The sequence below is a fragment of the Netta rufina genome (genome assembly GCF_964035555.1).
Source record: "Netta rufina genome assembly, chromosome: 7".
Classification (NCBI taxonomy): domain Eukaryota; kingdom Metazoa; phylum Chordata; class Aves; order Anseriformes; family Anatidae; genus Netta; species Netta rufina.
The window spans coordinates 31,581,408-31,843,858 of record NC_140130.1 but is presented as its reverse complement, the minus strand read 5'-3'; the positions used below and the strand labels follow the sequence as shown (position 1 = coordinate 31,843,858).

At 43.1% G+C, this 262,451-nt stretch overlaps 5 protein-coding genes across 5 annotated transcripts; 3 read left to right on the top strand and 2 right to left on the bottom strand.

Annotated features, from left to right (window-relative positions):
- Positions 1–33,202: 33,202 nt before the first annotated feature.
- GRK5 (G protein-coupled receptor kinase 5) lies at positions 33,203–190,506 on the bottom strand (the record flags this gene model as incomplete). Its single annotated transcript, XM_084289786.1, has 16 exons — positions 33,203–33,301; positions 34,107–34,238; positions 34,946–35,083; positions 37,475–37,612; positions 45,575–45,783; positions 47,046–47,135; positions 47,954–47,991; positions 52,589–52,779; positions 53,624–53,764; positions 54,310–54,373; positions 57,376–57,468; positions 60,343–60,443; positions 77,777–77,854; positions 86,780–86,892; positions 122,782–122,877; positions 190,455–190,506. The coding sequence occupies 16 exons, from the start codon at positions 190,504–190,506 to the stop codon at positions 33,203–33,205; spliced, it is 1,773 nt and encodes a 590-aa protein (XP_084145912.1).
- A 7,027-nt stretch (positions 190,507–197,533) lies between these two features.
- On the top strand, positions 197,534–202,545 carry PRDX3 (peroxiredoxin 3). Its single transcript, XM_084290602.1, has 7 exons — positions 197,534–197,615; positions 197,696–197,762; positions 197,855–197,996; positions 198,635–198,770; positions 200,456–200,559; positions 201,711–201,876; positions 202,359–202,545. The coding sequence occupies exons 1-7, from the start codon at positions 197,580–197,582 to the stop codon at positions 202,410–202,412; spliced, it is 705 nt and encodes a 234-aa protein (XP_084146728.1). The 5' UTR covers positions 197,534–197,579; the 3' UTR covers positions 202,413–202,545.
- A 1,426-nt stretch (positions 202,546–203,971) lies between these two features.
- Positions 203,972–212,701, top strand: SFXN4 (sideroflexin 4). The gene is made up of 14 exons (XM_084289848.1): positions 203,972–204,035; positions 204,105–204,170; positions 204,796–204,870; positions 205,317–205,343; positions 205,486–205,540; positions 206,299–206,324; positions 207,321–207,371; positions 207,456–207,521; positions 207,635–207,703; positions 208,868–208,958; positions 209,403–209,518; positions 210,519–210,604; positions 211,542–211,656; positions 212,285–212,701. Exons 1-14 carry the CDS (start codon positions 203,997–203,999, stop codon positions 212,360–212,362), a joined length of 960 nt encoding a protein of 319 aa, XP_084145974.1. The 5' UTR covers positions 203,972–203,996; the 3' UTR covers positions 212,363–212,701.
- A 4,533-nt stretch (positions 212,702–217,234) lies between these two features.
- DENND10 (DENN domain containing 10) lies at positions 217,235–225,331 on the bottom strand (the record flags this gene model as incomplete). The annotated part of the gene is made up of 9 exons (XM_084289705.1): positions 217,235–219,355; positions 220,097–220,191; positions 220,770–220,877; positions 221,582–221,682; positions 222,023–222,134; positions 222,308–222,456; positions 223,500–223,579; positions 224,782–224,978; positions 225,286–225,331. 9 exons carry the CDS (start codon positions 225,329–225,331, stop codon positions 219,179–219,181), a joined length of 1,065 nt encoding a protein of 354 aa, XP_084145831.1. The 3' UTR covers positions 217,235–219,178.
- A 1,719-nt stretch (positions 225,332–227,050) lies between these two features.
- EIF3A (eukaryotic translation initiation factor 3 subunit A) lies at positions 227,051–259,648 on the top strand. The gene is made up of 22 exons (XM_084289716.1): positions 227,051–227,175; positions 230,083–230,273; positions 230,475–230,611; positions 234,626–234,789; positions 236,047–236,246; positions 237,284–237,492; positions 238,495–238,666; positions 239,709–239,813; positions 240,617–240,715; positions 241,287–241,403; positions 241,700–241,885; positions 244,664–245,011; positions 245,560–245,664; positions 246,534–246,647; positions 246,915–247,037; positions 247,683–247,836; positions 248,820–249,004; positions 250,593–250,684; positions 254,086–254,903; positions 256,247–256,421; positions 256,842–257,011; positions 258,369–259,648. The coding sequence occupies exons 1-22, from the start codon at positions 227,127–227,129 to the stop codon at positions 258,608–258,610; spliced, it is 4,155 nt and encodes a 1,384-aa protein (XP_084145842.1). The 5' UTR covers positions 227,051–227,126; the 3' UTR covers positions 258,611–259,648.
- The last annotated feature ends 2,803 nt before the right edge of the window (positions 259,649–262,451 follow it).

Sequence of the window (262,451 nt, the reverse complement as noted above, 5' to 3'; positions counted from 1 at the left end):
TCTTAGGAAATAAAAAAAAGCAAATTATGAAAGTCCTTCTGTGTGCATGTTTTAAGGTGTAATTCTTATGCAATGAGTAATTTTTCCTTTTATGCTCCCAAAAGATTTAAAGGTGAAGTCATATTCCTGCTACAGGCACTCTCAGCGGTGTTTGACCTCATGCTTAAGCTATATTTCAATGTTTCAATCCTTCTGTTGTAATGAGGCCTAGGAAATGTGACCATCCAGTTCTGGATTTACAGAGATTATAACAATTTGTAATCTCAGGATAACGTCTTTGGAAAATTCACTGTAACAGTGAGCTCTTAACACCTGCCAGGGCAGAGGATGGAAGTTCTCTTACAGCTGAAGTCCTTGGGAGCAGGCTGCTTAAGCACATTTGGGAGTTGGGACTTGTCTCTTCCCAGTAATTGCAGCAGAGGTCTTGGTGATCTAGAAAAAGCAGGATGGGGACCTTGATGGGAAAAATGCAGGATGAACTCTTACTGTGTTCATCACACAGATGGTTCATTTTTAATCATATTGATTTACAAAAATGCATGCGTAGGGGAAAAAAGTCTTTGACTATCAAGTTTTGAAACAATAAGTAAACCCGAGGCTGTATGAACAATGGTGGGGCATTAGGAGAGAAAATACGTGTGTGTAGCTGCTCAAAAACAACTTTTTCCTTGGCAATACTCTCGCTGTCAGGTACTGTATTATTTGCTTGGTGACAGCAACTGCCCGGTGGGAGTAGACACAAAGGTGCTTTACACTACTACCAGCCAAAAGCTACTCAAATGGAAATGCTTTTCTTAGCAGCATTTCAATGCCTGTGATGTTTATTTCAATGCCTATGATGTTTTTATGATAATATACCCAAATCCGCAACATTTTTAATCTTTGTATTGTGTTTTTGCCTCAGCAGTAAAAAATTCATTGCCCTCTTGGCTGTCTTTCCAGGTTTTGTGTTGTTCTGTTTTCTTTTGTTGTTTGTTTTGGTTTTGTTTTCTTTTAAGAAAAACAACTAGGCTTGCGAGATGCAGAAATCAGAGGGTATTTTCTATCCATGGTCTCTATTATCCAGTAAGAGAGCAACTGAGGTAAAACAGTGCAAGCGGCAATCTGTAATTGCAGCATGTATTATGTGTGGAGAACGTTATTTGCTTCTGTTGATTTCATCACTGATCAAACTTTGTGAAATAAATTGTCCGAGGCATATAGCGAATTGCACGGGCAGAAAAAGAGATGTTTCTCGGAGTAAATCCTGCATTCCAGCAAGAACTGTAAACTTCACATTGTACCTCGTGCTCTAAGTGGCCATTCAGAGTTGCTTTATGTAGAGGTCAAAGATAGGACAGATTTATTCCTTTTCATAGAATTTACACTGAAGGTGTAAGCACAGAAAGCAAGAAAGTTTTCATGCCTCATCACGTGCCTTGAATTCTGCCCTAATGTGTGTTTCTCAGCTGAAAATTAAAATATTCTACAAACACACCGAACCTGTGTGCTGGTGGTTGTTTTGTTTTGAATGCAGTTTGAGCCAAGCTCACTTCATATGCTGTAGCGATCCCATTTTCTGCTCTCATTCCCTGTTAGCACAGTTGCTTGCATTCTCTCGCTGTCTGTTTTTCTCTTGGAAGCTGGGATGGCACAGCGGGTTTCACTTCCGAGTCAGCTGTTGTTGAACAAAAGCACAGAAAGTCACTCAAACAGCAGATGCTTGTACCTTCATCTCCTCCTTTTTTTTTTTTTTTTTTTTTTTTCATTCCGTTTCTTCCGTTGTGCTTGTTTCAAGTTGCTAACCCATTGATGTGGAGAAAGAGGGTTTGAAAGACTGTACAGAAAGGTTTCGGTAACAGTTGAGAATGTGCTTATATTTTCACTGAAGGTACAGATGGAGTTAAACCAGTAGCACTTGCATCTGCTTTAAGATCTAACTAGGCCTGTGGTACAGGGAGAGGACAGTGGTTCAAACCTGAAAAACGATATGAGTTCCCTTTTTATAAATTGTGTTTTTTCATCCTACAGACAGAGCAGCAAGTCTTACAAAGTTAACTAGTTTTGCCAGACGTCATCCTCTGACACACCAGGATGTTCACACAGCCGTGTCCATTGCCCTGTCCCAGAGGCAGCTCCCTCTTGTTTCAAATCCAACACAGCTCCTGTCCAAGGCCTTTGAGTGCTTTTTTTTTTACCATTAGAAGCAAACTGCGGGGTGTCCTTTACCCAGAGGATCCACGTAACTTTACCGGGTTGCCATACAAGCCCTCAGCAGCTGCTGTGTGACTGTGATCGCTGTGATTTAGCAGCTCTGTTATAGTTGAGGGATGTTTTTCATCAGCACAATTACTCATGTCTTGGCTGATAAGAGCGGCAAATCCATTTCATTTGGGAGTTAAAAAGCGCCCAGTACTGAGCGGGTTGGCGTGGTGGGGGAAGGAGGAGGGAAAGCAGTTTACAGAATGTGGTTGCTGTTTGGGTAAATGAAATAAAAGCCAAATTTAACAGCACCCTCTCCTGGCTCCTGGCAGAATCACACGTAGGGATACTGACAGCAGAGAATGGCTGCGAAGAAAGGAAGGGCACAGCTCTTCGTTCCCTCAAACTCAACGTATTGCCCATCCCTTATGTCTCAAGAAAACCCATTTCACGGCTAAATTACTGCCAATAACGTGTGGTGTGAGGCTGGTCGTGCAGGACACGGGGGCTCAGTGCCCTGAAATCGCTGTCGGGGATGCACTGAGTGCGTGGCAGCTCGCCTTTTTCCGCACAGATTCCAGCAGTGCCTGGTCATTTCCTCACCAGAGCGTGGCTGCAGCAACCCCTCGGTGTGAGTTTTCCCAAAGGAGTCCCGGGTCTCTCTGCAGGTCGTCCTGCCTGGCTGGAGCCCCAAGCCCAGGGGAATCCTGGCCACCAGGGCTCCCAAGGCACCATGTCAGCGTGCAGCTGGCAGCGAGAGCTGTATCAGCACTAACAAATGTGGTTTCCGTTTTGTTGTATTTTTTTTTCAGTCCTGTCTCAGCTGCCTGGGGGTTATCGTTGCCTGCGACCATTTGATTAGATAGATGTCAAGTGTTTTTCCGTGTCATTCATGCGCAGAGGTGGGACTTGGAGATATCCGAACGGGTTTATGGTAACAGCTGCGGCCGTGCAGCTCTCTCAGAGTGACAACAAAGGGACAAACCTAGAGGTAAATTAAAACCTCTCGGGTTTTTCAATCCACAGTCTGGAGGAACAGCCTAATACGAGATTTTCTCGGTTCCCGTTCTGTGTGTACTGACTGCAGACTTTTTCCATGGGCTGAATGCTGGGGCTTAGCCACTCTTTCACAACAGCAGTGCACTCAGCAGAGGGATGCCCTTTTTGCACACCTGAAGTGCTGCAGGACCAGACAGCGAGGAGCATAACGAAAAAGCACGACAAGAAAGTGCACAAACTGAAGGTAAAAGGCAACGCTGCTACGGACACTGCTGGGGCTGCAGAGCTCAGCACGTCACCAAATCGTAGTGGCAGCGTTTTGGTGTTCCCTGCAGGAGCACATCGCTCCCGACATGACTGGGAGATCCATTTCTGCTGCTGTTCTCTCTGTTCTCTGTTATCTACCCTTGGAAAGCCGGCTTCTGAGCATCCCAAGCAGGCTACTGGGTGGTGGCAAACCCACAGGTTTAGAGAAGACCTCTTGGATTGAAATTGCAAGCTACCGTGTAATGAACGCGACAGGGCTCATGGAACACCTCTGGCTGCTGCTCCACGTCTTTGACACCATCTCTCATGGAGGAAATACGAAATTAACATTTATTTATTTATTTTTTTCAGAGAAAGCTTTCATCCTGAAGCCAACAGAGTATGAGCTGTACATTTCATCCTTTCCTCCCTCTCCCCCACCCACTTCCTGCCCTACTGTAAAGCAATCTGAACTCCTTGTGATCTCTGCTTTCGGAGGGTTTCATCTCCCAGGCTGCTTCATAGATTATCAGCGGAGTCCCAGCGAACAGATGGCTGCGAGTGACAGCAGCGCTGCAAAGAATTAAGCAAATTATTTCCATCTCAGGACCGGTCTTGTTCGCTACGTTATGTAGCTTCTAAGCGTTTTCCATCCGCTCGGATGAATATTTGTGTATCGTTTACGGAACATGAACCAAATCTCTCTGAACCAAAATTTCCAACCTCAAGGCAACTTGTTATTTTTGGAGTCATCATCAGGCCTTGGGCAAAGACTTCAGGGAAATCTTATCCTCTGTAGCCGGGCCAATAGCACTGTAAACTTATAGATGAACTGTCTTTTTCTGAGCTCAAGATTAGGCAACAAACCAAACTCTTACTAAGCCACTAGGAGCAGTCAGAAAAACTACTGAGTGTGGCAGTTTTTTGTAATTGTTTGTGTTTGTCATTTTGACTCTTTGCTCTGGTTTGCTAAAAATCTCTTTCATGTGAAAGTGTGGAATGTTCTTCTGTGAGAGGAGCGCTGCCAAAAACCGACTCGGTCTTTTTTCCCCTCTTCTTTCATTTTTCCCCCCACTTCAGAGGAGAGCCGAGCTAGAAATGCAGATCTTGGCAGCGGGGAGTTTTTTTAGGGTTCAGCGTTTTCAGTGAGGGATACCCGGGGATACCAGCACAACTGATACCTCGCCAGACACCCAGAAGGGTGGGGTAGGGGCAAACAAAAGGGAAAGCCACGGATCTGAGTGCTGCCAAGAGTAGCTTGTGCTCATGGTTATGCTGTTAAGACTCAGCTGTCCTTGTGTACAGAACTGGTGTCACAGCAAAGCTCCTGAACTGGGTAAGAAAAAAAGGGGTGAGGGGGGCGACATATCAAAGAATCACAGAATATCCAAGTTGGATCTGTTGCTGTGCTGTGAAAACCATCATTCACTTCACCATCATCTCTTAGTTTGCCTATGGAAGCGCTGAGCTGGACGCTTCAGTGTCCAAAAGCACGGTGCGGGTAAATCCAGCCAACCTGGAGTTTTACTTCTGTGGCAGCACTCTTGTATTAAGCAGCATCTTGCTTCAAGACAGGTCTTGCTCCACCAGGTTGGGAGATTTATGAGCATCTGGACTACAGCAGAACAAAGCACCCACTCCCAAGAGGATGTGCAGTCCTCAGCTCCCCCTCTTTTTCTTTCTTCTCCTTCCCAACAACCCCTCTGTGGTCTTTGCCCTGCTCCTTAACCCCTCCCAATCTGTGTAAGCATTGCCCACTCTGGGATTATTACCTTTATTTCCTCTGTTATATTCATCTTCAAAGCTTATAAATACAATGTTTAGAGGTGGTTGTGGCTCTGAAGGGCTGATGAATCACAAGCCCTCCCATAAACCCTATAAAAATCATCTTTTTTTATCACAGGAGAAAATACAGATGGGAAGAAGAAGTACTTGTTATCGAGCTCTGGAAAAAAAAAAAAAAACGAAAACCATGGCTCACAGCAGTGTAAGCATCACTGTTTTCCATTGACAATATGTTCACTTGTTACAACATGTAGCCCAAGCTGCTCACAACACGTTTGATGATTTCTTTCCTAACATAACATTACCCTAATATTACACAGTCCCAGTGCATTCGTGAACCTCTGCAGATCTGGCAGTAGGGGCTTTGTTAGCTACCCGCAGGCATGCAGAGCATGCATGTGGTGAGTGTGAAAGAGAGTGTGTAGAAGAAAGTTACAATATCATGAACCAGAGAATGACTTTTTTTTTTTTTTATATATATATATTGGGCAATGTATGTACAGCAACTAAATAGTCTGGTCTTTCTAGTATTATATTAGCAAGGAATAATCTGTAGTGTTGTTGCTCTATGTGTCATCATTCTCTTAAACCCATTGTGTTACATGTGCACGTTCATGCACGTGTACCTCTATCTGCTAAAAATTTCTCTGTTGAGCTCTGCACCAGCTAGAAATCTTTAGAGCTGCTGGCCATGGCAGAACCAAACATGATAAAATGCAAAGGTCCCATGTGGTAAACAGTACTGCCATTAAAAAAAAAAAAAAAGAAACCTTAAGATTTGTCAGTAGAAAAACATATTTTACTAGACCAACCAATATAATAGGAAAATAGACATGCTTTGGGGGATCATAAATGCTCACTGCAAAACTTCTCCCTAAAAAAAGTCAAAATCTTGTATTCCTTAAAATAAGTCTGTTGGTTTTTGTTTTTTGGTTTTTTTTTTTTTTTTTTTTTTTTTCACAATGATGTGAGCTGGCCTGATATAATATATTGTTTTACTCCAACTGCTAACCTTTCTGTTGTGGTTTTATATATGGTTTTATATCCTTAGCTTGGATCATCACAGCTGCAATATCACTGCAACAAAGACAAGATTAAATTCTACAACATTTGCCACTGGTTTTGCAGCATGTTAGCGGGCAATGACAGTCTGGTAGCTTTACATAATTCAGAAATAGTTCTCAACTAATAACCTACAAAGATTTTCTAGGCACGGAAAAGAACTGTTATCACGGTGAGAAAAGAAACAGACGTTTCACATTTGTGCCCACGGCTCAGAACTCCGACTGGGCCATCGCAATAGCCATTTCAATGTGCAGACACTATGCTGATGAGATCTGAATTACTGGATGTAATTCTATTCCTTGTCTGACACAAAACTGACCTTTTTCACGAGCCTTTCAAGGACTGACAATATAATTAGTTTTGCTGAATCTGATTTGGGCAATATCATATTTCTATCTTGTTAACACCACACAGTTTGGTTCACTTCCTTTTTTTCCTAAGGTATAGTTCCTGAGAGATTATCCTGAAGACTGATCCTACTGTACTTATTGCAGGCGTGTACTGTCTTAATTGTTTCCTTGTACAGTTGAAATACAATGCTTACATCTCAAGGACATCTCTCTGTTTCTTTCCGGGAGATGGTAATTTTGCTTTACAAGTGTATGGATTTGCTGTGAAAAATCCAACCATAGTCTACATAGCAAAAGAAGAAGAAGAAGGAAAAAAAAAAAAAAGCAACAAAACACCAACAATGGGTCATTTGTATGGTGGATGAGATAGAAGTCATGGCTATGTCTGCCATTAGTAATTTGTGACATTAATGAAGATTACTCCCCACAGTAAATCTGAGGGAAAGCAGACACAAACTGAAGGGTCCTGTACTGGTACGTTACATGGCTCTCGCTCCCCAGGAAGCCAAAGGAGCAATATGGCAAAAGGACAGCAAGAAACATCAAAATCCCAAACTCTGCTTACAGGGAAGTTGCCAATGCAAAGGAAGAAAGGACATCAAGTGTTCAAGGCTGCTCCTCCATGACCTGAGCTGATTCTCCTCCATGACCTGAGCCAAAAGCATGTCATAATTCATATCTGCCTCAATTTTCTCACTAAAATTCTTACTCTTTTTCTTTTTTCTTTTTTTTTTCTTTTTTTTTTTTCTTTTTTTCTTTTTTTTTTCTGTTTAATCATTTTCTGTGTCATATGGTGCCTTCACATCCTCAGCTATACTCCACCTCACCTGGATGCTGTCCCACCTTCTCAGGCACTTCACCATTTTGTCACAGCCATCCTACTGCTATTCATTATTATTATTTTTTTTTCAGCTGCCTCAGCCTTTCCCACAAACCTGCCACAGGCTGCCTTCTCTGAAGCACCCCCAAACCCTCCTCAGCTGCCTGCTTTGAGGTACCTCAGCGCTAACTGCGAACACAGCCACAGCCTCCCCTGAGGTACCTCAGCGTTTCCCACCAAAGCGTTCCCATCGCCTCCTCTAAAGTCACCTCAGTGTCAACTGCCAAAACACTGACACTGCCCGCTCTGAAGTAGCTCAGTGTTTCTGTAAAGCCTCCTGCTGTCCCATTTCTGAGGTAACACAGCATTTCCTGCCATACCCTAGCCTACCCTCTCCGACTTCCTCAGCATTTCTCGCTAAAATGCTGCCGCTGTCTTCTCCGAGGTCTGCCAGTGCTTCCCACCAAGGCCTTCTGCTCTCCCCTCCCTGAGGTGCTGCCAGGTTTCCTGCCAAAATGGCATTGCCGTCTTCTCTGAGTTACCTCAGCTTTTAGCTGCCAAACTGCTGGCACTGTCTTTTCTGAGGTGTCTCACCACTTCCCTCCACACCTCCTGCTGCTCCCTTTCTGAGGTACCTTTGTGCCTCCCCTCAACATGGTGCCACACCGCCCTCCTCTGAGGTACCTCAGCCTTTCCCACCAAAACACTGCTGCAGGGTGCGACCTGCCAAAACGCCAGCGCTGCGGCTCCCTGAGGAACCTCGGCATTTCCTGACTGGATGCTGATGCTGACCCCTTGGAGGGACTTCATCATCTCACCTACAACTGTTGCCCTGTCCATGCTTGGGGTTACCTCAGTGCTTCCTGCCCAAACATCTTCAGGAGTCACCTCAGTGCTCACAAACAGTCCAACACTGTTCCTTCACCTATAGCTCCAGCCCTGGGCAGGCTTTCACCTCTCCACAACCCCGGCGTGGCTTCCTGCCTCAAACCCATTCCAGCTCCTTCTGCAGTGCCATTGTCCATCTATCCTTGTAGGACAGAGGTGCTTCCCCGTGTGCCTTCTGGTAGCTGGGACACAACCAGCCCCATGCACCATGCCCCTTCTGGACCACCCTCAGCATCCAGCTCCTTATCCTGGAGATGAGGCGAGCTGTGGAAACTCACCACAACATGCAGCATATTCCCACAGTTTTGTTTGTTTGCTTGTTGTAACTAATGCTTGAGCTCACTGCAGTGCTCCTGTGGGAGCAGAAGGCCTCATAAGGAGTTGGGTGACTTTCCCCCAAGCTGGTATAGATTCAAAGGGAGAAATCAACAAGTTAATGGCATTTTTTATTCTGTACCTGAACGAGTAATGAATAAGTAGTCTCATCTTGTTTGTATTATCTTGGTAATTAATAATCTGCATTGTTCTTTAAAAAAAAAAAATATATATATATATTTGTATGAAACTGTTCCCTCAGGACTTCTTTGTATTTTAGTTGATATTTGTCCATAAGCACATATAAACACACCCACTTATGATAAGCTCTTCTGCTGAGATCCCCAGTGACTGAAAAGCATTTGCGCTGCTGTTCTTTTGGACATCGCAGAAGATGTGAGCCTCAGTCCTTTTAAGTAAATAAGTATGCAGCTTTGATTACATTACTGCATTTCTGAGGTAATTCGTTTTCAGCATGAAAAAGGCCAGGCATGACACAGAGGAGGATTCCTTGTCAATCACTTAAACAAAGGCTGTCCTTTTCTTTCAGGACGGGGATTTCATCCCCAGAAGTGAAGCGATATATTAAACTAGTATGTACAAAACAGCCCTTGTTCTGCAGAGATCTACCAGAAGTTAAAGCACAGTCAGAACAGATGGGTCACATCATACCCTTGAATTTAGAAGGATGCTCCCACATACTATATTACTTGTCTGGCTCACTTAGTTCACCAAATAATTTGGTTCAAAGGGGCAGTGCCGAACCTCAGGCAACCCTGAGGAAAAAAGACAGGGTGCCGTCCGAGCCTGCGCCTCTCCAACAGCCGCACCATTTAACAGGGCTTTGGTCAGCCTCCAGCTTCCCATCACAGCACAAGAGCAACACTGTCCTGCGGAGTGGAAGATACGAGTCAGAACCTCGACACCATGAAAGCTTCGCAGAAAGAGTGTGAATCATCGCTTGTGCTGGTGAGCTTCTTGGGAACTGAAGCAATGAGGATGGGGCAGGCACTTGGGGCTAGTAAAGTGACCGTGGCCTTGTGAAGAATGCTTTAAAGAAAGAGAAACTTCTGCTTGGATTTATTTTTTTTTGTTTGATTGTTGTTTGTTTATTTTTTAAGTGAGACTGAAAACTAACGTTTCAGTCTACCCCTGTTGTAGCCGTACTGATATAGATGGAGCTACAGCAAAAGCACCTTTAGCTCTACCTTGCAGTGAGTCATCAATGGGAGCCTGGATATGCTGCAGGTTGCCACTGCCATGGCTGGATTTGCCAGGTATCTTTTCCAAACACATGTTCCACCGAGGCTGGAGTCACATTTACTTCTACAGACAACAGCACTAATTTAAATGTGATTTAATCAGCTGACAGTTTTTGCATCTGCTGTAGGTTTCATTAAAATAACACCATTAATAGATTTGCATTTTAGGGACCTATCTTAGATAAGAATGTTCTAGCTGACAGAAACCAGAGATACAATCTCCACTGCTACATTAGTGCTGGGATTGTTCAGAGGCTTAAACAGTCCCTAAAATTGTAGCTGGAGGCAAAGAGGGATTTTGTTAAATGCCCTCTTCACTGTGCTGGCAGGCAGAAGGTTGTTTCTGCCTCATGGCCATCATTTATACATAAAATCTTGGAAAACAGTCATAAGAGAGCGGTGCTCAAATCTCAGCCAGAATCATGGCAGATGGGTGACATTTAAAGCCTCACTGAATGCTAAGTAATGGAAAAAAAGGAAAAATAAAAAGTACACACAATTTTTAATATCCTGCCAGCACCTTCCCGTGATACCTCCTCTGCCCCAGAAGAAGTTAACCCTTGACCTCATGTCAGGCTGGAAACCTTTTTTGGGGTCAGAACGCTGCTTTGCTTTGAGGTTTGTGTGGTCTGCAGACAGCAGGAGCCTGCATGAGCAGCAGTTCAACTTCCTGGGTTCCCCCCCAGCACCTCCTGCCCCACAGCAGAAGCTGAGGAGCAGCAGCAGCAGCAGGACACTTCATGGTGCTGCCGCCCAGGCTGCAGGAGATGGGGTGCAGGGTGCATTTGGGATGCAGAGGGAGCTCTGGTGATCCTTTACCTGGTGATCCGTGGCCTGGTGATCCCTGTGACAGCCCCGTGTCTCTCAGGCTGTGAGGCCAGATGTGGTTTCCCCTCACATCCTGGGAACACCAAGGGGTGCTGCATCCTTGCCTGCCTGCACAGAGCTGCTCAGGGTGCCCCTTGTAAACCACGGGGAAAGGTTTTCTTAGTGCTGGCTGTTGGGAGATGATGTCTGAAAGTGCTTCCAGACAGGTGAGCTTGTAAGCAGAGCTTCACCTCTGGCCGACCTGGGCAGCAGAAGGGCCACAGATGTTGCTTGTGAGGAGAAAGGGGTGTAGCTCAGGCATGCTGGAGCTGAAACACCACCTCAAGCCCCCGTTTCAAGGCTTGTAGCTGGTAGAAGGATCCCGCAGAGCCAGCTGAGGTCACAAGAGACAACGCAAAGCAACTTAGCGGCACTAGGGGACAGCTGGAAGGAAAGGAGTAAACCAAGATGGGATATTTCTGAAGGATTTTGCCTGTGTTCAGTTGTTATTCGTACAGTCTCACAGGCCTCAATGATAACTCAAGCAAAACAGAATCCACATGGAACTGAGGAGCTGCCTGATTTTAATACTTTTTTTTTTTTTTTTTTCTGGCTTCCAGCTGTCCTTTTATCACTCCTTTCCCTGAGGATTTAGCACAGGGGATCTTCTACTTTCTGTAGGAAATTATCTGGAGGGACTGGGAAATAAAGAGAGATGATAGTCTTGATGATCTTCTCTGAAAGTGCTCTCCTGCTCACTAACAGAGAAAGCAGGCATAACCAATGCCTTCCTGCTCCAGCTGGGCAGGAAATAGAGCACTATTGTCCCAGAAATGAGATTTTTCTGGATACGAAGGGAGCAGTCTTAAGGAAAGCAACCTGGGTTTGCTGATCTTGCTCTTGACTCTCATTTTCTGCCTGTGATAGCACTGATAAGAGTTGACATCATGGATGGGCTTTCATTGACTTGTAAATACTGCCCTGATACCGCAGATTGCCCTATTAGCTTCTGTCTAAAGAGACAGAGAGCTGCAGCAGAGCTGTTTCCAGGATGCGCAGAATGCCAGGCACTCAGTGCATATATACCTGGGGAAAAAGAGCATCACTTGTTAGAATATCCACCTGCTATCACTCATGGGACATGTCAATACTAATCTCTCTTTGCTTTCCTCTCCGTAGAAGCAATTTCTACAGACAGCCATGCTGAAGTGGAGCATTAAAACTGAGCTCCCATACTGCTAACTTCATTCTTTGTCACTATTTTTTACAGGTCTTGGCCAACTGTGGCAAGGATGGACGAGATGGAGTGCTTGTCAGAGCAGCAGAAGCTGAGGTAGGGAGTCAGGTTTGTCTGTCTGTGTGCGAAGAGAGAGGATCCAGGAGGCAGAGTGTGGAGGGAAGATGGAGGGAACTCAGTGGGAATGGAGCTGATGGGAGGAAGGGATATGGTGTGTTGGTATCTGGGCTTGTTACCAAGCACAGCATGTAGGCACCAGGGAAAATTAAATACATACCACTGAGCAAAAAAGCAGGTAGGGAACCAGAACAGCTGTGAGGAGGTGAGGCAAGAAAACACCGGTGTTTTGTAGATTATTATGCACTTTCCAAAAAGAGATTCAATTACCACAGCTAAAAATACAGGGATGCCAGAAGGTACTCTTTTCCCCCTCTTTTTGTCCTGCATTGTTGATGTCACTTTGTGCAGCTGATAAAGCTCTCAGCTCTTCATTGCTCTGATGTTTTGGAGCTTACTTTGTCCCCAGGAAGCAACATCCCTAGATGGTGAGTGCTGGAGGCCAAAAATACTGCAGATCTGAGGCTGTTGAGGCCCCCAGCTGAACATGGGGAGGTTCTGACACTGCCTCAGCGTGGTTAAACTCTTTGGTTTGGAGCTCAACACAATTCAGGTAGAGAACAGAAACAAAAGGAATGTATCTGGCGGAGCAATCCCCGTGTCACCACATTATGACTTTTAATATGACTTTTGTTCTATTTTTTCTCTACCCTGCTAATTCCCCCTCCTGCTTTAGAAGTGTCAATGGGATAAAGGTGGGCAGATGAGGCACTGTGGGGTAAGCGCATTAGCTTAATGCTTCTGAAACACCTGGCAGTGTCAGCGCTGTCATTAAGTGCTCACCTGTAGCTGCCAGAAGTAAGCCCTCACAGAGGGAGGAGGTGGCTTTTATACGTTATAGAGTGCTTTCCTGGAAGACGTGGAGTGTGGTAAATGTGCTACAAAACTCCCACCAGGGTCAACAGGTTCAGGTGAATTCATCCTTAACACAGGCAGGCACAAGGACACTCCACAGCGAGCACTGCTGGCACAGAGGGACGAGCACTTTCCTTGTGCTGCCAGTCACCCAGCCAGGAAGCTCAGAAACATGTACTCAGACAGAAACAGGAAAAGAGACAAAGAAAGACAGGCCCCGAGATCCTCATTCTGGGGAATGCAGCAGCAAACCTCACGGCTTCACAGCTGCTTCACCCCAGGACACAAAGGGCCACACCTCTCTGCTCCATGCGAGATATTCACATGGCAAAGTTTGTCCAGAAGGACAGCAGAGTACAAATTGGAGTGTTAATCATGGACACCCACAGTGGAAACGTGCTCCCAAGTCCACTACACATGTCCTGAGAAACGTGGACCTTCTCTTCTTGTAGCTCTGCTCTTAGATTGCACCCCCCCTCCCAGGAGTGCAGCTCTTGCATGCATTATTCCTTCTCAACCTCTTTTTTAACTTCAGATTTTAATGCTCTGCTTCCTGAACTCTAAGCATCCCTAATCCCTTTCCTGTACGGTCGTTTTTTAAAAAATAACCAGAAGCACTGAGAGGCAGAAATGTAATTGTGGCTCAACCCAGTCAGTGAATGTTTGCTCCAGGTCTGAAGCTGGTGATTAAGACAAAAACCTAACTATGTGGGCCAGGAGTCTGGTGAAAATCCAGCAGTAAACATGCCATGTGAGGCGAGCATTTGACATCTGCAGACGGGTGCCATCTGTTTCTTCTTTTAAGAGTATTAGCCATCTAATAAAGGGCAAGAGATGCGTGGAACTTGGTCCGAGGTCAAAAGAGTGCGAGTGAGATCAGAGGTTTGATTGCCAAGTAAAATGGGTGTATAGACTCACACACACACACACTGCCTTTTTTGCAAGCGGAGGGGAGGTACGGGCAGAAGACACACAGTCATACCAGCCAGACCTGGGGGAAGTCCGAATGCAGAAGCAGTGATACAGCTCAGGCTTCTTTTTAGGGCTAGACCAAAGCCTTTTTGAAACGAGGAACCGAGTGACCTCAGAAGCCATAAATTTTGAGTCAACATTTTGCAATTCGACTTCTGCTCCCACACCGCCACCCCTGGTGTCTGGGCGAGGAGCAGCTCTTCGCTTCTCTTTTCATGACATACCTCACTCCCTTACTGGTAAAGCCTGGTCATTTCCTTGGTCAGTAAGTGACGGGGCTGGCGCGCTGCTCGCTCCTCTTTCCCACCTCTCCGCACTGCTTCAGGCCTCTTGGGGGCCAAACGAGCGTCAGGAGCGTGGGCTGCGTGTGTCCTGCTGGAGCTGGAGGCACATTTAGGGCAAGGCTCGGCGGGGGCTGCAGAGAGCCCTTCCCCTCCTCCCATGGGTTGGGGAGGGCTGCTCACAGGCAGCACTGCTTTTGCTCCCCTGCAGCTGAGGATTTGGGGCTGCTGGCTTTCCCTGTCTCTGCTCAGAAGTGCTACAAATCAGTACTTTTCACAGTTTGACAAAAAAGTTAGAGGCTTTACGTCACCTAATACTGGTGCTCTCGGTGTCAGCTCAATGTAGGAAAGCTCCTGTGCTAAGCTCTGGTTTATGCAGCAGCTCACAATGGTTTTGCTGAGCTGTGGGCTGTTTCAGTGGGACTTTTGTTGGCTCTGAGCATGTTTATCGTACAGGACAGTGTACCGCAGCAGAGACATCCCTTTAAGAGCAAGGCAGAGGGGTTTCAGTACATTCACTTTGCTCTCTTTGAGTTTGCTTACACACCCAGTCTCACAAGACAGCAGCAGCATTCCCCTCCTTCTGGATTTTCTTGCACGTTGTGGCAGCTTTCAGAGCTGCAGCACTTCGATTCAGGAAATTAGATGGAAACATCAGGTTTAATTTGAAAACAAACAGCAGCAAAAGTCTCTTGATTTATCTTACCTCTAGAAAATGAATTAAACATCACGTTTTCAACTTTCTATGCTGTTTTTAGGGTCTGGCTCATGATATTTTCAGCACATGGGCCTTTCATCCAGTCCTTCACTTCATGAACCAACTGAGGTCCAGCTTCCCCTCCTTCCCAGCCTGCAGATTATTTTTCTCAGAAGGAAAACGTCACAGATCTGAGAAGCTGCACTTCCATGAAAGGAATCGATCCTCCAGCAGTTACCAGACCTGCCACATTGGGGATTTTTGTCAGCCAAAGCAGCCTTGGACTGGCAGGTGAAGGGTACGGCAGCAGCCTTGCTCTGCCTGCTGCACGCTGCACAGGGACAAAGCAAGGACGAGGCATGGGGTGAATGCCAGTGGTATTGAACTACTAGAAACAATGTTATACAAGGAAATACAAGCAAATATTAGTCTTAAATTAGTGGTAAATGTGGTCACAGGGAGTGTGGGGTGACTGAGTGCATGACCCAGAACACAGTGAGCAGCAGATTCAGGACTCTGACCATTAAGAGAAGGGAAAACCACATTTGCCTGACCTGGGTGCTGCTTTGACAAAGGGCCTGGTTCTGGGGATGAAGGGACATAAGGTACCTTAATGTCAGTAAGAGGTCAGCACATCGCAGTTGCAGAAGTTACTCTGGCGTAAGTGGTGGAGAAGGAGGTTCTTGTAACCTTCAGAGTGTTGTAGCTTCATGAAGCTAATACTCTGGGAGTTACTCGGTACTTTTATAACCCAAGTTAGATATCTCTAACTAGGAAACAGTCATCACATTGATAGAAAATATCATTAAATAAGTATAACACCTCTATTTGCCACAAGGAAATTTACTTAGTTATAAAAACAGTGTAGCACAATCTATCTATAACCTGCTCATGGGTCTGGTTTTAGACCCCACATCCAGTTTTGGAGTTGGACTTGTATTATCTGTGTCATTCGGTGGTACTTTCAGAAACCAAATTTATCTCTTGCAGTTTGAGATTAATTAGCAATTATAAATCACTCACCTAACTTATAATACTGAAAGTTGCTTATAAAAATAGACCAGTTCTTATTTGTTGAAGGGAGAGCAGAGAAAATGCAAATATTTAGCAAAAGTAGAGGTCACAGAAATGTAAACAATTCCTCGCGTGATTTTTCTTTTGAGTGATTTACTCCAAAGGCAGAAAAACTGAGATTCATGGCCACAACCTGCTCTTGCATACTGCGATAAACAATCTGAGCTTATCTGACATGAGGAATGCTATAAGAATGCAACTATCCATTATATAAAAAAGGAAAGAAAAAAAACACAACTTTTTAATAGAGTAAAAACATCAAGATATAAGGTAGGTAAGTACTGAAACCTACACATTGCTGAAAGTCATGTTTCTTTTCACCCGAGGATGAAAGGAAAATGTAAAGTTTCATGTTAAATGGGACAAAGAGCTTTCTTGATGAGAGAAGTACATTGGCCCCACTGCATGCAGTAATGACACGGTACAAGAAGGAACAAGAGGTTATAAAAGAGCAGTCTCCGTGAGCTCTGATTTTAGTCTGCGGGAGCAGAACCAGAACCTCCAATTAAAATGGGAACGTGGGACACTTTGTAAAGCTCCACGCAAGCGGCACACTCTGTGTCACATTCTCATGTTCATTAAGCACAATGAGCAATTACAGATTAAATGCTGCTGGTGTCTCACTTCAACCAGGCAAATGCTTTCCGTGGAGAAGAGGGAATGAATTTTGATAATGAGGGATTTTCAGGCTGCAAGTTTAAATGGAAAGAGGAAACTCTTCACCATCTCTACAATAGCCGGTGCATTTACTGGACCCCTGCAAGGCCTGTACACCTACAAGATGTCATCACAGCTCCTAAAGCAATTCTGTCAATGGCAGCTGTTTTGCACAGTCCTTATTTCTGTGAATCAGATGACAACTGCAGGCAGTACGATGAATACCTTGATCTGGGAAATAACAAAACTCTCTGTCACTAGTGAAATTGTGAAATTAATTTGATTCTGTTTGTTTGTTTGTTTGTTTTTGATTATTTTTCTGCCCCTTCTCTGTACAGGGTAAGGTGTATTCTGCCACCAGTCAGATTTCACACTGTGCTTGGTTCTGCATGGTTGAAGCAATTCAGACTTGGATGTGGTGACTTGGCACGAAGAGTCACAGGTAGGACCCACCTCCTGGCTGGCTGTGGTGACTTATTGATCCAGGTTTGCCTGGAACATATCTGAAAAACAACATTGTCTCAGAGATTGTCTGAGACATCTGGGAAGGAATAGTAAATAAGGTAAATAAACCCACCAATAAGGTGGTGAGATTAATTTTTTTATTTGTTTGTTTGTTTGTTTTTTCTTCTTCTTCTTTTTTTTTTTTTTTTTCATTTTTTTTCCCCTCATGATAAAATCTACCAGGAAAGATTTTTAGAGTGAAATTTGCTGCCAGGAAGCTTTGTTAATGCTATGTTTGTTTGTTTGTTTTTTTCTCAGGTACTACTAGCAAGGCCCATTTGTGCTGACGTATTAAGGTACCAGTATGTATGCAACAATGCAAGTCATCAGGACTGCACCAGAGATGACTCATGTGCTATTATTTTGTGAGCACTGTGGCATCTCTACATGCAAGTTCTTTCTGTCAGCCCTTGTATCTGAATTTGTGTGCGGCTCATGTTGGTGTGGGGGTCACTGTAATGGTCATTCATTCTGAGGGTTTTCACAGCTGCCTGAGAATCATTTTACTCTCAAATCAAAAATGCCAGAGCCAGAGCTGATAACAAGTGATGTTGCATGTGTGCATTTGGATATGAGAGCTGAGGCTGTACCTGTTTATGTGAGCTCTTTACTTATGCCTGACCTGCTTTTGTCCAACGGTGAGGTGGGCGCTGCTGCTGAGGCTTCTGCCCTGAGCCTGCCAAGCTGCCATCTGCCAGACAGGCTGGAGCAGTAACCCAAATCCTGCTGATGGTCTCGTGGACAAGATCCAAAGCTCTTTACAGCTCACGGTCAGTGCTCTGAATGCATGGATGCAAATATTTATGGACGCCATGGATGGATATGGATTTCTAGCTCAGCCAGGATACATTTACATGCACATATTCAGAGCGTGTAAATCCCCTCTCTGGCTACCTTTCACAAGCACTGGTGAGCACAGCAATTACTCCCTGGCATGTGATGGAGAAGAGGCAGTTCTTCTGCCTCTTCACCACCAACGCTCTGCATGCAGGCTGGCTGCAGTGGGGCACTGGAGGGAGCTGCTGCCTTCCCAGTGGCAGGAGACATCCTCTGGTGCTGTGGGCTTTAAGCAGCCCAGCGCTGCCACAGTTAAAGATTCACCAGTTACTACAACTACATAATGTATCTGTTTCTAGTGATGATACCACTCAAGTATCTGTAAATAAAAACTATGGAGTTGTTTCCCTGCTTACCTTTCCTCCATGTTATTTAGGTTGTGAGCAGTTCAGAGCAGCTCTTTTTTCTTGCTTTGAATATTTTCATGGCTTTGGCTGAAAGGAGACTTGCTCTTACCATGGTCTTTTGCTAAGCTGGTGCTGGAGCCAGGCTGTTTGAAGGCCACGCATCCCTCTCTAGTTGTACAAGCCATGGCTACGCAAACAGCAAGGCAGCTGGGTTGTCTCCTCAGATCTCCAGGGCTGTAGCCCCCCTCCAAGCACACCAGGGATGCCTAGAGGCATAGAATTTCTTGGAAGATTAATTTATTTATTTTTAATTATAGCTGTCCACACTATCTTTCTCGAGCTGTTGGTTGTGTTGATTTACTCACCTTTTGTCTGGGCCAAAGCCCTTAATGTTTTTTTATCGTGGAGCCCCTAGCCATAAGGCAGTGATCTGCCTGCTCCAATGTAAGCCAAGTGACGACTCTTGCGTGCAGGCTGTTGATCTTCTTTAATGGCTGCTGCGTCAGCAGTCACATTAGGCTGTCTGAGAGGACAGCGTGAGACTTTATTGACAGAAGGTGCAGCTTTGTAATCCCTGCAAATCCCTCCTCACCTGAGCCCTTTACGTTCATGGTCTGAATTTACCAGCCTCCTGTGAAGAGCTTTCAGAGGATAAAAGCAGCATTAATGGCTTGAGAGCTTCAGACTTCAGTGAAGGCATCACTTGCTTGCGATCTCTAAGAACCCAGTTTCACAAGAGACGGACTGCTCAGAGCTTTATCAGCTTGGTCTTCTGCATCTGCCGGCACTCAGCCCCACGGATTGTCAAGGGACTCGCTGCTGTGAGATTATGCATTAGAGGGAAACTAGAGAGGGAATTGTTCTGGAATACAGATTGCTTCTAAACGCTCCTGAATCACATTCAAATGGAGGGACCTGCCTCAATGATGTGCCTGAGAACTTGCTACATAAAAGACTGTAAAACATTCAATTTCAGCGAAAATCCGGCTGACCTGGGACAAGCTCATCTCTCCAGGAACTGCACTTGCTCTCGCAAGACGTTGAAAAAAAGGCGGTCAAACAGTGTTAGCATGTGTACCTTGCCCATCATCCCAGAGTACCCAGGCTTCCAAGACATTAAGGTTTGTATGCAGAAACTCTCTTTGAAATGTATGGCAACTACTACCTATTCTGCTCTTAGAGTTATTTCCCTGCTTCCTGGTAAATTGATATTTGATATGATAATAAGTTTGGGGCTATGTTTTGGTATAGAAAAGCAGAACTTTAAAGAGTTATATTCTGATACATTATCAAGTCAGGAATTTTTAAATATTTTTTAAGGTTTGAATTAGGAAGGAGAGACTACTTTTTAGGCAAGTTTTAGTGTTCTGCAGTTACCTAACTTACTCCAAAAGCACAATCACTCTAGGCAGGATCATTAGTTTTGCTGGGTCCCTTCCAGAATGTGATGGAATAGAGAGAGATCAAAAACTTGATTACTTTTCAGTTTACATGTCATGTCCAACCCACTACTCCTGGTTTGTACTCAATGTTTTTCATTCATCGCTAGTAGGCAACTTGCCAAAAGCTGATGATGGAGTGCCCTGCTGAGACATTGCTGGGCTCTGAAACCAGATTTGTGGCAGAACCATTAGCAAGTATCTAGACTTAATGAGCAATTGTGAAAAACTGCATGAATGATCATTTTCTTGATACCAAAGGCATTGTCAGACATAATAAATGAGTGCAAAATGCTCCGTGGTCCTGCTGTGAAAGGTTATTGTCTACATACAGTAAAGTTTTTATTGATTTGAAACAGTAATATAATTCAAAGCAGTTCTTCCTTCAAGCTGAACAGCTAAGATTTTGCAAAGAAAAAGCCATGGTCCGGTCTAACTTGGCAAACAGAAACCAGCTGTTGTTCCTGCTAGGTTGAGACAGGCTGGGGTGTCTTGGAGTAAGTGTGAGGAAGATGGAAATGGCAGAGCAGTAACTTTGAGAACCCGGGGGACATTTAATTGTGGACATGGAAAGGCAATCTTGTATTTCTAGCAAATTTTTTGGCACTCATTGATTTCCCTCGCAGTCAATAAAAAGATTCACAGCACGGGTGTTCCCCTGAAATCAACATAAAGACACCCTCTGATGTCAACGGGGCTGGATCAGGCCTTCAACTATTCAAGTAGCTGAAGTATTAAAATGGTTCATTAGCAGGCTGAAAGGCATCCTATGATAGGAAAGGAGAAGAAAAATTCATGCACATCTATGATATGCTGCAGGGTAATAACTGTAAACTTTGTAGTTTTAGGATGTAGAAATATATGTGAAAATTGCTGTTCTGTAAGTAAAGAAGGGCAAAAAAAAAATATCATACATTTTTATCATGGGAAACAGCAGCTACAGGCTAGTGAGTTTTGGAAAGGATAAACCTGAACTTCTCTTAATACAGGCAGGTGGGAGATTCTAAATTCAATAAATTTAGCTTAAAAACCTAAAATTTTCCATAACAACTCTTTAATGTGTGGAACCATAAACTTAAGATCTTTTGCTACTTAAACCAGCACAATTTAATTCAGATTCCCTTCTCCCTTCTGCTCCAACCCTGCCTCTCCCTTCCCCCTATTTTAAACAGTTATCAAGAAATTACTCAGAAACTCCAGCCTTCAACCAACTTTTCCAGGATTTGGAAGGAAAGAGCTCTTCATCACAGCCAAACAGCTTTCCAAACAAAGCTTCGTTACCCCATTGCTTGGGGGCCTCTTCAAGAGGCTACTTGAAAGGCAACCCAGCAACCAGCAGCGGCTTCCGTGACAAACCACTGCAGGAGTATTTCAACGAGAGGCTAATGGAGCTCAGGAACTATGAGAGTAAGAGGTCCAACAGGAAGACGAAAGTATTTGCTGACAAGAACCAGAACCCCTTCCTCACCCGCAGAGGATCTCGGCGCAGAAGTAGCTGCAGTGCTGTGGTAATGATCGGGCGTAGCAAGGAGACAGAAGAATCCTGCAGCCCAGCAAACCAAGACAACAAGAAAGTGATGGAGCACAGCGATCCAAAGGAAACCCAGAACGTCCTGGACCTCTACAAGGGTGACTTCTTGGACATTTTAACAATGCACATAGCTGCTCCCCTGGAAGCGTTAGTGCAAAAAAAATAATACTGGAGCTGTTTACAGCTACTCCTAACGTCCTCAAAACGCAGAATTGTTCCTGTTCAGCACTGTTCTGATTTAAGTAGCTCATGTGTGTTAGTTCATTCTGACACAGAAATATGTTTGTGGGACAAAATGTTCTCTCATATTGTGTTCTTGATTGACATTACATATTTTTGTTTTCAATTATTTTCCTCAAAGAATCAGTGAAATTGTGAAATAGTCTTAAATTACTACACACACAGAGCAGTGTTCAAAATGAATGCACATATTATTGAATTCTTAAGTTGCCTTAAAAAAAAAAGTGATTATCATCAGTGGAACAGATTGGTTTCTTATTGGTAATGTGCATTTTCTGTTAGCTAATCTGAAAAAAACACTATTGTGTCCTGTCAATTTACTTTCCTTGTTTTAAGTCTTGCTTTATCACTTGCATATCACTTTGACCTATTTAATTTCTGGTGATGTTCTGTATGGATGCAAATACTTGATGAGAAATGATTGATTTTCTTTTGTGGCCACATGCAATCACCAGGTGGATCATTGTAGCAGTGTCTGATGTATGTAAAAGCAAACACAGATGTAAGTTTTATTTTTAATCTGATCAGCCATTATGGTTTCATGTGTAGGCTCACAAACCTTTAAAAAGAACTACAGGGGCAAAGAGGAAAGAAAGCTACATTTAAGTGAGAATTATAGAATTATGAAGGTAGGATCCTTCCCACTTTCCTGCTGTAAATATGAGGACAACATAGCAAATTCTCAATGTAATCTGAGCTTCAAATTGTTTATCATATTTTAGTGCTTATAGTGGTTATTTAAGTATACAACACCAGCTGCAGCTACATTTTTCAATTACATGAAATGTCAGTGTTTAATTCTACAAGCACCGACCAAGGACCAGGTCCAAAGCAGGGTAACTATTTCAAGCTTCTAAAAAGCGTGACTACTGCCTGTAGTATAACTGGCAATAAATTTATCATTACAGTGTTAGTTTGAGCTGATGTTTCTTTCTTTACTTTCAGATTTTTCAATATGAGTTAACAAGTAAGTGGAGCTGGAAAAATTAGGTAATGAATATATCAATTTGCAAATTCCTACCAGCAGAATAGAGCAATAGCAGGGCTGGCAGCAGCAGCTTTCTGCCAAAACCCAAGCACAAAACCCTGTCTGCAGATATATACATTAATAAAAGTAGTTTTGGATGATGGGGACACATCAGACTCCTCTTTCTTGGTGGGAGCAACGTGAGAGTGAGAGCCTCAGCACTGTGTGCGCTTGATATACCTGCAGTGCATAAAAGGAATCAGAAGTTCCTTTATCCCCATAAATATGCCACCCCTCACCCGTTTTCCCTTTCAAAAGGTACCTACTTTCTAATCCTTTTTCAAAGGCTGTTTGATGGTGCAGAGCACCTATGCCCATTAAATGGGGGAACCAAATGCTTCAAAAGAAGCAAGGAGCATTTTCCTTTCCCCCGTGTCCTTCTACTTGCCTTCCAGATGTCACCAGTTCCGTCCCAAGCAGTAGTGCAGCCACATCCCTGACCCGATCTCATCCCTCCAAGCGCTGACTTCTCTCCACCACACTTACCTCCCTGTTCCTCCCATTTCTTCAGCACCCTTGAAGCTGCCGCAAAGAGTGCGTTGTCCCACCTGCAGCTTGTATTTTCCCTGTTCCAATACTCACTTACCTGTAGGAATATTTCTTCTTCTGCACTGCCTCCTCAGCTGTTGGGCCTCGTGTTTCTTTGTCTTCATCTGTCCAGAGAGGTGAGGGAGCAGGGAAGCAGAGTGTAGGAGTGAATATATGTGGAGAGGAGAGGACAGATTTAGGAATCTCTCTCATTCCTCCTGCCAGTCCCTAATAACAACCAAGAGCTTGCACACCAGCAGGGAAAGGAAACAGGTCAGATTCACTCCACATCCCCTTCCCAATTTTGGGATCAATAGCATCTAAATGAAGAGAGATGGGATACCAAAAGCTCTTGGCCCTTTGTTTATGGGAGAGAGCAGTATGTACTGATCCTAAATGATTTTTTCAGAATTCACAGTTTGCCTTACCACTGCAAATGGAGGGGAGCAGCCAATTAGGTGAGATTTTCCCTGGAGGAAAATATTTATTTTAGACTTAAATGAAAGTCTGACACACATAATGTATTAGCAGATGCCATAGAGAGGATGCATCTGGTTTGCATTGTAAATCTGCCAGAGGTTAGTTTCTCTTCTGGGAGTGAATGCATAATAATAACATATTATTATGTGAGGGCATAATAATAGCAGTGCATAAAGACAAGGGAATGACATTAATGGAATACAGGCAACCTTCGTTCTTGCATTCTTAAGTGTGTGGCTTTGCACCTTTGAATGTGTGCTTTTAAAACTTAGTTTGGCAACTCATTTTCTATCATCTGCAAGCTTTTTTTTAAAAAAGCAACCTACCTGCCTCCCTGCTTCTGATATTTTCATCTTTATTACACTGCAATGACCCCAGATTAGCAGGTCTGGAGCATCCCTATAGGATCCCAAGCCTCTGCCATAAAAGCTAACAGAGCTACATGGAGGCCTGCACTGTTAGGATGCTGCTGAAGTTTACTCACAGCAGAGGAACCCCCTTTCCTTTAATTAAGAAACAATTTAACAGTGATAAACTGTAATTAAAAATTACATACGAAAATGAGGTAAAGTTTAACCAAGCATCTCTAAATGGGCTACTGAAGCTGCTCAGCATCTGTAGCAGAGTTACTCAGAACAAGCCAGAGCACCAATTGTTAATAGGCCCTATTTTCATTTTATTTTTGACATTTACTCTATACCAGATATGAAATAGAATTACAAAATCCAAAAATTTAGACACTGACTTGGCAGAAAGTTGTATTGTCTCCTCTCCCATGGACTTGAAATTGCAGAGTCAGGCCCATTTATGGTATTTTTCATCTGCAAAGCCCTCTAAGGGATTCAAAAAGTTGATGTGTTTTTTTTTTTTTTCTTTTTTAATTGGATTTCCTTCAAAATAGTGTAATGACTTTTCTCTGAGAAGCTGAACATCTCATGCCAGAGATAGTGGAAAAATCTAAGGAAGATTACATCTCTCAAGAGGGAACGTTGCTGTACGGAGAGGACATCAAGATACAGAGAGAACAAACCCACCAAGAACTGTTAGAGAAGTAATAAAATTTCATCTCACATTCTCTCAGATTGTTAAAATCTTGTGAAAAATGGCTTGGTTTGTTTGGAAAGCGATAATATGCATGACCTGAATTTGTGTAGTCTATTACCTTAGGTTTTACTGAGTATAGCTGTTGGATGTAGCTGCTTTCATGCAGATAATCTGTTTTCACAATGTTCTTTCATGAAACTTGATGCAAACACTGTTTGCCATTAGCAGGCTCATAAAAATATTCGTCATGCTTCTTTGAAAGATTTGTCTTTTTTCTCTTAAAGAAAAAGCGGCGCACAACTTTCCTTTTAGTGATTTTGCAGCTACTTTGTCTTTGTTTTAGATTCTCTACGTACAGAGTACCGAAGGGCACATTTTGATGGTGGTTGTTTTCTTTCTCTAAACACTTTCCCTCTGCCTAATTGGAGCTTAGACAAAGCCCTTTGTAGGGCCTCATAAATCAGACAATGTGCAACTTCAAAAAGTAGTTCATGACTTCTGCAGCCCGCATCCCTGTTAGTGATTTTGTCATCCTTGCCTTCAACCTATTTTTAAGGTCATAAAGAGTTGTGTTGGCTGAAGGCTCGTACTGCAGAGGAAGGCAGGACATCTCAGGGAAAACACAGTCTTGCTTTCAGATGAACTTCCATGAAGGAATATACAACCTCAATTTGGTTTTTAGTTCCCTCAATCTCCATGAAAATGTCATAGGTCAGAAAATTTAAGAGATAGTACTATTAAAACATACAAAGTCACAAAGGAACCTAGCAAGATATGAGCTGCAACTCTCACTAAAGTCTTCTTCAGGATCACAAGGACTTAAAGAAGCCCTTTTTGATTATGTGCCTCATTAAAGCAAACCATAGTTTTCAAGTATTTAAATTAAAGAATTTATTAAAAAAGCCAAAAAAAAAAAAAAAAAAAAACGAAAACAAAAACAATTAAAACAGTGGTTTGATCTAGATACAGCAGCACTGTGACATTACTAGGACATTATGTACGAAGAATCCAAGCAGCCATAGAACACAGAAGCCTTTATCTTCAATAACAATCTCAAATGAAACTAGCTTCATCAAACAATGTTAAAGATCTCCCTGGAAAGAGAAACAAAACCAAACAGACCCTCCCCACCCATAACCCTTTGGATACTAGAATGATTTTTTGTACAATACCAACAGCCACTAGTTCTTCTAGTTGAGAACACTTGCTTTAATTTATTACAAAAATGATCTGTTGACTCAGTTATGAAAGACAACTTTTAACATTGCTTTAGAAGTGTCTGCTCCTCTTATAGACTACAGTATTAGAAGTGCTTAAAAACATTTAATCCTGGATATGCTTTTGAAATTCAATCAGAAGGATATTCTGTGTATGTTTATATACCAAATATGATTTTTAATTTTTGAAGCAGGTGAAAAGACTAACCCTAATATGAAACTGCAATTTTACAATTTAATTATTAGTCAGATATGGGCAACCACATGATAATTCATGAAATCTTTAGGTCTATCTACATTGCTCAGAAACACAAAATAAAGTTTTTACAACTTTCACCTTCATAAGGCTAAAATGTTAAGTCTTTCAGAAGAGTGTCCAGTGTTTAAAAGAAATGCAATTAAGGGAGACCGCATTCGATACACATGAAATAACTCATTTGAGCTTGCTAATAAACATATTTAACAGCTGCGTGCGGGGTGATGAGAAAGGAAAACACATTTGTCATCCAGCCACTACCTGAAATGTTTCTTCTCTGGGAGTGAATCTTCTCTATGGGACCGCTGATTATCCAGAAAACTTGGAGTTCCCCTTTGGAGTCCATTGATCCCAGCATGTGGTTACCTCTTTGTTTTCAGAGACAGGCAGTGAGCTGACCCAATGTTTGCCACGCGTGCATCTTTGTGACTTCACACAGCATTTCACTTAATTGGTACCTAGGAATTCGTTTGTAGGCTTGGCCAAAAAGAGAAAGATTGTGAAGTTGAACCAGTGAATGTCATTTTGTCCCCTTCCTATAATTGTTTCCAATATAAAAAAGAGGAAGTGTTCGTCTGAATGCTGCAATTACTAGCTAGCACTCAAATAAGAAATGAATACTTTAACATTTACGCTGTCATCTCCACTTCTTTTGGAGATGGCTTTACAGAAGTGAAGTGCGTTCTGTTATAGCTCTACAGAACTAAGGCAAACCAATGATAAAAAGAGCCCTTATTTACAAGAGTCATCTCCATAGTCATGTAAATAAGAGCAGCTATATTAAACCTATTTCACTTAAATAATAATACAAAGAATTGGTATTGATTTGTTTTATGCGCAGACTCCAAAGTGCTTTCTATTGATAGATAGAGAGCATCCCTCCACGTTTAAGAATGGGAAAGAAAAATTGCAGAGTTTTGGCCAGGGTTTGAAGTAAAACATGGGTGCAATAGGAATACAATCCACCACTTCTGGCTCCACGTACATAAAACAAGGAGAATACTTCTGCACAAGCAGTAATATTCATTTTAGTGAATAGGGAATGATCTGTTTAAAGTTGTTTCTTTCATTAAACCCATTTGACAGGACACTAGCTTAGCTGAATCAACTGCAGCAGCTTGTATTTGTTTTATCATAGAGAAGTTTGGGGGAGGTGAGCATGTAATACTGTGGCATGCTGTGGGCTTTTCACCTTCTTTGGTAGTTGTCCTAAAAAAAATAAAATTGCAACATTCTCTGGACCGATTTCTTCCTCTTTTCTTTTTGTAGCTAAGTGCAGAAAGTTATTACCAGCCAGGACTACATAAATAATACTATTTAGTATATCTAAAAGAGATTGTTTCCTGCCCAGCACATGAAAGTGAGTAATTGTTTTAAACTTACATAGCCTTTCAGCTTTAGCATAAGGTTGTTAGTCATTATTATTCTTACTCTAAATAATGTTTAGTGTTTTAAATTGCAGCTCATATTTGTGGAAGGCTTGACATAGACAACTCTGGAACCTTCTTTTTTTCCATGGAGGCATTGAACAGAGCCATTGCACAGATTCTCCCAAACTTCAATGCCAAATGTACCTCCCTGTATCCTGAGACAGACTAAGGCCATCCTCAGGCAGAAGAGTCTTTAAATCTCTGGTTCCAGCTCCATTCACCACCAGACTAATTTGCTGCAGTGCCAGCCAAGGAGTCCAAGTGGTGTTCTTGTGAAGTTGGCACCTAAGTATTATTAATGTTACTCTGGACCACTAGAGCTTCCAGAGGCCACTTTGTGCTCCATGCTACACATGTGAAGGAAGATGTCCCAAGGGACAGACTAACCCAAGGATGTTCTTTCAAAGCAAAGAAGCAAAGTCCAGCCTCTTTAAAGATTGTACAGGAAGTGCCTAGAAATGTTTGATGAATGATCTCACCTGCATTGCGATATTTAACAAGAGACTATTACAACTTGCTACTGAACTGAGAAAAATAAAAAAAATAAAAATTCACAACTATGGAGCAGAGATTGAAACACCTATATCTTGTCCTGCAGCCACCTGTTCCATGGATAGCCATGAGAAGTGCTATAAGAGTGTGCATTTATTGCTCTTCCAGAGAAGTTTACATAGGGATCTCCTGGCTGAGGCTCAGATGCTGGGAACACAGACCTGTGTGATGGCTGTTTGTGCAGGCTGAATGGGTACCTACTTGTCTCTTCAAGCTCTTTTCTCTGACTTCCTCACAGAGATGATTTGTCTCTGAGCCATGGGCCCAACCCTACGTTTAATATGACCTTGTGTATGCAATTTCCAGATTACTCAAAAAACTATGAATAACATACTATGAACCAAGGAAGAATGCACAGTGATGTGAGATAATAATTGCCATTTGACACCTGCTGAAGACACGCACAGTGTGGTAGTTTTCACACTGTACTCCAGAGCTCATGCCCTCTCTTCCTTGTCCTACTGATGGTGTTATTAGTATTACAGATTGCTTTTCTGGTTTTCTTGTCAGCTGAGGCTTCTCTACTGAAAAAGTTTAACAGCTACTGGATTTGACAAAGGAAGCAAAGAATTCAAGTTAGAACCTGAGTTCTGGCTGAACAAAATTAAGAATCAGTGTCTTGCAGTCAGACACATCACTGTGTCAGCGAAGTTTGATTACCTACTGCTGATAGCACTCTTCATCACAGTTTCTGGGGGAGGGGATGACTGCAAAACAAGACAGGTCAAATTGTTCTTATGGATAAGTGGTATCACCCCTAACTGCCACCTACTAGGCAGTAGGGCCAGGTGAACACTGCGATATTGAACTCTGCCATACACTAACATACACTTTGATCTCCAGGACATTTTTGGTTTGATTACCTTTACACCTTTACCAGGTTTTTGTTCAGAAACAACATCTGAGTCATAGCTGTTCTTGTAAAAATTTCTTTTTAGATGATCTAGGTCAAGAGTGCACACGTAAGAGTTTATTATTTGTTATTTTCCCCTCTTAATTCACTTGTTTCAAAAAGCCTCTCGTCCAACCAGAGGGTGGGAAAAACACTAGAAGACTTAGATGAACACTTAGACAATGTGGAAAGTAATTGTTGAACATCTGTATCACAGTTTGAAAGAATCTGTGTTGTAAATGGAAAGAAGATACAAAAAATTGATCAGTTTAAAAAAACATTAAATAACTACTCCTTTCCTCTCCTTTGCTATGTGCAAACCCACAGCCAAACCTATTCACTTTGCAAATGCTCTCCAAGATTGTATGGTGAAGTTATAATTCTGCTCTTTCAGAGCCCCTGAACACCTGTGGCCCCTAGTGTTTTTGAATCTGGCTCCACAGAGACAAATGCCAATTTTCTCTAGATATCTGGCTATGCAGGGCAGGGCTTCAGACCTGAATTCTGTGCTCAGATTGCACCTGGTCACACAATGGAAGTGGGAGGACTGTGAGTCCTCTCTCCAGTCTTGAATGTCTGATGAGTTGAATAATATATATATATATTAAAAAAGAAGAAGAAGAAAGCTGCAATGAAAATGACAATCCTGCAGGTTTTGTTGTGTAGGAAAACTCTGACTATAAGCTTCCTAGGACTGTTCATTATCATTAGTAATATATGATGTTGATCAAATCTTTCAGGACTCGGATACTGAAAGAGTATGACAATTCTGCTGCCCAAGCATCATAATACTGTTTAAAGTTTGTTGGACAGGATAGCAACACTTAGGGAAGTGGTATGAAATCTCCCTCAAACAATCTAGTTTTCTGTCTCTTCCTTTACTCACTCACTGCTCCCAAGGGGCTGGGATCCAAGCTTGACTTTTCAGGTGGGCAGAAGCAACCTTCTCCCACACTACCTGGAGGATTCAGGATATCTAACCCTAGCATTATACATTTCAAGTACCACTGAAATGCCACTTTTGTCATCTGAGGACTTTGCACCGTCCTTGTGTGCCCACTGCTAGAGTCCTAGAGGTGCTGAGTAACGATCTGTCCCAGCTGAAAGGAGAGCAGGAGAAGGCACATTTGCTGTTATTCACTGTTGTCTTATAACAAAGTAATCCACCACTAATTAAGGCAGATAGCATAGAAGAGGTATAAGGCCATTTACAATCTCTTTGCAATTTGCTCACCAGCTTTCAATAAGGGTTTTGTATTATTGGGATTTTATTTCCCAAATGGGAGATGGTAAAAAAAAGAAAAGTTAGTTTTCATGTGCCACACTGGTAACATGAAGGAAATTAAGCATTTGGGCCAATAGCTGCAGTCTTAACAGATTTATCCCATGAAACATTAATGGGCTAAGCCTTCCTCCAGCTGTCCTTTTTTCTTCCCCATGTGGTAGGTTGATATTCTCACCCACATTTTTCTGAAGGGGGAATATGCTCGTCTCTTGCTGCAAAGTGAGACTATGGCGGTAGTGGAGAAAAGAGCTTTGTCTTTCACCCTAGCCCCCCAGCTGGCATCCCCTTCCCCTAGCATCAGTGCACAGGGTGAAGTCAGATGACTGTGCACAAACATAAAATGCACAATGCTGCTAGATGGTGATGCCTTTGAATGACAAAAACAGATCTGAGTTGCACATCCCTTGCAGCTCTCTATGAAGTAAGAAGTGCATCTTGCCTCAGGTGCACTGATACACATCAGTGGTCTGGCTATGACATGTTCCTCTACTTCTCACCCGTATGTCTTGAAAGCAACTGAAATCCTACATCAATGAAGAAGGCCTGGGAAAACCTCTCAGAGCAAGTATATGTCCATGCAGAGCATGCCAAAGTGACTGATCAGAGTCCTGCTGACTTAGGTGGCTTTCCGTCAGGCTGTGAGAATGGAACTGGAGGTAGTAGACCCCTCTAAACACAGTGGCTTTCACCTCTACAATATTTAATTCCCCTCCTGTCAGGAAGCTGAAACCATCATAGATTTATTTTGCAGATGATCCAGAGAGAAAAAATTACTCAAATTTCAGACCTATTACTATCTCTCTACAATCTTGCATGTTCTGTATGGTCTGCAATGCCATCATCTGACATGGGAGAGGGGCTGAAGCTCTCCCTGAGCACCATCTACATGGCAAAAAGGAATTTCTGTGCCACACTGATTTGAAGCAAAAAGGCAAACACATTCTCAGTAGGGTTATGGCACACTTACACAGCTTTCTTGCATGTCCCAGTGACCAGGAAAACTGGAAGATTTTGAAATGATGTGGACTTGCACCTTAACATATTTTACTTCTGAGAAAGGCACCAAAGCCTCATCTTCTTTCCTTTTCTCTGTAAGATGCTTTATGCAAATCCTGACTCTCTCCTATATCTCCTTCATGTCTTCATGGTGTTCTAGTATGTAATGTCTGTGACTCTCACTCATACCTTTGCCACTGCTAACCTGCATTTTTTTTTACTCTTCTCCATTGGCCAGATAGAAGATATAAATGAATAGACTAATGAACTTTGGCTACTTAGACTTCTTCAGGAATAGTGCTTCCTAGTACCCTGGGATAACTGCACTGCTACCTTATCAGGGCTTTAGACACAGCAGCCTGAGCATCAGAACTTCCTCGTTGACCCAAAGGAGTGAACTCATCAGCCTACTTTAGCCAACATTATAATAAGCATGGTGAACAAATCTTTTTTATAGAATATGTTAGTCTGCACTTGGGGGTACAAAGCTTTTCCAATTCCTGTTGAAGGGAAGCAATCATAGTTTTGATCTGGTATTCTTAAAAATAATTGATGTTAGCCTGTGAAAAGCATGGTTCAGGTGTGTCAGGTACTGCTACTGATCCCGACTGATCCTGTTTATACTAGTGGGAACAAAGTCTTCAACAATGGTTTAAGGATTCTGGACAAAGAAAGATGGAAGCAAAAGCAGGAAGTGTTATTTCATAACTAACATTTTATTCAATTAAGTCAAGGACCTAATTGAGGGGATGAGTCATGTATGTCTGTCAAGACTGTGAAAGAACTCTTAAATGCAGACACAACTTAAAGGTTCTGCTACTGCTCAAAAGCAGCTCAGATCCTGCTCTGAATTTTCACAGCTCAGCTCTAGAGAGCTGACATGAATCTCATGGTCAGTATAAACCAGACTATCGAATTTCTCTCTTGCTACCTGGTTGGTATGAGCAACTGTGGAAAGGCCTTGGACTTTTGACTGCAGCACTGAGAACACTTAGAGTTTTGCTCTAATTTCAGTGGGTGCAGGTTTCAAGTTCTTGAAAAAGAAATGGTCATTTGCTTTCCTGGTTACCTCTCACTCAGTTTTGTTCTTCTTGTCATCAGAAATGGTTCAAAAACCAGTGAAGGAGAAGAGTTTAAAACAGGGTTCTCTTTCTAACCAAGAAAATTATGATGAGCTAACAACGTAACTAAGTGCAAATCTCAGCTGTGCTGGTCCAATGACATCACAAACCTTAGGCATAGCAAGTAGTATTCGTGAATACATCAAAGCCTTGCCAGTATCTTTTAGCATTTAATGCGAGACATTACAAATTAATGAAGAGGAGAAATGTATGCAGTGTTGCTGTAAACCAAATATACAGATGTAAAATAATTAAGAATAAACTGTTCCATAAAAATGCATGTCAATAAAACCCAGTCTGATAAAGTGATTTATGAATAATTTTCTAGATTTACTAAAAAGAATGATTTCTCGTTTGAGGCTCTGGAAGTCTTGAGTCACATTTTTTTTTCTTTTAAAAAAATGTCTTAAAACACATGGCTTTACAGCTGCTGCTTGGAAAATATACACCTCCAAAGTCTGACTTTCATTTAAATACAAATGTACAAAATGTAAACTGAGACAATAGAGAAATTTACAAAACTTTTCTTTAAAAATAATAAAGACAAAATTCAGTTCTAGTATGATGCTATTTAAATACGTGCAAGTAGTCATGTTCATTGAATTTCTATTGCAATGTTCTAAATAGACAAATTTGATTCACACAGTCTTGAGTGCCACCTCCAGAAACAGACCTGAGTGGAAATTTCTTCTTAAAATGCGAGGCTCCACTGGAAGGAATGGGTAGAAAATCTCCATTATGGGGAGATCCTTTTTTTTTTTTTTTTTTTTTTTTTTTTTTCACTGAACGGTGGATGCTCTCTCATCCATAGAAGCTCCATAGACTATAGTGGAAGGATGTAACATTTCATAATAAAACTGAGTCAGAACTAGCTGCTTCCAGTGGAGTTTGAACTTACGTGATTTGAATTTATGTGGTGATTTAAACTGGCCTTTGAATTTGGAGAACTCTTTGAATTGTTCTGATGCTATAGAAAGAGGAAAACAATGACAATTAGCTTCTGCAAATATGCCAAGCTTCTTTTAGCCCAACATTGTTAATTTTATGGTGATAATGTACTGTACTGTAAGATATTTGTTTGAAGACCTCTGGTTGTAAAATACTCTTCAGTTCTTACCTGTATTCTCTCTAGGTCAGGAGGACCATGGGAGTTCTTGAGGCAGACTCACTCGAACTCCAGGAATAAATTCAGTTCATTGCAAAATGTCAGTATCTACTAAATCTGACTAATACAGAGGCTACCTGCCAATGCTGAGGCATGACTTTAACTTTACAGAAATACATAAGTCTAAGAATGTTATTTGGATTTGCAAATTGTGTCATGGTGCCACATGAAAGCTGTATATCATACACTCTCTGGTCTGTTCTGTTTGCTAGAGCCTCGATTTCCTGCCTTGACTATCTCACTCAGCTTTTGCATTTTCTTTCCTTTTTTAACACATAAATCAAGGAGTTTTAAGGAACTTATCAAAAACAAATAACTATTTCAAAAGGCATTTCAGCATAGCACTGAAAAGTAGTTTGGGTAAGAAGTTTTCAACCACTGGAAACAAAGCTGATGAAAAAAGATGGTACTGGTGATATAGAATATTTGCAGATCTGGAATATGCAGTATTAGTCAGGAAATTGCCAGCTAACTGACATTTGGACTGTGATGGACAGCCCTCTCTAAGATGTTCTGTCTTTATCATAGCATAAATACCATCATAACATGGTATGTGACACTGGCCATCTAGAATAGTGTTCCTTATTTTAGTCATAAAAGATCTCACCTGTCGTTTAAATATTCTCTGTAGCAATCCTTTCTTGGGTGGCTCTGGAGGGAAGCTTTTATTTAGGTCTGGTGAAATAGTACCATTTGGTCCAAACACATTTAGTTCTTTAAAACACTCTGTTTCTATCATCTGGTGGAATACAATAGGAAAGAAACAAAGAAAGAAAGAAATTAAGTGACACATCTGCATTAAATAGATTCCAGTAACACCAGGTTGTTCAAAGTCAGGATCAGGATCACCATCTGCCATCAACAGCCTGAGCAATGTGTTAGGAGAGTTAACAGTTGAATTCCTGTCGGTGGCTATAGAAGGTAAATAGGAGGTATGAAAAAGAGAGGCTGAATCTGTTCTGTATGTTTGCACATCAGTCTTGGTAGAGTTTGCCCCCCACACTTTTCTAGTCTTTTCTTCTTTCTCACTATGGAGAATATTAGGTGTATTCAGGCATACTCAAAAAATCCCAGTTATTAACACCCCTCTGCCGAAGTGGAACTGCTGTTAGATGAGGATCACAAATGGAGTCCATTAGGACTGCCATCCATCCTGCGGAAGTTCCTCAGAGCTGTTGTCAAAACACCTCCGTAGAAATACAGGAGAAGGAAGTACAGTAGGATCCTTGCCAATTTACACAGATATGCACAGCCAACAGATACAGTCACCTGAACTTGACATCTGTGGTACATTATAGATCTTGAAAGGGGCCATTTGTAACTCATGAAATCATTAGAGTCTGGCAAGTTATGCAGTAGCTATATATTACTGGAAATATACAGCTCCTCTAAAACCATCTGTGTTAGGGGTTTTATTGGAGTAATTTTACTATGACACATCCTTACCTCATTTTGCCATGGAATAGACACGGATCCTGTGGAAAACTTGGAATAGAAATCATCATCTGTTTGGTCCAGGTTTACGCCTTTCACTGTGGAGAATTGCTCGATGTCTAACACATCCTTGCAGTATACTGCTCTGGGCTATCTCAGCAGAAGAATTAAAAAAACAGCAAGAGAAAAAATATTTCTGAGTCTGACCATGTGCTTCTATTCACAGATTCAGTCAAGTGAGAATGCCTAACAACAAGTGACTATGCATCCTGCTTCTCCAAACTTGCTCTGCCTGCATGTTTATCATCAAAGGCTGACTTTGCTTTAAGCACGTTAAGCGTCCCACTTTGAAGTCTTTAAAGCATCAGTGCAGACAAAGTGGGTTTTAGTCATCCATATAGCATATGGTTAAGAGGTGAGGGGAAAACGATGGAAAGCAAGGAAAAAATCAAAGTCTTTTCTTCTAGACAGGGAACAACAGAAAAACAGAATATTTATGAGTGACACACTGGAGACAGCTCTGAAAAGGGATCTCAGTTAGAAGTGACCTCCTGCACAGGTAGCTGTGGGTTTTGCAGCTTAAAAGTTTAAAGGAATGTATACTAACTGCTAAAGAAAACAGAAGATCTTTTGGCATTTTTTCCATTGTTTTTATTAATAGCTCAGCTTCTGGAAGCTGTCCAGAATCACCTCTATTAACTCTTTTAACTTGGCTGCATTTCTTCAAACAAATAGTCAAATGGCTTTACCTTTATAAACTACTCAGTTTTCTGGGATACAGACAGGACTTTTTGCAGTGATGCTGCCTTAGCTCATATTCCAGCAGTCAGCCATAGAAAACAGAAAGAGTCATCACTGGCTACCTGACACAGTGTGGTCATTTGTGTGCTTAGAGAGCTCCCATTAGCCACACAAAGTTGCCCTTTGAGGCACATGAATAATTGAGGGGTGGCTTGAGGAATTTGCCCAACCTAACAAACTCAAGCACATGTTGAATTATATTGTCAACACATGGTACCATGACTGCACAGCCCAGTGGTCCAACTGTGCAGTATTTTACCTAGAGCTGAGCAGTGTGGCCAAACAAATCAAACTAATTCCTAAGGAAAGTCGTATTTGCTGGAGGCTGCATCCCTTTGCATTTCTGGTGGCTGCAATCCACAACATTTTTGTGGAGACAGAGAAGGCTAGAGGAGGACGGGGAAAGATGGCTTGGATTACAGCCTCTGCCATTGGCTATATAGCTTTGGGCAATTCAGCTGACTTCAGTAAAGACTTGGAAATCTATGGATGAAGTGCCAAATAATTTAAATTAGAGGCAGCTCTTGAGTTCCCAATAAATAGCCATAAAAATTTATGTGCCTCTGCTTTAGCAAATATGTCTATAAGAGGTGCCTTCTGGGCCTTACATGCCACAGTTAAGCTTTTAATACACTCTGGCGAATCCCAAATTTCAGCCCAGAATTTTCTAATTTTCTACATCAGAAAGAAATAGTAGCTTGTCTCCTATTTCTTCCCACTAAAGCAGGTCGTAACACCATGGGCTAATTGGCAGGAATAACTAGGCCACATAGTAAAATGTAAAGCAAAACCAGAGCAGCTAAAGTAAACTTTTGTAGCTTTTAAACCACTTTGGTTTGGTTGAGTTTGCAGCAACGTGAATGAGAGCTGCCAAGATGTTACTTTCCTTAATAAGTTAAAATGGCAGTGTTTACTTAGAACCATATGGGAACTTTACGGACAGGAGGCCTACCCAGAAAGAGGGCCCTGCAGGAGGAAAATAATCAGATAACTCTGCACTGGGGTAGAGAGCTATACCATAAAAGGGTGGAAAAAGTTTTCCTATTGCCAATGCAGCAGTCTTTCAGTATGTGTGAGACTGGTGTGTAAACCTGAGTAAGGACTCAGCATTGGGTTCTACTCCCCATGAACACTAACGAGATAAAAATGCCATCTCAGCTCCAAGCATTCTGCCTGAGGTGACACGATATCTGAACCTACTCAGACTTTCTGTAACAAATGCCTGTTTTCATAAGGATCCAGTTCATTTCTTGGTTCTTTAGAGCTTTGGACTTCCTAATTCTGATCTCACCTCAGCATATATATCTATATACCTATGTGTATACATATGGCTTTCATTGCTGATTTTTCCAAGCACCATCTGGTCCTGAGTATATTTATTCTCACACTACTACTGTGTCTAAGAGAACACAGAGGTTCCAAGTTTAAAGCTTGGGAATTGAGGCATGAACAGATATAGTGGTGTCTCCAGTGTCACACAAGAAGACTGGTAAAATAAGTGGGAATGAAAGAAGCCCCAGGTTAACACCCTGTGTAGAAGCCCACCTACCCTGCATGCACACATATCTACAGAGCAGCTCTCCTCCTCCTCCCAGCCTCCCCGCTTCAGCCCTACTGCTTATCACGTCTTCCTAGGTCTGCTACCCATATCTGCAGTGATGACAGCTCTAAGAATGGGAAGTTATTTTAGAAACAAATCACTTGAAAGAGGCCAGTGGGTGTTCTGTGTATCGTACTTACATCAGGGACAAAGGGAGGATCCAGCATTCCTGCTTCTAACCGCTTGAAATTCATGCTCTTGAAAAAGGGGTGCCTCTTCACTTCTGTTGCGCCTTCCCCTTGACAACCCAGCCGCTGCTTCATGTCTTTGGTGAGGAGCTGAAACATGCCAAGAAGATTGGTATGAATGTCAGAAAAGCAAGAGCTCCTCAATGATATTTATATCTCCAGTTGTTTGTTAATATACCCAGAGGGAAGTACAGAGGGGAATTGTAATTGCTGCTATTTAATGGCCAAACTTAAATGGATTAGGATCCCAGTGTTCTAACTGCTGGTCAAACCCTTTGAAAATTACCTGCTGTAAAGTGTTTACAGTCAAAATAGACATTGCTTCTTCTGCTTACTTTCAGCAGACACTTTCTGGAAGAGGTCTGACATAACTTCATAGCATATATAAATACATAGCCATAAGTCCCATGTGATTTTTTTTTTTTCTCTCTCTCTCTGTCTCTCTCTCTCTTTTTTTTTTTTTTTTTTCCCATTGCATTATTGTAGGAATAATTTTCCTGTGTTGCTTAGACAGAGTTAATTCACTACCAAGTTATATTTCTCACCACCACAGCATACTCTGGTATATGACTTGACACATTGAACCCACACTTTACCCTCTCATAGGCCTATCTCTGTTGAAGTCAAGGAGTGTTTTGTCCATGGAGCTACCTGGCGTCGTGCATAAGATGATTCAGTGCACCAGTATCAGTAAGCATCTTCAGTTTAGCCTCGTTTATTTTCAGAGAAAGGCAATGCACTACCACTACCTGCTACAGCAAGTCCTGCCTACTTCTTGGGTACTCATAACGGAGCAATGAAGACTAACTGAACTCAGCATCCTCGGTGTGTAAAATAAGCAGGTCCATAAACAAAAAGACAGGGGTGGCAGATCCTTGGAGGACCTTGTATATACAGAGTATTTCATCTGCAAGAAAAGTTAAATGGAAGAATATCTCTGGCACATGCTAGTTAGTGGATAAGGATGCAGAACATGCAGCCAAATCTTCTTTTAAATCATATGCATGGAATCAAGTAGGCTAAATCAATGTCATAAGAGTTCAAGTCTCACAGTTGAAGGGGGACAGCTCAGCATGCAAATGACTGGTGCAAAAAGATTCTCACTTGTGACAGGGACATTTTTTAATGTACCACTGCCTTCAGGCAATCTAATGAAATGTGAAGGTTCACAAATCTGTTTCCATTTATTCCCTCCCTTCATCTCCAAGGAAGGCTGGATGACATACTCTCTAAGCTACAGGAGGGAAGTAGAACTTGTAATCTGCCCAGAGATCTCCTCTGCTCATTAAAGAGATGCATAACTTGTGCCTTAGTGCAACAGCAAACTAAATGTTCACTTAAAATAGCCATGTTTACAAAAGCTTTTAGGTTAGTTTTGCTGGAGTCTCCACTCCGGGGGAAAGACTTAATCCATACATGGAGGAAATAAACCCCCCCAGCTCTTTTCCACGAGAATTATACGTCTTGTAGAGACATGCACGCAGCCCGGCCGACACACACCGGCTGGGGAACAGGAGGGGAGAGTGGCGAGAGGGGGAAGCCTGGCGCGGCCCCGGCGGAGGGGAGCGCGGCTGCCGGGCCGCCCGGGGCCGCCGGGAGGCAGCAGAGGAAAGGGCAGCGCGGGCAGGCACCGGGCCGCGGGAGCGCTTCTGGTTAAGCCTTAGCAGCTGTATCCGACAGCCACATGCTGAGCTGTACATTGCAGCTCCTGGCTGGGGCTCACTCAGAAGAGCAAGAGGCAAGCAGCTCTGGAAGGGTCAAAGAGAAGAAGAAGCATTTTAGGAGATCAGGTGCAGCCCTGCAGGAGGTTGGGAACCAGGATCCAGGCAGCTTCCCTGCTAGGGCAAGGTTGTCTGGAGTTGTTGATGGTAGGGTTTCAAGCTCAGGGTGTGCTCCACGATGTTCTGGTTATGTTTCTGTCTCAGCCACATCAGCTCGATGAAGGGGAACCTTGAAAAGACTGTTTGTTGCTAACGGGAGCTCACAAGTCCTTCCTCTGGTGCCAGGCTAGAGCTGAGTTTTCTCGTGTTTATCATTGGTTTACAGGGTCACAGCTCTTTAGCCTTCTCTGAATGCTCTGCTACCCCCTGGGCACCAGTGATTTTCTTATCTTACTTCCACAGCCTCCTCAGTTCTGCATGTCTTGCTAGGGGGTCATTTTCAGCCTGAGACAGCAAATGGCTTCAACGATCTGAATGTTCCCCACATATGCAGGGACCATCCTCCAGCCTGTCCTGAGCAGCTACAATGGCTGGGGCTAAGCACCCAGAAAAGGTGTGGGGAGGGATGGGACAGGACCGGACAGTATTGGACACATGAAATAATAATGTTTTGCTCAGCTCTGCCTGCCTCAGCAATAGCAGCAGCAACAGCCAAATGAGACTGTAAGGATTGAGAGATGGTGGAAAAGCCTCTAATTCTGGCCACCAGAGCAGCTTCCAGGCTGCAAATAGCACGGTTCCTCACAGTTTCCTTTGCATCCAGTGCTGCTGCAGTCTAAATGATGGGCACAAAGGTTGGTCACCAAGAGTGGCCAGAGCAAAGAGATAGAGAAAGATTTGGAGAAACATCTCTATGCCTTGCTGTCCTCTGAGCACATAGAGTTATGTGACACAACATCACTGATCCAGCTCAGAGGAAAAGACTTCTCTCAGGGCACCTCTCTGGAGCATGTATAAGACTGTGAGCTTTCATGGTCTTGAGGCAAGTTTTCTTTTTCTCTTTTTCTTATTCTAATCCCAACAGGCATCTTGATTTAGCCTATGTAAAGAAGATTACTTTGGAAATTCCAGTCAAGATCTGGTTTGTTCTGCTGTAGCAGGGCAGAGGAGACGTTAATTCTCTTAATCTTTAATTTTCATGCTGAAAGGGCTTTCCTGACAGCTGGAAGAATCTGAATTCCAAAGGACCACTTTTACTACCCACGGCTCTGATACACTTTTGCAAATGATACCTTGAAGCTCTCAGGATCAGTGCTCCGCAGAGCAAGTTGCAATGGGAAGGGGTAGATTTGGGCCAGCCTGTAGGTGATAAAGGAGACCTCTGCAGTTTCTGCTCTAAAAGTCAGCTGTGAAGGGAAGAAAGGGGGATACTGTCTGTCTGTGCAGCCAGTGATTCTCCTGCTTCTGAACTAGGTGGGAAGACTAATCTAATCTGGGAATTTACCCTTGACAGACTGTAAATGTTAGAAGTTGTTTGGTGTGTGTGGTCAGAGGATGGAATGGTTGAGGATAGAAAAAAGCTGCCGGGGGGGGTCCTGGACTCCTCTTTGATGGAAGTATTCAGTAACCTCTGATGCAAGAAGAAAGTCTCTAAGTATGAATGCAGTTGGTCATGGGTGGCTAGCCACTGTGGGCTGAAAGACACGAAAGGGAACATGCTGCTGGGAATGGACTGGGACTGAAAGACAACAGAAAGGATGGGATTTCCATGTGAAGCCCAGCTGCAGAGAAGCAACCACCTGCCTCTTAAGGAGAACCCCAGGAGAGCCACAATGGAGAAAAAATAAGAAATTTGGGGATGTTGATAAGCTCTAGATGTAGCCAGCTCTAGAGATGGCAGCAAACAAAACTAGATGCTTCTCCTTGCTTCCGTTGTGGATGCCAAGAGATAGCATGGACTAGAATAGTTCTCAGAAGGGAAAGTCCATCGTTTCTCCAAGGAATAATGAATCTTACACCATTTCCTGCAGCTCCAGAAGCTTTCTGCAATTGTAAACCTGTGTATGAGCCTGAAATGTGCATCCAATTTGGGAATCTCTCCAGGGAAAGAAAACAGAGATAACAGCTTTACGTTTTGAGTCATCTCTACAGTTTTGTTTAATACAGTTTCAAAGGATGTATTTCAAATGAGTAGAGAGCAGAACAAAAGGAACTACATGAGTCTGATGACAAGCCCTCCCAGAATGGCAGTGCAATGACCCATTCAAACATAGTTTCAGTGTGATTCTACAGCCTAAGCCTATAGAGAATTCACAGAGCCACAGATCTGAAGATGGCTTAGGCATGAAGTTATATCAAGCAGCAGAGCTTTATGTCCTGGTAATAAAGGCTCCAGGTGACACTGGATGTGTCTAAGTAAGGGCAGGATTTAGTCTAGACTTAACAGACAAAGCATGACTAGAAAAAGACTTTCAAAGAAGACTCTTTGAGTAACAATGGTGAAGTTACATTAAAGTTCTTGTTCTTGATAAAAAGAACTCTGATATTTTCATGTCACTTATTTGATCCCAGCTGGGGATTCAAACTCAGCAATGTCTGAGACTTTTTCCAGGACTTTGTTTTGCTTTCTTTACAAAAAGAAACAAGCGTTGTGAGGATTGCTAAAAAAAGACAGCAGTCCCCAAAGCACAGCTTTATTTATCTTCACGTGATCAGTCAGTTCATATCCAGATCATACCATATAATAAATAACTCTAAGTTCAAAGATGTTAGTCTTAAAATTACAGGAGTAAGGGAAATTCATGAAAAGAGAAAAGGGGAATAGTAAAACCAATTCCATTGACTAAGCTTATGAAATAAAGGGATCACCGAGATAAATTTCAACCCTGAAACAGATATAAACATACTATTTTTAACAATTTATAGAGAATAGAAAAGTAATACTATAGATGTCTCTGATTTAACAAACAAAACAAGACAGTGTTGTGGGGACTGAGGATGCTAGAATGGCATAAATGATTGTACATTGCACTACTTATGGTTATGATAATCACAGCCCAATCTGGCCAAATGTAGAAGAGTCAGAACTCTCAGGCATGGGTAACAATAAAGCTCATTGCACAGGCTTAGAACAGAAGATACTATTATTATTTTTATTATTATTATTATCACTAGCTGTAGCAGTAATAATCATTTGAAGAGTAAGAATTATTCTACTTAAAGTAATTCTTAGGAAGCACTGATAAACTTTAAAGTATAAAAATATATGAATAAGTTGGTTTCCAAAGACGAAAGCAGAGAGAAGGGATGAAAGCAGACAGGAGTAGCAGCAGCATGATGACAGCGGTTCTGGTGGTGAGTGAAGAACAGAAGAAATTGGTTTTAGGAAAAAAAGAATCCATCATCTTGTAGTTGGTTAGGGTGGCACTTCAGGAAGGAATCAGATATCAGAATTACAGAACAGCCGAGGCTTGGAAGGGACCTCTGGAGGTGGTCCAGTCCAAGCCTCTTGCTCACAGCAGAGTCACCTAGAGCAGGTGTAAGGCCATGTCCAGTTGGATTTTGGATATCTCCAAATGCAAGGACTCCACAGCCACTCTTGGCAACCTTTTAAAAGTATTTATAAGTATTTGACTACTCTTGCAATGAGAAAGTGTTTCCTGATTTTCAGAGGGCACTTCCTGTGTTTCAGTTTGTGCCCATTGCCTGTTGTTCTGTCACTGGGCACCACCGAGAAGGGTCTGGCTCTGTCGTCTTTGCACCCTCCAATCAGATATCCCTTCTGTGGACTAAAATGGGAGCTGTAGGAATAAGACATGACAGGAAAGCAAGAAGGGCCTATCCAGTATTGTTCACTTGAATGTGCTTCAAGTCACATCCTTGGATGCAAGACTGCACTTGTCAGGGGAAACACACGTACGTCAATGAGGTACAAGTCATAACAACAACAAACAGGGAGTATTTCCTAGAAAGATTGGATTTTTTCAGAGAAAAAAACAACAAAATGAAACATGAAGCAGTTATGTTATATGGGAACTATGGGTTGGGGAGCTTCCCAGAAAGCCAGCTGCCCCTGTTCCTAATTATTTATTATTCATCTCTGCTTCAGTCCAAAATGAGGGCTGATTTATGGGAAATGACTTAGAAAATGAAACATGGAAATATGGGATGGATGATGATTAATGGGAGCTATGGTATGTCCCTGCAAAAACACAAAGGGCATAAACATCCAGGGGAGGAAGGTTGATGTGGAGTGACACTAAAGGGTTTTCAGGAGTAAGTGAATAAAGGCAATATATTTCCTGATGGTAAGGCTATCAGATCACAGAGCAGTACACTTTGAAGAGAAGATTAGGAGACAAGGTGGAAAACATGTTCCTCACTCTTGCTGTGAAGAGTCTGCTACAGGTAAGCCTTTTGTGTTTGGATATTTCTGATGGCCCAAGTTGAATTTATGTACTACAGCTTTATGCTTGATTTCCAGGTATGATGGAAACTTAATTATACTTTTATTTATTTATTTATTTTTGTTCCCTGTTAAGGTGCTGATAGAAAGCAACACAGTTCTAGTTTTCAATATAAAGAGTAAAAAGAATTTGAGAAAATGTATTAGAATCTTGGATTTTTAAAGAATCACTTGTTAAAAATGACTTTTGGATGGAAAACCTCATATTCCATCATACTCATTATCAGAAGTAAGGCTTTTCCTGTCTTAAGACACAACAATTTTAATGCATTAATATTCACAAAGGACAGCATTCTCTTTGGATCCATTAAGAGTTTGCACAAACCACCTAAACTAACATGACTTATGATTGGACAGTAAAGCAGTAATGACCAAGTTGTTAGGGGTGATTTTCGTACAGTTCATGCCTTTCCTGGAGCAAGGGAATGAAACAGATCATTTCCTGAGGTTCCCTGAAACATGGGTTCTATGGCTTGAAGATGAAAATGACCACTACAACATACTGACTTTTGCTGTCTACTCCCCTGGGAGAGGTAGATCTCCAGCACTATCCCATCAATGCTACATTGCTACTAATTCTTCTCAGCTTTTAAAGAAATGCTTGGTTATTTTTCTAAAAAGTGTATTTTTATTCTTTTATGTCTCATGCCTGCAACTAACTACAGAACAAGCAAAGCATTTTTGCCTTGTGACATTTTCATTTCATGCTAATACTTGAAAGTGCACAAACTCTCTGCCACTCCACCAGACTCTGCTCTTCACCTGGTAGGAGTTGAGATGCTACTAGAGAAAAGATGGCAGACCTTTTGAGCACATGAAATGATCTGTATGAGCCTGTGGCTGTCCTACATCTTTTTGCGCTGGGACTCTGAATCTCAGATTAAGGGCAGTGTATGGCCTAAAGTATCTATCAAGAGTGATGTCAGTTAATTACTACCCTGGGGATTCAGCAATGACTTGGTGCACTGTGAGTTAATGACTTCCAGGCATGATACTTGGCAATGCTACCATTATTACTTTGCAAGGAGACTTCAGTGTCTCTTCACGAAGCCAGCCAACCAGAATGTTGTTGATATGCTGTTTGCTTGCCTGTTGCACAAGATGTTGGTGCAACTCTCACTACCTATTTGTTGATCTTTCTCTCCCTTCATTCTTTCTCTACAGTTTACATAGATATGTCACCGTCTCCAAAGGAGACTTCACTCTTTAGCAAACAAATCAAGAAAAAGGCTACATCCCTTTCCAAATTACAATTCAGTCTTCTAAAGATGGATGTTGACAAGACATTGATGAATTCAGACACAGCTTTGAGATTTCTCAAAGGGTTTGAGGATTTCCATTGTCAGACATGGCTATTGTGCTATGAAAATGACTCCCAGCTGAAAGGGTGAGAAAACATTTTAAAGGACAGCTCAACAGTATTAAAAAAAGCTGGATACCCTGGCACCCTGGGGGAAAATTTGCTAACAAAGTTAGTGAGATGGGGTGGGACAACATTTGAGTGTCACAATAATTTCATTGCATAATCTTTGTCCTGCTTACCCCCAGCTCTCACCAAAGACAATGGAAGCATGGGGTTTTCAGTTCCTTGCAGGAGACACTGAGAGTCTTGCATCATCAAGTCCTTTTTATTTTTTCTACAAGATTATAAAACACAGAAAGGCATTCTTGACTACAAACTAACATTCAAAGTCTCACGAGAATAGATACCGCTCCCTTGGCCATAAAACTTTGGAGAGGACTCAAAATGACCATGATCCCAAATAAACACAATTTGAATGAATAAAGAATGCAGTCATCCCATCAACAGATGAGCTTGATTATTGCTCGCCTCTGCAGCCCCTCTATGGTACCGCATTACCTCTCAGACCGTGTCAGATGAAGCCTGCTAATGCAGCTGCCACACTGGGCCTTCAAGCCCCTTACCATTTTACAGATGGACTTGGCCTCCTCAGAAAACTTATGGGAGTACACCTCCTCTGTCTCCAGCACTCTTCTGTCCACTTCTTCCCTCTTCACCTTCTCTTTCCTTCCGCGAAATGGTGATTGCCCAGCAATCATTTCATAAATGAGACAGCCCAGCCCCCAGTAGTCAGGGCTGAGTGTATATCTCTGGTTGTTCAACACTTCTGGAGCTGTGGAGGAGAAAGATGTATCCTGTGACAATGTTTGATGTTGGCGGGAAGAGACAATGGTGGGCAGAATATAAAAATACCTCCTGATTTCTGATGACTGAATTACAGAAAATGCAGCATGTTACATGCTATGCTATTTTCTCTACATGCCATGTTCATGCTGTCTTCTGAGTTCTCTACCAAGCCAGACCAATTGAAAAAAACAAAACAAAACCAAACCAAACCAAGTTGAAGCTAAGTATTAAGGAGAGGCCCAGTCTTAAGAGTGCTTCCAGACTTCTCTGTTTATGAAATGACATACAAGCACACATCCTGTAAACAACAGTGACATTTATCCAAAAACAAATTCTGTCTTTTCATTCAATTTATAATTTATTTCCCCTCCTTCAAAAAAAAAAAAACAACGAATCTATTTGTTTTGTGTTGCAAACACCCAGTTTGCTGTGGGCATATAGTCACTTCCTTGCCGGCATCCTTACCTTCCATCCATGGTTACAAACACACACACATATGCTCATGGGCACGGAGTCTTAGTGTGTACACAGAATTACACTGAAATAACAAAACTTAGAAATGACAACTGACTTGCTTTCTTTCATTAAAGCTTCCATATGTTACAACAGTGGCTCATATCAGCTAGCTTCTATTTAGTCAAATAAGCACGTGCAATTTTTATTCCACAAGTTATGCCTACCCAGAGAATGCATGAAAATAATTACATGCAATTTCAAAGATTAGTTTAAAACTAGTTAAATCTGGGAGTGTGTTTTTTACCCACATACAAATCTCTACTCTTTTGTGTAGCCTCCCACTGTCCAAATAGCAAAATATAGATGTGGACTTAGCCACTTCATCATAAACATACAAATACTTTTTAAATACTATACAAAGTAGCAATGAGAAAGAAATCTTTTCTTTTCTTTGTGCACATAACCCTACTGAAATAAATCTATGATAAAATCACTAGAATTCCAGTTGTCTTTTTTTTTTTTTGTCTTTTTTTTTTTTTTTTTCTAAAATTTCCTTGCTGATTTAGCATTGTAGACCAGTCTCATTATGAGCTGCTGTGGTCCAGCCTTTTCTTGACTTCTGATTTCCTCTAGATTCTTTTTTATTTTTTTTTTCTGGTTTGCATCAGGGAACTGGACCTACCAGAATGTGATTTTTTAAAATTCTTTTTCTTAAGCCTACATGGCAGAAAGATCTCCAAAGCTCAAGTAATCTCAGCAAATTGTCAAAAAGATGAGCTACTGAAAACTTACCCATATACCCTACTGTTCCTACCCTTCCACGGATTGATTCACCCTCAGGGATTTTAACAGCTAGGCCCAAATCAGATATTCTAATATGGCCTGGAAGGAAAAACAAAAACAAACAAGACAACACAAAGCAGATATAATTGTTTGACTCCAAATTAGCTCAAAAATACAACAGTTGTCAACACTACAATACTCTTGCAATTTACTGTTATGATATGTGAGGAAATGAGTGTCCTAAATCACTGAATTGGAGTGGCTTCATTGATAAGGAAAAGAGGAATTACTGAGAGGGATATAATGCAGTGAAATGTTAACAGCCAGGCTATGGACTAGAGTAGATTGCGTTAGGCATTTCAAAGCAAACCAAAAAAAGACACCGAGTAGCATACTGTAGTGGAGTGTCTTGAACTGATCACAGTGGATGGATGGGCTGACATAATTCTGAGACTCTTTGATGGCTGAAGGGACTACATCTGGTCTATAACTCAGCATAAGATTTGATTATCGCTGCCCTCAGCAGCAAATGGGTACCTGGCTTTGCATAAAATGAGAGCTGGCTCAGCAAAGGACGAAAGTACTTTTGAAAATGGAGCGGGGAGCATAGATTAGAAATCACAATGTCCTTTGTGTTGTGCTAGCCTTGTAACAATAGGGATGGAAAAACAATGGAAAAAAGGCAGACACCACCAGCAAAGTCATGCTCTCAAGAACACACCCTGCTGTGTAGCACAGCTGCTTCCTTCCACCCGTGCAGCGAGTCCTAGCACTTTACCCACCCCAAGACATAGTATTAGAGTACGCTGAGCCTCTTATTCACTTCAGAGCGTTATTTGTCTTTGTGCAATATGTATCCTAAAACTAACTTAATCTATTTTACTGTGAAAGAACCTCTGTAAACCTCTGAGACTTACCATAATCATCTAGCAGGATATTTTCTGGCTTCAAATCTCTGCAAATGAAAGATAGCAGTTATTTGTATGAAGCTGGGTTTGATAACATAAGCATATGACAGTGTGTGAGTGCATTTATTACTAGTAATAAACCAATTGAGTGTCAACTCAAACAGTAAGGAACTCATGGAACCAATACAACTTTCTGCAACTCACCCTGTAGTTAGAACAAAACCATATGTCTTTTTCTAAACTGGAGTTACATTTTTTCCACTAAGCCAAGCTTTTAGTTCATAATGCACTCTATAATGGACTCATCCATCTAGACCAGTAAACCCTGTAAACCAAGCCTTGTAGTGCTGCGTGTTGATAAATCTCTGCAACATTTCCTTTTATAAAATATTTTTGTTAAAATATTAAACATTTTAAAATATTTTATTTGCTTATGAAAATGATAACAGCAATCCGCCGGGCTCAGATTTGTTCTGCTTGGCGTCTGGCTCAGGCCAGTGACGTGAATGTGTGCACACACACTTGTGCACATGTATAACGGCTTCAGCTAGTTTGGAAAAATGAGGGGCAGAGAGGGGAATGCTGTGCCCAAATTAAAATTCTTCTTACAAACATTTAGGAAACTCTGATGCCTATGTGGTTTGGAGCAGTGCCACGAAAACTGGCAAGGTGGTCACGCTGATGTCAAAGATGTGCCTTTCGCTGCTCATGTGGAAAAAAAGAAAATCCCCAATCCAGCCAAGTTATGAACTTCTGAAAAAATATCTCCCATTTTCATATATGCAGCAGAGCTGTGGCAGGTCATTCTTATAAAGGGCTTGTCCACACCAAGCTGGCTCCACCAGCTGCAGCTTTTAGGTGCTGTCCATGCCAGCCCCTCTCCATCCCTGCCTCTCCTGGTGGGGGGGGGGCTTCTGTCAAATAGGGAGCTGTATGGCTGCTCTCCCTGCTCCTACGAAGTCATCGCAGGGGCAAGGAGCAGCCTCTGCATGGGCACGGGGCAGAGAGGAGCCAGCTGGGAGCTAGGGGAGCCTGGATCAGGCACCAGTGTGGTTGGGTAAGGCAGGGAGAAGTGCACTGCTTTGATTCACAGCTTTCTGCCCTGATTTTATCTGACGGATTCCTGCGGAAACCCAGCATTTTGCCTGGTCCAAATCCAAGCAGTGCTCGGTCTCGCCTTTTTTCAAGGCCTCCTTGCATTTGCAAACCAGCTTGATTCCGTTAGCTTCCCAGCAAGACGCATTTCTTTTCAAAGAGCAAAGAGAGGCGGGTGTGCAAGAGGAACCCTCCCAACAGGAGCCGCATGCTGCACAGCGGCTGGGCAGGAGGCCTCCTGCATCACTTCAGTGCCATGAGTTTTCCTCCGAACAGATACGTGGCAGTTTCAACGTTGATGAAAGTGACACTTCAAAACCTGTCTCATTTCTATTTATATTTTTCAAGCAAGAACACAGAATGCTGTGAACAATCTCCCCTTCTCTCCTGTTTCGGACACTCTGAATCTCTCCAGATAAATGTCACTGGGTGCCCAATGATACCAAGCTTATTTTCCAAGTAAACAATATCGAAATATGTGAAGGGCGTTCCCTACTTATTTTATAAGACTTAATACAAATCCCTTAAGAACTATTTCCTTGAAGAACTTAGACTTCATTAGTTACTTCATCCTCCACTCCAGCACTTATTAGTCCCTCCTAAAGCTATGGCTATGGCTAAATGAAAAGGATTCCACATGCTAGCAGAGAAAAGATATTTTCTTTGAATGAGAAAATGAGAAACTCCATGAAGACTCAGAACAGTTCAGTCCTTACAGTCCTCTGTGATTTAGGGCAATTAAGGCAGACTTGCCTTCCCCCTCAGCCATCACTTGTCATTTCTGTTTTCAGATCTCCGGTTCCTCAGGATCAAGGCCGGCTCCCTTTGCATGGCTAACACTTGGAAGTGTCAGGAAGGACTGTGATTTCTGTGCTGAAATGTCTAGAAGAATTAAGAGCCTTCTGTGGACCTGGTTATGTGTAAATATGCTTCCCAATGGTACAGCTTCTGAAATGTAAACTGGCCTTGCCTAAACATACTGAAACATAAACTGCTGGCACGGCGCCCATGCTGGAAAGGCTATAGTGCATTGTTCTGCTCTACGGGACAGCATAAACAATACAATTAATCATGGTGGACAAGGCTTTGCTGTGTACTGTAATGCCTAGGACATTGTGATCTCGATGCAGATTGGAGCTTGCAGGCACTGCTATAATATAGATATATTGCTCTACCGCTATTATGTATATACATACAAATTCGAGGAGAAGCAGAAGGTTTTCTTGTTTGCTTTCCATGAACAATCAACCCATTGACCTTTACTAACATGATACAGTTGAGAAATATATTGGAAGCTCCTTGTTTGACAAGGCAATTCTGACTTTTTATCTGATGCTGAACCTGAAGTCTGGCCCGGTTGTTTTTTTCGGGTCACATACACAGTGTGCATCAGTGGTGCATGAGATGCGGAGGTATTTTGGAATGCTCTGATTTACTCAGAAGCGTTTTGTTCACAGAAAATGAAATTAAGTCTGAGGAATAAGTGTTTTGCTATGAATTATTCACCTTGAGAAAGCTGTAGCATTTAGTTGCTATATTTTATTGACCTATATAGCACTTTTCGTGGGTCCCAAAACACTTTGCAGTATTACAAATTAGGGGTCTCTGCAACTGCTCCTGAAATACTGCTAGAAAATGTCACCTACTGGGGTATAATATCATTCATCACCAAAATGAATGTGCCATCTGAAGTGCAAACTAGCAACTCTTTTAAGAGTAGCATGAAACAAGCTCTTAAGAAGGTAGGATGCCATTTCTCTTAGAGCCCCATACTATTTTAGATGGCCAGATCTAATTTGTTTTATTAGAGAGTGGCATTGGTATGGCATTTTACCAGGCACGTTATGAATGTATTTTTCATTTTCATCAATAAGGTATGCTTACGATTTATTTTTTTAAAGAAACAACATAATACCTCCTAAAAGTTTTCTGAATGTGATAGGATGATTTTTAAAGAAAAAGGAAGCCAGATATGTCACTCAAGATCTGATTTTTCAGTTGACATTAAACATTTAATTCCATTTTGTTCCTTGAAAAATTCTACTTCTGGGCCAGTGCCAAATAAATCAGCATATTATCTATGTCTGCCCTCCTTGTACGAGCTAGCAAGATCTGAGTCACAGCAAAGCAACCAAGTAGCAATTTGTTAGAGAACTCCTCCAAGGAACAATATCATAATTTATCTATATACAGGCATATACACAATGCTTATTATACATGGGCATGTCAATGATTTGAAGTGTAGCTTAGTTAAAAAAAAAAAAAAAAAAAAAAAAAAAAGCACAACAAACCACCATATTATTGTCTATTAATCATTGTCCTTGGATGCTTGGATGTTCTTCCATCAATTTACAGGACCTCTTCTGCTGTGAATGCTAGCAATAATGATTTCACAAGCTAGGATCATGAAAACAAGCATTAAATGTTGTTTATAACTGTATTGGTTGTTGATTAAAGAAAAATAAATAAATCCCCGTGGAGCCATGAGAGCTCTCTCTAGAGCCACCCTTCATATCCAGCCAGTAAACCCTAAGATGTCCTGACAGAGTGCTTGTGTATAACCATAAGCCAGCCTGGAAACCAAGAACTTGGCTCATCTAGCTAATCAAAACTAGAATTTCCATGTCCTAGAGCATTAATCTGTGCCCTTTGTCTCAAACCCTCCTGTGTTAATTACTCTGCTGGAAGAGAGGGAAGTCCGTGGCTGCCTGCAGGACACTGCCAGCCAGCGTCCCAGCTCCGCAGCAGTAATGGAGACCTAGAGACTGCCTCATTTTGCAGGAAAAGTAGGAGGCAGCAAGGAGAGATGCGGGTTTGCTGCAGGTCCTGAAGCACCAGCAGTGTTCCAGCAGAGAGCTTGTTGTGCTCTCTGTGAGGATGTGTAGCTTCTCGGATGAAAGGGGTGTCTGCTTTCCAAACCCACTTGGCCCTCAGCTGGAAGCAAAGAGGCACCATTTGTCCAGAGTGCCCGAACTTCAGAGTGGTTCCACCTGCTCTAGCACAAACTGCATGAGAGGAGAATGAAACCAGCACAAAGTACATGAGAAGAGAATGAAACCAATTACAGCACACTACCATGGCTCATGGGCCACAGCTTTCCCTTCATCATCTATATATTCTGCTCCCTATGGGGCAGGAGAGGTGTTTTTTTTCCCCATGCCTGATGTGTCATAGCCCCTAATGCAACACAATCTAATTAAAACAGAGGCTTGAATAGAATGATCTCCATTTCATACCAACTAGAAACTTGATTCCTTAATTATATCTCTTTAAAGAACTTTCATAATTCTCTCAGGTCATTCAGTGCATGCTGAGGTAGGATTTGGGGGAATTTTGTGTTAGTTCTGTGTAATTTAAACATGATGTTTTTAGTGAAGCAACTGCTTCCTTCCACTGGTACTGAATCGTACTGTATTTGCACATGGGTCTGCAAAATTTCATCAGAGACACTGAGACACCTAAACTGTATTGTACCACCATGAGTAGGGGGGATGCAGACAATTCTGTTCTACCAGATAAAGTTGTCTTAAGACTCTCAAGAATACTTACCTATATACTGTGTTTTCTCTGTGAAGGTCTTCTAAACCACAAAGAATTTCTGCTGCATAAAACAAAGCTCTTTCCTCTTCAAAGCCTGGGTTTCCCATGTTGTAGATATGAAACTTCAGGTCACCTCCATTCATTATGGTCAGAACTAAACACAGTGCATCCTTTGTTTCATAGGCGTAGGCTAAATTGACCTAGGAAAACATTTGTAGCATGGTTTTGACAGTTCAGTTATCTACTAAGGAGAAATCACTCACTTTTCATTAGCAATTTTCACTAGATAAAGAGGAAAAAAAACCATTGAATTTGACAAGGGCCTTATCACAATAGCAAACAGGCATTTTAAAAGTACAGAAAAATGTTGTTATGTTAGAATTAGGTTACGTTGTTATGTTAGATATTAGGATTTTATAGATTGATTTGTTGAACCCAGACTACTCATCATCAGAATCCCCAAGTTTAATTCTCAGATGCTTCCAGGCAACAGAAATCTTAACAGACAAGGGGAGATCCAACTCCAGCTGCTCTGTTTTGTTGGACAGCTGTCAAAAAACCACCATCTCAGTGGGTTCCCAGATAGCCCACAAGAGCTGGCAGAACTCAGGAAAATCCCAAGTCAGGCAGACCAGCTCCACGTCACTGGCTAGATGCTCCTACCAGCCAGTCTCTTCTGATCTATTTGGGCTGAATCTCCTTCAGTCTGCTCCAAGCTCCTCTTTCCCAGGCTCTGGGGATTCAGGTAATCACGCAGGATAAAAATAGCTCAGCCTGATGCAAGCCCTGATGCAAGTCAAGGCTGTAAAGAGCATCAAGCTCACATGGTAGAAACAGGCACCTTGCTTGGTGCATTCCTCACAGACCACAGATAAAAGCGAGACTCTGCAAACGCGCATGGAGCAGGACTAAGGTGAAATGTGGAAGGATTGGCTCCCTACAGAAAACGGCACCTTTTCTGTAACAGGAGTTGGATCAGATACAACAGGAGAGGGTGCCCAGCAGGTGAGCACAGAACTAAGCTCTAGAGAGTTCAATACTCACTACAAACTGACTATTGACTTTTTCTAAAATCTGCTTTTCATTTAGTGCCATGGATTCGCCTTTCCTCTTTTTTATTCTCTTCTTCTCTAATCTTTTGCAGGCGTACATCTTCCCTGTTGCTCGGACTTGGCAAGCGCAGACCTGAGAATTAAAGAGAACAATTGCTGGGTAAGTCAAAGAAAACACTTTTTCTGGGTTGCACTTTGCTCCTCACAATCTGGTCTGATCTGATTTAGTCCTTTTAAGGCTAGAGACAGTGGTGGAGCGAATAAGGCTTAGGCGGGGGCATCTGGGGAACCGTCTACAGTTTCCAAACCTGCTGTGTAATATTGGTTTAATTATTCCACTTTCCTCCGCCTGCTTCCTATCCCACCTCCTTTTGTCTGTGTAGATGGTAATCTGCTCCGCAAAGGCCTGCCTCTGCCTCCTCAGACTCTGCTGCCCAGGCAGTGACCTCAAGCCATTAGTAAAATACAAGTAGGGTGTGACCCTAATTCCACTGTGACTGCAACAGTCAAACACAAAATAATTTTCGAAAGTGTTCTTTTGAGATTGCAGTGTCAAGAGAGGTTAAGTAAAACCGTCAGCAATTAATGAAAATCAGCCTCTGTCTCATCAAGATACTGTAACCTGCAGTGCCTGAGAAGCAAGAAACAGTCTTAACAGAAACTTTCAGAATCACTCACCTCCCCAAAGCCGCCTTTCCCTAGCACCCTGTACTGCCTAAACGTGTTTTTCGTTACTGGTTGCCTGGAAGAAAAGGAAGAGAGAGAAAAAAAACGACACACTACATTTAATGCACTCTCTGTGATTTATTTATTTCAGGGCATACTTTTGAAAAGCAAAATAGATAAATATTATATAATCACATTATTTCAAGGTAATTATATTATATAATATAATATATAATTATGTAATTACATTACTTCAATACTATGTATGGCCTGAACTTTTCAATTCCAACATATTAAGCTGTAATAAAATACAACACATTAGTGAGTCATCAGGATAATTTCTGCTAGCATCTTAGGACTGAGGAGGGTACTGAATCTCCGTTACACAGTTTTGGCCTTTGTCAAGCAGAGACGAGGCCTGAGAGCTTGCAACAGCATTTTAATTCCACAGCTCATCTTGTGATGCAGAGGAATTTCTTAAGGGTCGTGCTGGGCTAACATCTAATTACTTTGGTCTTCAAGCTGAGAAAAAGAGATCCAAGATTCAACCACTATGAAAATACTTCTGTTTTCTTGACCTTAAGCAAAACAGGAAATCAATATGAAACAAGCAAAAAACAATCCCGGGAACTGGAGAGGAGAGCTCGGATCCCATTCACAGAAGGGTAGGAGCAGGAAGCAGGGCTCGGAGCCCTTCCAACCCGACCTGAATTACCTGCCTCTCGGGACAGCACCTCTGGGCAAGAAAGGAGGAAGAGCATCTCTTTCCTTTCAGGCATGTGAAACAGATTATCTGCAACCACTCACCTGACAAGAAAGCCTTCTGGTTCAGTTCCTTGAGCAAATTAAGCAGAGGGTCTTTTATTTTTTTAATTTTTATTTTATATATTTTTTTTCCCCTCTGGTGAGTTAACCTGTGTGAATTTTCTGTAGCAATTTAAAGGCCAAATTAGGGGTTAAATAAGTCTTTCTGACAGCAGAGTGCTCCGCAGGGGTACGAGATCTAATGAAATTCCCACAAAAATCTGCTCTACCAAAAGGGCTCCAGCCCTAAATCTAGCTTCTACAGCTTTTGCTATCATCAAAGTTTTACAGTGTGACAGAGAAAGAACTCAGGGCTCTGAGATATCTGATTTTGTGTCCACCAGTCTATCACTAAAGTTTTAAAATTGCATTAGCAGTCGATATGAATGTTCATCAGAACCTCGTTGGAGCTTTGTTTTCCTCTGGCGGGCAGCCAGCCGGCAGAGGGAGCACAAAAACACGGCTGTTCCAGCAGCGGCGATGATGAGGTTGATGACAATAAGGAATAAACGTTAAAGTGAATCTTTTCATTTATGCTCATCATTGTTTTTAAAAGTAGAGGGAGAAAACTCTGCAAATAGCCAAAACGGAAAGAGGAAAAATGCTGTTTTCAGGCTTCTAAGAAGATACTGCAAATTCTGTTAGGGTTAAAAGCAACAATTAGCAGAGATAACTACGTGCTCAGCAATGTCCCTGGAGTAAATCGACTGTTTGACTCTTCACTGGAGCCAGCAGGCTGCCAGAAGGAGCTGTTGATCACTCCACGCTACTAACAGCTCTTTGCTAATCCTAAAAACAGTTCTCCTTAAGCCGGATAGGCGCAGCCAATAGCTTGTCACATTTGTTGGGGGAATGGAAAAAAATAAAATCCTCAAAGCATTTGAGAAAATTCCTTATCCTGAATGTGAAAATAGCTGGGAAATAGCCTGGCTAGAGATGAATCATCTGATGTTTTTCAATTGAAATGGAAGAGTAAATGCTGGATTCAGAGGAGGTGGCATGTGGAGCATGTCTTGGCATGAAGCAGCTCTCCCCTCTGCCCACCACCTCCCTTCCCCCTGTGTGGCAGCTGTGTAGCTTTCCAGGGAGAGTAACTGGCACAGCTCCTTTGATCTCCGAGCCCTTATGCTCATATCCAACACTCGAGGATCTGGTCCCAGCTCATCTGCCGTAATTAATTCCATTTGTGGCAACTGGGGCTTCTCTTGACTCAAGGTCGCTGTCACCCAGCAGTGGTCATCTGCTACGGCACTCACCAGCAAGGAGGGGGCAAAGGTCCCATTCCCTGCAAATTAATACCCACTAAGGCAGCTTGCTCATTAAATGTGCTCTTCAGCATCTAGCCAATAAATACCATGTGGGACCTATATGCTGCATTTTTGTCTCTTTACGGTGTTTTAATAATTGTGATAACTGGTCTAGACAAAAAGTCACCATATTCGGAGCGTAGCTAAATAGAAAGACAACAAAAAATCTGAATGTATTTTAATCGTACCTAATACCATTAAACAGCAGAACATTCAAGCTTTAGAAGCCAAAACAGGCTCCCTAGTGTTTTGGGATGGATTTCTCTTTTATTATTTACTTCCCTACCAAGCAGCATCTGTTTCACTCTTGCTTGGGCAGTGTTTGTGAATGCAAAAGCCAGAGACTGGATGTGTATCGTACATTTCGCGCTATAGATGCACAAGGCTAGGTCATAAACAAGCGCAATGTGTCCTCCTGCTGTGCCACGAATAGCTCATTGTGACAGGGCCTACAATGAAATTGGCCACAGAGGTTTCCCAGATCACAGAGGAGACTTGGATTCCTACTTTTTATGGGCTGTACGTCTTGTCCTATTCACCAGGCATGCACAAGCGTGCTGGGCAAAGAAGCTGCCCAAGCTGCTTGCTGGAGCCTGCCACCTCCAGGACAGCGGTGTCCTTGAGAGGGAAGGCAGTGGCTAGAGAGCTTTTCTGGGTGAGCTTCCTTGGAGTACAGCTCAGGGAGACAGGGAGTGAGTCTTGATGGATCTTTTGAAGGAGAACAGCATAAAGAGGGAGGGAATTGCTGCATCGAGAAGGCCATAAATGGCAAGCACTGGGAGGAGGTACTAATGATGCTGAAGAAAGGACAAAACTGATTTTGCCTTCAAGACAAAGGGACTGTACGTGCACCATCTCAGCTGTCAGATTTTGGCAGTATTCTATGAGCTTTGCATGGAAAGTGAAATAAACCTTTTGTATTCATTTCTATTATAAATAAATAAATAAATAAAATATTGTGACTTACCTTTCCAACCACTTCCACTGCAGAAACCTGTCGAAGTACATGCTGTTTAGGTATTCTTGGAATGGTTCCCCACTGAGGTGGTCAAGGACAGATCTATCTCAGATGAAAAGGATATATAAGCATTTTATAATCCTGATCTTGGAGCAAAAGAGAAACAAAACAAGACGAGAAAATACAGACTTCTTGAACGGTAGGGTCATTTGACTCCTACTTAACTCCTATTTTATTTTACTCATGGTTTCAGCCTAGGAACAAAGTGATATGTTTAATGTGTTTCATAAGAGAAGGAGTTACAAAAGCTAAATAGAAATATGCACTGATAATGCTTGCTGAAAATTAACAAGAAGTCTTCCATTGGCTTAAATGAACTTTTACAAAGGCTGTTAAACGCTAGACAAGTATCTTTGCTTCTCTTAATAAATTAAGTCTGGCTTAACACAACACCTGCAGGAACTGAGCTCCTAAACTTTGGGGGATGTTTACATCTGGACTGAAAATTTCTGCCTGAAGCCCGTATCTGTCCAAGACAGACCATCAGATGTTATTTTGAGAAAAAAAAAAAAAAAATCAGTCTGAATTCCTGCTATACAGAAGGATTAATAACTGATTAAAGTCCAAGGGCTTTTCCTAACAGCAATGTGCCTTGTAGAGTAAAACAGAAGAAAAAGAGTCCGAATAGTGATCTGGATTTGTTCCTGGATCAAGAGAAGAATTTTGGGACTCACACAGTAGCTGCAACGTCTTTATGAAAGGCCAGTATGTAACTGTGACAGATAAGTATGTTGCTTGTGACAGGCAACAAGCAGCCAGAGACTAATAGACATCCCCTGAGGAGGGCCAAGTGTTCAGAGAGAAGAAAACAGAGGCTGAACTGAGAGCTACCTGAGATGGAAGTGGTCATGCTGCTTAACAGGGGACTATTGACCTGCTGGTTTGGGGTCCTACCTTGCTTACTGGGGCTCTGCTGGCTGGAGTGTCTATATCTAAGAGTAAATAGACACTTTTCTAGATTTTGCTGTAGGAGGAAATACTCTGAAAAATGACTCTGGTTTGGGAACAGATGAACTGAGGCTCATCCTGGGGTGGTTCTAGACATGAGCAAACATTCAGGAAGAATAATGAGTCTTCTCAGTTCAGTTCCTCTCCATTCATGAACGACTATTCCTACGTTTTTGGATTTATTTATTTATTTTTTAATAATGATTCTTGCACCATACATTAGGAACAGGCAGGTAATTGCAAATATTCCATATTCAAAAGACAAATTGCTGCTGTTTTCATTGGCTGTGTCCAACTTCTGATTGGACACAGATCATACAGTATTTGTTTTAAGGAGATGAAATATTTCCCTTAAGTGAACATATTTATTTATTTTTTTTTCTTTTTAAAGAAAAAGTCTGCCTTAATGAGTTTTGCCAAATATCCAAAATCAAACTGAAAATTATAGGGGAAATTGGAGGGAGGCAGGGGAAGGCAGTCAAAATATTAAAGGTCAAAGCAGCAGATACAGTTATACATACATTTCTTCTGCAGACTGATCTTAACTAGAAGGACTTGTCTGAAACTCATCCCTGCTCCTGCTCCGACAGGATAGAAAGTTTCAAATTTATGTGCATGCTCCCTTTTTTGGTCCGGCTGTGAACACTTCCAAAATTAACATTATTCAGTACATTTAGTAAGTACCAACAGCAAGTCTTTAAAACTTCTCTTTGACGCCATTTCAGTCCACCTAAAACGATCATCAGCATATTTATGAACAAGGTCTCAAAACTGGCTAATTTATCTGTTTCAGTTGAGAAGAAGGAATGGCTGTCTGTGAACAAGAGCCTGAATTAAGTGGTGTCCAACGCTAGCCTATTTCTTTCAGTTAATTAAAAGCTTCACGTACTTTAAAGAACAATAGCTGCCTTTCACCACTTGTTTGCTTTTTAGTTCCCCTCCTTGGCAACAACAAAGTGCATTTTACAGTAAACTGTCAGCTTTCAAATCGATTTCAGAAATGGAAACAGACATCAGGGTTTTTTATGTCAAGCACAGCTCTGCCTTTGTCATTGTGACTGGCACACACAACTGGTGCAAGTTATACTAGCATCTCAACATGACACCGGGCCAATGCAAGTAAACTAGCTATGTTATAAGAGAAGGCCAGAAATAACCCACATCTCCTACCAACGCAAAGAATAACTGAAAACAGAAAAGGTCAATGAAATGAGTCAAAACAATGAATGACAGCGGAGCGAATTTTACAAATCCCCATTACATCACCCAGGGAAAACAAACTGTGCTCAGCCAGAAACCACATGGGCCAGCTTGTGATGATCCCTCCTTTTCATATTTTTGTTGGTTTATGATCTACTGGCGTGAACATACTCGGGTCAGTACTTGCAAATGCAGATCGCATACCTGGAGCTTTAGAACATAATAGTACAAATCGCCTCGCCGCTACAAAACCTGATAAGCCTTTTCCCAGACAAAGGATGAAATAATGCACGTACGTTTGAACTCCACAGACAGACAGTAAAGCATTAAAAAAGCTCCATTCTCCTGCTGAAGATTTTCTGGAAAAGCCATGCAGAGCAAGTTTGCACATTCCTCTGTCTAAATGGACTGTATAGCCACTTAATTTTTATTCATTTTGAAACAGAGATGTTTTCTTTGGATACATTAGCATTGTAGCTCTTTTCACACGGCATGAAATCCATGGCTGGTTTACTTGGCTAGAACACTCTGTCAAATACCTGAAACACTAAGTGCCTGTGTGTAGTGTATATAATGGCATGGAAATATTTATTATATTTCATTCAGATGAAATGACTTCACTCCTTGTCAGTTATGCCTCCAGGATTATGAACGTAAACTGAAGAGACATGCCTCGGATTCAAATTGCAATTTCTCTTTTTACCTGTCACTGTCTTTACAAGCTGCTGACTGCAGCCGTGTGGTCTTTGGATATCAAGTTATACTTACTTTGTACAGTGAGAGAATAGCTCTTTGCAGGGGCTGTTTTCGAGTTTTTCCTCTGTCTGTTGGATAAGATCTTGACTGACTTCTGGAACGAAGGCTGGAGACTGGGGGGAGAACAGAGGGGCACATTATCTCTGTGACGAGGTGCAGATTCTCCTCTGTTAGCATGTAAAGGACACATTCATTATTTATTCCCTGAGCTGCTTCAATTCAATTCCAGCGGTTGTGTAAAAGCAAAGGAGCTTTACGTCAAACAGCAGTAAAATAGGATACCGTGGTAACTCACTCCACATTCCACTCTATCCTCATATTGCTTTTCTGCCTCCTCCTGTACCTTCACCTCCTTGCCCAACCTCATGAATATGCAGGACCCACTCCTTGCCAATTCTTTGAACTGCTCCCTCGCATCCCATGAAAAATGTGCTGGCCTGAACTGTGTACAGACCATTCTCTTAAACAAAAGAGAATTTGCTCAGTGTTTTCACTTCATTGATGATTCATTCTGCTGTCTGAAAAATCAGTCTTCCATCTTTCTTTTTTTTTCCTAAACTATCAAGATTTCAAAGGAAAACAAGAGTGGAGCATTTGTATTTATTGACTTATATATAAATAACATAAAAAGATGCTTGCAAAAGTGTCCGGACACTTTAATTCGTCATTAGAAGGACAGGTTTAAAATAATCATTTCAAAAAGAAGCTTTGCCAACCAAGCACATAAACTCTTTTCATCCTCTCCTCCCTTCAGAGAGACTGTACATTCAGCCCCCTCAAAAAGCCCTTACCAAAGAGAGGTCTTTTGCAGCATGCCTCCATGGTTAACCAGTTCAGGACCTTTGGGACTAATTATCTATAAAGACAGTTTTTAGGCAGCCCACATTCTCACGCATTAAAAGTACACTGTAATTACATAAAGAAGTGTATATGCATGCATGTGTGAGTGCCTGTGTGTGTGTGTACACACTTATTTAAAGACATTTCTCCCATTCACACGAAAGCCCCTTCCTATAACCAAAAGATTTTTGGCATTTTCAGTATGCCCAACCATAGACGACAACAAAAAACATCTTTCCTTGCAGAAGACACAGCACTTGGTAAGGTTCCCCATCCATGGCCGTGACCACCAGATGTGCTGAGTGGGTGGGTCACAGAGCATCATCAGTCATTCCTGGCCAGATGTTCTCATTAACTCACCCTTAGTTAGAGATATCTTGGCAGGCACTGCAACGCATTGCAGGCAGAGTTCAAAAACACTGGGAATGAGGACAGAGGAAGGGGCAGAGGTGGAACCGGAGAAAATCTCCAGCATGGTGAAAGCTGAATTAAATCTTTTATCTTTTTCTTCCCAGTGCTGAAATGTGAATACGAGCCTGTTGTGACAAGAAAAAGTAAGTTTGTTCCACTTGAATGTTTTTTAATAGGACCCATGGTTTACAGAACTGTCTGTGCACGCTGCATAAGGCAGTCTCACTATTTAACCTTGAAAGACAATCTGCAGAGCATGCTGGATATCTTTGACCTCGCTGAAAAATTTCCTCATTTCCGCCATATATTTCTCCATTTCCTCAGATATATCCACTGTTAATCACAGGCAGAGCATATCGCTAATAATTAAGAAGTCTCACAGTTTCTTGATAGGCAGATGAGCCTATTATGGGGCTGAGAACTGTGGGGCACATCTCAGTTTTAGGTCAAGAGAATAAGGAGAAGCAAGAAGAGTGAAGCACAGGAAGGAGGGATGAAACCCCAAAGTCCTTTTCTCCAGTCCTACAGCTGCTGGATTGAAACTACAGGGGGGAAAAAGAAAAAAAAAAAAAGAAAAAAAAAAAAGAAACCAAAGCCTAACAACTAGCAGCATTTCAGTTAATTTTGCAAGAAACCATATGAATGAATACTCCTAGTTTGTACGTCGCATAGTCAATGGGGTGTGCTATACAAGCTCCTCTGCAACCCAAAGCTTGCACATGGCTGCGTGAGTCTACTGCTCTGACACAGTTATTTTGAACATCTTTCTGATTCATAGGGTAGAGAAAAAATGCTGAACTCTGTAGTCTTCATACTTATGTGAATCAGGAGTGTCTTTTTCTGACCTGAAAGGGGCTATACTTCAGAAAAAATGATATTAGGACCTCTAAATGTAGTTGCTACCAGTAAAATCTAGGATTTCTTCTAGATTTTTAGGCCAAAATTGGGAACCAAAACTAACTATTAACCCCCTAAACTAAAATAATTAGACATTTAGGCCAAGTGACTTGATTCTTCCAGATGCCAAGCAACTTCATTTCCCATTGGCTTAACTGGGAGGAGGTAAGCTGCTTGGTGTTAGTGTTGTAGACTGCACATAAGTATTACTAATGGGCAGCAGATCCACACACAAATTTACCACACAGTAGCTTACTTATGTTGCCATCCCCTAAAGACTCCAGAGCTTTGAAAAAAAATCCATTTTTACTCAAGTCCCAGATTACAAATAAAAGGTCCTCACTATGGACAGGTTTGGACGTTCAGTGTGCCTCTTCCCCTTTCTCATATCTCTGTGTCCTCTCTGCTGCCAATGTTACAGCAATAATTCCATCAAATTCTGTCTGAGATCAATGTGCATTTGAAAAAAAATATTCTAAACATCAGCTAAATTGTTTTCATAAAGGAGAAAACAAAATTCTTATAGAGAAAGGGGAGAAGAATGAATGAAACAAACTGTAAGACAATGTGGGAAGTTCTTAAAAATGGCATGAACTTTCTCCACATTTGTGGGAGATACAGTCACCACTTGGTTTTTCAAAACCACTCATTGCTGACCTTTGAATCTTTGCTTCCTCTGAACATATCAGGAGCAAGCTAACAATATCAAGGTAAGTAAAGACACACAAATACGCTGACATTCTGTACATGGACTAGAGCCTTCCAGTGCAGAGCAAACACTTCACTAGACCACTTCATTTTCTGTAAGAGAAAACTCCTTTTTCTCAGGCTAATCATTTCCAAGGGATCTGTAGGTGCAGCAGGACAGGGACTGTCATTACGCAGCCCTTTTTGTTCAGAGCAGAGTGGGGGCAGATTCCCCATGCATATGGGGTGAGCATACCCAAACCTGTCCAGCCCTGCCCGGAGTCCTAGGGAGTCTTTGTACAACCCTTCCTGAGGTTTTCCCTCAGACCTCACTGTTCCCACTGCCCCCATCAAATAATCCTTTCCCTGTTTTGAGTACTGTGCATACCTACAGCCTGCAGATGTTAAAACAAAACCAGAAACAATTGCAAACCCAAACCCAGCCCACCAACCTACTTTCGCTCGCCTGGAGAACAATTAGGAAGCACAGGTTATGAGCACAAGCAAGCATTTGGATCCCAAGAGCGAAATCATCCAAAGGTAACACTTTGGCCTCTTAAGGAAGAAAAAGTTGCTTCTTCCCAGGGGAGGTGCAAAAGGTTTCTGCAGCCCCGATGCCATGGTTATTAGCACTGTTCTCCTACTGCATTGTGGGTCCTGGCTGTAAAAGCAGGCTTGGCTTTCACAGGGGAACAGACACCTTTCTGAACGTATTAAATGTCCCGCGGCAGCTACGAGAGCCACGCACCTCCATTAAGACATCTGAGCTTGGGACAAAGGATTTTCTGCTAACTCTTCAGAAACACCTGCAGAAACCTGTTACATTCCCTTATATTCAAAAACAAACCACCGAGTAGTTTTAACAAGTACAGTCTTTTATTTTCCCTGACTATTCTATTTCCCAAAGGCAAAGAAAGTGATTTTGATCTCACTTACACTAATGTAAATCAGAAACGAAGCCAACCGAGTCAACAGAGTAACACCAGGGTAAAGCTAACGGGACTGGAACCAGATTCATGGCCCAAGACTCTGGCACTGCAAAAAGTGCTTAAATTGATCCAACAACATTTTTTTCTCTCATCAGGTTACCTTTCTTTTTGACCAGACAGTTTAATAAAAGGCCAAAATCCCAAACTGTTTTCACCAGATTTTAACCAAAATCTCCTCTCTCCTGTATCTTCTCACATACAGTCAGAAACTGAAAACCTTCTTATATTTATTTTGTCAGCAAAGCAACATCTCAGTTTATGATGCCCTCTTGTTTAATTTTTCAGAAAAAAAAATGCAGCTAGGAATTGGATTGGTGTTCATCCAGAAAACCGGACAGGGCTACACGGTTACTTCTGAGTGCCAGGGAATACTCTGAGAAAAAAAATCTGCACTTCTAAATTTTATTTTATTCATATTTTTTTTCTGATTTAAAAGACAAAAGATAGTCTCCCAGTTGCTCTTCCAGTTCCAGAAGTGGCTTGAAAATTGCAAATTCTTGGTGGGCGCAGAGGGCACCACAACAGGAACACAGCCTGGTTTGTCCTGCATTGCCAGATGCAGCTGTGTGCGTGCAGCACCTGTAACCAGCCCTCTCACGGCACTTGGCACCTCACTAAAGGTACCAAAAAGAGGTGAAATCCAGTTTAGACTCACACGAAAACTTCCAGGCTGCATAGGTCCCCATTATCTGTTATTTTAAGTGTCACCTTGTATTATGATACTTTAAAATGTAAACTCTCCTTTTTGACAGCTCAGTAAGTTTTGCTGCAGGCTACTTCACTCAGCCCATCAGCCCCTCAGGCTTAACGGAACAGGACAGAAAACAAGTAAGCCTCCTGCTAGGACCTTCCCTCTGCCTTTAACATGGTGCTTGCAGCACTTCTCATGGTACTTACACTTCCCTGACAGTGGGGAGGACACCTCACCTCTCATCGATCAAAATCAGCTCATCAGGCTCATTATAAAACAAGCTGAAACGCTGGCAGTGCCAAGGGAGGCATTCAGGAAACCTCTTATAATTTTACTTTTTCCTTAAAAAGTGTTATTTGTTCTAATTTTTCCTTGAGATAGAACTGCCAAATCATTGAAATGGGTGACTTCGGTCCAGATGTGGTGCCTCGAAGTCTGTGGAAGTGAAAGCAGCCAGCCAGCTAGCTGCTGTAAAAGTATTTTCCTGCTAACTCCGTCAGTTGGGGTTTGCCGTTCTGAAACCAGGGTGGGGTGAGCAGCAGGTGTCTGGGTGTAACCAACTCCAATTATTTCCAGTAACTGCATGGAGCCCAGAGCAGATCCTTAGGAACAAGAATCTGCTTTGTGAAAGAACAGTCCTGCTTCAAAGACACTTGTCTCAATCACCACGGTCTCCTACAAAAAGAAATAGATTGCAGAACCCTGAGCTTTGGCTAACTGGATCACAAAAAGGGATAGCAATGACTTTGGTCAGACTGACGTTGCAACAAACAGAACAGATCTTTACTACAGAGGGATAATGGCAATACTTTATCCTTACACAGCGCTTTTCTTCCAAGAACCTTAAAACATTAAAACTCTGTTGCACGATTAAGTCCTCACGAGGCAATAGGTGGCAATCTCACAGTACTTTAAGGAACAGTGAGCGGAAGAGCAGGGTGGTTAAGAATTGTGTTTTGCAGAAGTGTTGGTCTGTGACCAAAATCAAAGAAGTCTCACTGAGATAAGTGGAAGCTAGAGATGCTCAGATTCCCCAAATCAGTCAATCTGTAGCTTGCAATTACTGAAAAAAGAAATAGAAACCTAGAAATACAGGTTTGCATTTTCTACCAACTCTAGCCAGTGGATGTGAGTCATCATAGTATCTTAAAACACGACTGTTCATCACTGCCAAAATGATATGGACCAGGAAGATACCACACTTAGAGTGAATAGACTTCGTACTAACTTTGTGGTTATAAATACAACTGCTCTCCCAGCAAGTTTCAGACATGCAGCCATGATATCGAAATGATATGAATTATTTTAAAAGTCACTTGCATAAAACAAACAATGTGCAGCATATGTTACATCTCAGGTTATGAAAACATTCCACAACAAACAAGCTTAAAACAATTAAAAATGTTTCAGTCAATGGACAAAAGTTCAAGCTGTAACTTCTCTTGATCTGTCTCCAAGCACTTCTGTCTTAATGATATGTGTACTGTCAGCGGTTGACAGCAATTTTCCACATATAATCTCTTTGCAAATCTCTACATGGATTTGCTACCAGTGGAGACCTCAAAACTATGGAAGGATCAGGCTGAAACGAACTTTGTTGTGAGGTGGTGCATGATGTGATGAGTTCATACACAAAAGCCTGGAAATACTGCCTTCACCCAGGTGTCTGAGGAAGGCTCAGCTAGCAGGGGAAGTAGTTTCCAGGACATGTAGTGACTATCAGGGGTGACTGCCCTCAGTCCTTTGAGGCTATCACTTATAAGGAGCCATAAGGAGGACTGTAACTAAAGCGGCTACTAAAAAAAAGGAGACTGGGTAGATGTACATAAGTCATCCTGGCAGCTACCAGAGGCATCTCCTCCTGCATTGGGCTGGGGCAGGCCAGCAGCACCCGAGATTCAGCCTGAGCTTGGAAAGCAGCGGCCACGCAGCTGGTGAAAGACAGAGGGGAAACGTGAAGGGACTGATGGTGAAAAACACAGGGGAAGGCAAAGAAGGGGAGATAGAGCAGAGTCTTGGCAGTAGTTTGATTTTGGGAAGTCCAGGTTAGGCACGTTTCGACCTGGTGAGGGAAAGGTTGCAGTACGATCACAGCACACACAGTCTCCTGACTCTTTTTGGTGTTATGCCCAAAAATATTGGAACATTCTTTTTTTCTTGCCCTGTGTCTGATCTTGTCTGCTCATATTTAGCAGTATTTGTAGTAAGCAGCCAATTTTACATCAGGAGCAGCTGCAACATTTTAAGTAATCAACTTTTGCATTTTCTTTTCCTTTTTTTTTCCTACCACAAAGTCATCTGGGTCTGTATGAGGCAAACCAGTAAAGCACAAGGCTTCATAATTCCAGGATATTTTCTTTGAGATGACAGATGAAGGAATTGGCAGTGAGGTTGATGGGGAGTATGGAGAGCAGCTGTATTATTAGTAGCTATTTATCTATTAATAATGTGTACAGACATTATACCTGAGAAAGGGGGGCCCATAGTGCAGGCACAGCTTACAGAGCTCCCAGTGCAAACCAATCACACTAGCCCTGGCAGTGGGAACACACGAAATACCTCACCCAGGATTATAAAAGTGGGTCTTTGGCCCACTCTTCTAAGAAGCAGCCTGGTGCTGTGTCTCTGAGACAAATGGGAGCCCCAGTGCTGGGGGCGGGATGACTTGCTGGTAGCTAAATGAACCGAATCAGCAGTGCCTATCAACTCCGGGGTTTGTTTTGTAGCTGCAAACCGATCTGGAGCCGTGATGAATCTGTTTTCCCTCATATTCTACTGAGCTATCAAAACATTTGTTGACACAGAAACATACAATGGCTGAAGACAATAGAGCCCTCAGCAAACAGCTGAACATGTTCTTCTGCCTGGAGGGGCTGTGTTAATCCATCACAAAATGCTAACAACCTCAGTTTATGAACTTATTTACTGAAGCAGACATACGCTAGCTCCAGGCAGATTTGCTTGCTCCAGACTCACTGGGGTGCCTCTTGGGCCTCAGCAAACCCAGGGGTAAGAACAGGAGAAGTTTCCTCTCTGGGACCTTTCCTCAGCACCTTTCCTCTTTGATGCTGGGGTACAAGTTGCAGGTTTGAACCATGGACAACTTAGAAGCCACTGTGGTGTCCTTTCTGACAAGTGCTAGAAACGTATACAAAGCATTTTTCATGGCTCTCCTTTTTCTCACCGACAGGCTCTGCTATCTAGCCATACCTCCTTGTTCCCATGGTCAGGAGAACTTTCTGTAGCTGCTATCATTGAAAACAAAATGCTCCTTTCTAGAAACCATATTTCTGCTCCTGATGGTGGCAAACAAGTAACTGCTATGCAAATAGTATGAGTCAAAATGTTCCCCAAATACAGACCTTTTATCCAAAGAGTGGTTTCATTGGAATGTTAAATTATTTGATTTGGAGAATCTGGGGGCATAACCACAACATTCATTTCAGAGCAACAAAGGAAGGGAAAAGATTGCCTAGATCAAGAAGGAGAAATTTCCTCCTGGCTCCTATAGGTGACCAGAGGAAATCTTAAACACTCAAAGCCTCACAGAAAGTAATTTTGAAATAACAGAATTTCTCATGGGACAAAATGTAGTTGTCTCATCAGCTTCTTTTGCAAGTCCTGCAAGCGGCTTCAGGCTTTATACTCTTCAATTAAACACAAAGACTCACCGCAATCCCAACCAGCTATGGGGTTTTTGGTACAGCTTACATTAAGAACATAAACTGGTCACCACAGAAGCTCTGCTTTGAACTTCAATTAGTGCAAAACTGGGCCTCACAAGAAGTGCTTAGCAAGATATTTTTTAGTATCTTTAAACCCTAGTCCTTCTCCACCCACACTGTTTTAAACACTTTGGAAACCTGCTTATAGAGGTATCTTTACCCCTAAATAACTATTCTTTCTTTGTATATACACAAAACTTTATTGTTTTAGGGGTGCTCATAAACTAAATAGCTGAAATTGTTTTATATAAACTTGTTTTTAAGTGAGGGAAGGGAATGTATGTTTGAATTTTTGTTGCCTTTTTCCCCTTTTAAAAGAATTTTACAAACAGATTAAGGTATGAAAACAGATGAACTAACCAGTGCCAGTAGCTGTCAGTAGGGTGAGGGGGCTAGCTTGGGAAACAGAGTAGAAAAGAAGACTAATACTAACCAAAATTAGGCTACTCACACAGTCCTTGGAAGTGTCATTAGTTCAGAAGGTAACATCTTTTTTTAGCAACCCAGCTGAACCGTTGCCCTAGTGCATTACTACAAGCAGGCAGACATTTGATCAAGCATTTTTGGAAGCAAATAGTACTCTCAACATTAGTGGCGAAAAAGGACAGGTCAATTTTGAAAGCTTCTGTTAGCAGGTTTCTTCTCTGGTCATGTGTGCTTAATACGTTTGGATAGCATCCAATGTCCAGCCTCTTATCAGAGCCTTTCTACCTTTTAACGTCCTCCCTCACTGATGGATAGCCTAAACATTAGCAAGCAACCTTATGTTGCAACAGTCTTAGTTTGGCTTCCTCTGGTAAACCAAATGTCATTTGTTCCATTAAAGAAATCCCTCTATCTATAAACACACATTTACAACCTCAACATTATTGAATGGCTTTCTTGCAGGAAAACAAACAGATCCCTGCTTGAATTCACTTTTCTGAAATATAAGCCTGCAAACATGACTAACCCTTCCTTTGCAAGCCATCCTCACACTGAAGTCCATGATCTATTTGCTCTGGATGAAGGTAACTCATGCATAAAGACCTAAGCCAGGCTGCACTTAAGTCAGTGGCTGTCGTGCTCTATCAGTTGCAGTGGGGATTTTGCAGAATTTGCCTTCACCTTTTTAGGCCAAAATCCTGGGGAAACACCTGAAAGAAGAGATGAAAATTCAGCAGAGAGTTTGGGAAGGCCTTGAAACGGATTAAGAAGAGAATTAAATAAACATCACATCTGTCAGGAAAGAGTGGACTACTCGCAGAAAGACTGGAAACACCCAGGAAAGCAAACATAATCTATCTTGCACAGCTAAAAACAGGGCATTCCCTAATCACCTGTGTCACACAATCCATTAACAATCATATGGTAATTGCCTTCAGCAAAGAATTGAGAGGGAAGACATTTATTGTAGGAGATGACAAACTGTTTGCAGTGGCATTTTCCACTCTTCCTCTGCTTTGCTTGTGGGACAAACAGCATCTGTGCTAGGATAATAAATTTGCTATATGCTTGATTTTTGACTCAGGTCAGACTCTAGCTTGATTAAATAAAACAACTTACAAGCTGAGGCTTGGCATGCAGGTTAAGTGAGTTTTGTAAGTGTAGTTGCATTACTGAAGAAAAAAAAAAAAAAAAGAATAGAAAGAAAAGTGCCACATTTCCATAACTTAAACATTTGGGTTACTTCTAAAATACATTCATAGTCAACAGATTTATTTATTTATTTATTTATTTGAAATCATTCTGTTTTTCCAGAATCCTAATTCTCTACTCTTAGGGAACCATATGAGGAATAGGTTATGTTTAACTTCCATTTTCATCACGTGTCTCTTTATCCTCTTTTTTGTAGAGGTCAAGTGCACAGTTGCCTACTACTGCTTGAGCTTAGCACAATAAATCAAATAAATGTCTCAAAAAGACATTTGTTGACCCCTTCTACTTTTAGCTTCAGAAACCCAAAGCTGAAACAACCAAGAAAATTGCTGCAAGTTGCAATGGGTGCACTGAACTGCTGTGGAGGACTAACAAAGGACTCCTGTACTGTTGAGAAACTGTCCACAGAAATTTGCGTGGATATGCCATGCAATGTTATTTAATGTGTTCTGCATTACACTTAGAGTGCCACTCACCTCACTGCACTTTAATCATCTAAAAAATGAGACCCTCGAAGTCACTCTGGGCTCCTCATCTCTCCTGTCTAAATGCCTGCCCGTGTTTGGACCAGCCAAGTTTACACTGCGTGTGTTGGGAATGCAAGAAACCAGACTCACCAAAGGTCTATTTTATTGTCATTTTGCGCAAATGCACAAAAGTTACCTCCTGCAGATTGCTTGGATGTCTTACAAGGCAGTGTTTCAGACAGCTGGAAAAGGCTGATTCCTTTTTCCCATGTGGACACATGTTTCAGATAGAAGGGGCTGTATCTGAGAAGCTGAATGAACCTTAAAGGCTTAGAATGAACTTATCTGGCCATTCGATGAGCCACATGAACTAAGTATAAGTGATGAGGGGTATGCAGATGGGATAAGGAAAAGATAACCCCTTGAAAAAGTCAGGAGGAAACTAATGAGCATATTCATTAGCCAAGGGCAGACAAGTACATCCTTTCAGTGCTCAGATAATCCTGAGCAGGCTGCTCTTTATTTGCAGAGTGTCCTCAGCCTTTTCAGATGCCCTGGCTAGTCTCCGAGAGGAGTCATAGCAGCCTGGGGGGCCTGTCCTCCCTCAGCAGACAGATGTGAGCCAGGTTTACATGTGTGGTTGACATGAATTAGCTGAAGCAAGTTTCCATTTTCCAAAGGGTCAAGTCAGAGTACTTCCAGCAAACACAGAGCAGCTAGAAGGCTTTTGCCCACTGACCAAAGATTTTCCTGACCACAAATGACAAACAGTTAAGAAGCGTCTTCTCCACATGAGAGTTGTGAACTCGGGAGTGTAACCTCTCCAAAATGACAGGGAAGGAAAAGCAGACCTTCAACTAATAACACTGCTTAGGATAAAACCAGTGTGGTTAATGACCCCAGACCAAGCCTTCAACCAGCCTGAGCAAGTGCATTGCAAACGCAGCCCTCCTTAAATATACAGGACAAGGCTCTGAGGACTGCTCAAGAACCTATTCTGGGGAAGTGTCGCCAGGATAGAGCAGACTCCGTGTTGTTTCCATGAGGCTGTTGTGCAGTTTGGCACCATCGCAAGAGACAGAAATGCTCAGTAAGTGTTTAGTTAACTAACATTTGTATTATAAACAGTGGGTAAAGGATGAGGAAATAGGACTTGAAGAAACCGTGAGAAAATGTCTTTTAGTCTGAGACCACAGCAAAGGAACTCCTAATCAAGGCAACACTGTGATTTTTTGGATTCCTCTGACACACCATATTACAGCCTGGCCGCAGTGACAGAAGAATGCTTATTAAAATAAATTCTGATTAGAAAGCATTAATTTGAGTAACAAGGTTGCTGTTCTGCTGCTCAGATATTTTCCCAGAATTGAACTTTGGAAAGATGAGCTGAGAGGGGTACTTTCCTGGACTAAGACGTAGTGATCAGCAGAGATATCGATTGCGCTGTCTCCGTAACAACAACAAGAATTATCTATTGATTTCTCTGGAGACTGGATTATGTATTGATTATGCTAGCTGCAAAGCAAAGGCCTAAGTAATGCTATCATCTGTGGCTAAAATGGTGCCTGTAGAGTAGTGAAGTCAATAGAACGGGGAGATGAGAAATCCATTGAGTCACAAGGTAAAGTCCCAGGGCAATTAATTAAATGGCAAAACTCTCCATGGCTCAAGTAAGGCCAAGATTTCTACTTAAGTATTTAGCATCCTGAAAGGTCTTCTAATAGGAACCCAGTGGAAGCAGTGAATAACATTTTAAGCGAGTAAATAATTCTGGCCCACTCCAAGTCCAAGTAACACATTGTATACAGACAGGCACTTCATTCTTTTCCTACTTCAACTGGGTCTTTAGAGAAATGCATAGAGTTTAGAAAAAATTGAAAACTAGCTCTGAAGATAGTGCTTGGACCAAGCCTTAAGGGACCATTCACAGTAGCCGGTGAAAAGTGATATCGTGTTGACCTTTTATCGCCAAGATAATAAGCTTACAGGGGACAGAGATGACTTGTTGGATATAAGTGATATAAGCTGAATTTGCACGAGGAACGTAACAATGTAGAAGAGTCCCAGAAGGCTTTCTTTTCAAAACACAAAGCCTCTCTGTCACATGAAATTCTGCAGATTGCTTTACAGAAGCTTAATGTTGTGGTTTTTTTCCCTTTTTTTTTTTTTTATTTTTCTTTCAGAGTTTCACTTACAGTGACATTCAGGTTTTATTTGGCCACTCCAATAACTAATTATAACATCTTCCCTAGAAGGCATTTAGTAAAACTAAACAGTTAGAGGAAGAGGTCTCAGCACTTGAATCTGATTCCTGGTACGGTGTGACCTGCCCTTCCACAAATGGGATTCAGCCAGAACCATTAAGAAGTGATGCATGAAACTTTCCTTATGGGAGATGGAAGCCTTTAGTGATCAGAGAAGATGACTCACTCAGAAACATAAGTGCCGAAGTTTGCATTTATTTTCATGATGAAAATAGGAAGGGGAAAAGAAATGTCAAGGAGAGAGCAACGGGAGGAAAAGCTCCTTGGCATCAAGATTAAAGCTACGGTGTGCAAAAAGAAAACAACTCTCTGGCAATGTACTGAGTTGAGAAAGAGTGTTTGTGAGCAGGAGCCTGGACTTAGCAGCATTACATTGTCCAGTAGAAGGGCTCATAAATAATTTTAATTTCATCTCACCCATATTACATATATATTATCTTCTCCAGAAAGAGCTGACGTAAGAGAAGAGCACTTTTTAACCAATAGACAAGTGGAATGCCAGGCACTGCTGATCAGCTAGTTTCCCTTTCATAGGACTTTTCCCACCCTTCCTTATCCTATAATTGTTCATAAAAACAAAGACATATTTTCATTTAGCAAAATACCCATTGCTCTGCTTAGACTGGAGTAAGGAGGTTGTTGCTGCATCCACCTAACCTTTTGCAGAAAAGAAAGACGTTGAAAATGTGGTCTTTATACTGTGCATTTCCTGGAGGAAAGGAGACGGAACAGGATTTCAGATAAGCAAACTAATGCTGTTGCTGTTCTTCACATTCTGTGAAGCATATTAATGGGCATAACAATACACATTAGACATCCTATTCAGGAACATTTTTAGTACCCAGCTGAGTCCACGTATAAACTATAATGGCATATGGAGACTGTGTTAATAGCCATTTTGAATCAATTTAGTTTTATACAGTGTCTCTCAAGGTATCTCAAGGTGCATGCTTTACGGAAAAAGAAAACAATGTATTAGTGATTTAGTAGAGTAAGGCATGGTGGCTTTCAGGCAGGAAGGCAAAATTACTGCACACAGATGTATAACTCTAATTTAAGAGCAGTACAAAGGTAAGCATATCTCTTTGCTCTTGCAGGACCAGAAGAAGCCAGGTAATGAAGGCAGGCTGGGTTCAGTTAAACTCAACAGTTCCACGAAGCAATGAGGGCTTTTCTATTTACGGACAGAACTGGAACCTAAATCTGAAACATTCCCACTCAACTGTTGAGATTAGGAAAAGTCAGGAAAGAAATATTTGTGACCAATTCATTTTAGCAGTTTTACCATCATATTTCACAACCTCAGAAATTTTAGACTTCCTGTGGGTTGGACTTTTGCCCTACGGGCTTATTAAGTCAAGAAGGCAGCTTTAAGTGCCTTTTTCATGGAAACTGTTAAAGCCTCCTTTGAAGAAGCAAGGCTGCAGTCAAGAAATCTTGATGTTGCCAGTGTGGCAACTATTGTGTTGCTCCTGCAAAGCAAAGACAGCCTGCGGGTGCGTTTCCCTTCAGATCACAGCACTGAGGTGGCACGTGCCTCGTTGGGCACAAGACTGTTCCTGTTGACAGATGAGGCCCTCTCACCAGTACTCATCCCCACATAGCCTTGAAAGTGGCCTAATGAAAGTGGGACCTGCTTGGAGAAGTAACCTAAGACTTCTTCAGAGCATGTGTCAAGGGTGGGTTTCTCTTCTGCGGGTTTTCTGTCTCCTGTTCACCATTCAGGCAAAGCTGCTCAGGAAGTCATAGAAAAGCTTCTGTCTTGGCATCATTAGCGTGATGATCACATGTAGGCCTTACATTTCCTTCCCATCAATTAGTGCAGAATGGCCTGTTGGATATGGATGTTTCAATGTACTTCTGACAAGAGAGAGGGAATACTGATGTCTTCCTGCTGCCCAGGATGCCCAGGATGTTAAAGCAGTGCAGAGCCTGAGTCATGATTATATGAAAAAGTGCCTCCCCGCTCAGCCATCTTGATAAGCACTGGGCTTGTTTAGCTGCTTCAGGACTGATGCCAAATGCTCTCACTAGAGCTGTCCATGTGGGCACTCCCTGCTCCCACACACCTGGCTTTCCTCACTGCAGCACTGTGTAGTAACACCTCACTGACAGCGATTGCACGAGCCACGTGAGGTTGTAAGTGCTGGTGTGATGTCTACTCATCTGGGAAAATGTTTTCTTTCTCTTTCTGCTGTACAAGTAGTGTATGTTTTATTAAATAAAGCACATGTTCCTATGCAAATGACTGCATTTTGGAATGATGATACACTGACACATTGTATGTTAAATATGTATGACATTTTAAAAACTAAGTAGGAACTAAAAATCATTTATAAATATTAAAGAGCTTGAAGTCTACTTTTTGTTTTGATTTTGCTTCTGATCCTGCACCCTGGGAAAAATACTCCTCACGTTATAAGACTGAATTGTCTGTCCAAGAACTAAACCTATCATTTTATTCTATCAGTCAAGCTGTATGTCACACTGTTTTTATATCAAGACAATGAGGTTCTTTGAAGCACAGACACACACCTACTTAAAAGAAATATTCCTCTGAAAGCAGAAGGCTTTGGAATCAGTGGCTCTTTGTATCTTTCAAGGGACTGATAGCTAAATGAGGAAATGTGGCATCTAATGAAAAGATGATTTCATTGCTGGCCAAGATGATATTTTGCAAGGACATTTGGACCCAGATTCAGCCCTCTTGACTGCAAAGGCATCTAAACTGTCTTTGAATCACTCACCTCTAATGGCTGAGAGGACCTCTGTCCTTTGGAAGTTCTTACTTCTCTTTCTAGGCTAGAAAGAAGAGTAAGGATCTGAACTCCTAATCTGAGTACCTTTGTTAGGTAACTAGAAGGAAATGGCATAATCCAGACCTTGCTCTAGAAATTCACGCATTAGTTGTGGGGGAGACTTATATTAGAAAAACTAATAGTCAACCCATTGCAATGGCACAGTCAACCTTGCCTCTAGAAAGTGTTTTCCACTACACACAGAATGGTTTAAACATTCCTCTGAGAAGAAGCAGAAGTTTCCCGTTAAGAAAGAAAAAAAAAAAAAAAAAAAAAAAAAGCAACACTGAAATTAGAGCATAATCACCAGGGAGCCAGTTTCAGATTACAACAGAAGGAGCATAACTTTGTGTTCCCTTCTGCCCTAAGACTTTAAGGTAATTTGCAAACACCACAGAAGTTTCAGAACAGACTGCACCCATTTTAAGTACTGAGAAATCAGGCATGCAGGTCAAACATGAAGTGTAGAGCATGGCAGAGAATGGAAATGCCAGCTCTGGAGTCCCATTAATTTCCTTTCCTACAACACCACCATTTTTTCTTGATGAAGAAGCAACTGGTCTCAGCTTGGTCCGTGCTGCACAATCCTTGACCTCACTAAACTACTCCATGTGATTCTGCTGCACTATGGGGCTTCTGGTAAATGGACAGGGATGGCAGGAGCACAACGGGACAGCACTGAAGGGTTTTGGCATCTGGAAACCTGCACCAAGACCAGCTGCACTTAGCTGAAGCTAAACAGCGCTATCCTGTCACTTCAGTATCCCTGATACCAGCAAAATGCCTTTCTCCATTTCCCGACGATGACTAGAGCAGTGGGAAACATTTTCCCTCTGTATTTGTTCCTCTTTCCTCTGGAATTTTAAGACAAACGGTCACCTCAGTGGATGAAAACCAGTAGAACTTCATGTCCCTAATGAATGGGCAGCAGGAACTCACGCTGGCAGTGCTAAATGGCTGCACATGAAACTAGCCAGGCACAGTAAATGAAACCAGATCCCAAAATGCAGCCTGAGATAACTGAAAGTATGCACTGAAATTTATTGTAGGAAAATGACTGGAAAAAAAGAGTGGTCTGCTCTACCCCTGCACCTCCAAAACATATTGTACCATTTAAACGCTTTAGAAAGACATCTGCCAAAAATGCAATTTATTTTCCTGAAGGTCAAATGTATTTCACTTGTAAAAAAAGTTGAAGCAGTGATTGTACATCTTGGTTACTCTTATTAAAGCAACTTAGGAAAAATCCTAGGATTGTTCTTGTGTTTGAAGTTGGATGTTTATTGCTTACTGGCAGTGACTTTAGTGCAAAGGTTAAATGTGGCCAGCAAATGATTGAACCCCAAAAGGGTAAGTCTCAGTGCAGCCTGTCCAAAATTCCTGCAGAGAATCCGTAGTTCTGGTCGGAGTGCCACCCTGTGGACAAAGCTGTGACCACGAGCTCCTTTCCTTCTGACAACCCGAAGATGCCACAGTCAGGAACTGCCAGGGGTGGAAACAAGAACTGGCAATATCACCTCTCAGCTCCAAAACCCATCACACAATTTCAATCTTGCATGCTCGTGGTTACCCTGGGGCAACTGGTGGGGGGAGGAATGGTATTACTGTACCAAGGTGTTTTTTATCAAAGACCATCTCTGCTGGTGTCTTCTACACAGCTGTATATGAAACATCTCTGCTTTTGAACCAGATAGGAAATAACTGGGGCAGCTGTTGATAACAGCTGTGAAGGTGTCTTCCCATACAGCACAGATGTAGAGCTTCACATGTAACGAAGAGACCAGAGAAGCCCCCTGCTCATCCTCAGAAGAATTAAGCTCCTAGTAAACTCAAGTGCATCCTTAAAAACCAATTTGTGGATTGAAATACATTTTTTTTCTCTCTGAGTGTTTGTATAAGACTTGCAGGTTTATACACTGGAGATTGCCACCATAAATTTTAGGACTCTAAAATTATATTACAAAGCTAATAACAACCTTGTTTAGCAAAGGTGTGCCTTGCAGCATTCCTTCCGTAACACCACTTTGGCTGCCCCTTACCTCTGGGGTGAGGTATTTCATCATGATTTCCTTTCCTTTCTCTCCCAGCTTTTCATCTGGAGCAATTTCATACTCTGCCTGGAACAGATATAAAGAAATTGTCAATATTTGCACTCATATTTCAGCAGTATAACTTCATTTTGGATATGGCCTTAACTGAACACTCTGTCTGAAGAATCTGGAGAATAAATACCATTTTCTGATGGAAGTAAAACCCATACACGCAATCCATTTAAAACTTTTCCACTATATTTTGAACAAACCCTACTGATATGCTTTTTGAGAGGATGTATCTTAATTAACACCACGCAATTTAATTCCTTTATATTTTATAGCCTTGCCAAGACAGTGATCAGAAAACACCCAGTAACTAGAGACATCAACTTTTTTTTTTTACTTTTTTTTTTTTGTTGTTGTTTTGTTTAAAGGGAAGCTGTATATAAAAGGTAAAATTATTTCTCACAGTGCTAGAGAAGGTGATTTTTTGTTAATTCTTGCCACTGTGGTATTTCAAGCACCAAGTGAATTCCTTCAGTAGATTGCCTTTTTTTTGAACAATGGGTCTTTTCTACTAACTTACATCTTCCCTTGGTCTAACACTCCTTCTGCAAAGCAGAAAGATTTCTCCATCACTTTTCATGATCCTGGACTCAGTCTCTCCAGAAGGCAGACTTGAGAGCTGCTTTCTTAAGCAGATTTCTCAGGATGCAAATAAAGCAAAGTATTATTTGTGTACCACTAAGACATGAATCACTTCAGTTAAAGTTTTGTAATCATGGAAGGCATTCGAAGAAAAAACATGTTGCGTGAAGTCCCAGTTACTAAATGATAACGATAAATTCTTAGAGACATTCCGACTTGGCACTGCCCAGGGTACAAAGCTTTAGCCTTAGGATCAAAAGATTTTCCAGGAAAAAAAAGTCAGCCTAGCAGTTTTCATGACTGCTCGTATTAGAAAAAGGTTCCTAGAAAATCCTGCCAAACCAATTAAGTAACCTGGTCCAATACAAGCTGTTTGAGATGATAAATGAGGAGGAAGTTAAAAAAAAAAAAAAAAAAAAAAAAAAAAGGTAAATCAGACTGAACTGGCAAACACTTGGAAGAACAAATTTCAGAACTATTGCCCGCTCAAAGACATATGCACTGCTGTGACTTTGATACAATAAATCTGAAGGAAGGCTGTAATGGATACCCTCACCAAGCAGACCCAGGAATGACATGAAAACCACAATGTAGTAATAATACTATTACCCGTCTATCTGGCCAGTGCTGATTTAGCTATTGTAGCTTAAGTCTAAAGCTATGTATTTATACATATACTTAGCAGGTTGCTTGAACAGTCTAGAATTACGATCTGACTTGGTTTGGGAAATGACAGTGACCGCAAAAAATAGAAGTAAAAAAAATATATATATATGTATTGCTGATGAAAAATGTACTGAAAGCTAAAATCCACAAGAGCAGCACTTCTCTTTTAGTGGCCATTTTGGGGATGAACCGATTATGTTCTCATAAAACTTATTACAAGGGTTTAAAAAAACATCTTTCATCCAATTTCCTGTCCTTTTAGATGGTATCTGAATATGGGTCATTTTAGCTCTTAAAGCACAGATGCTCTCAACTGTTTATGGGATCTTAACAGAAATTTTCTCCATGAGTCGTTGCTAGGGCATAAAGCAATGGCAAGGGTAACAAAAAGAACAATTTTTTTTTGAAAGGTCAGAGTTGCATCTGATTTTGGCCTTTACAGATTATAGTTGGGTTCATACACAGACTAGGAGTTTTTCATCTAAAAGATAACTGAAATAATGGATTTTAAGAGAAAATGATTGTATTTAAGCATAGCTTTCTGTGCAGAAGACTGCCAAAAAAGAAGAACTCCTTAGTATTGCCTTGTCATAGAAGCATCTAGGAGATCTACTGAGTCCTCGACTCAGTTACTTACAAATTACCCAATAATGACCACTTTTCTCTCCTTCAGTTGTTTTGAGACTCTGAATATTCTGCCATACTATTCTGAAAAGACTGAAAGAAGTTGGGCTACCAGATTTCTTAATGGATCTGTGCCCATTACCTAATGCTGATCAGAGAGGCTACATCAGTTTGAGTCTTGCAGGATGGAGATTTGAAATGCCAAATATGCATGTATGTATGGTGAGTGCTAGGCAAGTATCAGTGCCTTCATAACAAGTATCACTGCTCCATAACAGTGGTGTCCACGTATCAATATGGGTCAAAGTGCTTCAGAAATCTTCTTGCCCTGCTGAAGATATTATTTGGCAATGCAAACCTTTGACAACAGCAGTCACCAGGGGTTTTATGTCAGGACTGAAAGTCTAATGCTTTGTCCTACACTGGACAAAAGCAAATTTTCCATAAACTGTAAAACAGTAAGCAAATCAGGACAGATCTGAAGAAGACAGAATTTTAGCAGTAATTGGATCAGTGTTTCAAAATGCACTTCCTGATGGAATTCAACATATGCAGAGCTAAAAGCACACACACACATACGCACAGTGTCTAACTCTATCTCAAAATAGTTGGGAAGGAATAAAAAGAAAGTTCAATTATACTTTTGACATTCCCAGAAGATGCTACAGGATGGTGGTAAAGGTAGGAAGTGACAGACAAGTAAAGGTGTGAAAAGGAACTCTAAACTCTAACTGTGAACAGTGTTGATTTCACTGTAGCTCAAATACTAGAAGCCTGTTTCATTTTGTTTCTAAGTTTGTTATTATTTCTCCCTTCAGTGCCACTTTCGAGTTATTCGGCTCCAGTTATTGGTGTGCTTTCAGCCATGGACTGCTACTGCAGGAAGAATTACACGCAGGGAGACAGAGCGGCTTCCCCATGTTCCCTCTGTGCATGCCTGGGAAGCGTACCAAAGTACTTGACTCTCAATCTTGTGCTTAAATCACAAATACATCCCCTTCTTCCACAATACTCAAAAGTGCGGCTACAGTTTGAAAATCCCTAATTGCTAGAAATAACATTGTTAGCTAAAATCCACGTGGAGCAAAATATTTTCCATTATTCCTTTGATGAATCCAGGCATGTGTTTCAAGGCTCCCGCTCTGAAGTCTAATAGCTTCTCCATGCCCTAGTTAGGTCAGACAGGGCCCTATTCATAGCTCATAAAGGAGGGGAGGATTTACGATCACCCTGACTGCATGGGACGAGCTGCAGGGAAGGCTCCTACAGCGGCCAGGCACAGCTCCTTCGGTCCAAGTGGCGAGAGGATGTGGGCTGGCCGCCATTTGTTGCTAACTTGTCTTTTGGCTCCTGCTATGGAGGTAGTCGTTATTTAGGTGGCTCCTGCTTCCCTAGAAGCAACCCTGGCTAAATAGACACTTGGGCATGCAAAGAGCCTCTCCCTCTGAAACAGCCGCCCTTAGGAGAAGCCACACGAGGTGGGATGGGAAAATATGCTTCCACCAGGAAAAGGAGCAAAATCCATCTGGTGGCCTTCTTTGGGATGGGGCCATGAGCTCATGAATGGCCAAGACGGGGCTGGGGAGTGACTGCAACTAACAGACAACATTGCCAGAGCACTGAGCAAAAAAGAGCACTTTGGATGGAAGTCTGCTCTGTTGGCTGAGGCACAGAGTCCACTGGAGGTTCACAAGAGCAACCTTAATTCCACCACATCATTTTATCCAGTCCTTGACTTTCATCTAAACCTTCTTTGAGCTCCTGAAACTGTATGGCTTAAAACTCTGTGAAAAATGAAAAACAGAGCCTAAGGGATCACTCTGGATCCAGGTGGACTCTCGCCCACAGCAGGTAGCTGCTGGTTACCTGGTTCAGTAAGGCACAGCCACAGGATTCAGTCCCTTGTACCTAACAGGAGATGGACTTGGGGATGGATGCTTCCACCAGAGCAGTTTCAGGCTTCTCAGTGGGAGTCAGGAGCAGGGGAGCCAGCTCCTGAGCACCTGCAGGATGTTGCTGGTGTTTTGGCCCCAATTTCATACCCTCACTTTCTCAGCATCCTCCTCTGTTATAATCAGCTTCTCTCTGCTGCAGTGCCTGCTGTCTCCTCCCTTGGACTCCGATTTCTGCCCTGTTATTGCTCCTGTGCTCAAACAACCCTCCTTGCACTTGCCTCCGCTGAGATTTAAAATCTGTGACTGAAAATTGGAAGGCAAAAACCAAACAGCTGGGATTCATAATAACTCACATTTCTAAATGAAAAGTTAACTTGAAACCACATTTTTCATGTTTAAGTGCAGGGCAAAAAAGAGCCCTTTTGACTGTTTAAAAACACATTTTGAGTTAATGAGTTTGTTGATATCAACAAACTGGCATTTCTGATGGAAAAAGCCTTGAACAGCTTTAAGGCACACATACACAGATGGTTTATATACCATGCAAGGGACTTAACCAAACGAAACCTCCCTAACAGGGAGACACGTTTTTTACAAATGGCACTAAATGGATGCTTTTTCATCCTTTTACCCCAGATAAGGGTAATGTCTAGTGAAGCATTCAGCTGAAAATTCCACCCGAGGTGATGGTGCCCCTCACCCCCGGCCCCAGATAACATCAGCAGAGCCAACGTGGAGAGGCACCAGGGCTGTTTTCCTCCATCTCATGCACTTCAATGCAAAAAATGGCAATGTCCAGGTTAGAGAGAAAATAACTTCATGTTTCATTCTCCTTGACCAGAATTAACCATGTTCTGCTGCCAGCTCCCTCCAGTTAGGCTAAATCTAGTCCACAATAACCTGTTAAAAACCATCCCCTGAGAATGAAAATTATACATTCAGAAATGATGAGTGCGTGTAAACAAAACAGGAAAGGGAATCAATGGGATTGCAGTGAGGTCTTCATTACAAGGGCACACCAAAGTCAGAGGAGAAGAGAGGAGAGGGAAATGTGGGGAGCTGGCCCCCCTTTTGAAGAGGGGACACAAGGAGGGGGGTCCCTGCTGAAGTGCCACCTCTTGTGCTGCTGGACAGGCTGGCTGGGCAGAAAATATTGTTAATATGTGACCTGCTCCCTGAACTGCCTCTTAGCAGGGGAAATAAATCCCCCAGTACTTTATTGTAATGTCTGTCCTTCGACAGCTACCATGCTCCGTGACGTTGCTGAAGTATTTGTAAGCACAGCAAAGTGTGCTCTGGGGCTGTGTGTGAATTCTTTGTTAAGGGCTTATGGGGAGCTGATTTAATCATAAAACAGCTCCGTTTAATGATAATAGATGATGTTTGCACAGTTCGTTCATCCGAATGGCTACATAAGAGTTTGGTGAACTACTCATGGGCGATCTCCGTGTTTATGTGCTCAGAGATAAGCATGCAGTGTGTATAATCACACACGTACTCAGAAGCACAAGTTGTAACCATTGGTACTTACCAGATATTTTATCTAGTGAAGTCATGAAACTGTTTGCACGATACCCACAAGAGATGGCTCTCTGTCCTTATAATGTTAGTGTGGCCCAGCAGAGGGGGTCACCACTGCCCAGTTTCCCAGATGGACGGCCATGCTGATGGCCACTCACTGACCCCACAGCTCCACCAGCACCCCACTGCAAGGCCCTGGGGATCTCCCTTTTTATCGTGTTTATCATTTAATGTGGGGACCTACAGCTTACAAACCACATATTGCTGTAGCCCATTTTACTACAGACTGTGATTTCCTGAGCATTGTTCTCAGAAGACAGGCAGAAACCTCATGTCTCTGGGCACTTTCATCTCAGTTACTGGCTGAAATTGGCCAAGGTATTCACAAGGTTTAGAGGGAACTAGCGGATGTACACCTACACACATGCAGAATGCAATGATACAATTTCTTTTTTCTTCAGAAAGCCAGCCTAACAACTGCTTAACAGTACAGAAAAAAAAAATAAAATAAAATAAAAAAATAAAAAACTACCACCAGATGCTGCTAAAATTAGATTTGCAGGAGACTACATCAGACCAGGTTTCTTATTCCACCTAACAGCTGAAATAAATGTCCAGCAGAAAGGAGATTTTTTTGCTTTATGCACTCTGGTCTGCAAGGTCTGGCTGATTTTACCAGCCTTTGGAAGCAAGGGGGTGAGAGAGTTCTTGCAAAACTTGGTCAAACGTAAGTATGGAAATGGAAATCGTTGGTAGGTTGTTGGGTGCCTGACTCAGCTTCTGGTTTCCTCCCAAGAGTCCCAGTTGCTGCTTTCTTTGCAGGCAATTGAGTTCACTCATTAGAAAAAACTAGTGAAAATGAGGAGGGATCAATTACTGGCTTCTGCATGACTTACAGCATGACCTGGTAAAGTCACCTATTTGTGCTCTTGGCTTCACCTTCTTTTTGTAAAAGAGAGGTAGGCTAGCTTCTCAGTGCACAGAAAGCTCTCTGACCCTCTGGTGAGCAGCTAAATATTTACCTCTATTATTATTATTATTTTTTAATTTGATACAACAAAGAAAAGCTAAGTTTTGCATCTTATGTTAGAAAAATAATTAAGCCAAAAGAAAGCAGAAGATTTGGCTTTTTCTGCTCGGAGCTTATTACAGCAGGTGGTCTCCAAGAGGTTTCACATTCCTGGTGGTCTCAGAGTAGGGCTGTAAAGTCAAACTTTTGGTCTCGTTACAGGACTTTTTTGCCTAACATAGGATTTGGCCTGAGTCCCACTACTCACTCAACACAGTGTCACCCTGCTGGGTGAATTTCAGTAGCGATCATCCAATTTAATGGCTATGGGCTGTGTTGCTAGACCTTAACATTGGATAATACAGGGATTTTCACAGGCTGGGAACAAACTTGCACAGAATTTGAAATCAACAGACAAAGGAGGCTGCTGTCAATTAGCTTTTAAATACAGCAAATATTCAGACCTCCACACAGCTCAACATTTTGTTCATGAAATCGATGGTTCATTAGGGCAGGCACCTCTCTAGGAGATGATGGTTGGATGCAAGATAAACATGGGCAGGGTACCCAAAACGTCCTCCTGCCCACCTGCCTTGAGCACAATCTCATGAAGACTCTGTCAGGTGTGGTCCTTTCATGACCCTCGATGGCTAAGTCTTCCCACTGGAGAAAATCACAACCAGCACAAGGAATATAAGGTGGAAGCTGTGACCACCCAAAACCTCTCACAGAAACCTCTCCATAGACATGCTAATTGAAGGGTTGCCTTTTTTAGCCTGAAAAAATATGAGGGTAAATGCTTCGGCTTGTCATTTAAAGCTAAACACTACACTTTCTGCTGACGTGTGGAAATCCCTAACAAGCTGATGTTGGGTATATCCCCAGAGAAGGACTATCAGTTCACATCATGAAATGAATGAATCCATGAATTCTCTAATGGCCTCTCATATCTAAGAGTCAAAGTGCTGCAATTTAGCAATGGGTGTGCCACATGCACTTGGGAAAATGAAGTCCTCCTTTGGTTTACCTGTGAAGTTGATTGTGTACTTTCTTTGATCGCTCAGTGCCAGGTAATTCTACACTCTGTTAAGCAGAAGGTGGAGTGTTTTTAACCTTCTGCAGAAGCATGTTGCTCTGGCACTTGTAACTCTGGTAGAATGGAGACCTAATGTCGACTGCAAGTAACACTTTAAGCCAAATGTCATCCTGCTTCAGCACTGCTGTAAGCCACGTAAAGAAAATGCCAATTTTACAACACATTGCTATGATTCAGCAGCCTGAGTGTGAAATCAAATTGCAAAAGGAGTCTAATAAAAATGTATAGAAAAAGCATTAGAATGTTTTAAATTATGTTAATCAAGTCAAAAAGTTTACAGAAGTTCAAAGACGATTTTATAAGTTGTGATGGTACCGAAAATGCCAACTGAAATTGATTTTAAAGAACTTTATCCAATGCTTTCTGCGATGCAGATTTGTTGTAGGTGCTGTGGTACTAATACACGCTGTAAGTGATGACATGTCCTCTTCCAAACTCTTACCTTTACAACTTCAGTGTAACCTCCACATCTGCCTATACTTCAGAATAGCCAACTACAGCACAAAGAAAAAAAGAAAAAAAAAAACAAAAAAAAAAACTCTGTTCTCATTGGTATGCATTGCTTTGCTTTTGACTTAGTGCCACCTAGAGAGCGAAATCCCCTGGCCCTGCACACTCAGCGATGACAACTGGCAGCTCATCTGCCAGCCTCGTGGGGTGTAGCCTTTTGGCTCCTCACCGCCCTACCCTGCAGGAGGCTCCCAGCAAGCAAGCCGGTGAGGACTTTGGGACTGTGAGCAGCTTCTCTTGCTGGCACTACACATGGCCAAATGCTGCGAGGTTGGGAATGAGTATCAGGTCCTTTCAGGGGCTGTGGGGGCTGCTCGGTGGCTGGTTTAGCTGGGAGCTCTCTAGAGAGGGAAATGGAGCTGGGCTTCAATAGCAGGTTTGGCAGGAGTTTCTTGGTGACCTCAATAAAGTCACTTCTATAGCTCATGCCTCTATTTGAAAAAAAAAAAAAAAAAACAACAAGATAAGATCAGGATGCCCTTTATAAATCACCTTGAAATCTACTGGTGGAGAGGCTTGGTAAGAGTGAGATATTATTATCACACTCCTCATCCCCTCTTGTCAGTCCATTCATCATCTTTCCTTTCCTCCCAGTGCCTCCCAGCACTGCAGACGTCCCAATACCAAAAGACGTCACTCGCTGCCACCCAGCTGCTCGTGCCTGGGCCTGACGCAGGCTCTGCCAGCCCAGAGCTGGGCTCCTCCCTTTGCGGTGGCTCGTGTCCCCTGAGACTGGTGCCAAGCCTGCGTGCAGCGCTGCCCCTCCACCTCCAGCAGCTTGCTCAGGTGCGTCAGACATAAAAACCCATCCCGTGGCAGTATGACTTCTGGAGGTCAGAGCTGTGTGCCCATCGAGCATGGAGCTCCAGAACAGCACCAAGCTGATCACACAGGTCGGTCCACCAGAGCGGGGGCAGGCAGTGACTGCTGTGCCTTCAGAGCAGGACATCACTCCTCCTGCCCTGCCAGCGCTGCTCCTCAGCTCGCTGCCGAGGCACAGGGCCACAAAGCACCGCGAAATATCACAAGAAGGGACTTACCACCGAGTCAAGGAACCTAATGCAGCACTCGAGCTCGGGTCGAGTTTCACAGAACTGCCGAAAGAGAAGCCTTCCGATCGGCTGCTTTTCGCATATGCTGCAGTAATCTCTCTCTAGAGGCAATAAAGAGAAGAGAAGCATGAAAATGAGAAGAGCTTTGCCTTTGGGGTTGCTTAGGAGTTTAAAACATTGAAAGTGAGTGCAGAAGGATGACCCAGATTAGAAATGACTTCTTCCCACCACGTTTCAGGTATCCAAGTGCAAATATAATTAATAGCTTAAGTCTTGAACAAGACAGGCCAATTTTACAGAACTGATGTAGGTAAAAGCCCCACAAAAGCCATTCAGCTATTATGAAAGAATAACTTCACATTTTTCCATGGGGGAATTGCATGTACTCTGCAAAGGTACCACTCAGACGGGCAGTGTTTGCGGGAATTTGAGGAGCAAATTACAAGTCCCTGAAATGTGAATCATACACTGACGAGAAGAAGTTGTAATTCGTGGTGACTTTCCTGGTTCCTTCCCAAATACGCACTAAAGTGACCCTAATTTCTGGAAATGTAGAATCCACTCTATACTAATTACTTGTTGCAAAACACATATTTTCAAAGATTTCAAAATTTCTATTTACTTGCGGAGCACCAACCTATGGATGGAGTACATGGCATCTAGCTGGTTCCAGCTTTCGCACAACACTCCTCTACAGAAGAGTATTTCCCCATAACAGTCATGTTTACAAGTCTTTCTCTGTGTGGGGTCTTTTCTGCACCCAGAACCACCCTGCTGTTAAAGCAGGTCCTTCACCAACTGCAGGTACTATATGCAGGAATACATGGGAGAAGGGCCGGCCTCATTAACTGCTATCGCACCAGTACAAACGGAGAGGGCTTTTTTGTCAAGAGCAGCAGATCCCCCAGCCTGTTTGGAGCAGCAGCACTCGCTGGAGACACGTTATTCCTTTAGAAGCACACACATGTCAAACAACATACTGTGTTTCCTTAAGCGTTCCTCTCACCACCCTCCTCGCTGCCATATGGCAGTTGCTGTTATTATGGAAACAACCAGCTTCTAAACACATAACATAACACTGCAAACAGACATACTAAACCCACACAAGTTGTCAGTGCCTTGGGTACTTCTCTCTCAGGCCCGCAGTGTCTTTTATTCCCCCTCTGCTTTGTCCCACCACCCTTCCCTTCCACCCCAGGACACATCCTGTAGGCACCCGGCTGTCCCGGGGGCACCCAGCTGAGGGTCTTCTCCTCACAGCTGGTACTCTGAGGACCGTGCTCGGCCTTGCCAGGACATCCCTCGTGATAAGACACATGGCACGTTGGCCTTGCTCCCCTGTAGCTGGATGGCAGTCAGGCTCCACACAGCAGTACGATGGCAGAAGCACCCCAGGCCCAGACCTTGCCAGAGCAACGCCCTGCTTGTGTGTGGCTGTGGCTATACCTCAGGATTTTGCCTCCAAGGCACCTGCAGGGAGGCATGGGATGGGGTTTTAATTCAGCTTCCTCCTGTTTGGGTTTTCTGAAGTGGTCTGGGACAACATACCGGCACTGTTTTGTGACTGCTCCTGCCAGCCAAGGTTGAATCACAACTTCATTCTCTCTATCCAGAAGACTGCAACATTTTGGCAGCCTCTAGCAAATGAAACTGCGCCTAGATCACTGCATAAATCTTAACTTGACCTCTAGCCTAACTATCAGCAACTAGCCCGTGACCCTGGTTTGTTTGCATGACACAGACGGGCAGGGTCAGGAAGCAAGCCAGCCCGATGTGATGCTGAGCAGCCTTGGGGGGTCCTTGCAAGCAGTGCAAGTTCACACTGCTTGACCTAGGAGCTCTCCTGCTGAGAAGATGACAAAACACACAGACATGTACAGCACTAAGGTAGGCAAAGGAGGTAGGGAAGTGCCTGGGTGCATCAAAACATCAGCTCATGGTGCCCCAGAGCGTGCGGAGCTGGAGCTCAGGTGAGCTGCCCTGGGAGCTCTGGAGATGCAGCTCCCTCTGCCTGAGGCTGTTTTCTGCTGTCGTGATGAGCTAACTCTTCTGAAGGCATGAATAAAACACACAGTCCGAATATCTGTAGCACACAGCCTGACCGTTCTCAGGACCTGATCCCTCTAGAAGCCCAAACCCACAGCAACCTTCCTCAATATTAAACAGGCCATGCAAAAAATGCGACCGTCTGAGTCACAGATTTGTGACAGAACAGAAGATAAAGGAACAAACACGTGATTAATCAGCCAGTTTGTTCTGCACTTTCTCTTGTACCATGTTTCTTGATGCCCGGTGTCAATGATAGTACAAAATGGGCAGTTTTTCAAAGGTGATATAACATGGTGACACCCACTGCAGGACACTTTCCTAACAGAAGGGCTAGTGATAACAGCTGAACAAGCATGCAAATTGTACGTTGAATGGCTGTACTTTGTAACACACCAGGAAAAGAAAACAAGAAGCTGAATGCTATTACATATGTGGATAATCTAAACACAAAGCTGATACGAGCACAGACATACTTCTACAGTATATAACTTGGCCAGCACATGGGAACGGTGACCTGTTTGTAATGAGGAAAAAGGAAATACCAGAAATAATCTCCAAAAACACAAGAGCCAGAGCAGTTCCCTTGAGCCATCCACTCCTTGGTAATGTTCATTTAAGTGCTGGATATACTGATACAGACAATAAATACATGATGCAACTGTTTTCATTCCTTGTAGGTGACATGGAGTATTTTCTTAGGCCCTGGTTTTACATTGACCTCACCAAGTCAGCTACAGGGTCCTGCGCTCACTCATTCTCGGGATGTGCGGGCCCTGGAGTGGACTGAGGAACAAAACCACCTCCCTCAGCTCATGCAGAAAACCGAGTGGATAGCTTTATAAAGGCAAGGAATGAAGCAAAGCAGAGGTGTTTTAGCAGCACGCTGCTCCCCGGAGGCCTGGCTGAGGCACCCAGTGCTGCAGAGAGAAGCTGCGGGCGCAGGGAGGAGACGAGGAGGGATGCAGGTAGCACAGCCGGCCGATCCCTCGGGCTGGGGTTAAGCGCCGTGTCGTGCTCGGTCTGCCTGCCAGCAAAAATATCCCTCCAGTTTCAAAAGTTTAAAAAATAGAAAGAATGATTTCCTGAGGAAATGGAAATGTTAAACACTTGGAAGTGAAACCATATGCTTATGATGATGAAGTGTAACGAAAACAGTCCTGAGAGCAATATCTTTGGTAGTCGGACCCTCCTGCTTCAGCAGAATCCTGTTTAACACCTGCAAAGTCACCCAAAACTGGGGTGAAAAGCTGGGTGGATTGAACGTCTACAACAACAGTCACATCTCACCGATGCTGAACCCTTTATATAGAAAATATAACTGGTAAATAATGTGGGCATGCAAATGAACTATTTTTCTTCCTGTCAGAGTAACTACACAGATTATATAGATTAAGATGTTTATGAAAAGGTTTTATATAAAATACCATCATAAACATTCTGAAGAGAAACAATATTTATTATAAATTCTATTGACTCATTTTTCCTTTACTTTGTAGCTCATATATTAAAATACTTTAAAGAGCAGTCAGCACACAGAACACACCTAAATACAAATACCTGTACACAAATAATATCACCAACATTCAAAGTCTATGGCCAAATTTGTTCCCCATCAGATATTTTTTTATTCTGAAAAATATCTAAACACACATCTAGAAAGAACAGTGCTGTTAGTAAAATTTCATACTGGTCAAAACATCATTAATAAAATAAAAAAGCAAAATGATGTACGAAAACAAGCAGCTGCTGATAAAATCTCTGACGTTCAAGTAAAAGGGGAAAAAACCCTAATATTTTAATTAGAGAAAAACCTCCCTGCACCTTGTGAAAATATTTTGTCTTAATTGGCTCAAAATATCACTTTCAGCAATTTCAGTGATAAACAATGGTCTGCAGAGAGAGCAGGTCCCTCCTCCTGTTTCACATTTGCCATAAACCTGTGGGTTTTCATAGGCTTAGTGGTGAGCCTGGAAACTGGGTGACGACCCTTGGCTGAAAAAACAGCCTTTTCTGATATTGCTTCCCGCAGTGCAAACTGCAGGTGTCTAAGCGAGAAACCTTCCCTCAGACTGCTCTGGGAAGCCGTACTTCTGTTTCTGGACTGAAGCCCTCTTTTTGAAGGGCTGCTGATCCAACACCTGTGATCAGCTGGTGGGGCTTCCTCCTGTGAAATGCCTGTGGGGCGTGACGAGCTTAGTTTAAATCTCACTTATGAAGTGTACAAAGGCCAGGAACACCTTTTCAGCTTGTTTGTCCTTGCTGGTGTGGTTACTGATTGCACTTATGAACTATCTGTTAAGCAGCATTTCATTTCTTTTAAAAATACTGGAGTCCCAAGAGAAGGTATTTCAAAGAAATGCACGGAGAATCACCAAGAAGATATGCACCATGCAAATTTGTTCTTGGCCTCTGGATCTCCTCTCTGCTTGGCATCAAATCAGCCTGGATTAAGCCTGAGTAAGATCCAAATGCAATGTAATTCTGCTGCCTAAAAATAAAAAACAAACAAAAACCCCTCCCAAGCACCTAGAAACCCAAAAGTGGGTGCAGTGAGAATTAATTGGTCTTTTTCCTGCTAATGCTTGAGTTTCAAAAGGATCCAGGAAAAGAACTGAGCTCATCTTCCCTTTCCATTTCTTTCTGTTTGTTTTCTTTAAGGTGAACCAAAGTGATAATCTTTCAAGTAGATGTTCCAAGTATAATATTCATCTGCTGTCTCCAGTCTGCTTTAGTCCAAAACAACAAAGAAAACACACCAAAAACATGGAAGAAAAGGTCCAGAGCTGGACAATAGGAAGCCATAGCAAAGCCAGAACTGGCTAGCAATCCATTTAAAAGATTTTTGGCACACCGAAAGTAGAACTTTATTTTTCCAAGGTGCAGAGGCCTATCAAAGTGATTCCCACCAGCCCCAGAACAGTAGAAACTTCAGTAGAGATGCCTCAAACTCGCAATGTGATTAATGCCTCAATCTTCATTCAAACTTGGGGGGATTCAGCTAACACAGAAACCAACCACCCCAGCCCAAATCCCAAACCAGTTCTGTTTTTTTTGCACACCTCTACTTTACACACATAAGCTCTCTTACAGTAGCACTCAGTTGAACAAAGGACAAAAGCAGGAACTAAAAGCAAGATTAAAAAACATGCTGCATGACTGAACTCAACAGACTCTTACAGCCCATTGTACAGTATGTACTTGTAGTAGTTTGCTTCATTTTGCTTAAAAAAAAAAAAAAAAAGAAGAAAAGAGAAAAAAAAAAAAAAGACCAAAGCCTTTAAAGTATACAGAATTGTTTTGTGTGTTTTGTGTCCAGTAGTGGTACTAATGGAAAACAAATTGTGTCTTTAAACAGCAAATAACCCCATCTAGAGCTACATTAATAAAAATACATTTTTCATTTTAAATCAGCAAGTCTAACACTAGGGCTTAAAAACATGTTTTATAATTTAGTGCTGCTCTTCAGCTGCAAGTGAAATTACCACTGCCTACATATAAACTTAATAAACATAGAACATACTAAACTGTCTAGTCTTTGAGGTTGATGAAAGTTGCTTCTTATCAAAGGCTCCTTTGTGGATGTTTTAAAAGGATTTAACTTGCTTTGATTGCATTATTAACAGTGCCTGTGTTGCTCTTGTATTTCAGAATAAGCTGGAAAGCTGGAACATTAGCTCTTACATTCAACAAAAGTTGGTTTGCCATCTATAATAAATACACTTCAATACAAAAGATAATCTTTGTGTTCAAAAGCAAGACACCAAGGCTGGCCACGCTAACACTTCTGCAGACCCAGTTGTTATATTTGGATTTTCCTCTGGTCTTCTCTACTGGAGATCTCACAGCCAGTCCGAACTTCATAAACTTTGCTGGAAAGCCACATATTTGCAGTGAGAAACACGTCAGGTTTCTTTCTCTGGGAAACTGAAAACATGGGCCCATTTCTGAAGAAGAAACAAGGATATCGTTCTTTGAACTGCAGCACCTGGCCAAGCACACACGCAGGAACACAGCGAGGGATCTCGTTGTTGTGACTGCTCAGGAGTGTTGCAGAAAAGGGGGAAGCAATGGAAGTCAAGTTTCTTTTTCTTTTCTCTTATTTTTTTTCCTTCTTCTGGGTTTTGATGTTGTTGCTGCTGATTTGTTGTGTTTTGGTGTGTATATGGAAACCTGTTGTTCAGATGCTGCGGACTCTCCATGTGCCCTGTCTCCAGTGATGCATTTTAAAAGTGAGGCAAGCCAGATGGTGAGAGAATACAAGACAGGAATAAAAATGCCTCATTTCAGCTCATTCAAAAATTCCCAGGAACTGTGGCAGTAAGTCATGTTATAAAAGCCTAATACAAGCAGCTAGACTCCTGTGGGAATTCAGGTACCAGTACAAATAATATTCTGCGTACTGCAGACCTCAGCGGCATGCTGTATTTATAAAATGGGGCTAATAGCACTGCCCTACCTCAAAGCAGTGTGGCCAGAATAAGTATATTAAAGTGTGTGAGCCCAGAGTGCTACTGGATAGCCCTGCGGATCCGTGATATTTACGTGCAATGCAAACCCCTGGAGCGGAAATTTAGTCCGAGAGAGCACAGCAGAGTCTTTTTATACATTAACCGCTATACTGCTCCATAACTTCACCTGGCACTTCACAGAGATTAAAAATGACGACGCAGCCCCTGTCCTGCAGAGTGCTTGTCTTGGCACGGCCAGCGCTGCACAGGTGCACGACAGAAACTCCGGAGCCAAGGGCTGGGATGAAGTTGGGTTCCTGGTGGCAAAAGCGCACTCCCTCGAACGATAAATATTTCATCTGTTTTCTTTATTTTTTAATAAAATATGGAAATTGTTAGACCTTGTGACAGGATAATGGCTTGATAGATTCCTTGTTTTAAACAGCAGCTCTTCCCAGTCTGCGGCTAAAACCAGCACTTTGTGGCTGGAGAAAGCTCTAGACCTAGCCTATTAAGCCCTGGGGAAAACACGTATTTTTGGCCTTGGCTGTTTTTTTCCCCTTAAATTTAGGATTTTCTACAAGAAACTCGGAAAGCCTCATCTATGACGGTACAGTGAGTGTTGCTTTGGCACTGACTATCCAAGTTTAATTAATTAAAAATACAAACGCAATCAAGCTTATTTAAGACAATGGAATTACCCCAAACTGGTTTTAAGCCCTGCCAACTTAATTTTCTCTGCTTGTAGGCTGTCTTTTTTAAAACAAACAAAATTTAATCTCCTGATCATTGAACATCTAATGTAATTATTCAGATTCAGACAGTGTTTGCTTTGTATAACTCTCCTTATTTCCACTCTTTTCATGGAATTACAGGGATAAAGTCCACACATCACAGCAGCATTACACTGAAGAGGGAACTAGTCCAAACCTTAGAGTTGGACCAATATGGAAAAAAAACATTTGGAGAATATTGTAACAAATTCTCAGCTAAATACACTTTGGTCATATATACGGATCTTCTCATTTGTTTTTTGAAAGCAGCTGTATTGAAGCTTTGCTCACGGAACTTTATTTGAAAGTCAAATCCTGCAAACAGTCGCATAAATATGTTTGCATGAGTATCTGAACCAGAATGCGTATGAGGCTTTGTTGATTTTGGCAACGATTTTGGCAGGGAGGATAAGAACCCACCCACCCTTTTTGTAGCAGCAGGAGGAGGATGAAACGGGACACTGTGCGCTCAATGTAGTCACTGCATACAAAAACATGAGTGGGGTCCCCGTGGCTGGAGAGACATTTGGTAACCCAGCCTTGCTCCAGGAGCAAAGGCAGAATGCTCTGCTCTGAGCCAAAGCAACTCTCCAATGTAAGACAAGTTCTCGTTCTAACAAAATCCACTCCCTCTGCACTTGTCAGGAAAACATCCCCACCAAGGGCACATTACTACAGCCCTCCTCTAAAAGTCCTGACATTGTCTCAAAAATTCTCATTCGGGCAACTGCATCACTTCCACGTTTCGCAGAGCAAGCCCTGTGTTCAAATGCAGCCAGCAGGTGCTGCTGGGTCAGGAGTACATTTAGCTTGAGAAAATGGAGCTTGCCATTTGTATTGGAGAGACTTTAAATCACAGAAGCAAAAACTAGATTGTCGTGTGAAGTACTGGGTGCAGGGAAAGATGATAAATTGTTACAAATAATGAAGGTGATCTTAAGCCTGCTGAAGCAGATGGAAAGGTTCCCATTGATTTCAGTGAGTCTTTCATTGGGCCTGGCTCTCCCACCTCTGTCAAGCACAACTGAAATGAATAAAACACTCAGTGTGTCTCTCAGTGAACATGACAGTGGAAGTGCATACACCATGATTAATAGGAAATCTGAATTGTGAATGTGCAATGGGAATATTTTAAAATCCTTTTTTTAACAGAAATTATTTCACATTTGGCTACCGGTTGGAACAACAGTGGATAGAAAGGGAACAAAAAGTGAAAAAGTGCAGGGAGACTGATTGACTGACTGATAGACAGGCGGACAGATATCTTACACTGCTTCTAGTTGAGAAATTCAAATGACTACTAATAAGCTGGTTACTGTTCGCATAAGTTACACTTGAAAAGCACATACCCATGGACCAATGCCTTTGATGAGGTTTCACTTTGATGAGTGCCTGAACTGTTGTCTTCACGGCTGGTCACAGCACTATTCAGGGTGCAGTGGACTCCCAGACTTGCCTGTGTTGATCACAGAGGATGCATCATCACCAATCCTTCCTGGTGCTTGAATGCAGAGATTGTTTGGCAGCCCCAGGGGAAGGGCTACCCACACCATGGCTGCGAATATTGTGCCGACCAGAAAAGAGGTCGTCTTTATCTTCTTTAACGGCTTTCAACAATGTCTCTGCGGCAAGGCCAGAGGAACGGAAAAAATCCCTCAAAGAAATATGAAAGCTCACCTCAGAAGCGCCCTGGGAAATCCGAGGAACAAACACTTGGTTGTTCTCATTTTGTCCTACTTTGTATTGGGATGACAGAACTGGATGATTTGTCCTAAAAGGAGGTAGCTACTGAGATATGTTTTTATTTGGGACTTCTATGTCCAGTCTTGAAGATTTTGATTGAAATACCTAACTTATTTGCTGTCTAGTGCTGTTATTTAGTCTCCTTTCTGGTGATATTCTGAGTAATACATGCTGAAAGAAAATTTCAGTAAAAGTTGTAATTTGAATGTTTAAGGTTATGAAATCTACAAGAACTGTTGCTGTTGTACATAGCACAAAATAAACATCTCGATTCCAGGAAACTAAAGGAGACATCTTGTGAATCGCTTTCTTAAGACAAAAAGACTTCTGCAAAACTACTCTTTGACTTCTAAACCAGCCTGGGTACAAACTGAAGCAGCCATCAAGACTAAACCTTTATCCAGGTCAATAAAATGGTAGAACATATATAGCCACTAGCACAGTCACTCTGCAAATGCATATTTAAGCAGCACACTTTACTGAGAGGCACATAATAAAGCTATTCACAGGGATTACTAACTGTGCATGCTATTCAATAATCGCTGTAAGTGCTAAACATCTCAGCCATTTTACTAATGATTCCCTTAACAAGATACTAGATGTTCTTAGATGTTCATTGCTAAATTTACTTTCTCTCTCTCTCTCTCTCTCTCTCTCTCTTTTTTTTTTTTTTTTTTCCTGTCACTTTTCCTCGTGGTATTTTGAAATACCACACTTTGAGTGCAAGAGAAATCCACAATCTTGCACTGGCAAATTATTTTTGGAAGCGTTTGTCAATCCCAATCCTTTAAAAAATGAAAATTATTATAAAATAAGCTCAACATTAACCTAAATAGTCAAAGAGATGATACACTGAAAAAAATCAACCCTCGCCAGTTTTAAGGGGTGTCACTGACCAATGACAATGTTGCTAAATTATCACTTGACTGGATCTTTGGCCCAAGTACAAGTGGTCTACTTGCAATAAAACAGACACTGACTTGGGCTTGGTTTATATTCACAGTGTGATTTGACTGCCTGCTGAGTGACATCCCTCTCTGAGTGGGTGTGAGGGAGCTGAGCTGCTGAGTAAAACTGAAATGAACAGTGAAAAAGAGATTTTAAAGTCATTTAGAAACCCCAAATACTCTAAGAGAAACCTGTGCAAGAGGGGATTGCCAACGGAAAGTATTTTTCTCTCCTTCTTAACAGAAGTCTTCAGTACCAAGGATCTCTTCAGACTATGTTATTCAGATGGATGGAAACAGCGTGACACTTCGTGTCCGGACACAAGAAATTTGAATAAACTCATGCAGATTTTAAAAGAAAATGTAATTTTCAAGAGACTTTCTGCATTATTCCCATGAAAACTGAGTTCTCATAGGGAAACAAGACAAGCACTTATGTAATACTAAAGGTTATTCTAATATTTGTATTTTTTCAGTTTGATCAGATTTTTCTTTAATATTTTGTTTCATTTCACAATGTCATATGAATAATATTTTACACTCATAAAGCGTTTTTCTCCAAAATGTTTTCATTCCTAAATTTCAACATACCACCACAAATATTCTGCAACACAAAATAATGGTGTTCAGCTCTGCAAAACAAAAAGCCCAGACTACCATCTCCAAAGCTACTGAAAGAATTTTGGTGAAGAGAAGACAAAATCAAAATCTTCAGCTAGGGCTGTCCACCTTGCAATTAGTGCTGTATTATTTAGAAAATAAAAACATGTTTAGAAATTTTACCTCTCACATGGAAGATGATACTTCAACATCCTTGGTACTTCATGACAGAGCTGAAGTACTAGAGATGCTGAAGTACCACTGAGATCCTAACACGTCTGAAGTGTTCTCCAGCACCCCTCCAGCCAAGTGCTGTCCCACTCAGACATTGCTTCACTCGTGGTTATTAACATGAGATATGCACACACTGCTAGGTAAACAAAGCAGAAGAATTGGAAAAAAAAAAAAACAACACTGAAATCTAATTCCACTATCTCGTAAACTTCTATACCAAACTGATGCAAGAAACAGCACTGGTGTTTTATGAGGAACATCACAACTCAGTATTTGTCCTTTGAGAAACCTGCTTCCAAATGATGCTGGTGAAGGACACATAGATAGGTGGAATGGATTGGGCTAGAAATAAGCATGGTCTTACATGTATTTCTGCCTGTGGAAATTCTGCAACAGCTCACATTGCCTTTTATCAGTCGTGTGGCACTACCTCATCCCCGTGTGAAGCATCAGCTCTTTGCCCACAAGGGTGGAAGTGATGCTCAAAGGCAAAGTGCTCTTAGGACACTTATCCTAGGGAAAATAATCACCTAGGCTCTTGTAACCTCTTGTGCTTGCACCTTCATGCTGGCCTCAAGAACAGGTAAGGTAGATGGTTTTGGGTGTTCTGATGTTTAGAGCAAGCTGTCACTTAGCCAGCAATATTCTGTGGCCTATCTGCATGGCTACAGTGCTACCTCATTACTGAACTCAGAGGAGTTCACAAAACACAGAGGTCAAGTTTGCCACATAAAATTATACCTCTAGAGATACACAGATTCTCCTGTGAGGGTGAGATATCGGTAGACTAAGTACAGTGAAATAGGTTGGAAGGGAACCATCACTCTCACCTAAGAATTAACACCTCCCAGGATTAAGGTGCACCATTTTCTGAGTCACCAGGGGAGCCCAGGAACCGTGCCGAAGACAGGGATTTCCTCTTCAACAGCCACATTAAATGGGCTTCTATGAAAGGAAAAGGGGAAACGGGGATAGAAAAGAAGAGCCGCATGGTTGATCTGAAAGGAGAGCATGTTTGCACCGACACCGAAACATTAGAGACATTGTTCGAGTGCAGTTCATCCTTGCAAAAATATTATCGTCGTCGCGATGCCAAGGTTGGTGAAAGTATGGGCTACCTGCCATGGAAGTGCTGGGTATTTAGGCTAGACCTGTCATGGGGCTTATTTACTCTCTGCGCCCAACATTTCAGACACACTCAAGTGCTGTGTTCATGTCTTGGCAGGAACTTCTCATTCATGCATTTTCTCCCGGTCCCCTTTGAGGAGTCTTCGTCCTCCGACATTGCAGCGGTTGAAATTTCATTGCTTGCTGAGAAAACCAACACTGATTAATTTCATCCTACTTGCATGGAAGAGGTAAAGTATGCAGGTCTCTAGCCAGGGACAAGGAAATCCCTGCTGCTTACATGCCACATTGAATAAGCAGCCCATGGTTGAGGCCATTGGACTTCAAGTCTTCATTCCACCCGCAGGAAAGAAGCAATTAACCGTAGCAGCATGGGAAGCAAACAGGAAGTAATGCAACACATTCACTTTTGATTAGAATTTTTTTTTTTTTTTTTTAAAGACATAATATTCCACAAGGAAGAATTCAGCTGTAGTGTTGCATTGACACACCCCAAATTATTAAAGGAACATGACTGAGGTTGCAAAGTTAAGCCTCAAAACCTAGGAAAAACCGAAGTTAAAATTTCCTGCGTAGCCTGAATGCCATTCCTCACTGAGCACGCATTCTGGTGCAGTCTTTAATTACATCACTGCAAACTGTTTTTTTTCCCACAGGACCTTCGCCTCATTCAACGCACAGAACGGACAGTGCTTACTTAATGAGCAGCTATTCAGTACTTCGTTTTCTCCTCTGGTTCAATGTGTGGCCCTAGACTTTATTTACTGCACACCAGTCGGCCTGCTCAGGAGACAGAATGATTCATTTCCCCATGGACCTTTCTGTGGCATTCTCCACTGTAGCCTTAGAATACTTCACACCTATTCATGGATCTATTTTCACACCACCTCTGGGGGATGAAGAAGATGTCATTAGTCCGGTTTTATAGATGGGGAACTATAGATGGTTCATAAACATATGAATATTAAGATAAAAAGTATTCAGTGATTGGTTCAACTTGATTTTCCATGTATTTAACCCTATACAAAACACACTCTATTCAAAGCTAGTCTTCCATTTGCTTCAGCTGCACCGAGACCCAAAAATCTCAGATAAATACCCATAAAATGAAAAATGCACAATTAAGTCCAACTCTGAAAAACTTTTTAAGTTTTAAATTATTTGCCTGTCATCACATAAGACCTAGGTGGACCAGAGTGTATCCCTGTCCAGTTCCCCAGTGTGTCACTCAACTGCTCTGCCCACCAGACAATTCCCTGTGCTGCTGCAATTCACTGGTATTATTCAGCATTTCAGCAATTCCCTGAATTTATTCATCACGTCTCTTTTTGTCATGATAAAATCAAGACCGTCATTCTAACCTCCTTTATTAAACAACCCAGTTTCATCCCGAGGCTAACTCCATCTTTTGAACTGATTGAATTACGGGTCCTGGGGAAAAAGTTAAATATGTAGTTTTGTATCATATAAAAAGATATGAATTTAAGCTATAGAGGCAGCTAGGGGCTCATCCAGAAATATTAACATTTTAACACGTATTTTTGTATGTTTGATTTCCTAATTTTTTAAGGAACTTTAAAGGAAAAGAAAAATAAAATGTTGTGGAGCAACTCTGAGAGTCCCTTGCTTATTAGAAAAGCTCACCCAAGAGGCTGGGAATGTTTGACTTGGTCACTTTAAGAATGTCCTTTTAACATAGATTTTTCTGAGCTCTTTCCTAAGTTTTCTTTGGAAAAGAAACTACATTACACTGACACCCATAATAATACCCACATCAGCAGAGCTGAAATAGGGATGTCACAGTACTCACTTGTGCTGCTGGGAGCTGACGAAGGAACTGTAAATTGAGTTAGCTGACCATCCTCTGTAAACACTGGAGAGAGGTGAGATACATACCTCATCAGAGGCATGTACAGATACTGGCTGACTGTTTTGTCTTGTCTGAAGATGAGATCCTGCCCTTAAATTCAGTGTTTTGTAGCCATTCCCCCATGATTTGTCTTCTTCCTATGGCACTCTCACATGGCCATTCCCACCCTCAGCTTCTCTGGCCATGGAGATCTAACATTCCCTGCCCAGCCAAACCTCACCTACCTCCTGGCCTAGCAAGTCCTGGCCTTACCACCTGGATCACCTTCCTCCATCCCAAACCAAACCAAACCAAACCAAACCAAACCAAAATGATCCACCCCCCTCTCAAACAAACAAACAAACAAAAAAACATGGCAGAGAAAATGTCCAGCATGGAAAATTTCAGCCTACATAATTCAGGCAATATCCCAGTCTCATACCGTGCAATATTAAGGAACTTTGATAATCGATGCTGCTACCCAGTCGCCAAGTAACAGCAATCCTTACTCAGAAGTTTCGGCTTAAGGAAGAGCATCTTAATTATTTATTATGTGTTACAGAGCCAGTTCTGTCCTGCCTGCTGATGCCCTGGTCTGTGAGTAGCCCCAGTGATTTCAGAAGGCCTGACTGGAAAATTCAGTGATGCTATCTTTGAGGTTTGTATGGGAATCAAAACACAAGCAACTTCTTCTCCAGGGATTTATTTTTTTCAGCTTAAATAAACAAATATGAAATATCAGAATGCAAGGAAGAAAATAGACTTTATAAGATTTTTGAAATATTTTGCTCAAGTTTATGATTTGTAATAGTCAAGCATCTCTGCTTATCAGGGATTAATATTACCTTACTTTCCTTGAACTCCATTTAGTTCTTACATTATGCATATTCCACATGAGCTCTCTCTTCTCTCAGAATTTCTGGCACAAATATGAGCCTCTTTGGTAAAGACTCATAAGGTTATGAATGTCTGGACAGCCTGAGTAATGAAAGGCCATTTGGGGCCGAACCATTGACCACAGATTTAACTTGCCAGAAAGGATAAAACACGAAATGTAAATTAGGTACTAATAACCCATTTTCCCTCTAAATCCTTGGTACAGATATGCAGCAAGAAATACAGATTATGTTTTGAAAGAGCTTTTGGAATAATCTGCAGTTAAAAATATTGTATGGGACCTTGTGTTGTGGCCTCAGAAGAGACTGAATTGTGAGTTGTTACCGCTGCCCTTGAACCCACTTCAGTCAATGGAAAGTTTCATTGGCACCTGGATTTGTTGCTTTGGGTAGCTGCCTAGCTACCAGCAAAACCCAGCACATAATACTGTCATCAGGGGAAGAGGAATGCGCAGTCCAGCAAGCAAGACATGCATGGAAAAGTACATTTCTCCCAGCATGTTTTGCAATCTCCATGCTCTTCCCTCCCCATCTTCCTTTCCACTGATCTCATCCGTGGAGATGAAGTCAAGAAGAAAATGTAGGAAGTAGCACTTGCAGGGCAAGATAATTGAGCTGCTCATTGAGTGACCAACACCAGCCTTAACTTAGCTTTGACCCTGTTAGTGGGGCCATCCCATTGACAAAAACAGATGTTCAGATTTGTTTGTCAATCAGGGAAACTGGGTGTTTTGTTAGCTCACACAAGGAATTTGGCATTAAAGCCATGGTGTTGCATTCTGCTAGCAGGAGCACGCACTAGATTGTTGGGAAGCAGGGTTACACGTTATGCATGGTACAGCACCGTATTTCTGCTCTGTTGATTTCAGAATACGTAAGAAGACGTTCTCCATGTGTGAACTCCAGCCTCCGATTACACTGTGTAAGAACACCTGAGCCTTCAGTTACCCCCCTCAGGAAACTATTGTTCTTGTTCTTTTCACTGCAACCCAGCTATGAGGAAATGAAAAGCTTTCCTTTTCTCAGCTGGGTCCAGAACTATCTAAAAATAAAACCTGTGGAACTAGCTTCTTGAATTAATTATGTTCCTGATAAAAATAAACCTGAAATATGAAATGGCATGCCCATGCACTCGGCCTTAATGAGATCGGTAATTGCTTCTCCCGCTCATGACACATCTCTGTTTTATGTGAAACCCAGAATCTTGCTACCTTTCAATAGGTCTGTGTGCCTGGCATGGCTGATTCAAGCCACTGCTCTGCAGCTCGTTCTTTGCACTTAGCAAATAAGATAATTTAATCAATAGTTTTAAAAATGAAATAAATACCTATTCTTGGTCTGCAAAGAGGGAAAAGTATTAGCAAAGCAGGTTCCATGGAGGAAGAATTCATCAAGTTACCCTACAGTTTGGGTTATCTATCAGCCTTAAGTAGGAAGCTCCAGTAGGAATACTCAGGTACTCCTACTTCAGCATTTTAATATTGAAAGTAGTACGAGCAGTGGGTACACCCTGTGGGTGCACCACTCAGCATCCTACATGAGGAAGTCAGTGGCTACTTTGTTGATATAAGACTTAAAGAGAACAGGGCAGTAGGCCGCAGCTCCACTGCTGCAGAATTGCCTTGCTGGCATAGAGATCTGCATGACAAATCTCCCAGAGGACAGCAAAGCACAGAAAGTGAAGCCCTGACTACTTGTTCACTCTTCCTGCTATTAATTTGCACCATTATTACTAATAAAGGATATTTTACTCTGCTAATGCCTAATCATGGCACAGGACCAAGATTGTATGAGGGAGCCCATGGTGCTAGGCACTGAATAAACACAGGAAAACAAGGCAGTCCTGCCCCAGAGAGTGGAAAGGTTTAGAGAATATGAATATTCATCACTTTTGGAAGCCTGTCGAAGCCATCTTCCAAGTCATCTTGGGTTCAACCACTACTACTGATGTAGCAAAAAAGAATCATGATTTACTTGGGTAAAGGAGGATATTCCTTAAAAACACATGTTCTGGCAAAACAGAAACAGACTAAACAAGCCTCTTGAAGAAATGTGTATTTGAGAAACTGCCCTGATTTAAAAGATATGTTTTTTATCCTTCACCCATTACACGGACCCACACTACGGCAGCATGCTGGAGATACATCATGTGATAATTCAGGGACACTAATGTTGTAGAAAAATCAATGATAACACAAGAGCAAGCAAATAAACCTTGAGACTATGAAGCAAAAAGAAAAAAAAAATCCACCAGGGCCTGGCCTGGTGCATGCTATCATTAGTAACATGAATTCACGGTCCTGAGAGGAGAACTGATGTGCCTCCCCGTAAAGCAGATCTTAGGGGCATATTCATTACTAGCAAAGCACAAGCTCCACAGTTTGCTCTCATATAATGATCCAACAGTGGCATTTAGGTGAGCTGAATATAAACACCCAGGCTGGAATGTGGCCAGGACACTAGATTTAACATCCTACTCTTAATAAGAAATGCCACAGAGGCTGCAATATCCAAGCAGAGCAGGCACGAGCTCAATTAAAAGAGCTCATCTGAAAGTCCCCCACACAGCAAACTACATAGACTAGAACTTACAGTTCTGGGAAATATCAAGTGTTGAGTTGACTCTGGCTGCAACTGGCTGCAACTGCCAAATGTGGTATAGCACTTGGAGAACATTTGTTGTGGATGAAAGCAAGCACATTTTGCCTTGGAGGGTCCCAGGTATATCCCACAGGAAAAAAATTGTCTGCAGAAGGCCTCTCTGCCTCCCTGCTCTGTTGGCCAGCTTCTCTTGTGTGTACCATCATGCTCTCAAATGAACTCACTCCTAATGCGATGACAACCTCCCCATTTTTTGGATGCCAGACTTTAAATGAAAGGAAATTAGGGTGTTTGGAAGGTTGTCACTTTATCTTCTGCCAAAGACCAGGAGAATTTTCTTTCCTTTCTTTTTTTTTTTTTTTTATTTTTTTTTTTTTCAGGAGCAGCCAAACCGCTTTAGAATCACATAGTCAACACAGTGAGTATGGCTGACTTGCCTTAAAACAGATCTAAACACATTTACTGAGTTTAATAACTCTATTCTTTTTTCTTCCCCTACTCATGCCTTTTTCCTTCTGTCTTTCTATCCTATCATTTCACATGCTCAGGCCCTACTATTTCTGGTTTTCTCTATCTCCCACTCTCTATCTTCACTTTTCCTACATTACGCTCTCCTCCTGTTTTCTAATCTAATCTAATCTAATCTAATCTAATCTAATATCTCCTCTTTATTCCTTTGCTTTTATTTACTTTTCATATTTTTCAAGTAGGAATACAGTTTGGCTCCTTCCAACCTCAAATTTACCATATGAGTGTGCCTTATGGCAATTCACCAACCAACAGAGAGATAAGATGATATTTAAGAAGATAAAAATTGAATGCCTTGCTCATCGTGGCATTTTCTTCAGTTTTGCTAGTCTAACTCCACTGAATTCAGCAGAGTTGCAACGACTGGAAAAACAAGATAATTTAATGGGTGTTGGTGTTTTTGCTTATTCTGTGTGACCTCCGCTATTCCAGACAGGACCCTGCAGGCATTCAGAAGCTAGTGTAGACATGCCTTGTGGGTGCCTGTTTTCGCTCATATCTTGATATTCCCATCCTGTTCTATCTATAAACTCACAGGGACTTGCCAAACTGTTTATTTTCCATTGATAACTGTTGAAGGTCTCTAACATGAGTTCTACTCCTATTCTGAATGTCACTATCTGAAATTAGCTGTAAATCTCTTGTGCTGCTTAAGCTCAAGGAAGTTCACTGATCTTGAAGTTTGGTATCTAGACAACAATCTTCTTTTAATAGCCCATCCAGAGATACAAGCTAAACAGAAAGGCCATAGACTTGAAAAACCTTGCAGAAGTAACTTCAAGACACTCTCCAGGCAAGGTCAGTGACTCTGCCATATCATCGATTTATTTAATACTTTTCATTCTCAGAGGAATATTAAAATATTAATTATCATAATCATAGTTAAGTATTTAGTACAAACAAGACCTTGACTTCTGTCTGCCATAGCCAATAGCAGTACCAGTAGCCAAACAGATGTAACAGTACAAGGGAAGGTTCAATTTGTCAGTGAAGTTGGAACTGAAAATATTAACAGCATCTGGAGACACTATTCCACATCTATTTAAGTTAGAATATGTAATCATATCAGATGGGGAAACTCATAAGAAATATAAATTTTTCTTGTAAATGTTAGCAATCTACATTTAAATCTACAGTGTAAAATGCTTAGGCTGCATAATTAATTCATTACTCTTGAGAATACCACACAATTTAGACAAAGTAACTAAAATGACAGACTTGCCAAGCCCCAAAGTCACCAAATCCCGTCCCCAGTTATTCCAGGCCACCATTATCAGAGGACACCTTCAAAGGAGAATTAAAATGGAAACCAACACTCTTGGTGTGCTTCTCTAGTAAACATGACATCAAAAATCACTTTCAGTAGCTACACTACATATAAGATTACAGTCACATCAGAAGAGGTAGTGAGATCTGTAGATGGAAGAAACATACAATATTCATTATGGTCAATGCCTTGGAAAACATGTAGTAAGAACTGAAGGCACCAAAATACATCAAACCTATGTATGCAACACCCTTAACGTCGAAGGACCGGCCACTGGAGAAAGGAAGACAAATTGTCATATCCCAAAGTTAATTATTGGATAAGTTATATTCATTCCTGTGTGATGCATTGGTTTTGCAAAGGGGTGTTAGGAAGCAAAAAAACAGTTGAAGTGCTATCAACACTCCAACTCCTTTCTGTGATATATTAAATTAGCAAACAAAGTATGTTTGAAAAGGGTGTCAGTAGAGCAAACAGAAGGCAGAAATGAACAAGGTTAGGTGCTGGCCAGAATCCTACATTCATTCAGGATGTATGTAGATGCATTCTACAGCATTTACATTCACCTATCAATATGTTTTGTTCTTTTCAAACAAAGATAAGTAGGTTTGCCACTTAAAGAAAAATAGGACTCAAACCACAACATTCATTTGGTATGTGAGCCTCTGAAAAAAAAATGTAGTGGAGAATGTTTCCAGAACACTTTTCAAGAGTGCTTTCTATCTGACTGCTGCTAGCTGACCAGAAAGATGATGAAGACTCTAATATAAGTAAGGCATTTAAATACGCATTTACATTTTTCATTTAAAGTGAGGAGCGTGAGAACTGAAAGTAGCAAACTCTTGGGTTTGCTGATACATGTTCAAGGAAAAAATTCATCAACGTGGCTACATCAAATTGCTGCCACATTCATCATTGCTTGCCTTCATGGTCCATCAAGCACGCAGGAGAATTAAGATGACAATTCATCACATGGATACTGTTGAATGCTTTAGCTGAGATAAGGTACCAGTCAGTTTTTCCTGTCTGCCAAGTAGGTTAAATGACCTGCTTGTGATACCAGTTTTAGTCATTAATAGTAGGCTGCTACTCATTTTACAGAGCAGGGGGCAGTTTGTTCTGCACTGCCCCACTGCGTGGCACAATGCCATACCATGACTTCTGAAGAGCTCTCTAGGGACAAGGAAGCTCTTGCAGTGGTAAAAGTACAATGTTGTCAAGACAGGTGGACTTTTGGTGAGCATTGCCAAGATCTGAGCAGCTGTGAACACGTTTCTGTTTCTGGAAAATTGCTGTATTTTGTGAGGACCTCAGAGCAAGCGTGGAATCTGGGATTCAATGGAAAAGGATTGATCGATTCTTTTCATAGCTGCACAATAGGAAAGAAATGTCACGGGGGTAGCTTCTCCAAGTGCCAACTGCCCAACAGCATCCTCATTTAGGACATTGGAGAGAGGCTAAATTACATTATAGGCCTTTTCTTTGACTTATTTTTGTGGGAGTCATTATACTCTGTTCAATAAAAACAGATTGTGCAAATGCAAGCCAGCAAAGGCGTGACAGAAGGAAGACAAAATACCAACACAAATAAGACAATAAGACAAAACAACTGAGGTGGGTAACTCTCATCAATCAAAACTCAGCAAGGGTACAAGAGTGACACAACTATGGAATAATCTGCTTGCATCTTTCACAAAGGACATTTCCACTGAACAGACCCAAGACAGCATTCACTTTGCCTTAGGTTCCTTTGTTGACTTAGGCAGATTTCAGCCATTCTGACATCTGGCCCTCTCCTTGGCACAGCCTAATAGAAGGTATTACAATACTCACATTTCAGTATTCAGATAATTTCCCTCTACATCCATCATTGTAAAAAGTTTTACAAATATTCCAAGATATTCCAAGAATTCATGCAGAGTCCACAGGTATCATCAAGAGCTGTGATACTCTGCAGTTTTCCAGATCAGACAATTCATCTAATTTGAGCATTTTGCTGTTCCTTTTTTTTTAGCAATTCAGCATTGTTGTGTGACATTTTAACTTGTGACCTCTCTCAGTTTCTTATCAGGTTTTCCTGTATTTTTCACTCCAGCCTTCAAATAATTTTCGGATTAAATCACTGAAATCACCCAAACCAGACCATCTCTTCCAGCCTGTACTCAGAGGAGCCCAAACAATTCTAAAGGCATGAAGGCCAAGGCCTCTAAATTCACGTTTCCCATGTAGGTATCCACATTTCAATTTGAATATATTTGGGTTCCTCAAATCAAGGGAAGGTAACAAATCACTGATTAACATACTCTGAGTTTGTTAGTGGCCACAGTTAAGACAGAGACCACTTTGTGTTTCTTGTATCCTGTATCACAACACACTGCACAGCTCAGCACCAGATGGAAGGCATGGATTTCATTGCTGGGCCCCGTGGTCCTCCGCTCTGTATGAGTAATTGGCAGCTGAGTTCTGGGTAAGAGTGGGAGCTTCAGAGAGCTACAGTAGGTCATTAATAACAAGAAGCGTCTAAAGCCCTAAAATATCCTGTCTCTAAAATTAATATGAGCATGAGTTACGCTTGTTATAAATTAGACACCAGGAGGTCCAAGTACAATTTTTAGCACTGATTTAATAGATCAACATCATGAAATGACAGTGCAAGTACAGTCTGAGAGAGCAAATGCCTACTAGGCTATCCTAGCTACAACAGGTTAGAGCATGAAGCACCATAGCATGTTTTTCAGTTTGAGCAAAGTCCTTCAGAAACACTAGGTGCAATGGCTAGTTCTTAATAACCCTGTGCTGCCACTCTTTTCTGGCTGTTCCCATGCACATTGCATTAAGCCACCTGCAGCTACACATTGGGAAGGGCCCTGGACAAATAGCTTCTGTGTTTTTTTTTCAAGGGAGATTCCTTCAGTGCAAACGCAGGGTGCCTGTTATGGTGCTCATTTTGCTGTCCCTCATTTGGGGTTTTTGATTAAATGTTTCCATGATTACCTTAGCTTTTTACTCATGCTGCCTGAAAAATTACATTTTTTATGTGCACTTTCTGTTGCCTTGAATTAGAGCATCATCTTTTCCCATGGCCATGCTCTGTAGTTCTCAGACTCTTTGACCCAATCTGTTTGAGCCTAGGTCTAAATACGATCCACGCTCCTTGTGTTTACTGATAACCTCCTCCAGGCCACAGATAACTGTTAGTCCACAGCAGTCCTTGCAGATAGGTCAGCTATTTTTATTATTGCACATTGGCCACATGGTCTTCCCCTTCTTCTTCAGGAACAGAAGCTGAAGAGCAATGCCAATTTAGAGCTTTGATGGGACAGAAAGTTCATCAGGACAGCACTGGTTACACTCTATGGCAGCAGAGTGGCAGTCCAATCCAATATGATTCAGGGACATATCTGGAGCTTTGGCCTTGGGCACGAAAGTAAACTGATGTACTTAAACAGCACGAAAAAGCAGCATGAGAGACCAAAACGAAGGGGATAGTTTTGTCATGCAGCTTCAGGGTTGGGTGGGATTTGCCGAGTGGCTTTCCATTTATGACTGATGAGAAAATTGTGGGCTTGACATTTGGATATGGACCTCTTTGTGGTGATTCATGCTTTTGCTGGCTTCCCACACACTTTCTCCCCTTTCAAATGACTGAAAAAAGCACAATGTTCTTGAATGAATTTTTCTTCCTGTGTGCCCTGCTCAAGACATGCACTGCACGGAGTCCCCGTGACTGTCATTAGCTAGCAGTTGAGTTCCAGCTCAAGTGGAAAACACCATAACATCCTAAATATCAGACATCTGCTGTCTCCGTGCCCCAGGCCATGTCACTTGCAATTATTTGAAGAGCTCAGGATCAGCTCGGCGGTTTGGGCTGGAGAGCAGCCCGAGCTGCAAACACTCTCGGTGGAAGGGTTGTCTCCTCTGGAATGCACTTCCCCACTTCAGCTCTAACAGCCTGGATTTCATGACCCCCAGGTCATCCTGTAGGGTCCATCTGCTTTCCCAGGCTTTGAAAGGGGTGGAGAAATTTGGGAAATTATAAGACTACTATAGGAAATGGATAGCAGCAGCATGGCACGAAGAGCTTGTGCCTTGAGTTGTTGACTCAGCGGATAAAAATTGTACTGATACCAAGAAAATCTAAACCAGAAAGGGGATCTGCAACTATGCTAAAGAAATAAACACTTATTGACTTTGTAGGGTATAAGATAGAGCATTTTTATAACCTGATAAGTAAAACTGTTCTGATTAACGTTTTACAGTCTATAAATAACAATAAAATAAAGAGAGAGAGGGAGAGAGGAAGGGAGAGAGAGAATGATCCTATCAGGAAATTTAGGTCTTACAGTCATAAAAGGAGGAGGGGTGATAAAAATGCCATTAAGAGACGGTTCCAAAAGCTCATTTAAAATATTTAGTGCTGATCCCTTTGTCTTCTAGCTTCTTAAAAGAAATCACCTCTTGCATCACACCATTCAAACTGAATTATACCTTCAATTTTCCTTGTTTCCTGCTATATTCATATTAAACTATTATGCTGTACACAGGAAAATATCCAGCAAAGGCAACTAATCCTACTGTGTGCTAGGAATGGTTTTCTTCAGATGGCTTTAATGCTGAAGACAAAGGTCAGCAATTTACCACAAACAAAGAATTTAATATTTCCTCCACTTGTGAGCAGCATACTTCCACGGTCCTCACAGAGCTCTTCAATTACATTTCCACTGGAAAGCGGGGCTTTGAGAAACCCTCTCTAAAGGCTGCTCAGTTTTTTTCCTGAGAGACTTGAAGTTGTGAATACTGTACTAGGGAGCTGCCAAATTATCCACAAAGTTCCTCCACCATTTCACCTCTTCCAGGGACATTTATTTAATTAATGCATTCCACAAGTGTTATGGTGTGGGGCTGCTTGCAGCTGAGAATTTCTTGTTTCGATGCACGGACAGTTCATGTCAAACCTTGCAGCCCCACGACCGGCTTTGCTTTGCGCACGCTGACTGAGCAGCCTGAAAATGCCTCCCAGAGCAATACATGAAATGGACAAATTGTGCTTTGAAATTGGGAAGGAAGGGAAAGACAGCTGGAAATGTGCATTATTTAAAATGCTGTAGGATGAGAAACAGATGCCGGCATGGCATTTGTGGAGCTGCAAGTTACACAGCTTATGCTGGCAGTTGGCAAGCGAAACTGGTATCAAATCCACAGCTATGCAAAAGCCACCACCACAACTGGCACCCAGGCGGGCAGAGCCAGCCAAGAGTGAGCGATGACGGGCGCTGAAATATTGCCCCTCTCTGCTCTGGTCCCCTCCAGGTGGAGGTGCAGTGGCAAGGCAGGGTAGGGAAAATCAGGCTGCACCTGTCTGAGATGAACACAGCATTTCTCTTTCAAGGGCTGCCTGCATTATTAGTTGTCGCCAGGGCTTAAATTCACTTAAACGAAGGGAAAAAAAAAAAAAAAAAGAAAAGAAAAAAAAAAAAAAGGAGGAAGAAAAGCAAAGTGCTGTATTTGCTCTCTAATTCAAGTCCTGACGATCCATATCTCACAGCCAGAGCCTCCAGCTGAACTCCCAGTGCTTTCTCTGCTCTGAGGCATTCAGAAGAAAGGGTTTCTGATCCCTCGCTAAAACACATGTTGTAAGTGGGTGAGTTGGCAGCGGGCTGAGATTCCCTTCCTTATTGCTGCCTACCAAAGAGGGAAACCCTGGAAAACTGCCAGGTCCGGGGACTCGTTAGGGAAATACTAGTTTGCTGATTGGAGTGAAAAAAAAAATAGGATGAGGCAGAATTCCACATAATTCTGCCAGCTAAAATATTGTTTTGACTTGCATCAGTAGAAGGAAACTAGTAGCTATTTTATACAAGGGATAAAGGCTTTTTTTTTTTTTTTTCGGGGCGGGGGAGGGAATGTGATGTAGCAACTAGTAGACAGAAGGTTAAAATCACTGGGGCTTAGGAAATAACCATAACCCCTCACTCTCAAATATCATGTGAGAAAAGAGAAAATAAAGGAATAACTTACTTATACAATGAGTTACAGTGAACAACTGTTGACCTTTTTACAGGTTTCAAGCAGTCTATAGGTGCTTCCTCGTAGTAATCGATTACGGGTGATGGTTACTTTCCACATAATTCAAAGGCGCTATTGAGAACAAAATCCTATCCCTTTTTTTCACCCAGGATGGCAGCTGTCCACCAAGACTCCTTTAGGATTTGAAACACAGGCCTGTGCCAGAAAACTTGTGAAAACCACAGGGCTGGAGGGTGGATCTGTGTCTTCCCTCTCTCTGTGCCGGCCCTGTCGTAATCCCAGGCCGTACTGATGCATGGAGCCCATTGCAGCAGGCGGTGGGAGTAACCACAACCTCGTGTGACCTCTGCGTTGGCAGCTTTGAAACTTTGCTTTGCCGCCTTCCAGTCCTTAAGATGTTACCTAAATAAGTTGATTTGTAACTCATAAGAAGGGCCCTGGCCCCTGAGGAGGCTTTGAAGTGGACTTTAAAAAAGACATTAGCTCTAGTCACAGGACTGGGGCTTGTCAGCGGCAAAGAACAGGGAGAAAAGGCTGTAATTCTCCCTCGCAGCTCTGACCACTGATTCATAGTCACACTGGCACAGACAACACTGGCATAAACAATATTTTTAGATATTTTTTTCTTTTTTTTCCATAGAAGATAATGAGGTTATGGCGCCCCACCGACACCCGCAGTCTCCTGGGCAGGGATGAAAGCAGCCTCAGAAGGAGGGTCTCTACCTTGGAGGGAGAAACCCTCAGTGGAGCGAAGGACGGTCATGAGGTCCGCTCCCAGCACAAGGGCTGGTTAATAGATGCTCTTTTCTCTCTTTTTTTTTTTTTTTTTTTAAATACTCCCACTGATGACGATGCAAAGGGAGCTTCCAGCCTGTCCATTCTCCATCATCCTTGGATGAGGATGAGGTTGGAGGCAAGCAGAGCCTGCAGGAGGCAGCAGGGCTAGCCCATTCCCACCACAGGGGCAGTGACCCTGCTCCCTGGGGGCCCTCCAGACACCTGCATGGAGGTCTCTCCCAGAGCCATCCCACCTCCATGCTGCTGCTCAGGCTGAGCAGGTTCAGCTGAGATCAGAAAAGGATCTTATTAGAAGTAGCATGGCTCTCGGATAGCTGATCAGAGTGCCTATGTCCCAGTCTGCTACATTAAGCCCAATGCTCCCTCCTGTTTGGTAAGCTCCCCATGACAGGTTTCTCTTTTGTCCTTTAGAGACCTTTTCAGTGTGACCTCACTTGGGGTCTGTGCTGAAGTTACTGATCATGACACAAACAATAAGTATGCTGAAAGGTCAAATGCAACGAACTCAGGGACCAAGTGCTGAATATTGTTTGTTTGGACCGATCAGAGTATTGCTAAAGTGATTTATACCAAATTCTTCCTATACTCAAAACAATTTTTCTCCATAAACCATGTTTACAAATGCCAAAAATATTTTGAACCAGGTGCTACGAAAGCCTGAAAGCACTTACTTACAGAGGGCTGTTTCAACACTGCAAATACTCAGGTGTAGTTGAGACAGATTTTGTTCCTCAAGAGAACAACCTTACACCAATTTGTCCACACTGTCTTGCTCTAATTTGTCCAAGTGAGAGCCCAGAAAATCAGTGTGACGTGAAGAGGCTGTCAAGGTGCTGCTGTGCAAATACAAAGATGCTGCAGGGCAGGAGGATGGTGAATCTGGCAGGTGCAAAGAAATCTGTTACTATTTATAGAGGTTAAAATTTGGTTGGTCATTCGATAACGCAGAGAATTCACAGCTTTTGAAATTAATTATTCTTCTGGAAAGGGAAAAAACTCTACATTTTTCTAAATGTACTGCATTTTACTCTAATGTCTTGGCACATTTTTGAAGTGTTATAAGATTTCAGACTTTTTGTTGAGCCATTTTTGCACTGAACTTTACCAATTCCAGGACAACTGGGAGCTCTTCAGCAAAATCAAATACCATTCTACCTTCCTCCCCAAACTCAGGCAAGTTTTCACAGTTTGCATTATATCTTCTTGCTCTACAATTTTATTTCCCTTCCCTACATTTGAAATTTACTCACCTTTGCTATTTCTTTGTGCAGGAGACAGCAATTTAGGGTACAGAATGTTTTTATTTTACTTGTCTTAGAATTACCTGGCATTGACTTATCATAGTAAAATGTGATTAATATGCAAATAAAAGTACTGACATAACCATGAACACTAACCAGAAATAGTCTCTTAACTCTTGCTTCTACCCTGCTGAGCAAGGGTTCAACTTCAATATGAATATTTAGCAGTATTCATGGCCACACCCCAATTTTTGATTAACAGAGCACAGAGAAATAATTTCAATTATCCCCTACAATGTGTCTTCAAAGCAGCATATAGTGATTATTTGGAAAATAAAGGGAATCTTTTAATGACTCCAGGGATTCAGCCAACAGGCAAAATTTTGTTTGTTTGTTTTGTCACTCCCAATATGAATTCCCCCACATTCTGTCTTAAAAGCGGAATTAAAAGCTATGTGTGGGATTACCCCAAAAGCTCTCAACCTCTCTTTTCCTCAAAAGCCAGAAATCAGGAGCAGTAGGATAATAATGGGCCAGATTTGCATTAAGGTCCCTTATCTAGGTCTCACCTGAGGCATGGACTTAGAAGGAGTAGGAATCCCGACCCTTTTAAGCCATGAACTAATTTGCAGTGACTTATACTATATTTAAAATTGAAGTGCTGTATTTGCAGTGTCGTCATTTGCATTGTCAGGACAAAAACAACAACAACAACAACAAAAACCCTGAACCAATGGGACTGAGGCACTCAGACCAAGGACCTTCACAAAGAAGGAAGAAGTACATGTTGTGCTGAAGAAGTACACTTTGTGGCAAAGATTGTCTCAGTAAAAGAAGCACCACAAAGATAGACGTAAAATTAAAAAATAATAAAAAAAAAAAGTATGAGATCACTTTTATATATTACAGATATTCAGATATTTATATGTTACTGATATTCAATATATAAAAAAAAAAAAGTGAATTTTGCTTCATTCAGATATTTTATTGATTTTGGAGGACTTTTGTATAAATAAGGTCTAACACATTTTCTGGTTTTAAGTTAAGAAGGGGGTGCTTTTATTTTTTTTTCCTTTTTTTTTTTTTTTTTTCTCCTGTCCCTCTTCCATGAAAGAGCATGAGAAGAAATAAAAGCAAAAACTATTGGTTTTCAGGTTCTTAGCCAGAATACAAATAACTCCACTTTTCTACTATAAACATTTTATTTAAAAGCTATTTTACATTACAACACCTTTCAGCTAAGGGCTCAGTCTCCCGTGCTCACCCACACTGACCTGCAGCTTCTGGGTGTGCCATATTTCTAGACTGTTTCTAGTGAGCCTAGAACGAAACCCAGCCATAGTCCTAGAGGCCTCTGTTAAAACCAGAGGAAACCACATCAAAAAAACTGCTTCCCCTACCACCTACCCCAAATGAGTTCTTTTCCCTGACAAGCATTTACTGAGGTCAATCTTCTCCCTCCCCAGATGCCTGAGTGCATCCCCAAACCCAAGGATTTTGGGCTGCTTGAGCACACTTCACAGCATCCCTATGATCTAAGTCTGGTAAATCTTTTCTCTCTCTTTTCCCCGCACACGGTTCCCTGCTTTCACTGTAAGAGCGCTCCCGTACAATTTATTTTAAGGGAAATGTTCTCACTGACTTAGCAGAGCTGAACTGAGTCAACGAAACCAGCGGCTTCCTTTGCCCTGCCGCCTTCTTTCCATTAATATCAGTAGCAAAGTTACATGGGAGTTCGACGGGAAGAGGAGTAAGATGTTATCATAAATGTAGCCCTACCTCTCATCCCCCATATCCAGGAAATGCTAACTCGATTTTAAAATAAATTTCCTTAACAACCAAGCACTACTATTTAACAGGACCCGTGAGCACTTCTATAGCGTTTTACAATTTCAAATCACTGCATAAGTATTAATTAGCCTTAATGACTCATATTACCTAATAAGATAATGAAAAACCCTGCAGCTCACAATATCTACTTCTATTTTCAGTGAGAGATGAAATGGATCTTTTAAAAGGGTATGTTCTCTTTTAATACCTTTTCTGCATATCTCTGTAGTAACTTTTGGAATTAATTCATTTTTTTTCTTCCTCTGTGAAGATTAATTTATTGCACCAACTATAGTCTTTGCCACTAAATAAAAATACAGAGGTTTAGGGATAATATTTCTACGTTAGGAAGCTTTCTGTTGAATGACTGCAAGTGTGGACTCGTTGCTTGGGAAGGAGACTTGGGTTTGCTGCCTGTTCTTTACGGAGAAAAGCAACGTCTTTCTTGGTTTCTTTCTGGGTTGCCACTGCCAAGGTAATGCTTAATGGATTAAGTCTTGTGAAATGAATTCTGTAAATAGAATGTGGGCTGAGATCATTTCAACTCATTTCCCCTGCGTCCCCTTCCCGTCCTGGAAGCTGTCAAGCACAAGCAGCCTGCGAGCAGCCTGTGCTCCCAGTGTTAGTCTTGAGTCTCGCTAGATGCATAAAACAGCTTGTTTTTCACATACTTTCTGTGATGGCATTAAAAAAAAAAAAAAAAAAAAGTGAAGAAAAAAAAAAACCTTCTCAATTCCACCCATCGCTATAAACTGGATACAGCTAATCTTGCAAGGGCACCAAACATTGCTCTATTTGTCCATCATTAGAGCCCTGGAAACCCATGTTTATGATAGAATTATAGTTGAATCTGAAGGATTTTGAAGAAAGGAACTGAACCAACTGCGGGTTTGTAAACAAACAATATGGTTTTGACGTCAGTCGTATCATTTCATGTGCTGGAACACTATCTATCACGCAGCCAGTTCCTGCCCCTGAAGAGTTTCTAATTTAATTTAGATGCATTCATGATATGGGACAGCACGTCAAATCCAAGAAACTACAGGGTACTGCTGAAGGTCTACGCTGGAAAGGCTGTGTAAGCTGTGCTTCGAAGGAGACCTTTTGGCTCAAGGAAGAGAGAGGAAAGTTGTGCCTAGTGCAGGAGAAAGAAATAGGGAAGGAGAAGGGGAAAGGAAGGGTATGGAGCTGAGATTGTCAAAGGGAAGGACTTTGTTTCTTCCTCAGAAATAAATCAGCTTGAGGGTTTTTTCCTGCATTGATGCTGTCCAAAAAATCTGCATAACTTTTTCCAGAGCAATAAATCCTATCACCACTTTCAGTGGTGCTTCCAGCTCTGCTCTCCATCCCTCCTGAGCTCCCCTCCCTCTGCGCTCTCGGTGGTAGCCCTGCAGATTAGAGCAGCATGAGCAGCCCAGGGGCTGTGGGGCTGGCCAAAAAGTGCAGCCCCCAGGGGTCTGTGCCAAGCAGCTGAGGCAGGAGCCCCGCTTTATCCCCTATCCGCAGGGGCAGACACCTTCATGGGGAGCTTACACCTGGGTGATGCACAAACAGCAGCAAGGTCCCACTTCACCGTTCAAAAATGATTTGTGAGCTGATGTGTTTATCAGCTTGGACCTTAAATGATGTGGGGAAGAATCCTAAGTTCCTCAAATTTCTCCAGAAACTCGCTTTGATGAAGAGTATAACAATGATGCGGTATGCTGATTTTTGCTTTTATTTACTAGATAATTTTCTGCTCCACTGATTCCAGTTCCCCAGGTCCACAGAAAGCCCAGTGCATCCCCAGGGTGTTTCAGAGCTCAGGGCTGGCTGTTCTTTCTCTGCTTTTTTTTTACAGCTTTTCTCTGGCTGAAAAATTATTTCCAATAAAAATGTACTTTTTTTTTTTTTTTTTCCAAGGAAAACTAATGTTTTCTACAAAAATATATGTATATACATATATATATATATTTCTGAAAAACTCTGACCCTAGTTTTGGCCAAAAAAATATGATCAGCCTTCAGTGCAGTATCCAGACAGATACTGTAAGATCACCACGGAAGTTATAACCACTTGTCCCTGGTTATTTACAGAGGAAGGCAAGTTTCGGTTCCTTCTCTTGATCTAGTTGTGGGCTTCAGAACTACATTTCCAAATGTTGTTTTTTAATCACTGTAAACATCAGAGCTGAGGAGTCTGGTGGAGAGCAAATTGGCTGCTTCTTTGTGCTCTGATCAGATTGGGGTTTTGATGCCTTTCCTCTCCCGTTTCAGTGCCTGAGCTTTATGAATGACACCACCACGTAACCTCAGATTCTGAGATCTGCACATTCACAGCATTTCTCTGTCTACATCTCCGTTCCCTTAGCATCTCGCCAGCGCCTGACACAACCCCCAGCTGAAGCAGGGCAGGGTGCCACCCCACCGCAGAGCCTTGCTGTGAGCATCAATATGCCACAGTGTCACTGCACCCAACAGAGCACACCAGCAAACTCGTGCTCTGCTTTCCCAAGGGCCCCTCGCCCATGCACTTATCTCTGCAGCACCTGGAAACCCTCGAAGCCAAGGCACCCAAGAATTGCTGGTGGGAATTTGGGGAGGATGCCCCAGCACCACAGTGCAGAGCAGAAGTGCCCGAGCCACTTTAAATGAGACAAGAGGGGTATAGTAGCAGTCTTTCTGCCACAGGATGGAGCTCAGTGCAGGCTGCAAAGCATTTCTAGGGAGCTGGATAAATAATCAAGCACTTCTCTGTCACTGATGCCCATGCTGCTGCTTGCTACGAGCACCCGTGCTGGCTGCCTGGCAAAGCTCGGTTGGGCAGCTCTACACTCCATGGCAGCACCCGCACCATCAGCGTGCCTCCAGGGATACCCAAAGTGACTCAAAAAGGTCATATGGGTGAGGGTCTTGATCTGAAAAAGCATAATACAGAAAAGACGAGGGGGAAAAAAGAGCCAGCTTTTGTAAAAAGTGAGCATGTGAACTCTGTGCCTTCAATTTTGTCCCACTTACTTGGTTCACTGTCTCTACAAAGCATCTCTCACACAGAAATGTATTTTTGACAACAGTGAAAAGGAACCTGCCAGAAAGGGAAGCTCAAGCTACTTTTACCCTGGATAAATGGGACACAAATGTCACACGAGAGATTAAATGGCACTGGAGGATTTTTCTCCCTTCTTAAACCAGGTGTGGCAAAACTGGGGACTGATCTTTCTGTCATTAAAGTCTCGCTGAATCCAACTCTTTAGCAAAATACATCTCCCTGGTTCTCCTTCTACCCAGACACAATGCACAACCAGAAGCTCCTCTACTGAAGGAGTTAAACTTTTCTGCAAAATAGTGCAACAAATCACTCCCTGCAACAAACAGCAGACACATTCTGTGGCACTTTCCCCACAGACTTCAATCTATGGGGAAAAAAAATCTTGATTTATTATATAGCATTTGGACAGTTGCGAAAGAAAATTTGCCAAAGATCAGAATAATCAACTCTTTCACCCAAGCAGCTTTTTATGAAAGAAAAAAGCACAGAATGGGTCTGAGCAAAATAAATAAAAATTCCACACTTTTAACCAAGAGAACCTTTTGCGTCATTCAGAAATATTTACAGACATCCAAAATCTTTTATCATCAAAAAGACACCCTGGCCTTTGAAATTACAACTTTTTCTTATATTCTTGTTTACTGATGGCCTTTAAACTAGTGGGTATCGCTAACTTGTGGCATCGACTCATGCCATGTTTGCCCAATGAAGGAATTTTTAAAGCTGCGCCTTGCTATTTTTTCCCTTCCCTTGAAACATCTCTTTTGCAGAGCTATCAGCCGTGAATTTTAACGATAGCAGCACGCCATTTGCTAGCGGGATCCGTGATATGATTCATCGCCACTAATGTCAGAAACACACGTTTTCATCGATTGGAAGGGCTGCTAATGCCAGTGCTATCCTGGAAAAGGCGAGCTGTTTTCCTACGGTTCGCCTTTGGACACGAGAAGGGTGCTGCAGCAAAGACGTGCAGTCCCTGTGCACAGCGGATCTATCAGCCTCTCTCAGAGGCATTAGGGTGGCATCCCTCTGAACACCCCCCTGTGCCACTTGCCCGTCAATTAGCACACAATGCAGGCCACAGAGTTTCCCTGCAGAAGGTGTTGTGTACTTTGGGCAAGAATGGGCAAAAAATAAGAAAGAAGAAAAGTTGTTTTAAGCGCAATCCAAAGAGGTAGCTCCGTGGCTAAATGGCACTTTTAATAAAGACATTTCCAGCGGTTGTTTATTTATCAAAACACACTGCTACTCCCAGGTGTTTTGATTTTTGTTTCTGTGCACAAGAAGGAGGGGAAAAAAGGGTTTTACTAAGCGAGCCTTTCAGTAAGACACCAGATGATGGATAGTCAAACACAACGTCTCCTGTAAACACAGAGGGAACCAAAAGGTATGAACTGACTCATAATTGTGTCAACACAGGTCGCAGACCCTTGGTTTATTTCAGCCTTCCTGTTTTTCACAGATTTCTTTTCACACTACACTATTTTCTTAAGACACAGACGCTTTTCAGTACACCTTAGTGGGGTGCAAAAGCACACACGGCTTTACACCAGCATGTGGGCATTTGTGCATACACGTAGGCTGTATTTCCACAGTCACAGCAGCAGCATTTTCCACCTATGGCTCACGGCTGCACTACACCAAGCAGTGCCTTGCTGCACAGCAGTTCGTGCCACCTCTAATCGAGAGGGAGAAAAGGTCCAGCCTGTCCCTACCCTGAGCTTTTCGACAGAGGACCTTGGGAAGTATCCAGAAGAAAACCTCAGCAGCCTAATCCTCTGGTTCGTGCAGTGTGGGTTTTTTTTTCTAACATGTGGCAAAGTGGCATGACTGTGTCTGGCCAGAAGTGCTGGGAGGCTGACACATGGCAGAGAGCTCTGTGATGAGCAGAACCTACTAATATTTGTCTCGATCCCTAAGCACATGGCACTGGGGTTGAGTCCTTTTTCTTGTGTAAAGTCATTCTTCTCTGCTGGTTGTCAGCTGTCACAGAACAAGCCTCTCTGTGGTCTCTGTTTCATCATCGAATTTGTTTGGCACTGACTGCGGAGCCCAAAAGTTGTCAGGGGAGGGACTGATGGCAGACACACCGTGCAGCTGGATTCCCTGCAAGTCCTGCAGCAGCTCAGCTGGCAGGGGATGCAGGAAGGCTGGTTCAGCGTGTTCCCTCGTAAAGTCACCTGTGGAACCCCCTCGTCCCTGAAACCCTGAGGTCCTGGTAAAGAACTTGCAGAAAATAGCCCATGAAGATGTGGCAAAGGATAATTGTTATCCTTGCTGTGCAGGATAATACTGCCAGCAGAGGCAATAAAAGGAACATCCATACACTACCCTGCGTGCCTCGGGTCAACTGCACATGTGTGAATGCCTCGGTGCTAGAGACCCAGAGGGTCTGGTTCATCCAAGATGTGTCAGACACACTGTACGAACAAGGGGAAGTTTATAAACAGCATCTGTTTGGCTGGGATGCTTCAACTTCAGCTACATTAACATTACATGAAAATGTGGTAGTGCCAGCATGGGCTGATGGCCTGATGAGGCTCAGCAGGAAAGCTGCTCAATAAAATCAGAGTCCCAGGACAAGGATCGGGACCTCATTTCCCATTGTGTAAAAATCAGGTGCTGTAATTCCCAATCAACAGGTAATGGTTGCAGTGAAGCCATATCCACTGCAAGCATCACAAGGGCACTTGCCCTGTGATTTCTCCAATTCAATCACACACACACACAAAAGGCAAAACAAATTAGTTAGGATAAAGCTGCCACCAAAAATGTCAGAAATAACTTTTCAGAAACAGAAATATTCAGCAGACTTTTTTCTTTAAGCCACTACCTTTAGAATATTTTATGCCTTTGCAAATCTTGTGTAGTGCAGTTTTCCCCTGCACTATAGAGAGAATTCCCTATGTACGTTACAATAGATTAAGTTAGATTTGCCTCCAGCAGGTTCTGTAGGTTTAGAAATTTTTCCAAGGTTTGTACATATGTAGAGTGGCTAAGTGGCCTTGTGAACTGGAAAAAATTATTGTCTCTTTTCCTGCCTCCCCCCTCTTTCTGTACCTCCTTTTAGCTCTATGGCAGAAAGCGAGGGAAGTGAAATTTACTGAGGGAGACCATGAAAAGAGCTTCAAAATGTTCTACATATTTTCTCTCCATAAACACGCTGTGAATTTCGAATGTAAACAGTGCCAGGGCACTGCCAGTCAGACCCCAGGAGTTCACCCAAGTCAGACAAATTATGCTCCTTGCTATCTCAGTTGTTACAGTTTGTTGCCTTTCATTCAGTCATTGCCAATGCCTGGATTTTGTGTCAGTGTGGGGGAAAAAAACAGCCTCAGTTGCTGAAGTTAACCTCTTGTGGTGAGATCAGCAATACTGAGCTTTCCAGCGCGACTTCACAAGGAGATAATCGCTGCCCTTGTTTGGCAAGGGGGCAGTCAAAAGAATGCTGACATTTGGCAGGTGTGAGCAGGAGAAATGCTGTGGTGAGGAGATGGTCACTGCAAGCTCCCTTTCCAAACCTGCAGGGTTTGGTCCACGTCAATAAAACAAAGTAATTTTACCTGCCTAAAGCCAGTGTTGAGATGTGAATGCAGGACAGTGCTGCCTGGCAGAGGGCAGCGGCTGCCTCTTCAACCACCATATCCAGAGTACAATTAATATTCACCTTTGACTGCATCAGCAATCTCACAGCTTTCATCGTCTCACTTCCTCCCTGATAAAAAGCTACTTATTAGATGGTAATGCAATGAGGGGATTCATTTCTGAATGTCCTTTTCCAGTCATGTCAGCCCTGGGAGGTACCAACGCAAGGTACATGTCCCACCTGCCAGAAAATGTTGAGCTTGCACGGCAGCACCACAAGAGCTATATGCAGTGTGTGACCGTCTCTAAAGTTATCCCATTTAATCAAGAGTAGCTTTAATGCAGTTCTGCTGAGCCGGTTTTGACAGCACATTTTATTTAGGCAATAATTCCCCCCCCCAAAAGGGATAAACTCTTACCTATTGTTCTTCGGAGATCTTCACACTGGCTAATGTGGGGGAATTTCAAGATTTCCTTCCACTTTTTGCTTTTGCCTTTGCGTTTCCCTCCACCCCCTGCAGAGAAAGAAAGATCAGGATTAGATTGCTTTGGGCACTACGCCCAACCCACAGTTTACCAGCCCAACCACAGCCCTTATGGATATCTTGAGTAATTGAAGCTGGGTAGATGGGCAAATTGAGTCAGCTTGTCTGGGCTGAAATGGCCCAAGGAGGTGACATCTGTCAGAAGACTGGGTTGGTAAAGGTTGGTAGCTGGGGCTTGTGGCCCACCAGACTCAGTTCAGATGACAGTGCCTGAGCTGAGCATCTCCAACGCCATCTGCCCCAACTCACAGCCATTTCGTGCGAGTCAAACAACCTTGTAAAATTACAGGTCACCTCTTTTCAACGCGGATCTCCCCCTTCTGGTTTTGGGACGAACCCTGACTTCATCCCAACAGAAGGGCTGGAAACCCAAGTTCAACATTCAGTGCTGGCCTTCCATCCCTCACGTTGCATGTTCTGCCAGCACAGCGTTACAGCTGGCGGTACGCACACCAGCCAGAGCTACAGCATTTTCCTAGGAGGGAGGACAACGGTGGGTGAAAATTAATGTAACATCCTCCACCCTGATGAATCTCCCCCATCAATGTCCCTTCATAAATACCATGCTGCAGGTGACACCAGCACCCAGGTGCCACGTCCAAGTTTTCCCAGCCACGCGGCCTGCTCCTGGCCTTGGTCTCTCACGCTGCCCACACGCGCCTCATTTCCCTGTCTCCCCCCTCTCAGTGTCCATACAGCAATTCAGCCCCTGCTCACTAAATCTGAATCACTCAAGCCCATTTCACATGCGCTGGCACATCAAATGACTAATTCGATGTGCGTTAGTTCCTTGGAGGGGCTGGTAGAGTCACAGCTGCAGACTGAGTGCATGTTGGGCACTGCATGACATTGCGGCCTGAATTAGGAGTGCCCAGGCGCAAAAGGTAGCAGGCATGACAAAGAAAACATGAATCCTGGGACAACTGCAAAGAGCTGCTCTCCATGGGGTGTTTCTGGTCGCACGGTGGAAACTTTGGAGCAGGAGTGCTCCTTCTGCGTCTCACCTCCTATTTCTTTGCTTTTGGTAACCAATGGTTTTGTCATTGCAGAGCTTGCCTTGGATTATTTTGAACTTCTTATTGACAGGAATTTATGGTATGTCCACATCTTCCAGTGTAGTGCACAGCTATCTGAACTAGCTGTAAAGGAACTGGCTTGTTTAGACTATTGTGAGCCCAGCTCCGCTCCCCTTTCCAGGAATTGGTTTCCAGCAAAGCCTAGAGGCCCGTGACTGCCTCCACGCCACGCAGTAATTACGCAACACAGACATACCCTTTGGCTCTGTCATGACCTCTTCTTCAACCTCCCCTCTTCAGTGCATCCAAAACACCACTGCTAAAGTCATTTCCTTCCCATCCCTCCAACCACAACTTCAGAGAGGCTGCCCTGCTCTCTTCCCGCAGCACATGCTGCCTGGTTTCATGTGCTGAAGCTCCTTCCTCATGCTCATTTATCCTGTAAACTTTGAGTTCTGTTCCCTGCTGCCCAACCTCCGTGGGGATTAAAAATGAAGTATGGATTTATCAGCACCAAGGGAGGGATGGGGAGGAAAGGGAGGGCAAGGAGGGAGGCAGTGGGATTGGTGTCAGAGCAGAACAATCCTCATTTGACAGCCACAGGATTCACATCAGGATTTCTGTCTCCCTTCCTTAGGCTGCCTCTCTGGACACAGGAGGTGGCAGGAGTAAGCCAGATGAAAGCATCCTTTAGGCTGCATCACCTCAGCACAGGTAAACCCTCACCTGCTGAAGGTTTAACCTCAGGGCCAAAGCGCTGGAGATTTCACCTCCTTCTCCAGCCACCTGTCCAGAAACTCTCACAAAATGGTTGCAGCATCGAGCAGCGCAGAGCACTGCACAGCAGCCCTCTGCTCGACGTGACAACTCTCAGATCTGTGCAGAGACAAAACGACTACACCGAGCCGGGCCAGGACGTTTTTAAATTCCATTCGATGTAAAATACATATTGATATATTTGCATTGGATGATGTATTTCTGACATTAAATTTCCATCAGAACTGGAGCAGGGCTCTGTGGTCCCTCGTTACAACTGTGATCAATACAGCCAGCGCGTTCTCTTCTCTTTTGTGGCCGTCCTCCAAAAATAAGCAGCCTTGCCTGATGAATCATTTGCTCTTAGCTGAGCATGAAGTAGCGTTACTATTTTGCCTGTGACGTCTTTATGTTAAAGATTCTGATCAACTGCTTTAATCGACCTGACCTTTCTGCTCTCAGCTTTTCTTGTGGAGCCAGCAGTGTTTGCTGGCTCCAAACGTTAATTCCAGGGGGCTTGAAGGACATAATGCAGTGAGACAGCTGAGACAGGGGAAATTGTCTAGCAGAGCTAAAAGCTAAAAGGGGAGTTTTCTCTGAATAGGTCAGTAATTGTGCAGGTTGCAAAGGGAAGCTTTTCACACATTGTCTTGATTGCTGCCTTTGCACTGTCTCTTCTGGACAGGAGGATTTGCAATCTTCGAGGCAGCTTCTCTGAGCAGAACTTGACAGATGTGCCATGTTTTATATGCGAGTTTCATCGGGCAGTCTTGGAGGGGCCGACTGCTTTAAAATGTTGGTTTGCTGCTGATGACAAAAGGTGAGCTCCCAGCGACAGCAGGAAATCTCAGCTCCACTCCCTCGTGTTCACTTAACAGCTCAGCATTTGCAAACTGGGGATTGAAGCTAATTCTCTAACTTGTCAACCAGTCCTACAGGAAACAAAAGCATTTGCTCTACATCCTCCCTACTGAAAAATACATGGCATGTTTCGTATCTTCTTCTGATGTCCAATAGCAAATCTAGCTCTGATTTCTGTGTGCACAGAAGGAGGCGTAACCAAAAGCACACATGTAGAACATCTGGGAGCAGGAGCTACCCTTAGCCAAGGTGCCTACCTTTTTTGCCTCCATTGAGCAGGATGTATTTACTCTCTTAACACCCAGAGGAGGTAGGAGAGTACTTGCATCCTGTTAAGCCAGTGAGACATTAAGTGTTTTGTCCAAAATGCCGTGAGAAATCAGCGACTGAGCAAAGAGCTGGAGCCTGGAGCCTGTCAGTCCTGCCAGCTGCAGGATCGAGCCATGTTCCTGCTCAGCTGATAAAGGACATTTCATAACACAGAGTTAAACACAAAGATGGGTGAATTACTTCTAGCATCATGCCTGTAACATATTCCCTTTGTACCTCATGGCACCATGCCGTGTGGCTTTTAAGCACGGGTAAGGTGGCTTCATACTTTTATTCTCTTCTTGCCCAAGTCAGTAAGCCTGCATCACTCCCTGGGCTGCCAGATCTGGCTAACCCAAGCTTGCCAACATTTCTTTGCCTTCAACTGCATTACCTGCAATCTGGTTAATCTGCAGTTTAGGTAAACTATTCACAGACCACTGAGGGGGGACTACAGCTGGTATTTTCCATTTTGCAGCAGTAGCTAGGCTGTCATCCAGCTCTTTCCCACCAAGGGCGTAGAGCTCTCTACACTCTGGTTGGAAGGCCGAGAATACATAGCACGTGAGAGCAATGAAACAACCTCCAAAAAATACTAAAAATCATGGTTAGCACCTTTCTTTCACTCAAAAGAAATGTACAGGCTACAAAAGAAGTTCTTCCTTTCCTCTCACCACTCTTCCTTCACTCACTGTCAAGCTTTATGCAGCTATATGGCACACATCCACCTGCCTCTTCGCGCTCCCTCCGAACACTTTTGTTATTGGCACGTAGGAACTGCCATGACAGACTAAACAAATGATCTGTCTAGTACAGGCCGGACAACAGGCAGATTCAGGGGAAGATCTTAGAAAGCTGTTTTTATTTTTTTTGGAGATTAACTGTGTATTTTTGAAGGAAAAGAATACCAATTTGAAACGTGGAACTGCTTATTTTTCTGGAGTGCCTCTTCCTAATGAGATGGAGTGAATTAAACTCATCAGCCCATCACTTTTCTCTGCGATTTTTCCATATATTTTGCACAACCATCTAGTTTCTAAAACAAATGCTTCCATCCTTTGCGTACGTGCATGGAAGTTCACCCAGGTTTGCCCTTCTAGCTTCATACCTGTCCCACCTATGCTCAGCCACACTAGCTAATGAAAATGGTTTGTTTCCAAAGAATGAAGGATGAAGGACACTGCTTGCTCTCTGCCCTTCCCCCTGCCCTTCTCATATGGGAAAGCAGAAAAAAAAATACCAGGAGCATTGCTTTATCCTTACAATATCTTTGATGACTAACATGGGCTTATAACAAGCTGTTACAAGAGCATGAGGAACCTCCCTGTGAATCCCCTTCTCTGTCACCCCAAGGAAAGGAGGAGAGCATGAGGGCTGGGTTTTTGAAAGCAGGTAAGCCTCCACCATCCGCTGGGAGACAATGCTACTACAGACCCGTCCCTGGAGGCTCTGGTTTATAAGGTACAATAAAAAGTCCACAACATGCCCTTAAAAGAGAATCACATTACATAGCTCCTCTTATCGATGCTAATCTGCCTTTATCTCCTGCAGCCTTTTTTTTTTGATGAACGTGACTCTCAGAACAGTCACAGGCTGTGATAACGGTTTTGTGCCTCTCTTCCCTGCTGTCATGGCATGTTTGCACATAAATCATCTGCATGTTGCTACAAATGCATAAGCCTGACAACTGCTGCGCAAACCATCCCGTTGCTTTTTGGAAATGAACAGCAGATGTAGTTCATGTTTAAGCCTTCAGAACTGCAGAGATGGGAATTTCATAAGCGAAAACACCAACTTCTCCCCAGCAGTCGGGCTGGCGTTGCAGGCTGTACTGGTTACCAGCACATCAGAGGGCAAAATGCTTTGTTTACAACTGGCACCAAAAGTCCTCATAATGTTGGCTTGCAGAAGTCATCGTTCATAAGCAAATATTTATTGCTGGACTATCTACCTATTATTTCTAAAAGAATTCCAGTAGTACTGCAAATACTGATGACAGACTGAAGCCTGGCTTTAATAACACATTTTATATGTTAAAAATGTGCATGTTAATAATGTCCTTTAGTAACATCAACTGCCCTGAAGGGGCAGAGGAAGTCTTTGAAGATTGATCCTCAGGACTTGACTATCACACATCAAGGCCATACTGATACTGCTCTAGGAATATAAAGAGAGCTTTACAGAAGCTACCTTTATGTCAGAGCACTTTCAGGGGGTCGCAACTAAGCTGAAGAAAAAAAAAATGCCTTTAATCTTTTCTTCTTTTCTGTTGGTCTCAAGTGGGCATTCAAAATTGTCAAGTTCCCCACAGAAGTCTGCCTATCAGTCCTCCATCAGTTATTTTTAATGCATATTTGAGATTGTTTATTTCAACAAGTTGTCTTTGGGTTCTGTGGGCCAGTTCACATAAGCTGGCTGTACGTTTCTCTGCTAAGCATGTTGACAGGGAGTTTTTTGGTGATGTGATTTCCCCAGATGCAGTTAAATTTTCCCCTGTGTAAGCACCTTTAGCTTCTCTGTTATGGCTGCCCTCTCTTTTATGCCCTGCATTTTTGCTGTATTGTGCTTATCTGCAGCTGATGAGCGAGCCAAAAGAGATCATTGGCTTTTATGCCACAAACAAAAATAATCCAGAAGATACAAGTATACTGAATACTTACAATTTGTTAAACAAAAAGCACCAGTAAATCTCATAGAAACAAAACCAGCTATCATCTAAAACAGTGAAATTAAATGCGGCCCAAATTTTTAACTTCTTATTTTTGATCTCAGACTGAAAGAGGCTACTGGCACAAATCCAGGCAGCTCAGTTATGTTTGGAATGCATTACCACGTATTGGCTGGTTCAACAGGCTGTTGGGGTGAATCGAGATGATGGCTGCAAACTGAAAGGTGCCCGCATAGTGTTTGACATCGTAGTTGGCAACAAGAGCAGAAGAGACAATGCAACAAATTAATTTGGAGCCACTGTGCTCCTTTGGAGGCTACTTCTGGACCTGCAAGGTCTTCTGGAGGAACACGAAGGGGCTGTGATATCCCAGTCTGGGGAGTATTAAGAGATTTTGTCCATCCATGATGTAGGTAACATAACATTTGTCTGTAACGTTCCAGTATCAATGATTACCATGTGTGACCAGTCTTTCAAACAGAGCTGTTGGGCGCCAGGGCTATCACCCTCTAAGAAAGCTACCATCCTAGTGGAATTTTTCCCCAAACTGGAGCTGAGAGTCAGTATTTAAAAGTTCTAGAAAATTCTGATTCAAAGACATTAAACCATTTCATTTTGATAACATTGAGTCATCTCAGTTCTCTAACGTCAAAACATTATCATAGAACATATCAAATAGAGTATTAAGACATATTATATCATTGGAACAAAATGGGTAAGGTAAATTGACATTCTTTACTTTGGTAAAGTGATGTTTCTATATTGTCAAAAAGAAGCTAGAAAAAGCAATTCCTTTTTTCTTGTAAGTAGACACTTTCCTGCAAACCCTCTCATTTTTGACAAAACGCAGTTCTCAGAAAGGAAGATTCTTTTGTCAGAAATGTTCTCACCCATCTCATGTTTTGAAGCACATGAGAATTAAACAAGAACGTGGCCTTCCCATATCTGAATGCTCGAGTGAATCTGAATTCCACATTCCTTACTGGTTCCCTTAAGTTAATTTGCACATCTGTAATTGACATCGACTGTAGGAGACCAGTTTCCCATTCTTCCAAAGAAAGAATGTGAATCCCAGCTCCAGAAAGCCTGCTTGAATAGGGCCTGATAACATCTTTCCAGGAAGGAACTGATCCTTAAGCAATGACTTTTTAAACTTATGACCTGTTCTGTATATTTATTATCCTGTTTTAGTAACATGTATGGAAGCTGCTAACCAAAGCCTCAAAGCCTCAAAGCCCAAACTGGTAAGGGCAACTCATGACCCACATATAGTCCATGTACAGCCCATTGCCCACATAGATTTCCCAGGAACATGTATGGTACTCTGGGTTTCAGTGGTACTCCTCAAACAACCTCAGTACTCTCAGGGCTGGCCTCTAAAGCCAAGCTGCAGATCTTAGCCACACATGGAGCTGACCAGGAGTTTCTACAGGTTCTGCAGACTCGCTGCTCCACATTTTGCAATTCAGATGCTTAGTGACACAGTGGCAAAATGGGCCAACAAGATGTGCAGGAGGAACACACAAGGAAATCTGGGGCTGTTATAGGCAAATATTTGGGGACGGGCTCTTCTGAAAACTCTGGTGCTGGTTCTAAGGGGAGAACACTTGAAAAGCCAGCCCCAAGCATTGAATGATGTGGGTTTGCTCTGTCCCTGTCAAAGAGCTGTGTGGGTTTTTTCTCCTGCAAATAGTTCTGCAGTCTCTAAAAAAAGAACTTAGCCTCTGTGTTCCTGACATTTTCGTTTTATAAGGAATATTTCTGAACTGTGGGGAGGAGATCCAGCTGGATGGGAGGTGAGAATTCAAGTGTGTTCCTATCATCAGGCTGTAGCCAGGATCAGAATTATGTTCTTTTCTGGTTTCAGTCCTCACCTAAATAAACTTACTAACAGGGCAAAAGAAAAGAATTTTAGTAAACATCATGAAAAATTAATGATTTGAGACGGGCTGTTTTATTAGGCCCGACTGATTTATTAGTTCCACCTAATTGGTGGAATTGGTAGAGCTTAGAGATGCTCTGATAAGAACTCAGAAATCCAGATGTGTTTTGCTTTCCATACATAAATAACAGCATGCTCTTTCAGTTTAGATGGCTTATTTCTGACTCAGGAAAACAACCACCAGAACAGACAGAAAGAAATAGTGTGGAGGCTCCGTGAAGGAGGCAGAAGAGCAAGTCCCTCACCCATCCAGATGCTGCACCTGAAGGCACACAGTCCTGCACTCTGGCAGGCAGACATGCAGACCCCAAGCATTTAGAGACACTACACACAGGTCACAGGTACACAGAGCCTGATTTGAGTGATGCTGCAGCCCCTTTGCACTGCCTGTGCATACAAATAGTCCACCAAATCCCTGCAATCCCACAAGCTCTCCTCCCACATTTAATCTCACCAGAGACCCTGCACTAGCAAAGGTGCTGATGCAGATGCTCGAATGGGAAGGCACTAGGAGATGTTATCGGGTGCCCAGTACCCTTTGATCTTGTAGGATCTTGGTATTTTTGCAGTGGCCTAGAGGGCCATACATCATTCTGACAGTGCAGAAAGAGCCTGATAGCCATAAGAAATGTCCTTCCTTGACCCTTCCAATGATGTCTGGGTGGATCCACTCTTCCCTCCAAACTTTTCAGACACTTGATGTAAACAAGCTAGATGCTGTGAAAATTACGCTGGGAAGCTCCTGAGAACATGTGTACAGCTGTATCACCAGAACTGTTTTGGAGGAACAACTCATCCGGGACACTCCAGCACTTTGGCTTCCACAGTCAGCCAGGAAGAAAAGTAGAGAATCATAACGTGTCCTAGGTCAGGTCACTTTCTAGTGGGGGGCAGGGTCAGCCACATTTTTTCTTTACCACAAAAGCAGATAACAGCCCTGGCCATGTTCCTGGCTCTCCCGTGGAATAAAAGCTCAAGTTCTCACACACAGACATATGCATAAAGCACAAGTTAATCCTAGATACATGACGAGCCTTCACACAATCCACAGAAGAAATATGGAGAGGGGGGTGAAACCACCCCAAAATGCCTGGTTTGAGCGAGCATTTGCCAGTGGTAGCCATGGGTTGACAGAGGGGAAAAGGCACTAGCACATGCTTTGGCTTTGGAGGAAAGAGGAACTAACTGGATAGCGGGACAAGGTCGGGCAGGCACCCACAGGGCTGGCGTGGATCAGGCTGAGGTTGCAACACTGCAGGAGTTTGTGGTGTGGCTGATATTAGGAGAATGAGAGGGATGAAGGATGAAAAACCATAGGGATAGAGGAGTGGGGGGCAAATTCAAGCAAAGAGGGTTGGCTGTGAATCTCTCCTGTATTGTTCGCCCCAGCTACACTGCCTGGCTTTGGCCCCACCATCCCATCCAGCAGCAACGCGCCAAAAACTTCTTTCTGTGGAGATCCGACACACCCTGCTACACCGCCCCTGAAATCACAGAAAACCTTGTCCTCAAAAATCACTGACAGCCCAAGACATTATGGTAACACAACTGCATGCGTCAGCATTTAGGATCATTATTGGAAAAGGTTACAGAAGGGATTCAGGTTAATGGAGGTAATCTGTGATTATCTGATGTAACAGATTGCTCTGCCAGTGACTCATGCGTTCTGCCACAATATCGCGCGGGCTGCAGCTGCAAATAGCTCGCGGGATGGAGCCGGCTCCCAGGCTGGGAAGAGTGTCCCTGTTGTTCAGAGAAAGCCCCGTCGTGCTGGGTGCCAAGGCTCTGCAGGGTGTGAAAGCCCAGCAGGGCCCTGCAGGGGGGTCCGTGGGAGCGGTGCGGCACAGCCGCTCGTGCACGGGGTTACTATAGCTACCGGCTGACGGCCTCAAGGAGAAAAGCAGAAATGAAAAGGGAAAATTAGGAGGTAGGAGACGAAAAAAAAAAAAAAAAAAAAAGGAAACTTGTTGTAAAGCACAGGCAGAGGGTTCCTCCGATTAGCTAATGAGGTGCTTCAAAAGCGGCGGCTGAAAAATGAGGCTTGAAGGCTGCATGGCGTAAGCGTCAGATGATGCAAGCAGCTGGCCTGCTCTCCTCTCTCCTCTCTCAGCCACCTCCACCCTCCCCAAGAGCTGGCAGTGGTGAGCCCCACTTTAATAAACACAAAACAGCCGCTTTGTGCCAGGGATGGATTAACTATTTCCTTGTGGCCCGCAAAGTCCTGCCCTCCGCTTGCACTCCCCTGCAGCCCCGGGGCCAGAATTAGAGCGAGGGACTGGTTTGGCCCAAGGGCTGCCAGGAGCTGTGTGGAAGCAGGTGATGAGGAACAAGAGGAGCTGCTAATTATGGGCTTCGTGTTTTGTGCTGCCCTGCCTGAGGGTCCCTGTGTGGTGGAGCTGCCAGCAGGCAGGAGCTCCATGGGGCACGGGTCCCAGTGTCGGAGAGGCACAGCACTGGGTCTATGTCTGAGTGTTCCTCTCTAGCCAACATGACCATGAGGTCAGGTGTTAGTTTTGACTTGTTTCTATGCCTTTTCTGCTCCAAGAGTGACCACATGCTGCCAACTCAATTTGGTGGCCTGCGGTGGTCATAGCTGACCTAGCAGGGGGGCAGACTGCCAGGGACTCCAGCAAAGAGCAAGGCCGCGATCCTGTCACAGCCCAGGAGAAGCTGGAAGAAGAGACAAAAATCACCACTCAGTGACCCCACAGCACCCACACCTCCTGGTGTCAATGCCTCGGCCCTGGCTGAGGGCAGGCCCTGATGCCCAAGCTAGCCCAACACACCACCAGCAGCTGCAGCCAAGGCCAGACACTGCTAATATGTACAAATATCTAAATAAATGCATAATTCCTGCTCACATGCCTTCCTGACAGCCAGCTGTTGCCTTTGCTTGCTGTTATCCTTCCTCGGAGATTAATGTCACTGCCTGGGACAGATTATTACCGATTTTTATTACGAAGCATATACATCTGGCAGGTGGTGGGCAGAAGCTAAGCCTCGGAGAAAATAAAATACCCGGGCAGCTCACAGGGAATGACAGAGAGCAGATATCTGCAGGTCTTACCCTGGCTCTGAAAGCCACTAATGGCATGAGGTCAGAGATCACTGGGCTTAATTGTCCATCGAATTAACGGTGACGAATGTCTGTTTTCCCCTCTCGTTAAAACTGACACCAGATTTTTCAGAGAAAGCAGAAGGGCAGTTGGCCACAAAGGAATGTTTTGATGGCTGAAGCTGAGATTGCTGCCAGCGCCAGCCCAGCAGAGCGGTGCGGGTCAGAGCCCCTTCCCACACAAAGCAATGGAGAAAACTGCTGCTGACTCCAGCCCAAGACCAAACCTCCTGGGCCCAGCCCTGCAGCCGCTGATTATCCTGCTCATGTTGGAAAGAAAGAATACATACATATATATTTTAATATCAGATCTAGATCTTAATATATAAACAATTGTAAAAATAATTAAATTGGAGGAGTGTGAGTTGTACCATAAAAATCACCCCGAGCTTCTCTGCCTGCTTTGAAGTCAAATCTAGTGCTAGAAAAAAAGTCAATAAAATACTAAAATGTATTATAAAAGCAAGATTTTTCTTTGCATTTTCCCCCTGCAGAAAAAGTTCCTCTTTCATTGTCCTGTATACCCCCTGCTCAGCAACCCATTTTTGCGTAATAAGTGTCATCGTGGGAGGAAAAACAAAAATGGGAAATACTAGGGGAGCAGTTTTATCCAGCTAGTGACATTTTGTGAAGCTGGCTAACAATTTTCTATTGAAACAACTTCTTCCACAGTAAGAATGAGGTCGGCTTACTGACTTGCGTTTTGTTGCTCAATCTCATTTCAATTTCGATCTTAGTGTGGAGCTGTAGAAATAAACATGAAAGCTTCCCTTTGTTTTCAGGTGCTGGTGTTAGTGTTGAGCTGTTGTGAAATCGATCGAAGGGCACATCTTTCCCATTCATTCAAATATATGCAAACCCCTCTGGTGTTTAATTTAAGCTACATAAACAAGGAACAAGCGCTTTCTGAATGTTGAAACTACAGCATCAGCCTAGCAGCCGGTTTCTGAGATCCATAAAGTCACTCCCTACAGCGTAAGCCATTCCCCTCGTTATGGTGCATGTTGATGTGATTAATTAATATCTGTAATAAGTAACATGGTCAACAAGGATGTATAACACTGAATTAAATGAGCAAATTCTAAATATTCTTTCAGCAGTGTGTTTCCACAGAGGTCACATCGACCAGTGAACAGACACACTGGTTTTCAAGTAAATCTATGTGCTCGGCCTCTGACTGAGCTAATTATAATGGTGCCTTTAGTGGTGCTGCCTTTAAGTGTCTGCCAGCACATCCCTAACAAACCACTAGGTTCATGTTTTTCTAGGCCAGATGGAAAAGTCTGATTATCAGGTCAGAGTCGATTCTAGCTCCAGAGCTGGTGTACTTACAACCCGCGTGAATCCCACTTGGTGAGCTTCAATTAATGACGGAGAAGTTAGTGGCAAGCCATCATTGAACACTCTAAACACTCTCCCCTAAGACTTAACATGGTCCTAAAGGACTCAGGAAAGTGCCCGGCTCTGTGGTTACAGTCTGCCAAACATCTGCAGAGTAAGTCCTGGTTGGACTTGCAGGCAGGTACGTGCCACCTGCCCGCAGCAAGACAGCCCCACCAGCCCCACTGTGCCTAGCGCCAACGTGCCGAGCAAAATTAACAGGGTGCTTCTGCAACTAACGCCTGAGCTGCAGTCCCTGTGCTGTTTCAGAAAGGGCAGGTGGGCAGGGTGCAGGCCCCACCACCTGTGATGCTGTTGGTCATACAAATTACACTGCCAGGTGCTGTTATAACACAGCGCAGCGCACCACAGCGATGCTGGTACGTGAGCAGGCATAGAGATGGATGGATGTACAGAGCACGCTTCTGATAAACAGGGTAACAGCTGCTTGTGCAGCACTGGCAGCCTCAGTATGTTAGCTCAACATACCTACAGGAAGGCACGACCTCTGCTGCAGGAGACATTTTCTTTTCAGGTGTTTTATAAGATCCATATTTCTGCTTGTTATTTTTATTCCTTTCAGGGTGTCAGGGCAGAAAGATAAATCCAGCTATTGATTTAGATGGTATTCCCATTTTTAAACTCACAAGAGCAAAACCCCAACAATTACACAGAAAATCCAAGCCTCCTTATCTCCTTCAGCTCCCCCAGAGACGTAGCATGCTCCATACTGGGCAAAGCAACACAGCAGCAAACACTGATCTTCGTGGGGAGGCGTCTAAGTCCAAGTGGCACATGTGCTATTTTAGCACCTCTTGGGACTGCTCTGGGAGACAATGTAATTAATATTATTTCAGTGACGGCTATTTACCACATCCCACCAGGAATCTACAACCTGTGCTTACGGAACTCAAAAGAAATTAAAGCTCACTTCCTACCAGTTTCAGGTGTCTCCTAATTTAAAGATGCATTTACAGGCAAAACAGGTCAGTAACTCTTCCCAGTAAGCCAAACAGCATCTTAATCACTTGTGTTTAATAGGAAACGAATGACTGAGCACTGATAAAGTTCACCATTATGCTTTTCAGGAAAAGAGAAGTGACTACAGAACAATCTGATAACTAGAGGATTTGCTTCCCGTATAACTCAATATTTATAAAGCATCTCTGTAGGGGGGAAGAAAGAAGTAATTTTATCTGGGTTAACATGCTAAATTATATTTTTAAACGACACCAGGAGCCAACCAAAAACAGTGGTTATGGGAAAGGTACCCCAAAATGCCCTGAGGCAGGGAGCCTGGAGTTCAGGCTGCCCTTGCTCCTGAGGCTCAGGCTCTCCTGCTGCCTGCAGACACACACGGCACTTGCACAGCAAGGCTGACCTTGACCTCTGTGAGCTCCTAGAAGCACGCAGCAAGAGTGCACATGAGGTGTCGGCTGTGAAAGGTGAAATTGGGATTGTCCCCGTTCTGTCTTCTGTACTGGATGGAATGGCTGGATTTCATTCTCCCCCTCGTACGCACACAAGTGGCTCATAGGCAAGAAGACATGGCATTTCTTGCAAGCTAAACACTAGACTTTCAGCCTTACCATACCTGGAATTTCAGTTATTTTCCATGCTTTTGTATATTTAATCCTCCTGAAATGCAAGCAATGATTACCCTACAGCCTGACTGGTGTCTCAAGAGCAGGACTAGTTCTCAACCATAATAGCCTCAAGTCCAGCTATGTCAAGTACCTACAGCTCCAGCTGATGTCAGTGGGAGCTATGCATGCCAGCAATCCCTTAAACAAGCCCCTTGAGAGAGGGCAAGAGAAAAATCCTAACTTGGGAATCCCCTCTGCACAAAATTATAAGCGCAGATTGTTTCTGCAGTAAGTGCTGATTCCTAAGACTTCCTGGTATGGAAGCTTTTCATGGGAGAATAACATGGGAGATGTGGAAGAGTGCTTACAGCTATAGCAAAAATAAAAATAAACTAGTTGTATTTATGCCTAAAAAGGGAATGTTCTCAATTATTAAAAAAAAAAAAAAAAAAAAAAAAAAGTTTATCTTCCAGAAGTAGAGAAGCAAAGATGGGGAAAAACAAAACCAAACAAAAAAGTAAAAGGTACATCTACTTAGTTTCACATTTTCCATGTTATTAAATGACAAAGCAGTTTGCACTTTGCTGTCTTGGCTTCAGATACCAAGTGAACTGGTGAATTTCTGAATTGCTTTGAAAGTAGATTAATAAAAATAATAAAATCAACACATCTCTTGGCTCTTCAACAGTGCCCTCTACTTTAGGACCCAGAAGCATTTTGCAAACAAAAACAGCAAAATCTTTTCCAGCTTAAAGATGAATTTTGTCCTCAGATAAATTACTGTGACTTTTACAATCCTGTTGAGACACTCCACATGTACAACTGGGAAAGGAAATTATCACGGACAGTTTAAATGCACGATGTTAATTAGAAAAACAAAATAAAAACAGACCCGTTCTTCTTGAAAAGTTTCCCAGTTGATATTGTCAGAGATGCTAAGATAAAGAGCACTGCCGGATGTCAGAGGGAAAAGCATTCTTTCCTTTACTCTGTTTACTCTGTTTTGGGCAGCCCAGCTTTGCAGAGAAAAAGCAGAGGGTGCTATGCACACTGTGCTCATGCAGCTGTGTGTGCAGAGTGGGGGCTCCAGAAAACCCTCCCTCTTCATCAGGCACTTGAAAATCCAGTGGCACTGACATCTCTACTGCTGGTCACAGGACAGACAACGTGTGTGACATCTGCTTCCCTGCAGCGCCTGCAAGCCAGCAGGTTCAGGATTCTTTCAGTTATTTTGTTCAGGCAGTGCATAAACACAGGGCCCAACCCCAAAGACCCCCAACACTGCAGCCAGAAGTGTGCCCCGTGACATCCTTGGTCCCCTTCTGTCACTGGGGACGTTGCCTTGGCTTCCAGCAAGGGCCAGGAGATTATCCCGGTTCATCCAGGGCCTCCGGGGTGTCACAATCTCCTCGCTCACCAGCAAACTGCTTTCTGGGGAAGAAAGACCCGTTTTTCAAAACGGGGTGGTATTACTGCAAAACCATGAAAAGTTGCCAGGAAAAATAAAGGCCTATAAATGCACTGTTGTCCACAGCTGACTAGATTTCAATTAGATTTAATAAAAACATGATGACCGAAAGACGATTGAAGAATAAAGGCGAGTCAGACCGGTTGTTCTCCTTCACTTACACCCTGCTGCCTCTTGTTTCTGTCATCCCCAGCTCTGTACGTCTCCCATATCCAGCATTAGCTCCTTGTTCCTGTTTTCCAGGTTCATCCTCTTTTCACCTCAAAACTCTTGGATATGAAAACCCACCAGCCCTTGATGCCACTTTTTGTCTCCCACAAGTGGAGGTGCTTCCTGCATCCTTCTGGCTCCTTGAAGCAGCTTGTGCCAAGGGCACGGAGCCTGTTCCTCCCCCTTGTTTGAGGGAAATGCCTCCAGCAGTGGGCTGCAGACTCCTGTTCCCTCTCACTTGATCTCTCTTCTTTTGGTCCATGAATCCTAAATTCCCCTCTGCATACTCATACACCTTCAACAAGCAGGACAAAAAGTACAATCCCTCACAACCAGCACCAGCACCGTGGTGCCTAAGCCATGTAGGCCTCTGGTCAGGATGAGGTGATGTCTCATTTCCTGCATACAGGGCCCAATAAATATAACTATGGGATTTTTGGTAACAGCCCCTGGCCCGTATTGCACAGTCCCTGCTCCAGGTAGTGCCTAAGCCCTATACTGACCCAGTGTAGGCCAAAAGTATGCCAAAAAATATCCTAATAACTAATAGTATGGGCAGCTGTGTGCCAGTGCTCAACCCTCCTGCCACAGCTATTCTTAAATTCACTAGGACAGTGAATTTAAATTCACTAGGACATTTCCTCAAGTAAGAAATCCTGAGCTGGTTGACTTCAATGTGGCCAAAGTTTCACCGTAAGGTACTGCCAGGACTTGGCTTTGGGCAGAACCTCCAGCTCACTCCAATGAACTCTGTCATATCTGGACCTCTTCCACCCATTACCGACATAGGTATGCAGCAGTTTATGGAGAATAAAATATAATGGATGGAGCCTGGCATTTGAAATCACTGGTCACAAGACTGTTCATCCCCTTCAAGAGCTGTCACATTAAGGCAACAGAGTAGCAGGAATTTGTGACAATCTGCTTATACAAAAAAATAAAAATAAAAATATAAAGCCAAAAATAGGACTTAGTCTTGCCCTGAGATCCAAGGAAAATTCTACAGCAGATGTCTTTCATCTATATGACCTTTTCCACAAAGACAAAAGAGAGACAGGATATTAAACCACAGTTTAAGATTTTTATGACTGTTGGCAAGCATTTATTTATTATGGGTTTGTTTGTTTTGGGACTTTGTTTTTAGGTGAAGCAGTGTTATTTTTTGCACTTTTCATGGAACTTCAGCTGAAATACCATAAAAATGTCTGAGACAAATTTCTTTTGGGTGATTCGCACATTCTCAAAGTCACAAGCTGACTCCCTTTCCAACTCACGTTGCTCAGACCAGTGTGTTTAAACCAGGACAACCATGTGACATGAAAACAGCAGTTCACTTCTCATAAAGTCATGGAAAATCTTGAAAGTGTGTAGAGGTGACAGCAAGTCCTGTAACAAGCAGGTTTCGATCAGGAAACATGTTGGAAAGCCATAGCACGTCCCCTGCAAATCCCCCACTGACTAGAGTGGAAAATACACGTGCACACAGTGACAGCAGGACACAGCACAAGGAATGTGGGAGAAAGCACAGATTAATTGCATTTGTCTCCTTAATTTGCTTATACCCTTTGCTAGAGAGAAGCTCTCCCTAGCATGCTCAGTTTACCTTACAGATGACTAAGCAGATGGGAAGATAGGGATGCTACTAGGAAAGATAATCCAGAGGAAAGAACATTAACCTTGGACCCAGGGAGGATTAGTTTTAAGTCCTTCTTCAAGCACAGATTTCTTGTGTGGTTTTAGGCAGAATTAGGCTATATAAATACCATGTGAAACCACAGGCTCCAGCTTGTGGTCGCAGATGGGCTCAGGTGAGCCGACTGAAGCAGGTACCGGTCTGTTCTCCCAGCTCTCTGCCAGCAGCTACTACCCTTGGGGAATGTCAGATTTAATGGGCTGTGATCCTCATTCACAGCTGCTGAACCTCACATTATCACACCAGGCCATGAACTGTGACTGCAGGTATACATCCTGGCTAAACCTACTGAAGATCCCAAGTCAGAACCCTTCCTCTTGTCCTGAATCAATTCCTAGTACACAGCATGAGCCCGGAGTATCTCCTAAGCCCTCCTTTGATATCGATGGGTGTAAATACATTAAAGACTGGAAGCATTAAAACCAGATGGAAGTTTTCTGTGGGATATTTTTCCCTTAGAAAATACAAATCACACATAAACAAATTTTTCACAGATGTGTCAATTCTGATAACATGTTATGTAAAATAAAAAAAAAAAAAAAAAAAGCTTTTAAATAAGGTTAAAATAGAGTGCTCTTTACTTTTTGATTCCAAACTAATTTCACCCCTTTTAAAATATTGCATTACAAACATTACATCATACTAAATAAAATACAAATTTTGCTGTCATTTCTAACCAAATGAAATTTATAGGCTGAATTCAAACACTTTTTCTCCAATTAATTTTTCACAGCAAATTTGAAATGTTTACTTTCATTGTGCCTTAGAATATTTTAGGGAAATTTGGGGAGAAAACAAAACAAAGCAAAACAAAACACACAAGAAAACAGGACAACAGCAAAAGTTTTGGCCCTCAAAACCTCCCCAAGGCCCTCAGATCTCGCAATCGCAAGGGCAGGTGAGGACAGGCTGGAGCTCTGAGTGTTCTTTTGGAGTGACTAAAACACGACATGGGCCAAATGCAACCACATGATACTTCCAAAATGAGAACACATATGGCTGAGCATTTCTGAAAAGTCAAAATCTGCTCGCAGTGAAATCAATGGGCGTTTTGCTTTTGACTTCTGTGGAAGCAGGGTTAAGTCAACAGTGTATAAGACGGGAAATTCCCAATCAGGGATCAAGTACAGCATTCCCCATAAAGATTATTCATAAAGTGTGTAGACGTCACAAGAAAACAGAAGGTGCTACAGAGCTGTTATTTTTAAGCTGAGGGTGAGAAAATAGGCAACGAAGCATAGAGCATAACTTATTATGTTGCTTTGTCACCATTCTTGTTAAGAAACAAAGACAAAATATTATAAAGAGAAAAAAAAGTAATTGTCTCTGTTTCTTCAGTTCAAAGTAAACATTTTCAATTTTATGTGAATTTTTATGTTTTAAATACTTCTGAATTCTCTGAAACTATTTCTGAATACTGTTTTTTAAGACCCACACAATTTCAAAACCACCAAAACACCCAAGAATATTTTTTTAAGCTACCCAGAAGATACCAGCAGATGTGTTCTCCAAACCCCTGGCTTCTACAGAATTTAAATCAGGGCCTAGCTGCCTGCAATGCTCTTGCAGAATTGGATACTGTGCCTCCTTCTATTGGCAAAGAGCAATCAATCTGGAAAATCCCAGGCAGACACTGAAGTGGATCACAGGGAGCATCTGTGCACGAAGGCGGAGACCAGTTCTAATCATCAGCATCACAGGACCATAATCCTCAAGTCCAGGCATGAGCAATTATCAGTATAAGAGCATAATTTATTCCTTGGAGTCAGACATAAGATGGATATCCCATTGGGCACAAGTTAGATTGCTCTATTCTTTTTTTGCTTAGGAAGACCACTTATTATGTATGAAACAGTACAAATAGCAGGCAGTATGAGCCATCAGATGAGCTTAATAAAGGGCTTCACTAAAGTTAGCAGTGTGCTCTCGTTCTGTGTGGGGTCTAAAATGCTTGCATGCAAATGAAAGTACAGCAAGTTCTTGGAGTTTTGATAATATTCATATGGTTCAGATCTTTTACCCAGCAGCTACACTGTCATGCATACATACTTTCGGTGTATGTCACTTGATTCACCAATGAAAAGAAAAAATAAACAAAACAAAACAAAATGGAAGATTTCAATCTAAGGGCTTTAGATTAATATTTAACCACATTCAGGAGCACTCTTGTGCCGATTGTTCTTAATACTTGTCATGAGCTACTTGTCTGACAGTTCACGGGGGGTGAGGGGGAAGAAATACCTCTCTGCATCTCACACTGCCTCACAGCCACCAGTTCAGTAAATGCCCTGGCTGTTTGCAGTTTGTCTGCAGCAGGGACCACACCAGTAGCTGGGATTTGCTATCTGCCCGGGGGTGTTCTGCTAGCACGTCCCTTCCTTCCCTGTTGCTGCTTTTCTCATGAGTCTCTCAGCCCAGCCCTGTCCATTCTTTTGTAAAGCTGAATGAAAACGGCCACTCAGTGTGGCTTGGCCAACCTGTAAAATAAATCAGAAGGGGATTTGGTTTTGCTTAGCCCAGCAGCCCCAAGTGGAACAGCAGCACCAGCCATCAGGGCTTGTGGAGAACACACATCGTTACGGCTTCACCCATGGGTGCTCCACAAAAAAGGGATCTGTTCCTCTAATTGTATTTTGAGAAGGCACATGGTGAATAGTAACGGCCTCTGCAGCATCATGAGACAGGATAAAAGCTATCGGTTTATGCAGCAGACTTCACATTAGCCAGGTGCTGATCACCTCCCAGCCCCAGAGAAGAAGCCATCCTGCAGGAGACATCCACCCCGCAGCGCCGTGGGGAGCACCAAGGAGCGTTGCTTTTGGCTTTGGTCACTTCTTTTGGTTCTGGCCTCAGTGAGCTATGGTATATTTCTGTGCAATTACAAACCTCGTTTGCAGAGTGATATGAGGATAGTGACTGCAGGATAGTTTCCCACAGAAATAGGAACTCACTTTCTTTATTGCAAGTAGAAATAAACAGTTCTTTGAGGCAGACAGCAGTATTTCATGTTGCAAGAGCAGGATGCTGTTCCAAAGTTTATACTAGGGAAAATGTTAATTTCTGCAAAGCACTTCCTCAACAAAACCTGGCTTTGTAAATGGAATGTGGTAGTAACAACAAACCAAATATTTTCTTCAGATGTACTTAAACCTATACACTCAGTCATCTCAAACATAAGGAAAAAAGTCAAGATGGCTACATCCATCATTAGGTTAAATACAACTGGTCACAATTAACCTCTGATAATTAACCACGCGGAGTACCTTTCACTCCTAAAAGCTGCAGTAAATGTAACGCAATCTATAAATATCTCTGAGGCCCCTGATGGCTGAACTGCGGAGCCTGACCTCCAGGTTTCTGGTTTAAATGTCCAGGGTTACGAGCCCAGCGTGATGCAGCACTGACTGCTGCTCGGGTTCAGCGCTGATGGATGTCCCTTTAAAGAGCTGCAAGGTGGAATGAATGAAAAGCCTCCCCGCTGCTCGCCGCTGCCAAACAGCACATTTTGAAATGCAACTCAGAGTCGCATCCTTGTAAAGCCTGCTGATGCAGCTCCAAATATATCTCCTGCAAGCAGTCTACCTCCTTGGTTTTTTATGCGTGTCGTTGTTTCAAGTCTTTTTTTTTTTTTTTTTCCTTTTGCGCTAAGGAGTGGAGCTTTCTCGCCTCACCGCGAGGGATATAATTCTCTGTTTTGCAGGGCGGTTTGTGACCTCAGTCTTCTGCTCTCCCTGAAAGAGCGCATCTTCCATTGACGTCAAGGGCTCTGCACACGTAGGGAGATAAGCACATTGGAGGCAAGAGCCGCTACGTGAATGAGAATGGGGAATTTTGCTGTAGGAATTCACAAGCCTCTCACAGCCTCCTCTCCTGATTAAAGCCGGTGGGATTATTACACAAATTCAGCTGCTGAGTCCTGGTTATCTGAAATCCGCCTCACACAGGGCTCTCCGCTGTTAGCCCATCCCAATTGTAAGGGCAAGACAAAAACCACCATTATCTGAAAAATCAGGCCAGATGTAAAAGGCTGGTGTCGGAGGGGAGTCGCTCACAGCAGCCCTGCCTGACATGTCAAACCTGGGGGCTCAGAGGAGCTCATAAAAATCCTCCTTGTGGTGCAGATTTTAAGCAATATGGACCCCTGGGTAAGACTGGGAGGGGGCATGGCCAGTCTTAATCACTGCTTTAGTGAGAGAAAAAATATGAGCCACATATCCATGTGGTTCAGCATAGTGCTTTAGATTAGCCCTGTGTGAGCCGGTACACCTAAGCACGTAGCGCAGCACGGGCAAGCTGCTGCAGCTCCCCAGGTGGGCAACCACTACGAAATGGCCAGCTCGTGGCCAGCTCAGAGCCCCCACGGATTAGCCCAGGCACAATGCCACCCTGCCGTGGCACTGCTGGCAGAAGAGCGTGGTGTAGCACCATGTCTCCACAGCTAGCAAGTGTCCCTGAGGTGCTGGTGGCTGGGGCACACTACAGCCCCCTGCCCTCCTGCCTCCACTGGCACCAGGAGCTGGGAGGCGACCTCCACGTCCCCAGTTCAGACAGACCCCAACATGCTCAAGAGCACACCTGAGGGATGCAGCCCTCTGCATGAACATTGGTCTCTCAGAAAAGCTGCTGCTTATTACAGACAGCACTACAGCCGCAACGGAATGACAGCACACATCTGATTACACTATGGTGCACATTTAAATAGGATTATCAAAATGTGAGTTTGTGTGTAAGCTTTCCGTGCTCTCACACACAACACCATTTTACATTTTTGTGCTGCTCTGCAACGTATCAATCAGGTTTGCTTCACCTTCTACCATGTACCATCTTTACAGGCATTACATCTGTAAGGCAATAATGACTGCACATTATTAGCGAGTTTGGGTGGCAAGCAAGAGACAACATGCATTTGAAGAGATGCATGTGTAATAGCTAAATCCCAGTTTTCTGTAGCAAAATCTGGAGGGAAGGGAATGCTGTCAGTAGGCAAGCAAACACAGGTAGCGATGTTCCTGGCCTGACTGCTGTACGTGGTGCAGCATCATGCTGGAAACTTCAGTACACAAGGCCTGGGTAGGACTGCTGAAGCGAGTGGTGCCTGTTTGTGTACACAGCTTACCACATTACAGAATTTAAGAAATATTAGTGATTTAAACCCTGAGCGAGGACATGCAGACGAGAGGTGAGTCCTCAGCCTGACCTCCCAGTTTTCCTGATGTGACACGCCAGTACCGGTGGCCTCACTGCTGACAAGGGCTGGGAGGACTGGGGAGGAGGGCTGGGGTGTGGGCTCATGGATGAAACAGATTCCACAAAGCACAAAAAAAAAAAAAAAAAGCACCCTTGTTTAGACAGAAAGTAAACATTGTGAATGAAGTATGAATGGACAGAAAGGCCATTTCAAGCTCAGCCTGCTTTGAAGTCAAAGCTCATTCAAAAATATTTTGCCATTGCAAAGGAAGAAAGATACTAATCTACAGCCCAGAGCCTCCATGTTTCCCATTTTCCTCCAGCCTAGACAAGATACAGAAGGTATGTTCAGACAATGATCAGCTATGATATACATAAAACAATGCTGATGTGTATTTTAGACAACTCACACATGATTTCTCAGCCTTGTTACATTAGTTCATTGCTTCTCCTTGATACTTTGGAAAACAGCATTTGAAAAAGCCTACTGAAGTGTTTAATACGAAGCTGGAGAAGGGACAAATGACTGATCATATCCTGAAGCACAGGACTACATTTTCTTGCTCTCCCTATGCAAAAACACAAACTTTGTAGACTGCAATATTACCAAGGTTTTTCACAATCTCCCTGAAAAAAAAATATGACTCCCTGCCAAAAGCTGCAGTAGGGAGTTCCACAGGTTGAGTATTCTTAAGTATTATTTTTTTCCAAATGTAAGTATTGATTTATTGTTCTCAGCATATTGAAATATGTTTGGAAGGCTGAAAAATGAGGAAAAATGTGATACTAATTCTTCAGTATGACTTTAGGCAGTATTCTTTCTATTCTCTAACTACCTTTTTCAAAAGGCACATATGAATTTCCAAAATATTCCGATCAATTAAATTAAGGCATTTCCTTCAGTTCTCTTTTTTTCCCTCCCCTTAGGATTTCACATAAAATGCTGGTTGTCTAGGTGCCAGGGGAAATCAAGAATTAAAATACAGAGCCATCCAAAACATCCTCAAGACCGTAGTCTGACACTGTGGTTTCTGTCAGTGACCACACTTTCATCTTATTGGGATGCCCTTGAAAAAACTGCTGCTGTCGGAAGCAAAACCTGTGCCCAATTCATGGAATACATGAATGCAATATAAATCCTTGCAGGCCAAGAAATTCCACAGACACCGCACGGATTAGCTGTGATAACATCTTTCCCCATAATATTGAACAGTGACAGAAGTAAAAGAGGAATGTTTTTCCCATTTCAAAATTCAGGGCCAGACCATCCCCTGAAGCAGGGCAGGCTCTGTACCGCTGCACCGGAACAGGGCTGCCCAAATGCTGGCTTGCCTCATAGTGGAAAAATCTAGCTCACATACGGCCAGCTTAGGAGGGCACAGAGCCTTCACAGCAGCACATCGTCATCTCCTTACCACTCGCTCACCTTCCACCTCAGCTGCTCCAGCATGCCTTAGTAGAGCAGCCTGTGTTTGTCTTCCATAGGGTTGGCCCTACACTGAGTCGATCCAGTGAGGGGAGGCTTTGAATCTTCTTTGTACTTTTTTCCACATTCTCCTTCTCCTTTTAAAAAAAAACCTCAGCTGTAGGTGAGATCCCGTTTGTCAGCATTGCCACAAACATGACCGATGCAGACCATGATAGAGGGATGTGGTGTCAAAGGGGTTCCTTGGAAATTTAAAAAGTCGCATAGTCAAGTAACTTGATTCACCAGGTTATACTTTTTGAATTCTGGTTCTCTCATTTCTGCATCACAGGACTGTGTAGGACATTCCCTGTAGGGCTGGAAGGGCCCCAGCTTCTCATGACACCCAGAGCAATGACATGGGATGTGCCTGCTGTGGAGCAAAGACCACTATGTAGAACAGTAAGCTTCAAATAGCAGAGCTGGCCAACGAAACACTGCTCAGGGGCTTGTGGACATTGATCAAGAAAAAAACTTTCTGTTAATCACATAAATTTTTCAGGCTTTCTGAAGCCAGATGTTTAAATTAAGAATCATTCTCTACTGTTGCCATAAATCAGAGAGAGAAGTGCAGCATTGTGCAGCCAAGAAATAGCTGTCTCAGAAAGTGAGATTTATAGTACTTCAAGATGTGTCTCCCTACAGAATCAAATGCACATGTATTGGGTATTTTCAAGCATTCTCATAACCCACTCCATCCAGGACACCCTGACAATCGTGGTCCTTCGAATACCACCAAGAAAGGGACACAGCCATTGGGATGGCATCACTGCAGCCTGTCCATGAGTTCAGTGCTCAAAAAGGCAAAGGGAAACAGTACAGTTGAGGTGTCAACTTTGCTGGAAAGCACAGCTCAAAGGAGGAGATGGGTTATCAGTTACTCCCTGTCCAAGGGCTTGCTTTCCAGATGGCACTGCCCCTTCCACATGCTTCAGCCTTGCTTTAGGGGGGAAGGCCTAAAGAACCAGTGCAGAGATGTATGTCTAAAACCTTTCTGATACCTTTCTCATGCCACACAAATACTGTTCTCATAATTGTACTCCCATTAACTTCTTGTTCATCCTTTATTAGCATCCTGTGTCCCATAGAGAGCTCTTCATACCCCATAGGCAGGGGGTTGGTCAATCAAATGAGGAAGTTTCTAAGTTTCCATAATCTACCCTTGGCTGAGACTCTCCTGAATGCCCTAACACAAAACCAAGGAGGTCTATTTCAAGAACTTATATGATCTTACCTATTATTAAATCTGGAAATGATGCTTTGCATCATACTCATCTCTGGTGCCACTATCACCTCAGCCAAGTGCCAGTCATCCCCAGCTTGTCGTTGGCTCTGAGACAAGGGGACCACATACAGACAATAGAGAAGTTGAAAGCTCTTTAGGGCTCTGTTCACACTTGATTTAAGGCAGTGGTGTCCCGTCCCCTCCCAGAAGCTCTCAGGAGTTTTCCATGCTCTGCTGATCTCTTCACACCACGTTCAACCAGGCCACAGCAGATTACTCCAGCCAGATGCAAGGCTTCCCACAGGAAACTCACAGAGCCCTCTGAAGAAATTATTAGAGCACCCTTCTGCAACTCAGATAAATCAAGAGGGAAAAAAGTGACTAGCACTGTCACTGCTGGGCGATGGCCAAGCTCAATCAGGTGTGTGGTGGGCCACAGCTCCTTCATCACAGTCACAAAAGGCCAAGAAGGACAGCCGTGCTTCTAGCCCCAGGTGTGAGCTCTTTCCCCAGAAAATAGATTTCACGTTCATCAGTCATTTTTTGGCAGCCTTTGCTGTGGCCCATCTGCTACCGCGGTGAGGTGCCGGGTCGGGAGCTGGCTCACGGCCTGCCCCGGGCCAGACGCGCCCAGTGGGCCATGACTGCACAGCTCCGGCAGCCCTGTGGCAGCCCTTCCTCCCAGCAGCACCGTCCCCAGGAGTGATGGGTCGTAAGACTTCCCAGGCTAAAATGCATCTGGCAAAAGACAGTTTTCAAACACGGGACACAAAGAAACAATAGTCTCAGGCCCGTAGTGGCAGGCAGGATGGATGCAAGTGAACTGTGCTTCTCTGGTGAGGTTGCAGGCTTGTTATGAAGAAGTGGAGCAGGCAGAGCAAAGAAGAACCAGCTAGAGCTGCTAAACACCCAGGTGTCTTGGGACACAGGCCAAGAGGTAACCCCACAGAGGTTACAGGGGGAACGGAAATACTGTTGTTACACAAAGGATACTAGATACAAGACTGAAGATAAGCTATTAGCTTGTTCCTCAGCAGACGCCTTGGGGAGGAAACAACACTTCTGCTGGTTTGGCAAGCCTGAGAAACAAACCTATGCTTCAACGCAAGCAGTAGAAGTGTGAAAATCTGCATCTAGTGCCCCAGTTCCCTCCTGATCTGTTTCCATCAAGGGGTCTTTGCGCTGCATTAAACCAGCTCAGCTTGTGCTGGCAGGTTCAGCACGTCAAGGAGAATGTTTGGCTGCTGGTCCCCACGAAGCTGTACGGCAGGAGGAACAGCTCCCAGACAAAAGAAACCTTTTTCCTACCAGGCCTACTTCAATGCTTGCTTAGATTTCAGCATCACATTCCTGAACCAAATGCACACACTCTGGGAGAGCCCACGCACCATAATGCACAGTCACAGAGAAAGGGCAACAAGCACTTCATACACTGTGACTTACGTAGTACAGTCATTGTGCATAGTGACTTTGGCACTTTGAGGTTTTAAATCGCACTGACAATGAGGGGATGCGGGCTCTCTGCCTACGGAGGCACTTTGAAAATGTTTCCCAAAGCCTCCAAGATTATCCTTAAGGGGACTGGATGAGTCAGGGCCACCAGTGCTGACACACAACATCTTTACCAGTATAAATCCAGCTCAGACTGTCAGACCATTGTTTTAATGCATGGAGCCTCCTGCTATTGTCTCAGTGTAATTTAAAAAATCCAGGCGTTAACTTCAGCGCTCTTAAAAGCCTTATTAAAATGGCTGAGGGGCTCAGCCTTCATGTTATTTTGAAATAAACAAGAGGCATCATGAAAGCGCTATGCAGAAAAAACTCTAAAGAGGCTTTAAGGATAGGATTCACTGCTGAAACAGGCTAGATGGTACCTGTGGTGCTCCTGTTGTGCTACTCTTGGCACGGCTCCGGTCTCACCAGGACCACCACACTTCCTGAGCCCACTCACGCGGTAACAAGGGAAGTTTTACAGTTAAGCCTCTAGAGAAGATTTTCACAGAATGACAAAAATAAAGAGAAAATTCACATTCACAACTGATAAAACACTAAAAAGCAATAATCTGTGATGTGCCAGTGGTAGGAATTAAGGGTGGCTGACGAGAAAGAAAACATCTAAAAGGCAGGGAACAGCGCTAGGGAGAGGAGACAGATCCTCTACAAAGACAGTGGCAGGGAAATTAGAGAAAGAACACAGAGGCGGATGTTAGAAAAATATAATGTTCCTGTGGGTGTATCACTTATCAGGCATTCTTGCACATAAAACGCATTTTTTCAACATTTAGAAAAGAAAAAGAATGACTGATCTGTAATTAACAGAAATAAAGGCCTGGCCCAGATCCTAGGCTAGAATAACATTCTTGCAAAAGTGAATTTTGCTGAAATACCAGCATTAGACAGGGCAGGACTGCTGCAGGAAGAGGGCAAATCCAGAATAATTGGACCAGTCTAACCACTAACAGCCACCCAGCTGGAGACCCCATTTAACAAGCCATTTAAATCCTATTTAACAAGCCATTTAACAACAATATGACCCCTTTGAAGGGAAATCCTGGGGGAACAATTTTCCATATTTGATATGGGCACCTTTCGCACATCCTGTTGCCAATGTTTCCCTCTCCATCCTCCTTCCTGGGCCTCACTAAGGAAAGAAATCCCACGGCATAGCCACAGATGTGGGTTGGAGTTTTAAATGGGAATTGCTTTGACTGTCTCTCTTGTCCTTTTCTCTCACTGGCACAAACCCACGCTCCATAGGAAGAAGACGACTAACTTTATAGCTCATCTGTGTCTCTCAGCAGCCTGCAGCCTCACAGGCCTATTTGTTTTGACAGTCATCAGCTTATGTCAAGCCACAAAATTCTCTTTCCTACCATCCACCTGCCCCCAGATCCACTGATTCTGAATGGCAAACTGTGACCTTAAGCACTCACAGCTCTAGACGACACCGCCATTGGAGCAGCACCCTTTCTACAGCAGGTCTTTAATTACTGTGCCAACTTTACCTCTACTACACAGTCTTCTACCTCCTCCTCCTGTCCCAGCCTCCTCTTTTCATCCCCAACCTGTGCCAGCCGATGCAAAGCCAGGAATGCGGGCAAAGCTACCACCCCCTTAAGTGGGTTGATTCTTTAAAGCAGCTACAACAACAAAGGGCAGCAATTTATCAGGAAAATATCAGCTGTCAAAAAAAGCAAATGCAAATCATTTCTCTGCTGACTGTTCTTTTCATGACTGCTGCGCAATTGTCTTGTTGATTCCCACAGCTGGATGCTGTAGTTTTCTACTTGGCATATGTAATTGAAAGTGACGCTAGAATAACTTGAGTAAATTGAAATTGATTTCATCAACAGTATATGTGTGTATCAATGGCATACGTGCCTTCCTTTCCTCCCCTCCCACTGTCCACTATGATGTTCACCAGCCCAGCAGCTGTTGATATTTTGTTTGAGGGCACATTTTCCCGCTGGGAAATGATGTTTCCATTAAACCCAAGTGTTCCTTGAGAAGGTACACATTTTGTCAACATTTTCAATAAAAATGATCAAAACAATTCTGGCTTGACTGGCCTGGAATACTGTGATTTGATAAGGTCAGGATGTATCACCTTAGCTTCATCACTTAGGTTGCTCCATTATCACAGTCGTATAACAAAGCATCAGCTGATCCAGGTGCAAAGCTAAATATCTCCGTCTCATCAAAATATTTCACTGAAATACTAACCAGTGACCAAATGTGAGGGTTGAGAAACCTTTTCTGAAAAGAAATGCACAGCTTGTGCCCATGGGAAATTTCACAGCCTTCAGTATTTGGGATCTCATTTGCTTCAATACTGCCCATGGAACAGGATTTGCCCCAGTCAGACACACATAGCAGGCTCCTGCAGTCCTGAGCATGGGAGTGTTAAGGGGCTAGACAGGGGCATTTGCAGAATGGATTGCTGAAGAAACTTCTCTCCTTTCCCACACAAAGACACCAATCTTCATTGCTTCGAGGCAAAAGAAAAATGGATGGACTCTGCTGGTGGTTCTGGGATTTGCTGCAAGCAACTGGCCTGGTGCCTCGCTGCCCTCAGCTGTCTTTTGCATCCCCATTCATCTCCTCCTCTGTCCTTCCCTTTTCTGTCCTAGCAGCCGCAGCCTGTACTTGATTGTTCTGCTCTTTTCCAGTTCAGAAGCGTGTTGGGGGTCTTGCAAAGGGCTTGTGGTTGGGCTGTGTTTGTCTTCATGCAAGGTGAAGGGTGGGCAGTGTTGCACAGCAGTGTGCTACTCTTTCTACATCAACTTTCATGATTAATTTCAGCTCTCTATACCTGTTTTTCAAATTCTCTACATCTTCAGAAGTTGCTTTCTGCACTTCTAGAAGATATTTACAGTTTCTCTAACAGCTTTGAGCAACCTTAAAAAATTTTCTTTTAAAATAGATTTATAGGCACCTACCTCCTGCTCCATTAAACTTTAGTGCCTCCATTTTCCTCACCGGGTTTTGTGAGAACAGACACGGATCTGCAATCATTCACAAGCGCTCCTAGCTGCCTGCCATCACGAACCAGGGGCGAGGGAGGCTCGTTTTCTGAGTGAGTAGCCAAATATACAAAGTCCCACAAAATTTCCACCTCGGACTGCGTAGCACCATTTGGACAAGCCACGTGCCTCTTATCTGGAACTGGTGCTGACAAATCCTCAAGGGATACTCCAATGATACCGTCCCTTAAGAACAGCAGACCCTAGGCTTCTCTGGGCAAAAGAAGTATCTGTGGGATTCTCATACCACAGCGTCAAGGGCCTGCCTACCTAGGATGTCCTTTAAGAAATTTGTCAGTTGTGATTTTTTTTTTCTTACAATTGACATTTCAACACGTAAGAGCTGTATTTGCAACAACACGTAAACAAAACGCCAATTGTTTGGGTGTACCTGAGCAAACAATTGGAGTATAACCTAGATCGAAATTTTTTAATTACAGTATTAAAAAGAGGCATTATCAACTAAATACAGCAACTGGAGAAATTACAGCTCATGAATATGCAAATCACCTGACAAATACATTCTGTAAATGCTTCAGTAATTTCCAGAGATAAGCCTCGAACAAGCTGCCTCTTTCATTTGCAGTTTTATTTGTTGATAAATATCCAGTGCTCTCTAATGCATTTTTAGGAAATATTTTTAATGCAGTCATCACTTAAAAAGCATTTCTTGTAGATGAAATGTGTTAAATGTAGCCCAGGTTCTTCTCCTGCTTTAAAGGGCTTTTTGAAGCCTGAGGTACAAGAATTTCTATTTCCTGCTGCTGCTCAGCACAGAAAGCGAAGACAAGTCACCTCAATGCCTGGCAGAAGTCATAAAAACCAAACATAAAATCAAACATTGAAATGCTATGGCCACCTAGGACAAAACTTGGGCAAGCAAAGACCTTGGGGAATTTTAAGAATATGCATGAGGGGTATGACTCTCACTCCTGCAAAGCGCTGGGCAATGATTTTGCCCCACAGCCCCCTGTGGGAGCTTCCCCCTTCTGCTAAGTGAAGGAGTGGGAGGAAGCGAACGCTGGGGAGATCCATGGCTACAGCTCTGCTCAGCTGCCTTGCTCCGGCACTTCAGATTGTCTCTGAAGATGAGCATCAGGCTGCTCTCAGCACTGAGGCATGCTTTGAAGACGTGAGATGACTGTACTGGAGCCAAAGGGACCCTTTAACTGACCTGAAAGGAAACCAGCTCCTACCTGACCTGCTCACCTGCAGAGTGCCAGGACTGTGGTCAAGTCCGGTACGTTCTGTTCTGCTGCCTCAGAGGATGCCGTCTCCCCAGGAGCACGTGTACGAGACAGCATCTTCCCCCTCTCACCCACGACTGTAACCATCTCCACTATTGACACAAGATTCATTAGGGAAGGAATTAGAAAAATGCGCCCATTTCACATGTGCTCCAAAGTGACCTCGATTTGCAATCACTCCTCTTCATTTACCGAGGTACAAGCTTAGGCTTCTCTGTTACAAAGAGGCACAGGTTACAGGTTTCCTTCCCCTGATGCCACACATCAGGGACAGGCACTAAACCTCTCCACGAGCACACCCCAAGCAGATCCTGAGCCTCCCACAGCACGGAAGCCCTGCTCTGTGGGATGAGCATCACCACCTGCCTCCCGGGCTGTGCCGCTTTCCTTTCAGCAGTGCGAGGTTTCGAGGTTTCATGGGGAGGTGAGAACAGACAGGGTCTGACTCACAGCAGCAGCCACAGGGAGCAAGCCTGGGGCTGATCGGGATTTCACAATAGACATGATTTTGATGGCTGTGTGTGCTTCCAAAGCATCGACAGAGCTCTCTCACCTTCTGCATGCCACCTGCCCTCTAGACAGGCGAGCCCCCAGACAGCTTTGCTACGCGGGGAATATTTAATCCATTTTGCATGAAGGCGCAAGCAGATTGCCTCACTCTGACCTGCCGACAGACTATACTGGCTTTTGTTCTGATCACTACGAGCAGGGAAAACTTCAGCACATCACCTAGCTCCTGCCTGGGGAAAAGGAGCGTTGGAAACATTCTCCTCAGCACAGTGAGTTCCCCAGCTCCATCCCAGGACCCCTTTGGAAGCCCCTCAAGGGTCTTTTGTTTTCATGCTTCCTCCACTGCACCCCGAACAGCCGTCACATACATAATCCCAGCCTGAGACCCAACATATGCATTCGCATCCAGGGGTCCTAAGGGCAGCCAAGGCCGGGCTGGAGGGTGTGTTAATTATTTAGGTGGGATGTGCACGATACCGGGCTGCAGACCTTCGTCATCTTTAGGCTGTAAGCCTTAATTTGAAAGATGACATCATACGACTGATTATTTTGTTACACTCAAAATCCAGTTTTATCAGTAAAGAAGAACACGCACTATACATTTATATATGTATGTATATATCTTCATATATATACAAAAGGCCAAGTGTTTAGTGTTAATATAATTGAAGTCTCAAGAGATTACTCATGATTAATCCAGCTCTATTTTTATTGTTACAGAAGAAGAATGGATATTAGCCCAGCTAGAGCTGCTGCTCACACACACTATATATGATGGTTGTTAGGTATGCTCGATACCATTTATTTGTCATACCCCAAACCCATTTTGTCTTTATGTGACCACAGGTGAGGTGATTACAGCTGTATGGTCTCCAGCACTGTGCCCTGGTGCTTGTCATCCCCTGCCTGCATGCTCGGCCCCCATCCCATGCCCCCGCTTTTCCAGGCTCCTGTTATCACACCAGGCCCCGCTTCTCCGCACTACATCATTTTGGTAGTCATAAAGCCATGGTGGCATCATACAAAGACAAACAAAAGGAAAGCATTAGCCATAGACATGCGGCCCGTTAGAAAACTTGCTGCTGCTTCTCAACCAAGCAGAGCAAAGCCACGGGTGGGTCACACAAAGTTCAGCCCGAGCAAGCCTGACGAGCCTTAGTCCTGAAGCCCTGCAAGCTCAGTGCAGAGAGCAAGCCATTCCTAGGCCAGATCAGGGCACTTGAGGGAAACCAGAACGGCTCAGAGAAGAGTTTGAAAACATGAGGTCAGCCTCAGCGTGTCAGCGGGGTGAGCGAGAGGGCAAGGGAGGGACCGTGTAAGTGAGGGGATGGTCCCGACCCAGGAACAGACGGGTACCAAGTGGCCGTGGTTATGTTTTGGTTAGGAAAAGAAGAGAAGCACTTAGGATCTGGGACAATGAGAGTAAGAGCAGCAAAGACGAAAAGTGGGGCTAGTTTTAAGATGGACTGCCATCAGGTTATAAAGGGGGTGTTCGGACATCACGGGGCAGTGGGAAGGGCTGGAGGCAGGGGAGCAGGAAGGCTCTTCCAGGCTGCCTGACCTGGGGAGGAGGAAGAGGAGGGCAACTGAAGACAAGTTGCCACAAAATGCTTACAGAATGTAATTAATGGTCTGGCCCCCTAACCTGGGTGACTTAACATGCACTTTGGAGGTTTCTATGTTCTGCATAAATACACATAGCCAGAGGAGCTGTAAGAACACAAAAAAGAGATAAAAACCAAGCATTTAAAAATGCAATTTAAATCCCTCTGCCTCTAGAGTGCCCCTCTGCAAGGAGGTATCAGGCACAAGCCACTGTCCTAATGTATCTCACTTCATGAACCACGTTTTTGCAGAGATGTTCTGCCATTTCCTCTAACACTGAGTCCACCTCAGCCCAGCACCTTCGACAACTGCAGTAGCAGAAGTATCGCTGCAGCCAGAAAGTAGCACCCACATCCACATACACCTACAGGTTCGTCAATGACCTGCTGGCTTAGGCTGCTGTGGGACTGGGATGTGTAGGAAAGGATCCTGGATAAATTACCCCAATTTCTGAAAAAACGTGTTTTCCTTAGGTGCATTTCTCTATGCAACCGTTCTGCACATCAGGAGTTGCAGATGTTCAAGCTGTTATTTTACAACTTGACCACAGCCTTGCTCTTTACAAGAGGAAGTAAATCTTCAGAAGGTGGCAATTAGCTACACAGCCCCAAGTCACACATGACGTTGGTCCTTTAGTGGAAGCTCTCCGTGATCTGGAAACGGCTGTGCAGGGGGTGCAACTGGTGCCCTGCTGGGGAGCGAGGGGGAAGAAGCTGTGGTCTGAAACAAGAGTGCTAAGGGATGCCTTTGGGTTTGAAAAGAAGAGGGGACAATGTCTCACCTTGTCCTGCTGCAGTTTTAATCTTTTGGAGGAAAAGAACTTTGCAAAATTAAAAAAAAAAAAAAAAAAAGGAAAAAGAGGAAAAAGATCATTTTACAACGCACATCTGTCCCTCCTACATGCAAACAAAGCATGCACACATGAACATAATGGACAGACATATGGATGCCTGAACAGACCCTATCCATCTCCTCTACCTTTTATTTTTTTATGTTGCCTTAGACTGCAAACTATTTGGTCATAAACAGTTTCTTCCCATGTTTTTTTCACAGCAGGACAGTGGGGCTCCAGTTTTGTTTAGATCTGGGAGCGACAGCTGTGACGAACACGCTACACAAAATAAAAACATTAATAATTTAGTAACGTGTTGCTTGTGTAAACATGCCTGCGAGATCCAGAGGAGGTTGAGGCAGAGCCCGTGATAATCCTATCACCGGAAACCGAGAATATCCTGGCTATGTGCAGTTTCTCAAGAAAAGAATGCGTGTGCGATTGTCACGCCGCCCAGCAGGCTCATTTGTTCATTTTCCATCTCTGAAGTAGGATGTGCATTTCCCACCTCACATAGATGGAAAAACCCCCCAGTGACTTTCTTTTCCTGCTCCGACTGCCAGGCAACTGTCAGATCAAAGGATTAAGATACATTTTCCTCAAAATCCGGCCAATCTCATCTGGCTTCACACACAGTTATTTGTAATTACTTTTCTTTTCCCTTAAAGCCGACATAACTTTCCCCTAGAATTAGAGCCAGTTAAACTTCTTCTTTATGCAGAAAGGGAACATTTTTATCATAACATTCATTCTGCTCTTAAAAACAATTACTTTTCAGCACTGAAGGGAGACCAAGCAGCTTCACATCAGAGCACTAATGTAACTAAAATGGGCACAATCTTGAGGCAAAGGTTCTGAGCAATAAAAAGTTGATTTTGACATTCAATTTTAATATTTGGCATCGTAAGGCAGCATTTGGGGTACATCTTGAGGTCTATGCTAAACTTAACAGGACGTAGAGATCCTGCTGTCGGTGGCACCAGCATGAAGCAGTGCCCAGAGGACTCCCAGTCTTCCAGGGAAGAGAAAAGGCTTTCCAGCCAGCTTTCCAGTAAGGCCATCCCAGCCTGGTCATGCACATGACTTTTTATTGGTGTGGTGAGCATGTGGCAGCTGAAATGCAGAGGGACTGATGGACAGCTTTGTGAGCATTTCTGCCAAAAGATGCTTCTCTGCTGCGCTTGATGGAAAGATGCTGGTGCTGCTGACCGACACCACTGCACCTCGCTGGGGTGAGGAAGTGATGAAGAGTGAAAAGCTCTTCTCAGCTTGCTGGGATGAAAACTGAGACAAGCCGAAAAGCTGGAGAACAGCCCCTGCCACAGCGTAAGATTCAGAGCGCAGCTGTGAGATCGTGCTGCTGCGAGTCGCAATTAGCAGACGAGTCCTTGGCATGCACGAGCTCTGACTCCCTCTGATTGGAGACAGTGTTGTCACTTAGCAGTGACTCATTTCCTAGCAGGGAAAAATAAATAAAGCTGGAATCCCCACGTACCTATTCTCAGCCTTCTCATTAAACTGAGGGTGTGGAAGGAGAAATTTTTCCTCTCTTGAAAGATGGCAGCAAAGGAATGAAATGCTCAGATATCTGCTATGGAGCGGTTCTTCCAAAAAACAATCTGAAGATCTATTTCTGCAAGCAGAATATTTGTTTTTCATTTATTTATTTATTTTTAACAGCTTTCCTAAAATCCTAAAATGCTCCTGGATGAAAGGGACACTGTAAGTGCTACCAACACTGGTGAGCTTGTGGGGCTGGTGGAGTGGAAGAGTCAGAAGAAGGACTTAAATTGAGGACCCTGAGCACAGCTCAGGCTAAAGAAGGTGCCCCCACACTGGTGACCCCACTGTGGTTCCTCTGCAGGGCACAGCAGCAGGTAACAGCAGACCAACCTCTAACATTGACATGGGGCATGGCAGCTCTCTCCCTCTTCAAGGGTTTTTTTTCGGGGAGGAGAGGCAGGGTGAATTCCCTTTTGTGCACAGACTTGGCAAATTGAGATTATTCAAGCAAAAATTGGATTTGGAGGTTGCACGCTGGATCCCAGTGCTGACCTAAATGAAATGCATCCAAGCTTTTAAATTCACCTATTGCTGGCTACAACATCGCCTTCAGCCCTTTTTAAAAAGGCTCTGCCACAAAGCAGGGAAATGGAAAACACTAAAAAAAAATAAAAGGCCTGCAGATGTTCTAAATTACTCATTACCAGCACACACAACCCTCCACGCTCAATCTGCGGGCACCATAATTTTCACCCTCCTTCTCCCCCCTCAGGTTATTCCATGCTTTGCATATTTACTTTCGTCGAAGCCTGGTGGCAATAGCATTAACCCTGTGCCAGGAGCTCTTTGTGCAACGTGGGGCTCGTGGTGGCCAAGCTGCTCACACCTAGCAGTTAAACCACAGCCCCGATCACCTTCTGCCCGGCCCCTCGCAGCCGTTGCGTGCTGGCAGCGAGGCGTCGCCGCTACCCAGCTCTTTCCTCCACCCTCACATTCTCGCTTTCCAATGGTAAAGCAGAAGAAAGCACAAACAAGAGCCTGATACCAGCCGTGCTGCCGCGCTCTGCACAACTTGTGTCTCTTCCTCCCACTCTTTTTGCTTTGAAATAGCACCGAAATGTCCCCGCCACCCCGAGCGGTGAGGGGAAGTTCATTGAATACTACACAGCCTTCACACGCTGCTGCACGGCAAGCCGTGCGAGTAGCTCAGAAAAAAAGGAGTTGGGCATTTTGTTTCCGGGCTGGGGAAAGATTATGAGCCCAGACTGCTGGTGATGGGGTGCTGTGCTGTAAAACACTGCAGAAACGTGGGCAGAGACCTGGGCACAGGGACAAACAGCAGGGCGCGTTTTTATAGGCGTCCTGATGCATAAAGGCACTGCTGTAGGCACAGCCGGGATCCTACCTGCCGCTGCGACCACAGAATAAACACGGCCAACAGGGCTGGATATTACACATTAGCAAATATTCCCGATGTTATAGAGCAGTGTGGGAGAGAGGAGCTGCACGGAGCTAAGTCAACACATACCACGAGGTAGATAGGCACGGCAGGCACTCACGCGGTGTAGTGTGTCCTGCACCGCAAAGCTGGGCCGTCCAGCCAAAAGGCTTCTGGAAGATAACCAGAGGGAGAAAGGAGCTGCACGTGGTAGGTGCCGGTTTGGGTCCCCAAATAGCTGTAAGTATTGAGATAGCCCCTGGGATGCCAGCGGAGGTCAGCTGGAGATCACTGGGAGTGCAGCAGGGCCTCAGAGAGGGTCACTGACAAACGGTTCCCGATAACGGGGATGCCAGGAGTTACTAGGGGTGATTGCCGAGGTCCTGCCAGTGCCTAAAGGGACTACAAGAAAATTGAGGAGGGACTCTGTCAGGGGGTGTAGTGACAGGACAAGGGGGAATGGCTTTAAACTAAAAGAGGGGAGGTTTAGATTAGATACGAGGAAAAAAATCACTCAGAAGGTGGTGAGGCACTGAACAGGCTGCCCAGAGAAGCTGTGGCTGCCCCATCCCTGGAGGTGCCCAAGGCCAGGCTGGATGGGGCTTTGGGCAGCCTGGGCTGGTGGGAGGTGTCCCTGCCATGGCAGGGGTTGGAAGGAGGTGGGCTTTGAGGTTCCTTCCAACCCAAACCATTCTATGAGCCTATGAGTACTGATTACCCCAGAAGCCTTCCAGTACGACACCAGGCTCAAAGCATGCAACATAAAAGCCAGGTGCTGAGGTGCTGGCCAGGAATGAAAGAGTGACCCTGTGGGCTTGGGGACACCCAGCGGGACCACAGATGGAGAGAGCAGAGCAGCAGGAGATGCTGGTCCCTGGAGAGAGCAGCCGGCACGAAGGGGACACCCGCCGGCAAGGTGAGTCAGCAGCTCGGGGCTGTAAATGCCAAGCTCCCCGTTAACGTGACTTGTGAGGAGAAAGGATTTATTGCAGCTGGCATTTCTAGCTGAAAACAATTTACCTTAGCCTTTTAATGTTAAGCTATGCATACACAGCTAGCTGGGAAAAAAAAAAAAAAAAAAAAAAAAAAAAGAAGAAAAAAAAAGACGTGAAATATCGTGGTATTAGCTTTAGGAGAAGATTAGCTGACTGAGCCTTTGCTGTTTTTTTTTTTTTTCAGACCTTAAGGCCTGAGTGATGCATTAGGAAGCACACGTTTTTCCCTCAGCTATGACATGTAAGGGTATGTCTGGAATGTGTGTCTATGGGTGCCTACCACCCTGACATTATCAGCACAATACACCAAACTTTGCTTTTTCCTTATTTTCTTTTTTTTTTTCCTGTTTTTTTTTTTTTTTTTTTTTTTTTTTTTTTTTTCCAGAAGTGATCAGATAGCATCAAAGAACCAGAGAGCATGGGCTCAGTGTCACACAAAGCACTAAGCACGATCTCTCCGAGCTGACCTGCCTTCCTCCTGACAGCCTTCTCGAAGTAATACGAACCCTGCAAACACTGAAGTACAGACTGTGGAGAAGATCCTAAGCCCAAAATTGAGCTGTGGATCCCAACCAAGCTCAGGAATGTTTTGTGTTTCTTCCAGCTACCCAGGCCAGGTCTCCAGTTGCTGCAAATGAGCAGAAGAGAGTTTGCAGTGCCCAAACTCTTGTTCCCCATCCCCTCTAAAGAAAAGGCAGGGAGCCAAGCCCCACATGCTGGCCAGGTCCAGCCCGCAGGCCACCAGCTGCAGCTCCGTGGTCTCTTCCAACCACGGGGCGTTTGCAGGATTCTCTGCCGAGCTTGCTGCCATCCTCACAGGGCTGGAGGGGAGGCACCAGGCTGCCAGCATGGGGCTGGGTGCTCCGAGGGGGTGCAGAAAAGAGCAACGCTGAAACCCAGGGTCCACAGTGGCTGGGTGCAGCTTTCCTGGCAGACAGGCTGATGGGGGGCTCTGGGCAAGAAGGGGGAACCACAGGCAGGGCAGCAGGCTCAGGCAGGAGAAAGGAAAATGAAATCCAAATTTATTTTATCGTGCCAGCCCCTCGCCTCCCTGGGACATGTCAGCACATACATGTACACCTCCCCTTTATGCAGGTCCATTCACCGAGGTCCTCAGAGCACTTAAATGTCAGCTTTCTGGGGAGCTCCCCTCAACCTTTGTGTATAAAGGGGGTAAACAGAAAGGTTAAGAGAAATGGCTGTGATCTGCCTCTTCAGAGAGGCAGAAGCGAGCTGCTGCAGAGGAGTGCTGAAAGCGTTCATTCTCGTCTCTAAAATAAACAACCAGGAAAATTAGGCTGTCATCTGTCAAGTAACAAACTAGTCCCCAAACAAAAAATTTCAGCCCAGAGCCCTCAAGTCCTTCTCCAGCTATCTGGTAGCATTTAACGTGTTCTTTAAACACCCTGTGTACACTTGGGACTTCTCTGCAACGTGCAGTGGGTTTTGTGTATCAAAATGGCACACGGGTCTCCAAAGGGAAAGCGTTGGATGAGCACCTCAGATGTTTAGTTTCAAATGTCAGAGCAATTTAAAATTAAGACCGTATCACGAGTGTGTTTTCCAAGAGTGACATATAAAAGTATGTATCTATCTATGCAGCAAAAAAAAAAAAAAAAAGGCTCAGAGCCTATAAACATCAAGTGTACAGCTGTATTAATTCTTGCTTTCACCACACAGGTGAAAGCATAACCAAAAATCAAAGAGAAATGTGTTGGCTTCCTGTATATTAGAAGTCTGTGACACTAATCCATGTATATGAAAGGATTTGTGAAGGAATCTGTAGAGAATCACGTCTCGTATTTGTGAAGTGCTAAGAAGAATTGCAAACAATGAAGATTTAAAAAAAAAAAAAAAAAATCAAAAGAAAGAAAGCTTCTGACTCTAAAGGATTTTTAATCCTAGGCACGTTCAGTCTCATTTCATTCATAGCCTGAGCCAAGCCACAAAATTTGGGTCTGACCATTTCCCAAAGTTCAGAGCATTTCGAATCCAAAGATTTTGGTTTGGACCCAGCACTAGCGCTGTTACTCTATGGGTCAAATATCTTATTATAATGATAGTAAACAGCAAGAGAAAGCTCTCAGCCTGGCCAGGGCTCCCTCTGCCAGTTAATCACAGAAAATGTTCACAGCAGTGGAGTGAAGGCCGGTGCTGCGGACACCAGAACCAGCCACAAATACTGTGGCACTTACCTAGCAGGTTGGTAGAGTAGTGTCTGCTCCCTGGGTTAAACAAATTCAAAGGCTAAAGAAAAAAGCCAATTAATTACTGTCACTGAGGTCTCAAAAAGAGCCTTCAAGCCGTCCTTGCATTCGAATCCAGTCCTGACCCCACCACCTTGGGCCACCTGCTTTTAGATGTTTCCATTCATGTATCCACAGAGACACCTTCCATTCATATCCCTCTGCCTCGCCAGTTCGAGTGGAAGGCAGCGAGGATCACACACAGCTGAATTAAATCTGAATTAAGCTGCATACAAACTCTGGTAGGAAGGGAACGACTGTCAGCCACAGAACAGCCCTGCTTCTTGCAAGGACATGAACAGGCGAAGCTGCTACGAGCAAGAACTGCTGTAAACAGCAGAAAGGGAAGTACACAGAGCTGCAGAACGTATCACAGCAACAAATAACAAAAAAACACGCACAGAAGCAAACACCTTTTATACTTCTGCAGATGTATACGCTTCCCTCTGAAGATCTTAAAGCACTTCTAAAATGTCTTACCATCAGAAATGGTGTTCGCTGTCATTTTAATGACAGGGAAACGGAGGCAATGGTGACAGACACCCAGGGTGCTGATGGAGCTGGGGCAGGGCAGAGAACCCGAGCTCTCCCCAGCCCCTCACACCTTGCTGGATGAGACCCAGCTACAGCCTAGGTAAACCACAAAAACATCATTTGTCTGAAAACTTACCTCATTAAAAAGCCTAAATTGTGGCTTCTAAAGCCTAACCACTTGGCTTTTCATCTCATCTTTATGCATTACCAGCAGTGTAATTTTTTATCCCGCTTTCCTTGTGCGGTTCCCACTGCAGTAAGTGGGTTCAGTGGAGGGTCTCTGCCTGCACGCAAAGCAAGAGCTTGACCTGGCAAGCACAAACGAGCACTGGGCTTTGTCTGCAGGAACAAGTTGTTATGGTTCGTTTTAAAACCCTGAAGGAGGCACAGGATGTCTAAGAAAAACATACTGTGGGGCTGAATGAATGGGGCATCAATTTCCTTGACAGAGATGTCCTGCCTGGCTGCTCTGCTCCTCTTGTATTTTTGATACACAGTTTGGTGCCTTCATTCTGTGATAGTGGGACCTCTGCCAGGTGTTGCTACAGGCATTCACAGAGAAAGGCTTCAAGTGTGAAATCAACCCAGTTTTCTCCTTTTTTTTTTTTTTTTTTTTTTTTCAGAGCAGGGAACTCTCTTTGTGATCCAAATAAACCTCGAAGAAGGCTCCAAGCCAACTTCGTCACTGTTTGCTCTTACGTAACTGGACTCGGAACACTCAGTACCCAGCAGTAACAACAATTCGCCTATATACTGAAAAAAAAAACTACATTTATTTTGAACTTATCAGTAGCAAAAGCCTGTCATCTTTGGACATCATCCACTAGGACTGCCCAAGACAACTTATCTATGATTTTTGGGTGCCAACAACAATGGACACGGTATTGTCCGCATTTATCAGAACGGATTTGTTACTCGAGATGCAGATAATAGAAAACAATTCCTTGCCTAGTGGGACCAAATATTTTTCTGCTGAACTAAAGTGACTTTTTTATATTATATCCATGCATGAAATCCGTGGCTCCAGGAATTCAAAGCAGTACTTTGCATTCGCTCCTCGGGGCACAGATGAGCACAGCTGAAACCTGTCCACACGGATTAGCTTCCACCTTTGCTTCGTATTAGAGCAAACGAGGCAGAAGCCACAACCACCTCTTGTTTCCACTCAGGTCATGTCCCAGACTGTCCTGCTTCATACATCGCAGGAGCAACTCAAGATTTCAAGCTCTGCGAGCGGCTGCCTGCAGGAGGAGCTCAAGAGTGAGGGATGCTGCCAGCTTGGTCCCCAGCACAGACAGCTCTGTCCTGAGCCAGATCCGCTGCCAGGCCCACTGGGGTCATCCTGAGCATCACAGGCTTAGCCTAAATCCTGGCTGGTGTCTGCTGATAAAGAATATAGGAGGAAAAAAAAATCCCAACTTTCCCCCTGGGTTGCTGACTTACCACTGGAGATTTGTCCCCCCTGGGAGAAGGGAGGGCAGGTCTCTGGCTCTGAAAGCAGAGCTCCTCTGCACCCAGCTGGGAGATGGGCAGCAATGGGCATGGGGAGGCTTCACACCTCCTGATTTAAGCACCTGACCTTGGTGCCTTTGGGAATGCACCGAGTGGGCAAACCCCATAGCCTGTGGGGACTCCCAATACAGGAGTCCCTCTGGGGTGGGTGGGTGCCTCGGAGGACCTCTGGGGTGCCTGGCAGAGCCTTGCAGGCTGAATTCCCTGCAGCACAGCAGCCTGCCTTCAGACTACAGATCAGCTCTTTGCCAAGTACTGCAATTGCCCCAAAGTCACAGGTTTGCTTTTCCCTTGGCAGAAACCAAGGAGCATCTGCAAGCAGCTGCCATCCAGAGCCAGCAACGGCACTGGAGGACAGCCCTCAAACCCAGGCCGCTGGGGCACACCATGAGGCCAGGCTCTCCTCCTGAAGCTGCTAACAAATTTATAACCAACTGCTGCGGAGCGGGCACAGAGGGAGATCTGTAACACGTACTCACCGGCGGGTTACGCACACACGGCCCAAACTGCTGGGTGACAGTCAAGCACAAGTCCCAGAATGTTTAACCTGCATAAAGGGCTTTAAGTTTAAAATGAAATGAAATAAAAACAGCATTTAACTGCGCAGACAGCTTGCTACCACCTCTGGTGGCCAAGCCAAAAGTATTAGGTAGAGTTAACTTTGGCTGACACCGCAGCATTTACTGTTTAATTTCCTGATACTTAAAAAATAATTTTTTAAAAATATCTGTATCTTGAATATATCTGTGTTACTGGGAACAGCTCCGTATTTCTTTAACAACAGCTGTGTTTTTGAATTCACATTTCACAGATTTTTCTGCTTCTGAACTCAACTCCACACAGCAGCACCCACAGCATCTTGGCAAAAACCTCCCTCCCTTGGACAAATATGTCACCAGACATTGCTGGCAGTCTGTCCTCTCGCAGATAACTTGCATGCCAAGCTAAGAATAGGATTAGCTGCTTCTCTAGCTGCTTTGTCCAGGTGCCTGCAGAAGGCCTTTTGGCGTGGCAGCTCGGCTCCTCAGCGAGACTGCAGGACCAGGCCTCATCTCTAGCAAGTTATTAGGAAGTGTGTGTGGGTGTTTGGGTCAAACACATCAAAAGTCAGTGCTAAGCATCAGACTTCAGCTGTCTGGTGATACCTGGCTCATGTGACACACAAAAAAAACCTCCCCAGATATTTTATTATGGGACTTTGAGAGCATTACAGCTTCCTCTGAACTATCTGGCTTTAGCTGTCACCACACACACACACAAAACAAAACAACAAAAAAAAACCACATGTGAATTATGGAGATCAGTGATATGGCCTAGGGCACAACTTTTTTTTAGACACACATGCCTACAACTCTTATGTACCTTCTGCAGTGCACAAACAGCCCCATTTATACATATAATTAAAAAGTAAAACACTTCAGGAAAGCAAGCCTTCACTGGAGAGCCAGATGCAGCCCAAGAGTGCCCGGAAGAGTCATGAACAGTATTTGTCATAAAACATTTACAAGAGGTCCTAAAGCTTCATGGTCTTTTGTAGTGTTCTGCAAAACATCACTTTTCTTTAATTGTGAACATATCAAGTGGCATGAGATAAAAGGTCATACTCCTCGAAGAGATGTCCGTGTGGCAACAAGGAGGATTTTTGTGCAGGAACCAAGCGTTACACGAGGCACAAAGCACAGAGGAAGGTTATGGGCACACCAGGCTGCAGCAGAAGGCACGTGAGAGAGGCGGAGGCATCAGGAGAAGAGGTGCTGGACCCTGAGCTGGAGAAACCAGAGCTGGAGTTTGCTGTGGTAAGGCCACCTGAGAGTCCTGAGAGGCTGAAGCCAAGGAAGAGAACGACAGCTGGGAAGAAACCAGTGACTCCCCCAGCAATTTGAAGTGGTTTCAGCCACAAGTAGAAGAGAAGCACTTCTCGGCAGCAATCTGGTGTGTATGTAGCGTGCACGGGCTGTGCAGAGGCAGCACGGCACGGTGGTTACTCAGAATTTAGCCATTTTCATTCCCTGCTCTACCTTCACTTCCTCTTACTGCTTCTAGAGGGATCTGCAGCCTCTTTGCCGATACGCAGAGGCAAAACTGGAAGAAAATAACCACATGCAAAAATATCCACGTTGTCAAGTGGAGGCTTCCTCTCTCTGTGTGCCTGTGACTAAGTAATTCCCCTCCCATTGTGTCCCTGGGACACCGATTGTCCCCCAGAACAAGCGGCCGGCCGGTCAGACGCCTCTGATGCAGCTCCAGCCCTGCCACCAGCTTGCCAAACACGCACATTGCGACCTCCAAACCAGCCCACGTCCCCATCTTATCCCTGATCCGATATCTCCCTGTTACTTTTTTTTTTATTATTATTATTATTTTTTCCTTACGTGACAATGTGCCGTGCCCAGGGTCCAAAGTTTCACTGGGGACACAAACCCACCTAGGACAGAAAACAAAGCTGGAGGGCCCATGGCTTGGCCTGACGCCGGGCAAGATAAGCATCAGGGAGGTGCATGGCTGTCACCATCGAGGTCTGCTGTGGCCAGCACCTCTTCCCCGCTGTGCCACGAGGAGCAGGCAGGAGCTGGTGTCACCTACACGCAGGCAGCACGGACTGCGGTAAGAGGCTGAAATTTTCGAGGTGAGAAGCAAGATGCAGACAAAAAGGTTTGGGGGGCACCGGTTCAGTTAAACGAGCGTTTCCAGCAGGTAGGAGGAAGGGATAGAAAAGTGACCTTTTCCCATTAAGAATTACATATTTGTTTTGTTTCCCTACAAGTTATTTTTTCTGGCATTGTGACACATAAAACATTTTGAACTTTCTAAGGAAACTGTTATTAAAGCACTGAACATTACAGTGAGGGTGCGTTTGAAAAACAGAACAATTAGGCATTTCAAAGTTTATCTAACTTAGTCACCAGTACCCTTCAGATCTGGCGCAATTCAACACAAGTTTGGGGGCCAGTTTAATGATCCCTGCCTATGACGCCCTGCATATAGGAAGGAGACCTCTTGAAAATCTCTCATTGTCTATAAATCACCCCCCACCTCCCCCTGGCAGCCTGCTGGCGCACACCCTGACGAAAGAAGGCTTTCCTTCCAAGAGGAGGGCATTTTGTTCAGAGATCAAGAGCTCAAACCCACAGGGCCTCTGTGGGGCTAGGGGTCCAGCAGCCCCAGGTCCTCACACGGAGCCACAACGCTGGCAAAGCAACCACAGAAACCGAGCCCGCGGGGCAGGACGTGAGGCTGTGTTCTTTGCTTTCATTATAATTCACCGCCCCAGCTCAACTTCCACCAAGTTCCCCAGGAAAAAAAATGTGCAGAGCTACTGCCAATATTAAAGGCTCTCCAAAAATTCAGCCAGACAGAAGAGGAAATTCCTTGCCACATGGAAAGTCTGGAGGAGGGGTTCCTGCTAGATAATGGGAAAGATGCTTAATGTGGCCGGGCTTGGGTCAGCCTTTCCCTTAGCCACTTGCACAGGCTTTTCTAAGGTTTTCAGGGGGAAAGAATAGGCCAGGTCTGTCTGCTTCTCTCCCTTTTATTTTTAGCCGTTGTGTGCCACACCTCTGCTATGCAAAGTGCTGTTATCTCATCTGCAGATAGGGACATCAGGCACCCGCGGCCCTCAATGGAAATCCTGCTGAAGTCAATAGGAGCTCTCCTATTGGTATCAAGGGACTGGCTGGACAGAAAGGCAATTGTTAAAAAGTGCAGAAGAATTAGAAAGGAAGCATGTTTCACTCAAGTAGAAAACTATATTCTTCCAAGTTGCTCTATGAGCACAGGAATGGGGAATTCATTAGCTTGTCCCTACTGTGAGGGTGCTGCAGGGTAGGACTTTGCTACATTTCATGCAGCTTATGTAAGCCAATCCATCCCGTCTCATCTGAAGCCAAATCACCTTTCCCCCCTTTAAAAGAAAAGGCAGAGAGCCTATTTGAATGTTGTTCAAGGCCTTGCAGAGCACAGAGCACCGCGGTGAAGATGTTATCACGCTATGCCAGGAACGCGAGGCATCCCTGACCAGAAACGCTTCAGAGCCACAGCGTGTAGAGATAAGCGCCACCACCATGGCATCGCACTGCTTGCTAATGTCTCTTAGCACCAAACCCAGGAGTAAATACGGGTGATGAAAACCACGGCCTGTGGTTTTTCACTCAGAAGCAGACAAGAATGGAACAGGTGTGGCTGTACATGACCGAGGCCTGGTGTGCAGCCCTGGCCGGCCTGCATGTGGCGGCTAATTCAGATTGACAAGAGGTGCCCGTACCTCGAAGGGACAGGCCTGTGGCAGCACGACGTTGGTGGGCACTGCCAAAAGTACTGCCAAAATAAGGGGTCACTGCTGGAAGCACTGCACATCACAGATGCAGGCTGAAATGAACAGAGGGGGAAGAGGAGATTTGGTACACAGAGGGACTGAAGCATGCTGTTTACACAACTATGCAAAGAAAGGTTTCTTCTGGAGATTTTGGGTGGAAAAAAAAATCATTTCCCTCCCTGGATACCACACTTTCCTCTTCAAAAATAACATAAAATTTATCTCAGAACTATGATTTCAGAATTTCCACAACATCAGGTACATCGTGGATCAGATAGCTCTCACTGAGGTTTTAGGAGGCTGAGGCTGGGGTTTTACAGCTGTCCCCACCTCAAAACACCAACTTTAACCCAAGCTCAGATTTTGTGGCAAACAGCAAGGCTAGAGTTCCAGAAACAGGGTCCCATCTCCTGACAGGTTTAAACAAACAAGTAAAACACAACAAGCAAATCCACGGAGACATCGTACCATGCAGGAGGGAATTGCAGACACCTTTAGAACCCCAAATCCAAACTTAGACCCCAAATAACAAGGATTTCCAAAGAAACCTATTGCTTTCATTCCCATTCTACGTTAAAAGTCTTTTCCATAAAGGAAAAGAATCTATTTATGTTTCATTAGTGCCAGTTTTGAATATACCAATAGGCTGTGTGTATATAGGAGAGAGGGGAGTATGCTATGCAGCTGTGAGCTTTCTTGGCTAATTACTTGTTTTCTCTTTCTGAGCAAAATAAATACTACAACAAAATTCAACAGGGCATAACAGCACGTCTATTAAGGCTGTACATTTTCCATCAGACTCCACTGGTATTTGTCTTAGCCACGCTTAGGCTAAGAAACCCCATCTATGGTATCATTCATAAATAGGAGGTGCAAAGACCTGCCCAAATACATGCTCTAAAACAAATAAAATAATACCCTGACTTGACACAGAGCAACACAAGGTAGAGATGCCAGAAAGCCAGTTAAACAGACGTTAAAGTAATTAAGAAATAATTCCTTCTTCAGCATCAGCAGCATCAAAACATTTTGTTCTCAGTATGGAAGCCTGTTACATCTGGTCAAGTTTTTAGTTCAGAAAGATCTTTAGAAAAACCTTTAGGGAGATTTTATAGAAAATCTGAGCCCAAGGTGTGTTACTACTACAGTTTATTTCAACCTTAGTTTTGGTAGCTGAAAAATGTTCAATGTTCTAAGAATGCATCTGGAGTTCAAAATACCGAAAATGCATTAAAACTGTGATTTTAAAACAAAACCATTGCACTTAATACCCTTGAGTTTAACAATATTCTGGACACCAGCTGAATTAAAAAGCTTACAAATGAAACAAAAGGAAGTTTTTATATATGATTTGCAAACACTAACCTTCTAAATCGCAGACTGTAGCATGGCGTACTTGCACTAAAAAATAACAGATATTTCAGGTCCCCGGCTGCCAACTGGCAAAAACTGCTGCTGTTCATATACTTTGGAAACAGGTCCCAGACTTGTCCTCAAAGCAGACGGATTTGTGCATGATTGCCTCATGGAACAATGATTTAATACAAATTCTTGAAACTCTTACAGATTTTACTTGCAAGTCACCTTTCAGAGGTTGGCTCTGAAGTCACATACGTCCTATTTTTAAGTTAGATGAACAATTCATATGTATAAATTTTCCCATGCATAAGGGTTTGGGAGAGAAATTAATATTTAAAGGTGAAAATTAAATATCTTTAATCACCTGTCCATACTCCAGCTATTTTCCTTTGCAGAAAAGACCATCATCAAAAAATGTTTAAATTAAGTTATAAATTAGAAAACAGAAAAGGAAATATTTTCCATATGTTTAATTTTACACCATAATTATTTATTAACCAAGCCTACAGATACATGCTGTTACTCTATGGGAGTTCAAACAATACACTTACTGTTTGAAATATGCTCTTCCATTTGCCTCTAACTGGAGACATTTATTAGTTCCATATTTTACTGGCAGTAATTATTGCTGGGAGCTGTACATTCATGATCTGTGCAGACCAGAGGGAGACACCTGTGTGGATTCAAAGTTAGGCCAGCCCTAACATTTCTAAACTCTGCCTGAAAATGTTTAAACCGTTGTAAAGAGCAGATGGCTAATAAAACTCTCTCTCAAAACTTACTCGCTCTTTTTCCAATCGACACTGGTATTTGATATAGCCCAACAGAAGCCACCACTGCAACGAACTGTAGCCTGACAAGAAGAGACCTGATAAGAAGAGACAACCTCCTCATTTCCTTCTGTACTGAGCCACTGCCTTCTGTGTCCGACCGTGGGGGTCACCACTGAGCTCAGTGCAAGTATTTCAAGCCATCGCTCAGGGGCTGTGACTGGCAGAAACATCAGGGCGAGTGAAAAATCATGCCACATGTGATTCACTTCTGCTTTATTAATCTCCAGCTTGTTAATCTTGCCACCAAGTGTTTTGACTGCAATTTTTAAATGCATCTGTAAAGCCAGCTTATGCAGTATGAACCCACACAACCTTAGGGGTAGAAATCTTAAACCAGCTGTTAGCAAAAGCCTACATTGCTATTCCAGTGCCTGACAATCAAAATATTAATTTTAGCTTCAAACCCGGTTGTTTTAAAGTGCGTGATGCTTATTTACTTATTTATTTTCTGAATGGAGTGGTTCTACTATAGCTGGTCTATTCACTTGCAACATCATCTCAACACCATACTCCTATGTCTGGTACTCATTATTAAATTGATTTGAGATAACATTTGACCCATGTGTTTCCCACACAGACAAAATCTTCAGTCTCAATTTGATAGGATGAAAGAGCTTTATTGCTCAGAGCACAATATAACTGATGAATAATATACTTGGTTAACTTTTTAGATGTGGATAACATGAAAAAAGAAAAAAAAAAAAAGGTTCTGAGAAACTGTGGGTGCCACTGTGACAGTTAGTTCTTCAGTGCTTTCCAGAGTAGTTCTTTGGGTTTTCATGTAGTGATTTCATCAAAAAGTATCTGAATTCAGCTGTGAGTTCAATAGGTAGCCACAGTAGCAGGAACCTTTATTTTCCACTGTATTTTACCTTATTTGTGTTTTGGAAAATCTCAGATCTTAATCTGCTCGGGCAAATTGTCTGCAGGAAACTAGCAGCTCTGCAAACAACACCCTTTTTTCTACAACACCATGTCATGGAAACTATGGTAAAACTCTTTCAGAGTTGCAGAAATATTTGTAAGAATTTAAACAACAGAAGCTTGCTGTACAAGAGGACAACTTGCTCTGCAGCTTAGAGCTGAGAGGTAGGGTGAAGTAGCCTGGACTTATCTGACGGACTCCAAGTTCCTGCTACAACAGCAAGCTGCAGTCAGCAAGCACGATGCTGAGCAGGTCTCAGGGGAGCTGTAACCTGCTGCTGTCCCTCGCCAAGTTCCCATGCGACCGTGCACATGGTGCTTCTCGTAGCCCTGGTGCTGTGCCTACCTGTGTCCGTAGCTCCTGCAGAGGAGGGACTGCATCTCTCCCTGTGTTTGCAGGTACTGAATAGCGCTGAAGGATTCTGCATTTGCCCAACTAGTCCCGTAAGGAGTAAACAAAGAATATTTTTAGAGTTCATAAGGAGGACAGGAAACACTAAAGGCTACTTCTGTGAAATTACTGAGCTGTCAACACGGCCAATAGCAGCTAACTTCACAAGAGAAGATTAAGTGCCTACATAAGGATTTTCACATCAGTATGCTTTTAACTATTGCTCAATGCCCAATGTATGAGTTTACAGCGAGGTAACATAAACTGTGCAGAAGGACATCATCTACTTTAAGGTCTGGGCACACTCGCTTTCGCATGTACATACAGAACAGCCCAAAACTTGGAAGGCAAAGCAGGGTTTTCAAAAGCTTTCAGAAAATTTTCAAGCACTTATTTAAGCTACTCCTAAGAAGAAAAATAAAATACAAATTCTGGTGACAAAATAAGGACATGTAAGAAAGCATGAGGTGTGCTTGATATTCCATATCTCAGAAAGAACATGACATGTTACCATAAAGAAAGCAGACATCTCACAAAATACCAAGAAGCAGCAGAAAGAATTCACCTGGATTTGTGATGTTACCTAGTTTTGAGCAGAAAGAAAGGTCTGAGCTTAGTCCTGAGGTTCTCACTCAGGCAGTCTCCAGTGCCTTCCAAGGGAAATTTGCCTGGATGTCAATGATAGGAATGTTCCTTGATCTGTTTGGACATTAGTGTGGCATTAACCAAGATTGCTCCATAAGATAATTAATGATGAAATGCATTTTTGACTTCCTTACATGGCGCAGCTAAGAGGAGAACCAGGCTGAAAAATTAGCTCTAACAACCAAATAGGGGATGATTCCTGAACATTAGGTCACTGTAGAAGACACTGATCTGTGTGTTACAAATTACTACAAAACAAGTGAAATATGCTGATTTATACGTAGAAAATAAAAAACGCATGCAGCTCTGCAACAGAAGGGAACTTAGTTGCCTGTTCTGTATTTTCCATGCACTAATACACCCTTTATCAGATCCTTGAGTTCAGCTGCTTTACAGAAGAGATTTGGACCATGAGAGGTTACACAGCTGACCCAGGCGTGCCAAGCTGACGGGTGGCAGACTGCTCTCCTGCTCTCTAGCCTCGTCTACCATGACTTGCAAGATGAAAAAAACAAAACCTGGCATGTCAGCCCTGAGGTGTATGACCCAGAATGTGCACGACTCCCAAACCCTTTCCTGTTCCTAGGTGCAGGACCTCCTCGTGCTGTGACGGCTGCTCACCTCCACACCGAGCCCAGCCCCTCCAAACCAGCCGCACCCCGCTGCATCTCCCAGCCCTGGGCAATTCCTTCCCCAAGGATCTCAACCCAAACTGCATTTTCTCTGCTTTGTGGAAGCTGGGTAGAAAGTTTTGGGGATTTAGTTTACCTCTCTGCAATGAGCTGCCAAAGCGACGAGCCCACAGGGCTCAGGAACACCTTATGGCTCCCGCATGGCTGCACTGCAGTGCGATTGTTTCAACTCTGACTGAGTAATTACCAGGGAAAACACTATTTCCAAACAATTTTTAAACAGAGCAGAGTTTGGCAGACAAATAAGCCTCTGCAGTATTAGAAGATACACAATACTATTATATCCTCATGAAAAACACATAGAATAGCACCATGGGCAGACTGAGATAGGAACATTTATAAATGACAGCACGCTCACAACCGTGGCTCGTGTCCCGATGGAAATTCCCATCCTATCTTATTACTTTGCAACAGTTGTCAGGTGGAATACCCCGGTAAGAAAGGGAGCCTGCTTGTCCACGAACACTGCTTCATTTCAAAAAACAAGGTAGAGCCTTGGGATGAATTCCCATCAGGTCTATGTGAACTGTTGCAGATTTTGTCACAGAAGACCAGGCAATTGCTTACATACTTTAAACACGCAGATATAGGTGAACTCAGCCAGACTGATTCTTTCTAATAGGCAGATTATTGTATAAAGATGAATTAATGGATTCCTCTTTTTAGCGTAAAAATAGAGATAAAGTACTTACAAGAACAGCAACAGCGGTAAATATAAAAATTGAGCAAACTGAAAGAAAAAAAAAAAAAAGTACATATTTCACATCATTCTACAGCTTTACTTGTATCTGCCCACATCACAAAGGAATAAAAAGGGGTATTTAATGTTTTAAAGAGCTCATAATGCTCTTCATGTTCTTTATGACTTCTACCTATGTGTGAACTTCCTCTAGGTGAATCTCTATCTCCTTCCTGCCATACCTCCTGCTTCCTCCAGCTGATGCAGGCAGGTGACAGTAAACGGTATTTGTGATCTCTGTGCTCACCTCACTGGTGGAAAGTGGCTTCTAACGTTCCTATACAAGCACTAAGCTGGGCCTTTAGCTTATTTCTTAAAAGTGAAGGGAGCTGGCACCCAAATATAGTTATTTGTGCTTTCAGATTAAAAAGAATGATACTTGCGGCCAGTGGGTTCTGTAGAAAATGTTGATGATTTTGCTGTGTTCTGTTAAATAAACTTTAATACCGTTGAGCTTGAACCAAACTTTTGGCTCCTGCCCAAATTTTGTAGCTTTCTCCTTTTGAAAGTCGACAAACACACACTTCATGCAGAAGATCAAGACAGTAGAATCAGACAGGAGCTGTTGGGAAGATCAACACAATGCTGCAACAAGCCAAAGAAAGCTGCTCTTTGATACCGAAAAAGAATGATTAAAAATTACGAGACCTGAGGTTATGAGAAAAAGAGGAAAGTCGTTCCCCTTCCTTCAAATCAACAGTGAAGTGCAGCATCACACTAAGCCTTAAGCACAATCAACACTAAAAAAAAAATCACAAGACCTTTTTAGTGACTCACATCAAGGAGTACTTTCTAGACTGCAAAACCCTGAGATAAGTAGGTAGAAAAAGAGAGGCATGTTAACTGTGCCTCCTTTTGTAATTGCTATTGCTAACTGACTGCAGCAAATGTATTAAGGAGAGTTTGTGGTATAGAGGATGGCTGGAAATGGAAGCGATGAATATTTTATACAGTAAAAGTATCATAAAGAGATTTCAGAGGATGGGCAAAACATGCAAGCAAAAATGCAACTGTGGCCACTGTTAAAATCTATTTAAAAATCTATCTAAGAGCTGAATTTTTACCTGCTGAATAGTGCCATGGAATTAGTTCAGTGGCATTTTTCTCTAAGACAGACAAAGAATATAAGATTTTAGTCGTAAAATTAATAGCTGTGTTTACAAGCCCTTTAAGATGCCACCTATTTTTACTCAGTGAATCATTGCCTGTCTTTATAAAGTATATTTCATTAATCTTCACAATGCACACAAATCTCAGTGGGGTTGCTCTGTTTACATACCAAATCTGAAGTTCTAAGCCCAAACTATTTGTCACAGTATCCAACTTTAATAAAATATCTATTTATTGGAAGATGCCATTTTCTTCCATTCTCTTAAATCACAGCAACTGATTCTTGTCAAATTGTTCCCCTCCTTTTTCCCCTCCCCAGAAGAAAGCAGTAAGACTTATAGAGGAAAATTTACTCCCATCCAAAATTATGCAATATTAAAATTGGCTTTATCTTCCAGCTGAACTTTGTCTAAGGTCAAATGAAATGAAACTTCATCTGCAGGGAGATATTAGAGAAGTTAATACGTCGGTTGTTTTGGTTTTAAGAACACAGTCGTCGTGATTTGCAATCAGCCCAGATTAAAAGATCCAATGGTAATAGAGTGCAGATCTGTGCTCATGAAGTGTCTGCAAATCTCTTCATGAGTTTAATGGAACAAGCAAAATCTCCTTTAAAATGGTCTTCTTAGGATCATTTGCCAGAATTAGGAGTCAGACCCTCCAAGTACTTATACAAAATGTGACTTTCACAAGCAGGCAAGAGCCTGGGATGTGAACCACTTACTTTCACTGATGAGCAATTGCCTCTGTCAACAAACTCTTCACCTTATGGGACTGTTCACATATGAAATACATTTACCTGCTTTAGTGTTTATAGGATGGTATCTTCAGCTTGCAGATTGCACCTGCACTAACAGATTCAATTGGACAGTGCCACAGCCTGCTGTGCTTCCTCTTTTGAAATATGAGGCTGTATCCTAACATCTGAGCGATAACCTCAAGCACGGAGATTAACAAAGTGCAGAGATCAAAGCTTTGCTGCCTGCCCTCCTCAGTATCCAGCCCTAAGAAACATGCCAGGCCTCTCATGTTTGGCTCTTTCTGGCACAGAATACACATTCCCACAAAGATTTTAATATCCCGTATCTGACTCCCAATTTTAATTTCACCTCAACTCATTGTATCTAAAAAATGAAGTATAGAAAGAAGTTACTAAGTATTTTTGAAAATTTTAGGCCAGGGACTACGAACAAAGATGGCATGCTCTGTCCTCACCTTGTAAAATATTTCTGAGTTTCTAAACAAGCTTCATGCCTTCACACAGCTGGTAAATGTTTGCTTAAAAATATATTCAAACAATCCTCTTGCAAAGGATTTGTAACATATAGACTTGAGCTTCATTTTGGAAGGTTCATTTACATAGCACATACATGGGTTTTAAAAAGCTGCCTTTTATTTATTCTAAACTTTCCAATTACCAGTTTGTTTATACCAACCACCACAAGGAGGTCTCAGAGAGGTCACTCAAGGAATAATATATTCCTCTATCTCCTTTCCCAACTACGTTCATGGAGCCAAAGTTCATTTCCTTCCATGAATAATTCTAGTGTCCTGGTATTATTCAACCTGTAATCTGCTAATAAGCAAGAATAAAATATTAGCAACTTTAAATAAGAACAAGGATAAACACTGAAGTGTTGTGCAGTCATATTGCACCATTATTTTTAGACAATCTGTTTTCAGTGGAGACCGCCACAAAGGGTTGTAAGCAGTGCATGGCTCATACCTGTCCTACACACATTTGCAGTCATTCTAGGCTTCTAATATTTATGGCATTCAGAAAAAGAGACGTATTCCCCAGGAGAGCTGGAGGCAAACAGCATCCCAAAAAAGGAAGAGAGAACAATACGCTGAATCCATCAAAGTTTGTTACTTCATAGTCTTTTCACAGCCAAATAAACATTTTACAGCTGGAGGGCTGCATTAGCCAAAATAACAAATGTCCTGAAACCTGCTAGAGATTTCAGATTAGCCTGCCCAATGAAAGAGTTTGATCCCATGCTTTATACATTGGACTTGTGCATGGACAGAGGCAAGTATTTAGTGTACAGGTCCTGCAGAATAATTACCCAAATTTTTATTTTTATTTTTTAAACAGGATTAACTGAGTTTGGGGGGAGACTTGCTTTGAGTTTATTTTTTTAAGCAGGTTGTGGCCAAGCCTGCTGGAATGTATTACAATCCTCTGTAGCATTAGAAGTGATTGCTGACCTTTCAGAGAGCTTCAGATGGTCAGCTTTGACTGGTAGATTCAAACACCACCCACTTTAACAGTGTTCACCTGGGACATTTTCTTTCAGTCCTTTGCACAACCCTGATTTTTTGGCCAATCATCAGATGTCTTAGGGATGGTTCCTTCGAATACTGCCATCAGCTGGCAAATTCCAACATTTCTCCTTCACAGATTTTTGCTTTTCCCCTCCATCTCTAGAACAAGCTGACTGTAGTCAGAGCTAGTTTGGGCAGGTGGGTCATGCTTCAAGCTGAGCAGTTTGACAGTTGTACAAGATGCTATCTAATCACTGTACCTTGGCGAGAAAAAGCTGTTTCTTGAGACAAATTTGCCCAGCCGTCCATCTGAAGAGATCAGAAGCAAGACCTGAATTCTGCCAACGGTTAGAAGGGAAATCCCTGATATACATCCAAAGAAACTGATGCTGGAGGCTTGAAAGCTTTAGAAGCAGGTCACTGGAAGTGTCAAATTCTCGGATGTCTTCAATACCAGAATGTTTGCAACAGATTTCCTCCAAGCTTTGCTTGGTTGTGTGGGAGTCACACAGTTATTGAACGGCGACAACACTTCACACTCTACTGCAGTACTAGGTCCTCTGGATGATTTCTGTTCAGCACTGAAGCTGAACTCACCTGGCAAAGAATATCCATTACCATGGACAGAGCAGAGACAGAACAGAGAAGTCAGTCTGACTTCAAGCAGGCAAACTGGTAGAAACTATGACTAAAATAGCATAATCACAAACACAACAGCTGTAACACAACTCATTATAGAAAAAGTGAGTGCCTTGTTTGCCTTAGTCTTCACTGACAAGGCCTCCCAGGTCTCTTCAGGGTTCAAGGAGGGACAAGACCTACCAGCAGCACACGAGGGATTACTTAAACAGTTGTGGCCTACACAGGCCCACAGAACCAGAAAGGCTGCACCCAAAAACGCAAGCGTGCCCAGGGCTGATAGTATTACAAGGCTGCTCTCTGTCAGCTTTGGAAGGAGGTGGAGACCCAGAGAGGCCCAGTGTGACTGAAGGAAGACAAACGGACCATCCAGGACAGTACAGGCAGTCAGACTCACTTTGGTTACAGGGTCATCTCATAACTATTTCTGGGCACATGAAAGAGAAGAAGACTGGCAACTGCCAGCATGGATTTACCACGGGTAAATCATCCCTGACTAGCCTGCCTGCCTTCTTCAATAAGGTGACTGGCTTTGCAGACAAGGAGAAGAGCAGCGAATGTTATTTAGGCTGATTTTAGTGAGGTTTTCAATACTGTCTCACACAGTAGTCTCATACCCAAGAACAGCTCTGCTGAAAAGGCCCGGGGGCATGGCAGACACCAAGCTGAGCACAAAGCAGCAGCATGCCTAGCAGCAAGGAAAGCCAGCAGCACCTTGAGCTATTTGAACAGGAACGCAGCCTGTAGACTGAGGGAAGTGGTTATTGCCCCCTATTCAAAATTCATTAGACCACATCTAGAGAGATACCACATCTAGTTTTGCCCCATCCCCCAATAAAGGTCATCAGTAAACGAGCAAGTTGTGCAGAGGGCCATCGAGATCATTAGGGGCTGGAGCTCCTGCCATGAGGGAGCAGGGCCTGTTCGACCCCAAGAGGGGCTTGGGGCTGCAGCAGGGGACTGACAGCAGCCAGCCAGCAGCTCTGGGGAGGTTTTTGAGAAGTTATGCCCTTCACAGTGCTGCATAGGCTGGAGGATGACAGGCAATGGTGTAAATTTAAAGAGGGTTTCAAATGGATATAAAAAGGTTTCCCTCACGAGGACAGGCAAGTAATGGAGCAGGCTGCCCAGAGAGGCTGCACGGCCTCAGCCCATGGAGGTTTTTGATTTTTGACTGGTTAAGGCCCGGATCAAGCTGGGCTAGCTGCAGAGCTGCCCCTGCTTGGACTAGAGGCCTCCTGAAGTCCCTTTCAAACTGAATTATTCTGTGATTTTAGGAAAATCATGTTTACAAATTTCCTGGATTCTTTGGGAGGATTCAAAGAAGTGAATCAAAGGGTGAACAGTCAACATAATATACTGAGAATTTCAAAAGTGGTTTTGAAATTCTTGAACAGTGGTGTGATTGTTTTGTTTTTTGTCATTTTTGTTTTTGGAAGCTAGTTTCTTAAGAATTGTTGGTGAAAGGCAACTGTATCTCAAGAAGAAACCCTCTTGTGAGTCAGTAATAGTTGACAAGATAGGAAATCAAGGCTAAGAAGTTTATAGTGGAGTGAGGCTGCCGGTGGTGTGCCAGAGATCTATGATAGGACTTGGACTATTCGGTCTATTCATAAATGGTCTGGAAAAGAGATAAATAACAAGATGACATTTGCTGCCAAGATGAATTTCTTCAGGACACTCGTACCAAAAACAGCCTATGAAGAGTTGCAGAAGTATGTTGCAGTATTGAATCACTTAGGGAAGAAAAGAAAAGAAAAAAAAAGAAGTTCTGTGTCAGCCAGCAACGTATTACACATGAAAGAAAACAACTCATGCTATACACAACAAATAAAGGGCTCTAAATTAAACATTTCAGCTCAGGAGACAAATTTCTGAGCTCGTTGACAGTAGTTCCAGTAAGGAATGCTTATCATAGAGAAAAAGAGCAAACAAAGTTAAGAAAGGTTGTCAAAAAAGCAAAGGACAAAGTACTCAGCATCTCTATGTCACTGTCCATGGTGCACATTCAACACACAGGGCCACACTACCAAGGGGCAGATTTGGTCACTCATTTCAGAAAAGATACAGAATTAGAACATGGGAAGAGACAAATATGATAGACCTTTCCACCTGGAGACAGGCTGATAAGGGCATATGAAAAAAGGTTATGAACTCAGGAACAACCTACTAGAAGTTAGGGCAGAATCAACAAAATCAACACGTCAAATCCAAACAGAAGTATATGATTGATTTGAAGATAGTTTGCTTTCCTTCTCCTCCAAGACACTACCACGTATTCATCATGGCTACTTCCTGAGGTTGCCAAAACAGACGTCATACATCGGCTGAGAGCTCCTCATGAAGCACGCATGTGGGAAAGTTTGCATGCTTTTGCTGCATTATGGAACTCATTGCCACAGGAAGTTGTGCAGGCCAAAGTTGGGAATGTGGAAAAAAAAAAAAAAAAAAAGAGATAAATTCATAAGGGATTGATCCTTCTATTAGACACCAATGGACAAAACCACCTTCTGCTTGGGAAGTTCCTACTGTGAGAGGCTGAAAAGACAGGCTTGGGGAAGGCTCACTCTATCCAAGCCTTTCCATAGGCACTTGCTGCTATCCAAGGTCTGTCAGTGACACGGGGCAAGAAGCAGCTTTACTCTGAACACTTCTATATTCCTACCTGCCCAGCTCTCTGAATCGGAAACCTGAAGTTTTCTTTTTAATTCCTGAACCACTGTCTCTCATTGAGCAAAGAGTGAAAGGAGATGCATACTAAAGGCACAAAGCTGCTGAGAAAGGTGCATTGCAACTCTGAGAAAAGCTTACATCATATATAAGTCATCTGGCTAATTCTTCTTAAAAGTCATCTGCTGGCGAAATAAACAAAGCACAAACTTTCCCAGATGTGTACTTCATGAGGAATTCTCAGTAAACATATGATTTATGACTTGGCATCGTCAGAAAACATAAAATCATGATTCAGAGATGAAATGTAGATGTGGAATTGCTATGGAAGGAGACAGAAAGGGTTTATTCAGTGATCAGCCCCAACTCCTGTATTGGTAAACTTTTTCACTGCTTGCAAATGTTGCACTGGACAATTGTTCTTCCTTTAATAGTAAGAAGATTAAGGCTCAGTGTTCAGATTCCCTTTGTTTTCCGCAAATGTTAGCCAACTAAAATTTCCTGCAAATCTGTCAGGGTAAGCAATTGCATTTTTGCACCATGCTTCTCCACAAAAGAGGACAGGCAAGTTGTCTCATTGGACTTCTAGAGACGAGCTTTCCATGCAAGTAGCAAGACTACCCCAACAGAAAGCAATTCTATTGATTTCTAGCATGCTTATCAGTAGAATCTCCTTCTGAATCATAGACAACCAACTTCATGGAGACCCAAAGCACTGAAAGAAAAAAAAAAAAAAAAAAAAAAAAAGAATCTATAACAACTAAAAGTAAAGAAGATAGGAAAAGACACACTGGGAATTTCATTCAGTCAATCATCCCCAGTACAAAACAAAACAAAGTCTATCAGGAGCGGGGAGGAAAGCAATGGGGAGAGAAAAACAGCAGAAATGCAAGTGAAAATAGAATGACAAGCAATGAACAGTGCCAATGTGCAGTATATATATCTCCACAGATATTTTGGCAACCTTGGCTAAATGACGATTTAGCCTAGCATCCATCCTTCCCAGCTCATCTGCTTGTTAAAGATGTCAGTTCCCTTGCACTGCCTACGGGGGTATTTTGACAGAAACGTCATCAAGGACTCATTGGTGTTGTTTTAACTTGGCACCATTGATGTCTTTGCTTTGTTTCTGAATCTCTTCTTACAGCTGCATTTCTCTCCCCCCCCCCCTTCCTACGACACACTCAATGGCTCAATAGACTGTGCCCGAATGAGATGGCTTCCTCATTTGTAAAACTTTCATTGGAAATAAAGACTTCCTGTAGAATCACATGGGTCTCCCGTAAAACATGCATGGAAGAAAGGGTTTTAGATAGGAGCAGTGTCACGCAGACAAAACACTGACCAAAGAACAAATGAGGATAATACGATGGAGAAAATGTATAAAGCCTTAGATATCTCCAGTAAAGTGATGTTTAATCCAATTGAGTTAAATATGTTTTAAGCAGTGCATTAAGGATTCAGAGGTGATGTCAGACAACAGACAATGGAGGGAAAAAATAGAAAGATTGGAAAAGTGGGAAGAATACGATAAGGGAATTGCAGCCTAGAAAAATTTAGACTACTTTAGCAGAGAAAAACAAACAATCCAAATTTATTCACTGGAGGAATGCTGCTAGGAAAGGAGAATGGTCCTGGAGTGCCAACAGCTAGGAAACAGCACCCCAGCAGCCAAGGTGCTGCACACCCGCATGAGGGAGAGGTTGGCCCCTTGAGTAGTTAAGTGGGAGAGGTACTGCACAGAAATAGGGTAACTTCTAGAACTTGTAATATAACCTCAGCCTACCAGGAAAAACCAGGCTCAGTGAAATCATGCATTCAGTGGGACCCAAGAGAATACTCAACGAATGCAAAAATAGCTGCTGCTGCTTATTAACTGCCTCTTTGGCATCCTCAGGTCAACGGGGAACTCCATAAGCAACCTCACTCATGGAAACTACTCAGAAATATCCCATGTACTCCCTTGTGGGCACTGTCTCTTCCCCAGGGCCCCCTCCACATGTGACCAGTTATTTCAGCTGATTTTGAGGTTGGCCAGAGCGAGGACCAGATTCGGACTGCCTGCATGGCAGACTCCATCCCTAGGCACACCTCTTGGGAACCCACCGTCGGGACTGAACTTGTCCTGAGGAGTGACAGCACAAAATTTGAGGTGGACCATCCAAGCTGACAAGCTGGAAGGAAGAAAGAACAAAAGCTGTTAAACTCAGCAACAGGAAGTGCCCAGAGAATGAAAACTCGGTACAAAAGGAACTACATGAGTAAGGAGATGAGAATAAGGAGAATTTAACTAGAAGAGTCAAGATTTCTTGGGCTGAAAAAAAAAAAAAAAAATGTTTCTTGAAAGAGAAGCCCACAATTTGAGTCATTTTTATACCAAAACTGTTTAAAATAAAAAAGTGCTTGGAGGACAGGGGACAGAATGACAAAGTAGGCCTTTCCCGATGGCTGCTAAAAGTTGGTTTCACTTCAGCTCTACCGGTGTAGTTTTCCTGGCCTAGCAGCATTGCAGCAGTGAGATCAGAGCGATCCCGGAGGTCTCAGCCTCTCAGAGCACTCACAAACAAGCTGCGTTTCCAGCCGCCAAGTAGTCCCCCACGAGGTCCGTGGGACAACTCATACATACTAATCACTTGTAAGGACTGGAGGTGATGGATACTCAACATTTTCAGTTTTTGCTGTGGCACTGAGAACTTAGCTGTGAGTAACTACCTTCATCCCAGAGCACAGCCAGCCACCCTTCCTTCATTAGTATTATTTGCATTACTCAATCCCAGGTCAGAACTGAGTCTTGAGTACTTGGGTATATTTCTACTCCTATTATCCTGCCCATCTTTCTTGAAAAAAAACGTTTGTGACAGTGTCTTCAGTTATATCTGAAGAGAAATATGAACTAGAAGCAGCTGAGCCAGCTCCACAGACTTCTCAGCCCCATCCCTCACCCATGCTTTCTTCCATCTTTTCACTTTAACTAGCAACACCATTTTTTTTTCCTTTAAAGAAAACAGAATACCCATCATCTTTGCAATATTTTCTTTAGAATATTTAATTTTTGTTCCCTACCTAATCACAAGGCAGTATGCATTTTTAAATCATCCAGGCAAAATAATTACAAAAATAATCCAGCCAAGTGTAATCAAACTGCAGGGTTCTTTATTTTCCTGGCCTCTTAATTTAATTTCACATCCTGTGGTCTTAAAGAAACATTGGGATATCATCTTGTTATTGTTTAGGTTGTGTGCCTGTAAAAATGAGGAGTAATTGGTTCTTTTCTTACTCACTGCCACACAGAAAACTCATATACCAGATAGAATATTTTTGGAGTAAAGGCTTGGGGATAAATCTCACAGATGAGCACAAGATAGATTCTTAGCTCCCATTTTCATAGGCAAAAATCAAACGGAAGGGTAGTATTTCCTATCCAGCTGTAAAGGAAGAGGAACCCTTGTTTGATTGTTTGGTTTTGAGTATTATTTTGTAAAGACTGGAACTGCTTTGATAAAATCTTTTGTTTATAAACTTTCTCAACACAGTGATATGGATTCTGAAGTGATTTTTGTCATTTTACCCATGAGAATAGTCACAGCACAAAAAGCTAAATACAGTCGCAAACTTCTGCCTGTATCTTGGATAAACACTGAGAATTCCTTGCTGTGTGGATGACTTTAGCAATGCTAAGACCTCAGAAAAGGAACATATTGGTAATGAATACAGGTAGTCCCTTCCCAGATTTATTATTTTTCACTTGACAAAATCAATCATGTGAGGTTAATGGGGCAGATATACGTAGCTCTATCCAAAGCTCCATAGTTAACATCTGTTCGAGAAGACTGACCAGCTGATGGTTTTGTGTGTTAATAACCTAAGAGACCATCACAGCTCAGTACTAAATATTTTTTTAAATGCCTACAAACCCATTAAAATCAATAGCAATTAGGCCAAAACACTGCCGTACCACAGCAACAACAAGCATGAAGGGGCATAGTCCTCTCTCTTCAGCCAGGAAGCTTGGGTAGAAGAGCTCTTGGTTTCTCGAGCATCGCCACATCTCAAGACCTGCTGCCCACAACAGCGAGCTGGAGAACCCCAGGGACAACCCCAGACAAGGAGCAGAGTGCCCACAAAGAGCACAGCTACTGCAGCTCTAACCTGCCTTGCATCAGCTCTACTATAAAAGCATGAAAAGGGATTTCATACACACACACGCTTGCCCTAAATTGGGTACGGTGAGGAATCTTTCTGTCATTCAGACTTGCACATTCTTTTCACAAAGGCCTGAAGCCTCCTGTTTTCTGAATTTTCTTGATCAGAAAGTAACGAAATATTCTGAGCTCTTTTGGATATTTGTTTTTTACCCCAAAAGAAATGGTTACAGCTTGAAAAAGAATCTCATTTTTAAATCTAATGCTTAAAAGCACTCTATCTTACATCTGAAGTAATGGCTGATTCCATTCTTGGATTTGTTCATTTTTTTTCTTGTAAGCTACTGCAGTGACGAGAGCTTTTCTTGAATTCCAAAAAGAAAACTAGACTGAGTCACTGCATACAAGCATCCTCTGCTTATAGAAACAACATTTTCCTTACAAAGTACTTTGTTTTTAAGTCAAGGGATACGGGACAGGACCTTAGATTCTGCATTCCAAGCATCGGCTAATGAACTTGCTAAAGTTAAGTTGCAATAATCATATTCTCCATGGGGTTTTGGCTGTCGCTATAGTCACCTTCTTTCCTTCAAAATATGCTTTTCATTGTTCTACTGCCCTTTTTCCAATTGCTCTGCAGCCAAGTTCTTGGAAAGCAATCACGCTTCTTGTTTAGGATTTATTGCTAGTCTTTTGCCAATAAGGACACGCACAAATCTCTCCTGTGATCATCCTGCAAAAGCAAGCTAAAAATACGGCAATATAAAACCAGGCACATTTTGCATGTTAAATGGCATCAGTGTGCAGTCACCAAAAATTTCTGAGATATATATAAAAGAAGGTTGAGCCTTTTGGCTAGGCTGATCAAAGGTACTGCTTGGGTGCCATAAATAAGTTTATTTTAGAATCCCAGTCTCCTCAGAAAGGGAAAAAAATGTGTTTTTGTTGTGTTTTAATAGCTGCAACATTTTTTCCTTTTATCAGGTTTACACAGTAAAGTCTGTGCTTTAGAAATCTAAGGTCTGAGGAAAATAATAGTTTATCTTCCAAACTGGCTGCCTTAAGACTAATAACCCTGATGACTAATGCCGTTATCGCTAAAACTTTAAAGCGGTGAAAACTGGTCATTTGTTTGATTTTTACAAGATTGTAAAGGATCTTGCTATTTCAAGTTGTATTTAGGTTTTGAAATGTGTTTCAGGTTGTCCAAGAAAATTCATGTGTGGAGCAGCAGCAGATTATACGAGGGAACACTGATCTTATAGCTCGGAAATAATGGCTCATGACAAAGAGTATCTGGGAAATCACCATGCCTTGGCCACGCTTATCTGACCATATTGCTTGTTTTCCATACAAACATTCTGGTGTAATCATCAGCCTATTTGAAAGACTTTTATCAGTTTACTGCTTTTTACAGGCAGGGGTAGAGTCAGGACTGTAGGGATCTGTTTTAAATCTTCTCGCTGTTAGGACTGTTAAAGTGCCTCTGAAATTTGGGAAGAGTCAGTCCTTGGTCCCTCCGCAACCCTTCTCCTTGTTTCTGATGAGGTCCTCTCTTAAACAGCCTTAAATTGGGAAAATGAATCAGGACTCATTCATGAGCCCGGGTTCCCTTTCAGCAGCTTGGTGTATTCCAGTTCCTAATGGCTACGTGATTCTGTGGTTCAGACATGATCGCTGAGACTCAGAAACAAGAGGGCTAATGAAAAGATCCAGATAAATGTTTCACCACCTCATAATTTGGGGTTCTTACTCAACCTGAAATGACTGCGATTGTTATTATTCTGCTGTTCTTTTTATGATTCTCATCTTTCTTGTCTTTTCTTCTCTGCTTATTCTTTTCCCCAGGCAATAAGAGATGGTCCCAAATACCTATTTGGTTCCTATAATTAAACCAGATGTATTTTCTATTCAGTCTGAAAAGGGACTGGCCATTTGTGCAATAGGATTTTGCATACAAGAAAAAAGAAATGATCATTGAGGAAACAACATAAATTCATTCCTAATAAATTATAAATGAACTTTGAAATGCAATAAAACTCCATTTTTTTCCTATGCTCAGGCTGGTAGACCTCTGAGTACAAATAACTCTTGTGATTTTATCTCAAACTTTATATTCTGCAAGCAGATGATGATTTCCTGAAATTCATTCTCTGCTTGAAATTATTCAGTGAAATACATTTTTGTATGTGAATTGCATTTACTTTTTTTGTTGCTCTAATAAGATTACTCATGTATCACAAGGCATCAGTTAATTCTGGGTGTGCTTCTCATTGTAATCATCAGGATTCTGGTACGAGTATTTGTATAACAGTTATAAAACTTGCTTCCCACTATTTCAGCAAAGAAATCCACTTTGCATCAGTGGTTGCTGTAATAAAATTTGGTCACAAAGGAATTTACACAAGGGACCCCAGAAAAGCCGCTTGCAGGGCCAAAGCAAACGAGTTGCAAAATTTAAACCAATATTTGCTAGAAAATGTTTGTGCTGGTCACTCGGCCCTACTCCTGAGGCCCTTACAAAAGTCCTCACCGCTGGACTTAACACTGCAGGTCTTCCTAAAGTTTAGTTTCTCTGAAACTAATCTGAAATATTTTTTTGATGCCGACATTGGATTTGCACTCCGCTTTGCAATTTTGATAAGACTTCTGCTTTTACTAATGGCTGCAGAACAGATCCCATTATTTCGCTACCTCCAACATCAGATACCGCACCGCAGGCGCCAACAACCACCTAACGGAGCTAACACAGCTTCTGCTTTTGACTTCACAAGTGCAAGCACACATGCATGTACTTGGCTGCGGCTACGTGTTCACCTAGCTACATCTATCCACACAGCCTGCAGGACCTGGAACGAGCTTATTCTTAGGTACCATAATCCCCAATCTATTAATTTGGGTTTACTCTTGGTCTTCAACACGCTGTCCATCTTCTCCATCTGTAATGGCATCCACTGACATTATTCCCTGCAAATTTTAAAAACACTTTACTCACAGAAGCTTGCGCGCAATGATAATTAAAAATCTGGAAACAGGGATAACAACTGTGATTTGTGATGTCAGGTACACAACGGCTCATCCATTCTTCATTTCAGAAAAATTCAGCTCCCTCTCCCCCAAATATAAAAGTTTTATAAATAAATAAGCACCAGGCCTCAAACATTGTTGCTGGAACTTCGTGCAGAGTTAGAAGAAGGGTTGGAGTATAGTTTGGAGTAAGCCCTGATAAAGCTCTGCCGTTTGGATGGGAGCGTCAGCTTCCTTCACACGACTTAACACGATAAACAACATTGCTGTTACCATCTTGCTGAGGATGGTAGAAAAGGACCATAAAACTGAGTGGCATATTCAAAATTCCTTGCAAAATATTGGCTCTCAGAAAACAACGCACAATAACTGTAATTAATACCAGTCCTTTAAAGTATCCCTGAAGTCTTCTGAAACCTAACCCAGTACTACGCTGCTGGGAGCAGTGACTGCATCCTGAACAGCACTGGAAATGACAACAGAAAATCGCAATTCTCCAGGAGAAGACAGAGTTGTAACGCACCGGTCTGCTCAACAGAAAAATACCTTTGCCCTGAGTATTCAGATTTTATTTTTTTTTCCTGGAGAATCGCAGGACTTTACTCTTTAGCTAAGCCTCACAAGTTCAACACCCCCTGAGTTATATAAACATTATTTTACAATTTGAGCTATTTTCCCCAGCGAAGGGATCGCTCCAGGGGAGCACCGTTTCAATGACCCCTTTTAGCAAGCCAACATCGCATTGCTCCTGCTTCCATGCCTTCAGCGGGACCAAGCCCGAGGTGCACCCAGGCAAACAAACCCCAGCCGCAGGTTGCACCGCACCTACAGCTGCCCCTACGAGCAGGGGCTTCCAGGAGACAACAAGTTGCAGCAGAGGTTTGAGATGTGTTATTTGAAAGGGTAAAGGACGTGAGGGTTAGTGCTGGGGGGGGAAACAAGCCAGGAGAGAAAAACCCCACCGGCAGCAAGCGCTCGCATCCGTGGCAGCGATGCTGCGGCCGGGAGGTGCCGGTGCGCGGCGCCCACCCTGCAGCGGGGGTGCTGCCGGCAGGGTCCCCCCCCAAGGAGCAGCGGGGGGACACCTTCGTCCCCCCCCCTTTGCTGGGGGAGGAAAGGAAAAGCGGAGAGGGGAGAAAACAGCCCCGCAGGGCTGCCGGCTGTCACCGGGCTTTCCGTGGGGTGGGAAACAGGGGGGATGCTCGGGGGTGGGGGAAAAAGGGGGGATGCTTCGGGGGGATGCTCGGGAGGAAACAAGGGGGGATGCTCCCTGTGGGGATGCTCCTGGGGGGGAATCCTCTTGGAGGGGGGAGTTCCCAAGGGCCACGCAGCGGCTTCTCCTCGCCGGCGGCTCCGGGCACCCCTCGCCCCCTGCCGGGGACCCCCCGAGGCTGAGCCCCGGCTGGGAGCAGGAGCGGGGCTGGGGCCAAACGGCGGCGGCGAGGGGCTCCTCGGTGGCTCGGCGGTCGCCCCCCTCCCCAGCCCCCGAAACAACGCGGCCAGAGGCGAGGAGCGCCCGCTCGGAAGCGCTGCGGTCCTGCCGCTGTCCCCGCGCAGCACGGCGAGCTATTTGCGGCTCCGCCGAGCCCTCCTGAATGAATGCATCCGCAGCTGACCTTTAACAATAGGCGCTGAAATAGCACAATCTGCGGGACCCGGCTCTGGGTTATGGTTGGGGGGGGGGGGGGAGGAAAGGCAGCGGGAAGGAAGAGATGGGTGAATATTGTAATCACGGCGATCTCGTCCGCTTCCTTTCCCAAAGCTCCTCGCGCAGAAGGAGGGGGGGAGATCAGCGATATTCTCCCCCCCGGTGCCGGGGGCTCTCAGCCTCACAGAAACCTTCCCCAGCTCCATTGCCCCGCGCCCCCCCTCTCCCATCCCTCTCTCCCAAGCAGCGGGGTAGCGGCGCGGCGCCGAGGATGCTCGGTGTCCCCCCCCCCCTTTCCCCTCTCCTCCCGGCGCTCTCTCACCTTCCCTGGCTTTCAGCAAGACGGTGTTGGCAACGATGTTTTCCAGCTCCATTGACGAGCTCGGGCAGCGCAGCTCGGCGGCACTGCAGCAGGACGGCGCCGAGGTGCGGAGCCTGCGGGCGCCCACCAGCTCCTGCCCCTTAGCGCCTCGTCCCCCCGGGCATGATCCTTCCTCCCTCCCTCCCTTCCTTCCTCCCTTCCACCCTCCGGCCGAGCTCCCCCGGCGCTCCCCTCTCTCTCTCCGCTACTCCATCCTCCCCGGCGGGCTGAGGGCTGGGGCGCTCCTGCCTCCCTCCTCCTCCTCCTCCTCCTCCTCCTCCTCCCGGGGGTGGGGCACCGGGAGCGGCCCCGCAGCCCCGCGCAGGCGCCAGCCCCGCAGCCGCTTCGGTGGGGCTGGTGGGGGGGGGTCCCGGGGCACGGACAGACCGATGGACAGACGGACACAGCGCCCCGGGCAGCCCCCGGGGCCGGGGAGCTGCGGGGGGCACCGCGGGGGCGGCCCCGCTGGCGCTGCCCTGGTGCCGGGCGCCATCCAGCGGCTGCGGGGTTTGGGGAGCCGCCGGCCTGGGTTTGATTTTTTTTGGGGGGGAGGTTTGGGGGTGGTTTGTTACGGGTTTTTCTTTTGGTGTTTCATCCCGAGGAGGAGCTAGGCTGGTGGGAAGTTTAGGCTGAGCCCTAAATGCTGGGTGCGTGCGAGGGAGGGATGCTGGTGTTGCTGGGATCGATAGCGCGTTCGGCAGGTGGGGCGAAGAAAGAGGGATAAAACCCACCCGCTGCCCTCACCAGCACTCTCCCCCATCAGCATGGCATTGATTAAATCCACGCGAAGCGAACCAAATCAAATTAACATGCGGCTTCTTGTAGGTGGAAGGGAGGCGCTGCCCTTTCTCTCCCGTTCTGGTGGCACCGATCGTATTTCTCCCTGCAGCCGGGCAGAAGTGGCTTGCAGCAGCAGGCTGCTGCTGGATGCGTTTCCTAAACGCAGGAGATAAATGATAAATGCCCTTAATGAATAATATCTCGGACATTAGGATCATGTGGCTATAATAAATGCCTCCTGTACCTTAGCAAATGCCAAAGGTTGGAGCCTGGGAAGCTATTGTTGCAGCAGGTGCCACTGCTGTGCATAATCCTCCCCATCCTCCCTCCCGTCACTTCAGGAAACGTTCAGGCTCCGGTAGCCATGCCGTGCTGTGGTTACTTTCTTTGTAATGCCAAGTTCCATATAACAGTGGTTGTGCCTGTAAGTACCGGAAGATTTTTCCCTGATTAAATAATTCTTGAGGGAAAAATTGCTTCCTGGAAACCAGAGCCTTAGCACAGAGATGAGGCTCCTGAGGAGTGGCTGCCCTGCGTGTTGTTTGAGCACTTCTGTGCAAGGGATGATGCTCACATCTAAAGAGAACAAAAGGAGTGAGGCACTTGTAGATCCTAAGTTTGGGTGTAAAGCAGTATGTGCATCTGAGGGCTCTGCTGCTCCCCTTGTATCCAACATCTACATACTAACGTGCTATGCACACACAGTCATCTGCAGCAGTGCCCTGTAAAACAGAATTACAACTTCGGAGTGCTGGTGTTGTCCTTTGTGAAATTTTATTTAGTTCCTGACAGAGTAACTAGCAGAATTATCAGAAGAGTTACAAAAGATCTGCATGGCATTTGGTAAGTCCCGCTGAGCTACTTGGTGTTCATAAACGGCCCAGCTCTGAAGTACTTGGAGTTCCTGGCACCCAAAGGTGCGCTTACCCAGTCCCTGCAGAAACAGGAACAGCAACTGAACGAATGTCGTGCTGCTGTCTGGGTGGTTAATGACACCAAGCTGGATGATTTTGCATTGAGGTGGGTGAGGAGCAGTGGAGTAAGTGGCTGAGAGAAGGGAGTGGAAAGCTGAGCTCTGCTACCGGGTGCGAGATTCTGCAAAAACACGTTTGTCTGAGTTACACAACTACACGGAGGGCAGCAATTCTGACTTCATTTTTATCAGTAAGAACAATGGAGTGGATTTTCCTAATGATTCTTATAGCAACTGAGAAAATAAAACTTGTTTCCAGTACGTCTGAGTCAGTTTGGTGCCCTAGAACAAGAAGGAGTTGTGCTCGCTATCACAATGCCTGCTTTGAAAAACAAATCGAGGCATCCCATCCTGGCTGCATCCCTTTCCTAGCTCAGACTCTAAAGGCTGAATATAGCACTGCTACATGACAGAGCTCTGCTTCAGCTCGGGGCTCTGATGGATGGCCCCTTTCATGGATGTGGCTCCCTAAGGACTGCCAGATCAATTGCCCTGCGCAGACCTACTTGACCCAAAGTCCGTGTGTTGGTCTCTGCAGAAGCCACCAGAGCGTTTGGAGCCTTGCCTTATGACTTTCCTATGGCCGTGGGCATCTTCATCATTGTGCCACCTGGAACACCTGGGTCACAAAAACAGCAACAAAAAATATTAGGAAAAGGTACATGTATTTATATCAATTTTCTCTTACAACAACAACAAAATATTAGAAAGAAAAACATTTATTTATATGAATTTTCTCTCAACAACTCAGCCCTTTAATTTTAGGCCATGTCCACACCCCATGTAATGGAGCAATCAGGTTCTCTGTGAGCGAGGGGAAAAGAACCTCTTCATTATCAGCAAATCCTTGAGTCTCTTCTACTGCTTATCTTATTCTATCCACTGGTGCAAACTCTGGTGCTGAAATACATGAGCATGGACTCGAAGGCAGCGAGGCAGGTAAGAAATAGGCAGGTTTTTTTCAGGCCTAAGGACCCTGATTCAGTGGTTGTGGGAGCAAAGGGTAAAAAATGGGTTTGAATCTTGCAGAAGCAGCTAATTTGGAAAGAAAAATAAAAAAAGTAAAGGTTACAAAAAAAAAAAAAGGTTAAATTGAAAGATGTGTTTTCTATGGTGCTTAATGCATTTGGTTATTCTGCTTGTAAATAAAACATCTTTCGTTGGAAGCCATTCGAGAGTGGCTCAGGAAAGCACTTTTTGAGTGGCGAACACGAGGGCGAAGCCGGGCTGGCAGCCATCTTCCCTTTATGGGAGAAGAGAGGTTTGTAAATGAAATGCCAGCACCGTGCGAGCCCCGAATGCATCAGCGCAAGGCGAAGAGGAAGGCAGCAGAGCGGCGGGCGATGGATTGCGAGCGGCTCTGACAGATGAGTCATCGGCAGGGTGGGCTCCTGCAGCTCCGGCCAGAAGCAGAGCACAGCACACCCAGCGTTATCCTGCCCCCACAGAGATGGCTCGGCCGCAGCACAGCCTGCTTGAAAGGGCAGGATAAGATCCCAGGTGAGCCAGATGCCTGAAAGGGTTTTGCCTCCTTCTTATCGCTTGGAAACATGCCCTGACAGGAGCTATCGCCTACATCCATGTTCCAGCATGGAATGAATGCTGTAAAGTTTCTTCGTGACCACCTCGGAATGGGGCTGTGTTTGCAATTGCTCCCCAAACTTGCCCTACAGAGGGTTCGTTTTGTCACCTGCCGCTGAGATGCTGCATCAGCAGGTGGGAACATGCAGGCCCACGAGGAGGCAGCTGCAGCCTTGTGCGGAGCCCTGTGCGGAAGGACAGAGGCTGCCATCTACCAACAGCCACGGGGTGATGCATCGTGTTCTCGAAACCTAACTTTTTTTCCTTTGCTCTAGGTGAAAATGTTCATGCCTCTGTAGCTTCTCTCCTTTTCCAAACCTTTTATTGCAGTTATCTGTTTCCTCAAAGTAGAGGGCAATTGATTGTTACAGCATTTAGGCATATGGAATGAAATAATCTTCTAGAAGAGCAGAATTTATTTTTTAAATAAGCATCCCATTAGCAGCACAGAATCTGACATTCAATGGCCCACAACAGCAGGAGATCTGTTTTAGGATTTCCTTACCCCATTCATCAAGCTCAGAGAGAAAAGCTACCTTTCCACTAACATTTTGTTGCACTAATGATGATCTTCCAAACAGCTCTTTAAAAACTAACCTCACAAAAAACAATGGTAGCAATATACAAGTAATACCTAGTACTTCTTAAATCAACAGATCCCAAAGCTTTTGTTTGTTTGTTTGTTTATGGTGTTTTTATTTTTGTGATGTTTTTATTTTTTGTTTTACCAGAAAGGCAAGTTTAATTATTCACAGATAGGGAAAAAGGCACTAAGTGAGAGCAGGCAGATAGGTGTCATAACCAAAAATTAAATTTACATCTCCTGTTATCCATTCAAGTGCTTTAGCCCCTGCTCAGCACCTTGTAATGACACAAAATTCTCTGCTAAAGCTTGCCAAACTCCTGGGAAGTCTTTCACAAACTTCAGATGTCTTTGAATTGAATTTAAAGACTCCAGTCCTTCAAACACTAACACGCACTGCTGATCTCTCACTGCACCATTATGCACCAGCAGTCTGCCACTGCAGGAGGAGATGCAAGATCAGGGCCTGTGGTTTCCCTGATCTTATTTTTTTGTTTGTTTGTTTTCCATCACAGAGTCTCAGCAACACCGTGTATCCTGATTTCAGGAGTGTACAGTGACACAGCAAAGCAGAAAATCAACGAGATACAGAGAAAGATGAGCATGTGGTACCGCTTGGTAAATCCATTTGGAATTACAGATGGCCAGAAGAACCAGGTTTAGCAGCTGCTCCGGTGTGCCCCAGAAGTGCTGCTGAGGAAAAGGCAGAACTCTTTTGCCAGGTGCGCTTTGGCAGAGAAAAAGTCCACCTTCAAATCCTAGGGATGCCCAGTAAAAAGCAAAATGGAAAATAAACCCCTGTGCTAAATGGCAGTAGTTCAAGTTCTTGCCCAGAAGTCTGGGAAACTGAATTATGCTGCCTTCATAACAAAGCATGAGCAATATTTCCCCACCTGCAAGCCAAGTGTTTAAACAAAGAGTTTTAAACAAATATAACTTTCCAGGGAGAGGGGAAGGACACCGTTTTAAAAAATATCAACTGAGAAATTGTGAATAATCATCTGCGGGTGAGACAACCATCCTCAGGAAATCCTAGCAATAGCCTTTTTTTTTTTTTTTTTTTTTTTTTTTTTTTTTTTTTTTTAGCTGCTACAATACAGCTCCCACAGCTGAGGGAAAGGAACTGCTATGGCCTGACCGTATCCCTAACTCAATTTGCTGCCCAGCCTCAGGGGAGCTGCTGCTGGGCGAGTTGGTCTGTTGATGCAGAGGGATGTGCCATTCCAGCAGACGTGAACACAGACGTGCCAATCTGCACGGCTGCTCGAGGAGTCAGCCCAGGTACTGGCTGAGGTTTCTTGGCCAGTCTTCGCCGGTCGTTGCCCTGCAGGTGACCCTTGCTCAGCTCCATTGCTCATTTTTCTGCTGGCAGCCCTCACGGTGTCTCAGCAGTGGCACTAAAATCTCCCCAGGCTGTACTGTGCAGACAACTGCTCCTGCCCTCTCCATCTGCTGTTCTTCCTGGGAGCTCCCAGGGCTGCAGGCTACAGCACGGCTCACCCGCAGCGCATCTGATGTATTTTCTGACATGGAAATAATTTACTCACTTCCACTTTCTGGCTTTGAGGGCTTTTAAAGCAAGAATGCCCCAAACTTTTAGGTAACAGACATGCAAATAAGCTGAGTAGCTCAGCCAGCTGGCTCCCCTTGTGCAGCCACCTTCCCAGAGGAGTCCCTGTCGGGCTGGTACTTTCAAGCAGCCCTAGTTCATCAACAGGAGCCAAAGCTGAGCTCAAACACATTCAAGTTTCCCTTAGTGAAACGCTAATGAGAAGAAAGGAATGTGTGAGGTTCCTTAACTCAGAATATGCTGGTTTAGTGACCACTTGTCCATACCTCTGCACACATTCTCAAATGCACTCTCAGGGCTTTGTTAGGAGGTGCTAAGCCTGAAGAGAACAGCTGCAACATCAAAAGCAGTAGTGATGTATGCTTGAATTCAAGGAAATTACTGGATGCAGGAAGCAGTTAGACTATCATGCTGGTGGACCTTGTACTGAGATATCCACATCCCTAATTGTCCACATTTTCCTTCCCCCTTTTCTCACCATGGCTATAGGAAGGAACAATTCATCCTTCACACCCTCGTGCAGAACACCTTCATTTTATTCGTCTCCTTTTGGGCACCTCCATCTTCATCGCAAGCTGACAGCTGCCCAGCATCTCTGTACCATATGAGTAGATAACATTATACTCTGCTGGGCAGAGATTTCGTGATTACCAGAGCCACATTGCCACCCGTTTTTGGCATCATCTGTATTAATAAATTCAGAAGTGCTACAGAAAGTCACGAGGAACTGAAACTGGTGTGTCTATAACAGTAAATGTACAGAAATGTGCCCGGTGTGCTTTTGGATGGCACCGACTAACACTGTCCCACACAGTTCCTAGGCACATCAGGGAGATAATAGTGGCTAACATCCAGTCCTAACAAGCAACTTGTGCTCAACCTGCCACTTCTGAATGGTCGGAGGGTTGGTTTATGGAGGTGACTGGACCACACCAGCTGGATGGGTACCAGGAATAAGTTTGCTAACGTGTTCGGAGCCACAGAGGCAGCATCCGCTGAGCTTCCAGGCGCTCATTGGCATCACCTTGGTTGCCTTTGGCCTTGCCCCCAGCTGCTGTAACTGCTGGTGGAGCCAGAGCTCTCCCTACCTCACAAGGTGAGGTCTCCCCTTCATAAAAGGCTGTGGATATTTATAAATACGAGTGTTAAAGCAGCAGGCTGGCCGAAGCTCCCACCGCCAGGGAAGCAGAGAGGTCTGCCTGCACCAGGCACGCTCCCTCCCACAACACACCCACCACCCCTGCGCTGGACTAGTGACGGGATTTTTGACCAAACAACTACAATCCGACCACGAGTTCATCAAAGAGCCGCCAGAAAACTTTATTGTTGAAGTGTTTCAGCTCGAGCCACGCTCCACTTTCCACCACAGAGCCGGGTGGCGGGGCCAGCCCCACCTCAGCCCCTCACACCCCGGCGGCGAGCGCGGGCACGGCGCCCTCCCCTCCTCACCCTTCCCTGCGCTCTGCCCACCCTCAAACACCCCCCCCGGGCGCCATGCAGCCTCCATGGGGACACCTCCTCCTCCTGCCTGGGGGCTGGCACCGCCCGCCTGCCTCCCTCCTTCCCCGGTCCCTCCTTCCCCGCTCCCTCCCGCACAAGATGGCCGCTGCCTTGGGGAGGCTCCTGCGGAGCGCGGTGAGTGCGCGGCCGCCCGGCTCCCCCCCGCTCCCCGCCGCCTCCCCTTCACCTTCACCCCTCTCCTTATCCCCTCACAGGTGCCCGCCGCCGGGAGGAGGCTGCAGGGCCGGCCCCAGCTCCTCGCCCACCGCCAGCTCAGCCTGGGTAAGCGCAGGGCACACCCCGCGGGACCCCCCCCCCCCGGGCTCGGTGTCCCGGCTGCGAGCAGCCCCCCCATGGTTTTTTTGTCCCCTCAGGCGCCTCCCGGCTGGCCCCAGCGGTCACACAGCATGCCCCGTTTTTCAAAGGCACTGCCGTGGTCCACGGGGAGTTCAAGGAGCTGAGCCTGGATGACTTCAAGGGGAAATACCTGGTTCTGTTCTTCTACCCGCTGGATTTGTGAGTGCCCGGGGGGGTAAAATGAGCCTCTGGGTGCTCTCCTGGCGCTTGGGGCTGAAGGAGCGTTGCTGAAGGTCATCAGGAGCACTGCGGATCTGTGCTGTCTGTGGTGTTTGTTTCTGTTATACACCAGGCTGGTTTTGCAAAGCAAATCTGCCTGGTTTTTCATGTGGTTGATAAGGCGTGGGGGCAAACGGGCATCAGCTGCTAAAACAACAGAGCCGGTGGCTGGAGAGCATCTTATTGCTGCAGGGAGTGCTTCAGGGGGTAGTCAGGGCCTTGCTGGTGCCAAATCCCGTCCTGAAGGGGTGAATCGTCCTGACAGAGCATCCTGGCCCTTCTGCTGAACTCTGCTGCATGTGGGCACGTGGGGAGGGTTAACCTGCAGTGCCTCATGTTCCAAGCGTAAATATCTCTGCCGAGAGCTGCTAGTTGAAAAATGGTGGTGGAAAACATCAGCTGGGTGTCCCCTGCAGTTTCTTGAGTCTCAATGGAGCTAAGCAGAAAGCGTAGTCAAAGTTTCCAAGCTAAATAAAATGTGCTGCTCCATTAGTGCCTATAAACAGATGCGCAAGGGCCTTTACTTAAAAGCCATCAGAAGGTTGCCGAATCATAGCTCTCTTTCTGTTCCCATCCAGCACTTTTGTATGCCCTACAGAAATTGTGGCTTTCAGCGATAAAGCAAATGAATTCCGTGATGTGAACTGTGAAGTGGTGGCAGTTTCTGTGGACTCCCATTTTTGCCATCTGGCCTGGATAAATACGCCACGAAAGGTATGAATTGGGCAGCTGTTTGGGGCTTTCTTTGGTGGATTGTTTTCTTTTCATAAGAGCTCCCGAGAAGAAGAGTTGAGTAAACAATTATGCAAATATTGACTTCAATAAATATACTGCCTATGGTGATATGTTAAGTAACTTCTGCATTTGATGTAACTCAGTTCTGACCTCTATCTTTGTTTTGTCAATCTCTTCCTTAATCGTTTGTAGTTGTTTTTTTGTTTTCATTTTTATTTTGTTCCCTTGGTAGTTCTGTAGGTTACATCATATCTTTTATACATTTATCTTGAAAGACAAATATTAAGTGTATATGTCACAGTCTTCAGCTGCTTGTTACAGCTGATGGCTTGTGTGTAATGTCACAGAAAATGACTAGCAGCTGGTTTAGTTACTGTTAACCGATACCTGACAGTGGTACCTTCAGAATGGAAGCAGAAGAACAAGCAGCTTAATGGAGCTTTTGTAAGATTTAACCCTCCTTTGCTGAAATGGTTCCACTAAGTTCAAATGGAGGTCTTCTCTTCAGGGAAAGGAAGTGATAGAGAGGGAAGGGAGCCTCTTTCACCTGTGTGAAAATGCATACTTTTGCCATCACAAAGCATCTCGCTAGCTTGGTTAGTTGTAGACAGTCAGATCTGACACAGGAGGGTGCTGCAACTCCCCTGTGATCAGTTCCTGCCTATGTGGTCATGGGGACAGCAGTCCACAGGGGTGCTCAGCATGACTGGACTGGGCTGCCTCCGGATGCATGGCTTTTCCTTGGTAACGTGGGAGGGAGGAGAGTTTGCTCAATTTAATATGGTTTAGCTGAACCAATCAAGAGTATTTAATCTTCTGCATGCTTTGCTGAAGCTCTAAAATGTGATTATGGACTGCCTTCATTGCTGTATGTGAAAGTTGTTAAGCATATGCCAGTCATGCACACAGAGAGAAGCATTCTGCAGGGTGGAAAGAATTCCATAACGGTGCAGATGGGAAACTGACACCCGGAGGACTTAAGGCCTTGGTTTCTCCAGCATCTGCCTTTAAAGCTCTGCGTGTGAGAGCCTTGTTGCAGGCAGGCGTTTGCAAGATCAGGGTCTAAGTGACTGAGATTGCACAATGATTCACTGGTGATGCCAGGAATAGAAAAGCTAACAAACGCCAGTCCTGTTTCAAGGATAGAGAGCTTATCTCTTGCTGTTTCAGTGTGTTGCAAAACTCAGAGCAATCTTGGTTGACTCTCCAAATAGTATTTAAATTGGTTTTGGGGAGAAAGTACCTGCACTGTATACAGAGAGCAGCCTAACTCTGACATACAGAGCATGGCTGATCGAAGCTTTGTGTTTTGTCTGCTTATAGTATAGAGGTTTCTTTTTCTTCCCTACCATGCTCATCTTGTTTGATTTTTAATACTTAGATATGCAATAGAATTTTTTGTATTCAAAGATTCAGTATGGGATACAAGGGAAATCTGAAAATGTCACTGTTTTCATAGGTACCTCTTACCACCAAAACATGCAATTCTAAAATGCTAAGCAGGCTTTCATGTTCTGAAAAAAACAAGTGAGTGCTTTTTAAAGAAAGACATGTTTGTTGGTAGCATACCTTCAGGAACACTGAATCCAGCCTCAAGAAGGAGGGCCCTAAAAAAGCATTTGCTAGCAAAATGGAATCTTGCTAATCTTACTCTTTTTTTCTAGAGTGGCGGTTTGGGCAAAATGAATATTCCAGTTCTGTCAGACCTCACAAAACAAATCTCCCGTGATTATGGTGTGTTGCTAGAGGGACCTGGCATAGCACTGAGGTAATGCATGATTGCTGATAACTCTGTTAAGGCACAACCCAGTTTAAAACACAGTGAGCTACACTGTCTCTTCCTCCAAGGCAAACTGTACAGGGATCAAAATGAATGCCATAAGCACTTACTCCTGTGGACCTTCTGCTGGATCTCTCCCTCCCCCCCTGTTTTCCCCTTTCTCATCTGAAGGGGTAAGAGACTGCCTTAACTTATATGTGAGAAGCTCCTAAAGCTAGAGGCCACTACAATTACGCAGAATTGAAAAACTGATGTTTCTTTTTCCACTATGGAAATACCAAAAACAGTGGTCCCTTATATATATGGGATTGAGTAGGGGTCTACTGGAGACCTTTGATTCTTGATCACTTTGGATTAAAAGGTTTATGCTGCCTGTTGTTCCCAAAGTAAGCTTGTACTCTTAGCATTTGGAGAACTCTACTCGACAGAGAAAGGCTTTTCTATGCCATGGAGGGGTGTGGGGGGGAAGTATTTAATTTGGTTTCCTGCCAAGGAAAAAGTGGCAAAAGTCTACATAAGGCTGCTTAAAATTCTGATTCAGTGCTGATTAACAGTAAAGAACAAATTATAGGTTGCCCTAATCTATGCTGTGGTGGTTTTTTTTTTTTTTTTTTCCTCCTCCTAAACACAGCAGCTTCTTTGCTAGGAAGGAACTTCAGACATTTGTTTGTTAACAAATTAAATTAATTAGTAGGGTGAGATTGGGACTTTGGTTTCCACAATGGCTTATATATAACAGAAATTAACCTGGTAGTTTAATGCATAAGCAACTCTTCTTTCAGTACCTTTTGTCTTTTCATATCAAAAAGACATGGGAGGGATGCCAGCTATCACCTTTGAAATACAGATGGGATTAGAAGTTCTGGCTTTGTTATATATCTCGCTGTCTTGATTTAATAGTCTTTATGACTATTTATTTAATAGTCTTTTAATCTCCGTAATTTCAGAATACCAGAGCAGTTCACTGGCTCTTAGCTTTTGATCACTGCACTAACAAACAGTATATCAAATGGGCTGTTGCTGCTCCTCACTAAGGTGTGCAGCTGAGATTAACGACCTTGCTGAAATGGTTCATCAGTTTCTTGTGTGTTTGGTCTTGGAATATGGTTTGCATTCCCCAAATTATTGCTTCATTACAGAGGTCTCTTCATCATCGATCCAAATGGGGTCATCAAGCATCTAAGTGTCAACGATCTCCCCGTCGGCCGTAGTGTGGAAGAGACCCTTCGCTTGGTGAAAGCATTCCAGTACGTGGAGACGCATGGAGAGGTTTGCCCAGCAAACTGGACTCCAGATTCCCCTACAGTAAGCGTCTGCTAAATATCACTGTTCTAAAAATAGACACTGGCATGGTTTTGCACGTCCGAAGGGCTGAGAGCCACTCTAACGTGAGGTGCTTGGCTGAATCTGACTCTGCTTTCTAAACCGTTTATTGGCTGGACCAATTCAGTCTGTTTGTGTGATACTAAATGTGTGATTTCTGTGAAGAAAGAACCTGACTTTCTTCTAGAAAACACAGTTTGTATTTAAAACTCTTGACTTGTAGTTTCTACAGGTTGTCTTTTCTTTGGATTTTTTGTTTCCTTAGTGCTCTGCTTGATATTTATCAGGAAAAATGTGTTATGTACTTAATTTACAAGTAGGAACTTTAAACGAAGTGCAGAAACAGAAATAACCCTAGTGTTTTAATAAGCTATGCATGCCTTCTCTTGGATAAAATGTCAAGTCCATATTTTTTGTATCTCAGTCATAGCATATAATAACTACTTTTTTCTTTTTCTTCACAGATCAAGCCCAGCCCAGAAGCTTCTAAAGAGTATTTTGAAAAGGTTCATAAATAAACGCTCAAATATGCAAACAAAACTCAATGTCTTCAGCATAGGGTAATGAAGAAAGCAGCTGTGATTGTAGAAAAAATAAGTTCTCATTTTCTCATGTTAAGAAAAAAAAAATAAACACTGAAATATTTACAGACTCCGTTGTCTTGTTTTAAAAAGAAGGGTAAAAACTAAAGATTTTTTCCCCCCTTTGCAATTTAAGTTTTACAAATTTCTGTAACCAGCAGTGTTGCTGAATGTGACAGGTAGAAGAAATACAGTTGCGTTCCACAATGTGCCTGTGATTGTGGTGACTTCCACCCCCGGACCCCTCTCTGTTCCTCCTCTTTCCTTAACCAACTTTGGACCAGAAAGCTCCCCAGTTACCTTTTCTTGTGGGAAAAAATGCATTTCTGTAGTGGAAGTTTGAAAACACACGTGGACAATACAGAAAACAGAGTTTTCATGCAGAGGTTATTTTTAATGGTATTTTTCAGGGGAAGAGATGAATGTAATATGCAAAAATTAAAGTTTGTTTGTACAAATGCACTATAACTTGAATGTAAATATGTGCCATTTCAATCCTGCCTATAGTCAAAGATACAGCGCGGCTACACAGGACCGTTAACAAGCATCAAGAACTTTAATTTGGATTAGGATATGGTTAAAAACTTAAACCCTAATACTGCACTTACTGGAGCTTAATGACAGTCTTGTTTCATTTAAAGCCATGTTTATCTGCTTGGATCTGCCTCCGAGAAAACTTAAATGTCAATTGTGCTGCTTGAAAACTGTATATATCATATCTCCAGCTGTGGCATCATCAATAAATCTTAAGACTGACTGGCAGCAGATGTGTTGCATTCCTTTTCTTCCACTTTCCCCTCAAAGATGCTCATTTCCCTGTTCTGTAGAAGTTGGATGAGTTGTATTGCATTGCAAGTTTTTGTACCTCTGCTCACAACAAGCAGCTGCTGCTGCCTCTGTGCGCAGGGCACAGCCAGTCCTGGGTGGTGGGAGGAAAGTGACAGTGCTGCTGGAGAAATTGAAACGACGCTGAACGGGTTTGTATTTTTCATAAAATAGGTAGTTGGGGGAAAGGTCAGCATAAGGGAACCACGCTGGCAGAGGTGGCTATTTACTAAATCACCTTTCTAATAGACATGGATGTCGCAATATATGTGATGGGATGAAAATCGTGCCTGGTGCTGCATGATGCCTGGTGCTGCAGGAGGAAAGGCAGCACGTTAGGTTTCAGTACCGGCAGATACCTTTCAGCACCAGCATTTTAGTGCAGTTTGGTATCAATCCACCCACAGCCGTGCGGTTTTCAACAAAGCTGCTGAAAGGTTTTCACGTTTTCAACAAACCCGGACCTATTGCAGGTGAAGTTCTCTGTGGGGCTGGGTAGCACAGAGAGCAACGTGTGCGCGCTTGTGATGCCAACTGTGCACGTAAACCCACCGGGAGGGGCTGGGACACACCATTTTAAAAACTATATTTATTTTTTTACCCTCGTTTTATGTTTGTTCCCTTTCTCTCCGGCTCCCACCCGGATCGTGCCTCAGCCGGACCGGCCCCGGCGGCGCTTTCCGGTGTGGCGGCGCCATGGACGCCAACCTGCGGCTGTGGCGGGAGCAGGGCCCGGTGAGGCGCCGAGGGGAAGGCGGGGGGGGGGGGGCTGCGGGAACGTGGCCCTTAGCCCTGTTTTTTCAGTCTTTTTTCCAGAGGTTTCTGCTCTGGGCTGACGCCCTGGACCCGCTGCTGCTCTTCGCCTCCTCGGTGGGTGCCCGGCTCGGCTGTGCGGGTGAGGGGGGAGCCGCCCGTTTGGGTGGCTTGGCCGCGTGTAGGGGTGAAAGCCAGGCGCTGCTGGGCACCGACATCTCAGCCGTCCTGTTCAGGGTCTTAATTCAGCGCCCACGCTTGAATTAACACAATTACAAGCCAGGGAGCCTCCAAGGAGAAGGGCACTGAAGGGTAGAGCTGTGGGTGCTGGTCTTAACTTGGTCCTGGGGGGACCCTTCAATTCCTGCTGCAGGGGCTGTGGTGTGGGGAAGGCAGCGCAGCTCTGGTGCCCCACGGTGCTTCGTCGTGTCTGTGATCCCTTTGGTTTAAACCATTCAAATCTTTGAATTTGCCAGCAGGCATGGACAACTTTAAATATACTCTTAATTTCACTGAGGTTCTTCGTATGCTTAAATGTATAGACAAGTTCCTGCGATCGTAAATCGGTTTTGTGTGCCACTGTGTTCTTGCTTTCATTGCTCTGCTGAGGGATGGGTGCGTTGGTTTGACCTTACAGGTGTGCAGTTAGCATCTAATAACTGATGCATCACACTTTGGGCCATTGACATCTAACTTATTTTTTCTGTGTGTTTTTTTTTTTTTTTTTCTTCCTTAAATACAGGATGAAATAAGAAGAACCAGGGTACTAATTGAAAGCAGTGAAAAGACTCTAAGTGTGCCCATACCGAATGAGCAGGTATTTTGGAGCATGGCTTATACATTTATTTATTTTTTTCATGGCTGAAGTAGTTGATATTAGTGTAAGGTCTAGCAGACAGAATACTGAGGTTCAGTTACGAGGGGTAACACAAGCAAAACTCTTCACTACAGAGATTTTTCTAGCTATGACTCTGGTAGGAATTTCTTTGGATGACCACTGTCAAATTTCAGTATTATCATCCTGAGGAATGGTAGGTTGAGTATCATATTGCTAAGTTTGAAAAACACTCTCAGATCACTCCAGGAATTATTGCTCTAAGTCTGTCTGTACGCATCTAGGATGATACAGGTAGGAAATATGAAACATGCTTACTGAAATGTATGATACAATAAATTAGAAACAAGATTTTATTTCGGTTCTTTTGAAACTTGATTGCTAACCTTATTTTTTTTTTCTTTCTTTCTTTTTTTTTTCTTTTTAAGACAAAACAAGCTTTCCTGCTAAGCCTGGTAAGTTTCCAAGTTTCCAAAAGATTTAGAAATCTGCTTTTTTTTTTTTTTTTTTTACCCCCCCCCCCTTACTTAAGTATGGCACAGGTAGTCTAACCTTTTTTTTTTTTTTTTCCTTTTTTTTTTTTTTTATTCTTTTAAGTCTAGTATACATCCTGATACAGGCAAGATAATTCCTGGTTTCTTTAGACCTCCAGGTAAGTTTCCTTAAGACAACCATTGACTGAAGCATCAAAGGAGAGTGACATATAGCAAATAGCCTCCTTGATATGACAGTGATACTCTTCTACAAATGGAAGACAAGTAGGCAGTTACTCCTGTTAGTTGCACTCTCTTGTTTGTTAAAGTTTTTTTTTATTCCTGCAGTCCTCTTGAAGAGAAATTTTTTCCCACACCTCATTTGCTCAGATAGTTCAAAGTAGTTTGAGCAGTCTCTGTTTTTTGGCACTGTAGAACTAGTTCACAAATTGTTTCAGATGTAAAACGGTCTAAAGTATGCTAAGTTTTCACTTGATGCAAGTGGTTACTCTATGAATTTACTTGCTGTAGTGGCAGGTAGAGTCTGCTTGGGGTGATGGTTAGGGAGCTGAGGCAGCACAATCAATACCAGATTTAATCAATTATAAGCATAGGTAGGCCATTTACTCATATCCTTGTATAACCACTCACGGATGTGGCAGCCTTTGTTGCCAATAACTCTTTCTGCATAGAGTCATCCAGTTTCCATGTAGCTTTTTTGAGTGTAGTTCCTGAGAGGTCCTTTTGGCTATAAGCTGAGACCAGATATTTTGGCTTCTTGAATGAGGAATGAGAGACAAAGGTTGAAGTCTGGCAAAGATGTTTTTTTGTGGACTAGTGTTTTATTTACAGCTGAAACTAAACTTTCTGCTCGAAACCTTCAATCTAGACTCACAGCAGTTATTGTTACTGAAATAAAATATTTCTTTCTCTTCAGCCTTCCTGCCACTAACTCTTCCATTGGTGAGTAACCAGGGGAAATACCGGTGTACCACGTGGTTTACATTTTTCCAAAGCCAGGGGCCAGAGGAAGAGATTGGACAGTTCTAGGCTTCCCAGTTGTATTTTCAGCACAAGCTTTCTAAAAGATGTCAGTTCTATGGGAAGTGCTGAGCAGCCTTCTAGAAATTGAGCCTTTAAGGAATCTCATTGGAAGTTCAAACCTGTTAGTTGCCTTCTTTGAGCAGTATTCAAACAGATTGTTTATGCATGAAGGTCAGCTTTCTGAATAAGGAGCATTTTGCTTAATACTCCGTCATAGATGTGGTTAGATTCAGCACTGGCATTAATAATAGATGTAGTTGGTCTACTAATATTAACAGAATGACCGGCCCTCCTCTGAGGCTTTGAACAGTCTCCCCTGTTTCTTATTTGAGAGCTGCCGTATCTTGATTGCCACTGTCCTTTGAGTGCTTCATACCTGGAGCTTTACATACCTTGAGGTCAGGCCTCAAGATAGGCTGTCATTTATAACTGAAGTTACTGGAAGTAACTACTAATAGGAATTAACTGCTGAAATCTTAAAGCTAAGCTCACTTAGATCAAGTGTTTATACTGGTGAAAACTATCAGATCCCTACTTGTTCACTTCTTTAATTACACGTCTACTAAATGAGTTATTTTGTTCTATTTAAGCTTCACAGGCAGTGAAGCTTTCTTATTTTGGGTAAGAAAGCATCTTGTTTGAATAACCTCGCATGGTGTTTTGATCACTGTGCTTCTGTGTTTTATATTGGATAGATGAAGTGAATGTGTCACATCTGTGTCAAGAAAATGTGTTAGCCTAGAGTCAAGGCAGATGGCTTCTGGTGCTGAGTGAAACCCTTAGTGGAGCCTACCTGACACTGCTGCAGATAGTAACACAGCGGTTCTCTTCATCTTCTAGTTAACCACTGCTCACCAAAACCTCCTAGATTCATTAATTAATCAAGTTAATTTTATTGTGGGGTTTTCCTCTTAGGTTATCGCTTCATCGCTTCAGGTGCAGGCCAAACAAATTTTCGTTTGTCAGGTAATTGTTCGTTCTTTCTACTTTTACAAATCTTCTCGTCTCAATCCTGAATTTGTTTTTGCTTATAATCTCTTCTTCCTGCAGTTCGCGTTTCACGCATACACCACAGCATTCACCGTGTTGAATGCAAATGGCACCACAAAGGATGAGGTATGTGTTGATTTTTATTTTCGGCATCATCTTAATTGTACAAGACCACTTTGAACATGACTTACAAGTGTTTTACAAGTATCCTTATGTAGTAATGTTTCTTCTGTCCTTAGGATAATTCACTTCAACAAAAACAACTCCTCTTCGGCGTGGGAGCCGTCTCCTACGCAGCGCTGATAGGTGTACGTATCTGCTCACTGCTTGTTTTCCTGATAAGTTCTCCCGAGGAGGGGTAGGCCCTGAGAGAATCACACTGCCACGTATCCTTCAGGACTGTGCTTGAATGCTCAACTCTGATGTCTTCCCATAGAACTATTGAAAACAAGAGTTTTCTTGATCGGAGAATCCCAGAATGGTTTGGGTTGGAAGGAACCTCAAAGCCCACCCAGCTCCAACCCCTGCCATGGGCAGGGACACCTCCCACCAGCCCAGGCTGCCCAAAGCCCCATCCAGCCTGGCCTTGGGCACCTCCTGGGATGGGGCATCCACAACTTCTTGGGGCAGCCTGTTCAGTGCCTCACCACCCTCAGAGTAAGGAATTTCTTCTGAACATCCATCAGCCAATACCTTGCTCAGCTTCCTCTGTTGCTTCCTCTTATGTCCTTTTCTGTATTTTTCTGCAAACTCAGAAACTGGGTGGCAGGAGGAAAGGAACAGAGTTCACAAACACAGAGTAACTCACTGGGTTGCTACAGTTGCTACTGGATGTAGTGCTGTGGCAGATCACTGTCCTGCTCTGAACAGCTGCTGGAATCTGACAGAATCCATGCTGGATATAGACAGCTCAGGCTGCAGAAGCAGCATGGCAATGACAATACTGCATTGGATGTGGGTTAATTGGCCTGCCAGGAGCACTAAGCTGCTGAGGAGCTAGGTCAGTGCTGTACTGGTAGAGGAATTAAACTTCCCTCAAGCATATTATGGGAATATGGAATTGTCCTAAAACTGCAGAGGTAGGAGTATGTACACAAGTGTGCCAAGTGTCCTGGCTGGGGGTAGGGACGTCACAAGGCAGTTGGATGGATGTCGGAGGAATATTAGTCAGTAACTGTTCTCCTTTTTCTGTCTTTGTATCCATACTGCTACTGCCCTCTACATAATAACATTTAATACTTTTTTTTCCATAATATTTTATGTGCTTATATACAAGAGTGATTACAAAAACCTTTAGTAAATAGAAAGCATGTCTGTTTTGTTGAAATGTTAAGTAATTTGTTTACTTTTATAGATGGTATCTAAGTACTAAGTTTCAGGTTTATCTTCCTAGGCTCTTGCAGATACTGAAATATTGCACATAGAAGGTGCTTCATATAATATACGGTGCTTGTTTCCTCCCAATGTCTTAGGCTCTTCCCTTTATCTTCATGAACCGATACACATTGAAGAGCCCGTTAACACAACTAGTTGTCAAGAAACTTCTACCTGTTCCTCTTTTTGGTGAGTAAAAAGAAACTGTACGTTATGCAGCTGATGTGAGGGACAAGACAGGAATGCAGCCTTTCCCCCAGACCTGTTTCTTTCAGTGTCTTTCCTGTGCTGGATTTTGCAGTGACCAGTAGAAAACCTAGTCACAACACGACCCCCTCCCTTTTCTCTTCAGAACAAAGTACTCATGGCTTGTGCTGGCTGGCAGTGATTGAAAGCTCTGAGTGTCCATTATGATAAAGCACCTTTGGGGAGTGGTGCCTTCAAATCTTTAAGTTTGTAAAATGAGAATTAAGATTCCAGGTAGATATTTATGGGGCAGTCCCTTCTTTAAGCTGCCAGGCTATTAATTTGTGAACTGTTGAACTGGAAATGTAAAATGTGCATAATTATGAATGTTGTTATCAGGGTAGTCTCATTGGATCTTTTAAAGCAAAATCCTCTTTAACTCTGCAGGCTTGACGAGTGCCTTTACTGTGGTAGCGGTGAGAAGCCCAGAATTTGAGAATGGAATTGAAGTGATGGACAGGAATGGCAAGGTTTTGGGAGTGTCAAAAAAGGCTGGTGCGAAGGTAGGCAAGGGGGGAAGGCCTCTCTCGACTTGCCTTTCATTCTCTGCTTTGAGCTAAACATTATGCTCAGAGCAGGTGCTGTTTGCTGTACTGAATTGAGGAATCTCACATCAGGTGCTGAATCTTTGGGTGGGCTTGGACTAGCCTCTGGACCAGGTCTGACACCTGTTTTGTGTCTCCAAGGGCTGGCAACTTCCCCAAGCCAATACACCAAGTGCTGCAGATAACCCACAAGAACACTAGTACAGGCTTCTCTGCTTTCCTTTCACCTCAGAAGGAGGTGAGGCTCCTAGAGTTTCTTTTTCTGATGGTACATGTCAGAGAAAAGCCCTCTATTGTAAATAGCACAGCCATCTTCCCTAGCAGGAATATCATTTAAAGGCTGTGCCTCCCAAAGCGTAATGTCCTGGGCTACAGTGTGCTGGTGCATTTTATCCTTGACCAGTAGCTGACCAGGCTGCTCTGCATTTGCTCCCTGCCCTGCTCATCAACATCCTCTGTAGAGCAACACCCACAGGAACTACAGCAAGGAGTCATACGTTACGTGCTGTCAGTGACCCCGTGTTCTGTGTTGCTGTCTAGAGGGGAGGAAACAGCTAGATGAGCATACAGATCTGTGAACAGCTGGACAGAGAACTTTAAAATTTACACAGGATGCCCTGAAGGTGTGATGCCCAGAAGGTATGTCCAGTTGGAAAGAGTTCAGCACAACTTTAAAAAAGCAAGTCCTCAGATTATTGTGGTAGGAACACTTGATCTGGCACTGTTAGTACCACCTCCCTTTTTAAGGAATTCCTTAGTCACATATGGAGTACTTGCCACGTGTAGGAGTTTAGTTTCCACTTGAGAAAGAAATCCTCCAACGAATCGTCTTATTCTTCACTTCCCAATTGCTTGAAACTCCAGAGTATTAGGCAGAAAAGTGCTCACAGAAATGGGGAGTATTTGAGGCTGTACGGAGCACTGCTTTAATGACTTTTTTTCTTGTCCCTCCCTCGAGGCCGTTAAAGAAACAGCGTTATCAAGAGGAGTCTTGTTTGGGACAGCATTCTTCCTGCCAGCTGTCCTTATGCACTTTGTGGAAAGGTAAGAGGGACTGCAAAGCAGCTGCAGGTGCCTGGTCAGTGGCTATTCTCATATTTGGTCTGGCTGTTACTGCTTGCCATTTTTTTCTTGGTTTTGTGATTATTAATTGCCTTGGAGAGATGATTATCTGTGAGGTTTCTGTAGGTAGTGTGATTCCTTTAGACAACGCAGTGAACCTGGTTATGTCAGCGTCTGTTTTGATGGTTTGCAGGAGGTTGTCTATAGCTGTGAGCATTTCTTCTAATTTCTTCACTTAAAACTGGACCCCAACTTCCAAATACATGTAGCCTTCCTTATAGTATAAAAACATTTTCTTGGTTTTGCAACATTTAAAAACTTCGTATCATCAGAAGAATTCATTATATGCTGTATTGGAGAATTTTTAGCCTGCCCTGAGCTTTTGGAAGGAAGTGTCTGTTATATAAATTATAGAGGTAACTTGGCATTGCCTAAATCAATTTCCTATTGCATTTGTTGGCTTAAGGGTCTGCTGATATCAGTAGACATTAATGAAGACATAAGATACATTTTTAAAAACATATTGAGTAATAAATTTTCGCACAATGAAAGGTAGGATTGCCAAGGGGAACTAAATCTGAAAGGGAAGAGGGTAGTACATGAAAAATCTTAGTCCAGGGACTGAGACATTTCAAAACACTGATGTACCTTCTCTTCTTTTGTTGTTTTGAACTTGCTGGTTATTTTGTTAATCTTATATTCTCATTTTGGACCTGCAAAATGCTGCAGTTAAATTCAAAGTAAGGGGAAAGAACACCAAGTTAGGAGTAAAAACACAGGAAGTAAGGAAACATGTTTAGGATTCATAAGCCTAGGCTATTATTTTTTTTGCAGTTTTGACTGCTAATGAATGCTCTTTGTCTCACTGTCAGATTATTTTTCAAACCCAAACTGACATACTTTTCAATGTCTTGGCCAGATCAAACTTTGCAAAAACTTCCCGTGCTTTGGCTTCAGTGAGAATGCTTCTCATTACGTCAGTACTAGCAGGGATGCTACCAGCATCACTCAGTATGTTCCCACAGTGTGGTGAGGTAAGTCCTTTGAAAAAAAAAAATTGATTTAGGATTGTTGTTATATTAAACAGTCATTTTGTACCTATGGTAAGTGGTCTTAAGGCCAGCTAACAAAAACCAATAGGATTGAAATGGTCAGTGCATCTAAACTGGGGCTGGGGTGAGGCTGCTAAATATTCTCAGAAAATGGGGCTCTTGGAATTTTCAATGGCTTCTCTTATTAGCCTAAAAATTCCGGCAGCTTAGTTTCCTGTGGCAACAATGGTAAACTGGACATAAATGAGACATAAAAAATAAATTATTTATTGAAAAATTGTCTTTTTTTTTTTTTTTTTTCCCTTTTGAGCTCTCAATAGAAGTTCTTCTGGGTCAGTTACCCAAATACAGTGAACAGAAACTCCACCACTAATGCCCTGACTAGATCTCAGGAGTACCTCTTAACTTTAAATAAAACATATTTGTTCACATATGTTTGAAAAGACAAAAAAAAATTCTATGAACCCCAAAACAAAAAAACTCCAACCTCTTACACTCTTGTCGTTGAATAAATAATTTCAACTTGTGGAAAGATCAATGCAGTGATGAGGACTTAACAGGTGGCTACCAGGATATGGTGGTGTTGATTGTCTTTTTCTATACATTTCAGATAAAGCGAGCAGACCTGGAACCAGAAATTGTGTCATCTACAGAAGAAACAGTGTTATTCTACAACAGAGGAATTTAGAGACTGGCCTTAATACATAAATATGGGCTCTGATTAAAGTGAATTCTGAGTGTCTCAACAGATTCAGTTGGCACACATGCCTGATTAAATCATGACTTTATGGTGGCATACACGCCAGATTTGGTGTACAGTGCTGTGGTCTATAAACAGGCAGATTTTGCAAGCCCCAGCCCCCAGGTTATATAAGTTATATATAACCTATTAAGTTATATATACATATAACTTAATGCCATAAATGATACTTGCGCTAGAAAGTGCTGTTGTAGAACAGGGTTCCTCACAAACTCTGTTTTGTACACTTCCTCATGTGACTGATTTCTTAATAAAAAGACTGACTACTGAATACAAGATTTTATTTTTTCCTTGCTTTTGTTGCTGCTTTTGATGTGCTGCTTTCCAGGAACACAGCTTGTAAAGCCATTAACATCAGTAGTTCTTTGGGGAAAGTCAAGCTGGCCCTTCACAGAAAACTTATTTTTATGTTTGACTGTATTTAGTAAGGCACCCTGACAGCAATATGACACTGGTGATGTGTAGTTGTTCAAGAAACATTCAGCAGAGGGGCAGTCCAGCTTCACCGTTGGGCTGTGAGCTGACCATTAACACTAGGAGCTGAATTCAAGGGCAGCCACAGATAAACTCATGGAAATTTCAGCTCAATTCTCTGTGGTTGTCTATAAAGTAAAGTGTTAGACAAATTTAGGAAGGAATGGGAAAACAACATGGAAGCCATTTTGCCTTTGCAATAGAAGTACCTGGGCATCCTGGTGGGCATCAAGTTGAGCTCATTTGCCTGCTCTTCTCTTCTTGTATCTGCTTTTGGTGGCTACTGGGCTATTTAGCATTTGGCTGAAAAGAACTTTGGCCTGGCCCAGTACAGATGCTTTTATTTTGTTTGCCTCAAAACTGAACTTCGGACCTCCTCCTGCAGGAACAACATTGAAGAAAGCTCCACAACTGTGGTAGGAGCCCCTGTGGTTTTGATAGCAGGGGGGTCATAAGAGAGATGGCCCCGAGATCACCGAAGCTGTTATTTAGGCACTCTTAAGGCTCTGTGTGACAAGGATAAATACACTGATTAATGCAGTAATCACTTTCAGAGAGAATTTTATAAGTATAACCTATGAAAACTGTAATCATTTAATGTCCTTAGAGTGCAATAAATAGGCCGCCGCTATCCTATTGCAGAAGGATTAGATTTGTTCTCGGGGTGTGAGGAAACCACTGCTTTCCCACTCTGTTTGATCCCTACAGGAAGACAGCAGCACGGAGCAAAGTAAGGAAAAGCAACAGGGCTGTTTTCTTGCAGGAAAAGTTCCTGCTGTGCTTTTGGCACAAAACAAAAGCAGGAAGTAGGGTTTCGAGTCAGTTTGTGTGAGTTCTGCCTTTTTTGAGCCTTCCCCTAGCAACTCACTGCGGTGAAAGGTCAGGCCAAGATAGCGAGTAGGGGAACAGGAGCACGTCCTGGGGGCCTGCAGCTTCAGGGCAGCGTGCTAAAGCTGTTCTGGGAAGGCAGTACGGATACAACCTGCAAGCTGCCAAAACAGAGTGGCAAAGACCTTGCACTGTCCTTCTGAAGGATCACTGTGAATTTTTAAAGCTGAATTACTTAATTCTTCTGTTATCCAGGCACAACTACCCCCAGTGGAGGAGGAGAGGTAAGAATAACCCCCCTCAGAGCACACAGCAGCAGCACCAACTCCACAATGTGAAGCGTGCTGAAAGGTAGCTTCTGTGGATGCTTATAAAAAGCAGATATATGAAAGGTTCATTTACAGCCGCTGTCTCAGCAGGGATCACTCAGCCTTGCCTTTGTGGGTCGTGTTTTTAAGTACATGGCAAAAACCCACCAGGGACAGCAACAAAAGAACAGTTGTGCTGGGGCTGACCGAAGGTCTGCCTAGGCAAATGTCAACACCAGCAGCAGCCAGGGGTAGAAGCAAGAAGAAAAGCTCACGTGAGGCTCAGCTGTCCTGAGCAGGGAGGATGCTAGGAAGAGGGAGGCTTGTCCTGTTCCTTTTCCTTACGTACCTCCTTCTGGCTGCTGGGGGACGTGGTGCAGAGGGTTAGGAGTAGCAGGCTTACAGCCTCAGCCTGCCCCCTCAAACAGTGAGGTGTTTGTCTCCTCCAAAATCTTTGATAATGGGGGGATAGCTAACGTCCTACAGTTAAGTTCTCTAAAATCCCATTTCTCTGATACTCCTGTTTCAATAACCTACCAAAGACAAACCTGGGTGAGGTCTACTTCTATCCTCTCTACACATTAATCGGTAGTACAATGATAACATAACAAGATAAATTCATCATCTGAGTTGTCATGGTAACTAGACAAGCTATAAATTCTCTGGCACCACACGTAGGTGCTTTAAGCAAATTGGTGTCATTACATCTCCGTGAGTAAGGCTTATGGAATAAGTCAGGTAATGATGCCTGCTATCACAGCTGCCCATTATCAAACTGTACCAGCTGCTTACTGCACTCTCAAGTTGAAATTTGCTGCATTAAACACTGCTTGGTACAGTGTTTAATACTTTAGTATACTGTTTAATACTGTCCTTCCAGAGTTGCTACACACATCTTTCCTTTCCCTCCTTCTCACAGATGTTTCTATTGCTAAGCAGAGTTTCCCAGCAGACAAAGGCAGGCTTTTGCCATTTAAACTGCCAGCCTGGGTGATTCAGCTGGTTCCCAAATCAAGGCAGGGAAAATATGCCGAGAAGGCCTGTCGTTCTGCATCTGGAAATGAAGTCAGGACGAAACCAGAACTGGAAGTGTCTGGACCAGACACCCGGCAGTCCAGAGCAAGGGAACCAAGACTGGAACAGGCAGGAAAGCACCATGTCTGAGGGATTTACAGAGTCAGCACCTTTGGGAAAACCTTCCCCTTTGTACCTCGAAATAGCTCACCAACACAGCGGCCCAAGGCAGCTCTGCCTCCTGCCCCCAGCGCCGGCCGCCGCGCTAAGTGACAGCGTCTCAGCAGGGGAACCAGTTTGAGGTGTGGTGAGCTCCAGCAGCTGGAAGCTTTCATCTTCAAGGAAAACACGAGTCTCAGCGCACTGCGTTACGGCAGCAGCTCCCCACCCACCCCGCCACTCCCACGCTCGGATGTGCTGAGATGAAAGCGTTTCCTCACCTGGAGCTGCTGTCCCTGCGGTATCCTACAAGCCTAAACCACCGCCGCGCTGTTTGCCCTGCAGGACACGGGATAGGTGAGGAGGGAACCCTGCTCAGCTCTGTAGCTACTTCCCTGCCACACAGCCAGCAACGCCGTGTGCTGCAGAGTTGCTCAGACAAGGCCTCTTGCCCCTTCTTTAGGGTCTCCTCCCGAGTCCCACCTCATTCTTGACTCAGCCACCGATCTGACAGCAGCCTAGGGAAGCCAGAGTCTGTTGTGAACTTCCTACACTTCGCTTTGTGACTTGGTTTTTACCTAGAAGTTCAGCTGCTTCACGTGACACCTCACAGCACGCTAATCCCAAACCAGCATTCGCCCGTTTGATAGCTGGAGAACCAGGGCAGCCAGAAGTCAACATCAGAAGCAGCTGGGAGATCGAAGCTGGATGCTGCTGGGCATCCTGCACCACTCGTCACCGCGTTACTCAGCGCTACGCTGCTCTCATTCGGAACATCCGCCCGACACCTGCCTGCAGAGGGAACAAGGAAAGCCAGCTTATCCCAAACCCCCGAGGGTGACAGCACTTGAGATGACACAGTCAGCCTTAAAGGACTAGCCTAATTTCTTTAGCCAAATCGTAACAGAAGGGATCGGCTGCTCATCCTGCTCCCCTTTGCAAGCTTCTGCTTTGTTCATTGCCTTCCAGTTTCTGCAAACGGAGTGGAAATCTTACAGGTATCCCACTAACTGAGATGGGCAATCCGCGAGGCAGAGCGCTAGGGGAGCACTTTTTTCCTCACCTCCAGAACCTTTTTCCTCACCCCAGGAAGGAGCAGAGCTGCAATTCTCAGAGCAATGGAATGTCTTGCTTTCAGCTAAGTGCCGCAGGCCTTTCGGAGGCATGTCTCTTAGCACGTCAACAGGAACCTTCACGCATCGTTTCATATTTGTCCAAGAAAAGAAAGGCAGCAAGGTGAGAAGGTAGGAACGAAAACTTGATTTTACACAGTCTTTGCTTTTAGGAGGAAGAAAGGATGTTCCTTGATTTTGCAAAACCAACAACAAAGGCTCAGCTTGAGGGCATCCCAGGGAAGGGGAATGAGAAATATGCTGAAACTTTTCTCTGTCCTGACCTTCCAGATTTTTGTTTTATTCTATGATGTTTTTGAGAGGAAACAGTCATTGAGAAAATATGAGAGCATTAGGACAATCCTTTCAACCTACTGAAGCTGAGGGAGTGAGGGAGGCCAATACTTCTTTTACAGTATTGACAAGACAATCAGCACTGATGACAAAACTGTTTGAACTGGTAGCAGCAGTATTTTTTCAACATAAAGATCAAGCTCTAGCTTAATTCCAAATCCCATTATTGCAAAACTGTGAGCTAAGGCTTGTGACTCAATCGTCACAACTGCTCAGGAATAAATTTACATGAATTACAGGGTAGGCTGTTCAGGATTCTTTTTAATAGGCATAAGCATGCTATGAGTCAAGTTCCTTAAGTGCAAAATTACAGTTGATTTGTGTCACACGAATGTTAGAACACGAGATCTAGCACTGAGGCTCCTCCACTTTTAAGAAAACAGAAAGCAAAAAAAGCATCATTCAATATTTACTTTGTATCTGGGCTTCTCTGCTTTTTGTGGTTGTCTCTCATACCCATACTACCTAATGACATACACCTGAAGGCTTTTTGCTAAAAAGAAACCATTGCATTTCTTCACAGTTACAAGGTGACAATAAGACAGCTGATAGAAAGCATGGTCAGGTTTTTCTGGGGGACAGACTTCAGTTTCGGTAGGCTTCAAGGTAAATCCTGAACAGAATTTTCCGCACAATTTTGCTGTTCTGCTATTCCAAGTGTTAGAAAATCCCCAAACAGAAGCAGCAGTTCTGAAGGACTTCCCACTAATGGGAAAAACAATCCCTCCTGTACACCCCCAAAATAATTCCACGCCACATTAATGGCCAAATACAGAAAAAAAAATGCACTTACAGGCAAATGATGGCAATTGCAGAATTTTTCTCAAAGAAAACAAAAACATTCTTCTGTGTACAGAACTGAAACTGCAGAGTAAATGTTTAAAGTGGGTTTTACACCCCTGAAAATAGGGGATTATTCTGAGGCAGTTTGGTTTACTGGCTGTAAGAGCCAGCCATTTCATACATGGGTGCCACATTCCTTGTCCACATTGTGAAATAGATATTCTCACCGGATGACACAGAGCAAAAGGACAGCCCTTTTTCAGACTGCTACTGCTTGCACACTGATGAGCTCCAACAATTTCAGAATAGCAAACAGCCAATTATTTAACAATATAAATATTGATTACTAAAGTTTTAATCATAAGTATAAAATCTCTATGTAAAACCACACGCTAAAGCCTCCCTGTACAAAGGCCAGGAAAAAAAGGTTATTTTTTCTTATAACAAAGTGCTGCGGCAGAACTGACTGATTTTTGTGAACGTTTCTGAAGAAATGCAGATTGCTTGGCTCAGAGTGTTTCCCTACAGAGAATCTAAATTGTTCTCAAAAGATTACAAAGCGGTTAGTTTCAGGCTGCTCAATGAAAGAAAAAAATCTCTTGAGTTACAGCTATGAAACCAAATGAGTAGGAATGTTTTCATTTTCTACAAACCGTCCTAGTTTTCACTGTTACTTCAAAAGTTCCCACCTCCATGTAGCCTACAGGGAGCACCATCAGATAGCACCCGCGCTACAGCTCCAGCAGCGTAAGAAGCTGGTGCCCCATCTGTGGAACCAGCCATTTGGACATTTCTGCTCCATTAGGCTTTAACTAATCTCATTTTCTATCATCACAAGGGTTGGGAGCTAAAGGCCAGATATCTTCTCAGATGAGAGCCCCAACAGCTTGTTAACTGACTCCAGCTGTGAGGCAGCACTTGTCTATGGCCTCCTAGGAAGCCCTGATTTAAATATACTAATCTTGTCCTCTTTTTCCTCTGGCAGAGGCATGGGACGGAGTGAAAGGGGAACTTATAAGGCAAGAGTCCAAGAGGTGCTTAACTCCGACACGAGCTTTAAAATACCTCTTCCTCTGTATAGTAAGGCTACCATATCAGATTGTTCCCAGACATCCTTTTTTACACCTAGACACATTCAAGTAGAAAGAAGAGAACTTTTCCATTTATTTGGGATTTCCAGGTCTCAGACAGTCCAGAAGAGCAGTATCTGACCACCCGACGTACCTGGAAGCCCAGAGTGAGCACTCAGACCAACAAGGTGTTCAGTGTATCCCTGTAGACTAGCACATCCAGAATGTGTTGGCTTTGCAGCAGACACGCTGCAGCCTGTGTTCCAGACACGAGGAGGGCAGGGCAGAGTAAAAAGAGAGCTGTCCGACTTCTGGGCCCTGCACGACAAACGGCCGCTAAAACAACGCCTGCACAGCCTGGACACACGTGCCCATGCTACACGTAGACACACCCACACTGTCATATGAAATACGAGAGCCTTATGTACAAAGTTACGGCTGGGGAAAGATAGTGACACCAGGAACGTTCCTAAATACGCCTCCGTATGTTCCAGGTCAAGCTCCGATATTCTGCATTAATACATGGTAAGTATGGCATTCACTTTACACCTTACATTTTCCCATACAAAAATCGGGTATTCCTAATTTGTATGGCAGAGACAGTATTTTTGAACTGGTCCACAACACCAAAGTGCATCAAAATCAGATTTTAAGCATTTGTTCAGCAGCTGCTAAATGAAAAAGGAAGTTTTCTGTAGCTGGTGGAAATCGCTTTTGTTTCAGGGCCTCAGAGTTAAGGGTTGGTTTTTCATTGCCATCAGAAACTTCAGTGAGGGAAGTTAAAGTAGCCAAGATTTCTTTTGTCTTCAGAGAAATATCCTTGAAGAACAAAGAAACAAGCAACCATGAATATAGCATTAGGTATTATATAGTTTAAACATGTATTAAAACAAAACAAACAAACAAAAAAAAACAATAAGAAACAAAAAGAAAATGGGAAGTAAATGGTTAATTTTGAATAAAAACCCCCATTTGTTTTATGGCAAGTTAGCAACAGCTCTTCAGTCTACTCTTGGGCAATGCTGAAGAAAGTTGCAGCTGACTCAACACAGCTACTCCACAGGCCTCTCTCACCGGCTAAACTGAGCTTTTCTGACTAAGCTGTTTGTTGTGAAACACGTAATGATCTATTTGATGGAAGAGGAAGTGAAAAAAGCATCGTCCTTAAAAAAAAAATAAATAGATCAGTCTTTTATAGTGGAGAATCTATATCTCAGTGGGACTTTTTCCAAAGGTACTGACAGTACTATTGACAAAGGATGGAGCAAAATGCATGCTCTGTAGAAAACAATCAGGAAATCAATTTTAGCAGAATTCTTCTATTCAATGCAAATTCTGAAGTCTCTTCAGCAATGTGGTTACCCAAGAGATAATATAAATCAAATAGGTCACCCTTAGAACCATATGAAGAATAAAAATGCTCATTTGTAAAAAGGTAGAGAGTATAATACGTCGACTCGGCTCCAGTGATAATCTTCTTGCTCCCCCCACCCACGTGAGATTTTAGCTGATAGAAGTAATTCAGAGAGATTTAAAAGTAAAAATAAAAATTAAATTCACCTTAATGACTTGGCTGTCTGATTTATCTGGATCTTCTGCAGACTGAACAATTAGTTGTCCAATTTCTTTGTGAAGTTTTCCCATTGTCATTGCCTCTGAGTAAGAAAAAAATGTAGATTCATGTAAAATGACCATTCTCATGTTATCTAGAAATGCGTATGAATAGCAAGCCAAAACAAAGCGTCCTCTCTATGACTGCCACTTGGTATCTGTCAGTAACCTGACAGAGCAGCAGTCGTGCTGTCACAGGCCAGTGATCTACCTCTAAAGCAGCCCTAAGCAGATACCAAGGAACAGCAAGAAGACAAGCACATAAAAGTTTTTCTTTTACGCAGTCTCCAAGTATTTCATGCAATGTTCTTCTAAAGATTCCTGTGGTATCTCTGAATCCAGCAACCCTCAGCTGAATGTCTCTCCCACCTAACTGTTGAACATGAATGTTCTGAAATCTCAACAGTGCATTTGTTGGAAGTGGAATTATGTCTCTCCCAATTCCAAGTTTCACCAGTCTTCCCAGATTTCAGTAAAACAGAAAGACAGAAGCTTCCATATTGCCTTTTCAGAACCAGGATGGAAAAAGGACCAAGACTGTTTGACCTACAGCAAGGTTCAGCAGTTACTGCCAACTCTGAAACAAACAGCCCCCAGATCCGAAACATGAAAAGCAACCAACCTTTTACTAGAGGAGAAATGGTGATCTCACTGTCTGCCAAATTCACATACACATCGTAGAGGTCTGGTCGGCTGTTCACTTCAGAATCTGTAAATCCAGCAATGTAACCTGGAAAGCAGAATTTTGAGAGGATTATCAGACAAGAGTAAAATCTTCATAAAAACAAAAGCACGATATTGTGGAGAATCACATTCCTGAAGTCTGTTCAAAGAGTGTCTGACTCACTGGATCCAAAAGATTGCTCTCTTGTTACTGTTAGTCATTCAATTAACATTTCCAACAGAACTCTTTACTTCTGAGGAGCTTAAAAATCAACTTCCAAAATTGCCTTGAACATAAAGTCTACAGGTGATTAGGAGCCAGAGACTACACTGGCAGCAGTCAGAATAGAAATTTGGAACTTTAGAGTTAGGAAATGAAAAAAAAAGAAAAAAGAAAAAAAAAAAAAAGAAAATCCTAAAAATGAAGTACCAGCTGTGTGTAAAAGTCTGGAAACAAACAGCTTATCTAAAGTGAGTTGCTTCTGTATAACACCAATGTTTTCATTCTCTCAACATCAAAAAAGTTCCAAAGTTTCTTTACACCTGCAGTTAGACTGATGAGGATCCACCCAGAAACACCACATTAAATAGTTATCCTCTAACATATTTATTATTGGCTTTTTCTAAACAAAATCATGTGGTTTGACTTGTCACGATAGCATTAATAGCAAAATAACCACTTGTGCCACAAAGAGCACTGGTGGAAGACATTTGAACAATTAAAAATTAAATTACATTTTGATTGTGTTTTGATTAATAAATCATCACTACCTGTGCAGGCTTTTAAGGCTTCCACTTCCTCTTCATTTAGATGTACGTACGAATGAAGAATTGACCAGTCCTGTCGATGCCACACTAAAGCAGGCAAAGTCCTAGGGAAATGCAACCAGTACTTTACACACAGCAGACTTTTATCTGCGCTAATTCAAGTTTCACAATATGAAATGCAATTTAAAAGGAAGAATTAATATGATTAGGTCTCACTCAGCATGTGTACACACAAACTACAGAGATTTCTGCTATCAGTGCAAGAATTTCTCACTCATGCTACAGTTAATTTCTCTCGGTTGATGTAGCACAACAGCTAAACTCAAAAGAGGAACTTAGCAGGATTTCAGTAACAATAGTATATTATTTTTTTTCAACAAAATATGAGCACTTGGACTTTTGGGAGTAGGTAAGGAGGGTGGGATTGACAAAGTCATGCTCTACCTGGTAAATTCCTGGATGGCTTCTATTCTAGGATGATATACCACAATTCTCTTCTTTAACATCAGTGCTGTGTATAAGATAACTGTTTCCATTCCAAACTGAGATACTATATCTAAAAAAAGAGGTGAAAATTATTTTATAGAAAATAAACATGCTGATTTTTTTTTTTTTGAAGAAGCTTAACAGCAACACAGATTACACGCTATTTACTTGAAGAATACATTAAAAATTGATTATAATTTACATAGTACAAAAGAAATCAGAACAGAGACTTCTGGTACTAACCTTTAATGGACCCAGCAAGGTAAGCCTTCCGAGCATCAAAGTCTTTGCTGAGGAAAGATCCATTTTCTTCACTTTGGCAGACCCCCTTTGTAAGGACTGCAATGTAACTCTCCATCATTTTAACTGGACTCCCATGCTTCAAGTAGATTCTGTGTAAAAAGAAAGAGTCTGTTGTGTTTTTTTTTTTTATTGTAACCAGGACCAGCAGGCACATGAAAAAAAAAAAATAAAAGGTATCACAAATAGAATCTCTTTGGCAAGCACTCTTATTTTGGACACCTGGTTGAGGTTTTAAATACTAAAATGGGAGTCTTTAGACATGCACACAAAAACTTGTCTTTTAGAATAAACACCTAACCTGTATTTTTATTTGAGCGTCCTATTTTACAAAGGAATGAACGTTTACTGTAACAGAAGCATTATAACACAAAGGTGTAAGCAGGTGCCCAGACTAAGAATTCTTTGCAGACTTGAAAGGTATCTGCTTTACAAAAAACTACTACAGAAACTCCTGTTAATACACACAGACCACATGAATAGTTTTTCACTTATCATTGAAGTACCATTAGGCATCCTTCTATACTGTTTGCTAAATGGTGAAAGAAACAGATGCCTTTAACACTCACTAAAAACAATCAAAAACCATACTTTTAGCTATCTTCTAGACAGCAGAGAGAGATCACAGCCTATTTCACAGGTTACGATACTTCAGGAAGCACTCAGCTGTCAACTATCTACTTTCCATTTTAGCCAGATACAAAGTTATGTCATATTTGAAACTCATTTGCCATTTTTGATTGAGGAATCCATCCTGGACTTGAAAAGAAGTGTTAGCTTATAAATCAACACCAAAGTGATACATAGGTAATCTAAATATTTCTGATATCAGCACCAACCTCTTCCCAAATGTTTCTACTTTTTAAAGACACAGTTTCAAACAAAATGAGCATGTTTCTGTGTATGGTCAGAAGCCACTGTTGGTAAAACACACTGGGAACGCAGCATTCTTCCAACACCTAACAAGCTCAAATCAATCACAAATCTAGGGTTTATATAATCTGATTCAGTATGTAGGACTGAATTTCCAACAGATTGTTAGACAAAATGCAAACACAACACAATGACATTTAATCTTTTGCCTTGGTAAGATCAAAATGTGTACACAGCACCCAAAGAAGGCTTTTATACAGACCTACAGAGTATCCTAGTGAAGGCTGCATATTTCTCCGGGTTGAAGTCTTTAGCTGTCAGAACAATGGAGAAGTGGGTCACCTGGGCAAGACACACACAGAAAAGCACACAGCTTCTTTACTAACCCCATAAGGACAGTGTTTGTTACATTACTGAACTTACTGCAGCACCCAGACCAGATGCTTCAGTACAAAGAAAGTGAGTTGCAGCAGCTCTGAGTTAGTAACTGCAGAAAAAGTCTGGCTAATGGATTTCTGATGCAACTCACTTCCATTGAGTCAGATCTAGTATGTATCGTCCTTCGCTCAAGGCAGTACATACACATTGCTTTCCTTTAATGTCATGAGATCAATTTAAAGGAGAGAAAATCATTTTTCTTCCCCACAGTGGGTAACCAACTTCCAGAATTTATTGTCAAAGGAGGCTGTACAGGCAGACAGCACAAACATGTTCAGAGAGAGACTGGAAACAATTCAAGGACAACAGGCACACAAACAGAAATATTCTTTAACTTCCTGAATTAAATGATGGCTGGGACAGTGTGAGGCTAACGGTCTGCAGACTATGACCAAGCTCACGTGTCTTCCTTAAATAGCATCTCCTACTGTCACTGAGACAGAACTGGACACGTTTTTACACTTTAGAGATTCAAAGGAGATATGATCCTGGAGCAAGGAAAAGCAAGCAATATTCTACTGTGGGTACGCAAAATTACCACGTTGCTCTACCGCCTAATAATGCAATAAAATACAAAAAATGTATGAACAGAACAGACAACTTAATGAGCGTTATAACAGGGCAGGAAAATACTGAAGATAAAATGTATGTGTGGTCTTTCAGTCGTCAATGCAGTGGAAATGAAAGTGCCTATACAATTCAACTCTTTGGAAAAAAACATTTGCTTCCATATGAAGAAGATTTGGACCATACAAAAGACCGTTTATAAAGCTTTTTTGATCAGAAAAAGAAAGTGAACTTGAAATGCAAAATAACTAGACATAATGGTGTGAAATAGGGTCTCCATTTTAATGCTCATTACCCAGTTTGGATTCTGTGTATCTCAATGCCTTTCCCGCAAACATATCTGATAGACATCATGGTGAAAACTGAAACACGGGGATCTGTTAGGCATCTGGGTAGAAGTTACACATTTATTCTCAAATCCCTTCCCTTTATCACAGCGCATAATGGCAAAATGCCATTTAAAGCCAAACAAATGCCAGAGGATGCTCCTCAAAAGTCTTCCTTGGGCTCTGCTGGGAAGCAAAGCGGCCAGGTCCTACCTTTTTCAAGACCGGCGATTCTTGAACTTCCACGGTTGTGATGTAGAACCACGACCTTTTGTACTGGCCGAACACGAAGGTATGAAGCAGTTTGTTCTCGTCCGTGAGGCAGCTTTTCCGCAGCAACAGATCCCGCAGCTCCGCTGTCACGGACGGATAGCACCAGACCCACAGCACATCGCCACTCGTGTCTTTTTCTGTGGTGGAAAGATGTTCACCGTGAGCATGCCGAACAGCAGCAAAGGAGTAAATGGAGTGGTAAATCAGGCCGGTTTTGCTGCAATCTGATGCCAATTCCACCTTATACCAAGCAGCTCAAACGCTGCATGGCACCACTTGTGCTGCAGTTGGTTGTTTTTTTTTTGGTAAATGTTAATAAATCCCCGCTCCTCCTGAAGTCGGGAGAGCAGGAAGGCACGACACACGACATATTCGCGAGGTTTCTTGATTTTCGCCTCAAATCTCCTCCCCCGGCCCCTCTCCCCCCGCGGCCCCGGCCCTCACCGATCAGCCCCACGGCCAGCAGCAGCTGCGCCTCCGGCTCGGCCATCTTCCGGCCCCAGCGCCCTTCCGCCCGCCGCCTCCACCCCATGCTCCGCCCCGGCAGAGCCTGACGGGCTCCGGGGGCTGCGGGGGGCTCCTGGCCCGGTACGGCTCGGCTCGGTGCCACATAGCCCGGCACGGCTCGGACCGGGGGCACCGAGGGCGCTGAGGGCAGCGGGGGCCGCCCCGCCGCGCCCCGCCGGCCGCCATTTGCTGCGTGCGCGCCCCTCAGGGGCCTCTGCCCCGGCAGCCGCTTCCCGGCCTCGTTTCCAGCGGCTGCTGGCAAAAATCAGCCCTGGACGTTGCCACGTGTGGTTCCTTAAATATATTTATGTTATTTTCCGTGTCTTTGTAAGGCACAGGATGCAATTTACACTGAACGCGATGCAAAATGAGGCTGTGTTGCCCACAGACCCACCTTTAGAAGTTGCACCCAACACCTACTGCTGGGTAAAGCACAAAACAGCCTCACAAATTACCAAGCTAAATAAAATAAATAAAAATAAATAAAAGCTTGCTTCTGCCTAGAGACAGACTGATTAGGGCAGGGCATTTTCATAAAGCGTAACAGCTGTCCCTGAATAACCCTAAGTAACTTCATTTGGGAACAGAACCATCTTGTTTCATAGGTCGGATTAACAAATAAACCTGAATGCTGTATGTGGAGGCCACAAATATCACTAAAAGTGCAGAGCAGCAACACATTAGGAAGAATAGTTTGCCAAACTTCTGACATGCCTGGGATAACTCCAGGAGTGTCAGAAGCTGCTGAAGAAAATGTGTAGGCCTGGCAGAGGCCAGGTCTGTCAGGAATCATACCTGGCTACAGAGAGCGCTTCAGGGGGTTAATAATGGCACAAAGTTAACGTATGTGTGTTTAAAAAGGCACAAGAAGTCAGATGGTAAGGCCTTCTGATGTCAAACTGTCTGAGTGAAGCCTTGAGGGCCTTCAGGAACTTCAGAGAGATTTTAAAAAGTGCAATGGGTTTCGGAATAGCAGATACTGTGATTAAATAGAAATAATCAAAGAGTAGCCCACTGCCAGAGTGCAGGCTCCGAAGCCTCAGGGTAAGCAGCAGCTGCGGTGGCACAGGCACTGGTGGCCTTCAGCTGCCAGCAGGCTGCCACTCCACCCAGGCAGTGCCTGACACCCATCTGACAGACCGATATATTAATTTAACGAATGCAAGAGAGGGACTTTCTGGTTGTCTGCTTAGCAATAAACCACGCTTGCAAGCCAACATGAGAAGTAAAATGTTAAACATAGCATATAATGGTTATGAAGCTTGCAGCAGCTGCTGTTGGGTTGATAGCAGTGCCCTCTGCAGAGGTGCATGCTTCTGAAGACTAAAGAGCACAGCATGCTCAATGCCTTAAACTAATTCACGAACATCAACTAATCTAAAATATCCCATTAGCCATAGGTTTGATTATTGCTGCCCTATTACTTTGTCACACACGTTGTGGGACTTTTGGGTGCAATTCGTGTATTTTCGTGTTACTTCCAAATCAAAAGAGAGCTTCTCAGTGAGGAAACACACAGGTACTCTGGAAAACCCACCCTAACAACAAGCATTTATTACAAAATAACCGAGGCTGGCAGGCACCCCCACAGCCCACCCATCCCCATTTCACCACGCCGCTCCCCACCCCGGTGCGCGCTCCCGCCCGCTTGCGCGGCCCCGCGCCCTTCTCCCCTCCCTCCCCGCCCCTCCCTCCCCGCCCCTCCCCTTCCGGCGCCGCGTGCCGCCCGCCCGAGCCCGGAGCGCGCCGCCGCCCTGTGAGGAGAGGCCGCCGCCATCATGCCGGTGTACTTCCAGCGGCCCGAGAACGCCCTGAAGCGGGCGAACGGTCAGTGCCGGGCCCCCCCCGCTCCCTCTAGGATCCCCCACAGCTCCCCTGGGGTCGCGGCCGGGTCTCGCTGTCCCCGCCGGGCCCCGCTCTGCCCCCGTTTGGCGGCGCTGAGGGGAGGCGGCGGGGCCCGGCCGCATGGCGCCGGGTGAGGCCTCGGTGTGGAGCGGGGCCCGGCCGGGCGGGTGCCCCCCCCCCCCACCTCATCCAGCAGCCGGGAGGGCCCCGTGAGGAGCCGGGGGGCAGCGGGGGGGCTCCGGGAAGCCGAGGCCGGGCTTTTACACGCTCGGGAGGCGCCTCCGGCCCCGGGGAGGGAAGGGGAGGGGAAGGAGGCCTCGAGTGCGCCGCCGGGATGAGGGGAGCTGTGGGGACGGCGCTGCCGCCTGCCTCGTGCCTCGGCCCTGCACAAAGCCGGGCTGAGCGTGCTTATCGGCTGCCGCCTAAATACACGGCGTTGGCGCTTTTTTTATAGAGCGTCCTATTCTGAGCGCTTAGGAGAAGCGTTTCGGCTCGTCGTTGGTACGGGGCTGCTTGTAGGGTGCACGCCCAGACAGCCAAAAATTACAGAGGTTGCATGGTAGGGTGTAGGGTAGTCTGGGGATTACGTGTAATTCAGTGACTATCTTAAAAACCATTAAATACTGAATATTACATCTCAAGATTCCTAGAATTCATTGTATAACCATTTCTACAAACATCAAAGATAAAAATATGGAAAAGCACATCACATCCAGTGCTTCCAAAAATAAAGTTGTGCTTTCGCAGTCCTTTTACTATAAAAGATCAGTATACAATAGTACGCAACCATCCGTTCAACTAAAGAATTCCTGGCCAGGGAAGGTTCCTGCTTGCCGAGGAAGTCACAGTGTTGGAGTGGCTTTAAATTGCCCTTTAAATCTGCTGCTGCATTTCTGATTTCCTGGTACCGAAGAGCAGTGTTAAATTCACATCTTTTGTGCTGCTGCACATCTGTTAAACCTGAATGAATTGAAGGAGTGGGCTTCAAGGAGTGGAAGTGAAGGAAATGTTTTCCAGACAAGCGCTGATGATCCCACGCCGCAGTAGACTGACTGGAAAACACGGCAAGCTGGGTCAAGTCTCTGTGGCCTGCAGGGGCTCAGCCTTGTTGCTGATTTAGATACCTTTTTGCATTTCAAATGGTATAAAATAAAAATGAGAAAAAATGTCATTGACAGCTATTCCAGGGTTAATACTCTTACATTTGGTCTGTTACAATTCTTTGGTTCCATAGCCTACACGTCCCTGTGCCTTACGGAAGGAGACACAGTGCTGTATTTGACTCTTCAGGTTCCCTTTGTGCGTGCTTTTACTACAGTGTCTGTTAAATTAGCCGTAATTATTTGATGTTCTGGCAAGAACTTGCTTGGCCAGAGTTAATTAAAAGTTTCAGCCCAGTATGAATTAATGTTGTGCTTTGTCCAGTTAGTTATCGACCACTGCGAGCTGCGGTGCTTGGAAGGGCCTGGCATTGTTGCAAGATTCAACTTGCCTTTCAGGTTCATTTTCATAAATAAAACCCAGTAAAGCTCAGCAGTAATTGCCTCAAAAGCAGCACTGAGATAGAATAGCAGTTTACATCATAGGATGGAGGATAGCTTTATTAAAACTCCCTTGGCGAGTTTAAAACAGTGCCAAATGCTGTCACGTTGCAGCCTTATTTATGTTTATATGTGACTCTGTATTTTTTCTGTAAAGGAACTTGCTCATCTTACGCAAGCTCATTATTTACTTAAAGTAGGCCCCAAACACTTGATAGTGTGGTCCTTAAATTACGTTACTGCTGTTTTCAAAATGCAGCGTTTAGCCATGTTTAATTTCAGTTCTGACATTCTAAAACTTAAAACATTTGTTACAGGTTTTTTTTTTTTTTTTTTTTTTTTTTTTTTTTTTGTGGAGTATGACGAGGACTGTACAAAAAGCTCCTCGTGGTCTTTGAAGTTCATCTGTGTGCCTGAGCACCTTCAGCAGGCTCCGACTTTCTCCTATCCTGCCGCTGTTTCTTGAGGAATGCAGGCACTTCCAAAATACTTTGTGGAAAGTGCGAACTCCATTCCTCGTTAAGAATACACTTACCTTTCTTTTTAGTTGTACGCAACTTTATTTCCTCCCCCCTTCCACCTCCCTCCCTCCTCTCTCTCTATCTGTAACCTGTTTGTTTCCCATTCTCAGCATTCTTCTGTCTTGCTTTTTGTGGTGAATGCCTTTAATGTAGGCGTTCAGCGTGTGTGTTGGTAGGTGGCTGTGCTGCTTCACAACGTGATGTGCTCGTGGGTGGTTTGCTCTATTTTGTACGGAGCAGAACACGCGGTGTATCACACAATCACAGATCGAATTGGGTTGGCGGGGACCTTAAAGCCCACCCAGTTCCACCCCCCTGCCATGACAGGGACCCGTGCCCCCAGCCCAGGCTGCCCAAAGCCCCATCCAGCCTGGCCTTGCACACCTCCAGGGCTGGGGCAGCCTGTTCAGTGCCTCACTGCCCCCATAGACAGGAGCTGTTGTGATGCTGACAGATCCTGTTGGATCTGTACTGCGAGGCTCGTGGTGGGTGTTTGTTGTCCTTCATGATGAAACTGGCTTTAAAACTGGATGCACGTATTTTATTAATATGTATGAAGTGCCTAGTCATGCCTTGATGGATGGAGAGACACCTCTGTCACCCCAAAACTTGTATGCTGATGGAGAGGTCTGCAGTTGTTTGGCAGTTACACTGTTGAAAAACTGCCCCTGCAGTTGCATCTGCCAACTTTTTGGTATAGCTAGGTAAATCAAACCATCAATGGAATTTGATTAGAGCTGATTAAATTCTAAAAGGTTACAGTATTAATCATAATAGCATGTATCTCCTAGTTTGCGACTCCTCTGCTAATTAGATTTTACTTTCAGAATTCCTTGAGGTTGGCAAAAAGCAGCCTGCCCTTGATGTTCTCTATGATGTTATGAAAAGTAAGAAACACCGAACATGGCAGAAAATCCACGAGCCGATTATGCTGAAGTACCTGGAACTCTGTGTGGATCTCCGCAAGAGTCATCTGGCAAAGGAAGGGCTGTACCAGTACAAGAACATCTGCCAGCAGGTAGGGCTTCTGAATCCTTTCTTTGTTTGTAGCAAGCCTGGTTTGTGTCAGCTGATGTGACCTAAATGTAACTGATCAGGCTTGACTCAGAATTAATCTGCTCTTTAGATGTTCCTGTTTTTTTTTTTTAGCGTTTACATCATAAATATTTGCTGCCTGTCCTGGGGGGAGATAACTTCACATGTTCTGCCTTTGGCGTAGGTGAACATCAAATCTTTGGAAGATGTTGTTCGAGCCTATTTAAAGTTAGCTGAAGAAAAAACGGAAGCAGCTAAGGAAGAATCCCAGCAGATGGTACTGGACATAGAAGACTTAGATAACATTCAAACTCCAGAGAGGTAGGAGGCTTTACGCTGTAAGCACTTGACAGCAAAGTATCCTTATTTTTGTGTTTATAGAGCACTGACCCAAGGATTTCTAGATTTTTGGTGAATGTTCTGAGTGTATATATATGAGTATATATACACACACACACACATATCTGTAAAGACAACAAGGAAGACTATATTTTGACATTCTTCAATTGAGATTTTGTTGTTTTTGTGAGTAGTACACATGAACAGTAATTTCCCAACTTAGTTATTAAACTATGGCTTTTGTGTCAGTTTACAAGGTGCATGGTGCAGTTAAATGACATTGTGCTGTCAGATTATCTAAATTTTCAACCCATGTTTTTATTTTTATGCACTTATTTTCCTTGTATTTTAATGGCATTATGGAAGTGTTTTTTTTTAAATGCCTTGATGTCAGCAGCAGAGATGATGTTGGAATTTGCAAACATATAGGGAGCTTCCTGAAGTAATTGGGAACGAAAAAATAAATAGAAGTGGAAGCTGACTAAGGGAGTAAAGGAGAAGATTCACTGTAATGACAAGTCAAGTACCTGTGTAAAGAAAACGCAGACTGGATGTTTTACTGGCAAGGGTACGTAATAGGTGTTACGTGGATACAAAGTGCTTTCTGGTGGAGCACGCAGGAGACTTGTAATCTAAAAACACAGCTGGAAATGACCATGGGTATGAGGGATATAATGGAAGAGAAGAACTAAATGTGTAATTTCAGTGTTACATGCTGTGCTAAAGGATGAACGTTACGAGGGTGAGACATATTTCTATCTGGGTGCTGGAAGAAGGCAGAAGAGCCAAGCTACTGGAGAAGACCTAGAGCTGAGGAACAGGTTTGCTTCACACAAAACAGAAAATCTGAGAGGGGAAATTAGCAAAAAAGAGGTGAAGGAAAGAATCAGAGAAATGCATCTACCAAAGAAGAGAGAGGGAGAAGGTGATGAAGCAAGCCAGGTGTCAGTGTCCAAGGAATACTGATGATGATGCAGGAAGGAACTGAGGGGAGAACACAAGGTAATTGAGCAGTCTCTTTCTAGCTTTTGCTGTTGAGTGGGGGCATCTCTTTCAGGAGGCCAGATCCAGAAGTGGATAAAATGAGTACCTCTAAGCAGAAGGATAGGCAGCAGAAGAAGGGTGAAGTTGTGTGTTCAAGCGTAAGAATAATAAAAACGCAGTAGAACAGGAGTTGCAGTTTGAATTCATCTGATGGAAGATATTCAGGAAACTGAGAAATAAAGATGATGGCTTGAAAAATGGAATACTAAGGATGTCCTAGAGGTAGCAATAGGAATAGGAAGGGTCACCTCTTTGTACAAAATGCTTGCATCTGTAGTAAAGGACATAAAATGAGCAGTAAAGAGAAGAAAAAGGAGATGCAGTTCTGAGAGTTGGGTGATAACTTTCTGCAGAAATCAGCATCTATAATTGTATTGGTGATTTTATTATTGAAAGCTGCTTGTTATCAGTTGGGAAACAAACACTGATAATGCTATTAGGCCAGTTTAATTCTCTCATGTGGTAACCTTCAAACTTTTTCACCACATTGTGCATCTGCAGACAAAAGGAAATGTTACTTTATACTTGCTTAGGTAGTTGATGAGGTAATAGCAGTAAAGGTGTAACAAATTTGTTCTGTGTGTCATAATTAATTGGATAGAAAATGAGAATTTAGGAATAATGGAAAAAAGGATCAGTCAGTATATGGGCTGTAGTTTCTTTGTAGACCTTCAGTTAGCAGACAGCTTAAGCAATAGTGCCACGTTGGATGAGCCATTCTCTGGCTTTTGGTTTCTTTTGCCTCTGCAAGAAGTCAGCGTTCTGTTGTCAGAACAGTTTGTGGTAGAATTTCCTAATGTGCTTCAGGCAAAGTGGGGCTAGCTCTTACTGTGTATTTATGTTCTTCAGATGCATCTGTTAATTTTAGGGAAAGGTCACATGAACGCTGCTACTACAGCTGGGTATGTGGTGATACTTTTGGATAAGAAATGGCAAGGTGGGGTAATATCATGAGTTTGGGAGAGGATAATTGTCCAGATCTTTAAAAAAAAAAAAAAAAAAAAAAAAGATGCATAGGTAATAAATTAAGAACTCCTGTAAGTCAAATCAAATTGAACTTTGCAGAAGTTAAGAGAAACAATGAAAGAATGCTTAGCCATAAGTGGAGAATTCTAGGAAAAAGGGTGGTGGAAGTGTGGTAGGTTGAGGTTGGCCATCCTAGGTGTGGTCTGGGTACCAAAGCAACACTTTGCTGCTTTATTGTAAGCATATGGATTGTGGAGTAAATGAAACACATTTTTTAGGGGCTTGGAAATTGCTTAGCGTTAGATGGATGGAAAAGTCAGCTTCATTGTGTTGGATGACAGCATAATTTCCATTGCAGAGTTCTGAAAGTATCAGCTGGTACTTCAGGTACTAAAGCTCTGCAGATAGCCATCTGAGCAGGCAGCGTGGTTTCTCATCATCCACAGGTAGGCCTGAGGAGCAGCCTGAACAGCTGCTGATCTGCTGTTATCTTGCCTTGATCATTATAACATTCAGGTCATTAGTGCGTGTTCTGAAGAAGTCATACATGGAGTTAAAAACACAAAAACAACTCGGCACAGGTCTGCTGAAGGGTGAATGACATTGGGTAACTTCAGAATCTTTTTTTAGTGGTTACGTTTTTTAAATTCAAGAAATGCCAGAGGTGCAATGAGGAGAAAAGCAAAGCTGTTGATACTGTACTGGGTGGGGGTGGTCTTCTTCAAGTTGGAAGGTGACAGAGGCATTGCCCGGGGAGAGACAGACTACATGTAATGGTGTGAGGAGGTGGAAATCAAGAGTTAGGGTGAAGTCTTTCAATTAAAGTCTTGGAAAGTAACTAGAAAAGTCAGTCCTGTTTACTGATGGTACAAAGCTGAAAGAAATTAACAGTGTAGGTAGTGGTGAGGAACAGAGTTAGACAAGTCAAATAAAATTCACAGGGACTTGGAGTGGAAGGCTGTGGATTTGCATGTTAACAGCAAGGCTCGTTGGTTGCAAAAACTGAAAAGGTTAAAGTTCTGTCCTCAGTAATTGTTCCAGGATGGCAGTGCAATCAGTGACATGTGACCACAAAAAAAGCAATTGCAAACTAACATTTCTTAGGCACTATGCTCTGGTGAAGACCAAAATTTTTTTAAAAGTAATAATTGAGAAGGATCTGAAGAGACTGTTGGCTGGAGAGATCTTTGGTTGAGAGAAATTGCAGGATACTTTTAAAAATAATAAAATATACTTGGTTGTGTATGCTGAGATACTTCTGTGAGTATCCTTGACGAAGTGTGTTGGTTGGTAAATTCAGACTCAAGTTTTGCTATAATGCTCCTGGCTTGTATCCTTTATTGACGTCCGGTTTGCTTGCTGACAAAATTAAAGACAGAAAAAGGTGAACTGATTTGAGGTTACAAATAAAAGTAGAGGAAGAGAATGTATTGAGCTTGTTTGTTTCTCTGTGTGACACTACAAGAGTCATCAGTGGCGAAAATGCAATTCATAAGGCACACATTTCTCCTGTGTCAAGTATCAAAAAGAAGTGAGCTCTTTCTGGCAGCGTTGCCGGTGACTAAAAAGAAAGTGTCAGCAAGTAGCAAAGTGTCTGAGGAGCCACTGGGGTCAGACAGAAGTAACAGTGTGCTGCTCCCTGATAGAATGGGGAAGGTGAAGATCCTAGAGCTAGTTTCCTTTCGTTTTCTTGTGTGAAGGGCACACAACCTACAGAAGTCTTTACCCGTGGAACTTGTACATATCAGTGATATGTACAGGGGCCAAGATTGGAAACTTAAGATCAAGAAAAGATAATTACGTCCTTTAAAGGAAAACTTTGAGAGATCAATTTGAAACTAAAGTATAGCTAATTCAGCAGCACATAGCTGTTTGGATTCCTACAGTCTTGTCTTAGATCTTGATAAGGAAAATCAATGAGAACTGTGGGGAATAAATCACTTCTTTTTCTCCTTCTCTTCCCCTCTCCTCCGTTCCCAACTGTAGTGTTCTTTTGAGTGCTGTAAGTGGAGAAGACACTCAGGACCGTACTGACCGACTGCTTCTGACACCATGGGTTAAATTTCTGTGGGAGTCGTATCGGCAGTGTTTGGATCTTCTCCGAAACAATTCTAGAGTGGAACGTTTGTACCATGATATTGCACAGCAAGGTGAGTTGAAAAGATGGAAACTTAAAGCATAATGAGACTCAGGACTTCTGTGTTAGGTACTGCAAAACTAGAAAATGAGAGGTTATTCCTATTTGGCTATTGCATTAGAGTCTTATGCATATGTATGCACACACACACACTTCTTAAAATTACAGAGTTTCCTCATGGAGCTTTCTGTACACTAATCTTTTCTTGCAACAGAATACGCAAGGAAAAAGTTATTTTTTCCTGCACATGCAGAGAACATGACCACAACTGGTGCAACTGGTGCTGTGTCTTTTTTTTTTTTTTAATTTGCTGATGAAAGTTAGTCACGTCTTTACTTCTTTTTTAATCTGTAATGGCAAATGTATCCTATGTCAATAAACTTGAAGCAGTGTACACAAAAAGGTACTATAAAATTATGATCTGCTATCAAGTTGGACAAAGAAGTAACCTAGTAAAATATTATTCAGAAGTTAATAGGAAAAGGGCTTGTCTGATTCTTTCTGGCATTATTCTGAAAAAAAAGTATATATATTCTAAGAATGCACTCATCTTTTTTGCTTAAGGGAGAATGAGAAGTGGAAAAATACGTTCCATCTTTGTGTAACTTGAGGCTCTGTATTTTTTTGAAAAAAAGTGGCTAGGTTTTTACCTCTAGGCCCAAATTGTGAGAACATATTAGGAAAAATGACGATCAGGTGTGTTCGAGGTGCCTTAGTGTGTATTTAAGTCTGCAACACTGTCGAGAGCTCCTATTTTGACTGATCTTGGTAGAGATACTTCAGGATTTTCAGTGGCAATGGCCCAACACAATCAGGTTTTTGAAAGGAGCTGTAGGATCAAAGACAATTGTTCCTGTTATCTTCAGCCTTTTGAAAGCTTCATTTAACTTTACCATACTAGATGGCTTGAGATTTTTTTCCCACATTTTATGAAGGCGAAGCTTTAATTCATGCTCTTCTCGGAATTGTATTTGCACATAGTTCAAAATAAAATCTGGAATCGCTGCTTAAATCAGAATGTTCTCATTTGATTCAAAGCATTCCCTCTGCTCCTTAAGCTTAATTGCATAGAAACAGCTTAATTTTTTGAGGTCAAGCTGGTAGTGCTCTGCATTGTAACTTATTATGCGTGACTGATTAGATCTTGTTTGCTATGTCTTTGGACTGTAAGTGAAGATTCTTTAAACACATCGATTTACATATTTTAATCCCATTTAGGACTACAATGAAATCACCATTAGCAAACATCCTTAATTTGTGTTTTTTGCAGCTTTTAAGTTCTGCCTGCAGTACACGCGTAAAGCAGAGTTCCGTAAGCTCTGCGATAACCTGAGAATGCATCTGGGGCAGATCCAGCGTCATCATAACCAAAGCACAGCAATCAACCTCAACAACCCTGACAGCCAGTCCATGCACCTGGAGACCAGGCTTGTGCAGCTTGACAGCGCCATTAGCATGGAGCTGTGGCAGGTATGCAGCAGGCCTCCTCTAATCACACGGTAGCCTCCAACCTTTCCAGAATCTCTTCCACGCAGGTCATGTTTCATGGTGTGTGCTCCAAGGTAAAAGCAGGAGAATAATTGAAGAATAAAGTTTTTAGTGTTTTGAATGCAGTGTTGTTATTTGTGTGTTGGATACTTCGTCTGATGTTTCTGGAACTGCTGTTTTTGCATAGTGCTTCAGACCAAGCTTGTGCTTGTAGTTAGTGGTGAAGTGGTTGGAGTTGCTTTGAGTTCGGGAAGGGAGAAGTTGACTGATGTCTTCATCTCTTAGATGTTGTGTTCTTGTGGACTAGATCACTGGGAAGTGGTTGGCAAGTGTCACAGCCTGTTGGTAGGCTGGGGTCCCAGCACTTCCAACTGAAGTGCATCAGTGTCTAGTCAGTGAGGGCACTTTCAGAGTAAGTATTTCAGAAACGTGCTGTGCTTTTGGAATCTTACTAATGTCAAATTATATAAGGTGTTTCCCAGATACATTTTTTTTTTTTGAGGGAAGCTGTAACCTTTTTTGATCACAGATGTAATTTGTATGAAAAAAGTAAAAAGGGTAAATAGTAGAATTGGTAGAATGATAAATTTTTTTTTCTTGGTTTGTAGATTGAAAATATGGAAAAAGAAGTAACCTTTAATTTCTAATTTGTAGCAAATAAGAGTTAATGGGTTTGCAGGATGTCCAAATAATTTCTTTATTGTGAAAGAAGTCTTTAATTACATGTAGCTGGCAGAACTGGAGATAACTTAAATAAAGGTAGTCTTTGTGGAATCACAAAATGACTTCAATTGGAAGGGACTTTGAAGAGCACCCAGTTCCAACCCTTGTGATAACACCCACTAGATCAGTGGGTGTCCAGGGCCCCCCCACCTTGGCCTTGAACACCTCTAGGGATGGAGCATCCACAGTGTGTGATTTATTGGTTATAATTTTATAGTCATTAGTGAAATTTCATTTTTTTTCCCCTTTTTGCAGGAATGCAGAAACTTCCTAAAAGTAGTGTGTTTGTTTTTTAGGAAGCTTTCAAAGCAGTGGAGGATATTCATGGGCTATTTGCCTTGTCTAAGAAACCACCCAAACCACAGCTGATGGCAAATTACTATCACAAAGTTTCAACTGTCTTCTGGAAATCAGGAAATGCTCTTTTTCATGCATCCACACTTCACCGACTGTATCACTTATCGAGAGAAATGCGAAAGAATCTCACGCAAGAGGAGATGCAGAGGTGGGCAAAGATGTTTAATGTGATTTTAGGTCATTTCTAACCTTGTAGGTTCAAAAATAAGCTAAATTGTACCCCAAAAGAAGCAGATAAAGTGTATGGCTATGAGCAGCTTTGCCTGAAGTGGCCTGTACTAATCGCCCCCCAAAAAATAGAGAAAGAAGGAAAGCTATGGTGTAAGTAATGTGAACATCAGGATCACCTTATTTAAGCTTCCTTCTTTGTTACTGACAAAGAATCTAAAAAAATTTAATAAGTATCTTGTTTTTCTTTCAGTTTCTGTTCTGAGTGGTGATGCCTATACCAGTAATAGGGAATTCTTGGGAAGTAAACTTTTCCTTAATATCTGCAAGTGTGCGTAGCCAAATGACCTTTAATTTTTTTGGTATTTTATGGTATTTTTGGTAAATTATGGTATCTGGCAAGGGTTTTGAAGCATGCAGAATCATTGGCTGCATTAAACTCTGAAACTCATTTACAGGTATTTATAGAATCAGTCTGACGGAAATAAATACTGCAGGGAATTCTTTCATTCCTGTTCATCTAGTACTAAGGTCAACATTTAAATATTTAATGTTAACTTGCATTGTACCATCAGAAGGCACCTCTAGCAATAATTTCTTAAAAAGCAATGCGAACAAAATGACTTGTACGGATTTGGAGTGAAGTAAATTTGGAAAGGTGCTGCTTTCTGCTGTTTTCATTATTTTATACTGTTGATATTTTACAGAGGCAGCTCAAATTTATTTTGCCTTTATGTATATATACGTATATATACACGTGTATAAGTAATGAAAACGTTATCAAAATCTTTCCTGTGATTACTGAAGAACACTGTGTACTGTATTTACTGCACAGTTGCCATCTTTTCTGTTATTGCTGTTTATTTTCCTGTTCTACGTTATGAATGCTAGGCATTCCTACTCTTGAATTGGCATGAATCTGAAAATGAAGTAAGTAGTATTCTCTTGCAGTTCATCTTTTGTGGTTATACTTCGTCAACAGGATGTCCACTCGAGTCCTTTTGGCCACTCTGTCAATTCCTATAACTCCTGAGAGAACTGATATCGCCCGCCTGCTGGATATGGATGGCATCATTGTTGAAAAACAGCGGCGTCTGGCCACCCTGTTAGGTCTTCAGGCCCCGCCGACACGTGGCAGTCTTATTAATGATATGGTAGGTGGTGGTGTTTGTATCAGATCAGATCTCTTAAACTCAGTCATCTTTTTAGGCTTTTTTTTTGTTGTTGTTCCAGAAGCACTGTGCCTAGTTAAGGGATGGCAGTTTCAAAATTAAAACGGCTTTGTAGTTAATGGTTAACTGTAGCTTACGTTATAGCATGTTATAGTTAAAAATTGAGGTTCACAGGAAGGACTGTTTGGAAATGGTGATAATGAGAGGCCTGAATCCTTGTGTGCAGTACAGAGCAGTATTTGGTGTTGTCCTGTATGTCACCCAAGAAACAAATGTTGTCTTTTTGAAACTCTGAGGGGTCTGAAAAGTGTTGTAAACCACAACTTCTTTTTTTTTTTTTTTTCCCTGCCTCAGAGGAGAGGCCTATTTATTTATTAAATGTAGTTCCAGTAAGCTCGGGGCAGATAAATAGTGGAGCATAAGGACTTAGCTTATTATGAAAACATCCTTTTGTTTCATTAGAAGAGAGGCCAGATCTATCTGTCTTCAGACCCTTCTGGGTATTCACAAACAAATTAGGCATTCAGTCATAGATCTGTTCAGAGGATGCTTGAATTTCTTGCAGTCATTTGCATACATACCTAAAACTTACATTCAAGGTTCATTTTACTGTTTATGTTGATTTTTCTTCTGGAACTTCTCTAGTTTGCTTTAAAAATACAATTTAAAATGTTAGTTATTTACTTATGAACTGAGTCGTATGGTTTTAAGTTTGGATGTGGGCCTACATCTGTGTGGTGGGACTGTAGGACTCTAATACGTTGAGGGTGGCACTCCACTCTTAATAATCACTTTTCTGTTATGTTTTATCTAGTTTCCCATTGTTAAATACGGTTCACTGGTATAGTGTACAATTAGTCACTATAATTAGAAATATTTTAATTAAAAAGTCAATGACCTGTATTAAGAGGTACGTGTGGTGCCTATTCAACTTCTGAAATACAAAATTCTTAAAGAATAACTATTTGTTAATACTGCATTTATTTTGAGATATTTATGTGTGTTTTTTTTTGGTTGATGGTAGGTGAGGTTCAACGTAGTGCAGTATGTTGTTCCCGAAGTGAAGGAACTTTATAATTGGCTTGAAGTTGACTTTCACCCACTCAAGTTATGTAGCCGTGTCAGCAAGGTAAGTTTTGTAGTAACAGTACGTAGTAACTGTTCTTGACTAACAGTCTGTTACTTAAATACCAAATTATGGTAAATATCAGCTCTCTTTTTCTGTTGCCAGAATTTTCAGTAGGAGGCTTTGTTTGGTCAAATTCCATTAAAATTGTACATGTATAGTAGCTGGCATATGTAGCACGCTAGCTTATTGAAGTAGCATAAAAATTCATTCAGACCTCTAGGGTGCTCTGTAAGGGCACAGAATTTTAGAAAATATATCTGAAGGTCTTGAGTGTGGAAATGCTACTGAGGTAAATGTTACTTAAATATGAAGGAATGAGAAAACTGTGTGAAGATGCAGGTTGTGCATACAAGTGGCTTGTGTAAGAAGTGGAAAAAATACACCATAGACTTACTATCTGAACTATAAAAACTATACTATAGTTTTTGCTACCTAAATTTAGTATATTTGGAATTATGAGATCTTGTTGACTGTGTTAATGTAAATTCTGCAATTAATGAAGCACTTCACGTTCTTTTTCTTTGATAGTGGGAACAAAGATATTTGAGGTGCTAAAAAGAACTTGAAGGTAAATTAGCAGTGTGGTTAATGTTGCCAGTACTGTCAGTCACCTTCATACAAAAAGTGTTAGCTCTCATAAAAGTGTTCTGATAAAAAGATTGACTTTGGTAAAACAACCTAGTATCTGGACACAAATGCTGTTGTTACATGAGCTGTAGAATGGGAGTATTTAAGGCTCAGTACTTTAATGTTGAAGTTTTAAGTGTTGGTGCAGATTAAGTAACTTTTTAGAATTTTGATAGGTTCTCAACTGGGTGAAAGACCAAGCTGAAAAGGAACCTGAACTGCAGCTGTATGTTCCTCACCTGCAAAACAATACCATTCTTCGCCTTCTGCAACAGGTATGAATAAGGAAAATGTGTGTTCCTAAGTGTGCACAAGTTAAAAAATGCTTTGGAAGAACACTAAACTTGAAACTTTCATGCTGAACTAAATTGCTTCTGTCAACTAGAAGACCATTAATATTTCTAAATACTTTTTCCAGTGTATAACCCGTATCTTCAGGTTTGTACATCATTTAGGTACAGCCAAAGTAACTGTATGTAATAGTGGTTGAATACAGTGATGCAGTTTTTTGCCTAGATTTTCTTTGTGACAGATCTATGAAGTTTTATTTAAGGTAATTCATCGGGTCTTAAAACGTTTTGGAATAAGGTTTGGGTGTGGTTTTTTTTGGTCTACATATTCTATGAAATGCACATTTCATTGACCTGCTTTCCTCATAAGTGATGAGCAGTGTTATTTCTGGTGTGCTAAAGAAATCTTTAAAGGCTAATTAGCAGCATAGCTGTGTTGTAGCTACTGCTGCCAGTCTCCTTTATACAAAGAAGCCATGTGGGAATGGCTTTTAATCTTAGGTTACATTTGAATACAGTACTGAAAGAAAATCCTAATGTTTCTTTTCATATATAGGTGGCCCAGATTTATCAAAGCATTGAATTTTCTCGTCTGGCTACCCTGGTTCCTTTTGTTGATGCTTTCCAGCTGGAACGGTGTATTGTCGATGCAGCCAGACACTGTGACTTGCAGGTAAGTGCTGTCAAAGTGCTGCTGTGAAGTAGTGTGTGGATTCATGGGTATTATGTTGAATGACAACTAGCTGGTAGACATCAAACACAAGGAAGATAGTGATTTTTAAAAAATAAAACATGGAAATTAAGCAGAATTTTATTCAGTGCTATTTTTCTTCTACTAATTTGGCATTTCCCTTAGTTTGCGAAATGTTTTTTAAATTAATTTCTGCTTTGTTGACCTCCATTTAAAAGCAATATAAATAATACAGTCATATTTTAGTTTTCACACTCTGTTTTTTTTTTTTTGCAAAGGTTCGCCTTGACCATACTACCCGGACACTGAGTTTTGGCTCGGATTTGAATTACTGTACCAGAGAAGATGCTCCACTGGGCCCTCAGCTACAAAGCATGCCTTCTGAGCAAATTAGAAATCAGTTGACTGCGATGTCCTCAGCTCTGGCTAAGGCTCTTGCAGTCATTAAGCCTCCTCACTTGCTGGTAAGTAATCCTAAATCTTCTGAAAACATTGACGAATGCTGACATTCCCCCAAGTGTGTTATGTGATGTTTACCAGTTGCCCTTATGCAGCCTTTTATTAGTTTTGGCTTGTCTGATCTGCTGCTAATTCCAGTAAGCTGCTTTCTGTGCAGTGGTAATGAAATTGTTACCGGTGTCCCCTCTCTTCAGAACAAATACTTTCTCCTTGAGGTGTTAATATAGACAAATGCAGCGTAGCATTAATACGTTTGTTAATGACCAGATATCCTTCTGCATTTGTTGCGTAACTGTTCTAATTAAAGTTTTCTGCTGTAGCAAGATAAATTGGTTTTGAAGTTGTGAGATCATACTTGAATGTTACACCAAGAAGTTGCTTGGTTTGCTTTTCCGTGACATAGGAAAGGCACTGAGCTCTCTAATGATTAATTTAATGGGACGCTGCAAGGATCTGAGTAGATGGGTTGGTGCTTTGGTATATTTGCTTATTTTCAGAAGTGTGCTGCTTCCTTTTCAGAGCACTGTGATAATGATCTCTGATACAGTTTGTATTAAATGGAGCTCATTATCGACATTGTGCATTAGGTAGAAATGTAAGCTAAGAACTTGACACTTTGTAATAGCTTATTTTCATGAGTGTGCTCTCTCACATTAGATGTCTCCCTTTTTTTTTTTTTGACGTTTTTTCTTCTAGAAGTGCTTTTATGCTTCTGAAGAGCAAAGAATGATTCCTAAATGCACCCAGCTAGTTAGTATTTGGTCATAACTAAAATAATGTCAAAATGTACACAAGAGGCATGAATTTAAATTGCTGGTTTTGCATATCAAGTTTAGAATATACCATGAAATAACTTAGCCATAGCTGGGTCTACAGAGCTAAGGCTTGCTTAAAATTTTGCATGCATTTTCTGAAAATCCAGAGCCTGCTGCCTGTTTTCTTCCTGGAGAAACTGGTGTTTTAAAGAACCTGTAATGTGACTTCATAGTGGAATCTAAAAACATGAACCAAAGATCCCACAGCTGAAGAACTGACTTGTCTTTCTCTCTCACTGGGGCTGTTGGACTCAAGGTCGGACTCACTGATGAGCTCACATTTCAGGTCCTACAGAGCCCTGTAGGAGCGAGGTGTAAGTCACGCTGGGATTGCCGGCGTGCTTTGGTTGTGGCAAGCTTAAACCTTCACTTCCCTTTAAAGAGCAGGGGTAATTTCTTTCCTTTGCTACATGCTTATGAAAGAAAGATTGTTCAGCAAATGTAGAGAACAATTTTTCCTTATTGGAAAAAAGGCTGATGGCAAGATGTCCATATAGGATGCTCTATCCAAGTTGGAAATAGTAAGTTATATTGCTAAAATAAAAGCACACAAAGTAGGACTGTATCAAGACACCAAATATTAGCTTGCTTGTGTTAGCTTGAATGTATGTCAGCTGTTTTGTAGTGTTTAAGATCAGAATATTTCATGTAGGTTTTCCCCTAAAAAGAGTTTTATTCATATGAATAGTTGGTTTAAATAAAATACAAATAAAACATATTTTATCTTTAATAGAAATGACAGGTAGTCTTTTACCTGACATGTCAGTGTGATTAGCTGAATAAGACATAAACTTGATAATGTGCTTGATGGTGCTAGCATAATGACTAGTATTTAATATTGATCTATGTGATTGGAGATACTTTAGAACAAATGGATGTCTTTGTTGTTCACTATTCAGATAAAAACTTGAATTTTCAAGTGGATAAAAACTCTCACATTTCTGTCAAATTTATCACAATTTGCTAAGTCATTAATTTCATCCGAGGCTTTTTATTTTAGTGTGTCTGGCACCCTCATTAATCTTTAAGTGCTTGCAGATCTGCAACAAAGTAGGGATGTTGCAGTGTTTTTGTTTAATGCCCTGGAAGGGGCAGATTACTAAAAATACCTCTGAGCTAACTCCCATTTCACGACCAGCACGACGGAGTGCTTGCTGTGAGCTAATTACACCGCAGTGTTTGGTGCTTGCTGGGGTGGTTAAAATGGGCAGCACCCTCCGTTAGCAGTTAGACCTCGCCAAGTGCAGAGTGGGAATCTCTACAAAGAGCATACAGGCAGCTCTGGAGCAGAATTGTGGAGCGGTCAGAAGGACACTTAAAGAATGGTCTATATGCAGTCAAGTGCTTTTCATAATTTAATTAAAATGGATTTACAATCCAATGCTTATGCCTAAATTCCTTACTTATCAATGTAGCATCTCATAGAGAGCACTTTGTTTCAATTCGGATATTTTTCTCTAATGCTAGTATGTTTAAAACAAAACCAAAATGCATTAAAAACAAAGGAGTTTATGGTGGTTGATGATCTGAAGAGTCTCTTCCAACTAAAATGATTCCCAGAATCTATGAAATACACTACATGCAATGCTCTATATTACATACGTAGAGAGAAACAAGATGGGTCGTCCCCCCCTTTCAGGTATAGAGTCTTACCTACCACTAGCATATATGTGTGCAGTATTTCTGAACAAAGTGTGAAAATACCACACCTAAAATAGGTACTGCAGGACATTGTCTGATACAGACAGCTTTTGACTCCGTTTGCACGTGGTTCTGTTGAGTTGATGCTACCTTGTTTGCCACGTGGATGAGTGATCGGATTTGCCGTTACAGTTGCATATCAATTGAGTTGGCAAGGTTGGGGAATAAAATTAATTTTAAGATTTCTTTGAGAAGCATTTGCTATGCTTTCTGCCTTTTTAAAGAGATGCTACATTCATCATTGTCTTATTCATAATTTAAATTCAGCAAGAGAAGGAAGAACAGCATCAGCTGGCAGTCACTGCCTTCTTAAAGAATTCGAGGAAGGAGCATCAGCGAATTCTTGCACGTCGTCAAACTATAGAGGAAAGAAAAGAGCGTCTTGAGAGTTTAAACATTCAGCGCGAAAAAGAAGAACTGGAACAGCGTGAAGCAGAATTACAGAAAGTCCGGAAAGCTGAGGAAGAGAGACTGCGCCAGGAGGCAAAGGAGAGAGAAAAGGAACGTATCCTGCAAGAACATGAGCAAATCAAAAAGAAGACTGTTCGGGAGCGCTTGGAGCAGATTAAGAAGACTGAACTGGGAGCCAAAGCATTTAAAGATATTGATATTGAGGTAGGCAACTTATTATTGAAGTATTGAGTAATTTTGTATTTATTTTTTTTGCTAGGCTGATTGAATTTCATATTTTTTTTACCAGTTTAATACTGTAATTGGTCTTACAAACAGTCACCAAGAATTAAGAATGCCAGTTTGGCACTTAAATGTTTAAGTTGCTCAGCAATTTAAATTGAGCCTTAATACTGAATTTGGATGGGATCTATTTTACCTGGAGGAATGAAATCCAGCTGGTTTTATTCCTCCCTCCCTCTTCCTCTCTGTGTTATTGAAACAGTGTCTGATATTTGAAAGAGACCTTCAGATCCCATTTTATTGTGCCTGGATTTTGTCTCAATTAAAAATCAGGATACAAATGCTTTATAGAGCTTTAAAAATGAAATAAAAGTTACCCAGAAGAGAGGAAAAGAGATTGAGAATGAAAAAGATTGCATCAGAAGCAAACTTATGGGGAAAACTGCAGAGGCTTAAATAAATAGCTAAATCTGCATTTGTGACAAAAAATGTTGGTTTTATTTTGTATTGATAACTTTACTTGGCTGTAGGATCTTGAAGAATTGGATCCTGACTTCATTATGGCTAAACAAGTTGAACAGCTGGAGAAAGAAAAGAAGGAACTCCAGGAACGTCTGAAGAATCAGGAGAAAAAGGTATGAACTACTGAGGGTACAAAGCTGTGTATGCAACATTTTAGTTAGTGGTTGTGAACTTGAGTTTGTGTTGTATGTATGAACATTTTGAATACCATTTTTAAAATGTATGAAGCTAAAAAGTAAGTGCATTGCAAACCAACTGAGTTTCTAGGATCGATGCACAAATTCATTGTACTTCGTGGAGTTGATTTGAAATTGGGCCCTTAAGCTGTGTGAGAACTGGGTCGTATTTGGGAAAACTTGTAATTGGAAAGTCTTCAGAGAAGATGAAATGCCAGGAGAAGTTGAGGCCATTAGAGGAGCTAAATTACTTGTATTATTCCTTACTGAAGCAGAGGAGAATCCCTTGATAGAGTCCTAGCTTGCAGAAGAGGATCTGCCTGTAACTTATGTATTACTAAGTGTGAGGAGTGTCCGGCCAGAGTAAATAAAAATATACAACCTGTGTGAGGTGAAACTAACCCAGGGCTTCCACATGTTTTCAAGAATGAACCAGAGGTTATATGACACTGAGATAATTCATTTCACGGGAAACTGACCTGGTGCTAGAAAGCTGTGAGTGTGATGCCAGTTAAATCTTCATGAGGGGGAGCTGAAAATTGGTGATGCTGAGAGACTACTGGGAGGACTATGGTTACGTATACCTGCTTCTATTGCATCCTTTCCTAGGAATGTGCTTAGTTGCATGTGCTTGAGCCAGGTGTTTGTTTAGATACAGCTTTGAGCTGGTCCAGTGTGTTTTTTTTTTTTTTAACAAAGATTTATTGGAGAACTTTCCAGATACTGTTTTTTTAGGAGATTGTTGATGGTTTTGTTGCACGTTTCTTTGCATTATGACATTCTAAAGGTATGTTATCTTTATTCAGATTGACTATTTTGAACGAGCAAAGCGCTTAGAAGAAATTCCTTTAATAAAGACTGCCTATGAGGAACAGAGAGTACGTGATATGGAGCTGTGGGAGCAACAGGAAGAGGAAAGGGTAAGAATTTTTATTCATGTGATAAAATCTGTTAGCTGCGAATGAAAAATAGAAGTTTGGCACTGTCTTTTTCCTGGCTCAACCCAAGAGAAGAAGGGAAAAGTTGGTATGAAAAACTAAGAGTTAGCTTTCCCGTTTTATTGTGCCAGTGGGCAGCAGCCTTCTTTGGGTTGGGTCTAAAAGATAATTTGAGTAGTGACTGAGGTAGACTGAATGCAAATATCTGAAGTAAAATCATACTACATAACTTTTTCTTATCTATTTTAGATCACCACTTTGCAGTTGGAGCGTGAGAAAGCCCTTGAGCATAAGAACAGACTCTCGAGGATGTTGGAGGATAGAGATTTATTTGAAGCCAGGCTCAAAGCCTCGCGACGAACAGTTTATGAGGTACGTGGCAAATGGTATTGTAATCAAATGTTGCTGTAAAGCAAGGAGCTCCGCTTATGACTCAGTGATTCTTCATGAAAATCACAAATTAGAATCTACAATGGCTCAGAATTATAAAATAACTTAATGCTTTGACTAAAATATCTGTTCTTGCACCCATTCCTAGGTATTACTACTAAAAATTTATGGCAACTCCTGAAACAGCTTATGTGGAAAAGGAGTACCTAAAAGATAGCCTTCGTTTCTTGCTCTGCTTTTCAAAAAGTCTGCATTTTCTGAGAGTGGTAGCTTTGATTATTTTGTTATGTTGCAGTAAGAACTGGTTGGAAAAAAAGAAATCTGTGTATAAGTAACTGTATATGATTCTCTGCTATAGGTATAGGTAACTTACTGAGGTCAGTAACCAGGTCATGTATTTACTTCCCTTAAATGCAAATACAGGACTGAAGTTGTACATACTCTGTCTTATAAGTAGGAGTACATTCCCTTATACCAAATTTGCTGCAGAAGAAGCTTAACATGGTAAACAGAAATACATTGCAGTTAGTTTATTTTTCTCTACAACTTTATTTTACAATTTGTATAATTGTCCACCTCTTAAACATGACGATTCTGGTGTTTTCAAGTGTGTTTTTTGTATTTCAGGATAAACTCAAACAGTTCCAGGAAAGGCTAGCAGAAGAGAGGCGTAATCGTTTGGAGGAACGCAAGAAACAACGTAAAGAAGAAAGACGCATCACTTATTACAGAGAAAAGGAGGAAGAAGAACAAAGATTACGAGAAGAACAGCTGCTTAAAGGTATGATTTGAGGATATTATTTTCTTTTCTGATTTCCCTGTTTCCACAGTATTGGAGGAAGTCTTCTAATCTTCAGTCAGTGGTAAAGGCTCTGTTAGTTGCTGTTACTTACTTTACCTTTGCATGTTACCTGAATGCATGCTTGTACAGCACAGAGGTGAAGGCAGAGCTTCAGAGGGGAAAGGAAAAACGAAAGCAAATGGGTGCTTCCTGCCCTCACATTCCCTCAGACATGAAGAAAGGAGGAGATAAAGTAAAAGGGAGGCTAATGAAAAATCAAGTTTTTGATTTCACTCATTTAACTTGCGTTCTGACACCTTTTTTGAACACATCTGAAAGAGCAGAAGGGGAATATTGGTGGCAGATCAAGAACCCAAGACTTGTAAGCAGCTCATGCAAATTGCTTTGTGAGCTGTTTTCTCTGGTAGACCATTTCAAAGCTTTCAGAAGAGGTGATAAGTAACCTGAGGTAAATTTCTGTCCTACTTATAACTTGGATTGCAACGAAGATTTTTTCAGTGTGTATTCATGATCACCCAATATTTAAAAATGAGGAAATAAATGCAGGGGTCCTGCATATCAAACTTATGATCATAGTAGCTGACTGTTTCTTTGCCCTCTTCTAAGAAAGAGATCCCCTACTATAGTTGATGTACTTACTGATACTTTAGGTGGCATGTTTGTGGTCCATACATCTAAGTAACACATGGATATTAGAATGTTTTTCTTAGTATCCTAGCTAGTAGCTATTGTTCAAGTTGTTAGGGTCATGAATGTATTAAGGGTTCTTTTCCTATTGCGTTGGAATTAGGATACTTCCCGAAAAGATTGTGGTTAAACACGTCTTGTGTAATGCTTATTGGATTTTTATTTTTAAAAGGAAATGAGTCAAATGGGAAGGGATTGTTTTTTGGAACCTTTCTTTGGATATAGCAAAGTAACATAATTTGTAATACATTGTTCTTATTTTTCCAACTCTGCAGAGCGTGAGGAGAAGGAACGCATAGAGCGGGAGAAACGTGAGCAGGAACAGCGTGAATACCAAGAGCGTGTCAAAAAACTGGAAGAACTAGAGAAGAAGAAACGTCAAAGAGAAATGGAGATAGAAGAAAGAGAGCGTCGTCGAGAAGAAGAACGAAGAGGTCTGGATGACCCATTTTCGAGAAAGGTAGGTAAATACTTGCAGGTGTGTTTTGACTCCTTTTTCTGTGGATTATTTGGAAAAAGTTGGAAACGCTAAAATAAGAGGTTAACAAAAATAGGTTGTGACACAAGTGACTAATAGTTAAAATATCAGTGTCCCTTTCAGCTCCTTACTGGGATCTGTAATAAAGTAAAGCAAAGAAACTACCAAATCACCAGGTTGTTCAAAAACTAAATAAAGAATAAAGACCTGATGAATGAATAAAGAATTATGCAATAAAATTAAAAAAAAAGAAAGTTACTTCCCTTTTAGAAGTATAAGTATTGGGGAATGCCATTATCCCAATCCAATGGGAGACAAAGATAAAGTTATTTTGCAGATAAAATCTTTAATGATTTTAGAAATGGAACTGTACTGCAAGCCTTCTAAACTCCCACTTTTTTGATCCTTATCAATAAGAGAGCCAGCTTTAAATTTCACCCACCATAGCCATTGTCCGTGTTCAATGAATGCCTCGTTGAGTAGCACCGTGAAAACAAGCAGTCAGAGCTTGTAGAAATTGTTTTGATGATTGTTTACCCGATGGACTGTATTGTCAGTGGTATTTTTCCACAGAAGAGGTATTCTTAGCCATGGGCACTTGACTATATGGAAAAGCTGACTCAAGTTCTGAGAAAGATATCTGTACCACTTGAAAAATGCCACTTGCAGTTCTGGAATTCTTTGTTCTCCCGTGTTTCTTGGGATCATTTACACCAGAAGATAATCAAAAACATTTAGATACATGCTCAGAGTAGTGGATGTGAGATCTTGCCTTACTTCTGTTTTTCTCCGTGTTGAAGCATAAACTTTGTCAAATTAAAACATTTTACAAAGAGCAGTTGCAAACTGGAATACCCTGTTTTAAATGTGTGATTATTTGAAATGTTAGTTTGTGTGGTTTACCTAGCTTGCTGCTTAGGGTAGAATTTAGGAATAAATATCTCCATAAGAAGTAATTTAAATTCTCTTTGCCCAGTGATGGGCAGAGGTGTGCTCTACCTTTAATAAATAAATAAATAAAATTATTGCTCTGCCTTGTGTCTAAGCATTTGCGTGAAAGCCTTGAGGCCCCATGTTCAGTGCTGTATAAAGCCAGAATAAAACGGTCTCTGCTGCATGTTGCTTACAGTTTATTCAGTCACATTTTCTGATGTGATTAGAAAGCACAAAACAAAAATTAAAAAAAAAAAAAAAATAATTTCTAGTGCTGTAACTCAGCAGGAAAGTGAAATTGTTACATCTTAGTGTCATCAGCTAGTAGCTGTGGCTCACTGAAGCTGTCATTCATAGGCCTGTTCATAAACTTTTCAGTGTATTAACTTTACACGCATCCTACCCTGTTAGTAAAATGTGTGGCACAAAGGGATCATGTTTTTAAACAGCCATAAACAACATAGTTGGTTAAGACCATACTTCAGTTGCTCAACCTGCTGATAGTTTAGTATTCCCTACAGCGTAACAGCTGAGCTTTTAATGGCACGGCATGCTCTGAATGGAGTAATGTATATGCTGAAAATCTTTATTCTAAAGTATATAAGATGATGTTCCTAATTTTCTTTTATATATACAGGAATCTCGTTGGGGTGATAGAGGAGAGTCTGAAAGCTCCTGGAGAAGAGGTGGTGAGACAGAATCCGAATGGCGACGAGCTCCAGTGGAAAGGTAATTAATTAGTGGGCTCCTTTTGTTGGTACTACTAACGCTGCACTAGCTGAATGCCTTTACATTTCTGCAAGTTACCCTCTGATTGCTTTGTAAGAATGTTGAAATGGGAGATTTTATCTTGGAACTGATTCAGATGACATTCCGCTTTTGCTTAGGTTAGATATCTGGAGGCTGGCTGAAGGTCTTCTGCACCTGATAAACTTGCTTACTTGGTTTCTTGTTTAATTTAAAATGTTGCGTCCCACTCAGATATTGGTGTCAGTTGTACAAGTACAGATCAGGGAAGGATAACGAACAGGTACAGAGTTCCTGGATGATGGAACTGTTTGAGATTTTCCATTTAGAAAGCTGATGAAAATATTTTAAGAAAGGTAAGAGTCAAAATTCAGTGTCTTGAAAGCCATTCAAGTCCCAGAATGGCTCACAGAGCAAAAATGTGCCATAAACTGAAACTAAGTCCTGAAAGACTGTGTTGAACAGAGAAGGAAGGTTTTCGGTAGGAAGAATATTCAGAAAGTACTTCACACCTTTTTTTTAGGTGTTTGTTCACATCTTTGCTTTTTAGGTGTTTTGGATATATTCAGTGATAATGAAGACTGTTTATATGGTTTTAGAAGAAAGGGTCTTTAAAATTTGTTCATCATTCTGCTCCGCAAGAGGATGAATTGTGCGTGAACTATTTCTGATGATGCACAGCTAATTGTTTTTAAAAGCCTGTGCAGATGAAAATGCCACTGCTCTGATTGGCAGTATGTTTTATTGCTTAATTAGCCTTACAGATTAGATATTTATAAATGTCTAACCTTAAGTTCTGGTGCAGCAATTTCAATCCATTGCAGCTTACCCTGAGTGCAGTGGAAGGAAACCAATTTACTGTTTCCCTCTCCAGTAATTTATTTTAACGTATTGGAAGAGTATGATCTTTTGATAACCAAGATAGCGTTTCATGCTTTCTTTAAAAGCTGTGCTGCCCTTCTTGGTAGCAGTTCCCTTTCTCTCCAATCACAAAATCAAAAATTGGGATGAAACTCTCAGGTGAAGCATTTAACTACTTGCATAAATGTTTAATGCATCTGTTTATATGCTTCAGTGTGATACATTTTTTTTTCACAACAGAACGATGCTGGTGACACATTCATTTTCCAATCATATATTCAGGTTTTTCTGAAGAAGTGTTATCTTTATTATTACTCAGCTTCCACCCAAATTGAGCTGAGTGGCTGCTGAGGAGGAAAAATTAGGCATACCATGGATTTCCTTTTGCCTTTCACTAAAATACTGAAAAGAATTTAAATCATCTCTATGGAATTTTAAGTAAAATGGAATGTTTCTCAGTTATTTCCTTTTTCCCAGCTTAGAAAGCTAACAAAAATAAATGGCAATACTCAGGCATAACTGCAGAAGGTGTAATTCTGCATTCTTTAGAAACCCCTCAAAGAAATTCAGTTGGAGTTTAGCCCTAAAAGGAAAACGTGTTGGGTACAAACATAGGACAAACCTAGCTGTAATTGAATAAAGTAATTCCAAAATATTTATCAAGTGATGAAGGCAGAGGCATAGAGGACAGGGAATGAGATTTAATCTGCAGCTAAAAGTTGTCTGCAAAACGAGCACACAGGTCCTGGCAGTCGAGCAGCCAGCTGCCCTGTGCAGCCACCCCCAGAGCGCTGCATTCCCCGTGATGGGCGCGTTTCAGTGCTCTTGGTCTTTTCCAAACCGTGACTCTGGTTACAAGCAAAACCAGATGACAGAAATAGAGAAGAGGTCAGCAAGGACTGGCTGTCTCAGACAACTAGCGGCTGTGTTGTGATATATAACGCTGTGTGTCTCTGGGACAGCACTGGCTTCTTCACAACTAGACTGGAAGTAGTGACATTGATCTGTCAGTGTGCAAGAACGGTAGGTAGCTATAAGAAGCAAGAGAGGGAAGTAAAATTACTGGTCTTGCTGTGGTGGATACAAAGTTTTGTAAGGGAGAGAAGAAAGTCATTGCCAATATAAAAATATTCCTAATGTTGTAGTTGGGAAAGATGATGTTAACATTTCCTATGTAGGAGTTAAAGTACTATGTAGGAGTTAACTAAAACCTGGTTGTTTTAGCAAAAAAAAAGTCACGTTAGGGTGGTGCCTCGTTTTCTCTCTAGATCGCAGAAAATCCTTGCAGTGCTCTGAGGAACTGGGCATTTGCTGGAACAATGAACTGGCAGCTAACGCAGATGTAATGTACGTGGAGCTAACGGAGGCACTGCGAGGGGCAGGGCAGTGCTGCTGGCTGCCAGACCTCAGCACAGCTCCTTCGAGTTACTTCTTGTCTAGAAGCACGTAAGCATTTGCTGATAGTGGTATTAAGCCAAAGTACATAGAAAAGGAGAGCTGACCTCATGGCTCTGCTGTTTGTGGCTGAGTTAGGAGAAGCAACAACAACAAGAAGTTAGGAACCTGTAGCAGCGGTAGGCACTCCGGTGTGAACTTTCCCAGTACGTTTCTGTCTGATTTGGAAAAGCTGTCAGCATGCTCCCAGCTCAGGAAGATCTCTGCGTATAGCGCTTCTGGAGGCTGCTGAAACACGGCATATATGGTGGAAACTAGATTGCATTGCTACCAGTGCCATTCCGTTACGTTCTTTATATTAACGCATCCCTGGTTGTTGTTTCTCTGAGATGTCTCCGATGGGGTATCGTGCAGGCAGGTTTCACACGTTCTGTGTTTTGCTTATCCGACGCTGTTTGGCTCAGTTTCAGTAAACTTTGCAAGTGGGAGTTGTGCAAGTTCCAAGCAGGAAAGGATGGAAGCTGAAATAGGAACTCTAAAATCGTCACATGAGGGGAAAAATCTAAAAACAGAGGAGTCGTTCCATTGGCAAATGATAGTTTAAAAATGAGATTATCAAAGAATCCTGGAATGGTTTGGGTTGGAAGGGACCTCAAAGCCCACCCAGTTCCAACCCCTGCCATGGCAGGAACACCTCCCACTAGACCAGGCTGCCCAAAGCCCCATCCAGCCTGGCCTGGGGCACCTCCAGGGATGGGGCAGCTTGTGCCAGTGCCTCACCAGCCTCTGAGGGAAAATTAGTAATAGTTTAAAAGTCATAGGATTTTAAAATTGTTTTTTATTTTCTTTTAAATAAAAACCCTGAAACAGAACCTAGGTATGAATGAATGAATTAAATATTTGTTCGTAGGAACTTTATAAACATTTATCTACATATCTGTTACTTCAAAATAATCCGCAGATTTTTTAGAGGAGGAAATTATCCAATAGGAGTCTAAATGGAAATTAATACTTTCTTGTTTTTATCTCACAGCTCAATAGTAGTTGTATCCTCCCTTATTCTTCCAAAACTTAAAACCATCTTCTAGATGTCACTTTCTACTTGCTTATCCCTTGTGGTTTTGTAGAGATTGGCGTCGAGGAGAAGCGAGAGATGATGACAGACCTTTCCGACGGGGGGACGACCTGCCCCGGCGGGGGGATGACCTGCCCCGACGAGGGGACGATCTGCCCAGGCGAGGAGCTGCAGAAGAGAAGGACCGTCCTTCGGTGGAGCCGAGCGAGGACAGGCCGCCTCGGCGCGAGGGGGATGAAGAGAGGCCACCTCGGCGCGAAGGGGATGAGGACAGGCCGCCCCGGCGCGGTTTGGATGAGGACAGGCCACCTAGGCGTGCTCTGGATGACGACAGACCGCCCCGACGCGCTTTGGATGACGACAGAGGCAGCTGGCGAGCCGCAGATGACGACAGGGGGCCCAGGCGCGGGCTGGACGACGACCGGCCTCCCCGGCGTGCTCTGGACGACGACCGGCCGCCCAGGCGCGGGCTGGACGACGACCGGCCACCGCGACGCGCTCTGGATGATGACCGGCCGCCCCGGCGTGGCCTGGATGATGACAGAGGCAGCTGGCGTGCCGCGGACGACGACAGAGGACCCAGGCGCGGGCTGGATGACGACCGGCCACCCCGGAGGGCGCTGGATGATGACCGGCCGCCCAGGCGTGGGCTGGACGACGACAGGGGCAGCTGGAGGGCTGCGGATGATGACCGGGGTCCCAGGCGCGGGCTGGATGATGACCGGGGTCCCCGGCGTGGGCTGGATGATGACAGGGGGCCGTGGCGCAGCGCGGATGACGACAGGCTCTCCAGGAGAGATGATGACCGGGGGCCGTGGCGCAGCAGCGAGGATTCCAGGCCAGGTCCCTGGAGGCCATTTGGGAAACCAGGTAAAATAGCCTCATAAGATAATCTTTCTGCTAAAGCACGCGCTAAGCCAGCCGATAGCGGGGGTGCCAGAGGGGAAACATCTCTGAAAATATCTGTAGTAATTGCACGAATATGAACGCTCCTTCACTTGGTGTAATCAATCCTTTTCGTTCGGCTGAATTAAGCAAACAAACAAAGCACACACAGCAAAATGCAGCAGTGTTTATTGCTCACCTCGAAGATAACTTAAGGTCACATAGTAATGCTGGTATTTACCGTATGCAGAAACAAAACACACAAGTTTAATGCTGTGATGGGAGAGAAACATCACTGGATGGGCATGCCTTGGTCTCTTTCCCTACCCTGGCTGAAAATAACCTGCTAGGAAGGGTTTTGATGCATGATTCCGGTGGGCCTGGGTTTGATAAGGTTGTTATTTTTTAGTGTACAAAACTATTCCAGTTCCTACCATTCCTTTATTTTTTGCTTTTGTATATACCTTTTTTGAAAATCCCTCTCTGAGCAGCAGTTCTGACTAGCTGACCTTCTGACCTGCGTTACCCTGCTGCCCTGTTCTTGGATGATTTATTTCTAGTTGAAGTCGTGCGGGTGGTGACTGCGACACCTCCTTCCTGATTCTGTTCAGAACTGTTGATGATGGTTGAATGTGATTTCTTGACTGATTTCCTGGTTCTTTTTATTCAGACTTAAATATTTATAGCTGCCACATTAACTCTCTAAAGCAGGCATTAATTCTGTAATTCAAGCTAGTAGCAAAATTAGCATAAGTTGTGATATTTGCACACCAATAGCTTTCTCCTTCTTCCCATTTTCTTAAAGAAGGCTGTGTAATAAAGAACTCTCATTCATGAGTAACTGAACAGTAGTTCAGGGTGCACTGTGTAGGTACGTAGGGAATGACAGTCATTTTAAAGGAGTGCTTTAAAAAGCAGCAAGTTCTTACAGATTGTTTGCCTAAAATCATCTCGGCTGTGCATTTTGAGGAAGCAGCCTGCAGTCCGAACCACCCCGTTTCCTTCTTCCTCTACTTGCTTTGCACGGGACCTTTGAGGGGATGGCATTTCTCAGCCAGAAAACACAGGGTGTGTTCAGCTCTGTGTTAAACTTGACACAGGCAGTCCTGGCGTGAGGTATTTGTTGGTGCCTTTAAATAAAGCAGTTTCTACGCTGCTTTGTCAGCGCTTCCTACTCAGAAGTGCACGCTTCTGACAAGCTTCTTGAGTAGGATGCTCAGGTGATCAAAACTTGATCAGCAGTTTCTGTGTGGGAAGTAAACGGTTCTTTGCCTATGGTCAGGGACCAGAGGTCGGTCACTCACAGTTCCTCTGACTGTTGCCTACAGGGGGATGGAGAGAGCGCGAAAAGGCGCGTGAGGACAGCTGGGGGCCTCCCCGAGACTCCAGGCCCCCCGGAGACCGCGAGTGGGACAGAGACAAGGACCGCGATGAAAACGAGAAGGACCGTGAATTCGACAGAGAGAGGGATTTTGATCGAGATGATCGTTTCAGGCGTCCCAGGTTTGACTCCTTTGTTTAAACACTTGTTGAATGATTTTCTTTTTAAGAAAAAAAAAAAAAAAAGTGCCTTTCTGTTTAAGAAATAATGGGGTATCACGTAATGAGAGGAGCAGCGGCTAGGTTGTATGAAGTGAAGTGCTTTAAGGCAATAAATGGATAGTGGCATTCTGGGGTCTTTTGGTTCTTAAGATGCTAACAGTTTACAGAATGAATCCCAGATGTGTCACTGCTTTCAAATATTTTTCCCCCTGTACATTAAGACAATTTCATACTAGGCTCCAGAAAAAGAGAAAAGATTTTGGAAGTCAGTATATTAAATAGAGACCTGCAGGCCTGAAAATGTGTTGTGATTTATTATCGCTTCTTTCTGCAGCAAAGGTAAAATGCTAATGGTTAGTCATATGTTTTGAATGGCAACAGGGATGACGCTGGTTGGAGAAGAGGACCAGCTGAGGAGAACTCTAGCTGGAGGGATTCAAGTCGTCGTGAAGAATGGGACAGAGGTGGCCGTGACATGCGAGATCGCCGTACTGATGACAGAGATCTACCCCCCAGAAGAGGACCACCACTCAGATCTGACCGCGAAGAACGTACGTTTGCTTTATCGTTCTAAAGGCTCACGTTTATTACAGGTCCTTCACGTTACTCTGGCAGTGCTAGGACGTGGGAAAATAGGAGTAAGTTTTATTTTCAGCCACTTAAGCTCTTTTTACATAAAAAGGTAATGGAAAGAAGCTTTAGTGTGTTGAGAACTTTCCTGTGAATCTTTGTTTCTTACTTTTCTTCCTGCTTTCTGCTATCATAGTAGCAGTTTGCATCTGCAGTAGAAGGATAAGAATGCCTGAAGTTTGCAGTTAGCAGAGCAGCGTTATGTTAGGGGTGAATTAAATCCTTGTAGTTTAACTATCAAGATAGATGTCCCAGAAAACATTCCTGGCTCCTTTCTCAAAAATGAGGAAAATATTTGCAAATAAGGCCTTACGGGTTTCACACCATTAATGATATTTATTTTTTTATGAATAACCTATTTTAATTATGTACATTAACCAGGTTTAATTATATATGTTCATTTATACTTTGCTGCTGCCTGGAAGAAATAAAAAGAGTAACAGCAAAGACATTTAGGCTGATATACCACATCTTCCAGTGCTGGACTTGTCCCGTTCAGAAGCTCGTTTGGTTTCCGCCCTGAGTGTTGGTGCTCCCCGGACACGGGCGCTGTTGTGCAGCCGATCTCAGAGAGCAAACTGGAGCACAACATGTACGGGGCTGCCAGCTGGCGGAAGGGCTGAGGGCGCTCAGGGAGAAGATACTTCATTTAAAAAATATATCAAGAACTGTTTCGTTGTTGGAATGTCTGGTTTGGTATTTGACAGCTTTGTTCGTACGCAGCTGGGTTAGAATTTTGAAACTCCTTTTGGTGGAAGTGAAGAATTCTTCACGTAGTGAAGAACGCTGAAGGCCATCGTCAGTGGGGTTGTGTAATCCAGTGTCTACCTCTGGTTTCAGTAGGCGGAACAGCAAGGTGCTGTCTTCGGAGACACCTAAAGATTTCCACAACTGCTTTCAGTCAGGAATTTTCTGTTTGCAGGGTTCAGTCATTTCTAAGGAGATGCTTTTGTGCTTTTAATTCTGATAATATAAGGATGTATTTTTACATTATAAAACCACGTCCATCAATAGAACATTCTTATTGCAGTTAGTGTTTTAAAGATGACACTTCGGTTGCTCACAGCAATCCTGAATCGAGAAAGAGGCTTGAGTAGTTCCGGGCCGTTACTTCACTATAAAATTAAGCTGTGCATTTGGCTGTCATCTTCATATTAGCTCTTGGCAAGATTGAGAATCAGTAAATCAGACTGTCAGTGCGAGGCTTGTTTGTTTAAACTCTTGCAGGCTGCTGGTTGAATGTGACAAAGGTTGTTTTATTGTCTCTTGTACTTGCAGCAAGCTCGTGGCGGCGTGCTGATGATAGGAGAGAAGAACGTGGAGAAGAACGTGAAGCAGTTCGGCGATCAGCTCCTGCTCCTGCTGCTGCTCCAGCTGCTGCTTCCCCAGCAGCATCAAAAGATCGAGAAAGAGATGGAGAGAAGGAGAAGGGCTCCTGGAAAACAGAAAAGGAGCGTGAGCCTGTTCGTCGTACTAAAAATGAGACAGACGAAGAAGGGTGGACCACTGTACGACGTTAAGTGGATATCAAAACAGTTTAACCAATGTTTTAGCTTTGATTTGATTGAATCCACAGATTATATTTGTGCTTATAAACATTCTGAATTGGAATTCTTTAACAAATGTTTTGAGGTAACATGAAAGCATGAGCTTGAATTACTTACTCATATAGATTGATCATGCACAAAACTCACAGCAGAAGGTTGGAAATTGAATGCCAGTTTTTGAAATTTCAAATGATGCTTATTTCATGGATCATTTGTTGCTAAAATAAAAAGAAGCAAGCCCAACAGCTGTCTTGAGTACTGCTTCTATCTTGCACCAAAACAAGCTGACCTTTTTATTTTTAGTCTTTCTTAATTCGGAATGGGGTATTGTCATCACCGAACATGCATATGAAACCACCTCTGTTCACACAGTGCAATTACTGAAAAAGCAGAGCTAGATCAATTGCCATAATTAGAAAAAAAAAAACAAGGGAGGGGAGATACAACCCCCCTCTTCTTACAATAGGGATCTTTGAGGGCAGGCAGTGTGAGAGTCACATTTTATTACCTAAATTCAGTATGTTCAAATTGGAATTAAATACAACAAACATGAGCATTAGCTACACTGGGATATTTCCTGTAGATTTACTTGAATACATTACATGAAGCCACGTTGCAGTCATTGTTCCAGTACCATATACTGCTGCAGTGTACAACCACAGAACTTAAAGCTTCTACAATTTAAGTGTTTTGGTAAGCATATTGCGATGTATTTTCTGTTGCCAATAGCACAACTGCTTTTCCATTACTGGATAACTCATGCCTTTCAAGGATTTATAAATATTGTCATATTTAAAATGTGTGGTTTTGGAGAAGTTGTTGAATTTTTTCCCCAATTCTTTGTCTTCAGGGTAAATTCTTTCCCTTTCAAAAGAAGTGATTTGTAGTAATGGCTGTGTTGACTTCAATTTTGGGATGCAGATCAACAGTTACTATCTGGTCATACTGAAGCCAGCACAGAACTTGCTGCTGTGTGTTTCTTCGATGATAAATAAACAACTTATGGAATTAGCTTCTACAGTGTCTTGACTTTTTAGTAACTTCCCACATTGTATTTTAATGCCAAACATCAGTTTAACTTTTTTTTTTTTTGTATGCATATCTGGTTTTGTACTGTCTGAAGGAGAAAGTGAGAGGACCTGGGCTAGTTAAACCTTATTTAATTGTAGTATATGTGAACAAAAGTTATAATGTTTCACTTCTTATCCTTTTCCCACCCTTTTCAGACTTTCCAGCTCCCATTTACTGCTCAGGACAAACTTGTTCTCATTGTCACCTAATCTGAGGGCCAGCTGCTTGTGCCACTGGAGCCTGTCACTTGGTTTGCTGACTGCCAGGATTCCTTCAGAGCTGTGATGTTTTCTAAACTTTTTTGTGTGCTGCATGCAGTTAAGGGGTCCCAGGGCTGCTGTTGAGCTACCTGTTGCTGTATTTGCACTGGGGCAAGAATTGCAGAGTGACAGCTGTTAAAAGGGACTCCAGGAGGGGCCACCCTCTTGCAGTGAGGTCAGATTGCATTAGGCAGAACCATGTTTGGCCAGGCCTGAAAAGCTCCCAGAATGGAGCCTGCACAACCTTTCAGGGCAACCTCTTCTAATGCACAACTGTTCCCACAGTGAAAAAGCTTCTTTTTTGTCCAGCTTCTACCTGATGCCTCTCACCTTCCTCTCCTACACTGCAGTGAAAAGCCTGATTGCAAAACTGCCTAGTGGGTACTGGCAGGCCCCTGGAAAGGTTCCCCAAAACTTTCCAGTCTCCAGCCTGCCCCAGCCCCTGGTGCTCTTGTTGCCCTCAGCTGCATGTGCTCCAGTTTGGCCACATCTTCCTTGTGTGTGCACAAACTGGAGGCAGCAGCCATGCTGAGGAGTGCTGAGTAGAGGGGCGCAGCTCTCAGCCTGCCAGCAGAGCCCAAGGCTGGAACACCCCAGCATCACACGGGAGTGATGAAAACCTTGCAAGGCCAGCCCAAACAACATCCTCTGCACTTCCCCTCGTCCACAAAACCAGATGTTTTACTGCAGAAAGCAGCCAAGTTGGGCATTGGGTTAAATCCTTGCTGACTCCTTCCAGTCACTTCATCCTTCATGTGCCCCAAAAGCAGCTCTGAGATGACTTCAGGAGTTTTCCAACAAACTGAAGCCACATCACCTGGCCAACAGCATCTCTGATGGTCCCTTTGGCCTTTTTTGAACACGAATTTGCCTCCAGTCATCAGAGAGTTATAGCGGTTCCACCTCCAGTTGTATGTTTGTAATTGTATCCCAACAGCCATATTTGCATGGGCATGAATGTAGTCGATGGCCACTGCACCAGAAAAACTTCCAGGATGTGTTTTTAACTTCTTTGAGCATGTAAGAATTCTAGGTATGTGTGCTGGCAAGACCGGGCAGCTCAAGAGAAGATCTCCAAGATGTGAGCTACACAGCCATGCCCATGCATTTGTTTTACTGCTTGATCATTTCAGAACACCAACTGCTGTGGCAGAAGTTTGCCAGGACCGGCCCAGCTCTAACCAAAAGGCTCTGCAGTTACCGCTCCTGCTCTTCGCAACTCAACGCATTTAGTTGCAGCAGGATGGGGATTCTGCAAGCCGTTCCACTTCTTGCTAATCCAAAAGTCCCTTGCTGCAATTTCAGCTTTGTTAGTTTTCCACCATTGGCCCAGAGGACAATTCACTGTTTTTTCTGCCTCTGCACTTGCAGATTTAGCACCCTGCTCTTCAGAAAAATAATTCAACAATTATTTTTCTCCTCGTGACTGTTAGCAGACTACCTCAGGATGTGTTCATCTATGTATTGGGTGGGCCGAGCTGGCACGCCTAAGGGAAGTGAAGGCATTTCACAGCCATCAGAGCTTGGTCCTGTGGCAAAGAAGCACCCTGAGGCACTGGGCAGCAGCAAGCCAGAGACACCCCCTGCCAAACAGGGCTTTCAGTAAAGCTGTGCGCTCACCTGACTGCAGCTGAACTGAACCATCTGCGCACCTGAAGGCAGCGCTGCCTTACAACGAGACTGCTTTTTAAAGCCAAGGCTCACAGCAGCCGAGGGCCATTATGGGCTGCATGGTGCTCTGCTCTTCCCTCTCACCAGAGGTATCACCATGAAAAAGGTGCCATCACTTACAGAATTTGGAATATTTCCCTGGAATAAAGCGATTCTCCGAGGATAAGAATTTGGGTTGAGCCAACAGACATGTGCAGATGCCTGTAGGGTAAGTGACAGCACCAGGATTTTCTTAGGCCTCTTTGGTGCAGCATAAAGTAGCTTCCAACCCAGGCTGCTTTTAGATGAAGCTGAATGCTGTTCCTAGGATTTAAGTTACTAACCTAAGTTGTTTTCAGTAACTTAAGGAATCAAAATAAAGCTGTATGTAAGCAGTATCCTCTGTAATTAAGAGTGACAACAAACAGGCATGTTTCTGCTCACTGTGCTGCAGTGTGCTGGAGAAATGGCTCCAGAAATTTACTTAAACAACTCTTGAGAAGTTCAATCTTTCTAAGACAGGGGCTTGTAAAGCTTTAAAGGGCAACTCAACCCCAAGAATGGGCTCCTGCTGGACAACCACGTAATTTCAGGACCTTGCTCTCAGGTTTTTGCTCAGTCTGAGTGCTGTTCCCTCCCCACTGGAGCACGCTGCCTTTCCCCTCCCAGCCCAGCCGGTATTTCCAAGCACCTGCTCTGCTGCCTTACCTGCTGGGGCCTGGATCCCACGCCCAGCACCATGCAGCCTGCCACGGGCAGCTCCTGGCCCTTCCACAACGGGCCCGCCCGGGGAGCACGAGGAGACTCGGAGTCGTAGGCAGCAGAAGCCGCTG

Bases quoted from the DNA above. Each gene is read 5' to 3' on its own strand.
- EIF3A (XM_084289716.1), top strand. From the start codon at position 227,127: ATGCCGGTGTACTTCCAGCGGCCCGAGAACGCCCTGAAGCGGGCGAAC. The intron at 230,612-234,625 runs GTAGGAGGCTTT...TCCCAACTGTAG, and splicing joins AACATTCAAACTCCAGAGAG to TGTTCTTTTGAGTGCTGTAA. The intron at 250,685-254,085 runs GTAATTAATTAG...GTGGTTTTGTAG, and splicing joins CGACGAGCTCCAGTGGAAAG to AGATTGGCGTCGAGGAGAAG.
- SFXN4 (XM_084289848.1), top strand. From the start codon at position 203,997: ATGGACGCCAACCTGCGGCTGTGGCGGGAGCAGGGCCCG. The intron at 204,871-205,316 runs GTATTTTGGAGC...TTTCTTTTTAAG, and splicing joins TGCCCATACCGAATGAGCAG to ACAAAACAAGCTTTCCTGCT. The intron at 205,541-206,298 runs GTAAGTTTCCTT...CTTTCTCTTCAG, and splicing joins TGGTTTCTTTAGACCTCCAG to CCTTCCTGCCACTAACTCTT.
- PRDX3 (XM_084290602.1), top strand. From the start codon at position 197,580: ATGGCCGCTGCCTTGGGGAGGCTCCTGCGGAGCGCG. The intron at 198,771-200,455 runs GTATGAATTGGG...CTTTTTTTCTAG, and splicing joins GGATAAATACGCCACGAAAG to AGTGGCGGTTTGGGCAAAAT. The intron at 200,560-201,710 runs GTAATGCATGAT...GCTTCATTACAG, and splicing joins GGACCTGGCATAGCACTGAG to AGGTCTCTTCATCATCGATC.